The sequence below is a fragment of the Cylas formicarius genome, unplaced genomic scaffold (genome assembly GCF_029955315.1).
Source record: "Cylas formicarius isolate icCylForm1 unplaced genomic scaffold, icCylForm1.1 PGA_scaffold_5__7_contigs__length_24384050, whole genome shotgun sequence".
NCBI classification, from domain to species: Eukaryota; Metazoa; Arthropoda; class Insecta; order Coleoptera; family Brentidae; genus Cylas; species Cylas formicarius.
This window is the reverse complement of record NW_026844341.1, coordinates 16,974,583-17,236,163: the sequence shown is the minus strand read 5'-3', so window position 1 is coordinate 17,236,163 and position 261,581 is coordinate 16,974,583. Positions and strand designations below refer to the sequence as shown.

General features: G+C 36.6%; 10 protein-coding genes across 30 annotated transcripts; 4 read left to right on the top strand and 6 right to left on the bottom strand.

The window, feature by feature from the left end:
- The first annotated feature begins 21,427 nt into the window (after positions 1 to 21,427).
- On the top strand, positions 21,428 to 27,441 carry LOC132701981 (homeobox protein MOX-2-like). The gene is made up of 2 exons (XM_060670346.1): positions 21,428 to 23,589; positions 27,172 to 27,441. Exons 1-2 carry the CDS (start codon positions 23,364 to 23,366, stop codon positions 27,420 to 27,422), a joined length of 477 nt encoding a protein of 158 aa, XP_060526329.1. The 5' UTR covers positions 21,428 to 23,363; the 3' UTR covers positions 27,423 to 27,441.
- A 96-nt stretch (positions 27,442 to 27,537) lies between these two features.
- Positions 27,538 to 29,045, top strand: LOC132702107 (cysteine-rich with EGF-like domain protein 2). The gene has a single exon (XM_060670537.1). It carries the CDS (start codon positions 27,816 to 27,818, stop codon positions 28,941 to 28,943), a length of 1,128 nt encoding a protein of 375 aa, XP_060526520.1. The 5' UTR covers positions 27,538 to 27,815; the 3' UTR covers positions 28,944 to 29,045.
- A 163-nt stretch (positions 29,046 to 29,208) lies between these two features.
- Positions 29,209 to 30,714, bottom strand: LOC132702115 (NAD-dependent protein deacetylase Sirt6). The gene is made up of 4 exons (XM_060670556.1): positions 30,504 to 30,714; positions 30,084 to 30,454; positions 29,731 to 30,025; positions 29,209 to 29,676 (listed from the first exon to the last, which is right to left on the bottom strand). The coding sequence occupies exons 1-4, from the start codon at positions 30,567 to 30,569 to the stop codon at positions 29,374 to 29,376; spliced, it is 1,035 nt and encodes a 344-aa protein (XP_060526539.1). The 5' UTR covers positions 30,570 to 30,714; the 3' UTR covers positions 29,209 to 29,373.
- Positions 30,715 to 30,870: 156 nt separating this feature from the next.
- LOC132701980 (MKI67 FHA domain-interacting nucleolar phosphoprotein-like) lies at positions 30,871 to 32,204 on the top strand. The gene is made up of 4 exons (XM_060670345.1): positions 30,871 to 31,029; positions 31,086 to 31,368; positions 31,417 to 31,658; positions 31,727 to 32,204. The coding sequence occupies exons 1-4, from the start codon at positions 30,934 to 30,936 to the stop codon at positions 32,159 to 32,161; spliced, it is 1,056 nt and encodes a 351-aa protein (XP_060526328.1). The 5' UTR covers positions 30,871 to 30,933; the 3' UTR covers positions 32,162 to 32,204.
- Positions 32,166 to 42,219, bottom strand: LOC132701979 (transcriptional repressor CTCF-like). The gene is made up of 7 exons (XM_060670344.1): positions 41,972 to 42,219; positions 41,758 to 41,868; positions 41,396 to 41,704; positions 35,319 to 36,037; positions 35,005 to 35,260; positions 32,812 to 33,123; positions 32,166 to 32,756 (listed from the first exon to the last, which is right to left on the bottom strand). Exons 1-7 carry the CDS (start codon positions 42,131 to 42,133, stop codon positions 32,298 to 32,300), a joined length of 2,328 nt encoding a protein of 775 aa, XP_060526327.1. The 5' UTR covers positions 42,134 to 42,219; the 3' UTR covers positions 32,166 to 32,297.
- Positions 42,220 to 42,428: 209 nt separating this feature from the next.
- On the bottom strand, positions 42,429 to 43,848 carry LOC132702167 (uncharacterized). 2 transcript variants are annotated; one of them, XM_060670638.1, is made up of 3 exons: positions 43,292 to 43,841; positions 43,010 to 43,233; positions 42,429 to 42,774 (listed from the first exon to the last, which is right to left on the bottom strand). In XM_060670638.1, exons 1-3 carry the CDS (start codon positions 43,570 to 43,572, stop codon positions 42,641 to 42,643), a joined length of 639 nt encoding a protein of 212 aa, XP_060526621.1. In that variant the 5' UTR covers positions 43,573 to 43,841; the 3' UTR covers positions 42,429 to 42,640. The 2 variants fall into 2 exon arrangements, with proteins under 2 accessions (XP_060526621.1, XP_060526622.1); XM_060670639.1 differs by lacking the exon at positions 42,429 to 42,774 and adding an exon at positions 42,784 to 42,925 and having other exon boundaries at positions 43,292 to 43,848.
- Positions 43,849 to 43,979: 131 nt separating this feature from the next.
- LOC132702166 (aquaporin AQPAe.a) lies at positions 43,980 to 59,796 on the bottom strand. 5 transcript variants are annotated; one of them, XM_060670635.1, is made up of 6 exons: positions 49,084 to 49,180; positions 46,758 to 47,135; positions 46,405 to 46,698; positions 44,852 to 44,980; positions 44,261 to 44,297; positions 43,980 to 44,206 (listed from the first exon to the last, which is right to left on the bottom strand). In XM_060670635.1, the coding sequence occupies exons 2-5, from the start codon at positions 47,115 to 47,117 to the stop codon at positions 44,295 to 44,297; spliced, it is 786 nt and encodes a 261-aa protein (XP_060526618.1). In that variant the 5' UTR covers positions 47,118 to 47,135; positions 49,084 to 49,180; the 3' UTR covers positions 43,980 to 44,206; positions 44,261 to 44,294. The 5 variants fall into 5 exon arrangements, with proteins under 5 accessions (XP_060526618.1, XP_060526619.1, XP_060526620.1 ...); XM_060670636.1 differs by having other exon boundaries at positions 44,880 to 44,980; XM_060670637.1 differs by lacking the exon at positions 44,261 to 44,297 and having other exon boundaries at positions 44,880 to 44,980.
- A 2,117-nt stretch (positions 59,797 to 61,913) lies between these two features.
- Positions 61,914 to 69,162, bottom strand: LOC132702201 (dynein regulatory complex subunit 4). Its single transcript, XM_060670702.1, has 7 exons — positions 69,121 to 69,162; positions 69,034 to 69,070; positions 68,411 to 68,981; positions 67,819 to 68,128; positions 67,682 to 67,768; positions 66,380 to 66,580; positions 61,914 to 63,071 (listed from the first exon to the last, which is right to left on the bottom strand). The coding sequence occupies exons 1-7, from the start codon at positions 69,121 to 69,123 to the stop codon at positions 62,853 to 62,855; spliced, it is 1,428 nt and encodes a 475-aa protein (XP_060526685.1). The 5' UTR covers positions 69,124 to 69,162; the 3' UTR covers positions 61,914 to 62,852.
- Positions 69,163 to 88,892: 19,730 nt separating this feature from the next.
- LOC132701790 (aquaporin AQPAe.a) lies at positions 88,893 to 126,945 on the top strand. The gene is made up of 5 exons (XM_060669983.1): positions 88,893 to 89,228; positions 101,351 to 101,538; positions 121,323 to 121,466; positions 126,214 to 126,423; positions 126,486 to 126,945. Exons 1-5 carry the CDS (start codon positions 89,216 to 89,218, stop codon positions 126,666 to 126,668), a joined length of 738 nt encoding a protein of 245 aa, XP_060525966.1. The 5' UTR covers positions 88,893 to 89,215; the 3' UTR covers positions 126,669 to 126,945.
- Positions 126,946 to 128,074: 1,129 nt separating this feature from the next.
- LOC132702239 (voltage-dependent calcium channel type A subunit alpha-1) lies at positions 128,075 to 203,072 on the bottom strand. 16 transcript variants are annotated; one of them, XM_060670758.1, is made up of 36 exons: positions 202,711 to 203,071; positions 179,285 to 179,520; positions 177,184 to 177,290; positions 176,941 to 177,080; positions 172,578 to 172,678; positions 171,464 to 171,619; positions 169,872 to 170,095; positions 169,706 to 169,809; positions 168,850 to 168,965; positions 168,494 to 168,655; positions 168,175 to 168,195; positions 165,148 to 165,360; positions 161,934 to 162,361; positions 161,670 to 161,885; positions 161,104 to 161,618; positions 160,784 to 161,050; positions 159,485 to 159,628; positions 157,424 to 157,625; positions 157,197 to 157,361; positions 155,916 to 156,026; positions 153,756 to 153,839; positions 153,303 to 153,329; positions 152,683 to 152,727; positions 152,014 to 152,196; positions 150,960 to 151,199; positions 149,215 to 149,342; positions 148,941 to 149,143; positions 148,054 to 148,268; positions 141,445 to 141,635; positions 139,574 to 139,607; positions 138,556 to 138,677; positions 135,571 to 135,731; positions 135,279 to 135,506; positions 133,698 to 133,888; positions 130,519 to 130,745; positions 128,075 to 130,135 (listed from the first exon to the last, which is right to left on the bottom strand). In XM_060670758.1, exons 2-36 carry the CDS (start codon positions 179,397 to 179,399, stop codon positions 130,096 to 130,098), a joined length of 5,826 nt encoding a protein of 1,941 aa, XP_060526741.1. In that variant the 5' UTR covers positions 179,400 to 179,520; positions 202,711 to 203,071; the 3' UTR covers positions 128,075 to 130,095. The 16 variants fall into 16 exon arrangements, with proteins under 16 accessions (XP_060526741.1, XP_060526740.1, XP_060526742.1 ...); XM_060670757.1 differs by lacking the exon at positions 155,916 to 156,026 and adding an exon at positions 155,462 to 155,572; XM_060670759.1 differs by lacking the exons at positions 152,683 to 152,727; positions 155,916 to 156,026 and adding an exon at positions 155,462 to 155,572.
- Positions 203,073 to 261,581: the final 58,509 nt, after the last annotated feature.

Sequence of the window (261,581 nt, the reverse complement as noted above, 5' to 3'; positions counted from 1 at the left end):
TATGTATATAGGTGTAGGGGACGGTGGGGCAAGGCGGCCCACTTAAACTTTTTATAATTTTTTGTGAAGTCCATTTCCTTTTGACTAACTCTAACTAAATTTACCCAAATTTTGGCGAAACTTCTGGCCGTCGTGCCCCACTCTCGATTATTTATAATAATTATAATTATTTATTAAAAAGTATTTAATAAAAAAAAGGTACTCTTTATTTTTAGAATTTTTAAGCAGTCCATTTTACCCCTAGTATTACGCAAATTTTTGTGATGCGCCTCCCATACTACTTTGTGGTTAATTTAGGGTTTTGCGAATAGAATTTTATTTCGTTTTTGTTTTTTAACGCCTAAATCAGTTTTATTAAGCAGATACGAAAAAAGAATCTTTATTCATAGTTCTGCCTAGTTTTCATATTTTCAACGACAAATGTCCACAAAAAGGTTTTAAGATTTAAAGATTTACTTTCTCTCCTAAAAGCACTAACCTCAACTCCCGCTTTTCTAATTTTGAAATCTGGCAACTCTATTTAAAGAAGAAACGATATAGTAAAGGAGAGAAAGTAATATAATAAGATAAATCCAATTGCCAAACCACGAAAGGAGGGCGAGAAACAAGCGAAAGAGAAATTACTCGACAAATAACAGAGAAAAGAAATAAAACGGAAAACGGAGATGCGAATCAAACTAATAAATACAAGAAAAATACGTTAAATTGTATAACAATAATATATATATATATATATATATATATATATATATATATATATATATATATATATATATATATATATATATATATATATTCTCACGTATTGATTCACGGATGGAAAAATGTGATGACACTATATTCCGGAATATCATCCGTTCGCTCGTTGAACTCCGACTGGAATCCTGCATCCGACTGGAATCCTGTAAATCCTGCATCCGACTGGAATCCTGCATCCGACTGGAATCCTGCAAATCCTGCATCCGACTGGAATCCTGCAGACGTTTCGCCAAAATCTCACTTGGCATCTTCAATGCTCACGCTCCGAAAACAGTGTTCGAAGTGTTTTCGGAGCGCGAGCATTGAAGATGCCAAGTGAGATTTTGGCGAAACGTCTGCAGGATTCCAGTCGGATGCAGGATTCCAGTCGGAGTTCAACGAGCGAACGGATGATATCCCGGAATATAGTGTCATCACATATATATATATATATATATATATATATATATATATATATATATATATATATATATATATATATATATATATATATATATATATATATATATATATATATATATATATATATATATATAAAGAAAAATATAATAAAACTATACGAAATATACAAAGTTTTGGTCGCAACTAATGAAATGTCGGAAAACCGTACGAGACTGGCTGGCTAAGTATAAAAAATAATAAACAGGACATCGATTCGGCTATAAAAAAAAACAAAAAATGGACGGGAGTAACACGAGGCACCGCCGATTGAGATGGCGGTTTCGTTCGAGATAGGAAACCTTAATAATTATTACTATTATCGACGGAAACATCTCTGATGTCACACGCACCGACACGTAACGCATTTGTTTAAATGTGTAAATAGGTTTATTTTTAAGCGGGCTCCTCAAAGACGCGATGTAATTGGTTGTAATTAATAAAGGTTTCTATCTGCGCGTTTTTTTTTATAAACTGCGTAGAGGAAGTCTTATCTAGAAAATTAGGAAAAATTATATTTATTTTATCTATGTCTAATCTCAAAGAGAAAAATATTTTTCAGCTGTATACCCACAAAAGTGATTCGAATTTGATGAGATTTGGTGAAATGGTAACTTTTATGCTTAAAAAAAAACCATATTTGCCTGGAAGCGAAAAATTTATTTTGCGAATTTATGATTGAACTAATTTAATCCGATTTAAAAATGTATGACATGCATCATCGTCATTTTTGTGTACGATAAAACTTAAAAATGAGTCGTTTGTTTATACATTTTTAAAATTAATGTAAGTTTCAATTAATAAAATGCCGAAAATCAAATTTCCGCTAAGCAACTTTTTTTTCTTAGCTAAACCCCATTTTTAAGGTTCATTTAGCAGTAGAGTAGAAGATAAAAATAAGAATCGAAATTTTTCAACAGACTTTTATTAATTTAATAAAAATCTTTACGTTTTTTTAATGTTAAGGTTAAAATTTAATTTGAATTTTATTTTCGTTTTATGACATTTTTTTTGTTTATCTTTGGATCGGGCTCTTTTAAAAATTGTCAGAAGTATAATAGAGAAAAACAAGATTTCCATAAGCTATAGAAAGAGAACAACATACAGAATAAAATTTAATTACAATATAATAACTGTGTAATGTATTTAATTAAAAAAATTAATCATTTTAAACGACAGTTAATTAAATCAAATGTTCGGTTCCCTTAGAATTAATAATCTAATAATTAATTAATAAAAATAATTTCTGTGGAATAAATTTTTAATTATTCTGTTTTTTATCGTTTGAAATTAATTAATATCTAACAAATAGAAAAAATAATGAAATAAAAGGTTTTCTTAGAATAAACTGGGGACAAGTGTAATGTATTTAATTAAAAAAATCTAATCATTTTAAATCAATTAAATCGAAAGTTCGCTCCCTTCTAATTAATAATTTAATAACTAATTAATAAAAATAATTTCTATTGAATAAATTTTTAATTATATATAATTAAATAGAAGAAATAATGAAATAAAAATTTTTCTTAGAATAAACAGGGAACAAAGGTGACAAGGGACAATATAGTCACTGTGTAATGTATTTAATTAAAAAATCTAATCATTTTAAACGACAGGTAATTAAAAAGAAAGTTCGCATATTGAGTTCTTTGTTTAGTTTCGAAGCGAAATATTTGTGCAAATGAGTTTTTCGAGCAATTTCACAAAATTTCATCCATATCGATCCGTTTTTATGCAAGATAAAAATTAAATTTTAAAAAATTACAGCTTATTGGGTACGGCGAAACACTAAGAAAAAAATTAAAACTGAAAGTCGTTTTCGGCATTTTCTTCAGTAGTTCTGATATTAATTAAGCTTTTAGTGATCTTTTTTTAATCGTCTACGATGTAATTTTTTTATTTTAAAATTCCACCCGCATGGCGGGGTGGTGGGGGGCTCCGTGTCCGCGGTTTTGATTCTGTTTGCGAGCACGTGGGCAAACGCCATTCCGCATTTCCGATTGGCAAACCGCGTTTGCCTAGTAAAAGTGAAAATTACATCATGCCCTGAGAATAGGCGTGCATGTGTCGACTCTAAATTTATACCGAAACTCGCCGACAGAGAGCTCCAATCTAAGGAGAGGCGACGGTGACCAACCAAGTGCTGAATGGGCATGCTCCAATGAACTGGTTAAAAACCTCAAAAAGCTCGTTTCTTTGTTAGTGTAAGGTTTTCTTAGTGTTTATTTTATTTTGTATACGTATCATGGGTGTCATTGTAAGATTTTAGTATGATTTTTTTTATTAAATTTTATTTCGATTAATATCGTTTATTTAAAATATCTAAATATCCTGATGAGTTAATTTAAGCATCGTTATCCTCTAGCAGAAACTGTATTATTACATTTTAAGGCCTATAAACACACGAATGGTGGCATGAACAATTCATTAATTATAATTCAGGATAATTTTGAAAAGTTTATCTTCAAAACGTGGCTTATCCAAAAATTCGTTATTTTAATGGATGCTAAATTCATATTAGATTCATGTGGTAATTTCTAGCAAAATGATCTTGGCGAATTATTTAATAAAATGCTGTAATAGGGAACTAAAAACAAAAAAAATTAAAAATCACAATTTAAATCTTTAATAATAATAGTAATAACAATAACAATAATAATAATAATAATAATGTATTTATTTTCGAACATAAATTTTACAAATGAATAACGAGAAGTAAGTATACCAATGTTCAAAAAATGGCGAAGTTCAGATAAGAAACTCACATTAGTAACTCCCTGATCCGCTTAACCAAATAGGGAATTAATTAATTTATAATCTTAACCTAGGCAAAGAAGCATACCTATAATATATATAAAAAAAATGAAGAAAATTAAAAGTGATATAAGCAATTAATTTAGAAAAACTTATATAAATAAATAATTAAATAAAAAACTCTATATATTGCACAAAATAAACTAGAAACTATGCATGTATGCGTAACTAAATTGTCTGGTACTTCCTTATTCCATGAATAAGTCTAAGACATGAATTTTTCTTTTGTCAGAACTGTATAAACAATTTGTGTAAACAACATCACAGTAATTGAATAAGGACAGTACGAGGGGGTCGCAAAGTAAAGTCTTTACCTTTTTTTTATTATTCTGACATAAGCTCTTCAACAACAACTATTTATATTAGCCGTAAATCTAAGAGAACTATAAAATACTAAGCCGAGATTACGCACAGTCTCCTTTATGGGCAACACAGTATCCCCGATTTCAACCCTTATATTGTCCTTTGCACTGTCAATATTTAATTTACGTCCTAATAATAATAAGTAACATTTTTGGGGATTAAGAAGGAGGGAGTGCTTTAAAGACAATTCTTTCGGTGCATTTAGCTCTCTACAGCTCTCCCCGACACTCCCCCTAATAAATGACAGATATACTTGGGTATCGTCAACATAAAATTGCACTGAACACTTTTTTAGTGCCTTATTCATCACTTTATTTATGTATCTAAGATTTATTAGTCTTATAAGGTTTTATGTAAATGTTTTTAAATCGATATTTATGTATTTTTTTTTTTTGGAAAATGCTTTTATTATTAAAGAAATTAAAAAATTACAAATATTTGTGTTATATGATCTTTTTATGTAGACCTCAATTCGCGTTTTTAATAACAAAAAGGTGACTAACGACTTTGTTTTTTTGTGTGTTTTAATTTAACACTTAAGAAATGACAAAAACATCGCTTATGTAGGTCTCGAATAATAAGCCTTTTCGAGGGTCCGACAGTTACTGTTTCCTCTCGTTAGATTGAAGCTCTACGACTCTAGCACTCGCAAAACGAAGAAAGTTTTTGAAGTTTTAGTCGGATAACTTGGCGGGTTTGCGTCGCGTAAAAAACCCTACCAAAAAAACCTAGCACCCCCCCCAACCCTCCCGTATTCGATGCCGTCGACGTGAAAAAAGCGGAACTCTCTCTTCTTCACAGTCAGTTAATAATTCAACGATATGAGTCAACGTAGTCAACATTTCGGTTTGAATAAATAAGCGATAAATTAAACACTGGTTACGTTTATCGTCCCGCTTTTTATTTCCAAAACGCGCCCTGATTAGTTTCGCAGACGCCGCGTTATTTACGGGAACTGCGCCCGAAAGCGACGTTCCTGGGAACCGGCATCTTCGTCGTCGGTTTTCACGACGAAAAATTCCATTTTTCTGATCCGGGACCAAAAAAAAAAAAATGCGGCAGTCCAAAAAGCAACTTGTGGTCTCTGGAGAACTGAAATTCAGAAAATGTCGATTTTTTGAGGTAAATTTTACTTAGAGGCAGGCGGGTAGTATGAGAATTCTTTTCATTGTCATATACACGTTACTACTAATACTAGATAAGTGTAATAAAAAACATTTTTCATGTAATGATAAAAATAACAAATAAATCAAAATAAATAAGAACTAAATGTTCAGATTTTCACGAAATTATATATTTTGACATGATAACTGTTTCGACAACATCTTATTTTTATCAAATGATTTGTCCATTAATTATTGGTGACTGACCTTACAGTAATCTATATGCAACAGATTTCACTTCACCTTGTATATAGATACATGGTTCTTAATACCGTTAAATACAACTAAAGTAGCATTTTCGAGTTTAATCCCCAGTTTTTTCCACATATCCTTCTGCACTTTCCTAGTACAATTGTTGTCCTGATGGTGATCCGTTGAATGTACTTTTTCCAAGTAAGCCTTTGCTCGAATGTGTCTCCTAAATACTTTGCTTCCTTGGAGAAATGTAGTCTTTTTGTTAGTCTTATCTACTATTGATTTCGACTCGCCTGTAAATGGAACAACTATCATTTTTCCTGGGTTAACCCGTTTTGCACCTGTTTTACACGATTTTAATATTCTCCTGGCTTCTCTACGACAGAGTGCTGGTAATTTTAACTCTTACCACAATGACTGGATCATCTGCATATCCAAGGGAATAGAAGACCTCTGCAGACAGCTTTTGCAGTAGGTCTTGCAGGCATGCCGTCCCCACCGCTGTCCTTGTAGTCGTCCTAGAGTACAGATTATTTTGTACCCATATAGCGGCGCTTTCGTAATAGAATTTGCTGACACGAGATTGAACGTACTATCGATGTTTAAAAAGATAGCCGCAGCTATCTTCTGGTCTTCTATTGTCTTGACAGCTGCCTGTGTAGGTCATCCAGAGCTGGAGCTGTTGATTTCTCCCGTTGGTAAGCGCATTGACGTAACGTGCGGTCCCTGAGGTTCCTATCCACTAACCTTGACGACGGTCACATGTCGAGGTTTGTCCATTCTCTTATATGACTACTGTTAAGTACAGCCAAAGTATCATTTTTAAGTTTAGGCCCCAGTTTTTTCCATATGTCCTTCTGCACTTTTCTAGTACAATTGTTGTCCTAATGGTGATCCGTTGAATGTACTTTTTCCAAGTAAGCTTTTGGTCGAATGTGTCTCTTAAATACTTTGCTTCCTTGGAAAAATGTAGTCTTTTTCTTAGTCTTATCTACTGGTGATTTCAGTCCTGTGCCGACTCGCCTGTTTGGTAAATGGAACAACTATCGAATTCTTTGAGTTAACTCGTTTTAACACCAGTTTCGTACGATTTTTATAGCCTCTCGACAATGAGTAAATCGTCTGCATAACCAAGGGAATAGAAGACAGGAAGGAAGACAGAGGAAGAGAACTCCGCCTTGCAGGCATCCCCTCCCCACCGCTGCCTTCATGGTCGTCTGTCCTAGAGTATATATTATCATCCTGTTTCTTAGTTCTCCTCCTATTTTTAGCATTCTCGCAATAGAATTTGCTGCCAGCTATCTTCTGGTATTCTATTATCTTGGAGAGCTTATTGTTGAGGTCATCCAGAGCTAGAGCTGTTGATTTCACCGGTTGGTAGCCTTGGCTGCGGTTACATGATGAGGTTTGTCCATTGTCTTATATTTCGAAGATACCATCATCGCGCATAAATGATTACTAGTTTTACTAGTATTTTCTGTCGTGCCGTTACCAGTTGGAAATATGTGTGGCAAGATCCGTTGCCGCCTTTCAAGACTAATTCGGCCGTTGTACACTAATTGTACGATTAATTAATTCGTAATAGATTTCGCCGATAAAGACGGACGAGCGGACGCGAAATGAATAGTTTTTTTTTTTGATCGGGTAATTAAATATGCCGGTCGAATCGCGTCGAAATTTTTGCGGCTGCCATATCGAGATAGGTGATTTATCGCGCGTTTGTTTTTTTTTTTAATTTATGCCCGATTTGAAAATCGATAGAAAGCGGTTGCGTGAGGGTTTTTTTTTCGGTAGTACCGCCTCAAACATTAAATTCTCGTTCAAAAATCGGGGCACTGTTGGATTTGTACCAAAATTGATATCTGGGGTTTGACAAGCTCTGTGATCCCTAATATGCTCAAAAGATGGCGGCTGACATTTGACTTATTTGACAAAAAAAAATGCCTTCTGAAAGAACCATACTGAAATTTTGCCCGGCGTATGTAATGTTGTTTTAAGTAATAAATTTAATGACTTATGGGGGGAGGGAGGAGGAGGATTAATTATAAGGGTTATGTTGAGAAACAAAATTTGGATAATAGTTAGAAATTGTGCCTTAATTCTTGTTGTTTAAACATTGACCGCACTTGGAACCCGTGAGGCACTTTTTGCCCTAAATGTCCTCCTACAAAAGTGTCGCGACCAACGTAAAGACATCTACGTGGCTTTCATCGACTACGAAAAAGCATTTGATAGGGTTCAACACGACAAGCTTTTTAATATATTAAGGACCTCAGGTATCGATGGTAAAGATCTACGTATCATAGAGAACTTGTACTGGAACCAAAAAGCAGTGGTACGATTTGATGGAAGATTAACCCGCGAGGTGTCAGGCAGGGATGCATTCTCTCCCCGCTATTATTCAACCTTTACTCAGATGTGATTTTCAAAGAGGTTCTACAAGATAAAGACCATGGAGTGAAGATCAACGGCGAACTGATTCGGCCTTCAAGAGCTGTTGGATGGCGTAAACACGATAGGACGGAACATGGGCCTAAAAATGAATGTCGCTAAAACAAAATTTATGGTATTCAGTCGCCAGCCGCATGCCGATGCATATTACAGATATCTTGGATGCGATATCACAGAGCAACTAGATCCAGATAAAGAAATCAAATGCAGAATAGAAACAGCTCGCACAACTTTTATGAAAATGAAACCATTCTTCTGCAATGATAACTTAAACCTCAAATTGCGCCAAAGAATGATCAAATGCTACATTTGGTCTGTGTTGTTATACGGTGCTGAGACTTGGACTCTCAAGGCCAATGCTATTAATCGCCTGGAAGCATTCGAGATGTGGTTGCATAGAAGAATGCTCCGAATACCATGGACCGCCCTGCAGACCAACGAAGCAGTTTTAAATAGAGCAAGTGCCGTCCGTGAGTTATTTAACACAATCAAAATACGAAAAATATCGTACCTGGGGCATGTTCTTGGAGGGGACCTCTACAAAATCCTTCAACTTATAATGAAAGGCAAAATCGAAGGGCGCTGAGGTGTTGGGAGGAAACAAATGTCATGGCTAAAGAACATCCGCGATTGGACCGGAATACGCAGTGCCGAACAAGTATTCAGATTAGCCGAAGACCGTGATCAACTCGCCAATATGATTGCCAACGTCAGGGGGACCTGATATGGCACCGAAAAAAGAAGAAGAAACCTTGACCCTTCTCGCTACCTCACTTATAATTGTAATACAGATAATGCGAGTCAATATATTAAATACATTTACCAGAAAAACTAAAAGACATTTAAGTATTTCTAATTGAGGTAAATTTAAGTACTACTTACTAATTATTACTCGGAATAAATTTGAAAGTCATTATCTTCATCTGAGTCAAGTAGAGAATCTTGAGAACCGCTCGATATTTGAATTTCTAGGGCTTCGGCTGAAAATTGTTTCAGTTTTTTCTTTGGAAGCTTCTTAGGGCTAGAGATATAAGGATCGGAGGATACATAAGTCTATTGAAAACATCTTCCAGTGTTTTTGCACGAGAAAACTTTCGAGAGAGATCTTCACGATACTTCTTTATGTCTTTATATCTGGCCTCTTGAGCCTCATCGGATAATTGTCCAATTGCCAATAGCGAATTTTCTTCTACTACTTAATACTTTATGCACAAATGTTTGCTCGGCTCTCCTGACAGCTTTCAACATCTGTCTGATACCTTCATGTCCTCACGAATATCTATCGTTTTTTCACTACATCCAGTAATCACCGTTTTCAGATGATTCACTAGGTAATTTCATAAATGCCCTTTCTAGTATAAACTAGTTCCTGGCAGTTAAATTTTAATACATTAACCTTATAAGAACCAGAATTGGAACTAGTCCATCTTGGTGAGCAGAATATCGAAAAAGATAGAGCATAATCAATTTGTAAAAGTTTTTTTTTCTTTCTCCATATCTAATGGCATGCATCTTGTATTATGTCGATTATGTCGATTTAAGAGTTTTTTTTATAAAATTTTGCGGAGATAGACATTTTTTATTTATGTTATTACAAATGATGCCCTAATACAAAACAAAATATACAAGTAAAAATAACATTTTTCATTATACAAAAAACAACTAAAACTAACATAAGTATGATAACAGATAACTGAGTTCCAGAAGTTTAAATAAGATGTCGGATCGAAATGGCAAAAACAACCTTAAAAAGAATGAATAATAATAATAGTAATATACTTTATTTATAAATAGGCAACCAATAAAGGTATACAGTATTTTTAAAATAACACATAGAGTTATAAACAACAAATACAAGTAAAAATGGACAAAAGTTGGTTAAAACACGAATTGAAAAGTGCACTGCTGGTACTCATGTACAGAGTAAAATTCCTTCTGGATAACCAATCGTTTCACCTCAGTCTTAAACTGACCGCAGCCCGAAATCCGTTTCATCCCGGGTGGTAATTTATTGAAAAGTTTTATAAGGAAGACGATTGAGCTATTTGCTACCGAATTTAATTCATGTTTTGAAATATCTAGGTTATATTTCCGTCTGAAACTATAATGTTCATTGGTTGCACGCGTACCTATATACTCATTATAATTAGATTTAACCATCGTAGACCGGGAAATGTCAAAATTTGCGTTTCAATAAATATATTTCTGTAAGAATAACGTTTCGGTTTAAAGCGCATTGTACGAATTAGCCCAAGCAGTAATAGTAATAATAATTTAAAGAGGACTGAATATACGAATAATAATATAGCAATAAAAGACTATAATCGGCCCTTCTTCTAAGCCGCCCAATGACAAAACAGTGTGTGGATAGTTTTTTTTTTAAATATAGTCAGTCCACCTGATGAGGTCAAGAAAGACCACAATCGAAATAAACTCCCAGAAATAACGCAACCCGCCTCTCCTCGATCCTTTTATCGTCTTATCTATGCCTCTTACTGAGAAATGAACCAATGATGGTGAGCGATATAAACAAAATATTAATAATCTAATGTTTACAGAGTCAGAAAATACCTCACAGAGGGTATATTTTAAATAGGCACATTTTTTACCTTCAAGTTTCAATCCCGCTTTAACAAAGATCGCAACTCCTCCTCCATTGAGTTCAGAACGTGAAGCGGAATTAGCAAGCCGATAGGACTGCAAATGATTATTATTATTATTTTACTTTTCTTAATTTTTATTTTTCATATTTTTTAGAAAATCCTGAATATTCTATGTCTGACGTTAAAAAAATATCCGGAAAATGCTATAGTAAAATTCAACGAACGGTTAAATATAAGTTTCACCCGTATAAGTTCCTTCCAGTGCAAAATTTAACCAATGAACATAGGCAGAGGCATATATATTGCATATGTATTGCATATTGGTTGCATAATACATTGTTTGGCGTTTTTCTTTCTCAGTACGACCCATTTGAAATATCTTAAGTTATTTAACTTAGGCTACAGATCTTTAGTTTTGAAAAGTAGAAACAATTGCAAACATAGATAATATGGTTGCTATCAAGGCAAACTTGACCATTTTTAAACAACATGGCTATTATCCAGAAATCGAATGATAATTATTTTTAATCTGAAATATCTCAAAAACGACTAAATGAAATGTCAGTAAAATATATGTTTTTGAAATCAGGAAAAAAAGATCTACGATTTAAGCTTATAACATATACGGTATATATATATATATATATATATATATATATATATATATATATATATATATATATATATATATATATATATATATATATATATATATATATATATATATATATATGTATATATATATGTATATATATATATATATATATATATATATATATATATATATATATATATATATATATATATATATATATATATATATATATATATATATATATATATATATATATATATATATATAATATATAAGCAAGATGTTTTTATCCTTTTGACAGCTTGCGATCGTCGTTTGTTTTTTCTGGCATTTGCAAAAGTCTTGAAACTTTTTTTCAAAATTAACCCTTTAGGTGGGTGTCAAAATATAATGATTAACCGTATGCAGTAGCGTCCCGTTTTTTGCTATCCTTCGCGCCGATATGGAACAAAACCACATGAAATTCATATCAGTTAATAAACGCGAAGCGTTTAACTTATGGACAAATTGCGTCATGCGATCGTAAATTTCAAACACAACGGCGTCGTAAATGAATGCCGTGGTAGGGTCTGAACTCCATGCGGCCTCTACTACAATAATAATAATAATAATGATCAGCGCATCAAATGCTCGTAAAAGCGAAAATCGCAATTATTGTTTTTACGGTTTCCGCCCTCAGGCGCTACGGTCCGTTTCCACGGTGACCTACAGCGGCATATTTCCAAGAAAACAAAGAAAGTTCGCAGAGTAACCGATTTTTGGCACAATGTAGGTAAAATAATCCGGAAAAAATAATTCTCATAACATTTACAGACGTAGAAAAGCAACTTGTTCAGAATAATCTTCTAACCAACACTGCGTGATTGTCTTTCCGAGCAGCAATGTCCACATACGTAACACTTTTGCAGAACAATTTATAAGATCTCGACCTATTTTCACAAAATACTCCCGTAAAAATGCTAAACGGAAAATAATATTTGAAATGCGCCTGATAAATGGTCCATCCTAATATTTTTTTCATCGTTAATTTTAATAAGAGTGAAACAATTAAATTTTGAATACAACGTACTTATTTAGGTAATTTTTAATCATTTGTATTATTTAGGGTTATCGTATTTTCTCTAAGTAGTAAAGTGATTTTATAAATAAATATTTATAAAATATAGAGCGGTTCATTTAGCCTTTATAGAGCTAAAAAAAGCATACGACACCATACCCAGGGGGATACTATGGAAGGCAATGAAGATCATCGGATTGCCACAAAAATTAATAGAGACCGTTAAAAAAATGTTTGAAGGAAACCAAATACCTATAAAAATCGAAGATAGACTCTCAAAAAGCTTTAAAACAACAAAAGGGCTGCTACAAGGATGCTCCACATCACCAACATTGTTTAAAATATTTCTAGAGGAGATCTTAAAACCATGGAAGAAAAAATGTGAACAAATGGAAATTCCAATCAGAGGCGACTGTCTTTACACGTTAAATTTCGCGGACGACCAAATTGTACTCGCACAAGACGAAGAAGACCTAAATTACATGTTACGAAAACTGAAGGAAGAATATGAAAAAAATGGAATGGAAATAAATTTTTCGAAAACGGAATACCTGGCAACAACAGAAGATGGAGAAAACTACCTACAAGTCGATGAAAATCATCAAATAAAGAGAACCAAAAATTTCAAATACTTAGGTTTCATAATATCTCAAAAAGGGACAACAGAGGAAGAAATGAACAGTAGATTAGACCAGACGCGAAACTGTATCGACAACTAAATCCAATACTCTGTGATAGACACATCACTCGACACACCAAATCACATATATTTAACACCATAGTACAGAGCGTAATGACATACGGCGCGGAAAACTGGGTGATCAACAAAAAATACAAAAGTAAAATACAGGCCACTGAAATGGAATACTGGAGGAGAAGTTGTAGAATTTCGAGAATAGACAAAGTAAGAAACGAGGAGATCAGGCAGCGAATGGGTGTCAAGAAAGATACCTTAACATTGATTGAAGAAAAGAGATTGGTATGGTATGGGCAGATGAATCTATGGAAAAAAGAGGTATCGGAGATGAATGGCAGGACAGAGATGGATGGAGGCGTAGGTTGAGAGAACGGAGACAGCGACAGCTGTAAAAAACCCTATATATATATATATATATATATATATATATATATATATATATATATATATATATATATATATATATATATATATATATATATATATATATATATATATATATATATATATATATATATATATATATATATATATATATATATACATATATATATATATATATATATATATATATATATATATATATATATATATACATATATATATATATATATATATATATATATATATATATATATATATATATATATATATATATATATATATATATATATATATATATATATATATATATATATATATATATATATATATATACATATACATATATATATATATATATATATATATATATATATATATATATATATATATATATATATATATATATATATATATATATACATATATATAATATATATATATATATATATATATATATATATATATATATATATATATATATATATATATATATATATATATATATATATATATATATATATATATATATATATATATATATATATATATATATATATATATATATATATATATATATATATATATATATATATATATATATATATATATATATATATATATATATATATATATATATATATATATATATATATATATAAATATTTAATTTTTATATTTTCAAAACTTTATAAGTAAAAGTGATTTTCTGATTCTATGTCCTGCACTTCCGACTTACCGGATATTTTACTACCGTCAACAAGTTATTTCAACAATTGTCGTAAATTGTCAAAACGATATACAATACATCGTACGATTCAACAGGCGTGAACCTTAAACATTTCTAATAGATCACTCTATTCCATATTCTATTTTCTACAGTACAAAACTACAGTATAACAATTTTAAAGTGTGTTCACATGCAAAATCTCCATCATTTTTAGTCCATCTCCGCAGGCTTGATGAACGTGGTTTCTAAAAGATAGCCTCATGCCAAGTGCTACTCCCAAGTGTTTAAAAGTGTCACGTCTTCCTAATAATACCTTATGTAGGTGATATTTGAAAACTGTATTGCGATATTATCTGTATTCAGGGGCGCGTTATTGCAAACAGAGGCTCCAACTTTGCAGAGATACACAGTCAGCAACATTATAAATCAGAGCAAAATGTGCCCGTCAACGTCAGCAACTATATTCTAAATTCTGCTCTGAGGAATGCCGGTACTAGCCATTAACCAAAGGGATCACGAAGCTCTACGCACTGTAATCTGTTATAACACGACCAAAAATATAGTGCATTATCTAAATATGTTCGCATATATTACAGAGGCATTTGACTGTGATCCTTCCAGTAATTAAGTTTTTATGTATCTGATGCTCGAGCTTTGACCTTGCGAGGCTGTTTTCACTGGATAGTTCAAATGGTAAGGGTAAGTACCTCTACTCTATTTTTCTTACAGGTAAGTTTGAAAATAATCATTTTTGTCTTGTGTGCCTGTCGATTAACGACATTCTTCTTCTTGTATTTTTGTGTCTTCTACAACAGATAAATATTTATTAGAATCTTACAATTAAACAATTTTTCAAGATTTATGTTTTTTAACACTTTAAAATATGGAGACTCTGGAGTGAAGCAGGTGTTCCCCTGTTAGAAGAAGACGTGGAAAACAACGAAGAATTTAAAGACGAAGTGGAGATGGCAATCGAACCAATTTAGAAGACGAACTACCTAAGCAAATAAAAAAACGGATCCATTTGTCTTCGGATGCTAAATAAATTGTTTTGAATGTTTAAGCATAAGAAATTCAGAAGGGGAAGTAGGAGCAGCAATGGAAACAAGTGAAATGACCAAAGTTCCGAAGTTAACTGATTAGTGATCGAAAAATTGTTGAAAGTGGGATAATCAATAGGAAAGCGAGAGAAGAAATATCGAGAGCAAAATAGGCCAACAGTGTATTTGGACGAGACTATCGCCAAATACTGTTATTGTGTTGAATAATTTGAAAAATTCCAAATACCAAGCACAATGAAAATGTTTTGTGATATTTGTGATATTTTCAAAAAACAACTTCTGGAATTATTTAAGATAAAACATTTTAATAAAGACTACAAAACGGACATAAAATCTTGAGATGACCCCCGTATCGTTTTATATTTTACCAGATTGAGATGATTTGTTTTGAGTTGAAAGCGCATATAAAAAGAACTAACACTGCACCAAAATTTAGTGATAGTACCATAAACGTAATTCGGCAAGAGGTAGCTTAAGTATCAGTACAAAGCTCGTCTAACTGTGAAAAAAAGTAATAAAAGAAGAAAATATTTATAGAGAACGATTAGTGGCGGAGTTGATCATTGAACTAGGTGACGACAGTAGCGATAGTGACGATTTTTTGAGTGACAACTGATACTTTATTATTATTATTATATTTAATATTTTGTATATTAATAATGATACTGCGTAGAAATGTAATGAAATAGAACGTAATAAATTGTTACTTTGTACTATTTTTTTTATGTACATGTTTCAAGAATTGCTCGGCAAAAAAGATTGAAAACATACTTATATCCCGCTAGTTAGTGTAGGTAGATAAATTCCTATGACGGTCCTGGAATGGTTACGCGTAAGGGTCTACTCGGCAGGGTGTTCTATAAGGGTCCGCGGTTTTGGAGTAATAAACATTAGGCAAAGTTAATCACGGGGTCGGTTGTAAAAGCACTATATTTCTGGTGGAAGTATACAAAGATTAAATATACAAGCGTCCTCAGTATTGAGAGCACAGAGTATTTATATTATTATTGTTAACAAATTGTTTTGGAGGCGCATTGAAATAGTTGTTTTTAATTAAGGCAGATCTGCGCAAACAATTGATGGCATTGGAGTGATTTGTTTAGTAGGTACATAATATGTACTATGTCGCAGAGGCGTAGCACATGATAATGATCCTTCATCTTGTAAATTATAATTGTTCTTAAACGCACAAGTATAAATATCAATCCGAAAGGGATCGCTTTCCATAAAAAATTTGAAAAAAAATTAAAATATTTTGTTATTTGTCCAACAGGTGGCGCGCGCTACAGTACGCAGGGTCTTCGACGTGGGTGAGTGAAATTTATTTTATCTTTTACCGGCGTAATTATTTGTGGACTCTAATTAATTGCGTAGGGTCGTGCCGCAAATCATCCCTCTTTTGAGTTAGATGCCGCCGAAGGGCGACCCCTTTTGAAAGCGCCGTATTCAAAGGGCTGTTTTCACATGTTCTCCGACGTGATTTGTGTTTTTTTAATATTTTAAAATATGCAGCGAGGAGTTAGATTTCGACTTTTTTAAGGAGCCCCTGATACATTTTTCACGGATATTTTTGCTCCACTCTCCGGGGCATGGGTAAAGTGACTTTTGTAGGCCTTAAAAATGTAAAATTTAGCGAATGTCGAATTTCGGTTGCCCGATGATATAATGATGTAGGAGAGGGTGGGCTTTTTATTTTTTTTGGCTTTTAACCATCAAGTACCCTATACGCGCAAGTACGCTATAAAGAAAATTATGTAGGTACGTACATATTTTTATTTTATATAAAAATAGAAAACTAATAAGATTGAACTGAGGTGGCTTTTAATTGACGAAAATCACAAAAGAAATAAGAACTAAAAGTTCAGATTTTCACGATAATATATATATTCACATGACAATTGTTTCGACAACACTGTGTCTTTATCAAATGTAATATTTACAAACTACCTGCTACTATATATACCGAAAAACGACAATAAAACCTTAATTAATGTTGTGAGAATATAAGTTTAATAATGGACAGGTATTTAAATCTAATTATAAATGTGTTTTTCTGTCTTTAATTAGAATCTAGAATTCTAGATTATTGTTTTTAAATGCCCTTTTTTGTTCGTTAATGCGTTTCTTGAAGGATCTACTTCTTCGTTCAATATAAATTTTAGGACATGATCCGCATTTCAAACCTGTAGACACCGGATTTTTGATATTTTGGACATTCGTAATATTTAAGTTTAAAAAATTAATAGAGTTATCCTATTCAATCTCGATAGTGAATTTTATACGATTATGTAATGAGTTAATGTAATTTAAAAAAGAATTCAATTGTCTGTCCGTTCCAACAAAGCAAGCAAAGACATCATCCACGTATACTATACTAGGAAATAAGTTTTGTACAGTGTTACGTTAGAAGGGATTTTGAATCTTTAATTTTGCTGATTAATTCAAAAGAATTTTTTATTGAAAATTTTGGTTTAAAATCTGCGTGGGACTTCAAAATATTTACTAATTTTATTGAGAGTTTAACTGTTGGAGCCGTTACATAAGACACGACTGGTCTAATGGGCCTATCTTGTTTATGTAATTGAACTAAAGAATATAATTTGGGCTGTTGTGGATTCATAATTGTTAGTAATATCATAATAATAAATAATAAAGAGGCCGAAACGCGTTAACGTCATCGATTATTACGGCGCACTGCATAGTTTCAGAAAAGTTTTATTTTCTCGAAATCCATTTACTATTTTTAAAAAATTCTTGGACCAGGAAATATGGAAGATCCAGGGCTATAATCATGTACAGGGTGTGTATGTGTATATGTGTATGGTCAGCCGTTAATGCAATACTATAAAATTTGTAAAAATTTGTTCCAAACAGTTTCGTAAATTGTGAGGAGAGAGAGGTTCAGGTTTCGTCTATCATACATGGTGCCCGAGATATTTGGTATATTATAATTGGAAATCGTTATTACTTGTACAATTTTTTATGTTTATATGTCGTTACTTTGAAATTCGGCTATAAGTAAAACACGCTTTATACTGGGTGTGTACACAATATAGTTACCTCCATTTTGTGAAGGTTCCATAGTGTCCCGCAGGAGCACGATAGAAAAACAATGCATCCCTCTAGGACAAGGAAACGTGAAGTGACTTCTGTTTGAAATACAAAGCTGCTTGATTTTTTTCTTGTGTTATTTAAAGACATATAACAAAATAAGGGTCACTTTGTTGGGGAAACAGCAAGTTATATGCAACTTTTTCTAATTTAACCATCTTCGTATCCCTTTTAGTGTTCAATATCCCCATTACAAACATCCTTATCTTGGACAGACTGTATGTGAACGGTATTCTCAAGACTTTAATTATTAAATTGAGTATTTGATTAACTAGTGTCGCAAAAATAAATTATTTTTATGGGTGACGGTATCCGTTTACAATTACGGGACTGCGGTTTGAACGAAACGGAAACAGAATCGTCCCAAAAAATATTTTTGGAACTAAACTGATCTGAAGATTAGCTGGAAAAATGCATGTTTAATAGTTTCTTTCGAGTGTAAACGTTGCGGTTGAAGTTTCCCGTCCAATAGCGGAGGTAAAAAGTATTAGTCACCGCGAGGAGAGGAAAAGTCGCATGGAGCGAAATCTGGTCGATCATAAAGCGCAAATCGGTTCCCATTTAGGTTTTCATTGTTAGGTGTTTATCGAGCCTAGGGAAAATAGGTACTCATAGTTCAACTAGGATAATCGATTCTGGCCAAAATATATTTTACATTTTTTCTACAAAAATACTAACAAAATCTGCTTATTTCCTTTCGCGAATATCATTTCAACGTAAGTAAAGGTTTTATTATTTGTGTATAAGTATCTCATTCTTTAAGTTCTTTGTCAATGGTCTATTTTTTGTATACGAGGCAAGGTTTCAATTTGATGTTTTTCTAGCCACAATAAAAGAGTTACTTTTTTGAAGTTCGTTTACATCTTTTAAAAGGACTGCTGCAAGGTGACAGTATGTTCCGAAATGGTTCCACCAAATTTTATAGCATATTCTACATCGAACTTAAGCCCTAGTTTCCTGTTCAAACCATTCTAGGAATTTCATTGACATTTTCGGGCAGCGAAAATCTTTTTTTTTTACGAGAAATATGTTACGAACAAATTTAATTTTTTTACTTTTTTTTTCGAACGGTACACCGTTATCGAGTCAAAAAAATAAAAAAAAAACGTTATGATAAACATTCAAAATCTAAATCTGAATGGTAAAAAAATTAAAACAGGTGAAAATATCTTTTTTCCTGCAGTGTTCCAACTGCCTATAAAATGTCTAAAGGGATTAAAAATAATGATAAAAATTCTATTATAATTGCAACACCCTGTATCTCGGAAAGCACGCATTTGCGAACATCTTGTATCTAAGCTTAGAGCTATGGGCCTGGGGGCTGGGCTGGTGCTATATCTCAGGTAAAATTGATATTTTTTCAAGAGTCCCCCAAGGTTCTCGGAGTGTCTTAGAGGGTTGGCTCACGCGAGGATGCTCTGCTGCTTCACGTGGACATTGTTTGCATGTGGTCTTCAATATGAAAATTGCTGTAGTATTAGCTTTAGTATTTCGATGAATATGATTCGCGACCGACATAGCATTGATGAAGTCGAGATCGAGGCCTCCACTAAACATTTGGGTGTTTGCTTCGATTCTAAACTTTTGTCTATGCGAGTCCTTGGGTTTGGTGTACGAAATAGTGGCCAATTTACTACACATTGCTTTAAACTCCTTTATATGTCTTTGGTTGGCTCTAGACTGGAGTATGCATCTGTGGTATGGTCTTTATATTATGCCTGCCATCGAAGCCGTTCAGGAAGTATTTTTAAGATCTTTGGTTTCAAAGGGTCAAGATCAACTACAATGTTATAACTAAGACTTCAGTATTGATACTCTTCGAACCAGAAGATTTCAGCGTGATTTAGTTTTTCTCTATAAGATTCTGAATAGTTGGTATTATTGTCCAGGCATTTTTACTTAGCATACAATTTAACGCATATTACAGAGGCTGTGATAACTCAATGTTCCTCATACCTTACCATCGCGCAAATGGAGTTTATTCACCCCTTACTAGAATGCTGAAAGCGTGCAACTGTTTAAAGCTTGATCCCTTTGTCGGTGGCCTCCGCTCATATATTTTGTTCTGGTTTCTGGCTATTATACTGCAGTCTTTCTCTCTCTTTGCCTTTAATGAAGTTTTGTAAATAGGTTAAACCGTAAATAAATAAATAAATAAAACTAAATACATAGAAAATGGCTTCATTTTCAGCTAAATGAAGGTTTTTAAGAATTTTCTTGGATTACGAAATCTTACAGACAAACGAGCTAATCCTTTATCCTTGTCTCCTGCGGAGTTTTTAAATATCGCTCCCGATTCGGCGTTATTGCGACTGGCGGGTGGGGATAGGTCGGGTTATTTCCGATTTCCGGGTCCCGAAAGAAAACCGGAAACCTTTCCGGTAATCGGATATTTTAGACAACGGAAAGGGACGTTGAGGTGGGGCCCGAAATTACTCGTTGGAAATCGACCTACATTTTTTCCGATTTTATTTATACGACCACGGGGGCCTCCAATATAGATTTTTTTTTACCAAAAATAATTTCATCACCCTAGTTTAGTTAAATTTATACGTTTTGCCCAGCTTATTTTAACAGAATAAAAATTAGGCCCTATCTCGAAGAACAATTGTCGTAAAGACTAGAATGGGCGCTAGGGGCTATTCTTCAATTTTAAATTTAGTGTTTTAACGAATCTGGTTAATCAACTTAGCTAGGTGCAATGAAATATTACCGAAGTAGGTAAAGCATTGGAATCTACGTTCTGGAGGTTTTGGTTATATATATATATATATATATATATATATATATATATATATATATATATATATATATATATATATATATATATATATATATAATAAGATGAACCGACGAATGATCATCATCGTCAATTCCTTATTAAATGCTTCATTTCAAGCATATAAGACAAAGAAATAAACCAGGCAAATTTACGGGAATATTGAGAGTTGGAGGAAAATTGCAGCACATTGTCAATTGATGTGGAAATTTCGAATTTAATTCTTCGTTCTATATTAATTATATATTTATTTCGTTGTTTTTGTGCTTTATCGACTAATCGGTACCTCCAAAAACTAGTGCTGAAGCAGCACACTAAAAACCTTTACACAGTTACACCATTTTTCTCTATTATATCTTCCACGAGTTTTTATATTAATATCTTGCCAAAACCAATTGTACCATTTTTAAATATCCATATCTCATCAGTACAAACAAAACGAAATTGAAGGTTAGGATCTACTTTTCCTTGCTTCAATTCAATTCAATTATACGTTTCACAAAAAAATGTTGGGCTCGACTGCTAGGATCATTCGCCCATTGCCGACTTCCGTCGAGGATTTTCGCTTCTGGTCAATGACCACCACGTACAAAGAAGAAAAATAACCAATAATTTGCTCAGCTAGCAAAAAACGATTCTGACCGATACCAAAAAAATCGGCTTCCCCCCGCTTCCACACCGGACCATCCGGGCCCATCCGGCCTCCATACCTGCGTGAACAGGGAACGGGGCCAACGACGATTATCACTTTAAAACGTACGCTGAACACTCAAAACACTAAATCCACACCGTGGAAACCGATATCAAACTTATTGGGACGAATACAAGGGATTCTGTCGGGAGCGAACGGAGGTTAAACCGCCGTGTGCAATGCTCCACCACAGAATCCTTTTCCTTGCTTATACGTTCTTAAAAATGTAATCTTCTTGAAAGCTCTCTATCCTTGGATGATTTTTCTCCCAATTACAGTCTTTTTTTTTTAAATAAACTACTTAACCATAAATTGTAAAAGTCAAATAAACAACACAACGTTTTAAAATTGTGTTTATTCGGTAGTTTATATGGCATACCCAATAATACATCTCTCTCTGTCTAACGTACACAGTTAAATATATCAAACTCTTGACTGGAACCTTCGGCACTGCACTAACACACAATAACGCGTTTTACCACAAACCGAAACTCAATTTTACGTACCCGACGGGCGTTTCGACAACCAAGTTGGCATCTTCAGGAGAAGATTAAAACTCTTAGAGTTATTGTGTGTCAGTTAAATAGAGACAACAGTAGCAGAACCGATCGGAACGACAAACGAATAGATTTAATGCCAACTAGTAAATATTTTGTTTCAATGGTACGAAATTTAGTAATCCCATAATCTGTTATTATTTTTAATTTGTTAAATTGTGATTTTTTCGTGACGGTCGTAGAAAATGTATAGTATGCAACACGTCTGGGAAACTTTTTAAGCCATTCGCTTATTAAACACTCGTGATTCAAATGCTGTTTACCACATTTGTTGCATAATATACGATTTTCACTCTTTTGATTTCATGAATACAGTTTAATTATTATATCCTAAAGCTTTTACTATTTGTAATGACGAAGCCAAGCCCTTTTACTGCTTCGTTAATAAGCATCAGTGTAGTGTTTAGTAAATATCGTCTTAGACTGATATTAAGTGATATGAAGTTTCAAAAATATTTACAATTTTGTATATTTTTGATGTATAATGAGAAGACGACAGCCGTTAAGGGAAACCTATAGATTTATAGTACTGTATTTTGAAAAACTAACAGTTTTAAAAGTCATGTGATGATATTTTCTATTGGAAAACGGGACCGCCGGTTTTATTAGAGCCCCTCCGGGCAAAAAAGTTAGGTCTCCGCCGCTGTCCGATTTTCATAAAATACCGCTCAGCGTCCTCCGAAAGAAACAAAAAAAAATAACCATGAATAAATCCCGTCGTCTTAACGAGCGAGAGGAAAAAATCGGTCCAATGACGAAACCGGCCTCACACCCACACCCCGTGCCGATTGGCCGGATGACGGCTTACGAAACGGTGCCGACCGCCCGCGGGGGCTCTTTATCTGCCACCGAATCTCCGGGCCGACTAATTGGCGTCGGAAATTCATCAGTTGCCAGAAACGGATCGGGAGCGCGACCATGTACCACCCCGATGGTACCGAGTACGCCCGAAACGTCGGGACCGCGTCTCCGTGCCGTGACTGTTTCTGCCCCTGCCGACGGCAGGACGCGCCGCCGCCAGGGTTGAAATGGGAACAGTTTTTCGACCCCGACGACAACGGGGAGTACGGTTTTTGTGGCGAAAGTTTCGAAAACAGCGACCCACCTCAGGACGCTCGGCAGTGCGTCGGTTACGAAGAATACGGTACGTATGTGAAGCTGCGTAGAAAGCTTTTCGATTAAATTTCGTGCGAACCTACACGGCGCGTCGTTACTTAAGTTCTAATGGGCAAAAAAGTTACGTAAATAACAATAAGGTATACGAGGGCTATCGTTTGTATTTCAAGATTTCTAATAAAAAACTATAAGCTACCGATAAAAGTGACTTTATTGTCTCTCAAAATATTCATCCCGATGATCAATATACTTCCCTTTTTTTTCCCACATCGAGTCGGGCACCTCCAAAACATGCCTTTCAAACGTATCAATCGCTTCTTCTGGTTATTTATTCTTAATGTATGGGATTAAAAGAAGTCATTAGGTGCTAAATCAGAACTATATGGATGGCTCATCAAATCAACGTTTTTAATGCTCAAAAAGTTCTTTGTTTGCACTGATCGGTCGTCGTGGAGAGTGATTCGTCTTAGGCGGTTGATTTTTCCAATTTATTTGAAGACTTTTGGGCAAACAAATGGTTGTGTACCATTCCTTGACTGTTACCTTTCATCAAAAAAACAACGAACAACTTTTGTGAGTTCATTCTGAAAGAACCACACAGTCGACTGCTGCTTACTTTCAGGTTCAGGTAAAAAATGATTGCACGAAAATGCTCCCGATTAAGTTCCATTTTTAACTGTCACGATTTTTTTTAATTTATCACAAAAAACGCAAACAACACTCTTTCGCCAAAACCTAATCCACTAAACCTAACCTCAAAATGTCAAACTTCCCTATGAAAACGTTAGTCGCCAGATGGCGGGACTAGTTTAAGAAAATCCCGAAATATAAAAGGCAGCCCCCGTACTGTCCAATAAGTTTGCTATAACACTAGAGTATACTATTAAATTTAACGCTGTACCGTGCTTTCGAATTTATCTTTATAACATTTTAATTGGCTGTAACTTTTTTGTTTTTAGAGATATCAAGGTAAACAAAAAAAAAAGAAAATGTAGTGTTAGTAGCCGAGTTTTTTCCTAGTGACGTATAAAACAAAACACTATCAATTTTCTGATGCATAAGCCTAGATAATATTTTTTTAAATAGAACACCCTGTAAATTATATTTGTATTTAATGTAATATCTTATTCCGATTACAATGATGTAACACACTTTATACTTTAGTCCACTCGTTTTTGACAAATCGTCAAAAATATGAAATTATAGTATAGTTTCAAAGAGTGTCCTGACTGACAAATAAAAATATGTGAGAGGTGTCATGTGCTTCAAGTATACATTCTGAACAATAAAAGTGCAACCTCAGTTCGTCGTCAGTAAATTATACTTTATCCGGAGCGCCGATCTCCTTCAAAACAGATATTTCCAAGGCTGGCAAAGAAATTTACAGAAAACGGTAACGTGTTAAATGATAAAAAGGGTATGCCGAAATGTTTTAAATGAAGAAAATAAGTCAAACATATTAGGATTTTATGAAGCATGTATTTCTCGGAAATCAATCCACTCGTTTTGAAAGAATATAAATACATATAATGCATTTACATTTTGTAAAACTCAAAAACTAAGTGTCGAACAATGTCAAAGGGGGATGCAGTTTTGTTTGGATTTTTTAAATGGACATAATGAGAATAATAGTTTTTTCAAAAACATTTTATGGACCTATGAAAGTTAGTTTACTAAAACAAATGGTAGTAATAGACAAAATACACGATATTTGTCTTTAAATAATCCTAGACAAATACACGAAATAAAACCCCCGGAGTACCAATGAATTAATGTATGGTGCGGTGTCATAGATGGGCATATTTTGGGTCGGATATTCAAAAGTTAACTGGAGAACATTATTTGTAAGTCTTAGACCAGCAAATAGAACAATATATAGATGATTTACTCCTAAATATATATAATATTAGAACAGTTAAAGAATTTTCTACCTTAGTATGTCTTGTCATTTTTAGTGTTTTTGTTTTACTTTAATTTGGTAAATAATTATTGTTGTTGCACTCAGTCACAGCACTTTTTGAAATTATATAAAAATTTATGTTGTTATGTGTTATATCATTGTAATCGGAATAAGATATTCTAGTAAACATGTATAAAATATACGGGGTGTTCCATTTAAAAAATATGATATAGGCTTATATGGCCGAAAATGGATATTGTTTTGTTTTATATGTCACTTCAAAAAAGATTTGGCTACGAAGCCAACATTATATTTTTTTATTTATCTTGATATCTTTAAAAACAAGAAAGTTGTAGCCAATTAAAATGTAATCAAGATAAATTGAACGTACGGTGCACAGTGTGCCGCCTAAAATTAGAAGCTTGGACAAATAATAGTAAAAATGAGCAACAAAGTTACATAAATATCAAAGTATACTATTTAATAAGTTTGCTAGAATATTAGAGTATACCATTCAATTGATTGATAAAAAAAAATAATAAAGGAAACGTTGTACTGTCTAGGTTTATATTTCAAAATTTTCCAAGTACCTTCTCAATTTCAGGTTGATTTCACGAAACTGTTGAGGGCTCGAAAAACTTCGCAAAGGTCCGTTACGGAGAACAGAGAGCAGAAAAAAAATATAAAACCTTTTTTATAGTTTTGTGGGGTTTCGTTTAGTGAGAAGCGTAGATACTTTTGGATCTATTTAACGTATCTTCCAACTTTGTAGTACTTGATTTTATATCTGTACCAAAGAGCCAAAGCTTATCAAGTCTCTAAAATTTTACAGGAAAGCAGTTCAAAAGTTGTGCACGAATTATCCATTAAATTAACTCAACTTGACTTATATTTAACACGTGGCTGTACATATAAACATAATATAGTCGTCTTGATAAAAATCTTAGTAAAAATAATTTTTTTTCTTTATATGGAGGTAATTGGTCCTTAAAAATATTACTACTTAGTATTTTGTGCTTTAATTTTAGTTTCAAAAATCAAAGTTGTTTTTATTTATTTTTCTTTCTTCATTTGAATTGATTTTAAAAACTAACACCTCATAGAATGAACTCTAGTCAGTACTTATTTGCACACAATGCAACTCAATGCAAAATGTCCACGTGAAGAAGATAATCGCAATGGAAGGTAGAACCAAGCCTATTATTTTTTCATGGTTGTGGTCACAAATATTTGAAATGCCCTTAATAATTGAATTTTCAAAATTTAATTCTACCCAATTCATCTTTCGGTGGATATTGAAAGAAGCAACATTTATTTATCAGTAGCGAAGACTAGGGACCACACACATAATTTTTTGACTCATCCCAAATATTATAATCCCCCTGAAACGGGCCCTATGTTATTGTAGATGGTCCGTGAAATCGACCTTAATCGTCCAAATAGTCCGAAATCTCGCGCCGGTTGTGCTCGTAATTCTTTGACGTTGACGAATGGGCAACTGTAACTTTTAATATTTATTTTGTTCGTCCTTTCGTATGCACGAAATCTCTTCGAAAAGGTTTTGAGAGTCGCCCGCAAAATAAAAACATTACTGAAACTTTCGTCGCATCTCTCGTAAGTTTCGAGTCGACGCATATCCCATTTCAGTAGTAGGCCGTGCAAAACCGGCATTATACGTAAACAGTTTTTTAACGGTGGTCTGTGTTTTAGACGTCAAACACGACTTGTTCGAAGTCAAAACGAGAAAGGAACGCACTGCGTTCACGAAAACTCAAATAAGGGAACTAGAAGTGGAGTTTTCAAGGTCCAATTATCTCACGAGGCTCAGACGATACGAAATAGCGGTGGCGTTGGATTTGTCGGAGAGACAAGTAAAAGTTTGGTTTCAAAACCGGAGGATGAAGTGGAAAAGGACCAAAGGAGGCGAGAGGATCGGCAAAAGGATTAAAAAATCGATTTGAAAATCGTCGATTTTCTTGTTTAAGCTATGTAGATATATTTTAATAAAATTATATTGGTTTCATTGTTGGCCTTTGGTCTATGATCCCGTCGCCTTACATAGTTGACCCACAATACACCACGGTAGTTCGCGTTAACCAAGCGATATTTTATAATTTTTATAAACAGGCAACTGGATGCGCCTTGCGAGAAATATTCGACTTTAATTTTTAACGTTTTTGGGTTTAACACCTTAATCCCCGATTTGAAAGATTCGCCTTCACCGGGAAACGCCGGTAAAGTAAAATCGATCCGATGCGCTATCGTTCGCGAATGGGTGGCTAATTTTGATTGGGCGAGTACGATTTTATATTCGCGATGTTATAATCTAGCACTGCGAATAAGTAAACGGGAAGATGAAGTCGATTTATATTATATGGAGCGTTTTACTCGTGGTTACGCTTCAGTGCTTGGCCCAAAACGTACGGAAAGACAAAGAGAAGACGCGGCTGCCGCCGTGCCGAGCGTGCAGAGTGTTCGTGGATTCGTTCAAGAAGGGCCTCGAACGGACCGCCAAGTACAGGTTCGAGGGCGGCGACACCGCCTGGGAAGAAGAAAAACTCGGCAGCTACGCGACCAGCGAAATTAGATTCGTCGAAATCCACGAGAAATTGTGTTCCGAGGTAATCGTCGGGAAAGACCACTGCTACGTGCTTTTGGAAGAATACGACGAGGTACTGGAGAATTGGTGGTTCAAACTTCAAAAAGATAGGCCCGACTTGCTCGAGTACCTCTGCATCGATACATTTAAAGTGTGTTGTCCCGACTTGCACTTTGGTCGGGACTGCACCCCGTGCAAAGGTTATCCCGATAAAGTTTGTAATAATAGCGGCAAGTGCAGGGGTTCCGGCACGCGAAAGGGCAACGGAACGTGTCAGTGTGACGTTGAATACGTGGGCGAATACTGTGAGCAGTGCGCTGATAATTACTATGAGTCATACAGGGACGAGAAAAAGTTGCTGTGCTCGCGTTGCCACGCGTCTTGCGACGGCAAATGCACGAAAGCGGGCCCAGAAGGCTGCGAAAAGTGCAAACTCGGCTTCCTCCAGTCGGAAACTGGCTGCGCAGACGTTAACGAGTGCTTAAACGCGGAGTCTCCGTGCAGCACGTCGCAGTTTTGTGTTAACGCGGAAGGCAGTTACCGTTGCCTCGATTGTGATAAGTCGTGCGACGGATGTCGGGGCGACGGGCCCGACGAATGCGTAAACTGCGCCCCTGGTTACAAGAAACGCAACACTCTCTGCGTCAGCATCAACACCGAAGACAGGAAACTCCACGTGTCGGTGTATCGTTATTTGACGTATTTGGGGCTGTGTGTGTGTACTTATATAGTGTCCAATAAAAATATGTATTTGGCCGCGTTTATTGGACTTTGCGTCGCTCTCTACATCGCCATGTCGGAGTATGTTAACTCGGGAGTGTCTGAAAAAGGCGACGTCGGCGAACAGCTCGCGGAACAAATTATGAAATCGTTTAAGGGGTGAAATAAATTTTGTTGACTGTCGAACCCTATTTGAGTATTTAATTACAAAATACCTTCATCGAATACCGCGTAAAGCTGTTGAACAATGTAAAAATAATAAATATCACCCTAACCTAAAAGTTTTGATGATTGGCCGACTGACCTTGGCATATTGTCCAACACACGCAAAGGACTAAAAACATCAAATGACCCTGGCACTCATCGCCATTATGAAATCGTTTAGGGGGTGAACTAAATTTTATTGACTGTCGACTCCCGCTTGAGGGTTTAATTAGAAAATACCTTTATTGAAAACCGCACAAAGCTGTTGAACAATATAAAAAGAATAAATATCATCCTAACTTAAAAGTTTTGACGAGTGGCCTTGGTATTTTGTCCAACACATGTAAAGAAGAACCTAAAAGTATCGAAAGGCCCTGGCACTTATAAATTCATAGAGTTCGATTTTTTGGATTCTTTATTTCCACTTTCGTCTTTTTTTTCCTGCAGTTTTTGTTCCCCGCACTTTTTTCCAGTTTCCTCTTCTTGTACTCCTTATTGAGATCATCATATTTTTTCTTCATAATTTTGATTTGCTCCTCAGAGATGCTCCACTCGATCACCGTGTCGGGCATATGGTTTTTGGTGGGGTCAAAATGTTTCGAGTACTCTGGTATTTCAAGGCTCAAGTTCTTCACGAGTTTTTCCAACACGCCGTCCACATAGGAATTTATAATGAGGTCCGCTTTTTTGTCCTACAACCGTTTCGTTTCTAAGATATAACATACAGGCCAAGTCCTTAAACTTACATGTTTGGTAGGTTGTAGGTTCACTATAACTACACGACCGTCAAATTTTTTACATTTCAATGGCAAATTACCACTCGGTACTATTTGCAAGGTAGTGCCCAGACAAATGTTGAGATCGGCCAGGCTGGAGTGATACATGGAAATTTCTAAATCTCTTTCGGGTAGGTCTGCCTCCCAGTCAAGTATAGTGTCCCTCAATTTACCCCTGCAGGTCCGGCCTCGTAGCGATCGTCTGCAAGTCTCGCCCAAAAACTTTTGACCGACTGTGGAAGTTGGGCACCCTCTCACAAATTGGCTAAAATAAAATCCCACTCACTCTAGCCTCACTTTAACAAAAAAAATACAATGCCTACTTGTCACAAGTGTCGCATTGTCCGATAAACATATTGCCGTGTAACTCTGCCAAATGGGTGCGAGATGTGCCCGCTCTCAAATGCAGTCCATCTATGTTCTGACTGACTATGTAGTGGATATATTGCTTATCTATCAAATGTTTGAGAGCCATGTGCGTCTTCGTCGGCACTGCCTCGTTAAACGACACGTTTACATCGGGTTTTTTACCCTCCCTTTCTAACGTCCACACGCCGTTGGGGCCCCTAAAGTCCGGTATACCCGCCGCGGTACTTATACCGGCACCCGTGTGAACCACCACATGTTTCGAGTTTAAGATCCAAGTCGTTAACAATTTGCACTTCTCCTTAACCGTGTCTTCGTCGTCGAATTGCTACGGGAGCGGGCTTGCGTTTATTAGCCAAAAGGTTTCTTACCCTTACCTCTGGGACACCCAGAACGCCTTTATGCTCGTAAGGGGACAGACCGTCCGCGTAGTTACAGGACATCGTGATTACTCTTTATTTACTTTTTAGGATCATTTATAGCTATAACTACATCTTTTTGGCCACCGGTTCACCATTTGTGGCAATTTCTCAAACAAAAATAAAAGTAGTGCTGGGCTTATTCGAATAAAAAATCTTAGATAATAATTTAGAATGAACGAAATATGTGAAAAGCAATCGGGTGATGCGCCTATGCCCATCACTTCTTCTTCTTTACTTCAGCTCATTACTAAAAAAAGCCACCCTTATAAAAGAAGAATCCGCACCGGATGCCAGATACTGGGCCAACAGAGCGCAAGAAGTACTTTTCTCTCTTTTTGCAAGGTAGTTTGTCCATGTGGAGAATAATAATTCCGTAAAAGACAAAATGACGGAGAATAAAAGTGCGGATACGCTTTCGTTGGTGAAAAGTGACCAAAGAAAGTTTTCGAAAGAAGTTAAGAAATTGAGAAAGAAATTGCAGGTAAAGTTTCGTTCCCTTTTGGGCTTTGAAATCCCTAACCGCAAAAGTTGCTGCAGGACGGCACCATATCTATCAAGCTATACCAAGTGGGTGCCAAGCAAAAAGTCGAAAGCAAGAGAGGTTTGTTGTATATCGCACACATCCCGCACGGTTTTTACGAAAAGGAAATGAGGGATTATTTTAGTCAGTTCGGTAAAGTGACTAACGCGAAAGTGTGCCGCTCGAGGAAGACTGGCAATAGTAAAGGATACGGTTATGTGGAATTCGCTCATGCTGAAGTTGCCAAAATCGCGGCTGATACGATGAACAATTATATAATGTTTAAGAAAAGAATCGTCAGTAAGTGAAAAAAAGGTAATTTTTCAAAATCTAGCAATGTATTTTTAGCAAATTATGTACCATATGAAAAAAGACCGAAAGGTTTGTTCCCCAGCAAAAGCAGCAATCTGAAGCATTCATCAGTAAAAACGCGGCGCGGCAAAGAGAAACATTCGAAAAACCGCATTTTGGAGGATAGTGTGATAAAACAAAAACATAAAACTTTAATAAAGAAACTGAAGGGCAAGCTTAATAAATTGAGAGCTCTGGACATTCAGTGTAATGTTTTGTCTCTTGGAGTTGAGAAGCAGGTAATTGTAGAAGTTTAACTTTTTGAGCCAAACAACTAATAAGTACACTTTAATTGATAAATATGTAGCGGAAGGGGAAGAGACCTGTCACTGAAGATATTCAAAATGTACAAGAGCCCGAGGGACAGTTTGTCGAAGTGGATTCGGACGTAGAATTTAAAATACCAGCCACCAAAAAGCTGAAAACGTCTATAAGCCACTCGCAGGCTATTAAAGAGAGGATTTTAAGGCCCTCTCAAAAGTTGTTGAAAAGGGTGTTGCGCTCGCGGGACAACGAAACCCAACCATTGGTCACAAAACCAAAGCAAAAGGCTGTAAAAGACAGTCCTAGAGGTGGAGGTATAAAAAAATCTAAAAGAGGCAACAAAGTGCCTATCAACACGGAAGCGGTTAAGAGGATCGCCAAAGGGCTGATCCGGCAACGCAGTGCAAACTCTTTGGTGAATTTGGTGAGCAGCAAGGAAGTCAAAAATTATAAAAAATCCCCAAAAAAGAAAAAGTGAAGACTGTAGGGACAAAGTTTTAATAAAAATATAGAAAACTGGAGGTTGCCAGGATTTTTTTCATCCCTCTTACTACTAAATCACATTTTTATCATCTTATATTTTTATATTTAATCAAGTACACAAAACAAATAGATTATTTCAAAGTGTCGACGTCGTCACCTCCGCCGCCACTCTTGGTAGGTTTCTTCTGGTACTGCCTGAGCCTGACTCTGGGCATCTGCTGCTGCTGAATCAGATGGTCAATGTCCTTCTTCTGCACTGGCTTGAGCGACGCATTTATTATTGACTTTCCCGAGTTTTTCAATACGACCTGGCCATTTTTTAACTCAATGACACCTTCTTTGGCCAAATTCTTGATCTCCTCCTTGGTCATGATAAACTTCTGCACTTTGACGACGCGATCACCTACTATGACGTTAGTCCGCGACTTTTTTGGGATGCTGTTGAGCAGCTCCCGCGACAGCCTCATCTCCGCCGACGAGTCGGTGATCTCTTCCAGGGACGCGGTCTCCAGCGTCGCCTCCGCTATGGCCGCCTCCTGCATCACGGGGTACGGCCGTTTCCTATCAACAGGTCCTTTCCGCTTGTAGACCTGGAAAGAGCGCGAATAGTATTACGACCTCCTTTCCAATTCTGGGGATCCCTACTTTGGTGCCTTCGCTCCTGACGATAGGCCTTAGCACCTCTTCTTGCTGCTCTGCCTCTGGCGACTCCTGCGACCTACTTTCCTCCTCAACCTCCGATTCGATTTCGGTCTTGAAAAATTCCCTGATATATTTCTGTTCTTCGGGCGGTTCCTCTTCCAGCTCCCGTCCGTACAGCACCTCCCCCGCCTCCATCTCGTAAATCGACTCCTGCCCACTCGTATGGTAATCTGACTCAAATCCCATCCGTTTCGGGGGCCGATTCTTCGGCACCGCCTCCAGCCCGCCCCCGTCCGTTATCGTGTACTCTTTCACCTGCAAAAAAGCGTCGGCGACATCCAAGCTGCCATTACAATTATCTCTTCTCCCATGAATTAATTACTTTGGAAGATGTGGCTCTATAGAACCCCGTCAGAAACATATACAGGGTGTCTCGAAATTAGACGTCAATATTTTAACCACGTATTCTGTGACCCAAAATAAGGATAAAAGTTCTTATAAACTAGGGACCAAAATGTGTTAATTTTTAACATACAGGATGTTAAATTTGAAGAAGTGATGGCGATTTTTTCTAATTATTTTTGAATAAAATTTGGTACAGTTATTAAACTTTTTAGGCTCTATTTAACGAACTAAAACTTAGTATTGGATTGTCTTTACGGGTGGGTAACACAGGGGAGGCGAGAGAAAAATTTGCTCCAAAATTTTTTGTTTGTCGAATTTTCGTAATTTCTGAAAATCAGAAGGTTTCTACGTAAATAAGGTACCCTTGTCGCACCTCGCTAGAACACACCGTTTTCGAGAAAAATGCTTTTAAAAATTTAATTACAAATTAGTAAACATTTAAAATGTAAAGTTTATAATTTTTATTAGAATAATTAGCTTTACAGTTGATAGGTTGATTGTTCTTTTGTTAATAAAAGAATTTAGAACAATCCAAGTAAAAACCATTTTTTACCAACAATGAACAAAATTGAAAGCTGTCGCAAAAGATCATACTTTGAACGCTGAAGAGCAACTTAATATTTTGTTGCATTTTGCAGAGACCCCTGAAGATTTAACCCGAAATGTGTCTTTAGATATAGATGTCAAAAGAACAACGCTTCGAACGTTCCTTCAAATAAACAACTGAAATTCATATAAATTCTGTCCAGTTCAAAAATTAGAGCAACGGGATTACATCATTTTAGATTTGTGCAACAATCTTATCGAGAGACACTTTTCAGAAAATATATTATTTGGACAGATGACTAAAATTTTTAATTGGAAAAATACCCATTAGTGGAGCAATAAGAATAATAAAAAATGTATGGAAGTTACATGATCAGGTAGAAATTCTGCCAAAGTATGATGCGCCATTTGGGAGTTCAGAATAATAGGTCTACTATTTTTTGACAAGAATTTAAATTCCCAACGCTAATTAGAGCTTTTAAATATTATTCATCCCTTTGTTGAAAATGAAGTGACTGAAAGGGAACGACGAAATTTAATTTGGCAGCAGAAATCAAGAAATTAGAACTTATTTAAATGCATGCTATAGAGAATGGATTGGGGAGAATGGTAACTATGCCTGGCCTCCAAGCAACCCCGACTTAACGCCCCTAGACTTTTTTCTATAGGGATTATTTAAACATTTAGTTTACAAACACAAACCGTCAATTTCCGAGGAACTTAAACATCGGATAAGAGGAGGTATCGAATATTTAATTAATTTAATTTAATCTGTTGGAAATGGCATTAAGTATTTGCAAACCCTTTATACTACTTGTATTGTTCAAATTAGAGGACATATTGAAAAACTGTTACAATAATTATTATCCGTTGTAGGCTATTAATTTTTTATTGATAGTTAGTTAATTAAATATTCACCAACGTTACCGCGTATTCTTGGTCTTACTCTGTATAAAGAATGCATACATACATTTACATAATGTTTGGATCTTCATAAGCGCATCGGCAAGATTATGGTCAACTATGAAATGATAAATCATGGCACTTGTTTTGTTCAAACGCCGTCATAGCCACCTTATACTAACAACCTATATGGCAACAGCATATTATTTGTGTTTAAAGGGAAATGCTAAATATGACAAGATTATAAAAATAGGTAGTTTCCATTAAAAAAAAGTTTTTTGGTACATTTGAACTACCGCCTGCAATTTGGCAGCATCGCGCAATTCGGTGTTTCTCGTTTACCTCGCCGTCATCGTCATCATCGTCCGCGTCCTCCTCGTCCGTTTCCATCTGACGGCTCGTCTCGTTGATGAACTCCTGCTCGATTTGCTCCTCGTACTCCATCTCGGCGTGTTTGAGCTCGTGCTCCTCGAGCTGTTCGGACGACTCGAAACTGTAGTCGCAGCGCTCGCACGGAAACGGCAGGCCCTGCAGATGCGTCGTGATGTGCTCTTTGACCATTTGGGCGGTCTCGAACGACGTGTTGCATATGACGCAGCTGCGAGCGAGCGCACATTAGCCCCGCCCCTCACAGTACGCGAGTCGCGGACACTTACACCAGGTTGACCATCGAGTGGATCGCGCTGTGATTGATGAGACTGTCCTTGCGCTTAAACGACATGCTACAGATGTCGCATTTGTGCTGACCGACGGTCTCCTCCGGTTTGCGGCCCTGCTCCGCCGCGTAATGGGTGCGCATGTGCCGGGTCAGATGGTGGCTGAGCAAGAACGTGCGCGCGCATATCTTGCACGGATAGGGGCGGAGCCCGGCGTGAGATGTCACGTGGCGCGCGAGGCGGATCGCAGTGTTGAAACTAGCGTCGCAGTAGTTGCATTTGTGCGGCTTGTCCTGCGCATGTGTCGCCATGTGCCTCTCGAGGCCTTGCTTGAACACGAAACTCTTGTCGCACATCGCACAAGTGAACGGCCGTCGTTTTTGATGTTTGCGCGCGTGCTCGTCGAGGTCCGGTTTGGACAGGTAGGTGCGATCGCAGACGCCGCACATGTATTTGGGTGCGGTCCCGTGGACGGCCTCGTGCCTGCGCAGCAGCGCCTCCCGCGCGAAACTCCTGCCGCAAACGACGCAGGAGTACGGTTTTTCGTCGTCGTGGGTGCGCTCGTGCTTGTTGAGGTCGTATTTGCTGAAGAAGCTCTTGTCACACGTCGAGCAATTGAAGTGCCTCTCGCGCTCATGGTTCGTCACGTGCAGCTCGAGCAGCTGTTTGAGCGGAAACGTACGGTCACAGTGATTGCACGCGAAGCACTCGGTCGCGACCTTAAAATAAAAAAAACCGATGCATTTATACATTCCATACATGTACGGTGTGGTCCAAATTCGAGGGGCCTCTATGGCTCTATGGTATGTCGTGGCGTAATATGTCAAGGCGTTTTTGAGCTACGGGGTGATTCTCAAAAATGTGTGATTTTTTCAAGTTTTTTTAAGCGGGAATCTGTCTATTTTACCCGTTTTGTCTTAGAGCCTTTAGTTCCCGAGATATCACACAAAGTTATATTTCTTTAAATGGAATACCCAAAAAAATCAGTTTTCTAATAAAATTTCATGTCGAAGGATGTGCCGTACACCTATTTTTATTAAACAGTTTAAAAAATATTTGCAATTTTTGATATTTACCATAGCAGATAAAATTTTGTTTTATTTTTTTAACTTCTCGTTCACAATAATTACCAACCCTAAAATAATCAACGGAAATAAAATTATTAAAAGCAATTTTTTTATTTAAAATGTTTATTAATTAAACTATGTAACACTTGAAATCTACATCTAACAAATTTCTTGCTCAAACTGACGGCTCGATTTCTTGTAAACATGTCCTACATCTACTCTTGACGCTATTTTCTGCATTAAGAAGTTCTACCGCTGCCTGAATGCAGTACGAAGTGCCTCTTCCAATTCACTTCTAGTAGTTGGGCGATTTCGAAAAGTCTTTGATCCTCCCCCACAAAAAGAAGCCGCAAAGGATCAGGTCCGGACACCTGGGGGGCCAATATATAGAACCTTTCTTTCCGACCAAATTAGTAACGTCTCGTGCATTGTGAGGAGGTGCACCGTCATGTTGAAAGTATAGCTCATTATTTTGCCGAAGTGGCAAATTGTCGATAAACGGAATTACCTGCTCTTCTAGAATTTGTTGGTATCTTTCGGCATTTAAATTTCCATAAAAAATATATGGCCCAATAATTTGCCTCTTTAAATCTTTCCCTGATTCGCTTGCAGCACTTATACCTGGTGAATATTCCGTCACTAGAAATCGTTGACTTTCCTGGTAAAATCGGGGTCTTCTTGGCATTTATTTAGGTACCACCTGCAAAGTGCACGTCTTGGAGCAAAATCTCATTGCCGATTGGGGCTAAACTTGTGTTTTTTAAGCACACGCACGGCATTGCTGTGTGGAATTCCAGGGAATCATAGCTACCTAGATAGATACCGTAAAATTGCATAAGTCAGAGTTAATAATTACAATTATTAATAAAAATAGGTGTATGGCACATCGTTTGACGGGAAATTTTATAAGAAAATTATTTTTTTTAAATTGGGGTATTCCATTTAAAAAAATGTTTACTTTGTGTTACATCTTGTGAACTAAAGGCTTTAAGACAAAATCTGTGAAACAGGTAGATTTGCCAGTTAGTCCGCCAAGTTGTCGCACCCACGTTTTAGAGGATGTCCTACACTTCTGCGACCTAGCGGTGATTTGTCGCGTGCAACTCTTACTATCCTTCTGTCGTCGATTCTGCTGATGTGTTCGTTCGATTCTTTCATTCTACTGTGTACCCATTCATTCACGTTTTCCACCTCCCATGCTCTTCTTATCCTCTCATTTCCCTCTATTTCTAACAGTGTTTTTGCAGCTATTCTGCGAAATACTCTCATTTCGGTTGTCTAGCAGTTGTTTAGATTTTGCTGTGTCAGGTCGAGTTTCTGCAGTGTATGTCATAATTGGTCTCACCGTTGCCTTATAAATTCTTGATTTAATTTCCACTTTGATATTTTTATTTCGCCCAATCATGTCATTGAGGCATCCTGCTATTCTTGTTGCCTTTGTTGCTCGTTCTCTCACCTCCGCTTCAATATCAGCATATCCTGAGATTTACATGCCTAAATACTTAAATTTCATTTCCTAACATTTCCTTTAACTTCCAGTTTGCATCTCAATGGTACTTTTGATGTCGTCATACATGTGATTAAGAGATTTATGTCTCTTTAGTTTGAAGAGAGTTTTTTTTATGTCCTCTTTTAAACATCAGTATAGTGGTGTTCGTTCGCCATTCATCGGGTATCTTATGTTAAAGAATTTTTGTAATTAGGGATTTTAACTGCTGTGCAAGGTATTGACCGCCATATTCAAGTAGTTCTTTTGGAATGTCATCTTGCCCTGGTCTCTTCCTGTTCTTTAACTGCTGCATTTATATCGGATGTCTCAATCTGTACGTTGTCGTCTGTCACTATTTCAGGTGTGTTTAGTTCAACCTCAATTTCTTCTGATTTTTATAGTTCTGACAACTAATTAACCCAAGTTTCTCTTGCTACATGATTAATACAAAAGTTCTTTCTATTAAAATGATCTTTATTTTTTTTTTATTTTCCTAATCGTCAGTTTTTCACAACAAAGTTACATTTTTTTAAATAGAACACCCCACGTTTTATTGCATTTTTGCATAGTCCTTTCAAAGATAAATTCAACTTATTAGTTATGAACTGTTTAAACCATCATTGTTGGGTGGCAAAATGATACTTTTAGCAATTTTCTTAAATGGGAGCCACTTTAATAGCAATTTCAATTATATAACATGACGGGTCTCTGGCTTAATTGGACATAGTTTTCCAATAGTACATAAAGTCTTTTACATTTATAATTTAAGAATCTTGTAAATAGTGTCCCTAAATGGAAGAAAACTATTAAAAAAATTCATATTCTTAATAATATAGACAACGTCTTTAAAAATATATAGAAACCTGCCTGTTGGAAGACACAACTATTAATGTTGACCTTTTTGACATACTCATCACAATAGCTTTGAAAACAATAGTAGTTCTCTGTTGTGGTAATATTCCTAATTTTTTGACAGGTATCAGTGAATTATATTTTAAGCGTATTTTTTCGGACTTCCACTATTTTCTATTTATTTTATTAAGTGGCTTTTTTGTATAATGTATGCGAAGGAGGAAAAAGTTGACCTATTAGAATGTTACATCGCCAATAACAGCAGTCCAGCTCTTGCTCTCAGACAATATAGAGCGCCATAGGCGATTGGCAGGAAACAAAAATATTAGGCAAAATATACATGGCAGTGTTTAAAAAAAAGTAGGAGCCGAAAGGTTTTGGATGAAAATATGCAGCTAGATATTCTTCTGCATTTTGAAAACACTCCAGAGATCTTGTAAGCCATTTAAATTCACACCAGTACAAAAACTACAAGAAGCAGATTTTAACTCGCAATGAAATGTGATGGATAGGCATTTTTTTAGATAACATAATTCAAAATATAATTTGGACCGATGAATCAATATTTACAACGTCTGCGGTGTTATTTAATATAAAAAATACGCATTATCAGAGTTCAGAAAGTAAAAAATATGTTTTTTAAGAAAACAGGCACTTCGGCCACTTATACATAATAATATTCCCCAAAGAGAGCATCCACATTTAGTTTGACAAGATGGCGCTCCTTACCATCGAAGTGCATTGAATTTGTCTTTAAAAGGACTATCCAAAAATGCAATAAAATGTAGGGTGTTTTATTTACAGAAATGTAACTTAGTTTTACCACCCCGTATATAAAAAAGGATTAGGAAAATTAAAAAAAATAAAGGTCATTTTAATAGAAACAACTTTTGTATTAATCATATAGCATGAGAAACTTGGGTTAATTATTTGTCAGAACTATACAAATCAGAACGCAAGGTGTTGGAAAGGATGGTTTTGCCAGTGCTGGACGGTCTTCAGTAATATCATGGTCAAGCATCAGCATGGGTTCTTGACTACTGCGACGAACCTTTTTACTTACACTAACTTCGTCGCTCGGGCTCTGGATAATGGCTGTGAGGTTCATTCCATACATACTGGCTACAGCAAGGCCTTTGATTTCCTGGACCAAGGATTATTACTGAACAACTTCAAAGTTTGGTATTAAAGGTGCGTTTCTATCGTGGCTATCAATCTCCAGGGTCGTACTCAACAGGTCAAGGCCACTTGTCTCTTCCCCAGCATAGATGTAATATCTGGCGTGCCTCAGAGGTCCCATCTGGACCCAAAATTGTTTCTTCTTGTGGCGAATGAGATAGGTCATAATTTGGAGTCAGATTATTCACTTTTTGCAGACGATTTACAAATTTACTGCTGTATACAGTGAGTTGATGATTGTGAAGTGCTACAAAGGGATATTATTTCTCTAGTGGAGTGGTGTAAGATGAACAATTTTAAATTATGTTTTCCCTCAATGTAAAAATCCTGTTGATTGTTCGTATAGAATGGATGAGTGTGTGTTGAAGAAAGGGCAAGTAATAAAGGATTTAGGTATCATTATGGACGAGTAATTGCGTTTTGAGCGGCACTTTGAGCAGGTCATTAGCCAGACTAACTGTATGTTGGGTCCGAGATTTTGGTATGTATTGTTATGCTTTACAGTTCATCTTGGAGTATGGGTCAACAATCTGGTCTCCTTTTTAAGAAATTCGTAAATGCCAAATTGAGCAGAACAAGTTTTTAAGGTATCTTAGGTATAGGATAGGCCAGAGCAGTTCACAAATGGATGTCATTGAAGTGGGGGGGGCTTCATGGACTGGCTATTCTCGAGGACCTTAGAAAATTTCTGGATTTGTCTTTTGAGTGATAAATGGTGCTATTAATTTTCCTTGTATTCTGCCAAGTTTTGATTTTCATGTAGTGACTAATACTCAACATCAGAATATGCCTATCTTCTTTGTAAATCAATACAATACCTTGGTGTTCCTTTGAATAGCTTTAAAATTAAATTAAGGCAAATTTTCTTAAAGTACTGCCATCTGAATGATATTAACTTTTTTATTGTCCATAGTTTTTTTTTTCGTTATTATGTTCTAGTTTAAGTAACCATTACTAATATTCAACATAAATTTTGTAAAATGGTGTGCCCGTTGGAAGAATGAATAAAAAATAAATAAAATCCAGGTGGACTCTCTTACTCCAGAATTCAAAGGTAGGACTAGAAATTCAAGTTCGAAGATTTGTTTCACCGTGTCTTAGGTTCTTTGGTCTTTCCATAGTGATTTAGTTTTTGTTACCAATTTGACTTGAATATACATATTGGAGAGGGCGCAAATGCTATACATTCAAACAGATTCTTCAAATTTTAAATCTAATCGATGAGATGATGAGATCATGATAAGTGAGGTAGACAGGAAGCAGCCCGCACATTAACGCGGGACGGAACGGAAAAATCATAAAGCATTATAAGGGTTCATTACCCGACCCGTACCCGTTCCTGTCCGCGGTATTGTGTGAACTCCTTTGTTTCAATGGAAAAAACACACAAATTTCAAAATGCTGCAATGGATTTTTTTGCAGATCATTTAGAACACCAGAATATAAATAGGGAAAAGTTTATATTTAGGCCAACTGAGGCTCAACGTCACCTGCTGAACGGCCTGGTTAACATCCTCGTCATTGTCACTCTGGGTTTCAAGTTCTTGGGATCCGTCATTGACATATATAATTTTTTCGATTTCGTTTTCTTCTGGTTCGCATGATGTGTCGGTGGGGCCAGCTACTGTCAACGTTACAACCTCCGAGCCGTCCTCTAGTTTGATAACCCGTTGTCCGGTCTCTTTTGAAGCAGGTTCTCTGCAGATTTTGAATTCTCGAGGTGCTATGGGCTCCGCGATATCTTTGTGCGGCACCTGTTCCAGGTTAGGCTTGGTCAGTTTGCCCGTGTAGAGAAACAGCTGCAAGTCGAGTATCATCCAAGACGCCTCTTGCCACCAGCACCGTTACTCACCCTAAGCGCGTCATCGGCCCTCTTACAGTTTGTTTTGAATATGTAGGATCGGGCGGTTTCTCTTTTGCAATTCCCGCAGATGAGCTGTGGCATTCCATCATTGGGAAATACCTAAAGTAGAAAAAAACCTTAGAAGTCGGGTCGAATTGAGTTTTTGTAGGTTAGGCGGGGTCGGTCGGCCGTACAGTTTTCCTACGGGTAAGTGATTACAGACCTCGATAGCGACGCAGGCCATGATCTGCACAGGTAGCGGGACCGATTGTTTGTTGTGTTCTTTGCTCGACTTCTGGCAGATATTGGTAAGGTCGTTTTCGTCGGCGGACAAGCAGAACCTGCATACCTTCATTTCGCTCAACGAACTCGAACGATCGTCCATTTTCGCGTTTTATTTAAAACGGACAAAACGAAAACATCCGCGTCGACACAGCGCCGCCAATATGGTGTTCGACCGTGCTTCCTTTCGATATGTCGCGACTGGATTGAAAACTTGGCCGACAGAGGGCGAGGATCAATAACGATGCCCTGTTTAACCGACAGATGTCGCGCGTATAGATTCAGCTGTCGCATATGCAACCGCGTATACGCTTAATTTTTTCGTTACTTACCTTCGTGTTCTATGCTATCAGTTGTTTTTGACAAAATATGGGAAACTTTAAACGGCTTAATTCGGTTCAACAACTTTTATTGGATAACTTTTGAGTTCATAGAAATCGTTGATTAGGAAAGGCATATAAATTAGTTACATAGAAGAAAACAATAACACGTAAATAACAATACCAAAATATATGTTTTTTATAAAGACTAGAGTATGCGACTTCGCCGCAATTGCAATATTACAATATCGATATTAAAATATATCATCCGTACAACGTTTAAAGTATTGTCACGTCATCTGTTGGCATTCCGAGTGTATATTGACAGAGACGATTTTTTGTTGACCGCCTTTATGACATTCGAGGTCGCTATGTGATGTGGATGGTGATTCCGCAACGGGCGTAGATTCGGCTGCCTTAAATGCTAAAATTCGTAGACATCTATAGCTTCAATATGTTAAAGGGTAATGAAAGGAGGGGGATCTTACAAGGTAAGGACAAGGGGTGTAGGTATTGGGCTCAAATCAGGACGTCATACTTTTGGGAGGTCCCGGGGCTACCGATCGTAGCTTTCTCTACAAAATAGGGCTCACAGTTGAAACAATACTTTCCAAGCAAACTTGGAGTTGAAATCTAGTATCTAGTAAACGACCACTCACCGGCTTCCGCGCAAATTTGTGTACAATACGTATCCCTGATGATGCGACAATTGTCCATGTTAATCTTCATAAATTTGTAGCCGAAAAGAAAATAACCCAGACCGCCCCCTATAACTGCGGATACCAAAAGCCACGCGTCATACAGCATAACGGATAGCATGATTAAGTAACCTAAATTCTGCAGCAAGATCCATAAAGACACATCGGTACCAAACAATACGGCTCTGAAATAATTTTTTGATATCGTATTCGCTTTGAGGTTAGGGTAACCGCGTTACCCACCTATCGAAAAGTGTAATATTAAGGGGGTTCCTGGGATTGCTTACGGTTTGCGCCAGCAATTTGGAGCTCTCCGTGGGGCACAGCATCTTGATCTGTTTAGCCCGTAATTTCAACTCCCTCTGTTTCGATTTAGTCTGCAAATATCTCAAGTATTCGAACGCAAATGCCATACTTCCGACGAATATGCACACTGCCAGCAGGCCCGCGGTGCTCTGGACATTTACACCTTTGACGAGGTACACTCCCAAATCCTTGCCGAACCAAAACGACTGCTTATGCATTTTTTCTGCGATGCGTTTATCCGTATGTCGACGACATTCCTCCCGTTATCGACGTTCGGTCGCGTTATCTGCTTCGTTGAATAGTTTTTGTCATGTTTTTCGTTGTTGAAAATTTTCTCTAATATCCAGTTTGACATTGAGAGAAACTTTCAAATTTCAGCTCAGGCAACCAACGAAACAGGTACACGTTACCGGGGTTGCACAAACACGGAAATTGGCAATACTACCCCAATACAAGTAGGCGGTGGCGCGACGCTTCCGGGTCAACCGAAATAATTTGCTACGTCAGGTGAAAGTTCAACGCAGTGGCCTGTGCCTGCGCACGCGTCATGGTCGTCCTTCAGTTTTAATTTTACTTTCTTTTGTGATTATTCAGGTGTGTTGCGAATTGTGCCCCAGTAAGGTAAATGACCATTTTTCATCAAAAACGTTTAATATCAGCTCTTTATGTACAACACAATGGCATTACTTAAAAGGTAGTTTATGTCTACGAGTACATTGAACACGAATATAATACGTAATAAGTTAAACGTTACAAAATGCGAAATCAATGAAAAACACACACACGCTAGATGTTCCGGCGATCCGCCTAGGCGAAATTGTCGTTGTCTTTGTTGCCGTCCAATCTCCTCAGCTGAAACGAACGTGTAAAAGATTTGGTAACACTGTCGCGTGGATTTGATTTTACCGACACCCGTTTCGTAGCTCAAGCGCTCCCCGGCTCACTACAAAACCAAAAGGAGTGCGGTCAGTCGTTAGTAGAAAATATCGTCGGAGAGTGACGTCACCCGCGCGGCGCATACGTCACTTCCCCACAGATAAATTGAATATAGAGGCCTAATCCAAAAGTATAATACGAAGAAATATATATTGTGCATTTATTGCCTTGACGTTTTAAGTATTTTACAGTACCTTCCCATATATATATATATATATATATATATATATATATATATATATATATATATATATATATATATATATATATATATAAGGGGCTGAGGTTTTGGAGTAATAAACAGTAGCCAAATTTCGTCGTTTCTGAACATGGCCGTCGACGATGTTTATTAGAAATATGGCGAAAAGTGCAAGGCGGTGTGAAGGATTTTTTTGGTCTGTATATTCAATGTATCTAGTGCCTTCTAGATAGTTTTGGATTAGTGGGCAAGCATTAGGGAAAGAATGAAGCAAGCCGATTTGGACGGGACGTTAGCTAAAACTAAATGCGTTGCGTTAGTCGCTGGTTAATCAAATCACTCTAAATTCGGTTCGACATTACTTCCTTCTCATCCCTGACGTTTGTGTACCTTTCGATGATCTTGACAGGACCGAGGGGCGGCGCGGTTAAGGCGTTGACGTAGACGAGGGCGGCGGCTATGCCGCCCAGCGAGGGTCCGATCCAGTAAATCTTAAAAAAAAGCGTCGAAATCGTTACCATGCACGTTAGTATATAGTCTGTTGATTTTGGCCAAAATGTCTAAAAGTCAATTCTGGAAAGGGAACTTATTGTTGTTACCGCAATGACAACAAAATGTAAGGGTATTACAAACTAATGAAAGAGATTACAAACTCAGATAAGGTTGTTTTAGGTGAGACTGAAATATTTGCTTGTTTTAATTAGTAATAGATATAAATATGGCGTACTGTATTTTTCATTAAAAAAACTGCGTTTATGTTTGTTAGTGCTATAAGAAAAGGATTAAAAGTGATAACTCTAAGGTTAATGTGTTTTGGTACTCTTATATACTTACTTTCTGGCTGAGCATTTTTTTTTTTGCTATCAAGTGCAAACATCAGAGAAAAAACATGTTTTTTAGGTCGCTACAGGTTCAGTTATCTAGTGAAATAAATCAGTCAGTTACTAGTAATTGCGGCAGTGGTTGCAGTGAGTGGAGAAAAAGATTTGTAGTGTGTTTTGAAAGAGACCAAACAAAGTGCGTCACGTGCAACAAAAATCAAAAAAGTATTATTTCCTACCAAACAACCCATCAAGTAGAGCTCTCAAGAAGCTCTTGCTTTTATACTTGACAGTTTCACGAAACAACAATACCTAGCTATCCGATTGGGTGCACAATATTACTGAGACAATGGCCAAAGTCCCGCTGCAAGATGTTCTTAATCACACCACAGGAAGAATTTTATTTATGCAAGAAGAGGTTTTTCTCAGCGTTTCCAGAAACCTACATTACTTTTTGAGTTATGGTTTTGATGAAAGCTCAGGGCAGGCTCAATACAAACAAAAAATGCCTTCTGGAGATACACAACTCGCTCAGATGGCATCATCCTCTAGAATAATGAAATGCCACAATCTCTGAATTGAATTAAAAATCTGGCAAGTGAGGAGGAAAATAAGGCATCCAAAAAAGCTCAGCCAAAATCTATTTTGGTCTCGTTTAAGCGTTCACGTCGATAAGCCAAATTCCATTTTGTATGGATCTACCAAAGAGTTGGACAGTGAACATTTGTGAAGTAGATAAAATTGTAAATACACATATATGTAGTTTTTCTTACCTTTTGTGCCCGAATGATTTTTAATATAATAAGTAAACAAAGTGTATAAAGCCGCAATTTTATAAATGTGTATGCATGTCCTACTAGATTCGCAGATTGGTATCATATTAGTTGATTTTTTAATCAAGATCTAATTTTACATTTCGCGTCGGTAGAAATCGATTTTGAATCCACAAAAATGGTTTCTTCCTTCATAACGCGGTGTATAAACTTCAAAAAAGTTTCAAATTATTCATTTACTAGGTCAGGTATGTAGATTCGTGTTGTATTTAAAAAAAAAAACGTAAGTCATATTTGACTTAAATTAAACGGAGCAGTTACCCAGTGATCGGTCCACACGCCGGCTACGACGGCCGACCCGAAGCTACGGGCGGGGTTCATCGAAGCCCCCGTGTACTTGATAAGGCCCAAGTGGCCCAAGGTCACGGCCAAGCCTATGGCGAGCGGTCCCGCGGCCTTGGCGTCCGGCCTATTGGGATCGCAAACGCCACAAACCACCAGGACGAGCAGGAAACCGAGGAAGAACTCGATACCGAATCCCTGGACCGGTTTGAGGACGGGATTGACGGTGGTGATCCCTAATCCGAGGTCGTGCCACTCTTCGGGCGTCAGAGCCTGCGGAAAGCGCCATATTTTAGAAACGGTGGCGAGAGCGAGCCGTCGGCGATGCTCACCATCAGGGTGGCGGAGCCGGCCAAGGACCCCGCGCACTGCACCACCACGTAGAGCAAACCTTTGATGAGGGGCACGCGTCTGACGGTCATCATGGCGAAGGTGACTGCGGGGTTGATATGGGCGCCGCTCACGTGACCGAGACTCTGGACGACGATGAAGACGACCAGGCCGAAACAGAAGGGAACCATGACGAGGTCCGCGCCGCCGAGCGTCTTGGTCACGACGACCACGGACCCACAGCCGAAAAAGTTTAGCAAAAAGTTGCCTAGGAATTCGGCCAGCAGGGCGCGCCACAGCGCGTTGATGTTGGACGCGGAGCTGACGTCGTTGATGCCGAGCACTTCCTTGAACTTTGACATCGTGCTCTCGAATCGAACCTGCGACATTTTGACGTTTTTCAAACAACCCAAATTGATTAAGAGGTCGCGTCTTTGTCGGGGCCTTAATGAGGCGCGGAAATGTCAATTATCCCAAAATCGATTCTTTACGAAGATTTTTCTTTACTCTGGCATAATCGTTTAAAATCGGAAGCGTTAACCTGATAATTTCAGGCAAACTCTGTTACTCTGAATATTTTCGGAAATTGTTGGTAGTTGAAAGTTGACATTTCTTGTAAATTATGTTTGTGGTCTTTCTTTTTAAAAATATTTTGTTGCGATAAACAAAACCCCCAAGTTTTTTGCATTTTTTGTATTTATTTTTTCCTTTTTTTTTTCAACAATAAGTAGTATTTTCAGGCAACAAAATCTCAGAAACGTCGGAAAAAGAGAGGATGTCTAATAACGATGATATAACATTTTTCTAATTTAGATTCAAATGTATTAATAATTATTTCATATTGTGGTATTTGTGAAATATTATTTACTGGCTAAGAAAAAGATTTGGGTTTGAAAGTTGATAGACCAAAGCGTGAATTTCGTAGCGCAAACGATGGCATTACGGCTAGACCCTTTTTTGAAAATTCTAATATTTCTGCAAGAATAACAGCTACTGTTGCAGACTTGATTGATTCCGAAGAATTTGGCAAACAAAATCCAGTGGCTTCGAGGTATATTCACACACAGAGAGCTTTTCAAAAAATTCTACAAAGCTAAAACAGCTAGAAAGTGGGTTGAGTTATACTTCGGCCAGAATTATAGTGTTTTCGCAACCCCTTATAGAATACCCTGCCTAGGAGAACCTTGCAAGTAACCATTCCAGGACCGTCCTAGGAATTTATCTACCTACACTAATAAGCGGGATATAAGTATGTTTTCAATCTTTTTCGCCGAACAATTTATAATAACTGTACATAAAAAAATTAGTACAAAGTAATAATTCATTACGTTCTATTTCGTTACATTTCTACATAGTATCTATCATTGTTTGCAGAGCCGTAAAACTATCTCAGCCCGAGTCACTGAACACAGAATTAAAATACCTTACCTCTGCTCTTCTCTCTAATAATTTCCACATTAAAAATATTAAGCATTCCATTAAAAAATATACTTCACCATAAAACCAGATTTACCACTTGTCCAAAAATCTCTCAACATCTTCGGTACGTCAAAGACAAAATTCCATTTGAGATGCCGAAAGTTTACAGCATTCCATGCATATGCGGCAAAGAATACATTGGAGAGATCAGACGAAATATATCAAGTAGACTCAAAGAACACGAAAGAGCCTTACGACTAAGATAAATAAACTCATCAGCTGTTCCCGATCACATTCACGAAACTGGATATAAAATTTTATTCGATAAAACTAAAAGTCTTGCATGTAATCAATTCTTCTACCAACGAAAAATCTGAGAGTCTATAGAAATCTGTAAACAACCTAACAATCTTAACCGCGACTCAGGTCTCCAATATGGGAATCATTCATCCGAGACGGTGTTTATGCCACTCATTTAGCTCCGCTCCCCTCAAACAATATATAAGCAGGTACAGAAGAAGCCAACAGTATGATTGGCGAATCGTCACCAAGGTCGACTCAGCAAAAACGGACGCAGGAGGAATCCAGAAGTGTTGTAAAAAGGATATAAATACTGTTGGTAATTTTTAGGATCCAAGTTGAGCAATATTTATTTAATTGAATTTTCCGAAAATCCAGATATGACGACACTTCTGTTCGTAGGACGGAGTATCCCCAGCTTCAAACACACTACTAAAATAGTCACAAAAAAGTTGAGACATATTTTGAGAATCATTTGTTGTAGCACCGTTGGCATTGATTTTGTATTTTTTTTATTATTAAGAAATGACCAAAAATGTTTTGTATCTGTTTTCAGATTTTCTTTGCTTTTTACAATAATTTTTTTATAGTCTGTTATTTTACTTATACCTTTCCCACTATTGTCTTGCTTTCTCTTTTTTTCCGCAGCAACTTCTTTGTGTTGTGGGTGAACCAAATAAGAAACTCACCACTGCTTATAGTTGGTACAAATTCGTTTATAAGATCATATATCTAACCATAAAATACAGTCGCGATTCGCAGCTGGACTCCAGTCATCGCCGCGCCTGTCGTGGTTCATCCTTTTACCGAGAACGTACTACTAGTAAGGATTATTTCGAAGAACGTTTATCCCGTAATAAGGGGAAAAGCCTTGCGCTATAGTTTTCCGATAAAGAAACGCGCATTATAATTTCCGTTGCGAAATAGTCGCAATTAGAGCGTAATCGCAATTAATTGCGACAATTTGGTCGTGGTTTTTTTCCGTATGATAATATTTTTTCGGTTTTTGTATCGATGCGCTTTTGTTTTCGCGCGCTCGCAGAAAATTCGAAGCCGGCGGGCGTAACGGTACGGTTTTGAGCAAAAAAAAAAACTGGACGATAAAAATGCAACGACCGATTTCCAACGTTATGAACTCCTATTTGCGCCGCAATACGGACAGCACCAAAGAGTACAAGATAGAGGGGAAGGTCGCGTATACTGTTACGAATGCCACCTAATATTTGTGTCCAAGTAGAAATAATTCATTATTTTAAGATTATCATTAATCATTTTTTTATTTTTATTTTTTATTTCAGTTGTTAATTAATTTATTAGGTTTCAATAATTTTCAACTATTTCGATATGATATATTTTTTTTTCGCATTTTACCTTTCAAAATTTAAATTGAATTGAACCGTACGTCCCGCGCGTTTTCTATTTTCATGACTGGACACAATCACTCGTGTACGGTTTTTAACATTGCCACTAATGAGAGCTTTCCCCTCTGTTTTATACTGTTCGGACAGCACGACGTGCGGCAGCGGGGGGAGACGTTTGAAAAAGATTTGCGGCCCATTTCGGTGGGTACCCGGATCGCCTTGGAACTCTCCGAACTGTACCACGAAACCAAATTCGCTCTCGATCACGATGATGACCGCACCGTGCCAATTATACAGCCGCATAAATCTCGGGTAAAACTCATCTGACTTTGTAATTCGTTCCATTGCCGAGGATTTGCTGAATTGAGCGCTCAACGCAAAAAAATACACCGCGGTTTAGGAAAATGCGTTTTTTGTCGAAAAACTATCATTTTTTGTTTGTGCCGCGCGTTCAATTTATCTATATTTTTTTTTTTTACATTATTTGTTTCGAATACTAAGATTTATTAATGCTGTTGTTCTAAGATGATACTAAAAAATAAATGTCCTTTAAAAGTTTTTTTATCATTATTTTTGAAATTTGTAAAAAAAATTGAAAAATCACACACAACATAATCGTTATTTGCAAACATTAAAATATTTGATCATTGGTCTGGTTTTTTTTAGGTAGTCCTGACTACGTAAGTCATTTTAAATTAGAAAAAATCTGTCAAAGTACTTCTCGATATTCCGCTTCCAAAAAGTGTTTATATGAAAAAGCTGCTTCATTTCCCTTTAGTAATGCTAATTTAGTAAAGTGAGGTTTTATGTAGTCGAGAATAGTTAAAAAAAAAGTTAAAGTAGCTAAGTTTTTTCCAAGTGACGTATAAAACAAAACACTATCAATTTTCTGACATATATACGTTTTTGACAAATCGGCAAAAAGACGAAGTTTTTATATAATTTGAAAGTGTGCCCTGACTGACAAATAAAAATATGTTTACGTTTTACATCCGTGAAAGGAGTGCTATGCTTCAAATGCATGAATTTAAATTCCGTAAAACTCAAAAACTAAGTGCAGAACAATTTCAAAGGGGGATGCAGTTTTTTTTGGATTTTTTAAATAGACGTGATAAGGAAAATAATTTTTTGAAAAACATTTTATGGACCGATGAAAGTTCGTTCACTACAACAAAGGGTTGTAATAGTCAAAATACGCGATATTGGTCTTTAAATAATCCTAGACGAATACAGGAAATCCTAACCCAGGGGTACCAACCAATTAATATGTGGTGCGGTGTCATAGGTGGGCATTTTTTGGGTCCGATATTTATAGATCAAAAGTCTCTTAGAGCACCAAATAGTATAATATATATCAGCGCTGATTATATGGCAGCAAGACGATGCCCCTCCCAATGTTGTGCAAGTTAACAATTTTCTTAACATCCCTATCCAACACTAGGGGTGGGATAGGGAACGGCGAAACAATGGATTGGCCAGCCAGCAGCGACGACTTAACTTTAATGGATTTTTTCTTTTTCACGTGTACAGAACTCCTTGTAATAATGTCGTGGAACATCGGCAAAGGATTTCAGAAACGTTACTAAATGCACTTAGAGTGTATGAGAAATGTGTTCAGGAAAATGGTTAATGTTTTTGTCCTACTGTCATTTGTAAATAATTATTGTTGTTGTAGTCAGTCACGGCACTCCTTGAAATTATATAAAAATTTCCTATTTTTGCCGATTTGTCAAAAACCAAAAACCAAAATTGATAGTGTTTTGTTTTATACGTCACTTGCAAAAAAAACTTGGCTACTAACCCTACATTTTATTGTTACAGTCACTTTTTGCATTAAAAATACTCGAGAAATCACCATGCGAAAATTAAATAAACGCTTATTAAATAACGCCCTGTACGTTTTTATGTTTTCCCTTTGAGATGTTTATGTTTCGCAATAAATTTAAATAATAAGAAAATCTTAGCTGCTGTTTGGTTATTCGAGCAGTTTCCGAAATGTAATAAAAGTAATTTTTTAAAAAAAATTTTAAGTGTCACGTATTCTCTTAACCGATTATAATTATCAAGGAAGATCATTCGCGACGATTATCGTTATCATTAGCGGGACGGTGTTAAACGTCGGGATGCGCGCATGACCGATGGCGTAAAACTACGAAAAATAATTCGTTCAGGCAAACAGGTTTCGAGTCGCCGTTTTATTGCGTTTGTTGTTTGAGCGTTTTACCGTCAACAAATCAACGCCGGATAGAAATAAATACGGACCCGACTATAATCTAAATCGTAATTTATATCTTATTTACGCACGGCGTTAACGCGCCGCGGAAAAAGTAAATAGACGCGTTTTTTTTTTTTTTTTTGAAGAAACTTCCACAGACTCCTGCGCCGGTTTTTGTTGAGTTGAACTTGCTAAGAAACCAACAGTATGATTGACCAAACGTTAGCCCGTTCGATTCATTACTCGAGGAAATTGCGCGTAACAAAGAAGAAAACTCGACGCTCTTCTTCCGCGGAAGACAAAGAAACGCAATTAACGGCGGCCCCGGTCTCTGACGGTCACACTCAATTGTTTGTTTGTGTTGTTTTGCAAAAATATACCCAAAAACTAACGGTCGTAGAAAAAATATAATGTGCAACACGTCTGGCAAACTTATGTACCTGCCGTTTACCACACTCAGACAATTTTAAATTCTACGTGCCATAAACTACAATTAAAATCTGGTGGACTATAATTTATACATTTATAATTTAACTTTCTCACAGAAATTTTACATACCGTTCGCATGAATGTTAGTAGTTTTTACATAAATAAGAAAGAAACATAAAGAATGTAACGCAATGTAATTTTTGAGGTGGTAATGTCAAATAATTATTTTTTTTTGAGGATGTTACAAGCCAAGTAAGATTTGCAACAAATTAAATATGCTAGCAGCCAAAATGCGCGAGACTTGCAGCAATACTTGTGTTGACAGAAACCAAAACGTGGGTTGTTATAATATATTGGGTTGTTCGGAAAGTCATTTCGTTTTTTTTTGGGGAACATGAAAGACAGTTTTCGTATAATGAATAAATATTTTATTAAATTATATATTGGCCGTCCTGGTCCAACACCTTTTGCCATCTTTCTGGCAGTAACATAATTCCCCTCTCATAAAAGTTTTGGTCCTTGCTGGCAAAAAACTGGTTCAGGTGGTTTTTGACATCTTCATTTGAGGTAAAGGTTTTGCCATCCAGAAAATTTTGCAGATCTGGAGAATGTGGTGGATGTTGCAGTACGTCCCATTCAAGCTGTAAAAGTTTTTGGCGAGTGACCAAACTTGTGTGAGGTTTCGCATTATCGTGGTGGAACACTACACCCTTCCTGTTGATTAATTCGGGCCTCTTCTCTTTAAGTGAATCATTCAATTTGTCCAGTTGATGACAATAGACTTCTGAATTAATCGTTGTATTGTCCGGCAAAAGCTCAAAAAAAACGATTCCTTTGACATCCCACCAAACGGAGAGCATCACCTTTTTTTGGTGAATGTTGGCTTTTGACACGCTTTGAGCCGGTTCATCTTTTCTGCTCCATGACCTCTTGCGTTTAACATTGTTGTATACAACCCATTTTTCGTCCCCAGTAATAATCCGCTTCAAAAATGGATCATTTTCTTGACGTTTGAGGAGCGAATCACACACGTCAACGCGACGACACAAATTTCGCTCCGTAAGGACATGGGGCACCCACACATCGAGCTTCGAGGTTAAGCCCATGCCTTTCAAATGGCCATAAACAATCGAATTCGACAAATTTAATCTCTCACCGATCTCTCGTGTGGTTATTCGCCGATATGCATCAACTAATGCCTTTATCGCATCTTTGTCAGCTTCGACCGGCCTTCCAGACCGTGGTGCATCTTCGACATCAAAATTGCCGGATCGAAATTTTGCAAACCAGTTCTGGCACTGGCGTACTGTTAACACGCCTTCTCCATACACATCCGTCAATTTTTTTCTCGTTTGGACAGCATTTTTACCTTTTCTGAAGAAAAAAATAAAATATGACGAAAATGCTGCTTATTGCTCTCCATATTTAAAAGGGCACCAACCAAAAACTACTGCGTAGAATTAATAGAACTTTTTCACACACAAGCCTTGCAATATCAGCTCTCAAGGCATATAATGTTTATGCGGCTTAAGTGTGAAGTTGGTTTCGAAAAAACGTAATTAAGTCCTCTGACGGCAAAAAACGAAATGACTTTCCGAACAACCTTATACTTATGGAGCACGATCTTTGTAGGTTATTTAATTATAGGCAAGGATTCAGGAGCTGTTGACATTTCAGCCATTTCGATTCGTTGGATTTAAATAACATAAAACTTTCCGTTTTGCTTATGCATTCGTATTATTTCAAGTCGGATTTCAGCATTTTGGTTTCAATTTCTAACCCTTTTAGTGGTTGGACTGTTGGACTCCCATGCGCTTGGAATGATTGTCAAAAACCGTACGGTTTTCCCAACTTCCTTGAACAATTTGGTGCACACCAATAGCTTTTCGCTTTCCAAATTTCAGGTTTTATTGGTATAAGACCCCTAGGTAAAAGTTTTATGAAAGTTTGCAAGGCATCTAAGATTACTTGAAAACCCATACAAAACTATAAGTTAATGAACATGGCGTCCTTTCATATGACGACCATTTTTATATTTTTCCACATATTCCTTCGAAAATGCTACATTTTAATTGTAAAAAACATTTAGTTAGATATAATTTTAATATTGAAGCTTTTACCAAAATTTGCTTTTAAAATGCACAGTTGTAGGGAAAGCAAAAAATGAAAATTATTTGATAAATAAAATTAGGTCGTAGAAAATTTTCGGACTTTTGAGTTGTTGTAATATATAAGACGGTTTGATAATAACGTCCAAGTAAAAATCACGAACACGAATTAAAATATATTCTAAACAACTGATATACACTCCCCGACAAAAAGTTACAACTTTTTGAATTATTTCATCCGATTTTCATGGTTTTGTTACCTGTAAGTAAATTCATTTATTTTAATAGTTTTTTGTTATTGGTTAGTATCATACAGGGTACAGCAAAATGTTGTTTGTTGTCATACTTTCAAAACATCCAGCCGGAAAACTAATTTGGTTTACAAACTGTTCCCTTCGTAATCTTTTATGTATTCCAAATCTTTTGGTTTTTTAATTATTCTATTATATCAATCCATTTATGATATGTAAATGTTTATTTATTTATGTATTTATTTACAACAAGTTCCGTGTTAAAAAAAATATATGTAATTATACAGTGTATCTTCAATCTTTATATAAATCATTAGATAAATGGACTGGAAGTTTTGTTGTATTCTTCTTTGAACGCGCCCGAGCATTTCGATGTCTTTAATAAAATAGGGATCCCATATTGTCTGACCATATTCTAATTTTTGGCCAATGAAATACTTATAAAGTTTTACTATGACCTGAGATGATCTATTAAGAAAGGCCTTCTTCAGAATTAACCTGTTTAACTACTTTTGAAATACGTGTCTCCCATTTCAAGTTGGAAGTTATCATAATTCCAAGGTCTTTCTGTTCTTCTACATATTGTAAGATCATTTTATTAAGGATATAACGATACTCAGTTCTGTTTGTTTCAATACTCAAAACATTGCATGTCTCTTCGTTTAGTTTCATTTTCCATTTTTTGCACCAAATTTCTATCATTGTTAGGTCTCTCAGAAGGTCATCGTAGTTTTCAGTTTCAGGATTTGCAGAGTTTTGTATCATCTGCAAAGGGTCTGATGAAACAATAAGACGTAGTAGATTTCCTCTAATCCCGTAATGTTCGAGCTTATGCAAAAAGAGATGTTGCGGAACTTTGGTCAAAAGCCTTTTCGAAATCTAAATAAATTACATCAACTTGTTGATTTTTATCGTAGCTTTTCGTCCACTCATGTGATAGTTGATCTCCGAGGTAAGAAACCATGTTGTATTTTTATTTAATACAGGGGAAATAAAAGAAAACCGTTCTAGGCAAAGTGACCTCTAGCGACAAATTTCCGAAGCACTTTTATGTTGTAACGATTACTTTTGTGAGTTTTGTATCATCTGCAAACAGTGTGATTGAAGTTTTGATGTTTTCACTAATGAGAACTGATGTTCAAATTAAACTTTGTTAATTTTACTGTATTTTTTTAAAAAATGCATGTCTATGTTATCTGTTAAAAAATCAACGTTAGCTAAGTATGTGGTTGTTGTAACAGAATGTTCGACGATGACGTATAAAATAGATAACCGAAACGTGACCTTTTATCATTATAAAATAAAGAATGTCCCGCTTTCTATATTGTCGGGTGATTTCCCGAGGGCTGGGAACGGAACACCCCCCCCCCCCCCAGTTTACTAATCAGCATTTAACCGATGGCCTCTTTAAAATTTATGTTTTAATCCAGCGTAAGTGTTAAAAAAAAATCGTAGTTTTTCTTTTACTCTTGGGGAGTGCCAGGGCGGCGGTAGAAAACTAGATCAGGGTTGCGAATAAACACGCCCGGCCCTAAGGGGGTGTGTATAGCGTGCCTCGAAAAAACAATGACGTATATATAGGACATTAAGACTCGTCTTTTGTGACGTCGAATTGTCAGTCGACTTCCGCCACGTATTTCTTCGCACAGCGCGCCAGCACCTCGTCATTATTATTATTTTTTATTTATTAGGTATACCTGAACGTGGCTACTATTAATAAGAATTATCCAATGCGAATTAATTTTATAGCGGCAACCGACGAGAAGACGAGGAGGTGCGGGCCTTTATTTAATGTTAATTTGGAAATACAGTAAGATCCCGATTATCCGTGTTGAATGAAATGATACTAATGTATGTACCAGGTGGCCCATTAATAAAAGACGCCGGCCATATCCTAGGAACCGTTAGTCCTACAACGTAGAAAAAAAATATTTATAGGAAGTTATTTTCAGGTTCATAAAATGTAAAATAGAAAAAACGGTTTTTCTCAAAAATATTGCAAATTAATCGATAGCAAAATTAGTAGCGTAAAAAATCTCGCGGATGTGCACTTACTATCACGTATTCTGCGCAAGTTCAAAATGTCGCCAATGTTCGCAGATTCTCGTTCCTTAAAATAGTCTAGTAGGATTTTGACAGCCTCTTTAGCTTGTCGACTAGTTACTCTTTTGACTTATACCGTTTTAACGTAATTCAACAAACTCACCGTGCGTCTTTTTCGTTAGAGACGTTTTCTTTGTTTGACCAACATGTAAGATTGGGTGGAAAAAAATGAAGCAAGTTTGCATCGTCAAATGATATTACATAATTAATACATATATGCATTATATATCATATATTATGATAAACATTATCCAGATGAAGAAGTAGAAAAGGGGTCTTTTCCTTCTTCAAATAAGACTTTACTTATTATTACTTATAATTTAATTTAAAATACATATTATTATTAAATAATGATAGATAACACATAGTAACATAGTCCCAACACTAGTCAGAACTGACAAAACAGAGGCTAAAATTTACCGAAAATATATCTCTTCAAACATGTGGCCAAAGCACCGAAAACATCCGGTGGCTTGTCACAGTGGTTAACGAAACCTTAAAGTGACACTCTGTGCGCATGTGTGGTATTTTAGAGTTGGAGGCGTAGAAATATAAACAAAATAAATTAAAAATAATACACTTCGTCAGACATTCGTTTAATAGTTTAATAGTTCAGTAGTAGCGGTCGTTCCGCTCGTGACTAAAGTGCCGTTCGCAAAACATTTCGCATAATATACTAGAAAAAGAAAAGAAATAAAAAAAAAATCAAAATCAGTTTTTAACTATCGACAATTGTTGGATTTTAACGCCCATGTTTGATGGAGGGCTTGTATGACACCTTATACGCCCGTATAAAAATTTTATATTTCAATGACGGTAGCTCCTAGGTGACCGTCGTTGGTATAGAAATGATCAGCTTCAAAAACTTTTTTTTTGTCTGTTGGGCGTTGTCTGTTCTCCGTTCTCGTCTTTTGGCTTTTCCGGAATAACTTTGCAACTGCTTTTTTAACCCTCCACGAGATACATAAACCTATAAGAAATGGCTTCGATCTGACGCTTGCATCCATCTTTTTTTCCCGATTTTCGACTGTTTTTGGTATTGCTACGAAACACGATTAGTGTCCGAAATTTGAAGCTATCAACGGAACCTATCGAAAAAGGGGGGGGGGGGCCGGAGGGACGGGAAGTATTTAAAAAAAAAATAAAAATAGCGTGTGCAGAGGTCTACAAAAAAGACCACGTTTTCAAAACTGAAAAAATTTTTGAACAAAAAGACGCAGAAGATTCGGCTCCATAAACTTTTATTCTTGACAAATTTTCAAAAATGTACAGGGTGCGCCGTAAATTCAAAAAAACTGAAAAGTGGGTCCCCCTATTATTGAAAATTAGCTATAATTTAAGTAGTGTTTTACATGTTAGTTTCGTTTACATGAAGATATAACCCGTATAGACAGTTTTGTGTTTAAGGTTTTTACCTATTGTACAGGGTGTTCGCGATATTCCGTCCAATATTAAATAAATAAGTGCCCCAATTTTGCAGCCACCGACTTGGCAGTGAGGTAGAAGTTCACAAAATTTTCTTATTTTCTTGGAAACTATTAGCCCCATTGGCAAAATTCTTTTACCAGGAGATGCAGAAGATACGGTTCATTTCAATCATTTTTTTGATTATGTGGTTTTTCAATTATAGACAAAATTCTAAAACACAATGAAAATTGTTCTTTTCCAGAGTAAATTATTTGCCGCAAACCAAAATTCGTAGAAAATATGGCCAAACATGGCCGATGTTATGGGCCGCATCCAGAGCTACAATTTTTGTATTTACGGTATTTGTCTATCACGCTCGAGATATTTGAAAAACGAGAAAAAAATATTTTCTCCAAAACCATTTACTCTGTTGGAAAAATTTATGGACTAAGAAACGTGAGAGATTCCGGGCTATAACCTCTAATTCGAACATTTTTTGAATTATATTCAGGGCGTGTTGTTTTTGGTCAAAAATTCTAACAATGCCTAAAAACTTCCGTTTTTTTTTGGGTAAATCGTTGATCGTAAATGAAAAACGTCAAAATATGGAATAATTTGGTTTAAATAATACTGTAAACTGGATCGAGAGCTACAGTTTTCTGATTCACTGTTCCGGTCTGTTGTACAGGGTGGGCGAGATATTTGAATAAAAATATTATCGTAAATCGCTATTACCGGTGGAAATTTTTATATTTACCAAGGTCTGCTATAATTTTGAATTTCGGCCACCGTGAAAGTCAATTTATACAGGGTGTATACACAATACAATTACATTGATTTTGCGAAAGTTCCGTAGTGGTCCGCAGGAACACGATAGAAAAACAATGCGTCCCTCTAGGACAAGGAAACGCGAAGCGACTTCTTTTTGAAATGCAAAGCTGCTTCGCGCTACGCACTACGAACTTGCTCCGCCCACCGACGATTTTTCGAAAGCAGTCTTGTGTTTTTTGTATTAAATATTTTTAATTGGTTCAGTGCATATTAAACTACGACAGCGATTGATAAAATATCTTCGTTTTTGCGATTCTCTTCGATTTTAAATTTCCTCTCTCATGGTCGTCACGCGATATCGTTTAATTATTCTTTAGTTACGGATATCTTAAACCTCCGCCGCAAACGCGATACCAAGAATTCGATTTCAGAAAATGACTAACGTATTTTGCGGCCTCGCTTCAGTCGTCGCATCAATATCCAATTTTTTTTTTCTTAAATCATAACGCGGACGCATGAAACGCGGTAAAATTTTCGGCCCGGATATTGCGAGTTTTTCGAGCATGTTGCGGACTCACCCCGTGTGAAAATTTCTTCCTGTTCGCACTGCTGGCAAAAAGTAAGTCTTTCGCAGCGGATCGCGACGAATTCGGCCGGACAGTGTCCACGGAAGCGAAACTTTGAATACGCGCGGGTTTTCCTGGCGCGCTCCGCCGCCGTCGCCGTGGTGGGGCACGTGGGGGGGAGGGGGGGGGGTAGGACGGAAGGTATTTTCTAGATTAAAAGTCATCCTACCGTAAAAATCCGCGTATAGCTGTCCATCATCTGGGTCTTTCTTTGTTTCGCGTTCTCGAAGCAAGACCGAATCGTTCGGCTTCCTTACATACACTTTCTTCCTCGTAATCCTCCTATTTATCTTTCCTTCTTCGCGTAATTTTATTGTAATTGATTGCATAATTGCATTTTTGCAGCCACTGTGTATAGATATGGAAATTAGATAAAGTCCGATAACTTGTTGACATGACCCCGTATACCGAATAGGCCACTGAATTCTGAGCACTGTTATAACTTTTCGATTAAGTAGTCAATAAATACAAAAATTTACAAATGTACATTATATTTCTAATTTAATTTAACCTCCAATTTGTAATTCAATTTTCTCCTTTTTTTTTATCAAACACAAGTGGGTTTGGTTGTTTGCCTATCCGAAGTGTAACATATCCGAAGCAACTTACTAAAGCTCCGAGATCCATTTCCAGTGTGTCCGGCTTAAAAACTGTACACCCTTGTAAAATACATGGTTCGATTTTGATAATGCACCAGAAACTAGAACGAAACAGCTTCGAAAAAAAATTTTATCTGTCCGTTCTCCGTTCTCTGTTCCTGGACTTTTTCGACAATCACTGCTGAACGGTGTGAACTAAACGGTTCAAATTTTGCTCCTTTTCAACAGTCTACGGGATACACAAGATATCTAAAAATGGCAGCGATCACACCTCGGCGGCCATTTTTTTTTCAATTTTCGACTGTTTTTTGGACCTTGCTATGAAACACGATAAGTTTCCGAAATTTGAAGCAATCGACTTTATATTTAACACATTTATGCAGCATTGCTCCGTGACGGCACCTATTGAAAATGGGTGACTGGGGGGTCGGGAACTATTCTAAAAAAAAATCGCGTTTGCAAGGGTCTAAGAAAAAAATCATTTCGCGAAATAGACAGCTAAAACTTGTGTATTTAAGGTTTTTGCCTGTTGTACAGGGCGTTCAAGATATTAAGTGATGTATTCAAAAATCGACTTCAGATTCGGCATTTCATTTGTTGAAAATAGACTTACTCAAATCTCGCAGTGTTTTGGAAAAATTTTTGAAATTTTTTTTTTGGTATATTTTGACTTCCAGAAAAAAAATGTTTTCTCGATAACTATTAACTCGATCTGCAATATTTGTGAACTAGAAAATGCGGGAGATCCGGGAACTCTGAAGTCATGGCTAACTGAGACTAATTTTTGATGTCAAGTATCTAGAAGGGATTTCTTTAAGAATTCTGATTCTTAATTATGCTTATTTCTTAAAATTAAACATGATTAAAGGGGATTAGATATAAACTGAACACACTTTTTACAACGCTTAATTTTTTTATTTAAAAAGAATTTTTAATTGTTATCTAATAACGAAAATAACACAAATATCAAAATTGGTCGACGTGGTCATAGTTTGCCATGAAGAAGCGAATATTTGACCGTCAATATTCAACTCGCTAATTTATATTATAATTTTGTTTACATTGTTCCTTTCGAATACGAATACTAAGATTTGTAATATTTATATATTATTATATATAATAATCGTTATTTGCAAGGTTTATTTATATTCATTTTCAATTTGAAAAAATCTCTAAAAGTACTTTTTGATCTTCCGCTTCAAAAAACTGTGTATATGAAAAAACTGTTTCATTTCTCTTTAGTAAGATCTGTCCAGCATAAAAGAATTATCAAAATTGAGCCACCAAGAAACATTTCACAGGAGCAATGCTTAGGCAAACTTCATGGAAATTAGTTTAGTTAGGTTTTATGTAGTCGTGAATAAGAATTCGTCGACACTTTTTTTTTATTTTAAAGAAATCCCCAATAGCCCTTCTGGACATCAAAAATTGTTCCGGTTGGTTGATGGGAAAAGAACCATAAGGTTTTTTGGTGCGCTTTTGAAAGAGTTATCAAAATCAAATCGTAATAAAAGATTTTACAACGATGTATTCAATTTATCTTGATAACATATTAATTGGCTGAAACTTTTTCGTTTTTAGAGATATCAAAATAAACAAAAAAATAAAATGTAGGGTTAGTAGCCAAGTTTTTTTTTTGACATAAGCCTACATCATGTACATTAAGTGCACAATAATGTCAAAGGAGGATGCAGTTTTTTTTGGATTTTTCAAACAGACATAATGAAAATAATAATTTTTTAAAACCATTTTATGGACTGATGAAAGTTCGTTCCTACACAAATACACGAAATAAAAATCCAGTTCAGAGACAATCCGGAAACGTTACTAAATACAATACAATACACATTACAATTAGAGTGTATGAGAAATGTGTTCAGGAAAATATAGCAGTATTTAGAATAGTGTTTTTTTTTTCTACTGTAATTTGTAAATAATTATTGTTGTTGCAGTCAGTGACGGCACTGTTTGAAGTTATATAAAAATTTCTTATTTTTGCCGATTTGAGATATTCTATTACTTATATTCTATTTATTATATTAAATACACAGAAAATTGTCGAAAAATTGATAGTGTTTTGTTTTATACGTCACTTGGAAAAAAAACTTGGCTACTAACCCTATACTTTGTTTTTTTGTTACATAATATTTTCTGTAATCTTGGAAAGGATTGGTGATATGCTAGTAGGTCGCAGTTCACTACAACTTTCAGGATTTTTTATTTTAGAGCACGTAAAATTAGTTTTTAACTTTTGTTGGCAATGTAATATTACGTTTTCATCAATTGCAATCTATCTGGTTGCTGCAGAGTATTGTAAAAAATGCCGCTTTAAAAGTTCTCGTAATTAGTCCTGACGTTCATTGTATTTTATTCGTTTTTCCCCCATTTCTGCGTCAACCGGGGGGGCTTTCGGTTCCGCGGATTCGCGGCGGAAGTTTGGACGCGTCGCTTGTCGAACACAAAAAAAGCACGCTCGCATCCGCGGCATTTTTATTGCGTGAGAAACCGTCATTTGTTCTGCGCCACCAAGCCGGCGGGGCCTCGAGCCGCAGCAGCTTGCCCGTCGGGCACCGTCCTCAGCGGCGCGAACCCCATTTCCGTCTTGGGGATGCCGTACGTCATCAGTTTCTCCTCGAACGTCTCGAGAAGATCGTCGTGCGCCTTGCATACCCTCGCCAGCTCGTATTGTAGGTCGCTGATGGTCGCGTTCTTCTTCGCCAGGATTTCCTGAAATTATTTATTTATAAACAAGTCTTCCTACACACAGACGCTGGACAGCCAATAAAAGGAAATCAGAAAATGTCACAATATAGAGATACCGTGTCAGCGGACTAGTTTAAATTATTTTTTACCAGCAAAATCTCATTTTTTATTACAGTATGTTAATTGGGGTATACCGTCCTAAGTGTCGATTAAAAGCTTCAAAGCTCAGAGCAAATTGATCAAGATCCGGAAGCGCGTTCTTTACCCTGTTACAAGTACGGATGCATCTGATAATCGGAAAGTTAGATGAGTCGTTTGAATGATATGTAGTGATGATGATAGTGTGGTCGACTGTGTGTCTCTGCAGGATGATTTATAATAATATAATATAATAAATTGCCTTTATTGTTGTATATTGTTATATAGAAATATACGGTAGTGAAGAGGCGAAGTCTAGCAAAAGCTACTGCACTTAACTTCTTAAATGTTGAAATGGAAAATATAATAGTAATATGGAGCAGTAGAAAATTATTAAAAGTAAAAATAAAAAGAATAACATTGAAAATCAAATTCTTTGGGAAGTGAGCAGTTTCAACCTGAAATATTTCTTAAAGAATTTAATTGAACGTGATTTTACCGAATCGGGTATACCATTAAAAATTACAACAGCCTTATAAGAAAATGATCTGCGAACAAAGATAAACGATATATTAAAAATAATATAATTTAATAATAATTTCGAAAACAATAGACGCCAAAAAGTACTTGAAAGTACTATCAATTTTTAGTCAGCCAAATTACGCAAGCCGAAAATAAATCTGCAACAGCTGTTTTGAATTTTTTGCAATCTATTTTTATTAATACTATCAAGATATGGGTAATAGAGGACCATAGTTCAAGCGATTGAGCTAAAAGTTTCCGTGAACTGAAATTAAGGACAGTTCTATGTCTGTATAAATGGCGTAAAACCAAATAAGACTTTTTCACCAACAAAGATACATATTCCACGAATCTATGTCTACAATCAAATATAACATCAATAACACTGTTAATTAATAAATACAATGAAATTGATATAAATTGAAGCAATATCAAATAATTTAGGATCGAAACGAATGCAAATTCAAATATTCGGTGGATGTATAAATACCAGAAATATAAATTAGGAATAATATAAGTCCGAGGACAGAACCTTGCGGTACATCTGATGAAACAGGGAGAAATTCAGAACTTACATTGTCAAGGGTAACTCTCTGATATCTGTTAGCTAAGTAGTTTTCAAAAAATTTGTATATTTATAATTTTCTCCAAAATTTTAGATAAGGTTGGAAGAATACTGATTGAAACAATAGTCGCGATTTTAATTGCAAATTCCAGTTGAACTTGCAAGTTTTAGAGAAATACGTGGTTTCGGAGCAATTGTTAATATTGCTAAAAACTCAAGTAAAATGATAATTATTTAAGTTACGTGATATTTCCAAAGTCGGTCGATTAAAAATTTTAAACATATTTAAAGTTTCCCATATCTGTTTAGAATTCCTAGAATCGAAATTGTAAGATAAATATGCCGATTTTGCTTTACGTACTGCACTTGTAACAACATTCCTTATTTCTTTATAAACAATGTAGTCAGCGATAGATTTGGATAGACTATCTCTAATTTTCATCATTTGACGAATAGTATGTGTTAACCAAGGAGCATAGGTTTTGCTGATCTTGGAAACGACAAAAGGAGAATGTTTATCGACAATGAAGTTATGAAGAAATTAAGCACATATGTTTTCGTATCAGTTTAATTTTCGTGAATAAAATGAGAAGAGAAGAAGATAAGAATGAGGTACCGAGAAGATCCTGTTCAAAAAAGTCATTATTGAAACTTCGGAAACATCGATATCGTTGAAGCAATGGCGATTGACGGACGGCTGCAAATATGATTTGACAAAAAACTGCGAGATGATCAGAAAAATTATGATGCAAAACTCCAGAAGAAGTAGTCATTGTCATTGGAGATTATTGGTTCTTGATGTGCTTCTAATAACCTACCCCTGATAAATATATAATATAAATATATATAATGACATTTTCAAACAGAACTGATACTATAACTTTTAATTACCATCTGGATCACGTATTACTAAGAAAATGTGACAATTTCGAGGACCTGGGTGTAACGTTTGACGCAAAACTCTCCTTCAGAAATGATGTCGAGAAACTCATTAAAACTGTTATGGTTATGTGCGCTGGAAACTCAGAGAAAGTTTCAGAAATTTCTCTACTTTCATATTGTGTTGTTGTTTCTACCCGGCTAGGGGACTGCCACAGAGTGATTTTTACTAATGTTTAAGGTTCCCTCACTGTTGAATCGTAGGAGGTACCTTTCACTTCAGTTTTTTTATAAACTTTGCAATTTATTAGTTGCTGAGTTGCTAAACCGGCAGAACTTCCATTTCCTCTCAAGGACAAAGGGCGTCAGCTGTATTTCACCTAGCAACTCCAAGAACCAATTTTTTGGTTAAATGGGCTGGTTCTATCAGTTGATGAAATTATTTAATGACTTCTCTATTGGACAATAAAGATTATTATTGTTAGATACAGCGAACGTTTGCCTATTTCGAAGAATGTAGGGATTTCAATTAAAGTATGTCTTTTCCAAAACGAAAGGAGATTCAATCAAGTTGTTTCCAATTTTATAAAGAAATAGTAAATTAAAATTTGTTCTACGAAAGACTGCATTCAATAGAACCGAAGTTTTTCACTATAACCAGAAAAGTGTCTCCCTCTATTAAATCTATAATTTATAGCACTTACAAATTTTCGTTGTACACTCTGCAGCCGTTCAATATATTTAAAATACATTGGATTCCAGACTCGCGTAGCGTATTCCACAGCGGGTCTGAGAAGACCGTAAAAAAGTATTATTAAAGATTATTTATTATTAAACCCTTTAGTCACCCGTAGAATGAATCCAAGACTCTTTCGAGCCTTTTGAACAATGTTTTCTACGTGCATCTCAAAAAAAAGTTCAGTCCGAAAAGTTCAGTTTGCAGTTACCTAGGTAGAGATCACTTTTAATTATCAATTGTGGTAATTTTTTAAACAAACAATCTGTTCAGGGAACAATATTCTTGAAAATTTGGCAAATCTCTCTGCAACAATACGTAGTCTGCCGCCGAGTGAAGTACTACGTAAAAAGTTAAGATCGATTGATTGTATAGCAAAAAGAGTGGCTCGCAAAAGATCGGGGCATGATTTTAAAAATATCGAAAACCATCTGGCCCAGGTCAATTTTGGGGGATTAACAGAGCATAAAACATCCTTGTGATGGAATTTACCTCCAGTTTTTGGTTGCTCCTCTCCGGGGGCTTCTTGAGGGCCGCGCTCATCTCCCCGATAATCACCTCCTTATGCTCGGCCATCTGGCTCAGCGTCTGAATCCGTTTCTGGAGCAGCACGTTCTTTACGCCCGTCTTTTGCTGCACCTCGAGCACGGCCTCGACGAACCGATCGTGGAGCTCGTCTCGTTCCGCCTGGAGCTGCATCAATCGTCAACTCCTTTTTTTTATTCGTTTTATTTGTATACGGTTGTCGACGACAGGGAATATTGTGACCAAAACACGAATAAAAAATACATTTTTAAACATTTGAAATTTTTACAGAGCCGCAATTATTAAAATTTAAACGGTAAACGATTTTTTTTTTACAGAAATTATATTAATTGAAATCATATAAATAATATACCGGGTGACCCAAGAAAGTGGGGACACTCTATAACTTTTAAACGGCTTGAGATAGCGATATGGATTTTTGGATACTTTGTTTTTTAAAATTTTTATTTAATTTTTGAAAATTGTGTTTAAGAGGCGACCATCAGCAAAGTCACCCAAGTAGTATTTCGTTTTTATAAAAATGTATTTACTTATCTGGTTTTTTCCTTCCTGTGAGCTTATTTTTTAAACGGACTTGGATTTTGGCATGAAAATGTTGCAAAAAAAAGTACCGGAAAAAACAGGTTATCTTAAAAAATTAAAAGTTCATTATATTAAATGCTATTTTCCATAGACAAGTAAAGAAAAGTTTCATTTCCCATTATCAGGTGACCCGGTAAATAGTATTTACGATGGTCATGGCCTCCTAGACACAATTTTTCCGCTCAAATCGGAAGTGCAACCATTGACTACATATTGCCGAACTTCACGATAATAATAAGGCTTAGCTCCATCTAGCTGAAGCCACACCGTTGTTGCAATGTTTAAAACGAGTTCTTCTAGCAATAAAAGAAGTTTACTTCGCATATTCTGCGGAGTTAGCTATAGGTCACCCTTAACAGTAGCTTTAGAGACCGGGACCACTTTTATGTTGTCTTTTTTCATTCAATTCATTCATTCAATTCTTAATGTCGGTTTCTGCCCCTTGGATGTCTTCCAATTCACCTCTCTTTTTAAAATTGGCATTCAAAAAATATAGAACTTGCCCGCAGCTCCATCTAGCTGTTTAAAGCGACTTCTAACATGAAAGAAAGTTTACTTCGCATATTCTGGTACCATGGTACCATATCACAGATAATCAAAAGTTGTTTTGGAGTAAACTAACTTAATAGGTACGGTACCACGTTAGTTTTAGGCCCCTTCACTTACCTTGTCGAATCGCAGCTGCAGGGCATCGTTGGACCATCGTAGCGTCTCCAGGTCTTTCAGCGTCTGCCGCAGGTTAGCCCTGGTGTTCTGCGACAATTTTCCTTTGAAAGCTTTGCTTCCCCCTTCCGACCACTTACCGCTAACGACACTTTGTCCTTTTCGTAGTTCTGCAGCCGTCTCTTGTACTCCTTCGCGTCCTCAAGGGCCGTCTTCAGGGGTTCCGCGAGTTTCTTGTTTTCGGCCGCGAGTTCAGTCGCGTGCCTGCTCGTCCGTTCGTTTTGCCTGCGCAGCGTCTCCATTTGGTCCTTGAGGCTGCTGATCAGCGCCAAATTGTTCAGCGTGATGTCGTTGTAGTAGTTTTTCATTTCGTTGAACGCGCGCTCGTGGTGCCTCTTCAGCTCCTCGATCTGGTTGTTTTTCCGCTCCTCCACCTCCGACATCTCCACGCTACCGGAATGAGCCGCCTCTTAATACGTACATAAAGAATAGCGAATCTCTGCAGTTACTAGACTACCCAAAACTAGACGTCAAAATTTAATTGAAATAGTATATTATGCAATAAGTGCGGTAAACTACATTTGACTCATGCGTTTATTTGACACGAGCGGAGCGAGTATTTCCTAAATTAGCAACATATTGAGCACAATGGTAATATTTTGCGGTCTATGTATCTCCATTTCAAAAATTGCCTATACTTTATGGATCACCTTGTATATTCAGGCGACTTACTCGTGCATCGACTCCAGCTGCGCCCTCAGCTCCGCATACTTTTTCTCGTACTTGATCTCTAACTCTTTGGCTTTCTCCTCGAACGCGTTCCTCGTCGCCGTCACGTCCTCCTCGTGGCCCATTTTTAGATTTTTGATTTGGTCCCTGTGAGCGTCTTCCATCTCCCTGATTCGCCGCTTGAGGTGCTTTTTATCCGCGAGGAGCTCCCGTTCCTGAGCCGCGTGTTCGTCTTGCGCCACCTTCAGCGACACTAACGCCTCCGCCTTGCTCTCGGTCAGATCGTTTTGGTGCTCGTACTGGAGGTGCTTGACCTTCTGCTTGTAAAACTTGAGCTCCTGTTCGTTTTTCTCGGCCGCCTCTTCGATTTCACGATCCTTGTTCCTCAGCTTCGCCTTGGCCTCCTCCAGCTCGTTCTTGGTTATCTCCCAGAACGTCCTCAGCTTGTCACGTTCCATTTGGAAAAAATTTCGTTCCTCGCGTTCCCGCTCGTTTTCCTCCTTGATGCGACGGCAGAAAACCTCCAGCTGTTCGCGCGTCATCTGCGTCGTGTCGACGCCGTCGATGACGGTGCCTTAGGGGTGCGGTGACCGTTAAAACGATGCCTAAGGGTCGCGATTCCTTACCTCCTCCGCTTTTGCCTCCTCCTTTCTTTTTGGGCGGCTGAAAATTGAGCGGTTAGTCTTTTTATTCGGACCGAGGTCGCCATTTACCATCTCGCTGGGCACGGTAGTCGGGAATCGTATGCCCTTAAATATCTTTGTACGGTTATGTCAATAACGGCGTTGCCTGGGTTACGGGAACCGCGTGATTTGTGAAACCATACGAAACCGTCTCTCTTGTTTGTGATAAATCACTTTTTACTTTTCTCCACAAATATTAAAGAGTTCGAATCGTAAACTTACCATTAAATTCATGAACAGAAAATTTTTAAATAGTATATTTTCGGTTTGCACAAAGAGATGCTAGACTTCTCGGCTATCATTGTACTCCACGAAGAACAATGATGAAGAAAATCCGAACCTAACCAAAAATGTCAGCAGAAAAGGATTTCATTCAAAAAACATGCACATAATAAGTGGACGTGGATATGGAGTCATTTGGTGATTGGAAACTCAATATATTGCAGGAAAGCTCTACATATTTGATGATGCCAAAAAAGTTTCACTCTTCAGCACTTACTTTATTTTTATGCCAACCTATGTATTTCGAGGTATATTTTAATTATATTTGCTTCCTTTGTTCGAGGTGAAAGGAATATATTGGTTGTTAGGGGATCCAAGATATGCATTACAACCCTGGGTCATGACTTGTGACAAAGCCGAAGTACCGAGGAAAGATTTAGATTTAGCAGAAATTGTTAATAGTTATTTTAGGCTATAAAATAATAAAAAATAAAAACTCGTTTATAAAAAAAAACAAATATTAATACAGAAAATAAAACTACGATATTGCAGGGACAGGAATTAATTTAACGTTTTACGTTTTACTTTTGAATTTAAAAAAATATTTTGGCTCCGACTTCTTCAATAACTGTGAATTGTGACATCGACGTGTGCAACGGATGCTATTTTTAGAGAGAACCTTCTAACGATATTTTGCCTGTTTCTATTCTATTCCCTGCTTTAAAATAGTAGATTAACCACGGATGAGGAAAGTGTCACGTTAAGACAACAACTTTATTATCCACGGACGCAAGCCATTTCTAACGTATCCGGTGCTTTAGTCACGACTTTGGCAGCGATCGGATGTTTTCGGTAGATTTTAGGCATGGTATTTTGACATTTCTAATTCTGCAGGTCTTCACTCCGTTAGTGACTGCTATGACGTGTGTCAAACTTGGTTATTATGCATACTGTCCTTTTACCACGTCACTCTCGTTTCCCACGGATCGGAGCAACTACGGACATTTCCGGGACATTACAAGGTGACAATCCATCAATATTATATACGCTTAATGGTCCTTGATCGACTGGTATGGGATTTTGTTGAGACTTTGATAATTGAATTTTATCAAATGTTCTGTGCGTTCAATTTATCTTGATAACATTTTAATTGGCTGGAACTTTTTCCACGACATTATTACAAGGAGTTCTGTGCACATAATTCTTTGTGTACCCCCAAGAGAAAAAATCTATTAAAGTTAAGTCGGGGCTGTTAACTGGCGAATCCATAGTTCCGCCGTTCCCTATCCAACACCTGGCATATTCCATGTTAAGAAAATTTTTTGGGGAGGGGCACCGTATTGCTGTCATATAATCAGCGCTCATATATTTAGGGATAAATCTTCTATATATTGTTCTATTTGGTGCTCTAAAGTTGCAAATAATGATCTCCAGTTAACCTTTGACCTATAAATATCGGACCCCAAATATGCTCATTTATGACACCACCCCTGGATATTCATATTCATATTATTATTCAGAAAGTATACTTGAATCACATCAATCCTTCACGGATGCTAAATTCGCGAAAACCCATTTTAACAATAATGACCCGTACAATAATTAAACTATCAACGTTGTTTACTAATATATCAAACATAAACATATTTTCATTTGTCAGTCAGGGCACTCTTTAAAATCATATATAAAATTAAGATTCCATTAAGCACATATATGATATACAGGGTGTTCGATTTGAAAAATATGGTGTACCACTAACCCTACATTTTGTTTTTGTTTACCTTGATATATCTCGAAAAATAATAAAGTTACAGCCAATTAAAATATTATCAAGATAAATTGAACGCACGGTACATATTTTAAATTTAACAAAAAGTAACACTATTTTAGCGATATTAGCGAATACTCATAGCGAATGATTCATTTGATATCTACTATGTGTTGGAGAAAAGTAAGTGCAGTACAACATAAATGTTGGTGGACAAGTAGTGAAAGCTTGGCAAGACTAAACCTATTTAAGTGTAACAGTATCGAAGGAAGGCTCCAGCAAAGCAAGTCACGGAAAGACGCAGAATTAAATGGTACACACATACGACCAATGCAGTATAACCGTTAGCCAAAAAAATTAAAAAATTGGCAACCGCGGTATAGGGGGGAGATTTGGAAAGATATGGTGAAAAGGGGGATCTAAGAACAATATTGGATAGGAAGGCCTGCAAAAAAGATACGAGAGACGACCCACATGGTCGCCAGCAATTAATGAGTGACAGAACTAGTGATTAAAACTAATTATTAACGAAAAAGTAAGTGCCAATGTTAAATATTTTCTAAAGCATGTCAAAATGTAGTAACGTAGTAACTTGTAGTAATTAACAACCTTATAGCTCGTGTATTGGCAATATTTTCACAAGAAACCAGTAAATACGTTTACTATTTGGGGACTTAACTAAGGCCTGCGATAACTAAACTCTGGAGAGTCCTAGAAAAATCTCCCATAATCGAGACAGGGATGTTATCTTTCCCACATTTTTAAAACTATACTTAAACGAGGTGCTGAAGAATTGGAGAAGATCATGCGGTGGTATGGGCATATTACTGAACGAAGATACACCTCTATATACCAGACGATCATGTGATACCAAGAGTTGGGCTTATCAGTAAATAAAACAAAAACTCAACATCTTCAAGTGCTTGGAGGCAAACCCGATACTCTTGAATTTGGCCATCGACGCCCTTAGAGAATATACCTACCTACCTAATGAAGAGGAAACAAGTGACTGGTTGTTTGAATTCCATTCTTTGGTAGAAACACATAGCTCGTAAACGGAAACGTCGTCTATACAACACTTCTCTATATGGATAAATCTAAATCTATCTCTAAATGGATAAATCACTGGAACTGTTGGCACGAGAAATGGACTACTGGCAGAGATCTACTGTCAAGTCAATACACTACGAAAAGTACAAAAAACAGTAGTAAAGGAAATACAGGAACGGCAACTAAAATGATATGGACACGTTGAAAGAACGACCGGAGGACGAATTCCCAAACAATACAATGTTATTCAAAAAGAAAAAGCAGATTTCAAACAGTTATTTATTCGCAACTACTAAAGATAGAATCATGATTCAAGCGTTAATCGAAAAAGAAAAGTGTAAAATTTATGAACAATACGTTAAAGGTTCCAAAGTTCCAATACGTTGGACGGCGGCCTCCCCGTTCTCCAGATCTCACTCCTTGCGAGTTTTATCTTTGGGGTTACGTAAAAGAGCGTATTTTTGTCCCTCCTGTGCCTGACACCCTTGAAGATCTACGATATCGAACTAATGAAACAGTGAATTTCATAACCAAGAACCATCTGATTCGTGTGTGGATAGCCCTGTATATATATAACACTTCGAACACTCACAGTGTGTTTTCGGACGTGAGCATTGAAGATGCCAAGTGAGATCTTGGCGGAACATATACAGGATTCCAATCGGGGTTCAACAAGCGAACGGATGACATTCCGGAAAATTTTTTCAACATATTTTTTAAATTCGTGAATCAATACATACAATACATACGGTACACATTTTTGGATATATGAACATTTATTTATTTTAAAAAAATGTTTCAGGACGATGTACGACAGTTGAAAAAACAAGGTGTAATGGAAAAGAAAAATAGCACCATAAATATATTTCTTTATAATTTTAGTGTATTTTCGGGTATTACCAGAAGGCCGTCGGAGCGTGTGACTGTCCTTTCCGGTCGGGTCGGACGATTCTTTCGTGGCAGTACGAATAATTTCGTAATCGTAAACATTCGTTTGAGCAATTTAAATAAAATGCGGCAACGATCGTAGGTGGATACTTTATTAATAATGGACCATTACGTATACGGCCGCGGGTGTGAACCTTATTGTACCATCTAAATATAAACGGTTTGTCACTTTTACTCTTAATAGCGTTAACGGGCGCAGACATATTACCATAATTTGCCCCGCAGATGTTTCGTTTTAGCTCTGATTTGGTGCGGAAATATTTCCCCGAGGCACCGTCGGAAAATTTTGAATTTTTTTCGTTCGAAACTCTGCAATAAAGTTATTATTATCGTCCGCGAAATGGACTGAAAATCCTGTTGCAGCAGTACATTAACGATCTCGCTTGTTTAACGGACCGGTGTCCGGCGGGTCGTCAATTTTGGCATAAAATTAATCCGAAAATAATTTTATAGTAACAATATGTAGTTTACGAGGTGATGGCGCGTTTACTGTCGTCGCCGTATCGTTTTTACGAGGCCGCCAGATCAAAAAGGGTCGCGTTTACGACGTTTTGATTGCTCGGATCAGTCAATTCGAACCCGGCGCATCCGCCAAAAAATCGAAGCGACTTGTAGGTTCCGCGTCAATAACGTTAAAAGACTTTGTATTTGGGAATTTAAATGCACGGATATAACCGAAATTTTAGAAGCTTCGAACCACTAAAATTTTGCTCAATATCAAAGTTATTTTTCTTGTGAACTGCTAATTCGATTTGTTTTTGTTTTATTAGTCTCACCGTGATTTTTTTTGAGGAGGTTTATTCAATATGCGCATGCGCGAAATTTAAAATCTCGTTGTTAAACCATGGCCTTGCCGCGTTCAACAACCAACATGGCCGGTGACAAATCGTTAATAAATGTGTCCTGCGGCGCATCAATTTTTACCATAATAAGGTCCTATTGTCTAACAGCTATATGGTCTAAGCCAATGCTTTGCCTGGTATTGGTCATTTGACCGTTAATTGAGCACTTCTTAACTGACTAGTTAAATTAAAAATGGCATCAGATTATCGGATTGCTATTACATAATCTTTACTAGTTGCCTATTCGTTTATCGTTCTATTGATTCTGCTACTGTTGTCTCTTTTTAACTCTGTACGTTAGACAAAGAACGATGGATTGGATATGTCATATAAACAACGGAATAAACTCAGTTTTAAAACGTTATGTTCTTTATTTAACTTTTGCAATTGATCATTAAGTAGTTTATTTTAAGAAAAAGACTGTAATTCGAAGAAAAATCATCAAAGGATAGAGCTTTTAGAAGGAAACTTAAATTATAAATATCACTTTACTTACCGCCTAGTCCACTAGATTTTGATTGTAGCTTATAGCACTTAGAATTTAAATTGCATAACATTTTTCTGTGTATTAGTTTTTGGGTACATTTTTGCAAAAAAACACGAATACCTTTACTGACATGACCGTCAGAATTGACAAATGTCAATGTCAAAATTCGAGCCGTGCGGTAAAATCTCCGAAAACATCCGATTGCTCCCAAACCCGTGCGGTAAAATCCCGCAAATGTCCGAAGTGGTTCGGATCCGTAGGAAACAAAACTGACGTGGTAAAGTGACGCTTCCCGCACCCTAGATCCATGTGTAATAGGGTATTTTACAGACGGGAGTAGAAAAAATGTTTTAAATAACATTTGCAATTTTAGAATGTTACTTATCATTATTTAGTAATATGTATTTTATAATAAATTACACTCGAATACGATACTAAGCGATTCGGTGAATCCCAATAATAATATCGACTGCAATTCATGGTATTTTAAAAATTATTGCTGTCAATTGACACCAAAAAATTGAACCGGTCAATTCCACAATATCGATAACAGAAAAAAAAATTTTTTCTACTCCCGTCTGTAAAATATCTAATTACCCACCGATCGAGCGTGCGGGAAGCCACTTCGGATATTTCCGGGATTTTACCGCACGGATTCGGGAACAATCGGATGTTTTCGGAGATATTCCCCACGCCTTGAATTTGGACGTTTGTTAATTCTGACTGAATGTATTCATGTTGTTTTGCGAAAATGTACCCAAAACTAACGGTTGTAAATAAAGTATGCAACACGTTCGGTAAACTTGTTAACTCACTCTTTTATTAAAAGCTCGCTCCGCTGCGCTCCGCTCGTGTCAAATAAACTAGTGAGTCAAATGCTGTTTATCGCACTTGTTCCATTTGCCATTATCTTTCTGCGTGTGTAATTTAAACATTTTTCCGTCTTGTGCGTTGCACCTCTTTTTAATTCTGGAGTTTTGTAAATTGTAATATTGACTTGTCATACACAAAGAAGTGGTTTAAGTGGTGGTGTAAAGGATCAGTTCATAATTGAGTATTTTAGAGTAGTGAGTAGAAAATATACCTAGCAGATTCCGATTAAAGTAAAAATTCCAAATTCCAAGATCCGAAAATAGGTGAATAATAAATTCTTCCAGTTTTAACGATTTTAAAATGTTTGTTTCGTAAACTGCGGCGAAATATTGAGTGGGCGTATTTTCGTGTTTTTAGGTAATTGTTCTTTTTTTTTCCTTGACAGCACGATTGATGACATAACGGTGGATGCGCAGTGAAATCGAGTTGTTGGCCGTCATTGCTGGACCATTGACGTCTTCTGAAAGGTGAGTTTATATTTGTTTATCCTGCTCCTGCAAATTCCTGCGCGTTCACCAATAATAGTGGGAAACGGATGCGTAAATCGCGACATTTTCGCAATTGCGCACCAATTACGGGTATTTCATCGCGCCGAAGGCACCGAGCTACAGATTTTCGCGTTATATTAGATAATTGGCAATTATATCCGCTCGTTTCCTCAGCGATCCGGATTAAAAACCGTTTGCCGAGCGGACTTATCATTATTCGGGTCAGCACCGGCCCTTGGGTGATTTTCGTTCTCGTATATTCCGTGAACTTTTACGTTTTACTATCGGGGACAAATAAATATAATCGCAAGGCGCGTAGAGGCGGACAAAAAAAACGCCGCGGCTCGCATTAAACCCGAAATGTCAACTGCAATTCGCGCCGCCGCGGGGTTTGTTTACAAAAAAAAATATCCGATCGGTACAGGTAAACGTAAACTAAAGGAGGGCAATTTTATTAATTTTCAATCGGATTCGATGTTAAAATAGCCCGTCGTGGTCTTTGTGGTCGCGTCAAGGACGAATGCGCTATTAACCTCACCACGGATAACGGTTGATTCCAATCAAACTCAAAATAGTGGCCTGTTAGGTCAGAAGTCAATTACAGTTATACTTAAATGTATATGCAACTAGTTTAATAAAAACGTATGCAACAAGTTATACGCAAACGTAGTGTCCCCTATTATATGGACTATCCAAATAAAAATAAATAGCAAGCTATTTCCCTAACTGACAGCTATCTGACACTAACATTAAATTAGCTTCAATTCAATTCGCGCCAGGTTTGTGTAAAAAAAAATTGTGTTTCAGTCGGTAAAATAAAACCTATGCTATTAATTTTCGATTAGAGGCGGTGGTAAATACACCAATTCATTTAAATTAAACTCAATAGAGTGGCCTGTTGAATCTCCAGTAGATACAACTAGTTATACGCAAACGTATATGCAACTAGTTTTAAATAAACGTATATGCAACCAGTTATTCGCAAGCGTATAAATGGTTGCACATGCGTTGTGTATAACTGGTAACATACGTCCAGTATGTCACTGAACATTTCCTTTATGCTATTCTAAATCTGCTCAATTGGAGTCTAAATAGAGGTGATTTTTTATAGAAACTGAGACACCTGGTATCAGACTGGACATTAGATTTGAGAATAATCGTGAATGAATTATTTGTTTATTAACAATTGAGGTTTGAAAAATAGCTATTTGGGTTGAAGCTGAAGCCTATGCTTTCTTCGAAAGAAAGTTTTGTACAAAAGTGGTGTGCCTTGAAAATACCAAAAATGACCTCCACTATTTTCATTACTTAAAAAAAAGTTCGAAGAAGAAATTTCTTAAGGTTCATAAACAAAATTACAGTATTTTTTTGGAAAATAGTTTATCTCCGCTCCAATTGAAATTTTTTCCGTTGTCTTTCAATAATTGTTTGTTTTGTTTAGTCTCATTTTTTATCTTCGATTGTTTTTTGTTCTTGTTTTTTTTTTCATTTTTATTATTATTTATGGGCCACTTGTATCTTTATCTGTCAGCGTATTGCCACAAGGTGACACCAGTCGGGAATTATAATAATTTTACAAATATAACTTAAACGTTTTCTTTTAACCTGTTTAAAAGTGAACTGTCGAAAGTGCTTTTAATTTTATTGCGTACGGGATGATTCAAACGCGCTCGCGGTCTTCGCTAAAGATGCTACGAAAGTGTTGCCTCATAAGTGGGCGCGGACGACCATGATGAAGAGAATTAAATCAACAGAAATATCGTAATAAATCAAAGCGGGGTTTGTGCGGTTCGTGCCGGTTTTGTTTCGTCGCGGATTCCACGAACCCGAAACCACGAGCTTCTTCGCGTCGGTAGACATTCTACGAAAAAAAAATGTTCCTATAGCGTTAGAAAGCCTTACAGTTATTTCTAGGATAAATAGAATATTAAAAATTTGAAAATTATTTTCTACAAGAGCGTAGCTAAACTTTATGGGGATATTTTGATTTTTTTAAAGATATTACAAAAAAAATAGTTTTCGAATTACATGAAGCGTTAGCAATTAATGCCGGCCGAATTAATAAATTATAATGGTAATACTAATTGCAAGTGTAAAGTAAAAATATCGTAAATTATTTTGCCGTAGCTGCTTTTATGAACTAATCCAAAATATTTCTTAGTAGTCTTAGTTTCATTTCGTCTCTATTGGCGGGAAGTAAGTGTCGGAACAAACAAGAAATATTTGAACTCCTTCAACGTGTGGAAGCTCCAACAGGTCCGAATGCTGTCTGCTGATTGTAGATAGAGCTCAGACAGTCCCAATACCACTTCGACACATTCATGATATAGAAACCGGGGACGCTGTCGTCTATCTTTGGGCGAAACTAACTAGCAAAGAAGGCTCCGTGTCGGAAATCAAGAGAAGGATTGGGATGGCAAAAGAAGCTTTGGATAGACTGGCTAAAATTTGAAAAGACCGCAACATTCAGAAAATGGGTCGGAATCTTGGACATTAAATGGAGCACGTCGTAGGAGAAAAAAACGTTTGAAATGATATGTTAGGGATCTCTTGGACGGCGCGCGAAACAGACATTTCCATACGCGGTGAACTAAATACTCGGGATCATGAAAGGCGAGATCTAACGGTCCAGAAGCGTATACTAAAATACTTTGGTGACGTGATACCGAAGGATGGTATGTAGAAGATAGTGATCTAAGGAAAAGTGGACGCCAAAAGAACAAGATTGCTTTAGAAAAAAATCGAGGCAAGTTGCAAAGAAGCCGCTTCGTGGTTTCTTGTCGTAGAGAGACGGATTGTTTTTCTATCGGGCTCCTGCGGATCACTATGAACTTTCGCAAACTCGATGTAATTTTATTGTGCTTACACCCTGTATAAAACGTCTCGCGTGTTTCTGTGAAATTCCGTGAGTTACGGCAAACTTTGATAAATATTAAAATTTCTTACAAATAAAAGCGATTTCCAATGATGTATTTTCAAATATCTCGCGCACCTTATATTTAGAATTTAATTGAATGTGGTTTTACTGCATCGGGTATACTATTACATTACTATTATATTACAACAGCGTTATAAAAAAATGATCTGCGGATCAAAGATCGACGATATGGTGGCAGTGAAGTGCGTAGGGGTGTCTTAAGGCCACTGATTGAACATTACGAAGTGTAATTTAGCTCGTAAGTAGGACGGATCGGATGTGCTAATAAATTGGATAACCATAGACTCCAAAAAGTACTTCAAAATACTATCAATTTTTAGTCAGTTAAGTTGCTGGATTTTGTGCGAAATCCTATCAAATTGCAATTTATATTTATTAATACTATCTAGACGTGGAAAGGACAAGTGAAAAGTTTCCGTAAACTGATAATTAGGACAGTCCTAGACCTGCATAAATGGCGCAAAAGTAAATAAGACTTTTTCAGTAACGAAGATGCTTATTCCTCGAATCTAAGTTTAAGTTGAAGATTATATATATATATATATATATATATATATATATATATATATATATATATATATATATATATATATATATATATATATATATATATATATATATATATATATATATACTTAAGAAATGGTTCTTGGGTTTTTTTGGTCCTTTTTTAGTGAAATTAAAATAAGTTTCCGTTACTTGTGAAACATTTTATTTTTTGTGACGTTTCGGCCTTCAAGACCTTCTTCAGACATTTAATTTTAACCTTAAGCCAAAAATCAACGGTTCACTATATAGTTGTTTGGTAATTTACAGTTTTACAACATTCACAACAGACATATTGAATATGTAAATCGACAAGCCACATTGATAAGACGACGAACCAAAACAATTAGCATTATTGTTATATATATATATATATATATATATATATATATATATATATATATATATATATATATACATTAAGAATAATATAGGTCCAAGGACAGAACCTTGCAGTACACCAGATGAAACAGGGAGAAATTCAGAATCTACATTGTGAAGGGTAACTCACAGATATCTGTTAGCTAAGTAGTTTTCAAAAAAAAAATCGAGTCGAAACATCATCAAAGCCGTACTAACTCGCGCCTATTTTCAACGCAAATATCCAACAGAAGAATTGTGTTTACATTTTACCTAAATTTACGACCTTATCTGATTCGTATTTAACTTAGCAACGTCAAGGATTGCGATCGTAAATTTCGGTGATATATGGAAGGAGCCGCTAACTCATACGCGAAATCTCGACCGACGAGGGTTAGGTATTGTTTTGTATACGAGGTGGTTGATAATTATCTAACTAATCGCTGTCGTCGCAAAATGGGCGGGCAAATGAAAAAGAGGCAAAAAAAACCAAAAGATGGAAAAAATCATCCACGACCCGACCCGAGGCCCCCAATCAAAGCGGCATTAAAAATGAATCAGCTCGAGAGCGTTGCAAATTCTAAATAACGATTAGCCATCGGAAAGGTAATAATTACCCATCTCTCAAACAAAAAAAAAAAACACAGTAATTGCGTAACTAATAGACCGCATCGCTCGGAACGGAATATTACCTGGATTATGATCGAATCCACCGAAAGTCTAAATATACCGATCGACTTGTTCGGTGTTAAAAAAAATGTCTCACGTAGGTATGTGCTTTTTATCAATTGGCGAGGCCCTAATTAAATTTGAACGCTATACGCCGATGGTAAATTTTTAAAACCCGTTTGCCTAGCGATTAGAGCCGATTCGCTATGTAATGATCGCTTCAATTAGCACTGCCAAAATGAGTTAAATCCGTTTCTTGTCGTTAACGTTATAGAACGACGTTGCAAGATTATTAACTCAAAAATTAACCAAGACAATTTTTTTTGTTAATATAATTATAAATTCTGGTTATTTGTATATTTTTAGGGCCTGTGCGTAATACCAGAGGTAAAATGGACCGCTTGAAAATTCTAAAAAAAGCTATTCCATTTTGTTATAACCGAATCATAATTAAATTATTGAATGTGTTATTTTTTGGGTAATTTTATGGATTTTGCGTAAAGCCGGAGTTTTCGAAAATCTTAAAAATACCATTAACAAATTTTTTAATTGATAGAAAAATAGTTACTAATCTGTAACGTTTTTTTATTAAATACTTTTTAATAAATAATTATAATTATTATATATTACATTATAATTAGGGGAGAGTTTGCTGACATCGGGCTAGGCAAGAACTCTAGAGCTTTTAAATTACACATATAGAGAAAGATTATTCAAGAGAGAACATTTAGAAGAGCACATTCGGCGGCTTTTTGAAAATAAGTTATAGTCTCAACTGGGAAAGAAAACGCAAACTTTTCGGCGTGAACCTGTATTAAAATTGTTTAAAATTTTATTTTACCTTATTATGACAAAAAAGTGGTATATTTATGAAAAGCTGTGCATGACCTCAAGCAAATCAAATTCGTGACTAAAATGGTCTTTATCAACCTTGTTGCACAAAATACTATTAACTGCGTATTTATAAAATTTTTGAAATTTTAAATATAATGTTTTTTTTTCTTAGTAATATTGAAGTTTACCTCTCTAATATTTTCGACAGGTATATAGATTATATAAAATTAATAATTAATAAAGCCTTATTTGAAATTATCGTTCATAATTATAAAAACATTAGGAACTCAGATACAAGTTTTATATTTTAAAATTGCAGCATTGGTTTACCACAATTTTTTAGGTCTCCCTGCATAATATATTTTTTAATTATTATATTATTACTATTATTCAATTTAATTAATTTTTTTAATTAATATTGCCATGCCGTTTCCACTAGTTGCTGTGTTTTTTTACGCTCTTTCATCCTAGCTAAGCTTTATATATTTAAAATTTTCAATAAAATAGCTTTTTGACATGAAGCGCCTCCTACCAACTCGTAAAAGACTTAATATCTCCTAGCTCCTATAAATACTCTTTAAAACTAAATCGTATTAGGTGAAGAAAAGTTATTCAACTTTTTCTAAACCAATATTTGACCCTCCCGCCACCCTCAATTTGGCGAGATAGAAAAAAATAGTTCAAACAAAACAGTTTCCTTATCTAGAGTGGATTACGTTAAAACTAATTTTGGAATATTTTTGAAAAAAAAAAACGTTTTTTCCATTTTACAATAGAGGTTGCGCTCCCTATTGGCCATTTTATGAACTTGAAAATAATATCCAGGTTTTTGTCTTGGCGGATTTACCTATAAATATTTTTTTTTTGTAGTTGTAGGACTAACGATTCCTTTATTAATGGGGCTCCTGGTACAGTACCATTAATTTACATTTGGTAACCGGAAATCGAGACTTCCCAATTTACCAAAATGGCGAGAGCGCTAAATCCCAACTATATTTACAAAAAATCGACAACATTCCCCCTCCGCTCGGGGCCTCGCGACCTCGACCTTGGAACTTCCTCTTGTCATCAATCGTCGTTGTCGTGGTAGGATAATTCCGCCGTCTCGGGAATCCATATCATAATTAGGCCTTAATGAATTTCGCCGTATCTAATAATTGAGATCCCCGCCCCTGCCGCCCCGCGCCCCTCAAACCAACGAACCGAACATATCCTTTTGTTTAAAAACCAATGTCTTTAATTGGCCAAGTCAAAAAAAAAACTACTTACCAGCGAGTCGGTAACCTACCGCGTTAGCGATAGCGGGACACTTTAAATGTTTATATGTATCGCCATGATTATTTTGCGTGACGAAAAACAACACGGGCCGGTTGTTAATGCCGGAATGGGGTATTAAATGCTGCAAAATAGAAACCTTCGACGCGATAAGCGACCACAAAAAAATCTCATGCTAATCGATATGCCTGCAGTTCGATTTGGATTCAAAAGACCCAGAAGGACACAGTAGAAATGTTTTATCCTAATAGTGTTTAAATTATTATAAAATACTATTTTGTTTTACTTCTTATATTATTATTATTTTACATACTTACTTTATAAGATCAGAGCGGATTTTCCAGAAAATGAAACGACAAAAAGTATATTATCCGACAAGTTGAAATAAGTCATTTTAGTCACGGGCATGTTTTAGCACGAGCGGAGCCCATAATCAATTAGTGAACTTTACGATACCTGTTGCATATTATAGTTTTTCTGCGACCCTTACTTTTTGGGAACATTTTTGCAAAGCACTGAACGACGTGCAACGTGATCGTCACAATTGGCAAACGTCAAACGTCAATCAGTGGCTACAATGTACCGACTAGCGACCTTGGGTTAAAAGGCAAAAACGTGATGACGTATATGCCATAAACTTTTTGAAAATCCATTAACAGCATTTTCCATTGACATTGGGGTATCATATTTTGAGAAACAAAAATCATCTCCTGGCTAATTATTATAGCGTCTTTTCGTTCTCCTACCACAGTAGGTCCTGTCCTGAAATACCGTTTTGAGTGGGTGGCATCTGCGGTTTCATGATTGCATTCGGCAACTGCTGATGAGTTTAAAGCTCTTTCATGTTCTTTGAGCCTAGTTGATATTTTTCTTCCGGTCTCTCCAATGTATTCTTTGCGGCATATGCATGAGCATCTCAAATTGAATGTCGTCTTTGACGGATCGAAGATGTTAAAAGATTTTTGGACAAGTGGTAGATCTGGTTTAAACGTTATATTTCTTTAGAACGTTTGATACGTGGTCGGTGATGTTTTGAATATAAGGAAGGCAAGTGTGGGATTGCTCTCGGCTTCATTGCTATTGGAAGGTTGTAGTGGAGTGTATTTTGTGATGGAACGCTTAATATCTTTAATGTGGAAATTATTAGAGAGGTGAATGACTCCGCCTGAGATAGTTTTACGACTCTGTAAACAAGAGAGTTGATAACCGATGATTTTTGAGCCGGATGGTGATGTGACAATGCATTAAGATATCGGTCTGTGTGAGGCCAAATAACAAAAGCATCATCGACGTATCGTTTCCATGATTTTGGTTTTAGATGGAAGGTGTCGAGAGCATTCTTCTTCTCAAAGGCTTCCATAAATATATTTGCGATGACTGGTGACAGTGGAAAACCCATAACGGTTCCCGACGTTTGTTCAAAAAATTTGACCGTTATAAGAAAAATATGTTCCGGACAAGCATTTTTCAATTAAGGTGAGAAGGTTTGGGTCCAGATTCTCTGATTTTAATATATCTGAAATGATGTTGCAGAAATAGAGACTACGGTAAAGGGGGGTTCAACGTCGAAACTAACCAGAATATCTTATGTATCTAATGTAATGCTTTTTATATGTTCAAAGGAGTGAAAGGAATTGAGTACGAAACTGTCAGTTTTTCCTGTAAAGGGTTTTAATAAGGGAGCTAGATATTTTGCTATAGAATATGTTGGAGAAATAATGGTGCTGACAATAGGTCGAAGGGGTAATCCTGGTTGGTGAATCTTTGGAAATCCGTAGAGACGAGGAATTTTAGAGTCATGAGAGGTGACAGATTTTTTCACGGACTCTGATGGACATAGATGACGTAGGACCTTTTTTAAGTTGACAATATGATCCGTCTGTAAGAATATCTTTATTTTTTTCCTGATATTCATTTGTGTTCATAACCACCGTTGTTTACTTTTAGGATTACGATGTCGCAATTAGATTCTAGATATTTTAGGGCAATGCGTTCAGGCTTTGCAATATTAGATTTAGGAGGTTTTGATTTTTTAAGGATTTTTGCGGTTTCAAATCGAATTTCATTAGCTGTTTGAGATGGCATTTTGTTTAGGATAGACTCGACATTTGAAACGATTTCCTCTTTTGGGATAATACGTGGGGCAAGGACAAAGTTGGAATCTTTTAAAAGAACTGATTTCTCCGTTTCCGAAAGTTGGTGCGACGATACATTTGTCACAGTGTTTGGTAGTGGAGAAGAGTTTGATGGTTTCCCTAGTATTGACGATACTTTTTCAAATTTCTGAATGTGATTCTGGGTAGAAGATAAAGCTTTGTCATGAATCATGTTTGAAAGGATATCGATCTCGGATGGAGACAAGATGGAAGCAATTTCAAGATATAGAGACAGAAGAGTCTTATTGATGAGGTCTATTTCGTTACCTGTGTGATGAATTCTTTCTCGAAGTAAAGCGAAACTAGATTTTCGAAGAATTTTGTATGCGGACGAGGTTTCGACATGATGGGATATTTTAAGAAAATTAGGGATGGCGTTATGGTCTGTACAACGTAACAAAAGGCTAGTGTACAGAGTATATAAAGTTAAACATAAAGCTGCACAATTACCGCGATGTCAATGGGTAGGCACTTATTACTTTCGAAAAATCGATGAAATCGAATTTTTCGAAAGTATATGCGCTAATATTTTTTTTCCAGATCTCGGTAACGGTAGGTACTACGGGGCCGCTGTTGGTACAGATCGAATCAGGGTCGAAAAAAAAAAACAATTGTACTTTTTTTTCTGTTTCTCCGTTCTCCGTTTTCTGTGGAAAAGGTTTTAATTCAATAACTCTCGAACCAGGTGGCTCAAATTTTGTTCCTTTTTTACACTCCACTATATTTGCGGTCACATTTTCGTCTGTTTTTTGGACTTCAAATTTTGCAAGTAAATAGCTTTTGGTTCCTTGACGGAACACATTGAAATTTGGGTGGGGGGGGGCTGAGAGATCCGGAAGTATTTTTTGAAAATTAAAAACAGCGTTTGCAAGGGTTCAAGAAAATAATCATTTCTCGAAAACCGTTTACGCGATTAAAAAAAATTCTCAAACTAGAAGACGCAGAAGATTATGTTCCATAGCAAATTTTTCAAAAATATACAGGGTGCGCCGCAAATTAAAAAAAAAAACTGAAAAATGGGTTCCCCTATTAATGGCTGTAACTAACTGGCTGTAACTAAAAGACTATATTTAAGATGTCAGTTTCTCCTGCATGACGATATAGCACGCATACACGGCTAAAACTTTTTTATTTATGGTTTTCAATTGTTGTACAGGGTGTTCAAGATATTAAGTGCTAGATTGAAAAATTAACAGGTGTCTTAAATTTGCAGCTATTGACTTCAGATTTGGCAGAAACAGGACTCACTCAAATCTCGCGAGGGTTAAAAAAAATTTTTTTTGGGGTTATTTTGGCTTCTTTGAAAAAAATTTTTCTCCAAAGCTAACCCGATCGGCAAAATTTGTGAACCGGGACAAGCGAACGATCGGCGATCATAACCTTTATTTGAGGCATTTTTTCGATTATATCCACGGTTTTTCAATTATAGACAAAAAACTAAAAGACCCTGAAAATTGTTCTTTTCGGCATTAAATTATCAGCCGCGAATCAAAATTTGTTAAAAATATCGCTATTTGGTTTTTACAGTAATGAAGGCCGCATCGAGGCCTACAATTTTTGTATTTACGGTTTTCGTCTATTTGAGATATTTGAAAAAGTCACTCAATGGAGACGCGGTAACGTCATTTATTATTACGGCTTACTGCATGGTTTCAGAAAACATGTCTTTTTTCGAAAACCATTGACTCTATTGGAAAAATTCCTATACCAGGAAACCTGGGAGATCCAGGGCTCTGTTTCGACTATTGTTTGAATTATATACAGGACGTGTCGTTTATGGGTAAAAAATCTAAAAGATCCCAAAAATTTCCGTTTTTCTGGGTAAATTATTGGCGGTAAATAAAAAACTATTAAAGTTGTGCTAATTTGGTCTGAGAAGTATCGTAAACTGTGCCGGGAGAGAGTTTCAGTTTTCGTCTATCATACAGGGTGCGCTATTATTTGTAAAAATTTTAATATTTACCAAAGTTTGCCGTAACTTTGAAGTCCGGCGAGACGTGCAAGACACTTCATACAGGTTGCATGCACAATACAATTACATCGATTTTGCGAAAGTTGCATAGTGGTCCGCGTCTCTACGGCAAGAAACCGAGAAGCGGCTTCTCTTCGAAATAGAAAACTGCTTCGCGTTACACGCTACAAACGATTTTTCGAAAGCAATCTTGTCAATTATGTCGAAGTTTTTGCGCCATGAAAATTGCATCTATTACGCAAATGAAACCATAATCCGTATTAACAAAAGAATATAACTTTAAACGCTTTGTTGCAAACGAAATAAAAAATCAATCCTAATACCACGAAAGTATAAAAAAACCTTAGATTATTGTAATCCAAGCAAAAAATACATTTTATCTGAGTGATGTTGGTTAAATCTTAATATTTTGAGCCGCGGATTCCTCACTTAGATTATTAGCATTAAACGAATTAATCGCAAAACAATTCAAACGGATCCTTCGAAGACGACATAAACAAAACGGTATTTCTTGACATTTCGTCGTCTTTGATGGTCGGGCGGTAAATCGAAAGCGAAACAATATGGAAGCAGCGGGGGGTGGGGGGGTCCGCCCGTCATTGATAATGAACTTGACGATTTGCGGCGTGCACGATAATGACCACTAACTACCGTCTCGTGACGTTGCGTAACGACAAAATCAAAAGGAAATCCAAAGTCTGAGTGGTTAATAAGTTATTGTTTCATGTGGATGCCCCGAGGCGTAGTTGGATGCCGGTCGACATTCGTATACGAAAAAAAAAATATAGATATATAATTAAGGGAGATTGCATTGTTTCCATTTAAAACGTAATTCAAATGTATTGACGGGCTTTACCGATAGATACACTATGCACAGGATGATTATTTTTATGTATTCAGAAGCATAGGCAAATAAGAAATTTAACTCAACTCGCGTTAACAAAATGTCTTGTTAATTAATAGTTCTTGTTTTAACAATAGCGATATGGTTTATAGAAAATGTATTTTTTTTACAATTGAAAAACGCTTACGCTGATCACGTGCGTCCTGTATTTACTTTTGCTTATTGCTGGTGAGAAAAGTGATTTTAAAAGTGATAAAATGTTTTTGGATATTACTATCATGTGTGTGTGTGTGTGTGTGTGTGTATCCTGAAACCTCCGGATTTCAACGCCGCAAACCTCGTTTCGATCGAACCACCCGCCTCCTCAAAAAAAAATACTTTCCTAATAACTCAAAAACTCAAAGGGAGTATTTTTTGAGGTCAAATCTTATATAATTTTTCCTCTCGAACACGATGCTGAAATCTGTTTCCCTGTAAATGCTACCGCTTCGCCGTACCTCCCATCAGCTCCGGAACCCTCAATTTAAAGTTAGCCCCATAATAGTATGTCGTAAAATGTTGGTCCTATCCAATAAGAAACGTCATTGTCATTATACGGTATATCGTTAGGCGAACTCTACTCTCGGTCACTCTAACACCTACCCTTGTAAAATTTGCTTATAATACTATCAAGAATAATTATTTTTGTCTTGCGTGCCTGTCAATTAACCGCATTCTTCTTGTATATTTGTGCGTTCTACGCAGTTCTTCGATTTGGAAACAACAACAGTTTTTTTTAAAACTATAGATAATGTTCCCGGTAGATAAAGGTAAGTCATAAGAATTAAACATTTTTTGAAGGTTTCTGTTTTTTAACACTTTAAAGTGTGTGGGTCGTGAGATTGAAGCGATATTTCCCTCTTAGGAGAAGACATGGAAAACAACGCAGAATTTGAAGACGAAGTGGAGTTGGTAGTGTAACCTCATCGCAATTTAGCAGACGAACTACATCAGTAAATAAAAAAACGGATCCATTTGTCTTCGGATGTTAAACAAATTGTTTTCAATGTTTACAATTTTACAGAAAATTCAGAAGGGAAAGTAGGAGCAGCAATGGAAACAAGTGACGTGATCAAAGTTCCGAATTCACCTGTAAAAAAAATTGTTGCAAATGGGATAGTCAAGAGGAAAGTGAGAGAAGATTCTGGTACTTCGTTACGTGCAAGGTTCTGCTGGGCTGATAAGCTGTAGGCAAAGATAATCACGGTGTCGGTTGTAAAAGCACTAAATTTCTGGTCGAAATATACGTAAAACTGTTTATGTGGCAAACAAATATTTTTTTTCCATGGCAAGGGAAAGAGATGGACATGGGAAAACGTTGCGAAAAGTACTCAGAATTTTGCTCAAAACTAGAGGGGTGTTCCTGTTCGTCGTGTTGTAGTCTTCTTCGAAGTCGAACTGTTTTTTAAAATTTGTTATCGGAAATTCGATTGGTGGCGGGGATGGTCGCGTCGGTAGGCCGGCTGCCTTTGTCAATATCGATAATAACGGCGGCATATTCAAGCCGCCTTCGTCCCGGTTTATAATAGCGGTTTTCCGCGACTCGTTCTCCATTCATTCGGTTTTCTTCTGCTTTTGACGACCGACATTCAAAATCTCGGTCGGCCGCGCCGCGTTACTTTCGAAACAAACGAGCATCGACACGCGCGTACCACACACACACGCTCCGCGATACAAACAAAAAAAAACTTCTTCACCTGCCTTCGTCGCAGCAGACGCTCCGATCCGCGTGTTTCGCGCGTCAGTATTTCATTTTTTTCGACGTTCGTTTCTGACTTTTTCTTTTTTCTTTTGTGAGAGAGACGCGACGCAATATGTCTGAAAAAGGTAGGACTGTGTGTATGTGTAAATGTTTGCTTGAATACAAAAAAAAAATTTTTTTTGAAGGAAAAAAAAAATAACGAAATTAATCATTTTTTAAGATCGGTTTGTAGTTCATTTAAGAAAATACTTTTTAAGCATGGAGCAAAGGAATACTTTTTAATTATTAATGGGGGTTATAGATTTTTGAATCCTTAATAAAGCCAATAGATGAAAAGGGAAAATTGGTCGGATTTGTTCTGTCATTGCATTTATTTAACGTTTTGTGATAAATTATGATGATGATGGTGTGTATGCGGTGTATCTAATTTTAAACGAGGAAAAATAGATAGAAACCGTTTTTTTTCTCAAAATTGTAATTGTTGTTATCGATTGTTGTCGGATTTGTTGGCTAAAAGTTCGGCTAAGAGAAGCGGGAATATATTTTTTATAAAATTCGTTTTAAAACAATTTTTTATAATTTTATTTTATTTATTATTTTATTTTATTATTATTTGTGTAAAAAATGCTTTGTTTTTTTTATTTTTAGGTCGACTTAAAATGAATATGGAAATTAACATATTTTGTGCTACCGATGTCTCTCTTATCTGCTCGGTTCTAGTGTTATTTAAAACGGTACACATCGTGTAACCGATTGATAAGATAGTGATTCGAGGCATATCAGAACGGTAGTCGTGGATAATAATAAAACGGTCTAATTAATTTTCTCGTTGAAATTAGTTTAAAACTCAAGTAACCAAAATATTTGAATGAAAAAAAAATCGTATTGCCATCAAAAATTGTAGACGACTCAATAATAATAATAAAAAAATTGTTTTTAAAATTAAAAAAAATATTTTAACGAAAAAAAAAGGAATTTCTAAATTATTTTTTAATTAACTAAACATGTAAACGCGCAAAATTATTGGGTGGGCGATAAAAAAGGTTGCTTCTAAAATAAACAAAATATTTTAATGTGAAATTATCCAATTGTAACATTTAAATCAGTGATTTAAAAAAAAAACGCATTTTCCTTCGATCTTCCCTTGTGTTACCAGGCGAAGAAACTCGTGATATGTCCCAGGTACTGAAGTTTTCTCTACTTGATTGTTGTGATGAGTTTTTTACGTTTTTCCATTTGCTGGAGGGCCTATATGTTTGTCTTATGGTCCGTCCAAGATATTCGCTGCATTCGTCTATAGGCGTACATTTCGAACACATGAAATTCTCTTTTTTCCATACGGAAGAAACAGGAAAGTTATAACGGCGATGTATTCTGGTGCGGAACAAGATTATAGACTATCCGAATACAAAGCAATTTGATACAATAATAAAAACAACAAACAATAACAAAAACATACAAAAATAAAAGTTGATATTACACGGCAATCACAGATTTCGCAAAAAGCCCTTATATGACGATCGTTGCTAATTATTTTTTGGAGAGTTAATTTAAAACCGTATTTTCGATGACCTGACGTCATGCTTGAAAATGCTTGTCGTTAAATGTCATGAAATGTCAATTAATATGACAGTTATTAATTATTGGGTAAAATGTTAATGATTATAAATCAATATCTAGAAAATGATTTTCTTTTAGGGCGACCAATAAAACTTGTAATAAAGTTGAAGTTGACGAGTAATTACGACACTTGCTGTTGAAGCCTTTGGAGCAGTAGGAAATGTGGAATTTTGTTATGCGCACTGTCACACACGCTAGCGGAGCGAATGTTTGATAAACGAGTGACATAAAAGGTTTTTCTACTCCCGTTTGTAAAATGCCTAAGTACACCCAAATCTAGCGTGCGGGAAGCGACACTTTACCACGTCAGTTTCGTTTCCCACGGATTCGAGCCGCTTCGGACATTTCCGGGATTTTACCGCACGGGTTTGGGAGCAATCGGATCTTTTCGGAGATATTTCCCACGCTTTGAATTTTGACGTTTGTCGATTCTCACGGTTATGTCGCGTTGTTTTGCGAAAATGTTCCCAAAAATCAACGGTCGTAGAAAATAGTATATTATGTAACAAGTGCGAACATTGAAAAACTATAGTATGCAACACGTTTGAGAATAGTATATTATGCAACAAGTGCGGTAAAAGGCATTTGACTCACGAGTTTATTTGACACGAGCGGAGCGAGTGTTTAATAAACGACCGTTAGTTTTTAGGTACATTTTTTTTGGCAAATCAACACGAATATGTTCACTGACATGGCAGTCAAAATTCAAAGCATGGGAAATATCTACGAAAACATTTGATTGGCCCTAAATCCGTGCGGTAAAATCCCCCAAATGTCCGAAGCGGCTCGGATCCGTGGGAAACGAAACTGACGTGGTAAAGTGACGCTTCCCGCACACTAGATCGATGGGTAATTAGGTATTTTACAGACGGGAGTAGAAAAAATTATTAATATAACAATTGTGGTATTTTGCAAACTACTGCTATCAGGAAAAGAATGCTGCTGTTAAAAAGGAAAACAATGTTAGATCGGTACTGTTTTCTGCGTTTTCTTCGCAAACAAAAAGTGACATTTGCAGGAGACGCGGCGTTCAGCAAAATACAAAACAAACTTCTCCACACTTTCTCTATTTCTCTCTCTCTCTCGTCGTTTCCTTTTTTGCTATTTAATCGAGAGCAATTTTTCGCGCAATCGGGACGAAAAAGAAAACGCCTCGACGATGGTATAATTTCTCGACAACAAACGCGAATTATCGCAAAAGTTTGCACGCGCGAGGGTATAATAAAAACAATTTCTAATTTTAAAAAAGCACTCGCGAGCTCTCTCGTCTACGGCTAATTAATCGCGTAGCGATAACGACATTAATGGGTTTCGTTTCCTGCTCATATTTTTTTTGCGCTTCAGATTCGAATAGTTAATTATGTAATCGATTTCGGTGTCGTCCAAATGGACGACGCCGTCTCATGAATAAAGATTGGGCCGACGCCGTCCGAGGATCTGACGTATTCGAATTAAAAAAAAAAGCTAATCGTATGCAAAATGAAGAAATATGAATTTTTGCCTTGTCTTTGTATTGTGTTTTATAAATTTTTATTTTATTCGAAGTTGTGGAGATACAGTTGACAAAAAAGCATTCGTATATTGTTAATAGTGTATTATGCAACAAGTGGGGTAAAGAGTCTGTAAAATGCCTAATTACACACCGATCTAGCGTGCGGGATGCGTCACTTTACCACGTCAGTTTCGTTTCCCACGGAATCGAGCCACTTCGGACATTTCCGGGATTTTACCGCAAGGGTGTGAGAGCACTCGGATGTTTTCAGAGATATTACCGTACTCCTTGAATTTTGACATTTGACAATTCTGACGGTCATTTCAGTGCGAAAATGTACCCAAAAAGCAACGATCATAGAAAAAGTATAGTATGCAACACTAAGGTGCCTAAAAAATATATATTTTTTATTAGCTCTTACCCTTTCAAGTGTTTCTTTTTGATATAAAAAAAATCCTCACCAAAGACGAGCCCTGTAGTTCAACTCTAAGGGGTCGGTATTTTTATTTTAGTTTCAGATTTAATTAACATGGGAAAAATTATTTTTTCGCTAAAATTAAATTTACGTATAACGTTCGCAATTTTTTACAAAAAAGCAATTTATTTATTTATTGTTAAAGTTTAGTCTTTAAGCTTTCGAAAACCGTATAACAAAGTATGATTATCATTAAAAGAGGATTAGGTAATTACAGCCACTTAAAAATTACTAAATTTTGAACTTTTCAGAAATAGCTTCTGATAATTTTTTGTCTACGTAATTTCTCAAAATTTTTATGCTAATTAATAGTCGGTGTTTTATTTCTATGGATTTCAAATTTTAAAATGGGTGTCAGTACGTAGTGTAGGTGGCAGCACTAATTATATTAGATCATACGGTACAGTTGTCAAATTATCAGCGTCTGCAACACATATATTAAGAGATTATTGTGTATTGTCATTCTTTAAAGCTCTCAGTAAAATGGCTGAAAACAAAATTTATTTCGTGGGTTTTTCATGTAGAAATTTAAGTAAACGAAAAAAAGTTTTACATTTATTGCAACACGTTCGGTAAACTTTTTAAGTCACTCGTTTATTAAACACTCGTTCCGCTCGTGTCAAATAAACTCGTGAGTCAAATGCCGTTTACCGCACTTGTTGCATAATATACTATAATATTGTTACATTATAACATCATGCGCCAAATATTCAATATCCCTCTGGGGAATTATTTTCCAACACCTTACGTTATTACCATAGCCAACCATTCTTATTTAGGCAACACCCTTCGCTATCCTCGCCCCCTGCCCCAGTACCACTGTTTGTATCACAATAGAAAATTTATTTATTCAGTCTCTTTGTTGGACGATTGTGGAAAAAACAAATGTCCTCCGAATAATAGAAATTCTTTGCAGCGGCCGAGTTCTAAGATGATATCTCGGGTCGAGGTGAATCACGGTGTTTTTTTACTGCGTTTAAAGAGTAAAAGAAAATCTAATTATTCCTCGTGCAAACGACATAGCGGTACAATAGCGCACGTCGGTAATACATGAGGACGGTCATTCTGCGTCGAAACGTGTAAGAATTTCGAATCCTTGGATCTCTTATCTTAATTTTGATAAATATGTATAAAAAAAATAATATAAAATATACGGGGTGTTTTAAAAAGGATGGACTATAGAATACTTCTGTTCTAACCTATGTAATGTAATTTTATTTTTTCGTTTTCTATTACTTACGTTCATAAAAATACGAGAAATGAGCACGCACTTTTTTGCAGAAAAAACTATTAGGGTCATTTTCTGGTATTTCCTAAGTAAAAAAGGTATTTTTGTTCAACATCTGTATTTTAAGGCGTTTTCGAAAAATTTATATTTTTACATAGCAATGCAATCCAATACGCTTTGTGCCAATGCGATATACTTTTGCTGCTGAAAATGATCAGGTAAGTTTTTATGGACCAATCGATTTGCCGATGTGACTATGGGAAATAGGCCTACTCTTTCCAGCTCGAATGATGGCTGTCGGTACTTTCTCACCTTCTTGACGTATCTGCGATCTGTCTGGATGCTCATATTCTAGATGAGTTTATATTTTTTGTTATCAGTGGTTGCTTGCTGTAATATTCAATACTGGTTATATGTACTGCCTGAAAGCAATGGATGTGCAGTGCACCGAACTTGCTAGATGGATGGATGAAGCCTACAGCTCTCACCCAAAATGTATTTTCTGTAAGATCTTGTGGGCATCACCTGAACCTGAATGCCGCTGAGAAACCCTTCTGTCTCAGGGAAGAGATAATCATCCTTTAAGTAGGCGATCGAGTCATCTTTGCTAACTTCCGACATGTTAAGGCTGGTATGAACCTTACCACGCAATTCCTTACTTTTCCAGCTTCCCGTTAGCGCTCGCGTGTGGTTATTTGTTATTAGGTGTTCTTCGTTGTTCAAGAGGTCAAGAGTTGATAGCTATTTTTAATAATAGTAATAGTAATAGCAATAGTAATTTTTTTTGAGAAGGTGCTAAGTAAACTTATGGGTCTATAATTACTCATATCATCCCCAGGCCCATTCCTATAGATTTCTTCATCTAAATCACAATATGACTGCGAGGTAAAGTCTTTTGTGACAGATAACGCAGCAAATATCAGAAAAACTTTGGAGGAAAAGACGGACTCAAAAAGTTACAACAGCGGCTGCTCTGCATATATTCGGAATTTACTGTGCAAATAATTACAAAGACCAAAGAACATGTAGTCCAAATTGTTAAGGATTTTCGCGATAACCATCTAGCAAGAGCGAAATTCAGTCAATCAGGAGACAACGCTTTAGTCGTATAGAATAGCGTTGCTGATTGTTCAAAGATCTAAAAATCTGCGAAGAAAACAAAAACCAAATTGATTGTATCATTTACCAAAAGGTGTCAAATATTGGCGTTCAACATGCAGCACAACAATATTTAAGCATTTTAAAACCAATATCAGATGCCCTTGATATTTAGCAGATGCTACCATATCAGATGCTGTAGACCAGTGGAAACATTTACAATACATCTTCGAGAATGTTGTAGAATTACCTTTTCATTAACTTGAACCGTCTAGGAGTCCAGAGTCTTCACTGTCCTAGATGTAGCCAACGAAGTAGCCTACCAGAAGTAGCTCCATTTTTGTCGGATTTACCGTATTTTTGTTTACACCATTCGCTAATTCGATTAAGAACCTTTTGCATGAGCTCCATCAGAGGTTCTAGGAATAGGAATATGTGTAGGTCTTCCAGATGATCGTCCACCAGAAGCGACCAGAAGAGAGGGCAAAGATGTTGCATACGATTGGAATATTGAGTAAACAGGTCAACTAGAACTTGAACTTTTTCTTAAAAAAAATCTCAATGATAATACAAAATCTGTGAGCTTGTAGCTGCCTTAATAAGTACAATCTTTCGATCGTCATGAGTTGGGTGTGTTTTCACATCTAAGATTGGGCTCTATTAGTACATCGGAAAAATAATATAGTAGGTAGAAACCGGTATGGATTTTTCGACCGATTTGGTTCTAAGGGTTTTTTGAGATTTTGAAGAAAAAAAGTTATAAAGCAGAAGATTCTTGATTGGGTCGTTCACAGATGTAGGTAGAACATATAAAAAATAATTGGGCAATATTGCTGACAGGTAAGAGCTAAATGGGTATTAAAAATGTTACTATGTGCTGTTAATATCCGTTAATGGCTTTTGTAATTAGTTATTAGTAAAATGCCGAGTAAATCGGTCAACAAAAAAATCGTTGATTGACTATGGTAATGCTAGTTTTACGATACAGGAAAATGTTGCCAATTATTGTGAAATTGTGAATATTTTCATGATCACCAGGCGGATCCTCAAAAAAATCTAAAAAGATAATAAAAAATCGTCGTTTATGACACAAATTATGCGATTCGAAGAAAAGGTCAGCCTTTTTGTATACAGTGTGTCCCACTTAAAAACTATATCGTTGTTTATTGATTGATTTTGATAATTTTTTTTTTCGTTTAATTATACTGATTAAAAAATAATGATAAAAAAGCCTTCAGCTATGTATTTTTTAGTATTATCTTAAAACAACAGCGTTAATAAATCTTAACAAATATAAAATATAAACTAGGGAATAAATGCGCCTCTCCATGGCAAACTTCGTTTTACAATATGCTGACGTCATTCAATTTTTTGATATTTTTGTTATTTTCATTATAGTCATCATATCATTCTCATAGTCCCAGTTAGCCGTGACTTCAGGTTGACTTAATAAAAAACATAAAGATGAACAGCCTTAAGCGAGGCGCAAAATATATTTCAAACACCCTGTATTGAAATATTATTAAAATCGGTATAGTTGGGTTCTAAGTTCCAATGAGTAAGAATGAACTAACCAAAACAAGATTTTATTCATTTTTCAGAGGTCTATCCAACAAAAAAATGTATACTGTGTACAATATGGTTCTTAAGTGGGACGCACTGTAGAGGGATCGTGGAGCTTTTTTAAAAAGTGCAAAGTTGCTATGATTGAGGGCGATAAAATTGTGGGAAAAAGCTGACCTAAAAGCAAACTAATTTGTGTTTGATAAAAATTAGATTAGAAATGGGATATGATGATATTTATATTTGGAAATTTTTGGATTTATTAACTACTTAATCGAAAAATTATAATTATGCTCAGAATTCAGTGGTCGTTTCGATATACTGGGTCATGTCAACAAGTTATCGGACTTTATCTATAATAATACGGGCCACCATAAACCACATCTTTCTGGTCTTTGAGTGAGTGTGAGATCTTCTTAGTCGTATTCTCATGTCTGAGAAATCTTGATCTCACGGAATCGTGTACATCCATCAACTCCATGTTTGTCTATCCATTGCTTCCGATAGTAAATCTTGCAGCAGCGTATTCGTGATTTTCTTTACTTGGTCTATCGATTTTACAGGTGACCTGCCTCTTGGTCGTTTTGCTTCCACCTTTCCCTGTACTATCAGTTTCTCCAGGTTGTCAGCTGTCGTCTTGTGGTGTGTCCAAAGTATTTTAAAATTCTTCAGCTCGCTTAGTATAGATTCATTGGTGCGTTTCTCAGTCCATGAAATACTTCGCCAACACCACATCTCTTTCGTATGTCTGGTGTTTTCATGGTCCAGGATTCCGCTACGTACAGAAATATTGAGAATACACCGGATTTAACCAGCATATTTTTTGGTGTTTCTTGTGATTTGTCGATCTTTCCATATTCTGGTGAGGTTGCTCATGGCCCCTCGTACCATTGCTATTCGTCTTTTTATTTCCTGTTCGGAACCGCCCTGGTTACGTATTAGACATCCCAGGTACACAAATTCATCTACATTTTCTATGTTTGTGAGGTTCGGACGTGAAAGTATTCCCGCTCTGTCAATCAGCATGAGCTGAGTCTTGCTGAGATTTATTTCCAGACCCATCCTAGCACTTCAACTATCCACTCTGTTCAACATCATCATCATGTCGGCCTCATCTTTCGCCAGCATCGTTTTATCGTCTGCATATCTTATTTTTGTCAGTTTTTTACTACCTATTGATACTCCTCCCTCGAAATCGTCTAGGGCGTTTCTCATTATGTGTTCGCCGTAGCCGTTAACAAGCCTGGGTGACAATATGCATCCTTGTCGCACCCCCTTTTGTATATTGAAAGTCTGTGACGAGTGGTTATCTATTCGCACTATGGTTTCACTTGATTCGTATAGGTTCTTAATTAGAGTTATTAGGTGATTCGCTACTCCTATTTCTCTTAGTATTCGCCACAAGCATTTCAATAAAGCAGAGTAGCATAGGGGAATTAAATTCTCTTAATTTTTCTATTACTCGTCTAATATTAAAAATTTTTTCCCGTGTCTCGTGGTGAGGTTGACTTAATGCAGTCTGGCCATGACTTCGTGTGCCAGATCTTGGCTATCCCCCGGTTCCTCCAGTGTCTTTAGTATTTCAGCATTTATGTGATCTACTCCTGATGACTTATTTGTCTTCAGATGTTGTATGGCTTCTATCACCTGAGGCTTTAATATATTCGGCTCAGTTGTGAGATACCCCGTAAAAATTGGAACAAAAAAAAAGACGAAGAAGGTTGCCAAGATGGGTTTCGGGTCCTCTGACGTATTCGGAGGATTCGTCGGGCCAGGTGTTCGCGTCAAATTTAAGTTCAAGGTCGCGCGTGACGTAACCAAAGCGTCGGACTCTTTGATTCGGCGGACACGGTCAAAGGTGTTACGGCGGACGCGCGATCTTCCTCGCTAGGAAAACAATTTCCCGTCGGGCAGCACCGAACCGTGTCGTCGCTATGTACCCGACTCGATTAATATTATTTAATCGGAATTCAAATGCGGACAGACAGTTCTTATTATACGCTTCGACGGTTTCGAATCCAATAAACGGCACGCTCGTTATTTACGCAAATTAACAATTTCGCGTTGCTTTAATCGATTCGCGCCTCTCGTGCTATCGAAACATCGCAAAATATTCATTTTAAATTTAATTTTAAAAAGGTAGACGATTAAATTTCGACAATTAATTGTTATTCAATTATTACAAGTTAGGACGGTGAACACCAAAAAAATTTCTTTTTTTTTTTAAAGAATTTGAAGCACATACTTCGGAAAGCGGTCGTTTTGAATTAAACATTTTACGTTTTCCTTTTTCCACGACCTTTCGATCGTTCGGGCCGCCGTATTCGCAAAAACTGCCTTGGACCAAAAAAAACTCAAGCAAAAAAAGTTGTCCGAAAATGGTTTTTGTTTTATTAGCGGACTGTCGCAAGATTAGTTTTGGTTTCATTCCGAACATTTCTGTTAATTCCATTCTAATTCTATTAATTCTGAAAAAAAGTTCGAAGTGTTTTGGAATTGTCAGTTCGCACGTGGCCAGTATCCTTTGGTTTGTTTATTTCGGTTTTACCTTTCTTTTCGCTGTAATAAATGAAAATTGTTTTTTTTTACAGTAAGTGTGATTTTTTCGTTATCCTTTTAGCGTTATTTAAGCAAATACTAAATTTATTGAAAATTGACGCAGGTCTGCAGTGATTTTGATGTTTAAAAGCTGTTTGCTCATTTGTTTATTTTTGGGGCCCCTTTTTCCAAAAAAAATTATTTATAATTTATTAATATATGATGATGATAATATATTTTATTAATATACATAGCTATAACGTCAATATGTTGGTTCCATGCTAGGCATGATTTTTAAATGAATTTATTCTTATGAAATTAAATGTGATTTGGCAACACCGGATAATATTAGATTTCTGTGCAAAGCAACAGAGTTGGCGCAGAAGCATCAATACAGCGTTTTAAACTGCTTATGCGCAGTTTGTGTTCGCGGCTATTGTTTTAGTTGTTGTATATTTCTAGTGTTCTAAAATGTATAAATATGGCAAGAGATAGACAAATAGAATGGTGCTCTAGAACAAGCCTACTAGCAGAAATGTATTAAAACATAGCTGTGACTCCAAAAAGATTTACTAACTCGTTATCATATCAAACTTGGCTTGATCAAGCAGTTTATTAAAGCCTTAGACAAAAATGGACAGTGTTTTAAATATCTGTGCGAGAAATTTCCAGCCATATCTGGTGTCAAGATAAAAGAAGGTATTTTTGTTGGACCGCAAATTAGAACATTGTGCAAAGGCAAGGATTTTTAAAAAGAAAGAAAGAAAGAAGGAAAAAAAGAAGAAGAAAAAGGAAAGAAAAGAAAGAAGAATCGTCTAGGTTGTATTTTGTGCATTTAAAAACTCGCAGCCGAATGTCCGCACAATGCAGCTTTCTGACAAAAAGACGAAGATTTCACTCAAAAATGCATAGAATACTTTTGAACTCAGAATTACATAAAATCAATTTTCAAAATAAAAAGATCTGTGAAAAAGTTTAATTTTGTAGATCTATGTATGTTATTTATGTTTTTTTTGTATTTATTTATTATTTTTAAGCTGAAATGATTCAAGTTTAAGTTTGTTTTTCGGACAATTGTTTTCATGCTTTTCCGTGTGTCCCCGCTAGTAAAAAACATTTGACTTAATCAGATATCCTGTAATCATATAACGATTAATAATTAAACTATTTCGAAGGTAAAATTTGAAATAGGGGCATGCGTGATTTATGTTGATACTGCTATTAACACGAGATTTTCTAAAGAATAAGTGTTTCAAATTGCTTCGGATAGCTCTATTGTAAATAACATACGCATTGTGTTGATATACATTTATACTGTATTTTGTGGTTTTAGATTACCACCACCTTTCAAAAGAAGCTTTTCAAATGCTTATTTTGCTGAAATTTTGATTGCTGTTTTTTGTTCCACAGCGCGGTTTGTTTTATTGTTTTTAATAATAATTTCCCCAACGTCATAACGCAATAAAAAAAGTAATAAATTTAACAACGAGAAACAACGAGATTGTTCATTACATTTTCGTTCATAGTTTTTAAACTTTATTGGCATTTAAATCATACAAAATATACGACTAGCATAGCATTATCTCGAATATCAAATCACAAAATGTAAATCTATTTGGCATTTGCAAGGAAAATTTTAAGCTAATATACTCGAATGGAAAAATCTGATTATTAGTTAATAGGAAATCATTTTTTATTAACAAAAAGTCCGTAAACACATGTTCCCTAAATTGTTTTACGATATCGTTCTAAAAAAAAAGTTTAAATTAAAAAATTGACCTCGGTATTCAGGAAAATCTGTGAAAAACAGGATGATTTAAATGATGAACAAGTATTTAATTTGCGAGAACAACAGGGCAAAATTGGTGCATCTGCAAATAAACAAACAAACAAACAAAAACGTTCATTCATTCATTTAATTCATACCATACTTCGAAACCAGGAAAAAACAATAAAGTTTAATGACGATTTATATGTATTTGATCTTGATACTAGCTAAAAACTAAAACTAAAAGTTTGTAAATTTATTATACGGCGTTCAAAATTATGGTTGAAAAATAAAGTATTAATCATCATCATGGTCATTAGTATATTACGATTGCTGAAATTTTTGTAGAGGAATTAAAACCCAAACCAATAAGTAAAGAATTGTTACCAAAAGTTGTTAAAATAATAAGTCAGAAGAAGAATTAATTCGGTTTTAAATTATTCCTTCCCTTCCTCTGTGTTGCAGCGAAACGCGCGGACAGCATCCTCGGCATATCCGAGATAACCGAAAACAAATCGATATGGCGTATGCTAGTCGCCGAATTTTTGGGTACCCTCGTCCTGGTGGCGGTCGGTACGGGTTCCTGCATCGGTACCCCCACCGTCGTCCAGATCGCCCTCACTTTCGGCCTCACCGTCGCTACTTTGGCCCAGGTACGTGCCTGTATAATTCCGAACATTGTTTCTTTTCCTTTTCCCCTAAATTTTTATTTAATTTGTGAAAATTGTGTCAAGGAGGCTGAAACCATCATAAAAATTATTTACCGGGTCACCTGATCATGGGAAAAATTTGCTGGTCCAACGGCAAATAGCATTTAATATAATGAACTATTAATTTTTTAGGATAACCTAGTTTTTTCAAATAGCACCTGAGTGGGGACAAAAACGTTTTAAAACCGGTACTTTTTTTGCAACATTTTGACACCAAAATTTTCAAAATCCGCTAAAAAATAAGCTCGCAGGAAGGAAAAAACCAGATAAGTGAATACATTTTTATAAAAATAAAACATTACTTAGGTGGCTTTGCTTCTATTCATTATTAGTTGTCAAGTCGGTAATATGAAAAACGCAGCAAAAACTCTCGACAAGCGCATGCAGTGAAAAGAAAAAAACAGATTAGAACTTTACAAAAAAAATTCAAGGAAGAGTGTCTTCTGGGATTTAACGATTAGAATTTTTGGTTCAAAGTATTTTATTATGGTAAAAGGTTGATATGCTTTTGGAATACGGGGATACAGCCAAAAAGTAACGTAAGTACTGTATGTATATTTTTCAAAGAAACTTCCACAGGCTACTGTAATGCTTTTTACAAAACTTCTGGATTCCCCCTGCGTCGGTTTTTGCTTAGTTCAAATTGCTGATGTTTCGCCAATCATCCTGTTGGCTTCCTCAGAGCTTCTTCAGACTTGACAGTTTCAGTTAAGCGTGAACGATTTACCTGAAAACTTTAACAGTAACTGCCTAGTTTTCATGTACGCGGACGACACGTCCGCGTTGGTTTCCGGGAATGACGCACAGGAGCTGATAAATAATGTCTCTGTTGCTGTTGAACAGTTTAATAAATTTTGCAAGTAAAATCATCTAATCATAAATTTAGAGAAAACAGTTGCGGTTGGTTAGTTTGCCCAGTACATTATCCTTCCTTTAGTTTTGGTTAGTTTTCCTGGAACATCCTTAGAAAAAAGTCAGAGCACAAGATTTCTTGGCTCCTACATTGATGCATCATTGAGGTGGGATCAAGACATAAATAGTGTTTGTAGCAAACTAAATAAAACATTCTTTTATTATGCTTCGGCATACTCCTCAATTTCTTACGATTGGGGGCAAGCTAGTGATGCTGAAAGGGTGTTTGTACAGCAGAAAAGAATACTTAGGCTAATTTTTAAACTTTCTCCGAGGCAGTCTTGTCACTACATTCGTAACAGAGAAAATCTCTTAAAGCCTAAATATTTTGTAGAAGATCTTTAGGCTATGCAGGGCCATACTATTGTAAAAGTGCTCCCGTCGAGCTTCTGACAACCAATGCTTTTTATAGCCCAAGTGAATTCGAAGCGCATGTTCTAAACAAATGTTTGTAACGTTATATTGATGTATTTCTGTTGTTTGTGTATGTGTATAACTTTATTGTAGGGCATACACATTTTCTATTTCATCTATTTTAAAACATTTTCATGTTATTTTTTTTTTACGAAAGATCCATTGTAATGGGTTTTGTGAATAAATGGTCTACCTATCTATCTATACGTACGTCATAAACTGCAGGCACTTTTTAGCGGAAACTCGGAAGAAAAAGAGAATAGAAATATCGCACAGCCTCCTAGACACAATATTCAAAAATTAATGAAAAATTTAAAGAATAAAAAAAAAATGAGAAAACGTAGAATGATCTCCTGAATTCAAAAATGTAAAAAAATATAATAAAATTCGAAAGTTACGGTCGTTTCCCCTCAGACCTACATATTGTCAAGATATTGGACATTCAGCCTATATTAACCCTTCCAAATTTCCGCTATCTCGAGCCGTTTAAAAGTTGTAGAGTGTTCCCACTTTCTTGTGTCATATACATTATTGCACCTATAACTAATATAATTATGAAATTATTAATAGGTATTCTACATATACCAGAATGCTAACGTCAAAAGTAGTTAAAATATATTGCAATTAAGTAGTTCCAGGAAGAAAAGAATAAATTGAGAAACTACAAAATCAGAATCATTATTACTCTTTTCACTCTGAAATATTTGCCTCACAAAATCCACATCAGCTGCATCATCAGAACTTTTTCGGGTTTTATCTAGTTCTAGATAAGGGCCGGAGGCGGCATGACGCGGAATTTGTAAATTTTTCTTAAAACAACAAAAAATCAAATCGGTAGTAATTTCCATAAGGTTCGTTTGGATCGATATGCAAATCGGAACAGTTAATTTTTTAAATAATAACTATTTAAATCGACGGTGATCATTTTTAACAGTTGGGGAATTAATTAAGTCTCTCTTTATTTTAGTATTTTAAGTATCTAGATTTACATAATGATAAGTATTTTAAGTGTCACTTTTTTTACTGGTGGTGTAAATTATTTATTTGGTATTTATATAACGCGCAACCACAAATTTTTTCTTTCTAGTATATATTCTTTTGGGTCCATAAGTTAACATGATTTTTTTTTAATTTTCATTAGACTTTGTATTTATCCAATTCTAAATTCTTTTTTATTTATTTACTTATTTTGGTTTTATGTAAGCCAAAATTAAAAGTAAACTTTAGATAACGAATTGAGAGGAGAAAAATCGTTTTGCACTGCCCAAAAAATATACGGGGTGGAATTTAAAACAAACAAAACCGGTAAAATTTGGATTAACCTTCAATGTTAATTTTCTCGCGAACTGCTGACTCGATTTGGATATATTATATATTTTTAAATTGTACCTTAGATAAAACAATTTTAATGAAATTTAAGTTTTAGGCGTGTATAGTTCTGTTTTTTATTTACCTCTATAGATGAGTTATTAAATGAAATACGGAATTTTGTGTCAAACTTATAATTCGCAAGCTTACAAAAGGAATTTTAATATTCCATATTCTATACTGCAAGAAGAATACAATATTATTTAAATAAGGCGAATATTGAGATCTCGGAGTTGTCTTGGCGCAGTGCATGTCTTATCTTTAACACGGTAAATTGGTTAGGTAGCTTAGAGATCGTCAACCTCCACTTCTCTCCTTGGGTGATGTAGAAAACATTATCAGGGAAATAAATATTAACATCTTTCAAATTTTTCCCACAGCACTAGACAGATGTCAAAACTTCCACAGGCTACTATAATACTATTTACAATTCTTGTGGATTCCTCCTGCATTTTCTTTACTAATGTTCGTTTTCCTGGTACGCGGAAAATGAGACTTAGCGTTGGGTCATTCAGTTTACATTAAATCCACGAACACAAACCGATACCTTAATGCAGTGTCACATCACCATCCGGCTCAACTCTCTTGTTTACAGAGCCGCAAAAATATCTCAGTCCGAGTCACTGAACCCACAACTAAAACAACTTACTCTCTCTCTAATAATTTTCACATCAGCGATACTGAGCGTTCCATCGAAAGCAACCACACACTTGCCACCGTGGCTCTTCTTACATTGAAAACATCACTGACAGCCTATCAAATATTTAGAAATATAATGTTAACTAACCAGATTTATTAATTGTCCAAAGATTTCTCAACACCTTGGAGAAGCAAAGCGAAAAACATCAACTAGGTTAAAGGATTATGAAAGAACACGATCAAAATAATAAAAACTAACCAAAGTAAAGCTTTTGCATGTAATCAGCTGCTACAGTACAGCACGTACAGAGTAGAGTGCAAACCAATGTCAGTTAAGCTCTGGAGAATCCAAGAGGATGATTGACGAAACGTCGGTTGGATTTATCAACAACCAACACAGGAGGAAACTAGAACAATTTTAAATAGGCGACTGATTTTGTTTTAATATTTGTTCTAGTAGATTATAATTTTTACGTTTGACGTTAAATTAAGTAAAAAGTAAAATGGTGAGAATAGGTGAGGCTACGCATTGACTTAGACACACACCTAACAGTGTTGACTGGAATTACCACAGAATGTCACGAACAATAAGTATAAACAGTTTTTTTAAAACACTTTGTAACATCGTTTCTGAAGATCTTAGCTTCAGCGTAAAGGACTTTGGAAAATACCACCTAACTTAAAAAATCCCAGTGATATTAATCATTATTTTACTTCTGTTCTTAGCAATATTAACAATTGCCCCGAAACCACTTCTTTGTATAAAAATATCAAGTTCAACTCGAATATATCATTTGCATTTAAATTCGCAACTATTGACTCAATTAAAACCATTATTTCAAAATTTAAGTCAAATTCTGCTGGTGTTGATTGTGTACCTGCTACAATGCTTCAGATGACCATCCATATTACCGCGCCATTTTCCTAGTATTTGAAAGTTGGCTTTCATCGCACCATTGGCAAAAAATAACAATTCTAGCCAGTTTTCATAATTGCGTCTGATCAGTATTTTTCCAACCTTATCTAAAGTTTTGGAGAAAGTCATAAATGATTATTATGATTATATTATATTATTATTATTATCATTTATGATTATGTTATTTCCTGTTAGTTGTCACTAACTTTTGCTAGACTTCGCCTGTTCTCCGAAAACATTGGGATACTACCCATTATTGTTTGTCTCTCTCGGGCCGTCGGGGTGGGGGAAGAGTAGCCGCGCGAAAGCCGACGAGTACGGCCCTGGCCGCGTTTTACATTAACGCGCGTCTCACTGTCATGTCCACGCGGGGCCGCAGAAAAAGACGTCCGCCAGGTGAACGGCGTTTGCGCACACATTGTTACAATTTTTTCGAATAACTATTACAATGCGTCAGGGTTCAACGTTTCGATCGAAGGTTTTCCACTCTTCGCTACGAGAATGACGAGTTTACCGTTTGCTCACCGATAAAACGCACGCCTGGGGCGAAGTCCGCGACGCAAATTCTCGAAAATTCACCCTCTGGACGTAGTGGGCCGCCGCCCCTGAGAAGTGGCCCGCCGCCCCGGGAAAGAGGCCCGCCGCCCACGGGAAATGGCCCGCAAAAGAAGGCGTCCGCTTCAATTTTTCGGCGAAGTTGTTGTCCAACGTGCGCAGTTTAATTTTGGTAACCCGATGTTCTTTGCGTAACCGCTCGCGTGAATCATCGCCGTCGCGCTGTCTTGGTGCCGGTGTGCGGACGCCAAAAAATCACCTAACTGGATCGAGCGGCCGGCGGCCTCCCGCGGCGCTCCCGGGCATCTTAAGCAACCGGTACATGTTAATTCGGGCAACGAGTCGTTTTATAAATCCACCGGATCCGCATCGGGCCGATACCGCGGCGTATCTAGACTCGGGGACGCCATACCCGCGCCCGATATCGTACAAATTTCATTTTTTCTCGTTTAGGTTCGAAAAACGGAAACGGAATCCCTTTTTTAACATTTTTTTTCTTAATTATTTTTGTGTAGTTTATGTATTGAAAACAAACTGACGTGCTAAAGTGACGCTTCCCGCACGCTAGATCGGTGGGTAATTAGGTATTTTACAGACGGGAGTAGAAAAAAATATTAACGGTTCTACCTGCAGTTCTGAATAGTGATTTAAAGCTTACGGAGACTTATTTGACATAGTTTCTTGCTTCTAAAACTGCCTTATTTTTTATCGTTTAAATAAAGTGCGTGAAATGATGTTTATTTTATTTTTGTTACTCTTTTATTACTTAAAATATGTTTCTCATTAAATATAAGTGAAAGAAGAAACTAAAAGAAAACTGAAAAAATACGCGAGCTTCTCGATACAATAAAGAAAAAAAATTCCTTCAACTCATAATGGAAAGTAAGAGTGAGGGCTCTTGGCTGAAAAACATCACGAAGTACATAATTGTCGCTGGTCTTCATTTAATGGAGATGGCGCTTTAAGAAGAAGAAGAGGCCTATTATTGGCATAATAGTTGACGCAGTTAGGTATGGCGTGTCTCAAAGTATACCGTTTTTGCTTTCGACAAAACCCTTCGCCAAGAAGCTTACTCACAATGTATGATTTCAGTAAAAACTGTCAGACAAAGGAACCTTTATTATTTATTTTTTTAAATACTTTAAAAATCTGGTTAAGTGTTTTGTTATTGTCGGCACGTAATTTCGATAATTGTCATTATAATCAGAGGCGATATACTTTGAGATACACCATACGCAATTTCTAGTGGAAGTCAAATTTGCTATAAGTTTTCTAATTTAAAGAAAAGGCAGTTCTATAAATTTTAGCCAATGCCTCGACAGCAGGTATTATAAGAGTCTTCATTTTATTTTATTTTTTAGTTTTTAATACTCAAAAGCAACGAAGTTGCAAAATTCGCTTGACGGCCCGCACGGGCCGCATCTAATTACGGTAATGAATGGGAATCGCATTCGTGAGCAATCAACAACGCGTTGACCACTCTTGTCCCCCCCGCCCTCCCGACCGGCGAACGTCGTGAATGAACTTTGCCAATCGCAAACGATAGAATCTGTAATTAACGGTTTCGGGTTCAACGCTAATTATATTTCCCATCGCTCGAGGGGGGCAACCTCCCCCCCCGGGCCCTCCGCGCAGAAACGACTGGGGCCTCCGGGATAAAAACTCCGAAAAGTTGCCCGGCAATTTGTGTGTCAAGGATGATGCCGGGGCATGTGAATTGTTCGATCGCTCTCGTCGTTCGTGGGGAGGGGCGGTGGGGGGCACCCGGTTCGACTATGCTATTGCGAAATATTTTGCCTGATTAATTTCGTTGAAATTTCGACTCGATACCTACGAGCTTGCAAAGTGCACGTCGAAGTCGTTGCGATTTATTATTTTTTGCATTTTTGTTTTTGGTTTTGGGAAAAATAATTTTTCATTTAGCAAAAAAAAACACTCTTCGTTAAAGCTAGAAAGAAAACGCAAAAAAATTAACTATAAATTTGATTCAAAGTTAAAATAAAAATTATGGTAAAAATAATTAGTTTTAGTTAAGTAAAATTATTTCGAAAATTAATAAAAACGCGACTTTACTCGGTTAATCTCCGTTGTGCGCCATATTTTATTTTTTGTGGCTTTCTCGGTGTACCTCAAGGTTGCGTTTTCTTCTGAAACTCATAAATTTTGATATACGTTAACGTTCTTTAATAATTCTAGGTTTGTTTCGACCTTTTCAAAAATACGTAACGCATAAGAGGTATATATATATATATATATATATATATATATATATATATATATATATATATATATATATATATATATATATATATATATATATATATATATATATATATATATATATATATATATATATATATATATATATTTATATATATTTAATGAGTACCCATGGAAAAATTGGTCAAAGAGGTAATTATTATTTTAAATTCTGCTTTATTCTTCCTTCTGGATATAATGGGGGTGTATTATCTATGTGCATTGCACACACAAGTTTATTTTGACGGGTAAAGTTTTGTAATAAATTGTGTAATTTATTTAAAAAGGTCTGTATCTGTAAGAAAAATCAAATTAAAGATGTTAAAGCTAATAAAATTACTAGAAGGCTTGCACGGTGATTCATTAAGTTAATCGATAACCAAACCACGAAGGGTGTCTAAAATTTAAAAATTATAATATTCACTCTCTCTGTATGTGAAAATTCAAGATAGGCATCACATTAATGTTTGTGCCATCTTTTACTTCACTACAAAATAAAAAGCTTTATTAAAAAGGAAGATATGCCGAAGAAATACAATACAAATAACGACATAAACAAACCGTATTTCTTGACATGTCATAGCCAACTACATTTTTAAATATTTTGATATTTTTTTTTGTTTTGATGCCAGATGAAACGAGCATTTTAAGAGGAACATTTTTAACTAAACATTATGGATCGAATTAGCGAACTCCTTTTTGATTAACTTTTTGTGTTATAGATTTATTTATTCAAATTTGTTACTTTGTATTAGGTATTTTCAATCAAGCTAGATAATTAGCTATTAAATGTTTCTTTAAATATGAATTCTGAAGTTTTATTTAAATCTGTTAATTTGTAGTAGAAGTCGATTTTTTGTCAAAATTTCCACATATTAATGGGGACCCTGTATTGTTAGCAATCTGGAGTATTATATTTTTAAAAGACGTTGTATCGTGTCTTTGCTATTTAAAAAATACCATATATTATCTAATGTGGGCAGTTTTAAATTCAACAAGAATTTATGCAGGTAAAATTTAAATATAAGGTAAATTACAAACTTACCTTATAAAAATATAGTGTGTTTCTTCTAAAAATGTTGATATTTTGATAATTGAATTCGTTTTCAGTAAAAAATCTTTTTTTCATATTATCGAAGAAGCGATTGTATTGTTGTATGTGCCATTTCCGTATCTTTGTGATTTACTATATCGACGGAATTTTTTTTAAAAAATGCGAAAATAAAAAAAAACAAGCAAAATACGAAAAGTAGAATAAGTTATTTTTTACATTTTAGTCAGCAAAGTGTAATGTAATATGACGTGTAGAAGCTGTAGCAGTGTAGCGAAATGTACCATTTCATAAATTATGCCGGATGACGTAATATTGTTTCTGCCAAAATACACGAAATGAAAAAGTGTTATGCGCATAAAAAATGCAAAATAAATAAGAACTAAAAGTTCAGATTTTCACGAAATTTCGTGTAAATCTGAACTTTTAGTTCTTATTTATTTTGATAAATGGATTTTCATCAAGTAAAAGGCACTTCAGTTCAATTCCAAAAAAATACCGTTCCAAATTTCTGAAAGTTTTCTGGAATAGAAAAAAAAAGATTTCTTGAAAGTTATACTACCCGATATCTGAAAACAAAATCATGTATATTTTTCCGCTTTCCAAGGGTCAAAAGGAGTTTTGCCCCTCGTTATAAACATCGACCCCGTTCGATAGCTCGTATACCGTTTTATTAATTGTTTTCCGTTTTCAGGAGTTATTATAAATTATTAATTAAACGCTTTGCTATATGTAATGTAATATCTATTATGTGGTCCGCGTTTTCCCGGCTCCGTTTTATTGCCTTTTATTATAATTTATAGTCGGCTTGTTGTGCGAATTATGTTTTCTATGTAATTAGTGCTCCATTGAACGCGTATCTGGTTAAATGTGATAAATTGTTACGGCAGGACGAGGGGGTCCGGGGACGCTGGCTTGCTTTGATCGGATTCGGACTTTTACGCTGCACGTTTATGTTTCGCATTAATAAAATTAAACGTCGACGTTATTGTTGTTTTCTCGACAATTGGAAGCGGTTTCTGTATATCTAGATATAATTTTCACTTGTTTTCCAAGATTGCGGGAGCACTATTGTTGGAGGGTGGTACGAAATGATTACAACATCCATTTTGGGAAAAAAATCATCATATATATCATATGGTGTCCCGTGAAGAGAGGAATCAAATTATTTCACGAGACTGATACGTTTAAACGCTGAACTTTTTGCAATACAAATTTCTTCTGGGTGATATTTTATCTCAGCAAATTTATAGGGTCTTGAAAAAGTGATGGATCGTTAGACATCTTTTTTTTTCTGATGCCGTTAACCAACTACAATATGTTCTCAAAAGGTATGATTTATTTCCCTTGCCCTCCCTTGTGTTTCAAAAAACATTTAAAAATTAGACTGCCAAATTCTAGTTGTTAGTCTTTTAATTCAGGCAAAATTACAAAAGGCTATTGTAAAGGCGTGTAATATTTAATAAAAGCAACAACAACGGTGACAACAAAAACACGTAAAGTTTTGGAACTATAAACGCGACAAACCACTAAATATTTATCGAAAACTTATAAAAAATACTAGAAGTCCATGACAATGACAACAGGATGTTTTTACCTATTAGGTTTGGATTAATAGAGAGAAATGAAATTGCAGTATCCTCATTAAAGAGACGGAAATCGACAAACGATCAAAATGTAGTTTTTAACAGGCACTAAACGGCCATCCTTATTTTGCAACCGAAGAAAAAAAAATCAGCGGTTTTTTCCCAGCAGTGGTCGCGTTGTCCAAACTCTTTTTGGTAGTAAATTAAATTTTAGCCTTCAATTTTTTTGTTCATTACTTTTCTACATAGTTTTTTTTTATTTCAGACCTCCAAACAGTTAACAATAAATCTGCCCCGAGGCCGTACAAAAACGGTAACAGAAAAAATATAATATTCTAGTAAAATTAAATATAATATTTTGTTGATATAAGTTTCTATTCTATTTTTTCTTATAAAGTCTTTAAGGTTATGACAGTGTCCTTTAATTGAGTTTGTGGTAGTTTATTAAACACTTGAATAGTTCTGTAAATTGGCGAGTCTTGTTTCTTTTTGGTCCTTACATATACATCTCTTAACTTATCATCGTTTCTTGTGCTGTAGCTGTAACACTGTCCCTTTCCAGTCAGTTTCACATTTCTTTGAATCAGTTTGTTTTGAATTAAGTAAATTAATTTTGTTTGTTCTAGTATCTTAAGTTCACATGTTTTTAAATAAGGTAGGTTTGTGTAGACACTGGACATATTAAAGTTCATTCCAAATATTATTTGAAATGCTTTATTTTTTAGTCTTTATAATTTATTTAGCTGTGCTATGCTGGTGTTTCCCCAGTATGTCAACAAGTATCCCATGTGTGGCTCTACGAAGCTATTATAAGCAGTTGCCTTGTTTTTTGGTTAAGTTGATGCGAACATCTTTTTGTTGCACCTAGCATTGGTACAGTTTTGTCAATTACAGTCTCAATATGTCTATCCCAAGTTAGATTTTCAGAGATAGTTAGCCCTAGGTAATTATATTCATACACTCTTTTGAGTGCCGCTTTATTTATTTTTATATTTAGGTTACAAGCTGTTTTTCCTGTCTGTTTAAATATCATATAAACTGTTTTTCGGGCGCTTAAGGAAAGTCTGTTGTAGCACAGCCAGTCAAAATGCTGCTGTAATCTTAATTAAGAAGTTCAAATTTGAAGTAGATGAAAGTGAAGTGGTATCACACCCCACGAAGTCCCATTTTATTTAATTTATTCATCATTAGCTCTATATTGACAATATCGAACGCCTTGTGAAGATCAACAAACACAGTTATTACATATTTGTTCTTATCCAATTGATTGGTCATAAAATCCAGCATATCAACGATCGCTCTTTGTGCACTACGTTTACTTTGGAATCCATATTGATGGTTGTGAAATTTAATTTTGATTTGTTACGGGTGTTTAAAAAAATAAAAAGTAAAGAAATTTCAGCGATGGCACACGTTTTTTCCTGATAATGCTGACCGCTGGCCCATAGTATAGTTTAAAGATGTACAGCAGTACTTCAAACGAATTCAATATTAAAAATAATATTTGACAGATATTAATGATAGTTAAATGATTACCTAGACCCATATAATTACTAGAGAAATAGAGTCCCTGGCCATGCCGATAATACAGAAATCAACATGGCCGCTGACAGATCGTCGATAATTTTTGTATTTTTACGGCAGTATCTTTTCAAAATATATGTGGATCTCGTGAAATAATAATAATAAATATACGATATTAATATTTTTCAACGAAAAGTAAACAGATAGCTCAAAAACGGCGCAGTCTAGTTTTAAACAGTTACTCTACTGGACCGCTAAAGAACTATTTATGTAATTAATAAATTGCGCACTATTTATTGGAATAAAAAAAATCAATGAACAACAAATAAAATAGGAAATATACCTGGAAAATCGGAAGAACAACAAAACTCTAATTCATTCATTAGGAAAACTGTACCTGTTTGTACCTTTTTTAAATGAATATAAATTTAAGTTACTGAATCCCTGTGACAAAGCATTATAAACACGAATTGCGTTGAATGTGAAAGATCTGATGATGTGGCATCGTTAGTCTGTACCTGTGTTTTACATTCACAGAATGGATATTACTCCTAGGAGTAAGCTGCTCTCTCAGCAATGTGGGTGAATCGAGGTTATGGATAATTTTGATATAACGAATATGTTGAAATGAAGAGCTCTTCTTTGTTCCGTTTTAGGCCATTTCAGTTGACGATATGCCGCAGATACATGATCATATTTTCGATCACCCATAATAAAACGAACACAAGCATTCTGCAACCTTTGAATACGGCACTTACACTCGTTATCAATAAAAAGACATACACTACATTACCGTAGTTAAAATGTCAGAGAACAAGTGACTCACATAATTGTTTCCTTAGTCTAAAATTTAAAATATGCCTCTTACTACATATGATGAGAAATGTCCCTTTTGAAAAATATTTTTTAAATATTCACGAAATCTTGGATCGCAATCTATGATCACCGCTAATTTTTTTTCTGAATCGACAACGGAAAGTTTAATATTATCTAACATTATATTAATGTTTTGTTTGAGTAGGTTAACTTTATTTTTATTTCCAAATATTATTAAATGATATTTTGATGTGCTTTGCTATCCTGAAAAGTTCTTGATTTATAAATACCTCTGCATCCATGCTATCATTAACATCAAAACAGGAATACAACTGAGTACCGTCGGCATATGCCTGAACTTTGCAAAAATTGTAAGATTTTAAAACGTCAGAAGTGTAAATAAAAAAAAATTAACGGCCCCAAAATGGATTCTTGCTGCACCCCAGAGAAAATTTCAATGGAAATAGCTGTACATATATTAGACGATAGCGGAGTTAAATGGTGTTTTTTTTTAAATTTTTGTCATTCCGCAGAAACCACGTTGCGGCGGGGGCGGGCACAGTCTGTGCCGCGATTGTTGATCCCATATGCCCGGCGCAAACGAATATGGCGCCGAATATATGGTACGAGGTTATACGAGATTGCCTCTAATCTCTCGAGTAATTAAACAAACCCACAATCGTATCGTACGATCGCGTTTGACTCTCTCTAATGGGTACTCCGTTTGATTTTTTTTTGTAGGTCGTCGATTGCTCAACTCCGCTAATTGCACACCATTTGTCGTGTATTATATATATTATACGGGGTTTCGATTGATTAAAAAAAAAAAAAAACGGTTAAAAACGCTTTTGAAGAATCAACTTCTTCTTCTATATAGATATATGATGTCATTTTCAAGTCGGGTGGTTCTGCTCCTCGTCTGAACTCGACTTGTTCGGCAATTCAAGCAGTTGTCATGTTTACCCTCTTTCACAAAAGCCACAAAAAATATAAAAAGCTTAGGTGAGCCGTCTTGCCCCACCCTCCCCTACATTTAACAGATATCCTAATAACGGTCGAAGCATTTCTTTTGTTTTTTTTTTGTTCAATTGCCGCCTAAATATGGATAATGCGGCGACGGTGCCGATAAAACAGGTTTCTGTGTATAGCGGAGCAAAGTCGGGCATTTTTCTAATCCGGATCGCGATCTACGCCGTTTACGCGTTCCCAATTCGCGTGTCTCTCGAGGACAATGTCCAGATCGTCGAACTTTTCAGAATCGGAATTAAAAAATCGAAAGGAATCGAATTGAAATAGTACTCGCTGAAAACGGATTCACGGTTCGCGGGGGTGTCAACGTTCTCACTATCACTATACGATCTGGAAACCTATAGGAGGTACGAAAAAAGTTTAGCACAAAAGTTTCTTGGACTGTCCTGAAGATTTCAAATATTATAATTTTGTTGATACATTTTTGCAATCCTTGGTTAAAATAAAGGTAACTTTCTTAAGAAATTCCTAATCGAATTTTGCATAGTTTAGGCAGAAATTGAGGTTATGTGTGTTTTTTTTTTCATATTTTGATAGCCCCACATAAAATTGAATTGTGACGCTATTGATGCAGGTATTGCAACGAAAATTTAACCACAGACTAAGGAGATGGTACGCTACTCAATCAGCTTGACAGGTGCGCCTCAGCTTATACAGGGTGCCCCAAATAGGTGGTGCAGATTTTCAAATGGAAATCACTATATTTTTATTCAGATATCAATTCTACTTTTTGAGATATTCGAGGTTTAAAATGACACCCTTACAAATTCTTGTTGAGTTTAAAACTACCCACATTATATTAGGTATTTTTTAAATAGCAAAGACACGATACTACTTCCTTTAAAGATATAATGCTTCAGATATGCGAATAAAACCAAATGCTAACAATACAGGGTGCTCATTAATATTTAAAATTAAAGTTAAACAGCTGGCATCAAAACAACAGAGAAATATCAAAATATTTAAAAATATAGTTGGCTATGACATCACAATCTCTTCTTTTTGACGCATTTGTATTTGTTTTTGTTGTTTTTCATATTTCTATTTCAAAGGAAAATACGAATTGATCGTAAAACAATCGAAACGGATCTTTCGAAGAAAATACAAATTACGACATGAACGAACCGTATTTCTTGACATGTCATAGCCAACTACATTTTTAAATATTTTGATTTTTTTTTGTTTAATTAGCGAACTCTTTTTAGTTAACTTTTTGTTTTAAAGATTTATTTATTCAAATTTGTTACCTTGTTAGTTATCCTATAAACTTAAATTATTTATTTTTGATATAGGTATTTTCAATCAAACTAGATAATTAGCTATCAAATGTTTCTTTAAATTAAAAAAAAAACATAAAAAAATCAATATCTCACAAAGTAAGTAAAATTTAAATGTAAGACAAATTACAAACTTACCTTATTTTTTGTCCTAGAATTGATGTCTGAATAAAAATGTAGTGTGGTCCATTTGAAAACCTTGAGATATTGTTAACTGAATTCGCCAAGACGGCGCCACAATTTGGGACAACCTGCATAAGATGAGGCGCATCTGTCACACTGATTGACTAATGTGTCATCTCCTTAGTCTGTGGTTAAATTTTCGTTGCAATACCTGCATCAGTAGCGTCACAAGACAATTTTATATGGGGCAATCAAAATATGAAAAAAATAACACATAACCTCAATTTCTGGCTAAACTATGAAAAATTCGATTAGGAATTTTTTAAGAAAGTGACCTTTATTTTAACCAGGGATTCCAAAAATGTCGAAATGCACAGGATAAAATAACAAAGTTGATGTCGGGAGCAACAGTTTTGGGACACCCTGTATCAACAAAATTATAATATAATATATAATATTAAATCTTCAGGAGAATCCAAGCAACTTTTGTACGAAACTTTTTTTTGTATCTAGATCGTATAGTCGATCGTTTTATTTGGCACGCGGTGTACATAAGTTTGAAGTGACGTCATGGATGATAATTTTTATCTTCCTGTCAATGAGTGTTCTTTAAAATATTGAATACTGACAATGCCAAATTTGTAACAATACTTTCTACTTTTTCTGGTTTTCACTTGAAATTTTCCATTTGATTTTAGAAAAATCATTGAAAACATGTCAACATCAGACAGTACATTTTTTTAACTTATTGTAGTAAAAATAGTTGTTGCAAACTGACAATAAATAATTTGCAACCTTAATGCGAAAAAATCAGAAACCTTTAATGTAGAATAAAAGTGATTTGTACTAAATTAAGTTAATTTAAAACGAAAAACTGTGTCATTGACTTGGAACGTATTATAAGGTTGCATTACAAAGTGAATATGACTACATTGAAAAAAAGTTACAATATTCACAGTGATGAAAAACGTTGCAAATATGGCACTTTTAAACACAAATTTTACATGCTTCTTCTAACATTTGAGTGTTCGTCCTTCATATAAATTTAGATAAAATTAAGGGCAAAAGTCTCTCTCCTAAAAGAAAATATTTTTCTTTCAAGAATTTGGTTCTTTTAGAAAAAAGTGCAGCGGATGATGGCCGTACAAAGATACTGTTTTCGTTTTTTTTTGCCTGTCAAGATGTGCCACACGAACGCCACTGGTAGGAACAGAATTAAACCTGGTATAATTTTTCAAAGAAACTTCCAAAGACTACTGCAATACTAAATCTTCTGGATGCCTCCCGGGTCGGTTCTCGATGAATCGAAGCCTGGTCTGTATAGTGTATCTCAAAGTATATGGTGTTGTTTTTTGTCGAATTCTGCCCGAGTAAACCTTTATCGGTAACAATATGTAATGACTATTGTTATCAATAAATAATTTATCCATACTTGAGTAGGTAAACTTTTTTTACGAGGATCGACTGTATCTCGTGGAAATCACCTATCTAACATATCCAACGTGGATAATATTAAACAACCTTCTTTAGTCCAATCCTGCTGTTCTGTTCTACCGCGCCAGCGTTCTAGTGGTGTCTTCAGCATAGATTTGATTAGGTCAGGCAAAAACCAAAACGGTATCCTTTGAGTCAAACTATACTTTTTTGTCAATACTAAATTTGAAGATTCTAACGACATGTTTTTATTAGCCAAAAAGAAGTCCCATATTTATCTAAATATTTGTAATAGCGTGGTTCATTTTAAATATACAAGGTGTCACAAATTTAAAGATTTTTTTTAAAATTAAATACTCAAAAACCTTGAGGTGTTTTGGACAACGTTTGGCACGCTTGTTTGTAGTCACGAGGGTTTTTTTTTCTACATTTCAGTGGCGTCTTAGAGTGTGACCCAATTGATACTTATAGGAAAAATCATGGTACGCTGTTGACTGTTTTCTTAGATCAACAAATCGAAAATAAAACTTAACTTTAAATTTTTCGAATAATTGACTAAAAATCGTTTTCCGGGGTAACCGTTTTAATTTTTATTTTGAAGACGATACGCAAACAACGACAGGAACGAAAAAGTTTCATTTTTGATTGCGTGTTCTAAAAAATCTAAAAAAGTAAAAATTCATTAGCGTACCATGATTTTACCTGTAAATATCAATTAGGGCTCGGACGCCACTGAAGTTCTTATTCCAAACATGCCCTTAAAATTTATGTACCGAATTTATAAAACAGCTTGTATTTTTCACTCTCAATATAAAGTTTAAATTATTAAATTAAATTTGAAGCAACGAAAAAAATTTTGAACGACCGACTGATACAAGGCGATGACAAAGCGTCGATTGAGATAATATCACGTTTCGGAAATTAGTGAACGGCCGTGTTAAACACGCGTTGCGCCATAGTCGATATCGCGATACCAAAAAATTGTCATCGACGACGACAGCGTTTGAAAATTATACAGGGCGACCGCGAACGGTGCGGCCAATTAAACCGATTTTTTTTACACGCGTCGGACTCTTTGAGACGGCTCGAGTTGCTTTGATGCTTTTTTCGCTCTCGCACCTATAGATTTATATATGTATGTATAATAAATAATTATTCAAGCCGCTCGAGCCTATTGCAGAGAGCCTATTGGGCAATTGTATTTTATAGAGTTAATCGATCATTCGTAAATTGGCCGAGATTTTTTCCCGGCCTTTAATTTGCATTTTTACCGAGCGGATTGTTTTTCCCAGACGCTTTCGCCGCGCATTTTAGATAAAGGAAAACATTTGTAAAATTTTATTTCGGGCGAAATAATTAAAAAGAAAAATCGAGATATAGGAAACAAAAAATGTTTTTGGTGTTCTATAAAGGAACTTTATTATTCGTAGACGATAAAGATGTGTCTATTATTATTTTTATTTGGAAATCTCCGTTTTTTTTTGAAATCCTAAAATGCTTTTTGTAGGTTTTGAATTTGGAGTTCTTTTCATGTTATTATGTAGATTGTATTTGCTACTCATGATATTTGCATTGCTACCAGATGTGTGATTGTCAATTTTTGATTCGATTGTTTTTTGCTGAACTTTTAACAAATTACCAGATTAAGCTCGTGTATCGGTTAGTTTTTGGGTAATGGAGGACTAAGCCGTAGTTCATAATCGAAAGGACAAGTGATTGAGGTAAAAGTTTCCGAAAACTGAAATTAAGGACAGTTCTGTGCCTGTATAAATGGCGCAAAAGCAAATACGACTTTTTCACCAACAAAGATACACAGTTAATTAATAAATACATTTGGGATTCTTGTTCGATGTTAGGATTAGGAGAAAAGACCATTACGCAGCATTTTTTAGCATCAAATTGAAGATTATGACTAGAAGAATCTAGAAATGTTATATATATCCAAATTGATATAAATTGAAGCAATATCAAATAATTTAGGATCGAAGGAGTAAAATATTTAAAAATATAGTTGGCTATGACATCACAATATCTTTTTTTGACGGATTTGTATTTGTTTTTGTTGTTTTTCATATTTCTATTTCAAGGGAAGATACGAATTGATCGTAAAACAATCGAAACGGATCTTTCGAAGAAAATTCAAATGACGACACGAACGAACCGTATTTCTTGACATGTCATAGCCAACTACATTTTTAAATATTTTGATATGTCTTTGTTGTTTTGATGCTTTAAGAGGAACACTTTTAACTAAACATTATGGACCGAATTAGCGAACTCTTTTTAGTTAACTTTTTGTTTTAAAGAATTATTGTTTCAAATTTGTTACCTTGTTCGTTATCCTATAAACTTTAATTATTTATTTTTGATATAGGTATTTTCAATCAAGCTAGATAATTAGCTATTAAATGTTTCTTTAAATTTAAAAAAAAATAAAAAAATCAAAGTATTTATGTGGAATATCTCACAAAGTAAGTAAAATTTAAATGTAAGATAAATTACAAACTTACCTTATTTTTTGTCCTAGAATTGATGTCTGAATAAAAATGTAGTGTGGTCCATTTGAAAACCTTGAGATTTTGTTAACTGAATTCGCCAAAACGGCACCACAATTTGGGACAACCTGTATAAGATGAGGCGCATCTGTCACACTGATTGAGTAGTGTATCATCTCCTTAGTCTGTGGTTAAATTTTCGTTGCAATACCTGTATGAGTAGTGTCACAAGACAATTAAACTATGCAAAATTCGATTAGGAATTTCTTAAGAAAGTGACTTTTATTTTAACCAGGGATTAAAATAGCTGAGTGTTATCAGCAATTGAATGCAAATTCAAATATTCGATGGTTGTATAAATATCAGAAATATAAATTACGAATAATATAGCTCCAAGGGCAGAACCTTGCGGTACACCTGATGAAACAGGGAGAAATTCAGAACTTACATTGTCAAGGGTAACTCTGATATCTGTTAGTTAACTACCATCTCTCTAATTTATTCCTTGATTTTTAACGTTCTCTGTGAAGTCTTATGACAAATTTCCTGTCGTTCTTATGTGTTCGGACTAAAATAAATTGGATTGAATAATAAGTACAGGGTGATTCAAAGTTCATTATCTCATTGATTGATGAAAAGTTATAAGAAAATAATGTATAGAAAAGTTGCACAGTTTAAAAATATACGGGGGGCTCAAAAGAGTACGACGATTAAAACATATATTTTTTCAATTTAACAACCCATTTTTAAATTTTATTTTTTACTCGTATTGATACTTTTTCTAATGTTTTAATTTTTATAAATTGCAAAAAAAAATACGATTTGAGAATAAATTACTCATATTTGATATTAAAAGATATCGCAAAAGATATATGCAACGCAGTTTCAATCAGGTTCTACTGTTTGTTCAAAACGAACGAATATATTTGGATCAGTTTAATTTTTTAATAATTTATTAATAGATTAACCAAAACTATATATTATTATTTTTCTGAAACATCTTAGTAAAACTTACAAACTTTGATTAAGTGTATCATGTACCTATTCCTTGACCATGACAAAACTGTTAGCCAACAAAACTCTGTTAAAATTGAAGTCGTAGACAAACTAACAGACTGTTATTATCGGTTTTGGTGAAAATAACTAGCGAATTTTCAATTTACAGAAATTTCGAACGAATTGTGGAAATCTAAAAACTCAAAAAATTTAAAAATGTTCTTAACAATTAATTTTTTTTTACAACTTTCTGTCGTTTAACTCAATTAACGTGGAGAACTTTGATCGGTCCCTTATTGTTTATAAGTCAATATATTTGTGTTCTTTTCCCAGTGTATAGGTCACGTGAGCGGGTGTCACGTCAACCCCGCCGTCAGCGTCAGTCTTTTCTGCACGGGTGACATCAAGTTGGTGCGTTGCCTGTTGTTCGTGGTGGTCCAGTGCATCGGCGCCATGGCCGGTTCGTCGTTGCTAAAGGTGAGCCGTCTTCGACTAGAAAAAAAATTGCGTTCCCGTCTCCCTTCGCAGAGCCACTTAATCGACTTTGACCGACGCTTTCTCGGTGAAAGAATCGCGTCTATGGTCGCCGCTCGATTTGTTTTCTTTTCCTTTCACCAGGTACATCGACCGCAGTGTTTTTTTGTTCCGATTTTTGTACCAGTTGATCATTTTCACCAATTCTTGGGTGACTGTAGCAACTACAAATGGTGACAGAAGCAAGTTGGGATCATCCGGATTCAGCGCTATAAGCTTTAACGTGTTCCATATTAAGGAAGGAAGATAACTTAGCCTAACTGTTGATGTTTTATGTTTGATTTTGACTCGTTATTGAGCGAGTGTGCTTTGTTTTTAACTTTTGAGCAGAAAGGTTTGTTTATAACTTTACCTTGAATCTTCGTCTCGTTTCTTTGTTAAATTCATTTTATAAAGATGTGTATTTTTTCTAGTTTTTTAGACTAATGTTTAAAGGTGGTTATGATTCAGACAGATTCATAAATGTTTTAGAAGAAGCCTAGGAGTAATTTTTTTTTGAGTAGAAAGGTTTATAACTTTACCGTAATCCTTTGTTTTGTTTCTTTGCTAAAATTCGTTTCTTAAAGATGTGTATTTTTTCTATATTTTTAGACTAATGATTAAATTTGGTTATGATTCAGATAGATTCAAAAATGTTTTAGAAGAAGCCTAGGAGTAATTTTTTTTTAGTAGAAAAGTTTATAATTTTACCGTAAACCTTCTTCTTGTTTCTTTGTTGAATTCATTTTGTAAAGATGTGTATTTTTTCTGGATTTTTAGACTGATGTTTAAAGGTGGTTATGATTCAGATAGATTCAGAAATGTTTTAGAAGAAGCCTGGGGCTAATTTTTTCTTGAGTAGAAAGGTTTATAACTTTACCGTAAACGTTCTTCTTGTTTCTTTGCTAAAATTCATTTCTTAAGGATGTGTATTTTTTCTAGATTTTTAGACTAATGATTAAATTTGGTTATGATTCAGATAGATTCAGAAATGTTTTAGAAGAAGCCCAGGAGTAATTTTTTTTTGAGTAGAGTACCGTAAACCTTTGTTTTGTTTCTTTGCGTTTTGATTCTCTATTGAATTCATTTTTTAAAGATGTGTAATTTTTCTAGATTTTTTCACTAATGACTATAGGTGGTTATGATTCAGATAGATTAGAAGAGGCCTAGGCGTAAAAATATTTTTTTTTGAGCAGAAATTTATAACTTTACCGTAAATCTTCGTCTTGTTTCTTTATTGAATTCATTTTATTACGATGTGTATTTTTTCTAGATTTTTAGGCTAATGGTTATGGTTCAGATAGATTCAGATATCTTTTAGAAAATGTCTAGGCGTAAAACTATATTTTTTAACAGAGACCGTTTTAGAATATAATTGTCATGAAGGTATCGAGCATTTTGAAGTTAGCAAAGTGACTGCTTTTTTTACAATAATTGAGGTTATGTTGATTTTGAACAGCGCTTCTTTTAAGAATGCCTGACGCCGCGCGCATGCGCTGTCCAACTGTCTAAGAACAATTTTATGCCTCGATTCTGATCAAACATTTAGGAGTGTAGCAACAAACCTATAGAGTCGACCGCTTTTGTTAGTCACATTAACGAAAAAAAAATCACCAATTTTAATGTGCGAGGGCAGGGGTGAAACGCCGCGTATATTGTTCTGTTTTTAATATACTTTGGTGGAACAAAGGGCGTCGAATCATATGAAAGCTTACTGTAATTTGTACTTTGCTTTGAGTAATTTCATAAAGCCTATGTCCCTATGATTTGAGGTCTGCTTTCTTTCGTGATTAAGAACAATTTGTTAATTGTTAAATATTTTTCGTTAGCCTGTTCCCGCTCCGTTTTTTTTTGTTCTACGAAAGCCGTAGACGAAAACCGGGTCTCATTCCAAACACTGTTTTTAGTAGTAAAAGTCTCGGATATGTTAAAAATAGTAAAAGTGATCTCCGCGATTACTTTTACTCGATATATCGGGCGGTAATTGAGGTGCAACACCGTGACGGCAAGTAAATGGGATCCGTAATAACGGCGTTTAAGTGAAAATGAAAATGTCGTCGTCGTAACCACCTAACGTATATCCGTGACGTTTCGTTGTAAGTATTTCTATCATCCGTACGGGTCTAGTCGTAGTGACCCGCAGCAATGTGCGAAGGTGTCGGTCAGTCTGGAGGTCTCGCGTGGCCTTTGCGAATGTCAGGGGTGTCACACGGTCACGCTTCGGCTTCTCATTCACTTTAGCCGACAGAAAATAACAGTTACACTAAGTAAACGTTTCAAAATCCCCTCGTATTTCGCAAACTTCACACATCAGTGTTTCAATTACACACCAACTTCATTTCTTAAATTGAATTATTACATACGTTGTATAGGTTCTAAACGTTGTTTTTTAGAAAATTCATCTATCATAGGAATAATTTTCAACTATTTCAACTGTTCAACTGTTTTAAATAAAAATCAGAAAATTTGTTGACTGTTTGGTTACATTTATTTATTTTGCAAGATGTGCATAATTTTGCGAACCCCCTGCATGCGATAACTTAAAAATTATACCACAATGTGCCATTTGCAAGTGGTAAACAAAATTTCAGTTTTTTACCGAATAACAGTTAATTTAATATCGATGCTTTTTACAAAATCCTCTAAAAAAATGGGACAAAACAATTCGAGACAACTCGAACATATTTTCAAAATAGAAGCCTGTTTTTTTCCATTTTCTTTGTACTTGTAAAAAAAGCGATTTTGTTGTTCTCAATAATTACTTGGATTTACAACCGGTTAATAGTGTCTAGTTTTCTGTATTTTTTCCAAAAAAAAAAACATCAAATATACACTCTTCAACTACTACCCTACAATAACTCTCTCTCGCTGTCTGCCTGTCGTAGCACCTAAGGAATCATCAAAATAAGTCTTTGTCAGTAAGTACATATTTATGTACCTGATTCTTGAGCTTTGACTTTGCGAGGTTGTTTTCATTGGATAATTCAAAGGGTAAGGGTAAGTACCTGTACTCTATTGATCTTACAAGTACATTTTTGTCCTGTGTGCCTGTCGATTAATAACATTCTTCTTCTTTTATTTTTGTGTCTTCTACATTGTTCTTCGATTTGTAAACTACATCAGTCTTTTTAAAGACTATGTAATCTAGAGATCAGTAGATAAAGATAGGTCATAAGAATACAGATAAGTATTTATTAGAATCTTACAATTAAACATTGTTTGGAGTTTCCTATTTTTTAACACTTCGCGGACCACTATAGAACTTTCGCAAAATCGATGTAATTTAATTGTGCATGTACCCTGTATAAAATGTCCTTCGCATCTCGTCGAACTTCAAAGTTATAGCAAACATCGGTAAATATTATGCCGAGTGATATTTTGCAAATAATTGATAAAACCTGACTCTCTCACCATACGGTTTACGATAACGTTCAAACAAAATTATCCCATCTTTAACGGTTTTTCATTTATCGCCAATAATTAACCTACAAAAGCGGAAATTTGTAGGATCTATTACAATTTCTTGCCCACAAACGACATACCCTGTATATAATTCGAACAATGTTCTAAATAGAGGATATAGCCCGGGATCTCCTTAGTTTCCTGGTATCCGAATTTTTCCAATGGAGTAAAATGGTTTTCAAAAAACTGCTGTTTTTCTGTCCATAACTATAACACCTTGTATATAATCGAAAAAATGCGTGAAACAAAAGTTATAGCGCCATATCACATACAACGTACTTATGTCACGCATGTTAGGGTAAGTAGATAAATTTCTAGGACGGTTCTAGAACGATAACGGGTAAGGGTCTGCTCGGCAAAGTGTTCTATAAGCGGCTGCGGATTTGGAGTAATATATTGCACTATATTTCTGGTCGAAGTATACCAATCTTCACATTGCTATTGTATTTGTATTTTTTATATTTGAAAATTGTATTCGAGTTTTCTCAGAATTGCGCAAACTGTACGAATAGTACAGATAGAATCTTGGATTATATCTTGCTGCACGTGGCGCGTATTTTTTTCGATAAAATTTAATCACCTAATGGGAAAACACTTCAACTGTGATACCTTCGCGCGATAGTTAATATTCGGCGATGGTAGAAGGACAAAATTTCGTGTTGATAACGGTGATGTGGAAAATGATGGACGGTGTACAAGCGACGGAAAAGTTACTTGTCAGTACGTTGTTTTATAAATTTAGTTTTCGATGAAAAAAGGGTTTCGTTTTATTTAGCTTACAAAAAGAGATACTTAAGAGGGTAGTTACACGGAATGTTTTAGTTGGCGAGATCTTTTGCGTTCCGCATCTTACGTGCAAAAATAGGCTAATTATTCGCTTCCTGTGCCTACATTTTTAAAGGCCTTCGAGCTTATTGCGATGCGTTTTTTTTTAAACAATGTGGTGTATAACATTTTTTTCTCGCCGTTAAAAAAGGCGCATCCTCCGACATTCGAATACCGAAGTACTTGACCGGCATGATGCGAACGCAGGAACGAAACGTTTATGCATTTTAAGTATCCTTTCACTTTTTTTTTTCTTGTTCAATTGTTAATCGTAAAGGCCTCGCGCCGACGAGTCGGTGCCAAAAGGCTAGCGGTGCTGTTATAAAATATGCGAGGTTCGTGATTTGGCTTTAATATAAAAAAAAAATCACGCGCCGCCGATTTCTGTGTCGTCGCGTCCCGATAACATCCGCTAAAATTCCAGGCTATGATCCCGGAAGAATTAGTCGGCACCCTAGGGATGACGGCGGTAAATCCGGACCTGAGCTCGTACCAAGGTCTGCTGGTTGAAGCGGTGCTGACGTTTTTGCTTTTGTTCGTCATCCACGCCGTCTGCGATCCGAGAAGGAAGGACGTTAAGGGGTCGATCCCGTTGGCTATCGGGTTCGCCATCAGCGCCTGCCACCTGAGCGGGGTGAGTTCTTGAGCCCGGCGCATCCGCCAAAGGCGGAGTAAATTATCTTCGTTTTCCTTTAGATTCAATTCACTGGATCCAGCTTGAATCCGGCTCGCACTTTCGGTCCGGCGGTCGTTATGAACCTCTGGGACAACCACTGGGTCTATTGGGTCGGTCCGATTCTGGGCGGAATCGTCGCTGGTCTGGTTTACAAGTTTTTCTTTCGCGCGCAAAAGGGCGAAAGCGACTCGTACGACTTTTAAATGTGTTGGAAAAAAATTCGTGGAGCTTCTTGTACAAATTTCCATTAAAAATCGGGGTAATTGTCCCCCACCCCCACTCCCAATTCTCACATTTCACCAAAATGTGGTTTTAAAGTGATTTATTATTTAGTTATAAAATAATTGTATTATTATTATTACAGATACATATTTATACTATTAAGGAATTGATTTCAATTGTACTTTACGACATATTTGTAACGTAAAAGTTGTGTGTAAATATATTATTGTTCTCTGGAAAATATGTTTATTATGAAAATTTGTGCCAGTTTTTGCGGTCGATGAAATTTTCGTGCGGTGTTGCCGCTATTTTTCGAAAAAATTCCCTACATTTTTAAATTATACTCTTGCGTGTCGAATTTCGACGCGGCGTTGCCAGATTGTGCAAAATTTCCTAATTACTAAAGATTTTTAGTTATAAAACATTTGTGGTCGATGAAATTTTCGTGCGGTGTTGCCGCTATTTTTTGACAAAATTCCCTAGATTTTTAAATTATACTCTTGCGTGTCGAATTCTGACGCGGCGTTGCCAGATTGTGCAAAATTTCCTAATTACTAAAGATTTTTAGTTATAAAACATTTGTGGTCGATGAAATTTTCGTGCGGTGTTGCCGCTATTTTTGACAAAATTCCCTAGATTTTTAAATTATACTCTTGCGTGTCGAATTTCGACGCAGCGTTGCCAGATTGTGCAAAATTTCCTAATTACTAAAGATTTTTAGTTATAAAACATTTGTGGTGGATGAAATTTTCGTGCGGTGTTGCCGCTATTTTTTGACAGAATTCCCTAGATTTTTAAATTATGCTCTTGCGTGTCGAATTTCGACGCAGCGTTGCCAGATTGTGCAAAATTTCCTAATTACTAAAGATTTTTAGTTATAAAACATTTGAGGTCGATGAAATTTTCGTGCGGTGTTGCCGTTATTTTTTGACAAAATTCCCTAGATTTTTAAATTATACTCTTGCGTGTCGAATTTCGACGCAGCATTGCCAGATTGTGCAAAATTTCCTAATTACTAAAGATTTTTTAGTTATAAAACTTTTGCGCTCGACAAAATTTTAGTGCGGTGTTGCCGCTACTTTTTGACAAAATTCCCTGGATTTTTGAATTGCACTCTCGTAGATCGAATTTCGAACCGGCTTTGCCAAATTGTGCAAAATTTTCTTTTTGCCAAATTTTGTACTCACAAAATATTTTTACGGTGTTGCCGATGTTTTAATAAATTTCCCTAAGTTTTTAATTCGTGCTTTGTTGTTTCGTTTTAGAACATCGGGACCAGCTGAACCTTACAAATTTTTTTATCCACTTTGAATCCGAGTAAATTTGGCGGCAATGTTGCCGCGTCTAGCCGAAAGTCCGAGGAAATAAAAGACCGATCGAATATTATTATTTATTCACAATTTCATTAAAAAATTGCCTTGAAAGCGATATCATTAATATTAACACTAATGCAAAATTTCCTAAACGAATAAATACAATCAATATACCCAATAACTTAACGCCGAAATACCAAAAGGGATGTATAAACATGTGTGGTTTTTGTCCATTTGCCACCCCTATCCCGGGAAACCCGACGCGTCGTCGTTCACGCGGTCCTCTATTCGAATTTAACGGAAAAGTGTTTCCCTCGTTTTGGAAGATCGCGATCGCGGCGAGGGGTTGCATGGCGGAGTGGGCGTGACCGGGCCGACGAGGTCCTCGAGACAGGCACGGCAAAAAATCTATATTTTTCAATAAGGTATATTGGACATTATTTTACATAGTACGTTATAACTGGTAATACAAAAGTTGGACTCTGAGCGCCGTTTTGGATAAACTCGCAATAGGGGCGGAGGAGGAGGGGGGGACGGGAGGGGTCCCCGATTCACCCAAAACGGCCAGAAATGAAACGAAACTCGTCCACACCTCCTCGGACGCACAGTTACACACGCTCTAAGCTACGCAATTTAAAGAAATTACCCGCATTTTCTTAAATTGGCAGAGATATATATATATTAGTAATTATCTAACGAATAGGGGGTCGGCGCGCCGCCGCCGACGCGACGACAGCGACGCGGGCGCGCCGACGGGTCGGGCGAGAGCCGTCGAAATTAGGCTTCGAGTTCGCGAAGGAAATTTTCACCGATTTCCTCAACATCGTTTTGTCAAAGACAATACTCGTATTGTTATTTAATAACTTTAAAACTCGATCGCGCGCGAATCGTCTTGATTTCTTAATATAGACCGGGCGACGAGCGGACCCCGAGCCACGCCCACGACCCCGACGGTCGCGGCCAGTGAAGAAGAGGAACTGCGTTCACAACTGGACCCATAAAAGTAAATAAGAAGAACGGCACGCCACTTACAATTGGCCCGATTCAATTAAAGAAGAAGAACTGCAAAGACGTTGAAGAGATCCATCTTCAAGTGGAGGCGGTGAAAGAAAGACAGAGAGAAAGACTCGCACCGTCGTATAAGCGAAAGGGCCCGCCGTCACCGCGTTCGTCCTCAAAAACTCCATTTTAACAGTTATTAAGGCAACGTCTTATTTGTTTTTGAGTCGGACATAGATAGGATGGAGCATGTTGGGATTGGGAGCGCGTCGAATCGAAACGGAACGGCGGAATGGGGGAGTTGGGGCGGGTCTCTGGGAACAACGATACTAGCGCCATCTTCCGACACGGTCATATCACAGAACGAACGAATTTACAAGGGAGGGTGTGTGTGTGTGTATATATATGTGTCGTGGCGGTTTCCATATTTTTTCCATTTCCTCGTCGAACGGCGGTTTTAAAGCACTTAGGGAAGAATTTATTAATGTGGTTATCCTTTTCCACGCGTTCGGAACTAATTACTCTCCTTAGTTAATATACATTACTTATACGAACGGCGGCGAATACTAATTTTTAATTCATATAATTTAGATGTAAAATTCAAAATCCTTGGGTTTTTTTTAGTATTTACAGAGGTCGGACTGGACAGAGCGGGGGCGCCCGGCGGCGGCCTGAAACGCGCGTTTAGCCCCGAAATATTTAAACGCGACGTCCAATCAATGGATGATGTGAAAAACACCAACTTAAACTCTCTCTAGAATAAAGCCGTCATACAAGCATTATCCACACCAAAACGCAGCCGCCGTCGCCACTCGCCCCGCGCATCCACCACAACGGCGACAGTTAATTACCGATCGTAAACGTTAATTAATAAATGTAGTTATTGGCAGTAGTTAAAAAATGTTTAATTACAAATTGTCCCGCGGGACGGAGCGAACGCGTCCCGACGCTAACCACTTTTTACCCGGAAACTGCCGCGGCGAACTCAAAACGACGGGAAAACAGTCTGTGAGGGGGGGCGGAACGAATGCCGCGGGTCGCACGATCAAATCCCGTTGGCCGGTTAGCCGTCCGTCTACCGGGTGTTGGGTTGCTGCTAGCACCAGTCGTCGTCGTCAGAGTCGGAATGGCGGGACCTGAACATTTTTTTAAACAGAAAGTTATTCGTGTGACGCCGAATTTAAAGGGCCGGACGAATTATTATTATAAGTCCCTAATTTTAATAGAAATATTGGATCGCAAGAAGAATAATTATCAGATAGTCTTCAATAAGTTATTGAAAATGTTTTGCCTCAAACTTAGAATTCGTGCTTATTGAAAACTGTTTGCCCAGCGCATCCGACAAATATTAGCATCAGTTTCAACCCGTTTGTTCTTATCGCGCGTGGGATAATCTATTAGAAAAATTATTTCGTTTTAAGTTCCTGACGCACTTAAACAGTTAGTACACCTAGAGCATTTGCCAATATTTTAATGAAAATTATTTTGATTTTAAAGAGCAGTGATAAGAGAAGCTTACCTTGACGGTTTAGGTTTGTATCCGTTGGGCACGGGACTGGGGAGCATGCGACCGCCCCGGCCCAACGCCACTGCCTGTTCAAAGCTCAGCGGCGTCTGGTCGACGCCACGGGCCGGGTTCGCGGGCGCCGTCAGCGGCATCGCCACCGGGTTCGTCGGTGCGTCCCGATCCCGCGGGAAACTGTGAGGGTAAGCGTGGGGAGTCGCGTGCGCCGACTGGCTCTGTATCTGCCCAACGCCCGGTATTTATTAAATAATGAAAATTGAATATTCTCCAAACATAAACTAAAATTTTCACTAGTCAAAAATTGGTACATGTAATTTTTTGGTCATCAAATACACTATTAAAGAAGAAAACAATTTTCCAATAATAGAAAATTTAAAAATGCAATTTTATGGTTCAATAAATAAATTCAATATTTTTCAAAACACATTTTACAGAACAAAATTAAAAAATGGGGTGATTTTTTGGTTCAGCAAATAAAACATTTTTTAACAATGGAAAAACAACTGTACGATTTTCTGATAATAACACAAATTATTAATTAATTACTGTTGAATCTCTATTAAATAAAATATTTTTAGATCGTTTAGCAATCTTGCAACTACGTATACGAATACGAATACTTTATTAATGTTACCATCACAGATGATTTACATACGTCAATTCAAGTGGGAATAAAATAACATATACTTAAAATGCACCTGGTACATTATAATTAAAATACAAATATTCATCAAAAGAATAAAAGGTAAATGAAATTTAAATTAATTAAAAATCGTCTGACTGTTTGTTTATACATTTCAAATGGTAAATTACGAACAGCATTTAGAAGCGCATTAAAAAACTTAACAATAATTTGGATCAGTTTGACACCTCTCTAAGCGGCAGTAGGTAATAACCACGTTGTCCCGACCCCTGGTTTGATGGTCATGCAATTCCTTATAAGTGGTACATAGATGCGGATTTTTCTTTATAAATAATAGATTTTCTAAGATAAACAACGAGGGCAATGTAAAAATTTCCAAGTCTCGAAAGGCGATAACCAAGTCCACTAATAATTCGAATTGCTTTTCGGTGTAATCTGGACAAACGGTGCCTACCAGCAGCATGGCCCCATATTAAGAACGCATATAGGAGGTGTGAAAAAGTGCAAAATATGCAGTCCTTAACACACCAGGAGAGACATTTTCGGTGAAGCGTCGAAGCAAGTACAAACTTTTGGTCAGTTTCTGAGCAACAAAACCTATATGGGAGTCCCACTGAAGTTTTGGGTCAATACAGATGGCAAGAAATCTGGTATTTATTTTATTAAAATTAAATGTACTTAAATTTCGTATGGAAAAACCACTCGCTCTGTTTTATCATTATTTAAAACTAATTTAATTGCACTGCGCCAACGTGTCACCTAATGAATCCCCAGAAACAGACACAGTGGTGTCATCAGCAAAAAGTGTGTAACCAGATGTAGGATCCACAAGGGGAAGGTTAGTTATATATATCAAAAATAATATGGGGTCCAAAATCGAGCCTTGGGGCATTCCAATGTTCACCTCAGTCTCCGCTGATGTCACTCCCGGTGATTGCATCTATTATTAAGGTAAGATTGCATCAAACTAAGACTGCTATTTGAAAAATTATAAGCCTTTAACTTGCGGAGAAGAATTCCACGATCGACATAGTCGAAGGGTTTAGTGAAATCACAAAATAATACAGTGTTATATTGCCAATTCTGGAATGCATTTGTAACGTCTGAAACTAAATTGAAAATGCCTGAAACAGTGTTTTTATTTCTTCTAAAATCAAACTGATTATTATAAAAAATGCCATTAATTTCAAAATATTGAACTAATTGTTTAGCTATACATTTCCAGATTAGTAGAGATATAGGTCGATAATTTTCGACAACATCAGCGTTCCAGCGTTCGCTAGCACGAGCGATGTCGGATGCAGACTGATGCGCTCCCGGCCGTAAGTCGTGCAGGGGAGGTGGCGGGGCATTTTAACGCATAACTGGTTGTGACTACCGGGGCTGTCCTTGTGTTCCTTAAGATGGGGTTCCAAATTGGTTTGAGCTGCAGCGTCTCTTGTTTTCTATTAAAATTATTTGTATGTTAATGGATTTCTATTGCTTCTCGTAGGGCACGATAGCCCGAAGTAGACGCAAGAAGCCTGGCTTGCCCAAAAAGGATGTTGTGATCCCCCTCACTGAGCGCGTGTTCCGCTACTGCCGATTTGTCCGTTTGTCCCAGTCTGCAGTTTCTTCGATGTTCCTTTATCCTGGTTGCGACAGATCTTTTTGAGGTTCCAACGTACACCTTTCAACACGTGCATGATATGCGGTAGACTCCGGCGGCTGACAGTGGTCCTCTCTTGTCCTTGGCTGATCTTAGCGTTTGTTGTATTTTCCTTGTTGGTTTAAATATTGTGTTAATATTATGCTTTTTCAATATTTTTCCGATCCTGTCTGTCACTCGAGAAATAAAAGGTAGATAAGCACTCGCAACCGTTAGTTGTTCACCCGGGTCTTGTCGTGAGGCAGTTCTGGGCCTCATAGCCTTATCGATATCAGATATCCTGTATCCATTTGATTGGAAGACTTCTTTGAGGTGACCTAGTTCTGTTTCCAGGTGTTGTGGATCACAGATACTCCGGGCACGTTCTGTTAAGGTTGTAATGATTGCTCTTTTTTGGCTTGGTTGATGGTTGGATAAGGCATGTAGGTACGTGTCTGTGTGTGCATAAATACAACTTACGGCCGGGAGCGCGTCAGTCTGCATCCAACATCGGAGATGGAAGCACCTCAGAAGAAGCTAGCCGCTCGCGCTAGCGAAACGTCAGGAAGAAATTCCACTCAACGACGGCCATTAAGCCCGAACAAAAACACTTACAGTTCAAACGCTGGCCGCGAAAGCCTTAACCACTTAACATCAGGGTTACCTTTTTAGCAACTAGCAAAATATTTATATTAATTAGTTTTATTAATGAAATTAAATAACAGAATAATAATAAAAATTTAATATATTATTATTATAATTATTATTCTACCATTAAATATTTTTCAACAATATAAAAATAGTACAACAATAAGCATGAAACCTTTCGGTTTATTAAATAAAATAGTTTTTAACAATGAAAAAAACAATAATAGGATTTTCCAATATTAAAACGGGACTTACGTGGGTGGGACTCGCGTTCAGTTTTGGGAAGTTGATGGTTCCCGGTTTCAGTTGTAGCGTCGACGGTTTGGATGGCGTCGGCGGCAGCCGTCGTCCCGGGCCCCTCCTGCTCCCCAGCACCGGGTGACTGTGCTGCACGCTGCCCTGCTGCGCAGCCGAATGCTGCATCGGTATACCTGCCACAGCACCGGCTGTAAAACGTGCAAGGGGGGGAAAACGCCCTCGTTGGGGTGCCTGGTTAGTAACTTGGTAGGTGCACATCGAAGGTGTGGAGGCAGGGAGGAGAAAATGGGATGACATGTTAATTTTTTAATAAGTTAATCAATAATGTACAGGGTGGTCGAAATTGGAGTGTTTTAACAAGAAACCCCTATTCCTGAACGAGATGGAGCAAAATTGACTTGATATAGAGCGGTTTTCAATTTGGGCCTTTTTGGAAATTGCTCATAACTTTTTTTATTTACGAAAACTTTGGATTCCGATTATTAGGTCATTTTTAAGGCAAATGCATTGGCGTACTCAAATTTTTACTACAGTTCTCCTTTTCCTTATAAATGAATACAAATGAGTTATTTTATGGGGCAATCACAGTTAGTTATGGTCTTAAATAAATGCCAACATTAGTGAATGTAGCTGTCAATGTCAGTTAAGGACATAACTTTTATCCTTTACTGAATTTTGTGTTCTGTCACATATAATTGTGGCTAAACTACAGCTTTATTTAAAATGTACCAAAATTATGATATGACAAAGTGTTACATTTTGCCAAACGAAAACGCAGAGGCAGCCAATGAACTTTATTTCAGTGCATATCCAGAGCGGCACCGACCAGACCAATTATGGAAGTCCCAAAAAGTCAAGGCAAGGGTCAAAAGTACTTAAATGAAGAGGGGGAAATACAACCAATAAATTAAGTATAATCAGAGAAAATCCAAACATATCTTCATAACGCAACAAATGCTGGAAAAACTAAAGTTTTGACTACTTTAAAACAAGCATAAATTCAAGCCATATCGTGACAGAAAAGACCACTAATTACATGAAAAATACAGTTTTGCAGCTGGCTTACTAGAAAATGCAATGGAGACATGCTGTAGTGATTCAAAATGGGCAAGGTCGCTTTGGATTCAATGTATGGCTAGGAACTTTCCGAGCTAGATAGTACGTCTTGCCTGAGATGGACTATAACGAGTATTTGTGGAAACTTGAAACTTTTATTTGAAACGTAAATGGGTCGTCTTAAATTTGATGAAGCATTGATGCTAGGACGGTCCTGGAATGGTTACGGATAAGGGTCTGCGGTTTTGGAGTAATAAACAGTAGGCAATTTGTGCACGGGGTCGGTTGTAAAAACACACTATTTCTGGTCATGGTATACCAGAATACATATTATAGTTTAAGCTTTTAATAGTTTAAGTTTTTAAGAAAAACGGTGTTCAAAATATAAGTAAAATTACCATCCTGCCATGGCATTCGAAAAAAGTTAACAAGGAACTTTGTTCGCTCCCTCGCGGGTCGAGCATAGCGGGACCGGGTGGTGGTGAGTGGGGATGGTTAAGAGAAACTACGACACCGAATTACCTATAAATGGCGGCCCTTGGTGCCGGGCCACCGGGTGCGTCGGACTAGGCGATCGCGACCTCTGGCACAAGCTGGTGGTCCCGTACGCGCCGCCCCCCCTCCTACTCGTCCTCGGGGGGCCGTAGCGCGAGTTGTGACGATGGGAGGCGGCCATGCCGCCCCCGTCCGTGGGCGAAGGCGACCTCGCGGGACTCGTCGACGCCGACCATGAACCTAGGGCAGAAAATTCTTGAGGACACTTTGGCGGCGGCCCACCGACGCCCCGGCCCGCGCGTCGCCCCTCTTCACTTACCTCGAGGCAACCGCTTGCCAGACATCCTCTGGTGTTCGTGCTTGACGATCTCCACCACGTTCGACACCGTGTCCGAGAAGCCGATGTCGTGGTGGAGGTATCCGTGAGGGTACCGTTTGCGGGGCGACGGGCTGCGTTGCAGAGACGGAGAGTTGCCCCTCCTGGAAATGTCAAACGCGTTCCAAATGTTTGGATGGTGTTTATTGTGTTAGATATACAGGGTGTAACGAAATTAGACGTCAATATTTTAACCACGTATTCTGTGACCAAAAGTTCATATAAACTGGGGTCCAAAACGTCTTAGTTTTTAACATACAGAGTGTTAAATTTGAAGAGATGATGGCGATTTTCTGTAAATATTTTCGAAACACTTAAATATTTGTAAATCAAATTTGGTACAGTTACTAAACTTCTTAGGCTTTATTTAACGAACTAAAACTTAGTATTGCATTGACGTCAGGGGTGGGTAACACAGGAGGGGCCTGGGAAATATTTTCGAAACACTTAAATATTTTTAAATAAAATTTGGTACAGTAACTAAACTGCATTTATTTAACGAACTAAAACTTCGTGTTGGATTGCCTTCAGGGGTGGACAACACAGGGGAGGAGTGAGAAAAATTTTAACGGCAGAATTTGAAAATTTGCAGTTTTCTACGTAAATAATAAAAAAAAAATAAATAAAAAAATTATAATACATTTCAATAAAAATAAAGAGGACATTCAATTTGAAATAACAAAATTAAAAATAAAAGTGGTAAATCTGACAACATTGCTATTAGCATTTTTAAATTCAGCATGTTCAAATAACCGGAGAGATCGAATTGAGATATTTAAGCGTTTCAATACAAGTGTTGATATTTGTGTAACATTTTTTTGATTTAACATGGAACACCCTGTATATTAAATAATTCTTAAATTTTTATGAAAACTCTAGACACATTTTATATACAATATCCTATACCTATGTTCTACCGTTTCTGACATGTTTTGAATTTAATGTCAAAAATAACCCTTGCGGGTCTAAATATATCTATCAATTTCTTCGACTAAGAGACTTTTTAATGGATTTGATGCTGACTTCTCTTAACGACATTTTCAAATTAAGTAAAAACCTGGAGATCAAAACGGAAAACTAAAAATTTTAATGTATTAAATCGTTGCATTTGGCATTTAAAAAAGGAAGCGCATTTTCAAAAGGTTAAAAAATTATGTAGGTACGTATATATTTTTATTTTATATAAAAATAATAACTAATAATAATAATAATAATAATAACACTAATAGAGGTACTAAAAAACGAAAGAAACTAACCTACCTAAACTAAAAACGTATCTATCTAAATAAACTTTACAACATACAAGAAAAAATACAAATGTACTTTATTCTTTTTGTTTGATTCTTTTTTCTCAATACAAAATTCATATTCTCGGTGTGCTTCTCAAGCTTCCAGGACGGTTGCAAAAAAATTGTAACAATTTTAGCGGCACAATGTGCTTCAGAATAAGTTGGTACCTCGTCCTGTCGAACATCATCGTCGCTTTCGTTACGAGAGCTTTGAGGATCATTTGGCTGTAAAACTTCAGTTATAATATCGTTATCCATTAATAACTTCGTTATTATTAAATTATTATCAACAGTTGGGAAGCTATCCAGCTCAGGAAGATACATTTCAATGTTGGTTATCTGTTGGCCGCCATTGCGCAACCAATTACGTAGGGGAACCTCGCAGTCATCGTCTTCATTATTTTTGTACTTCTCGAACCACTGAATCAGAGGTAAGACATCGTCTGAATCAAACTCATCTTCCGATTTTATCAAACCTGCGTGTCGCAAGCAGTTTGAAACAGTGGTTGAAGTATTTTATGGAGTCTCGGATAGTGATGTTAAAAGGTTTCTTATTTTCAAATTACTGGATCAAACGATACAAAAAATATCTGCGGTAATATGTCTTAAGGCATTTTATTATGCCCTCATCCATTGGTTGGACGACTGAGGTGCTATTTGGAGGAAAAAACCCTAATCTGATATTTGAAAGGATTAGATTTTTTGGATGAGTTGCACAATTGTCAACCAGAAGCAATATTTTTCTATTCTGACGTTCTAGTTTTTCACCCCCATTTATTAAATAATTATAAAAAATTGCTGAAATCATCCACCCAAACACTCTTCTCCTCTAAATTTAAGGGTACCCGATCTGGAATCTTATAAAATAGGTCAGTCTCATCACCATCGAAAACATCCTCAGAGCTGCAATTTTGTGCAATACTGGGCCAATTATCTACTAACCAGTTCAGCACAGCTTCTTTGTTAACATCTCGTGCTAAAATCCTAACCCGGTAATCACCTGGCTAATTCTTCGGCTTTCGATTTCAGAACTGGACCACTTATTGCAATATTTTCGGATCTTCGTACTCGAAACCATCGTAACATCTGAACGTACAAGATTCCTAATTTTTTTAAATCCTGTTGATCTTGATCTTTTCGTGATTGTAGATATTGTTGTTTTTGCCAATTTCTTTTGTCTAGCAATTTCCGCCTTACCGATGCCACTCTCAATACTTCTGATAATCTCTATCTATTCTTTTACAGTTAAAGACTTGCGAATTTTGCGTAGTTTAGGCAGAAATTGAAATGATGTTTTTTTTTTCATATTTTGAATGCCCCATATTACATTGTGTTGTTATGCTACTGATCCAGGCATTGTAACTAACCAAAATTTAACCACAGACTAAGGAGATGATTACGTCACTTGTTGGCAATATTAGCTATTTTTTTAATAGATAAATTTTAAAGATATAATACTACATACTTTTTACATCTCCAGTAGACTGTATTGCGAAAACAATGTGTTTTATCGAAATAAATGTGGTATTTAAAAATATTCACTGTGTCATAATCTTTCAAAGAAAGTAACTATATCCTTTTTTTATTAATATTAAAAAACTATTATCTAAAACATATATAAAATTTAAAAATCGTTTACCTGATGCTGGGACTTCTGCGGTGTGCATTGGCGTAACCAGCGGGATGAAGATGCTGGTGCTGCTCGCCAGCGCTATCACAAGAAGGTCTCCTGGAACCCAGAACATCCTGCAGCTCCGTCATCTGCGTGGGCGTGGCCGAAAAAAGAAAACAAACGCAGATGAGCGACGCCTGGCGAACGACTACGGTGGAGAGCGATGATCGACTAAAAAATCTATTCTATGGCGTGTCACACCACCATCGCGGGAAATAGAGAGACGACTAACTCCGAAGAGAAAAAATCTAAAGAGCAAACGACCTCATTCATAAGACAGGTCCCGTTAATCAAGATGGTAAAAATGCAACAAATTCCAATAATTGAAATAAATAAAGCATGCACACAATAAATCGTAAACAATGTAGAAGGAGAACGTTAGTATAAAACATGCAGAAGGTGCTCGGAACAGATGAATAAGAAAAGAAAAACAAACGTTTTTCTTCTAATGTGATTGTGTGTGTGTGTTTGTGGTTGGGTTTTGGCGACGACAGTTTGACTGTTGAAGGAACGTTTTGGTTCCGGTGGGGCACAATAATTGCATTTTTTTTGTTTTAATTGTTTTAAACTTCCCTGTTGGGAAAACGCGTCGTCAAAAGCCAACCGGTATACCCGACGCGTCATTGTTCTATCTTCAACTCTGTGATCGAGACACGCAGTTGCCAACATGCTGGCGTCGTACAAACGTATAAATCTAAAATGCTCTAAGAGAGTTTGCAGTTTGTACATATATAGAGTGCCAAGTATTGCTCAAAGAACCAACACATATATATCGATATCAAAAACGGCACTTGTCTATTTCGCTAAGTTTGGAGTACCTTCTATCACTTGTTCTAAGACTATAACATCAATTTTCTGCATCTGTAAAAATGAACGTCGTACAAGTAAATTATCTATCGTCTTGCGTCACACGTCTCGAGTTTTTTTTTCGCTTATTTTTTTGCTTTCGCCTAAACTGATCTAAGCTAATGAAACAATTATTTACCGCCAAATCTGAGTAACTGTTCACCTTTTGTTTCCTGTAAATAAAAAAAATGGCGTCAATTAACTAAGCAAACAAACATTACGTCTCAGAATAAACACCACACAGAGGCGACAAAGAGCGGTTGATTACGTCAAACAATTAATTATATAACACATCATTTCTACGTTTTTTATTATTTTAAACCAAATCTCGCTTCTGTATTGCGTAAATTCCGAGGTACCGTCCAATCCACCTCTACCCAACATTATATCCAATCTATTAAAAATGTACCAATTCTACGCGTGTTTATAAAATAACCCAATTTTATGACGAAACCTCCCGGAACGCCACTGAATTTGCTAACTTAAATAAAGGACGGAGTCATCCCCAAAATAAGCCAGACTAACTGAAACTAGTGTTGATATGTTAGAATATTAGTTTTGGTTCGTTATGTTCTGAACTTATAACCTAATCTCAATTCTTTAACACGCGAATCGCGCCCACATTAACCTATTTGGTGCCTAGCATTTATTTGCTTTTGTGCTTAGAGACTATCATCATAGTACGAAAAAGTAGCCATTTAGTTACGTCTTGTTGGTTAGATGATATATGCCCTCAAGGCGTCGCAAACAAAGGCAAAAGCGATCTAGGATTGTTGGGATTTTAGCTTCATAAAAGGATTTCTATCATCAGTTTTCTATTTTAAGGTCTTTGAACTAACAAGAGTTGGAGGAAATTCTGTGAGAATTATGTCTAGACAGCGATCAAATTGCTGTTTTCTTTTCATGAGACTGAATTAAAGGGAAGGAAACATTGTTAAAGCTGGCTAGAATTCTTTTAGGTATATACTTATCATATCTTATGCAACTGAATGCAACTGTAACCGAAATCATACGTATTAGAGTACTGGCTTGTTAAAGCTAAAGAAAGAATAGCAAGAAAAGAAAAAATAAAAGCTTGAATCTAATGTGTATTAAACTTAGTTTTAGATCTGAGAAATTCAAGAGATTAGAATGTATGTTAAATGGATTTTTTTTTTGACATAAAAACTACAGAAGTTAATTTTAAACTGTGATATTGTTTTAAACGTTTGAATGTTTTTGGGTATATCTTTCAATAGCACCTTATCATGGGAAAATCATGTAAATAATGTGGTAGATAAGGTAAATAATGTGATACATAGTCTTAGAGTATTAGGTAGGTATATTCCATGAGAAGTGAAAAAAATGCTTTATCGCAGTAATTTTGAGACACATATGTTGTTGTATATGGAAATTGCAGAGACATAGAAAGAATTTTTCAAAAGAGAGCCCTGCGAACTATTTTGCAGTCGCACTTTCGAGAGTCATGTACGAGAAAATTTAAGGAAAATAAAATTTTAACAAGAACCATGAATTATCCCAGGCACAGATTGACTATGAGTGAGAAGGGTGCGTATTATCAGTATGTTAGGTGTTATAATAGTTTAGAGACTTAACTAGAAATAGAAGCAAATAGTGTAGAAGAATACTATAAATTTATTCAAAATACCACTGTAAATGACATTTAACATACATATTTCAATGTAATTATGCTTTGAAATAAAGATGGTTTATTACTATAATTATTATTATTTATATTATCATTATTAACACAGTAGTTAGCAGAAGCAGATTTTTTTATAGGTATATAATTAAAGATTAAAGATGTATGTTTACCTGCTGTTTTTCGTTTCTCACGTTAACACTCGCGTTTAAAAAAAATAAACTGAAACTTTTTCTGCAACGAAACAAATTCATACACGAAAAGCATCTGTCAAAAGAACTCAGTTATTCAACCTACGATCTTATTAAAATATACGTTTTGGATATAACGTCGGGGAATTTGATTACCACTTTGAAATCAGCACTCACCTCAACGACCTGTTTCGCTTGGTGTTGCGCCTGGCGAGTGAAACGAGCGAACTCTCCTCATGTAAGTGGTGCGGCTCGGAGCTATCCTGGGCCGCCATGAGCGGCGCTCCCTCTAAACTGATAGAGCCGGCGCGGGAGCCACCCAGGTGGCCCGCCATCGTATCCATAAGGCAATCGAAAAATGAAGATTTCTGGTTTGCCGGACACAACACAGAAGAACCATTTTTACTATTACTCAACGCGACGTCATTTTGTTTTTTTTTTTTGTAAAAATTACTCTCTCCGCCATGAGATTGCACGAACAAATACCTACGCCCTCGTCCCTTAGCGATATATTTACGTTACAAAAATAAAAGAAAAAACGAAACGCTACTGAATTCGGGAACGCCATATACCATAAACTTGCTACTGTGTTGCGTGTAGTCGGATAGGGGCGGGCATGGCTAAGTATTTAAATGGGATATAAAACGCCGTCCACCGTCTGTCCAGTGTACCGGGAGAAGGTGCGAATTTACTAGAAATGACGATAAAAGTCATGGCGATTCTATTTCATGTTAACGATAAAGGTTATATTGGCTAAATAAAAATTATTGTTAATAAACTGTATCCTGGTTCTTCAAATTGCTAAGTTAACAAGACACTGCTAAGCAACCAGCAATACTGATATTTCTGTGTTATTTGATTAAGAAAGTGCTTAGCGGCTTATATGGCCATTTTTGTAACCTGTAGAGCAACTAGTAGATTGAAAAAACGATACCAAAGTGATCTTCTGGATTCCCCCTGCATCGGTTTTTGTTGAGTCGAACTTGCTAAAGTTTCGCCAATCATCCTGTTAAGCTTGACTGAAACTGGCAAGCATTTTACTCTGTACCTGCTTATATATTTCTCGAGGGGGGCGGCATATTGGTGACCTGAGTGACCTGAGTGGCGGTTAAGATCGTTAGGTTGCTTATAGGTTTCTATAGACTCTCGGATTTTTCATTGGTAAAAGAATTGATGACATTCAAGAATTTTTAATTAAGTACGAAATTATCAGTTTTGGTTAGTATCGTCTATTTCCTTACGGATATGATAAATTATTTCTCAAAGTAAAGCGAAACTAGATTTTCGAAGAATTTTATAAGACGATGAGGTGTTGACATGATGGGATATTTTAAAAAAATTGGATAACGTTATGGTCTCTACAACGTAACAAAAAGGTCAGGATCTTCTACCTTACTGCTTTTGCGTTTGATGTCCTCTCCATAAACGCTTGTCAATTTTTCAAAGAAACTTCCACAGGCTACTGTGCGATGATTGGCGAAACGTTAGCAAGTTTGACTCTACAAAAAGGAATCCAGAAGTTTTGTGATAAGTAAACTTTCTCTTTATTTACAGGTTACTCGAGAAAAAATAGGTATTTTCGATGCTACATCAATTTTTATTGTCAGGATGGGTACTAGATCACAAGCATGTGAACATTTAATTATCGATATTCAGTCAACCTGTAGTAAGTAGAATTATTACAGTAGAAAATACTTGTGTTGGTCACGACTACCAGGATCATTCTACCAAACACTAAGGTTACGTTTCAGTTGATATTGTTAATGTAGAAACAGAAAAATAAATATTTTCTAACTTTTTAAGTGTTAATTTTCACCTAAGAAGGCCTACACCTAAAATTGACGTAAAAGTTTTCGTTTTGTCTTTCGAATACGACCGAATTTATTTTTTGCGACCCGCAAAACTGGACGATGGCGGGGGTGTCGGCGCCGGTAGGTGTGTACGTGTAAAAAGGTTTGCCAAAAAGTACACAGCGAGCATGCTCAAATGTTAAGTAGTACCTAAGTAAAAACAAAATCGCCGTACTGCGATCAAAAATACTATATATACGCATGCAGCATAGATAAAAAGTGAAATAAAGGAAGTCTTCACTACCCAACATCGATCAACGGCCGAGGCGTATAATACGGAACAAGTTCTAACATAACGTTAAAGGTTTAACTAGAGGAAATACGTGTAAAAAAACTTGCACATAACAGAGAGATGCAAAATGTTAAGAAAAAACTGTTTGCAATATAAAATAATAACAGAAAAGTGACGCCGGATTTGAAACCGTCAAGGCGCCCTCCATGGGCGGGCACTAAAACTCCGCCCCCTTCGCGCCCGGCAGAGGACGCCCTGACCCAAGGTCAGCTCTACACAGGGCGGGGCCCGTTAAGACGGTGCGCGAGGGGTGGTATTTCGAACAAATATTATTTGAATTTCGTTGATATAGTTAAATTCGGTTCCAAAATCACTACAACTATTATTATAATGCAAGGTTTGCACGTTTTAAACATAGGAGACTTTTTTAAATGTAGTAAATACTCTATTAATTTTATTTTTAGTATTTCGAAATACTATCCCGTTTGCTCGCGTCGATCGGTATATCCAGCCTGTGCGGACGAAACGGCATAGCCACACAAGTAGAGTAACAAAACATAGCCGCTCTAAGAACGTTACTCTCTAACTACGGCAGGAACTGTACTATGAATGAGAATTTCCCAAGTACCAAAAAATAAAGGTCGCTCGCTAGATTCAAAAATCGAAAAAAAAAGAACGAAAAACAAAAGAACAACTGCCAAAACGAAAAAACAACGCAATAGTGAAAAACGAACAAGTAACGTGGGACTTAAAAAAAGTAATTTTGGTCATACTACCGCAATGTTTGCAGACGGACTATTGCCGAAACCCTGAAAGGAACGATACAGTTTAAGTGTCTGTTTTTCGTTTCGATGCGCCTCTGCTCGCCTTGTTTTTTCATCTGTCTGTATTTGTGCAAAAGTTTTCTCATTTATAATACTGGACGTGTCGCGGGACAGAATTTTCAGCGTGACATTCTGGCCCGCGCACCGCATTTAATTAGACATCGATTCTTAGGGGGTGGGGACGATAGATGGGGTAGAGACGAGAAGAAGGGGAAACGGGGAGGTCAACTGGCTACGCAAGTGTAATACATAGAGGGAGTTCTCTACGGCTAACTATACGCGAGGGCGCGACGAAAAGTTCTCGGCCTGACGCATAGATGGAGCTTAAATTCTAAAATTTTCGGCTAAGTTTAAAGTGACGTCACGTTTTTGTTTGTTTTTTTGTTTAACGGCTTCTATTTTACGGAACTAATAGTAAGATTTATGTAGAAGGGTGTAGAGTATTAAAACGGGGAATAAACTTTGTGCAATAAAATATCCTTCAATCCCTAGTATTAATGTGGTACTTTGGAAGAACAAGTGCATTCAATATGGCATTTTTCCAGATACTTTAAAAATTACTGGAGTTATTCCAATCTTTCAGAGCGGTGACATTAACAATCCCGGAGACTATCGCCCCATATCCATAGTGCCACATATCGGTAAGATATTTGGAAGGGTTATAAAACCACAAATAGTTAATTTTTTTGAGCAGCAGGATATCTTTAGGAATGAGCAGTTTGCATTTAGGGAGCGATAAGTAAGGTTGTGGGTCTTGAGACTGGAAACCGGGTGGGGTAGACGTTGTGTGACCTTAGCAAGACCTTCGACTGTATCTCGCACGATCTTCTTAAACAGAAGCTGTTTAGGTATAGATTTCGCGGCGGGACCCTTAACCTAACAGAATCTTATTTACTAGACAGGAAACAGTTTGTGGGCGATGACAGACGTAAACCCTCTTTGGTGGAGATCTCCAGTGGGGTCCCCCAAGGGTCCATACTGGGCCCTGTATTTTTTATAGTGTATGTTGCTGATCTATGCCGTTTTTTGGGGTCCGTCAAATGTGCTTCATTTGCGGACGATGCCAGTTTTATCTTATATGGTCTGAATTGGAATGACCTACGCAACATTATTGGGCAACTGGAGAGCAATGCGAATAAAATAAAAATAATTTTTTCAAATTGACTACGGACAAAACTCAAAAAATATTCTTTTCGCTAGATAAATACAACAACGGCGAACGGCAGTCACACTTGAAGATCATATTTTATCTCTTAAGCGAAAACTTCCAGCTTATTCGTTCTTAGAAAAATGAGGGAGAGCCTAGACCTAAATGTCCTAATGACAGTGTATTATGCTTTATTTCATTCCCACATACCATATGGCACAATATTATGGGGAAACTCTGTCAATGCGGTTCAAATATTCAGGATGCAGAAAAAGCCTATAATTCTTGCTGGGGCGAAGCACAATGAACACTGTACTCCATATTTTAATGACACTGCTCTGTATCTATATTTTCCGTGATCTTTTGGAAATTCACAAAGATACTAATATATTTGAAGGTGTGTCTCATAGTTATCCAACACGTGCAAAAAATCTTATAAGAGTTTCCAAACACAGACTTGTTATATCACACAAAAATTCTTTAAACATTAACTTGTACAATATACTGTCAGATAGGTACAGACATATGGCTTTGTGTGTTCAAAACAAATATTAAGGTGTTGCTTTTTTAAAATTGTTTCTATAGTGTGGACGAGTATTCCATCAAAATAAAAAAAATAAATTAAAATCCTTGGCTTATTGAAATAGGTTTTTTTTTTACATTTTTATACTTTTTACATTTTGTATTTGTATTTTACCTTATATTGACAGACTGCAATTGTATTATTATTGTATAATATGTGGTTAACAAAAATTCTTCTTCTTCTTGTTTGGATGTTTTTGAAGACTATTGCGGTGAAATAATAAAATATTTTCCGCCTGATTCAGTAATAGTTATTAATAACACAAGCTATCATTCACGATTTGAATTGAATTTGAAGATAATTTGAGAAATCAATTTCCACAAAGATACGAAAAACATAGTGTGTAACGCCGCCATATCGTGGCGAACCAATGAAAGGATTTGCAGCATGGCACATCATAGTATTCAAAATAAAATACATTAGCCTACTATTTGATCAAGCCATTAAGGAATGACCACTGAATGAATACTATGATTTTTTTATAATTTCATTTATATATATTTTCCTATATTGTTTAATGAAACCAAGGGTACAATACTTGTACATAATTCTCAAATTATATATAAGTGACATCTATTCGATTACAGGACTAAATAGTGAATATCCATTCGACACAAACTTATTTGTGGAAGGTACGGATATTACTCAGGTTCTGAACAATGGTAGTAAGTTGTCTGGAAAAGCCGACAGTTGGTTTAAAGAAAACAAATTAATTTTAAATAAAACATATGTCACACGCTATGTTGTTTCGAACAAAACAGTCTAAATTGCACAAACCACTCTATTTGAAATGTGATAAGCATATTATTAATATAGTAGATAGTATAAAGTTTTAGGAGTAAATATAGATGAATTTGTGCACTGGAATGGGCATACTGAGAGTTTAATAAAACGGTTAAATTCTGTTTGTTATGGAATTAGAGTAGTTAGAAGGTACATGCACCGCAATACAACAAAAATTTTATATTTTGCCAATTTTCGGTCTATTTTAAAATATGGCATTATTTTTTGGGGAGGTCACAGCGCAGTACAAAGATTATCAGAAGAGAGTTATAAGGCTAATTAAAAAGATGAAGTGCGGAAATAGTTGTTCAGATGGAAGGTTTAACGGTGTCATTTTCTTTTTTAAAAGCCGGGAATGATACGTACAAACCTAGAACACGAAATGTAAATTACACAATACATAGATTAACTCTAACCGAGAAGAGTCCATACTATATGTGTAGAAGATTTTATAACAAATTGCCCAACAGTTGAAAAGAAATAAATAGAATTAGAACCCTACTCAATAAAAGACTATTTTGAGAAAATAATGTAACAATTTTTATATGTTATGGTTAATTGTACAGTATCGCTAGGTATTAGACCCGTTTCCGTTGTGTTTTGGTATTTTGTAATATACTAACACAATTCGAAATAAAGATTATTATTATTATTATTATATCCGTTGAGGTCACCATGCCAAATCAGGTTCAGAAACTTATTTTATGTCATTTTCACCCGGCTGACATTATGGCGAAAGTCGATCTTAGACTATTGAATAGAAAATTCTGGATAAATTTGAAAAATTTGACGGACTTAAGAAATCCGTAAATACAAAAACCTGTTTCATTGTCAAAAATTTACCATTGATGACGTCACTTTAAGTTTTTCGTAAATCCGCAAGTAAAAAAAAAATGTATTTTATTATCGGGCCGACGATCCTTCCCGCCTTTCGCTACAAGTCCCGCGTCACGATCGTCGTAGAGAATTCGAAATCCACGACGGTTCGCCGTAATCGGCACGCCCCCAACACGTGACCAATTAGAATTGTTGAAATTTTCAAAACCGTCTCCGTTTTGCAAATCGTCCCGACGAAACGACATGGACTTCTTTCTATCTAAAAACTACACCCGCACACACCGGCCAAAAACGCACACAAATCAGTCCACAACACTACAAGGGGGGCGGGAGCGGCAGGGGGAACGAGAGGGAGGGGGCGTGGCCGGTAGAGGGGTGACGAGGGGACCATTAACATCGAACAATCCTCTAAAAGTCGCGGAAGATAGCGAATCTGATTCGATAAGTAAAATAATAACAACAGAGTCATATAAGTATTCCGAGTTTCGAAAATGGCGAACGCGTTGCTTTTTTATGGAGGGGCGGCTTACCGTCAGGCCGCCGGCGGGTTCGATCTGCCCGAACCTGGTGCTGCGCCAACTCTCGAGGATGAGGAGGCCGCCGTAAATCTTGCCCACCGTGAGCCTTCCCTGGTTGAGCTGCTCGTTCGGCGGCACCAATAGGTCCACCATGTTTTTCGCCTGCAGCGGCCAAATGTTCTTAATCGTTTCGCGTAGTTCATCATCCGCTCGGTCCATTTCTTCGGCTAAACAGACCAACCGTCTTATGACACTGGCGACACGTCAACAACCCCTCAACTATATCCCGAAATAAGTCCCTTTTGCCAGAAAGTGGTACAGCACACTCGACCTTGTTCGGGTTCGGCTATGCAATATGCTGCGGCACATCAATCCAAACAAGGACGAGCTTGCGGTGCGGCTATCTGGCTAAAAAATCTTGTACGGGACATCCCTTCACAGAGCTTATTGAAGAATTTCTTATATGCAGTAAGTTTCAGGCATGTATAGAATGTAAATAAAATGCAGAATTTAGTGTCAAACGTAACAATTAAAGTCTATTACAAAAAAATTCAGATGTTGAATATGTGTTGAAGAAGAAAGGTGGGGTTCATGATTTCTAAGCTCTTTGGTCCCATAAATGTTCTGGACTGCCCGGAGGCCAATCCAAAGTTACATTTAAATAATTTTGTCCTATCATTGCATAATGTGGTCTGACATTATAAAACTCCTCCCGTAATCTCAACAAAGTTAGCGACGTGACTAAAGACAGAAAAGATGCTATGATGCTAGACAAACATCTAACGCGTTTTCATGTGACGTCACATTTAAAGCGGTTAAGGTGAACTTTAAGAGAAAATTAGAAAATGGTTTCTAATGTTTTTTCCAAATTTAAAATTCATATGAAGCAAACTTTATACCAGCTCGCATTTTGATTGCCAGATTTTCGCGTATGAGAGCAAACAGGGTGGTGGTGAAGTTCACTTTGCCTTCGTCATCGACCGGCATGTTCATCCGGATCAGTTTCTTGTACGCCAACCGATTGGGACATTTGTTGCCGAACCCTAAGGGCGGGTCCATGTTCTTCAGCATGTCGTACATTTCCGTAAAGTGGATCTTGCCGCTGGAATAGAACGCGCGTGCGCGCGATGACGTACGCGATCATTGTGCGTGTGCGCGCGTCGCGCTACTTACGTCGCGTTCGGGTCGTATTCGGCCCATATTCGCACAAACTCGTCGAGGTGATGCGCGCCCAGGATGGAAGAATCACGCGTCAAGTAGTCGAAGTTGTCCATGATGACGGCGACGAACAAGTTCAGCATCTGAAACGAAGAGAAGAAAGAGAGATTGGTCAGTTGGTTTAGTTTAGTCTACAATGGAATAGAAAAAGTTTGTTTCTAACTCAAATAACAAACTTACTGAGAAGAGTCCACGTGGGACGTTAAAATTTTGTAATTGAGAGCAACTACACTGAACGCTGTGCGAGGTCAAACAGAAAAACGATTCTGTTACTTTAATGTTGTACCCAAGACGTTTCTGTTACTTTACAAAACCTTTGCTGCTGGTTAATTTACGTTTTTGAATAATTTTTTATAGGATTCTCAAAAACGTTATTATAACACTTGATCCGTAACACCCTTATACATCTTCAAGCAGGTAACAAACATTTTACCAGCTACTATGACACCTAGACACGTTTGATGAACAGCTTCATCCTAACTTCTTTCGTTTGCACAATTTTAAACTAAGAACATGTCTTCCAGGAAAAGATAAATAAATCATATGTGAAAAGTGAGGTTATGAATGCATAATTGACATTTGGCATTTGGGTAACAATTGTGTACTAGACGTGCCGCCTTCACAAGGAAAACTCATAATAATTTTTCGTGCTGGGTCCAAAAATGGAAAATGCCTTTTTTTTTCTGCCAAGAACGTCAAAGTTTCAAGTGTGGATTGCCATGAAAACATGATTGCAGAAATATTTGAGGACTGGCTTGAAAATAAACTGTTGTCAAAACTATAGCCAAAGACTAATATGGTCTTGGATAATACCTTGTATCATTCAGCTCAAATTAGAAAAATTTTAAATACTTCTTCAAATAAAGAAGAATTTAAAGTTGAAAGGGCATACAGGAAGAAATAACACTGCAACAAAATTTGGTGATAGTACCATAAACGTAATTCGGCCAGAGGTAGCTAAAATATCAGTACAAAGCTGGTCTAACTGTGGAAAACTTGAACTTGAACTAGGTGACGACAGTATTAAAATTATGTTTAATATTTTGTATATTATTATTTGTAATTGTATATGTAGAAATGTAATGAAATAGAACGTAATATGTACATGCTTGAAGAATTACTCGTCGAAAAAGATTGAAAACTTGTTAGTGTACGTATGTGTGTACTGGAATGGTTATATTTCTGGTCCAAGTATACGAAGGTACCTAGTTGGTATAGGCTTTCTTGCAAGAGTAATATTGCTATAAGACAACAACAAATGAAGAAGTTTCCAAGGTGTTATATAAAACTTTAAAAAAAATTAAAAAGCGGAACTGCTGTGGTAGCCTTTTTCGAATTGATACCTTCATAAAAAGGAAGGATATCAAAATTTAAGTAATATTTTCTGAATTGCGTCGTCGTCAACAGACTCTAAACTATAGTCCGAATTTAGTCATGTATGCTGCTAACCGCAGCAACATTCCTGAACCATGAAGAAAAAAATATACGGAAGTTTTTGCCAACATTACCTTTTAAATTGTTCAAATGGGGTGCTTCAATTTTAGGAATTTTAGGAATTGTAAAATGATTTTTGAAAAAGGTGAAGGCTCGCTTTTTGTATAGTGTTTAGAAACATTGTAGTTGGGTTATAAAAGAGAAGTATTTTTATAGGACCTTTAAAAACATGGAGACCATAGCCTCTGTAGAAGTGACTAACTCACCAGAAACGAGCAGAAGAAAATAAACGAGACGAAATACATGTAGGCCAAGTTGGAACCGCACTCTTTGCCCTCCTTGCCCGTGTTGGGGTCACACTCCTGTCCCTTGACGCACGAGAGCATGATACTGGGCCAGTTCTCGCCGGTGGCGCACCTGAACAACAGCATCAGCCCCTGTATGAAGTTCCTGAAGTTGTTGTGGCGGTTGATCGAGTCGCTCGGCAGGTTGATGTTGCCGAATACCTGCGGCACAAATGTCTCGAACATCGGCTGACTTAGTACAATACAAATAAATGTTTATATTTTCATTTTAACATACTAGAAGTCTCTGGATGTACATTTGACTTTTGGATAAAATCTTGTTACTTTCAAAAATCGATGAAATCTGCGCTCGAATAAAAATTTTGTCTCTCGGTAAACGGTAGGTCCGTTCTCGTCGTTTGGTTTTTCTTGAATAACTTTCGAACCGTTGGAACTACAAAATTAAAATGTTCCTCGTTTTTAACCCTCTACGAGACACATAAGCCATTAAGAATTGGCCCTGATCCGATGCCGGTATCATCAGACGCGATGACCTCATTGATTATTACGGTCGATGTCGTCCTTGGACCGATGCCATTTCTTACAAGCTTATGCATCTCGTGGACGGTTAAAAAGGGGGCCAATTTCAGTTTTGTAGCTCCAAGGGTTCAAAAGATATTTACGAAAAACCAAAAGACGAGAACGGAGACCGAAGAATGGAGAACGGACAGACAAAAAAAATTTTTTTTTGACGCTGATCATTTCTGTACCGTTACCGAGAAATAAAATTTTTATACGAGCGTAGACACTTTCGAAAAATTCGATTTCTCGAAAGTAACAAGATTTTGTCCAAAAGTACCGATTTTAAAGATGCCGGTCCTTTTTTGAAGCCTTTTGGTTAAAGGTACATCCGGGGACTCTTACCATGTTAAAAAGGAAGTATGGTAACACCTCTTCCAGCTTTATAAAGATTTGTTCCACCTTCCTCATTACTAGCAACTTAGTTCTATTGTTCTAACTGGCGTGCTCCACTCACCTGCATCCCGATAATCGCGTAAATGAAAAACAACATTGCGATCAACAGGCAGACGTAGGGGAGCGCTTTGAAACTCTGGACGAACGTCCAGAGCAGAATGCGAATCGTATAGCCCTGGCGCAGTAGTTTAATGAGCCGGGCGGCGCGAAACAGCCTGAGGAAGCCGACGTTGATGAAGTTGTCCTGCAAGCCGGAAGGTGGCACATTTAGGTGGCCGTTCGACTAGCCCGAAGGGGATATTATTTTTCTCTAACGGACGTTTTCTAGAGCGCACTAATTGCCTCATTCTAAAAGTTAATTTCTAAGGAGATCTCTAAATATATATTTATTGAAACGGAGGAAAGTTCTATCGCAGTCTAAACTAAAAAAAACTAAGAGAGTTGTATGTACAAAACATCTGGTGTCTGTGTGTAGTACTATAGTGTCTTGGTGTGTGTGTGTGTCTCATTCAAGTGAAGTGGTACTTACCGGAATTGAGCAGGACACATACACCTTTTTCCCACACCCACAGGCGCGGTTCAGCCTGCATGCAGCATTCAACCCCCCCACCCCCCCATTTTTTTTTAAATTTATTTTTATTAAAGACACCAGTTGAATTCAGAGATTTTCGCGGGCTATGGACACATCATAACGCAGTTATTTGACGCGCGAAAATCAGAGAATACGAACCTTGAGCCATTTCCCGATAACGGCCGATAAAGTCATTTGATCCGGCTAGAAAAATCGGAAAACACAGTCAATTCAACTAGCGATAGACAACGCTAAACGGGTCGCTAAACTATAACTAAACTAATCGGCTAATAACACGTCTACGTCATGCCTAGTGGAAGACCAACCTTATAAAGGTACCGGTTAAATGCAACCTGGCCCGCGAATCGGACAAATCTGCCCCTAAACTATGGGTTCTGAGCGTAATTTTAATTAAAACGGGAACGGGTGCTAAATAGAATTCTGACTAAGTTCTGTTAGATCGCTATGACGCCGGGTCGGGGTGGCCCGACGACGGCCGATGGGACCGCGCGTCACGTGATCGGTCGACGTCTCGTTTTTAAGGCCTCTTAAAGATTGTTACGCAGCTGCCGAATTGCAACTTTCAAGAGCCAAAAATTAATTTCTTTCGCTATTTCGTTATTCCCTTTCCTATGGGGGAGTTTTTCGTAACGTGACGCGTGGTACCACTGCGGAACCCAGCGTCCGGGAACAGGTAGACAAAAGAATAGTAGTAGTACAGCAGATAAAAATCCGTTAGTAGTAAAACCGTTACTGGAAAAAAAATAATGTCAACGTACCCTGTCTTTCATTCGTTCGGCTCGTTCCTTGAAGCAAAACAGTTATTTAGTAACACACTCAGTAATAAGGTGGCAGGTCGGTAGCGCGTAGTGCGCGCAGCCGTTGCCGCGCACGACGCGCCCCCTAACCGCGGTGATGTGCAAAATATATCCGTATCGGATGGTAAACAAATAATAAACCAACATTCCAAAAACGAAAAAAAAAAGAAAAAATGTCGTAAAATGTTGCGTTCGGGGTGCACCGAGAGTGCGGGCGTTTTTGGTCCACAGCAGCAGCAGAACAGCGTTGCGAGAATATATATATAACGGTCTGAAATTTTATACCTTCCAAAACAGTCGGCCGTAAATCTGTGCGAATCTCGTGTCATATTGTGGTATCGGTTTGTAAATGGGGGACAGAAAACAAATCATAAATAAACGGACGTTATTTACACGTGAGCGTACGATACTTACACCGAACTCCACGACCATGGCGTCGACTATGCTCCCGATCACGGTGACGAAATCGAACGTGTTCCACGGGTCCTTGAAGAAGTTCTACATGGAAAAACGAAACGTGATGGATTAGTAAACGAGCAATCGCGTACGAGCCATTTCAATTCTAAAGCCCTCGCCTGTACTCCGCGAAACTCCTTTTCGTGCTGTGACGCGTCAAAGGAGTTTCGCCGCGCTTCTTAAACAACGACGTTTTGCATGCCGATTTTTTTCTACCGCTATAGCTTCCGCCCAAAGCAGCCGGGACGAGGGTACGTTATCGTCGGCGAAACTGCAATAAACCTAATCACGTGCACCCTCAACGTACGTTTCGTAATACTAGAAGCTTCGCAAGCGGAATTAGACTGTAAAAAAACCGGAGCAAACACTCGTAGAATCGTTTGGTTTTACACAATCTTACCGTCTATGACACTCATTTCTTTGCAAACCGACTCACTCTACTTACTCTACCGAAGTGTCTGAGATAAATCAAATGTTAAATTTAATTAAATCCAATGCTGCTTGGAAAAGAGTTACTTTCCTGATCTACGGAAAATATCAAACCACTGGCAAAAATACGTAATCCTAACTTAACCTAATAATTAGTGTTCTGTTTTGTATACTCAAATGTACGATTATTTTATAAATAATAATATCATTCCGACTGTGCAGTGCGGCTTCAGGTTCAGCTTCAGTACTTCAGTACATGAACTAATGTTGTTGACGACATAATCAGTGCATGTGACGAAAATATGGTCAACATACTGGGACTTTTCAAAGGCATTTAACACCATTAATCACAGTTATAAGTTAATAAGCGAGTTAAATTTTTATAATTTCTCCTCAGCATCGTGTAGCTTAATTAGATCATATCTATTAAACAGGTTTCAAAGAATATTCTCTAATAATACATTGCTCTTTTTAGTTTGAACTGCTGACATTTTGAACTCCGTTCTGTGCAGTAGAGTGCAAGCATTTGCTGATGACACTCAGCTCTATTGTTGTTTTTCGTATTACGTGTTATAAGTGATCTTTCTAGTGACCACAACCTCAAATTAAAAAAAAATAAAAAAGTAAAAACACAACTAAGCTTTAGTCAGTAGTTTTAACATTAAATAACACTAAATTAAAATTTGTAACTACTACGAAGAATCAGAAGGTTGTATTGGACACTCAGCTTCGGTTTAAGGAGCATTTAAAATCTAATTTCAAAAAAACCTACTGCGTCGGTTTTTGCTGAGTGGAACTTGCTTGCCAACGTTTCGGCAATCATCCTCCAGATTTTGACTGAAACTGTCATCAGAGACGGTGTTTATGCCCCTCATTTAACTGATTTAAAAAAATAATATACTAAGGGAGGAAAAAGTATGTTTAACGTTCTCTTTCTTCATTTTCCTTTCCCTTTGTTCCACTTTTTTCTTCCTGCTAGCAATGATTTGAGAAGTTAATTTTTCAAAGAAACTTCCACAGGCTACTGTAATACTTTTTATAAAACTTCTGAATACTTCCTGCGTCGACTCAGCAAAAACCAACGCAAGAGGAATCCAGAAGTTTTGTAAAAAGAAGTTTGAGAAGTTTTGCTAATGCTAACGAAAGAAGCATACACACGGGCGTCAACAATTCTACGAGTGTTTCTTCGACGACGGACCCTAGGCTATAGGAAAAACAGCAAACCGTTTACGTACCTTGAATCCGAACGCGATCAGCTTCAAGATCGTCTCGCAGAGAAAGAAAAACGTGAACAATATGTTCATCACCGCCAGTATATCCGAGAGTAAGGGCGGCGACTGATGGTACTACAATCAAAAACTTGAAAATGTAGCGCTACCACTACTCGTGGGGGAGGGGCGTGGGATGCGACGTTCGATTTCACGCGTCTCCGATCAGCGATAGTGTAACGTGTGACACGGGCTGCGCATGCGTCAATTCTACGCGAAGCACACAAAACTACGCGAAAGCATGCGAGCGAGATGAAACTTAATTATCGGACAGCTCGTCGACTCGTCGCGTCAAGATACTCCGCGTACAGGTCAGGCTTTTCGCTTGAAAATACACGTATTCGCTTTTGCTTTTTAAGGACGAAGGAAAAAACGAAACTCTAAGCGTCTGTCTCTACTGCGCACTCTATTGTAACCTTACCCTCACTCCGAATGCGAGTATCTTCAGGAAGCATTCGACAGTGAACATCCCAGTGAATCCCCAATTCAGATACCTTAGGATATCTTTGTACGTTTCGGTTTGATCTTTAAACTGTCAACACAGAAAGGCATTGCGTATTTCCATTGAAAGCACACACACAGAGACAATACCTAAACTTTCTACGCCTGACGTGTATAAACTAGTCCGACGCGTTCCGATTTACATTGTTTTTCGTCGTTTTTATTAGTAACGTACTACGTAGCATGCGCCCTAACCGAGACCGTCATATAACAAAGGACAACAAAAAATGACAGCCAACGAAAACAACACAAACGCGCCACACCCACTCACTGCTTAGTATTCGCGGCTGTTACACTAGTTGTGCATTTTGGCTTTTCAAGTTTCTGAAAGTTTAACTCGTCCCGAAGGGAAGTAGACAAATGGTTAATATAACGACTAGAAACTTGTAGCCAACAACGGCTTTCTAAGCATGTTGGCTTGGTGTTACGAAAATCCTTCTATAAGTTGTATATTCATAAACATTTTCTCAGTAAAGACGTCAAACTTCAACTCTGTGATATGTTAGTTTTATCCCGTGTCGCTTAATGCAGTATCGTTTACTAGCCAGTTATACTTAATCGAGATAAGGAGAGTGCCTCTCTGACTCAGGTTGACTCAAGCTGGAGGACCGATATAAAATTCAGTTAGTCACTTTTGTTTATTTACTTAACTTCAATGAGACTACGTCATTGTTTAAGATATTGCGTTCCTAAACACACTTCGGTAACTTTCCAGAGATCTTTTGGCTATAACGCAGTTAAATTATTATTATTATTAAGAACGTCGAGACTTCCCTTTGATACCGAGGAGATCCTCTGTCAACTCCTTTTGTTAAGAATTGGGTAACAGGTGCCCATCATTTAATCGCATGTAGGTTATATTAATCAGATAAATACTTGAAAAATGCTGGAGTGGTGTGAGGTAGACAGGGGTGTACGTGGTCAAACTCCAAGCGGAGATTTTTCAAGTCATTCAATTTTCTTCCTCCCGGGAGTTTGGCAATTACGCCCCTGCCTATATGGAACGAAAAATAAACAAAACCAAAGCGAAGAAAATAAAAACAGGTGTGTGACGTCACCGCCGCGAGTGTGCCCGCGGCCGTGCAGACGGTGTCGACGTAAGGGCGTGGCCGCTCTCTGCGTGAACACTTCCGACGAGTGCCGACTTTTTTTCCCGTCCTCCGGGGGTGTAAACGGAGACGCGCGGCTTCGTTCGCCTTACCTTCATCATCAGGAGCAGCGTGTTAAACACGATGAGCATCATGATGAAGTACTCGAACGGCGTAGACACGACGATCCGCCAGATTTTGTACTTGAGGCTGCTGCGCTTGCTGGGCATGTACCGTTCGAGCGGCCTGGCCTGTATGCAGAAGTCTATGCACGATTTCTGCGCAGAAAAAGGAACGATGTAAATGACGAACGCGCTAGATATTGCGTCATCATCGTCACCTGGTTCTTGTCGATCTCACCGCTCTGCAATTCGGCCTCGCCCTGCTCCTGGAATGTGATAATAATTAACGCAACGAAGATGTTGACGAAGAAGAACGGGAACACAACGAAGTAGACGATGTAGAAGATGGACATCTCGATACGGAAGTTCTGGATCGGGCCCTGGTCGCTGTACGTCGCCGCCATCGAATTCTGCAGCACCCTGAACAACACAACAAATGGTAGAATGTGGATGTGACGGGCTTAATCCGGTAGCCAAATTTTCTAAGCGCGAGGCACTGTTTTTATTCCGCGCTCCCTGAATAGGTTGATTCGACGGAACGAACAATCTTTTCCAGCTCTCTTCGAATAAGGTCCAACTAGCAAATTGGTAGAGAAGACTGCTGCATGGAATTTTATGCAAATTGACGAGATTAATATCTGATTTAACATTCATTTTTGATTTTGTTGTAAACTATAGATTTTTTAGTAGTTTTCAGACTTTGATAAGTGATCCCTCTTTGCATAGCAATTCCTAGGTAGCCGTTATTAACATATCGTTTGCAGTTTTATATCCGTCATAATCTTGTCGGGCGTAAACCAACTACAGTAAAGAATGCTGATTGATTTGTTAATGTCCATATATGTCTTTTGTGTCGGATTGCCTTCCTGCTGCGCCACAGTTTCGTATAGCCAGGAAAAAGTCATATCTTACCGTTGCTGTGATTTACCACGAGGTGAATTTCTGGGCACATTGCTAGAATTATTGTGGACCTCCCAGGTTAAACAGGTTAAACGAAAACCAGAAAAGTTTGACATTTCTGTCAGGATCTTTAGCGAGGATACCTGCAGGTAAGTGGTTATTTTTATCTTTTATTTGATATTAATTGTTAAAAGACCACTTTCAAAATACCTGCATGTATCTTTTGCTTTTAATTTCTAATTTAATTTACTGTCCGTCCTTTCGTTACATTGTGAGTACGGGAATTATTTGTCGAGATCACGTCACCTTAGTGTAAATAATGCCCTGTAAAATCACCAATTGAACCTTGAAATTTGATATTTTACTCTTATTATCTTTGTTATTTGTTATTATTATTTTTTCTTCTTCCCTCTTACCTTTTTCATTAATATCTTTGATGAGATTTAAATATTGGTTTAATCATAGTTCACAAATTTTTCCGATCAGGTTAATGGTTTACGAGAAAATATTTTATTCCTGGAAGTCAAAATACACCAAAATAAAAAGAAAATTCAAGATTGCGAGATTTGAATACGTCGTTTTTCAACAGATGAAATGCGGGTGTGAACTTCTACCCTTCTGTCAAATCTGAAGTCGATAGCTGCAAATTTTTGAATATAGCACTTAATATTTTGAACACCCTGTACAACAGGTGAAAACTTGAAATACAAAACTTTTAGCTGTTTATGCGGGCTATATCGTTATGTAAAACAGACTGGCATCCTAAGGGCGGTCTTTCAGTTATAGCCCATTTTTCAGTTTTTTTGATGTACATTTTTGAAAATTTTCAGGAATAAAATTTTATGGAGCCGAATCTTCTGGGTCTTCTGGTTCAATAATTTTCTTGGTTGCATTAATGCTTTTCTATAAATGAGTCGTTTCTTAGACCTTTACAAACGTGATTTTTATTTTTTTTTAAATACTTCCCGACCCCCCAGCCCCCCCAATTTCAATAGGTTCTATGAGAGGACCAAGCGCTATCCGTCTGAAAAATTTGAAGTCGATAGCTTCAAATTTCATACTTATGGTGTATCATAGCAATGTCCAAAAAACAGTCGAAAATCGAAAAAAAAAAGATGGACGCCGAAGTTTGAGCGCAGCCATTTTCACACATCTTATGCACCCCGTGGACGGTTAAAAAGAAGCAAAATTTGAAACTTGTGGCTCAAACCGTTCGGAAATTATCGTCGAAATGGTCTAGGAACAGAGAACGGAGAAACGGAGAATGCAGAACGGACAGACAAAAAAAATTTTGTTTGACGATCGATTTTTCGAAAGTAACAAACAACTACAAAGCAAGGGCGCTCAAAAATTGGGAAGGTGTCATGACCCCTACTCACGTGGGCCATCCCTCGCCGGTCTGTACGGCGAACAGCGTCAGCATGGCCATCGCTACGTCATCGTAGTGGAACTTTTGCGCCTTCCACTGGCGCGGCTCGACCCTCGGCACGTCACCGTCCTCCTCGTAGACGAAATAGTGACCCCTGAAACACGACGTGTTTGACTAATTCGAATTTTTTGTAATACATTTTACTTAATATTAATAAAAACTCATCAATAAAAAGAAAAAATTATTGCGAACATCAAACTTTAATACAATGTAATTATTATACGTTCACAAAAAAACTCTATATTAACAAACAGTTTTTAATTAAATAAATATATGAAAACGGTTTAATAACACTACGCAAAATGTAGAAACCTTTTGAAATAATTATATTTAAGTAAATAAAAACATAATGAAGGGTGTCCCAAAAGTAATAATTCAACAAAAAAAAAAGTTATTTATTTAATATAGATTAAAACAAATAGTGTTATCGCATTTTTAAAAATATTTAAGTTTGCTTGAAAGAAACGAAATAAAAAAATAACAGGGTTTTTATCTAAGTGTCATTCAGTTAAACACTTTGCTCTGATTTTGTTACAATTTTTGCATTAGCCATAGCTCTAAAAAAGTTAAACCATTGCTTTGCAATATGAGCGTTCATTCAAGGTTTTGATTTATAGTCTTAGTGTCAAACGAGCATGACAATGCATAGTACAGAAAAATTATGACAATACCTTTCACTATTGAAATGCCAAAAATAATAACAATGTCTTACATGAATCGAACTTAAGTTACACTATCGCTCTATAAAAAAAAACAAATTTATATATTAATAGGTTACAACTTATAACGGAAAACGTTTTTCTCCGATTTTTTTTGCCCACCCGGTAAGTTCTTTAAATATTATGTTTATAAAATGGAGCAGGTGGGACCAACATTGTGTGTTACACGTAATACCACAGCATGTTAATTTAATACATAATATCAACAGCATCCCTAAATTATGCCAAAATTGTAACATATTGCATACTTTTTTGGGCTATTTTTTTAATATGACTTAATATGAATTTACTTAGCATAAAATTAGTCTGAAAACTTACATTTACTGCCTTCCTGCATTTTGAATTTTCTCAAAAGCAAATTTTTTTAAAAAAATCAACTCCACTTTTTACAACAAACGTTACAAAATTATTGTTGACGTGTGCATGGTAACAAGACGACTTAAATCGCTTTGTTTTGTGGAGGGTCATTTCCTATTTAATTAGTTTGTCCTAAGGAAAACGTTGATTTTGGGGTCCTGTCGCATACTTACTGACACGTGGCCTTGGTGATCTTGCTGCCGTCGGTGCAGTGAAAGAATTTGCCGTTGAACAGTTGCACGGCGATAACGGCGAATATGAATTGGAACAATATATACACAATGAGAATGTTTATCACGTTCTTCAGCGAGTTCACTAAACAGTCGAACACCGCCTTCAGTTTCGGCACCCGTTTGATGGTCTTCAGCGGCCGCAGCACCCGCAGCACTCGCAGCGACTTGATCGTCGACAGGTTCGCGCCGGCGGCTCCGCCTCCGCCCCTGCAACACGACGTTCAGAGAGCGTTGTCGTCCCTGCGGGCCGTCGCACTTACATAAAATCGAAACCCATGGAAACGAGGGCGCAAACGACGACCACGGCGTCCATGATGTTCCAGAATTCGCGCAGGTACGAGCCGGGGTGCATGATGACGCCCAGATCGATGACCTTGAGGAACATCTCGACGGCGAAGACGCCGGTGAACGCGTAGTCGAACTTGTCGAGGATGTTGTTGCGGAACGACTTCTCGTCGACCGGGTCCTCCGCCGCGAGCGCCGCCGAACTCATGCAGATCACCACCATGATGAAGAAGTCGAAGTAGCGCAAGTTGACCACCCAGTGGGCGCCGCGACGGATTGGATTCGTCGACGACAGTATAAACATGCTCGAGTAAGGTAGCATGGGCTTCGGACCAACGATCTCCTCTTCCTCGTCGTCGGGCGGTTTCTCGTCCTTTTTCTTCCGGCCGCGACCGCTAGGCGGACTGGGCGAACTCACCTCTACCCGGGGATTGCTGCCCTCCATCTGCAACGCCTCCATCTCCTTCTCCAACTCGAGCGCTTGCTTTTCCTAATCGTCGTAGAAGTGAGTCAGGGAGGAGTTTACCGCAATGTGGCTCACCTTGTTTTCTTCGGCTTGTTCCTCTTCGGCCGCGGTCAGCTCTTGCGCGTTCGCCAGATTGTCGACGGCGATGGCGAGAAACACGTTCAGCAGCGTGTAGTTTCCGAACAGCATAAGGATGATAAAGTACAAGGAATACACCATTCCGACGCTGGGTCCGCCCAGCGCGTTAATCCCGTTATACATGACCTCGTTCCAGTCCTCTCCGGTGAGGATCTGTAACGATAACGTCAGAGGGTGGCGTGCGCGGAGAGTGAGGTTTACCTGGAAAACGGTGAGCAGTGCGATGGGGAACGTGTTAAAGTTGGCGGGCGGAGTGCCGTCGTCGAAATTGAACTGGCCGCCGAAGAGCTGCATACCGAGCAACGCGAAGATGAGGATGAATAGGAAGAGGAGAAACAGGAGCGAGATGATGGAGCGCATCGAGTTGAGCAGCGAAATTACGAGGTTGCGCAGCGAGGACCAGTACTTGGTGACTTTAAATATGCGGAGGAGGCGGAGCGCCCTGAGCACCGACAATCCGAAAGATCCGCCCTTCACCCCCGACCAGATCACCTCGAATATCGAACCTGAGATGACGACGCAATCGAATCGATTGAAGGCCGACTCGAAGTAGATGCGAGGCCCGAGGGCGTACATTTTGATGAACATCTCCGACATAAAGAGGCCGAGGAATACGTACTCGGCGTAATCTGCAACATGGCGTTTATACGGCAGTCGACGGGGAAGCTACACCGCGCGTAAATCTCTTAAACTAGCACCCAATTCAATCAATTTGCTCAAATTTATTCGGATTTAAAGAAATATTTTCAAATTTAGTGAATAATACGAAGACATCGATATATTTTCTTGTAGAAACATATTTAAGTAGTAAGGGTATGTGGTAGATAAGATAAATGAAAACAATTTAATACTCTTTGATAAAAACTAAACCGTATTTTTAAGTTTTAACTAATACTCAGATTATTACTATATTTTATTAATGGCGGCAAGATTACACATTGGAAATCGTAAAGTACTGTTGAGAGATGCCCAAAAACCTAGATATTAAAAAAAAAACAAATAAATAAAAAAACAAATTATTTCTTTTACTACTTTTAAAATTTTAATTTTTAAATTCTAAATAAAACTTTCTGATTTAATATTGTTATCGAGGAAATATAGAATGGATCGTCAAGATCAAATGACTAACTTTTAACTTACAATCAGTGTTTCGTGGCTTTTTGTGTGCTGACTGTATTGCAACGACAATAACTCGTAATAATCGTCTATCTTCATTTTCCAAAAAAAAAAAAAATACCAAGAGACCATTAACAAGGACATGATTATGTATTATCTCCAAAAATCCCTGAAATCAAGTTTTAATGGGGATATGTAAAAACAGCTTGAGCAGAAATAACAATTTGGAGAATTTAATCTTGAATTGGTTTTCCTGCGTATATTCATTCTGTTGCCTTCTTCATAGTGTAACTGGAACTGGCTCGCATTTTAGTCTGTGCCTGCTGATATATTGTTCGAGGGGGGCGAAAAATATGAGAATATATAGAAATCTATAAGCAACCTAATAATCTTAACCACGGCTCAGGTCTTTACCTATTTGCCCCTCATTTAACTCCGCCCTCCTTAAACAATATATAGAGGAGAATTCAGGAGTTTTGTAAAAAGTATTACAGTGGCCTGTGAAAGTTACTTTGAAAATTAATCTTGTATTACTTTTTGGGGCATTCGACTCGATATATGAAAGGAAAATTATGACCTTAGACATTTTAATATTGTGAACAACCCTACGGCGATCTCGTAGACATATCGTTTTACTGTGTATATATATTTTTCTTTAAGTTCTAAAAAATATTCTTCTTTCTTGCAGATAACATGTAAATGTAAATTTAACTGCAAGTCGTTAAACTTAGAACAGAGATTGATACTTTTTGAAAAATAGTGAAGTCTGTGGAACCTTCGTGATAGTCACCGTCAATGTCAGTATATAACCTTCCAGACGGAGAGGGTAATGTTGTAGTTGTATGTAAATCTACTTTTATAAATCCGATACGAAAGACAAAAAGCGGGAAAGTCGTTTATAAGGACATGAGAACTTGTAACAGCCACTGGAAAATTTACGCAGACTGATAGGCAGCTTGTTAGAGAGCATATAAATAGTATACCCCGAGAAGAATCTCATTATTCGCGCGCAAAAATATGCAAAAGAATATTTAACTCCAGATTTAAATGTGAACCGCCTTCATAAAGCGTTTTTGCAGAAATATCCATTCAGTTTGGTAACCCACAAGTTTTACAAAAAAGTGTTGAAAGAGGACTTTCGAAATGTGTCATTTAGAGAACCTCGAAGTGACACAGTCGTAAATGTGACTCGTTACATTGCGAAATAAAAGCGCAGGATGCAAGAAGTCGGACAGCAAAGTTGGAGCTGGAGGTGCACCATAGAAAGACAGAAGCAGCCTGTATGCTCGTGAAAAGAGATGTCGCATTTAGAACAAATCATGTTCGTACCGACTTTGACCAACTCTGACGTGTATGCATGAAGGAGTGGCAGGACGTGGCGGTAACGAAATTGGGTCTTGTTTATTACGCATCCTTAATATGGGCATTACAGAAAAAACGAATGTTGTTGTTTGGAGCCATGACTGTATTGCTCAAAATAAAAACAGAATGATTGTTTTTATTTATATGTTTTTAGTGAGTTCTGGACTCTTTGACACAATTGAACTTGTCAGTGGTCATAGCTTCCTTCAGTGCGACAGGAATTTTGCATTGATCGAGAAAACAAAGCTCAAGTGCGTTCCGATGGTACCTGAGGACTTACACAATGTAATACTGTCAAGCACACACTGCGATTTGCGATAGTAGATATGACACGATGTACAAGCGACAGCTGACAAGATAGTAAATCTCCAACATGTCAATATTAGCAAAGTCGTTCGAATGAAAGTTGACTCCCAAAGACCTGGCTTTTTGTTTACTGCTGAATCTTTTTCTGAAGTAGCATGATGGAAGGCCACATCGATACTTAAGAAGGGAAAAAACATAGAGCATATTAGAAATATCTCAGTTAGGCTGCTACCAGACATGAATAAGATCGGTGACAACAAGAAAACTAACCTAATATCAATGATTCCTTATCTAAAAGACCATAAGCACCCAGAATTTTATGAGTTGCCACTTAGCCCGTTTCGCATTTTCCTTAAATATTTTTAAAAAATTTTGTTTTTTTGTGTCGCAAGTTATTTACCCGTAAGCCAAATAATATGTTAGTTTATTTTTTGAAAATAAAATGTTTTTTATTTTGGTAATAAAACGATTTTTTTTTTTTAATATCCCCTTTTAATAATTTTCACACTTAACTCCTTTGCTACGTCTACTCTTCAATTATGAACTTAGAATGTTAGAATTTAGAGTTTTATAATTAATGGGTGCTAATTTAAATAGATTTACCGACGGTGCTGCGGGTCGGTTCGCTCACATAAAAAATCGTCGAGCCACTGCGGCTGGCCGTGGTACTCGACCGCCACGCAGAACGTATTGAAGAAGACGAGCACGATCACGGTCCAGTAGAACCACTGGCTCTTCACCATGTGTCGTATGCTGAATCGGAAGCGCTTCTCCGCGCGCCAAAAGCGAGCGCATCCGCCCTGGCCTTTGGCGCGCGATTTCATGTAACCGGATCGGCCGAAACCTGCTAACAAGACTTGCCACTTCAACATTGGAGATGGGTTTCGCGTGGGATCGCGTCCGTCCGCCGCACTAAAATCTATAGATTCGCAAAAAAACACTATCGCTACGAGATATACGGCGGACGTTAACGTTCGGAATGAGTCGTCGTAGAAGTGGGAGAAGGATTCTACTCGGGAACGTTCGTTCTATTCTATGTCTATTCGACGGTCAAGCGCAAATGAAACACTATGTCATCGGCCAATACGTTAGAAGGAAAGAACGCCTCTCTTAAAATTAGAGCATTTTTTGGTACTTATTTTGTGCCAGTTTGTACCACAAAAAAAAGTACCTTACGCACCATCAGCGCCACTCTACAAGGTTAAAGAAAAACCAAAAGATAGACGAATAAATCTGAAATTGCACCAATGTCCACTACTGCTAGTTCTGGTATTCAACATAATCTATATATGACCAAGAAATAAATCAGTGGCAAATTTTGACTAAAAATTGTTAGTAATATATCACCAAAAGTACATTGAAATGTTTTAACGTTTATTTTAAGCAACTGAGAAACAAAACCAACATTGGGAAACTTTCTCGAAACGGATGGAAAGTGATATCTACGGACAAATTTGGCACTGTCTTGGAACTCAAAGAAAACAGATCAACCAGTTAGTTGAAACAAACCATATAGTAAGAGAAACTTTGGTTAATTATTTGTCAGAATTATGCAAATCAGAAGAAATTGAGGTTGAACGAAACACACCTGTGACAAACGACAACGTACAGATAGAGACATCCGATATAAATACAGCTTTCAGAAAGCTAAAGAACAGGAAGAGCTTACGTCAAGATGACATTTCAAACGAACTACTTAAATAGGTCGGTCAATGCATCACACACCAGTTAAAATCCCTAATTCAAAAAATTCTGTACTGTATACTGCACTATACTGATGCTTAAAAGAGGAAATAAAAACTGCATTCAAACTACAGAGGCATAAATCTCTTAAGTACCATATTGAACTTTATAACAAAATTAACGACTTAACATCCTTAGCAGACGAACAATAGGGATTTAGATCATGCAGACGCCGTTTTTGAATAGAACAAACCTCTACAATAACCAAATCCCACACAACCTCATCAAAACCATAGAAAACATATATGAAGCGAATCAAATTCGAGCAAAAATTAACGGGGTTCTGTCCGAACATGACTCCCTGAGTTCCCTTCCTATCAACATAATTATGGACTAAATAATTAGATGTGTACGCTTACTAAAGGGACACGGAATGGGCGATCAGGAAATTAATATTCTGTGTTATGCCGACGACGCTGTATTAGTTGCCGAAGATGAAGACGATTTCCAGCGTCTAATACACCGATTTAACTGCCCCAATATGATAATGATAATATCAACCCAGAAAACTAAACGTATGACGACATCAAAAGTTCCATTGACTTGCAAACTGGAAGTTGAAGGAAATGTTATCCAGCAGGAAATAAAATGTAAGTATTTAGGCATAGAAATATCAGGATATCGTGATATTGAGGCGGAGGAGAGAGAACGAGCAACAAAGGCAACGAGAATAGCAGGATGCCTCAATGACACGATATGGCGAAATAAAAATATCAAAGTGGAAACTAAATTTATAGGGCAACTGTGAGAGCAATTATGACACACTGCAGAAAGTCGACCTGATACAGCAAAATCCAAACAGCTACTAGAGACAATCGAAATGAGGGTATTTCGCAGAATAGCTGGAAAAACACTGTTAGACAGAGAGGGAAATGGCAGCATAAGAAGGACGTGGGAGGTGGAAAATGTGAATGAGTGGTACATTTTAGAAAGAAAGAATGGAACCAACACATCAGCAGAAGGGTAGTAAGAATTGCACGCGACAAATCACCGCTAGGTTGCAGAAGTGTAGAATGTTCTCGAAAACGTTGGTGCGACAACTTGGCACTCTAACTGGCCGAGACAACCAAGGAGTCGGCGACTCCCCCAATATGAGGATGGAAGAAGAATAAACTAACACCATAAAAGGAAGGAAGAGAGACGCTTAGGATAACGATGATTGATTGATGATGACGAAGACAGACATGGCGTCACAAGAAGAAGAACACTACATCAGGGACTTGGTTACATTGTTAAAAAAGTGCTAAGTTGCTTATTTAACGCGTTTGATCTTGACTAGCTTTCATAGAGATCGCTTTATTTAATTCATTATTTTAATAACCTCGTTAATAGAAGAACACTGGTGCATATATATTAACCAAACGCCAATACACTTTGTAAAAAGTAACACCTTCAAAATTCTTGTTATAAAAAACTTGTCTGTTAATCGGTAAACATTTTGGTTATGCCATTTTTTATTCGATTTGTTGTTTACGAAATTAATAAATTAATAAACAAATGATTTCGTATAAATTAAAATCTTTTTACTCTTGCCTTTGGTATATTGCGAATCCATCAGCGTGGTGCGATTGCGTGGTGTTATTTCGACTGCTACAATTTACTATACTAATAAATACTGGGGTACGTTTAATTCTAAACGTCAGTACAATTTTTTTATGGTACGAAATCGGCCCAAAATGTCGCTCTGCCAGCTTAAGGGAGGCGGGCATTTCGGTTGCGAATCATACGAAGCGCTCTACTTGAGATGCATTTACCCATACAGCTAAATAGAAGCGTTTCACGAGTCCATTTTACTTTTTACAATCAAACGTAAAACGGACAAAAACGGGAAAAGAAAACGGAACGTGTCTAAGTCATCATCTGTCACTTTATGAATTTTTATTTTTTTACACAATTTTTCCAATGGGCTGCGTACCTTTAAGCTTTTTGTTTGATTCTGTAAGAAACACTGGGAATTAAAAATCAGTATCAGTATACAAGACAAACGGTCGTGGGAAATTCGACACGCCTTAAAATAGGGCCGGTGAGGATTTTCGTCCCCTACTAATCCCCTACCCCAAGGCGGTCGAACTTAGTGGGCGGGGAGAATGAAAAACATCAATTTACACCTGCCATAGACGACGTGCAACCGGTGCGCGGGGGAGGGGACTCTCCCTCCCCCCTCCCACTGGTTGTAGTGAAAACGACGAGGGAGGAGTAAAATGGCTCGACACGGGCGAAAATTCGATCCTTACCATCATCGGCGATGTCCTCCTCTTCCTGTTCTTCCTCCGTGTCGGTGCTTTTACTCTTGCCGATCTTCTTCAGCTTGTTCTTCTTCGCCGCCCTTCGACGCGCCTCCATGATGTGCATCTTCTCCTCTTCCGTCGTACGCTCCTCCGCCAATATGACCTCCTCTGCGGGAAGGGCAACAAAATTCAACCACGGAACACCCCGTTAGGTTAAGCCACAGAACATAAACGAGGCTCCGTACCTCAACGCTCGCTCTTGTTTATGCACAGTGGCTAAGCGAAGCCAACTATACTACGGCCGCCACCTTTCGGCCGGCGTCGCAAAGCTTCGGCATACGCGTCAGCGCCATCTAGCTTACCCGCTTTGCAAATCCACTGCACGTATCCGTTCAGCTCGCGTTCTAGCTGGGCAGCCCGTCTCAGCTTCAAGAACTCTTGCCGATTCTCGACCTTCTCCCTTTCCTTGGCGAACTCGCTACATTGTACAGGGAGGAAAGGGAACATTTAGCGATTATACGGGGTCGATTCGAAACTACGATTAAAGCTGCGTCGATCATTTATTCGCGTTAATGAAAATCGGAAGGTGATCATTTTAGCTTCTACGGTAACTGAGTCGCGTTTGATTTAAAGCAGCGCTTCTCCTAGCCTTGGGAACGGTTCAACGGTCGTCAAATATTACTACAGTCGGTAGTAGTTACACCTAACTTTTGAGTCCCTCGTTCTAGAGAGGAGATCTTGAAAAAAAATCACAGATTTCTACCTAACCAAAGATCGTACAGATCGTACTGATTGCCAAACTTCAAAATTTTCGAATACCATTTTGCATTATTCTTTGTTTCCATCGTTTCTTCACTTGGTTATATCAAAATTAGAGCCAGAAGTAAATTTGGACGCCATTTTGACGTTACATTTCATCACGCGTCGACCGACAAACCGTCCCCCGCGTCTACACCCACCACCCGCGCACACCCTCTAGCGCAACTCTATCGGTGTAAATTGAGACCTGCTTCGGTGATCCAGAGGAGGTACCGTCCGAAGCTCTCGTTGAATCGATTTTTCGTTCGCGTGCGGTAAAAGTTCGCCCTACGTTCGACGCGTAACCGTTCGTTCGAGAACTCTCTGCGGACAGAGACGTGGTCTGATCGAACGCACCCACATACCCAACACCATCACCACCACCGCCACCACCACCACCATCAAACCGAAACCGCTTACCCGCTCAACACGCCGAGGACCAAGTTCAGCATGAAGAATGACCCCAGCACGATCAGAGGCACGAAGTACATCCAGTTGTAGTAGCTGCCCACGGCATCATTCATCTGCAACGCGAAGAGAAATACGTCAAGTCCCCTCCTTTTCGAACAGGAGCGAGTCTTCCCACCCAATACAATATAGCGGTCCAGCCTTCCATAGTGATGCACTGGAATACGGTGAGCATCGCGAAGCCGATGTTGTCAAACGAGGTGATGCCGTTGTTGGGTCCCTGCCACCGTTCGAGGCATACCGAATTGCCGTCCCTACACCAGTTGCTGCCCTGCGACTTCGCCTCCGTCTCGTTGTCCGTGTTGCACGGCACTTCTTCGCCGTCCTCCTTAACGATCTCCTCTGCGAGAGCACAACCAAACAAAAACGGTCACTCACTATTCTTCACTGTTCCTAAGCACCTATAGGCTGCCTTGTATGATTCCAATACAATTAACGGAAACGCCATTTATGAGGTGATAGAGTATTTTGAACTGTCAGTAGCATATTTAAATTAAATTCTAATTTTGCCAGGTTTGTTCTTACAAACTTTAAGTATACTATTTACAAACCTTCTGGATTCTTCCTAAGTCGGTTGATGCTGAGTTGAACTTGCTAACGTTTGGCCAATCATCCTGTTGGCTTCTTCAGAGCTTAAATGAAACTGACTCGCGGTCGCGGCTAAGATTGTTAGCTTCCTTATATATTTGTATTTTAGTTTAATTTTAGTTTTATCTAATAATTTTATGTCCGCTTTCGTAATTGTGTTCGGCAACTGCTGATGAGTTTATTTGTCTTAGTCTTAAGGCTCTTTCATGTTCTTTGAACCTAGTTGATATTTTTCGTCGTCTTTGCCGCATATGCATGGAATGCCGTAAACTCCTGGCATCTCAATTGGAAATTTGTCTTTGACGAATCGATGAGAGATTTTTGGACAGGTGGTAAATCTGGTTTTGATGTTATATTTCTTTAGAACTTTTTATATGTGGTCAATGATGTTTTGAATGTAAGGGAAGACAATAGAGGCAAGTATAGAATTGCCCTCGGCCTCATTGCTTCTGGAAGGCTGTGGTGAAGCATATTTTGTGAAGGTGTTTTAATTGTGGGTTCAGTGACTTGGGGTAAGATAGTTTTACGACTCTATAAGCAAGAGAGTTGATAACCGATGATTTTTGGGCCGAATGGCGACGTGACAATGCATTGCGGTATAGGTCTGTGTGCGTAGGATCTAATAATGGGAGGTTATTTTAATAGTAGATATTCTTGTCAATAAAACCGTAGACCTAACGCACACAGACCGATACCTTAATGCATTGTCACATGACCACCCGAATCAAAAATCATCGGTTATCAATTCTCTTGTTTATAGAGCCGTAAATCTATCTCAGTCCACATTAAAGATATCGCATTGCAATGAGGCCGCAAGCAATCCCACACTTGCCACTGCTGTCCTTTTTTACATTCGAAACATCGCTGACCATGTATCAAAAGTTAAAAAAAAAATAAAAATTTAGGTCCGCCCTCCTCAAACAGTTACATAGTAAAATACGATCCACTTTAAGTTAAGCATGATTGACGAAACATTCGCAAGTTCGACTCAACAACAGGAGGAATCAAGAAGTTTTGTAAAAAGTATTACAGTAGCCTGTGAAAGTTTCTTTGAAAAATTAAGTATACCTTCTCGAATACAATATACGGAACGGGATTTACCTGTAGAAAAGTTCCACTTACCTATGTCGTAGAGGCTGTAACACGTCCTGTGTAGTGCCCCGGAGTAAAACTCCAGGCCGATGATGGCGAATATGACGATGGCGAAGAGGACCAGCAGTCCGATCTGCAACAGCGGGGCCATCGCCTTGATGATGGATTTGAGAACCACCTGCAGACCTATACGGCGCGATGGTTAGAAGTTGCTGGACGGACGGGGAGATTCTTTTTCCGAGTTCGACGATTTTCTTTCCGTTTCGAATAGTATTTTAAAACTAAACGAGAAAATGTGGAAAACCTTCCCCGGAAAAAGAATCTTAAATAAGACTCGATCAAGATTAATGCCGTTTTTACATTAAGTCAGGGGCGTGCGGGTCGTGGACCTCAATTAAATCGTTTTGTCTGAGACGCCTTATATCCGAGCAAAGAGGCACTCCCCTTTTGGGGTATACGTCTCCCGCCGCACGCCACTGATTAAAACTCCGTATTAAATAACTCGATACTTCAATGACTAACAAAAGTGAACGTAGCCAACGAGATACGAAGAGAATTGCTACAAGAAATAAGCGTTTAAGAAATGTCCGGAGTGCTCTTATATAACGACGGCGTCACTACAAGACCCTACTCCGTCCAGAGAGCTATACAACGTGAGGCATGCGTATCTCTTGTAAAACGTTTTAATTTTAACGCAAGTGTCTCATCGATTAACAAAATTTTGAGGCTATTTTCGGCGCAAATAAAGACATAACCGCGTGGCAGAAAGCCGACGATAAATTTTAGATATCCGTTTGATGTGCGCCGAGATAAACCACTAAGTCGATTTTTTTTACATCCTATTGTCACGAATACACCCCTCCTGCACTCCCTAAAAGCGTGTCGCTACCAGAAATAAAAGAAACGGAAAATCCAAATTTTATTAGATAATTTTGAATTTTTTAGTTAACTTGACCGACCCAAGATCATCGAAGCGATGTAGCGACTAAAAGTTAATTGAATCTACTGATCAAGAAAGGATATCGTCACTTTCTTTTACAAAAATCTTGTGTCAACATTGTGATATTTTTTTATGAATGACCCCCTTCAGTGTTAGTGTGGTGAAAGCGGTCTACGCTAACCAAACGTCTACCCATCTACTTACTAGGGATGCCAGAGACTAGCTTCAAAGGTCTAAGTACTCGGATAGCTCGTAACGTGCGCAGGTCCACTGCTATGAAATCTTGCGGGAACAACGTGAGAAACCTGCAAAATACTAGCCATTCTACCGAAAATAAGGAAAAAATCAACAGGACTAAGTATCGCTATAGTTTATCGCTAAACGGCCTATGAGGTTTCGGTCCTAAAAATCTGGCTTCGTCGCCGCGAAATCTAAAATATGTGCTACGGCTACGAGCAATGACCTTACGTTCGAAGAACACCCGAAACGTAGTAGAATTTTCCCCAAAACACCCACAAATCATTTAATTCAGTTATTATTGTCATAAAATTCTAACGAAAACAGAGTTTTATACATCACATCACAGAAAGCATCAAATTGAAATTTATTAATATCACGAAAATGTCCGAAATGTCTCGCAGCCTTAACCCTTTGCGCTCGTATTATTTTATCTACTTATCTGTCTACTCGGACTTTTTTATATTGTTTTTCTTAAATTAAAAAAGAAATCGCTTTATAAAAACCATGGTATTTAAAAAAATATATAATTATTATTATCTTAATCACTACCATTATTATTAAATAAATTCATACACAATATAAAAATATTACATTCTATAATGTTGTAATGTATGGTACCGTTCGAAGCAGTCACCAATGTGTAAGGGTGCAAGTGTCACAAACATGCCTAGTTTCCCGCCTGCTGCCTTGTACTTTACCTTTAGCCGCTCTTCTGTATCTACAGATCATGGTCTGCTCGAAATTTTGGACCCTTGCCGAAAGTTTTTTGTGATCTAGTCAACCAATTAAAGAACAAACTTTAGATGTGTCATTGGTTTTATGTTTTGGCCCTATTGTGAAATTTTATACAATAAACATTTCGAGTCCCCAGAAAAATAACTTTCGCAACCATTCGAAACTTCCCATAAATTTACTGTAATTGGCCGCTGCATTTGACTTATTTACAACTTGAAAGTTACCTTCACGTACTCTTCTGTTGATAGGTTGTGTTCTTAAAATATGCCAATAACATCAGATTACCTGATCTGTATGAAAATGTGTAATCTTCCATAAATGTTGGTTTTTTGATAATATTAGATATAAACTTGCGTCCGATTTGAATAGTACCCGTCAAATGAACATTTAATTTTAACAATTCTTCTGCAAGTGGCAAGCTCGTATAGGATCTATCGGTATAAAAATGATATCCTCTTTATCCTGGGTTATTGTCTAATAATTTTTGACACAGATGTAACACCATCCTTGTGCTCACAGGTAAATCAGGTATGACTAAACCTTCCGAGGTCAAGCTTCCTACATAAATTCGTATCCCCCATTTCGTAGGCTTGTTAGGATTGTAAGATAAAAAATAATTTTACCCTTAAACCCAACAACAGATACGTCTACCGAGATATCTCTTGAAATTTGTAAAAATCGTTCTCCTCTAAATATGCTACTAAAAAAAGGTATCTTTGCGTTAGAATGTTGTGACCAAAACTCTTGGAAATTAGATAAGACTATCGTACCCAGATTGGGACAACTCCAATAAATGCGGTAAACTCTTCTACTGTGGTATCTACCCACGTTTTGCTATTTTATGTCTAGCGTAGTTGTATTTGTTTGTTCCACTATTTTTATTATTAGTTCATCGGTAAAAAATAGCTCGAAAAAATCTATGGAATTTGTGGTCCTACCAGTTTATCCACAGAAGTAAATAGAATCCTGTCTGGTACCTGATCGTGGCATGCGACGTCCTGCCATGGACCAAAATTACCAGGTGGTGTTATATTCTCGTTTTTTTTTCACTGCCGGTAGAACTTGATGGTAAAGGTACGGTTCTCTGTCTTTTTGTAACTATAATATCACTACAACTAATAGAGTCACTAATATTATTACTATCCAATCTATCATTTTCAGGGGCATCAATATAATATTTTTTTTTAAATGTAAACCGAAAAAGTACACCGAACCTTACCCAAATCGTGTTAGTTATAAAACTGAGTAATATTCAAAATGCAAAAATGGTGCACTTGTGAACTAAAGAGGTTGAAATATATACACCAACAGATATAAAATAAACAACTTAAGATGGCGTGTATAAAATAAATATCGTGCGATCTTTTATTTCTACGTAACCTGTCCTGAACGAAGGTTCGAGAAAGCAATTTAGAAATATTAGAAATGAGCTTAGGGGATGACAGACGGGCAAACCTGCTGTAATGATAAGACATGGTGTGCCAATACGGCGGCATACGAGTGCAAAGGGTTAATTAACTAATTAATTATTTTATTAAAGAACAGTGAGTTTTACACATGTCAGAGAACATATCGTTGTCTACTCTATACAACAATAAGCGTCAAAATAAAATTAATTAAGAGAAGGGAGCTTTCACGTTTTTGGGAAACAATATTGCCACGCACTCCACGTAACAACAATATTAAACATTCACAAAGGTTTTAGATCAGTTATTAATTATTTATGTATTAAAAAATTATAATAAAAATAACAGCACAGAACAAAGAGAAAATTTTGAGGACGCACAGTGGGCCAGGAAAAAATAAAGTTTACTCCCTGACCCACCGTGGGACGGTGTCCTTCGGACGTAACGTCATTGACTACGAGACTGTCCTAAAAATCTAAACAACGTCACTGTGAACGACTCCTAAAAACAATGTCTATGAAAAAAAAAAAAAAGAAACAACTCGTCGACACTACGCAACAACAAAACCGACACCCATACTGCGAGGAACCAACCAAAAAGCTAAGAAAGTAACGGCTATGAGTCGTGGAGGCGGAGAAAGAGGAACGGGAGGAGGAAGAGGAGGTTAAACCTAACCAAGGTTTCAGCGCGGTCGGATAACTTATCTAACCGTGCCGAAAACCGAAACGTCGCACTTATATCCGGCGACGGTTCTTACTTGGTATTCTCGAAACCAACTTGAGGGGCCTCAACACGCGAAAAGAGCGTAGCATCCTCAGATCGACGTCGACGTTTGCTTCGGCGAATACGGTCATCGACCTACATTCCGAAAGTTTTGCGATACATAAAACAAAGCAAAAAACGATCGGGTAGAACTTAAACGAATAACGTCCCTTTGCGGCCTGACAACCTGTATGTATATATAAAAATGTCACGTCACTCCGGCTGCAATTATTCCTCTCAGTGTACTATACCGTAGCATAGGACACCGTTGGTAAATCGGCAACGATTAAAATTACGATGTCGATTAAATTAGAAGAACAAAAGAACGGTCGAAGATTATTATCATTATTAATAGAGTTTTTAGAACACCGTATACTTAAATTTTACCTATAACCATTTGTTTTAATTTTCTTATACGAGGTGTGTTCAAAAAGGAAGGTGATTTTATCAAAAAGTATTTATTTGAGTTTCTCTTTATCACCTCAATCAAACCTCCTTCCTTTCATGGGTTTCTTGAGTTCTGAAAATGGGAAAAAGTCGCACGGGACCATATCAGGCGAATATAGTGGCTGAACCATGTTAGTTACACACAAGTGAGCAGGTGCATTATCGTGATGCAAAATCGGTGAATTGTTTTCACACAATTCCGGACGTTTTTTTTCCGTATCGTTTCTCGCAAATGGCGCATATTTTCAAGGTAATACTCTTTATTGACAGTACGACCTTGACATTTGATCGATCTGAGGTACTTTTTCCAATCTTCGCGATTGTAGGTTCTTCTTGGAACAGCTTGTACCACTTATTTTTTTTTCTCAAAGTAGATTCAGCATATGGCATATTTCAGGTGTTTAACGGCACTGTATTCGATTTTTTACACAAAATTTTATGCAAAATTGTTTGTTCCATTTTTTTTACAGCAGCACACAACCCTTCTGCTTCTCAAAAAAAAAAAATAAACGTGCAAACTCGCTGAAACTGGGAACACGTGTTAGGGACATGTGTGCCGACATAACAAAAAAAATATATGTAAAATCGAATGCACATAGCCTGACCAATTACACAAGACACCTTACTTTTTGAACACACCTGGTATGTCTCTTTTTAAATATTTTGTAAATTAATTTAATTTGTTCAAACTCCAGTATCGTAAGTTTGGTTTCATCGGTATTTAATTATAATTTATAATATACCCAACTTAAGTGGAGATTAGGGTCAATACTTATAGTTATATTCGATGTTTTCTTTCCTCCCGTTTCAGAAATGAAACGTCCTAGATAAAGTCTAAGAATATCAAGTTGTAGAACGTAGAAAATTATAAAACATTCAACGGATTTTTGGGTTTCTAGAAGAATAAAAGTGAGATTTTCATCACGTGTCACGCTTTGGTACATCGAGAGAAATATACCGTGATGTTGGAGACTCACCCGGTGAGGACCACGAAAAAATCCATGATGTTCCAGATGTTGCGCAGGTAGGAGCCGCGGTGCAGGACGAACCCCAGCGCCAGGATTTTGAGCGACGCTTCCACACAAAAAATGCCCAGGAAGTAGACCTCGGTTTTTTCCTGCGAGTGTAAAAGGTGACGTTTTTGAAACAAAGCCTTTGAGTTATTTGGTCGGTTCGGAGACAATTTTGGTTGTTTTCCCCTTGAATTACTTGAAACTTACTAATTTTTGTGCTAGCATGGTTTTATCCGCGCAAGGCAAATGTTCCTCCAAGGCCAAGACGACGCAGTTGGCTATGATTGTCAAAAGTACGGCGTACTCGAATGGAGTGAACCAGGCGGTTAAGGACATACTGTATTACTTTTATGAACGTTCGAAACAACTCAACAAAAAAATTTTTCATGCAAAATCAGCTCGTTTTCGAGGCACCCCGAGATCGATCGCCATCTTGAACGACTTCAATATCAATGTGAAGTGGCGAGTCCGACAAAGCCAACATGTACGTCGTTATTTAGCGACCCCTTTTGCCAGTTGTTGACCCATTTCCGCATGCTAATCGGGTAATTGGGTTAATATATCGCGTGGTCCCTTTTCCGTCTCGATCGACGATAAATCATTTTTACAAAAGGAATAATAGGAGAAAAATTAATAAATAACTAAATTAATTCAAAAATATACAGTATGCTACAAATTAAAAATTGGCATAAGTGAATGCAATGACATCGGGGATTAAACAGTACACGCGCTAATTACAATTTATTTTACGCCTAGCCCATTTCCAATGATTTCGGTACCGTTTATTATTTCTTTGTCGTAGATCATTGATATCTGTTATAGGTGTTTCATACACTAAAGACTTTACGTGCCCCAAAAAAACGGTCCAGCTGGTGTGCGAGGAGGCCAAGCTAGAGGTCCGCCCAGACTTATCCATCGATATTCAAATGCCGTCTTGCATTAACCACATGTTTTGTCTCCACTGTGAGGGGTTCTGTTCCAGCAAAGTTGGTAGTTCCTCTGGGAGAAGTTGCAAATACATTTCCCCATTGAGCGATTCGTTAAAAAAATTAGTTCCTTCTAATTCCTGCCCAGACATTTATAGAAAACCGGCGCTGATGTTTTCCTTCATGTGGGTTTTCAATGTTCCATTAATGGATATTTCGAAAATCTACGACTAAATGCATCCTCGTCAGTAAACAAAATTTGATTGTATAAAATTGCTATTTAATGAAGGCGTTCAACATAAACAGGAAATTCTGACACGCATTGTAACAGGCAAGAAAACTCTTCATAAAAATGAAAAAAACTATTGCCGGCTCCGGACCTATCACTAGTAAGAACAAAAATGGTGCAATGCTATGTATTTCCCGTGTTGCTTTATGGCTTATAAGGCTGGACGCTGAATATAAAAACCACAAGAACGTTGGAAGCTTTTGAAATGTGGACTTATAGACGCATGCTGATAGTCTAGTGGATGAGTCGAACTACAAACGAGGAAGTGTTAGGAAGAATGGGCAAAGAACCTGAAATGCTCTTTAACGCAAACGCAAATTAAAAAACGCAAACTTGAGTTCCTGGGACATATATCACGCGGTACAAGATATGAGCTGCCGAAACTCATTATGGAAGGCAAAATTGTAGGTAGACGAAGTGTTATGATGATCAGCAATCATATTATCAGGTTTGAATGATCCTCTGCCACCAAGTGTATATGGTGAATGTCTTAGCAGATGGAACGTATCTCTTGGTATAAGCTTCGATATAAACCGTCGTGTTTGATTTGAATATCCATTTGCTCTTCCGTAGCAAAAATATATATGGCGGTATTCAGGATTTGGATAATAAGCTATTTCAATAGAAACTAATTTTTAACGGATTGTGACAATAACCTTTTCAAATTTCAATTAAGTCTTCTGGACTCGAATTTTACAAGTTTACAAGTAAAATTTTACAAGTAAAGTTCGAGTCGAAAAGAAAAAATTCGATTTATAGCTAAACGAGAACACTTATCGAGTTGAAACAGGAGTAAGAATGTTTGAGGATTTGTGATTCTGCTTGAGGCGATCTGTTCTATTTTGCGATATCAGTCTAAATACAGGAAAAATAAAAAAAAATCTGAAACACTTTAAACATACCAACTTATTTGATTGTTAATTAAACAAATTGCGTTAAAAATGATATCAAGATTTTGAATTTTTCTTACATGACTTACTACCGTTATTCTACCACGTTGAATCTTTTCTCAAAGTCTCCAAACTCAATTTCCGAACACCCATATATTTTGTTACCCATACTGTTTAATTATTATTAGCTTGAAAAGGATATGGCCATTCGATGATGAACCGTGTGTATCTGCGGATGATGTTCTCCTCGGAGAAGAGGAAAAGCGATGAGGAGCCGCCTTGCTGCTGTCCCGTCTGGCCCCCCGCCTGGCCGCCCATTCTATCAGCTGCTGAGAAGGAGCCCCCGGCTGCCCCCAACACGTGTGCTGCCCCCAACGGCCTGCCTTCCTTTCTGGCTTGCGCAGCCTGAAGCACAGCCGCCTCCTGGGCGGCGGCCAACCTAAAAACAAAGATAAAACCCTTAACGGTCATTATATTTATCAACCCCGGCTGGAACCAGCGAATAACCACGAGAAAAATACGCTTCACTAGTATTAAATTGTACAGGTCAAATCTCCCCCCCCCCCCCCCCCCCAAACACAAACTAACAAGCATTAATGGCATTCAGTTACGTTACATCAAGTTCGATTATAAGGCCATTATATAGCAGCCTAATTTCAATAAATATATTAGTTAGAAAAATTTTAAACGACATTTTAATACAATATTATAAAACAAGTACGATAAACGGCATTTGACTTACGAGTTTATTTGACACGAGCGGAGCGTCACAATTGACAAACGTCAAAATTCAAGGCATGGGAAATATCTCCGAAAAGATCCGATTGCTCCCAAAATACCGACAATGACCCGCACGCTAGATGGGTGTGTAATTAGGCATTTTACAGACGGGAGTAAAAAAAAAATTTTACCTTTTCAGTGCAATGGTATCTTTCCATGAAGACGATTTGATCATAATAGAACGAGATTGAAAATACCGACTATAATTAATTTAAATTATGTAGACCTCTGATAGACAGCTGGAACATATTCTATCTACCAACTTTTGGCCTTAAGAGTATGTTGCCACGGTTCAGGCGATTCTTTTAGTGACTGTTATTTTTTTCGGTTTTGAGTTTTGTCTTATTTACACTTTTTTTTATATAGTTGCTTTTGATTGGGTCGATTTTTACTATGCTGTTTATTGCTACATAATCGGTATTCGGTATTTTCGGTTATTTGTTGTTACTTGTCGAATTAAGTGCCTTGTTAATGGATATTATATCTGCTAGACAATAAAGATTATTATTATTATTATTATTATTATTGTTATTATTATGACTATTATTTGAAATTTCCGTGCCAAGGAATGAAAAAATTTGTTTGAATAGTCAATACCTTTCAGAAAAGGTCTTGGTGCTTTATAATTAAAATAATAATAATAATAATAATAATAATAATAATAATAATAATAATAATAATAATAATAATAATAACAATAATAATAACAACAATAATAATAATAACAATAATAATAATAATAATAATAATAATAATAATAACAGTGATAATGATGATAATAATAATAACAAATTGTTTATTGCTCATAAAGATTCAAGATTCTACTGAGTACAGGACGTTTTAGTTTAATAGCATATTAAATTTAAATTTGAATATTTATTTTACAAATGACCCAGACAAAATAAAATATATAATTCCGGCCTACAAAAATAAACTGACCAAAACAAGGGAAGATAAACCAAAATAATGGATTGAATTAATTGAATGAAGTTGCTTTCAGCCATAGCTTTAAACTTGGCCAAGGACTGTGTGAACCCTTTAGATGTTATAATAGCTTTCTACTCCCGGCTGTATAATACCTAATTACACACCGATCTAGCGTGCGGGAAGCGTCATTTTTCCACATTAGTTTCGTTTCCCACAGATCCGAGCCACTATCTGGGATTTTGCTGCACGGGTTTGGGAGCAATCGGATGTTTTCGGAGATACTTCCCACTCTTTGAATTTTGATGTTTGTCAATTCTGACGGTCATGTCAGTGAATGCATTCTTGTTATTTTGCGAAAATGCACCCAAAAACTAATGGTGGTTGAAAAAGTATAGTACGCAACACGTTCGGTAAACTTTTTAACTCACTCGTTTATTAAACACTGGCTCCGCTCGTGTCAAATAAACTCGTGAGTCAAATGCCGTTTACCGCACTTGTTGTAAAATACACTATTTTCATTTAAGCAGGAATTATGTTATTTAATTTTTTTCCATAATATAGAAATCTTCGTTGCCATATCTGTCTCTTTGCAAATGGTAAGTTTTCTTTCATCTTTTCTCTAGTAAAGTGGCCACGAGATATGTGCAATGCTTAAATAACTGATCTAAGGGATACTATCGGTTAAGTCGAAATATAGCTTTCAGGACTCTTTTCTGAATTCCCTAATGGTTTTATATCACTTTTATATGTAAAGGCCCAGCCGATAATGCCGTATAGTAGACCAACGCAACGTATAAGGAAAGATTTTCTTTTCTTGAAAGAATTTGTCTCGTTTGCTTAAACATATTTACTAGTAATTATTACAGATAACGTTTGATTTGGTGGGTCTAGATACCTCAAAAACACATTAGATTTTAGACGTAGTGTCGTCCTAGCTCAGTTTAGTCGACGACTCAAACCTGACAGCTCCATTGGGGTGTAAAATTAGGTAACTAAGCACTGCACATGATTTCGGGTCGCCTTTTATGACGTCAATGCTACGTCAAAACGCTTGTCGAGGCCAGGAAATTATTCTTTTTGACTTCTGACTGAAAAGCAGATGATTGGATAATTTATTTTTTAGTGTCACTTATTTCGTTATTTTAATGTAATATTTATTTGGAAAGTGCCAAATTGGTTCCGTTGAGCTTTCGCCACGGCTTCGTTATCCCCCTCCACTGTGTCGATGAAAAAAAAACATAAACCGAGACACGAGAGACGAAAGGAGTGAGGAGGGGGAGGGGGTGAGTTTCGCAGCCGGGAAAAACTGGCGGGCTGCTGGAGGGCCGCATTCGATCGATAGACGTTCAGTAGGTGAGCAGGGTTGCCGCGTGTCGCGACACCGGCGACACGGCCTTTGAAGTAGCGGCAATGTCGCGCGGACAGCCGGGATGCGTGTCAGCGGGCCGCGCGAGGCCGATAGCCTAGTTTTTCCGCGTCCGGAATTTTACGATATTCCGGACGTGTATGTACGTGTACGAGGGCGGGAATTGATTTAAACGAAACGCCGGACAGATATGTGCCGAGTTCGCGGACATTAAATTGCGATTCCTATTTGCTGGACGGAGAGAGGTCGGGGTTTAAGCGGTACTGGCCACTGGATGTATAGTCCTTTTACAGATAAATAGTTTTGACTTATTGAATGCAATAGGTAGATAGATGGACAGTTCTTTATTTTAAACATTGTTACCAATGCTAACAATAAATGAAATGACGTTAAAGGCCCGCAGCTACAACTAGAGGTACTTATTTCTTAATGTTCCACAAGTATTATATTATATTCAATTAAGAGTTTTTTAATTTCCTTTTTAATCGCATTCGTCTAACATTCAGAGGTATCTTTATTAATAGTAGCGGAGCGAGTTTTTTTTGTATAGTAGTATATTATGCAACAAGATCGGTAAACGGCATTTGACTCACGAATTCATTTGACACGAGCGGAGCGCAGCGGAGCGAGTGTTTAATAAACGAATGACTTAAAAAGTTTACCGAACGGTTATGACCGTTAGTTTTTGTTTGCAAAACAACACGAATACATTCACTGACATGACCGTCAGAATTGACTGATATAAGTCGAAAAATTTTGTATTTGTATCTACGCCTGAGTTGCCTATTGTTTCTATATTAGACTGATTATTATTGTCTGTAACTTTCTTTAACCGTGTATATGTCATTGATAAATATAACAAACTACGCCATGGTTATTATAGCAAACTTTTGACATTTCACCCTGTCCATTTTTGTAGACCTTAAAGATTTGAGCACGTTGGCTTAGATATGACTTTATCCATTTTAGTACTGAACCTCTTACGTGATATAACAATAATAATAATAAATAGCCTTTATTAAAGTAGGACAAAAAGAATATACTACAATAGAGTTGAACAGATGGCGAGGTCTAGCAGCGCTACTCCAAATAACCACCGATACAATGTAGTAGTATATTGAGAATTAACAATAAAAAAAAACTAACAAATATAAATAAGTCCCTTAAGTCCACCTAAGATTCACAATTAGTATGTATTATGTATAGATGAAACATTAAACTCTCTCTCGACAGAGTTTACGATACTATTCATATCAAATTATCACATCTTTAAAAGTTTTTCATTTATCGCCAATTAATTCACCCACAAAAACGCAAATTTCTAGGATCTATTAGAATTTTGTGCCCACAAACGACGCAGCCTGTATATAATTCCAACAATGTTCGCAATAGCGGATATAGCCCTGAATCTCCTTAGTTTTCTGGTATACGAATTTTTCCAATGAAGTAAATAGTTTTCATGAAGCTACATGTTTTCTGAAACCATGCAGTACGCGGTAATAGTAAATGACGTCATCGCGTGTAGATTGAGGGCGAGAAATGGTGCTTTTCATTTGGATGTTTTCAAATATCTCGAACAGCGTATGGGATAGACGGAAACCGTAAATACAAAAATTGTAGCCCTTAATACGGCCTACAACACTGTTTGAACTGATTAGCAATATTTTGTACGAATTTTGATTTACGGTTAATAATTCACTCTCTAAAAGAACAATTTTCAGGGTCTTTTATATTTTTGTCCATAACTAAAACACCTTGTATATAATTGAAAAAATGCGTTAAACAACAGTTATAGCGTCGGATCTCCCACGTATTACGGTTGTAAAATTTTTCCGATCGGACGAATGGTTTTGGAGAAAAAGATGTTTTTCAAATTCAAAAATTAAAAAAAAATACCGGCACTGCACTAATACACAATAACTCGTTTTACCACAAACCGAAACTCAATTTTACGTACTCGACCCGCGTTTCGCCAACCAGGAGAAGATTAAAACTGTTTCCTGTTTTCTGTTCCCGGCGTTTGTTCAAAAATTTGACCGTTATAAGAAAAATATGTTCCAGACAAACATTTTTCAATTAAGGTCGATTCAATTACTGAAGGATGTTGAATTTCAGGAATAGGGACTTTAGTAAAGAAGGATTCTATGTCGAAACTAACTAGAATATCTAATGTAATGCTTTTTAATTGTTTCCGTGTAAATGGTTTTAATAAAGAAGAATAGAGAATATCCTGGAGAACCAAATTACTAATCAAGATGACTTAGGATCCTCAAAGCTTGTAAACCTTGGCTAACGCAGAAAAGCAAAGAGAAGTTTGATGGAGGAAGAACTTCAGTAAGAAGAGAAGTTGGCTAAAGGACAACCACCACAATGTATGAGAGGGTTAAAGATGGCCCCACAAGCTAAAGAAAGATGGACGCTCACGTAGTCCGCAAAGGATTAAGTAAAATAAGAAGGTCGAAGGGGCGTAGGTGGTCGAAGCGCCTATTTGGCTCGACGGCCAGACAGCGCCGTGGAGGACGTCTCCATACGTAGACTTCGGGCGCCGTCTGTAACTGTTTTGGCTCGAACCCACGCCGATATGATGAATCGGAAGATTTTCTATAGGGGGAGTTGAACGGGGTGTGGGCGGGGGGCGAATCGTCCAATTAAACAAACAACACGGCACAACCTTTACCAAACGGGGGAACGGTGGGAGCGGGAGGGTACGTAATAAAAGATACATCGTTGCACGAAAATAGCTTTGTCTGCGATCGATCGGGTTTGACGCGTTTAATTTTTATTTTTAGTGGGAGTTCGCGACACCGTTAAAGGGGTACGCGTGGACACAGTAATAAAATCAACTCAGTTTCAACGAAAAACTATCCATAAGACTACATAGGTGTCGAACTACAGAACTAAACAGACCACGTACGCAGTGAGGGTAGACACTCCAGCAACATTATTGATACAAGAAATATGAGAGGACCATTTCCTGGTTAAAGCCGGACTGAGGCCAATACTATCGACACAGGTAACACAAAAACAAAAACGGATAGCAAGATGGGATGAGAAGCTTCAAGACTTGGAAAGAAGAACACAACACCAAATAGCTGTCAGTAATAGGTTCCAAGCACTGTAGGTAACTGAAAATGCCCAAAAAGTGGAGATAGACCTAGAACAGGAGTGGCAGTCAGTCAAGAAAGCTGTGTAAGAAACTGCTAGACAGTGTTTAGTAAAAAAGAAAAATAATATACAAGTAGTACGATGAGGAATGAGCAATTCTTGAGTTCGATAAATCTGTTTTTATAATATTCTTATTTGAACCGCCAACACCTTCAGGATGACTTAAACAGGCTTCTACTGTGGAGGTTAACGCATCCGAGTGCAAGTTCAATTCCAACTATTCTATAGACAATGAGTTGTTGCAATCTGTCTAGCCCATAAGTTAATGCAAACTAACCTTCATGATAGCAGGGTTATTCAAAACTATTATCATACAGTAAAATCTCTTTATTGTATACTTATTAGAAGCTGTCTCGCATACGTGCAGAGAAAGTTGTTCCACTTATAAATATTAAGTCTTTTAACAATCGTCAGTGTGATCATGAACCCCTATTTCGTGAACTCGGCATGACCTTTTTTTTTCGGATCGGTTACCATGCTTCATTTAAAACCAGACACCAGCAGCATCCTGCCATTTCATGTGACTTGCCATCGTACAAACCATATCGCGTACCTCATATTCTGGTTCATTCTCTTGCATTTCATTTCATTTAACCTTTTTTGCTGATGCTCACTAACAATAGTATTAGTCAACTTTGCTATTAACTTTAGCATAAGTATCAAGTAGTTACCTATTTATGCTTATCCTTATATCCCATACAAAAAGTCACAGTCACATTACTTTCACTCACCGCCTCTAGGTCTAATTGGTTGGTTTGAAATCACAGATTCTATTGGTTGAAAATGAGATTTCAAATGAACGCGCATGCTGACGTTGAAGAAGTGACGACAAGCAGGACCAATGCCTTAGTATAGTTCGCCGAACAATATACCGTTTTTACAACCTTTTATGGTTTTCACTTCGGAATGAGTTTAAAACCCGCCTGTTGTAAAGCGGAAGGGAGCATTCCTTCCAGCACGTACCACAAGCCAGGGAAAATTATTTTACCAGGAGACGCGGAAGATTCGGTACTATAACATCTATTTCAATAATGTGCAGGATTTTTCAATTATAAACAAAAGTCTAAAAGACACTGAAAATTGTTCTTTTTCAAAGTAAATTATTAGTCGTAAATCAAAATTCTCAAAAAATATGGCCAATTGGTTCAAATGATATTGTTCAATGGATCAAGAGCTAAAATTTTTGTATTTACGGTTTTCACTGTTCGAGATATTTGAAGAAATCGAAATGAAAATCACCGTCATTTACTATTACGACATACTGCATGGTTTCAGAAAACAAGTATTTTTTCCAAAACCATTTGCTCTATTGAAAAAATTCATACACTAGGAGAAATGGGAGATCCAAGGCTATTACCCCTATTTCGAAAATTGTTTGCTGGGTGTGTCGGTTACTGGCAAAAAATCTAAGATATCCTAAAAATTTCCGTTTTTGTGGGTAAATTATTGGCGATTAATGAATAACTGTTGGAGTTGGTATAATTTGATTTGAACAGTATCGTAAACTGTGTCGAAAGAAAGATCCAGTTTTCGTCTATAACACAGGATGCCCGACATATTTGAAAGGAATATTATTTTAAATCGCAATTAATAGTACAAATTTTAACATTTAACAAAGTTTGGCGTAACTTTGAAGTTCGACGAGATGTGAAAAACACTTTATACAGGGTGCGTGCACAATTCAATTACATCGACTTTGCGAAAGTTCCATAGCGGTCCGCAGGAGCACGATAGAAATGCAATGCGTCCCTCAAGGACAATAACCCCGAATCAACTTTTTTTTTAAATACGAACCTGCCCCGCACAGCGACGATTTTTCGAAATCATCTTATTGAACTGCAACACGGAATTTATATCAACTTTCCGATATAACCTTCAAGTAGTCCGCCATTTTCAATGATCTCTGTCATTGCAAATTTACATTTTATTAATTAAAAAACGAAACAAATCGTCCCAATTCGATCGCCTATATTCGCCAAGAAGCCAACGGACCCTCTTGAAATTTTGAACAAGTTCGAAGCGGGAGGCGTTGCCGCTTCTCCAACAAATCAATATTTTTTTCGAAACCGTTAATTAAAAAACGAATTGACAAGTTTGTGCCCGCAACACGTGTCCGTTCGTCCCCTCCCAGCCCCGCAGTGTAGGATAATGACGCCTCGTGACGTCGATTCCCCACGTTTAATGGATGACGTATCTAAGGAAACGTGGACATAAAGAAGTCGCGTTGTCAAGTCGATACGCTGCGGGGGGTACAGCCCCCCCCCCTACCCAGAAACGCGTCACTATATTCCAATTTCCTGCAATGCCGCCGGGTTATACACTCCGCGTGGTGGGAGGGGGGTGGGGGGATCGGCCCATTTAATTAACGGTAAAAAATTGGGTGTCGAACGATTTGTCAGAAAATCGCTGAGTTTCCACCAGGAATTGCATCCATTGATTGCGAAAACATTATACTTAATTATAAAATATAAATAATTTAAAAAAAAAACATAAAAGCATAAAAAATAAGCCATAAAATTGAAGAAGGTAAATTTAAAAAATAAAAAACTCTTTTTTAAAGAAAGGCTACTGTAATTCTTATTATAAAACTTCTGCGTCGCGGTTAAGATTGTTAGGTTGCTTATAGATTTCTATAGACTCTCGGATTTTTCTTTGGTAGAAGAATTGTTTACATGCAAGAATTTTAGTGTTATCGAATAAAATTTTATGTCCGGTTTCGTGATTGTTTTCTTTACTCTTTACTAAAGTTCCCATTCCTGAAACTCTCACGTCAGATATATTAAAATCCGAGAATTGGAACCAAACTTTCTTACCTTAATTGAAAAATGCTGGTCTGAAACATATTTCTCTCATAACGGAACCAGCTACGGGTTTTCCACTATCACCAGTCATCGCGACTATATTTATGGAAGCCTTTCAGGAGAAAGCTCTCCATCTAAAACCAAAATTATCCACAACAATCCAACAGCAATGAGGCAGAATGCAGTCCCACACTTGGCACTGAGTCGTTACATTCAAAACATCATTGACCACATATCAAAACTTCTATAGAAATATAATGTCAAAACCAGATTTACCACTTGTGCAAAAATTTCTCAACATCTCCGATCCGTCAAAGACAAAATTCCATTGGAGATGCCGTGAGTTTACAGCATTCCGCGCATATGCGGCAAAGAATACATTGGAGAGAACGGACGAAAAATATCAACTAGGCTTAAAGAACATGAAACACAAGTAAATTTATAAGCAGTTGCCGAACATAATCACGAAACCGGACATAAAATTCTATTCGATACAATAAAATTCTTGCCCCCCCTCAAACAACATAAAAGCAGGTACAGAGTAAAATACGAGCCAGTTTTTAGTCAAGCTCTGAAGACGCCAACAGGATAATTGGCGAAACGTTAGCTAGTTCGACTCAACAAAAACCGACGCAGCAGGAATCCAGAAGTTTTATAAAAAAAATAATAAAAAACTGGTTAAACACGTGTAATTAATAGCAAAATTGACAAATAAATATGTAGACCATTCAAGTAAAAATTTGAAAGTAACAATCGACTAAATTCCTGTACTTAATAAAATTTATTATTAATCAAACGATGGCAGCTAAATAACTTAGATGCATTATATTATTCAAAGGAATTTGAATATTTTATTACGAACACAATTTTTTGTAAATAAACGCATTAATTTAGGTATTTACGTTTTACCAATAAACATTGAATTTCACGCGATCAATAGCGAAATTAATTAAAAATAAATAGAAACAAATTGTAGAAGTAGTAATCCAATAATACAAGCGAAACAAAATATTCTTAAATGTTACAATTGTGCTTTTAAATATTTTAATTTTATTTATGTTAATTAAACATTAGTCGACGACACTTTTAAGATGTATTTATAAAATAAATTTTTTACCTCTTGCTTTCAGAAAAACAGTTTCGTTTAAGGTATATGCATTAAAGAAGTAAATATGGGTTCGCTTTGAAGTAAAAGGTCTTTCGTTTTTTTACAAAACGTATTGTAAAACTAGAGGATTTACTTCTAAAAACGGAATTCAAAAACACAACTTAATACAAGCACCAGATCGAACCTTAAAAATAATACTTTGTGTGATATGATCAAATTTACACACACCTTTAACTGACATTCTGAAGCTTTTAGAGACTATTCCTATCTTCGCAACCTTTAACGGAGGGAAAATTCTTCTTTAATTATTTCTCAAAGGCACATCAACGAAGTAAATAATACACAAAGTTCAAAATTCTTGGAAATTCATTTAGATCCTAAACAAAACTAACAAATGGGTGGATCCTTCAAGAAACGCACTAACGAACATAAAAGAGCGTTTGAAAACAACAGTCTAGATTCTAATTATGCTACACACTTAAACATAGAAAAACACATTTTTGACGACAATTTTGATATTTTACATATAGCCTCAAAAAGTAGAAAATTCAATTTACATTTGATAAATACACGGTTTTGTCGAAACAATTGTCATGTGAATATATATGATTTGCTACTATCTGAACTTTTAGTTTTTATTTATTTTGTTAAATGGATTTTCATCAAGTAAAAGCCACCTCAATTCAATTAAAAAAAAAACATTTTTCTAATACGTAGCCTGAAGGACAGTGTAGATTGTATCATATTATTGACAGCTAGCTTTATGCCCTGGGCCAGGCTCCAGGTACAGCAAGAGGTTTTGGTCTACAACTTAGGGTAATTAGAAAAATCACAAACCTCAAATACAGAGAGGATGTTAGATCACAATTTTCGGAGCTTAAAATTCTTACACTGCCAAGAGCTTATATACTTAAGTGTATAGCTAAGGGTTACGAGAATCAAACAGATTCTTTACATGTGAATAAAGTTCACGCCTACAAAACACAGAATAGGGGCAACCTCAGACCTGATTTCTTCAAGTGCTACTGCATCTTTTTAATAAAGCAATCCTTTTACAGCTTGGTGGAATTCATCTTTTTTCAAGATATCAATAACTATATCTAGTCAGATGAGGGGGTACGTCTCCAGCTAGCCGTATATTTTCAATATCATGTTTGTAAATTATTATCTCATGAGAAAATGTATACACTATATTTGTAACGTTTTGCAATCAAGCAGCTAAAAACTATGTCACAGTAAGCAACGTGAAATAAAATCAACAGGGATCGAACAATTAATTTAAGTATCGTCAGCGTATTGATGAGAGGAGCAGTAGTTCAATAAATTTGTGAAATCAGAGGTGTATATTGAAAAAAGAAGAGGACCCACTTGCAACTCTTCAATTTATGAAAAACAAGGAGAGGACTGCGGTTTGGCACAATTTTCTGCCCCTTTCTTTTAAAATAATTGGCAAAAAAAGCTAGAACTAGTCTCTTCCATACCAACGAACTTTATTTTCTGAAGCAATACATAATAAATGTGATACATTTAGTAAGATTTAAGTTCAAGTCTTAAAGTTTCATTAGTATAGCAAGCAAAGATTAATCAACCCAAAAATTCGTATTTTTGCTCTTGGTGATGTTCGAGGACCTCAGAAATGTTTTGGATCCTTAGATGGCAAGTAAGCTTTTTTGTCAGTTGTTAACTTCCAACACTGTCCAAAAAAAAATCACAAAAATCAACAAAACAAACACATCGATTGCACGCTGCGAGTCTGAACTAGTTTGTTAAAATGGCCGTCCTATAGATAAATATTATGCTGCTAATACAGAGATTAAAAAAAAAAAAGTTGAATATGAATAATAAATACCAACGCATTTTAATAACAAGAAAATTCGAAGCGCTGATTTTACTAATAGTACAAGTATATGCTTCAATTGAAATTAATAAATATATGCTTTTCCTACGGATCAAGCAAATGCTTGTCCCAGTTGTAAACTTCGCGCATGTCGTTGACAGTAAATGGCAGAGTGACAAAATGTTAAAAAAGACGTTTAGAAACGCAGCAATTTTCTAATGTGTCATTTTTGGTTATGAGACTCATTACGAGAGCACACTAATACTTTGGGGATGGGTTTTAGGCGAACTTTATATGGTGGTAATGGAAATATTTTCTTTATTTGTCCAAAGCAGCGTTGAATGCAACCTTATTCCATTTAAAACAACTTTTATTCCGTAACCTTCCCCATATTTCTTTTCTCCATCGCCCGTCGCTTGAACCCTTTGCGACTCAGGTGACCCAGACATGTCATAGCTATCTTGGATTTGTAGGTACAAGACGATTTCGAAAATGATGTTTTTATACACCTTTTGTAGCTCAACTACGGGTTTGTGCGTAATGTTCACTGGCGCAGTCAGTTTCGAGGGAAAGTTGGGTACCAAACGCTTTGCTACTTTTAGCAAAAAAACATTAAATACTACCATCAGAACATGACAAGTGAACTTTTAGAAAGTTGGGTAAAAAATTGTAGTTTTCCAAATATACCACCAGTCAGGGTAGTAGTTTTGGTTACTTTTGGTTAATTTCGAACTGCATTTTGAATGTACCCGCATCTAGAGGAAAGACACTATCCATTTTACACGATAATCCCAAGGAAGATTGGTTAAAGTCTGTTCATAGATATAAGAATGTGACTAACTGAAACGAATTGAGCAAAGACCCGGGCAAGCTGTAAGAATGAAATATGTCCGAACAGGGCCGTACTTTGTTTAGAATTTAATTATTTGGGGTGTTGTTAGGAAAGATACTAAACAATATTTATTTATTTATTTATGTAGGTATTTATGTTTAAATCTAAAATAAAATTACAAATTATTTTTATTACCTACTCAAATTACTTAAAATTATTCACATAATATATCAGTATCACTATCGCCTTTTCTGATTATTATTTGTTGTATATTATTTGCAATATGCTATGCAATATTCTATATGTTTAACAAAATGTGCCCAACTTTGTGGAGGGATGTTAGAAACTTCGGTTTCTATAAGTTTGAGGACATTGGAGTTAACACGGGGAAAAACATTATTTCGACGAATGGCAGATTTCAGTTGGTGACAAACATGTTCAATGGGATGAAATATACAGTGGTAAGGTGGATAATTATCACAGACGTTCCTTTTGTACGTTCAATCTCTGCAGAACCTCAATAATTGTTTTTTGGTATAATCTTCGAAATTTTTTTGGATTGTTCCTTTTGTGTCACATGAGGAAGGGGTTTTAGTCAACTGCCTATTATGATAACTTGCATTGTCCATTACAATTACGCTATTAGCGGTGGTGTCTTCGTGGTAATCCACAGAAGAATCTTTAATATTTTTCGCAGACAGAGAAGGTCATCACTCATCAGTTGAGTCAACCCAACCCTTTTCCAGGGTATCATAAGTGTCGAACCAGGTTTCATCCAAGTAAATAATTGGCCTTTGTTGTTCTCTGTAAATCCAAATTTTTTCTAGATATTCCAGTCGCCGTTTCCGAATTCTAAAAGGTTCCATTAAAACTTGCCTTTTGTAAATTTTTTTTAAATCTAAAACCATGTGTTGAATACACTTCCATAAGGTAGTTCTGCCACATTTAACACCGGTTTCATCTTTTTCAAGCCTCCTAATTAAGATATGTAATGTAGGCACGCTTTGTTCCTCGTATAATTGGTAAATTTCACGCCGTATTATACCTTGAACATTTTCATCTACACTCGAGAAAATGTCAGCATAGCTTCTTTTTTTCCTCGCTGAAATAAGATTTTCCCAATTTTCCATACAGTTGATGTTGGAATTTTCGTCAATGTGGCCGTTTCTTCTAAAGATGCTTGCTTGCTGGCACCACGTTTGTAGTGTTTTCTACGTTTGGGCGGTAGCATCTCCTGAGATACACTAGACTCGCACATATTTTGCATAATTCGCACACGATTCAACACACGCTGTATTACACACGAAATAAGAATGATTACTAATAAACCTAAACGAAGTAGTATACCAAACCAAAGAATATTAAACACAGGTAGGTATAAAATTATTTTCTGTTACGGACCACAATTCTACCTGAGTTTAAATTCCGAAATTTTAGATAATAATCTTGTTGCATTGTTGCATTCAATTCAAAAGCAATTGCTCCCTTTCTTATATCTATGAACAGACCATACTAAACGCTTTGCTACTTTTCGCAAAAAAGCATTAAAGACTGCTTATTAGATTACCATCAAAACAATCAGGAAAATTGGGTAAAAAATGCTCTTCTTGATAATGCCAGTCATCATAGCACTTTAGCTAAATAAGTACCAACAATCAGCAGTAAAAAAAAGAGGTATTGCAAGAGTTTTTTGGTCAGCATGACTTTTGTTATGAAGATACAAAAAAGAAATTGTGTGATAAAACTTATTGTATAGAGGAAATCATTAAAAAATCCAGTAATATACCCCATTCTTTACAACTACGAGTACAATTTGAACCCTATAGAAATGATGTGGGTAGAAATAAAAAACAAAAACCCAAAAATGTCTGCCCATGTAATTGATGTAATTAAAACTCGGTGTAAATTAATACCAGGGAGCAGTGTTAACCTTGTACTTGAAGTCGACAATAAATATAAAAAATCTTATGAGAACGTAAAACAAATGATTTTATTTAATATTATTATTTAGTATTTATAAAATTACAATTATACAGTACGCAATAAAAGGCAATCTATTCATCTAATTTTTTGTGATTCCCCGGACAATGATAAGTATTTTCCATGACCTACCACTCAAGATGTTTCGTACTTGAAATAGCTTTTATGAATTACATATTTTTAAAAAGCTTATAACAACACTAACAAAATTATTATAAGATATACGGCATGTTTCATTAAAAAGAACACAAGCTTAGATTGGATATCAAAATTGTATGAAAATTGAATTTGAAGATTAGCTTACAGAGGAAGTGGAGATTCTGCAAGGCGTGCGTCCGGGCTGTATTCTTTCTCCGCTACTCTTAACGTATATGGTGAGGCAATTTTTAGAGAAGCTATGAACGTCAGGAGGGTGTTAAGGATGGAAAGATTTTAAAAAACTTACGTTATGCGGACGACAGACAACCTTGAAAATCTGCAAACCCTGCTGCAGACAACACAACGATAGAAAGAAAAATACTTACGAACATGGCTACACGAAACAATGGAGCAGTCTCGTGAAATCAAAAGTGGCATAGAAGTTCATTTGTAAAAATCAAAAAGTTTCTTTACAGCTATAAATTTAGGATTCGATGCTACATTTTCATCACACTTTCATTCACATTTTCAACATTACGGGTTAGATGCCTGGACACTGAAAAAGGCTGGGGACTTTTGAAAGATGCTGTTATCTGCAACTGCTACAGTTCCCCCAGAAACATGAGCGAATAATTAACTATCTAAAAAGAAGAAAATTGGAATACTTTGACTACTGGATCAGAGGACCTAAATATGCGATGCTACAGAACATTATGGAAGGAAAGATCAACGGCAGAAGAGTCAAGAACCTCTCGGCTCAAAAACTTACGGGAATGGTTTCGAAGGACATCAAACCAACTATTCAGAGCAGCTGTTAACAAGATTAGGATAACCTCCGTTAGGAGAAGGAACGCGAAGAAGAATAATTGAAAACTGACTACGCCACTGGATCATACATAAAAACGCCAAGTCATTAAACGCCCTGTTCGATTGGCCTGTACCTAAAAATCCAAAATAGCTATGACATTTCACTTCTACTTCTAAGCATTTATAGTTATTTGCAAGTTTTAAATGAACTTTCGGCCCAAGCATCGATGGATTTTAATTAAGTTAAGCAAAATCGTATTTACGGTCGACGCCAATGAATACCGACAAATATCTGGGAACAACCTGCCAATTATTTATTGCAACGGGGCAGAAACCCGCAACGAGTTTGACAAACGGTGTACACGCATGATCGATAATTGCAAATGGCCGCTATTAATAGTTTCGACCGATTATTAATTTCTTGAAATTGCAGATCACGTGACCCGAGAGGTCTCTGCGGATATCGTCGAATTCGGAATTTCAAATCGAGGGTAATATACTTACTACGGACGACTTTACAGTATCGTATATTTTTTACACAGAGTGGTAAACTATACACTGAATTTTTTGCAAACTTATAAGTAAAAAACGAATGTGGCGGATATATATTCGTTTTTGACATACTGTATTTTTTAATTTTACATTTTTTTGACTGTTAATTCGATTTTTCAACTTTCAAACATTTTTAACACATTAAGATATTTATTATTATAAAAATCAATTTCTTAAATGGCCGACGTTTCGGCCATTTTATAGCCTCCTTCAGGACTATCAATTCGTTCCATTCCATCCGAAAGAAATGCTGCTACATTTTTGCTTAATAATTTTATCCCTTTGTGAAACCTAAGTCTCAATTAATTTAATAATAATAATGGTAATCATTAAGCAATGAAAGAACAGATAACTGGTGAATTCGCAAAACGGTTAAAACAAATTCTGAATAGTGCAATGGAGCAAAACACATAACTAAATTTAGGAACCACCATCCTAGTAGTGCAACCGAGAGAACGTCACGAGGATGGTGAAGGATTAGTAGATATCGGTAAACAGCTAGACCAATAAGTTGCAAATCTTTGAAGCTACTTCCACAGGAAATCAAGGGATTCAGAACTCTATAGAGCTACATGCCAAATAGGACTAAAAGAGGAACAGATGCGGCTTCACCATAAGACGAATAATGAAAAGATACAAAACTGGATAGGAAAACCACTGCACGGGAGACACCAAAATGAGATGTCGACAAAGCAACGTCGAACTACTCTGGACAGATGTTTCCCGAATCAGACGGTTCCTTACTAGCAATTCAGGACCATGTAATATCAACTTGCAACTATTTGAAATATATAGCGAAAGACCTGGCTCTTAGAGATGACAAATGCAGATTTGGATGTACAACATGACGAAGCATCCAGCACATTACAGATGGGTGCCAAATATTTGCTTCGACGGAGTATAAGGAAAGCCACGTTGCTGTAGCCAGAATCTTACACCAAAAGATAGCATTGAAGCTACAGCTTTTACAAAAAGTCCCATACTATAATTACAGTCCAGAGCTCATGGCATCGATAAAAGTGTCGTTCATAACAGACATGATATAATCTCAGTCGATAGGTGAGCCAAGACAAAAACACTTATAGAGGTAGCGATTCCAAACACTAATAACTTCACCGAGAAGGTTGCAAAGTATAGAGAGTTAGAAGTACGGCTACAGAGACAATGGCAGTAACAACAATTATGTCAACAACTGCTGAAGCGTATTAAAGAACCTGGACTTGACGAACATCTATTCAAGAAAATGCAGAAGGCAGTTTTATTGTCTACAGCTCGAACCGTTAGAAAGTTTATGGGTCAGAACAGCAGAGGTTGTCACCATGTGCCTGATAACACGGAAAGGGCCACAACAAAGCTTAATCTCTTTGGTTTCTAAGATACCGCGGATAAGTTAATATTCCCCGTAGAGGGAGTGCGCAAAACGTTAGGCTAAATAATAATAATGATAATAATAATTATTATTATTATAATAATAATAAAAATAATATTAATAATAATAATCATCATAATAGTAATAATAATAATAATAAAATCAATAAATGCGTTCTAAAAATTGACTGCATTGAGAAACGCGTTTCTACTTGATTTTACCCATTAAGATGAGCAGGAATAATATAGAAAACACAACGAACTACAAATTCGTGTGAGAATCTTTTTTTGAGATACGAAATAGAATTAAATTACCTATTTTTGAATAAATGTAGGTTTTTATTCCCTTGCGTTAATTAGTTAATACCTAGGAAAAAAAAACAACTATTTAAAATGTATAAAATATTAGTTTACTCACTGACTGTTTACTGACATAAATGTGTATTTGTTGTTTTTTTCACTTCAAAAAAGGAGATGTATTATTTATATTTAATTTCCAAAATTTCAAATTTAAAATTCCAAATAAACTTCGCATCCAAGAAAGTTAATTTTCTTGCGGACTCAATATGTATATATATATATATATATATATATATATATATATATATATATATATATATATATATATATATATATATATATATATATTTATTTATTTATTTATTTATTTATTTATTTATTTATTTAATTATTTCATTGTAGCTTAATTCTTCCGAAACAATTACCCACAACACGTTTTTATTCAAATTTACGTTTTCCGCATGTAGGCAGTGTTTAAAGAAAAACAGGTTACATACTCAATGTTTATCGCATTCTGTGAAAATTTCCGGCTATTACCTATCTAAGTCAATGCATTTTTTCATACTCGTTTATATCGGACTTATTAAATCAAATACGAAATTTAATGTCAAACAAATGAAACAACATAACCATTAAACAAATAAAAATTTAACATCGGTTGTATAATTATACTATGAACCAAATTTTTAATTCTTATTTGATGGATATTTATATATATTATATTTATCTGATATTTTCTAAATCATACAAGGACGCAGGTGGGGCTGATGATCTCTCACTGGCCCACCCCTCAGATGTTATTAAATGTTCTATGCGGTTAAAATCTGGACTGCGTGCAGGTCAGTCCAAGGTTCCATTTAAACAATTTGGTACTATTCTTGCATTAAAGTGGTCTGGTAAAACTTATTTTGTAATCTGGAAAACTTATACGGTTGACGCTAAGTTCCGTATTTAATTTAATAACAGAGAAAAAAAAGTGAATAAAAAACACGATGCTGAGAAAAGTTTGACTGATAGACATTTGATAACACTGAGTATAAAACTGGCATTTCTTTGAACACGCTGTTGGTGACTGAAAATTTTAAATACAACTTAAATTTATATATATAGAAAAACATACTTACATGCCACATTAAAAACGGAACAGCCTCGGGGATAAATTGGATGATAGATTATACGACACAAAGGGTTTCGCTCGTAGAAATTCACCATAAATACTGTCGCTACCGACATTCTTTAATCGATACCGGAGTTTTTTTTCTGCCGGACGAAAAAAAAATTATCGCGCACGTTGAAACTGAAAGAGTTTGTCTAGGTATTGCTGACTTGCGTGGTGGCACTTTGCAAAGTAAAGGATAAGATAACAGCGCAAGGGGAAAAATGAGAAACAATTAAGTATTGAAAGATATTAACCGACAATCATAGAATTTTTTTCAAATAAAAAACGTAATGTAAGTTAAGTCTTGTCAACTCTCAGTTGAAACGTTTATTTATATAAAAATGTAAAACCTACGTGGTCGACGTTTCGGAAATTTCATTGCCTTTTTCAGAACTAATAAAGATGATTTTTCGTGCTCAGTGAACGGCTAAAATATGGAACAAATCCATTTAAAAATCAAGTATTACATAAACCCAAATTTGTTTTGTGCAAAATATCGAGAAAGACCGATACGATTAAATACTTTATTAGAAGTTGAGAATAATCCTATAAATAATGTTGTCGTTCAAGATTACATTACTACAGAAGCTGTCTAAATTGAAAGGTAAATGGACAAAACTGTAAGCATTGGAGTACAAATAATCATACACAACATCCAAATAAAATAAATGCTTGAATAACAGAACTATGGTCCCTTATTTCTTCCCAATTTCTTTCTCAAATGCAAATTAACCTGATACGCCAGATAGACAGATTTGATTTTAAAAGGATAACGCTCCGCCCCATTTTGCTCAAGTGCGAGAATATTTAAATATGGTAGAAATGGTCTGAAAGATAGACATTACTCCACTGGATTTTTTTCGTCTGGGGATATTTAAAATCACAATTTAATGAAAATATCCTGAGCAACATTCCGCAATTGTTTTTAAACCGATTAGCATATTGTCAAGAAGTTAATGGTATGCACCTTCAACAGCTAACAAAATAATTTCTTTGACATGCACTGTTTCTACAAATTTTGTCCCAGTTTTACTCACCGTGAATCTGGTAATGGGTCTTTCTGAATATTAAGCGTTAAACAAAGTCCTTGAGCTCTGGTTTTGTCTCTATTTTATTCTTTTGCTCAGAAAAAGTAAGAAAGGTATAATAGATTTGAAAAAATGGTGTTAAATTACAAAAAAGTAACTTAGTATCGCCATATACTTTTTAGACACACTCTGCATATTTTCTGTTTACTGCAAAAAATATGCAAGAATAAATTATGATGGACGTGTGACGAGAAATATAATATATAATAATATATAAATAAAAATAAATAAATAAAATATATAAAAAATTAAAAATAAATAAAATAATATAAAAATATCTTTGGGGGACTTAATTTTTGTCATCGAAAAAGGTAGTCTTGTTAACGTTATTTATTAATATTCGATTTGCCTTAGAAATTATTTACCCTAGAAAATACGCGTGTGTCATCGTAACCAATTAAGTTTAATTTATCCATATCCAAATGACAATTTTGGAGAGCTGTGTCTCAATAGCCTACATTGATAGCAATTTTTATAACAATTTTGACTTTCCTTTCACTTTTAAATCGATTTTTCTAAACACTGGAATGGAATGAATTATTCGATAAAACTAAAATTCTTGCATATCATCAATTCTTCTACCAACGAAAAATCCGATACTCTATAAACATCCTAACAATCTTAACCGCGACGGTGTTTATGTATTTAGCTCCGCTCCCCTCAAACAATATAAAAGCAGGTACAGCCAGTTTCAGTCAAGCTCTGAAGCCAAGAAGATGATTGGCGAAACAAAAACCGACGCCAGAAGTTTGGTAAAAAGTATTTATTTCGTTCACAGTAATTACAACAGTCAAAACTTAACCAACACAACTTTGTGAGTTACGATGCTCAGTTTCTTATTAAAGTATCTGTTGTAGCATTTCTAAGAAGAGATCCAGGTGTTTGGATTAATGTCTATTTAATTGCATTGCGATATGATGGTGGTCTTAAACAAAATTGGTTTATTCTTCGCAATTTTCTTCTTTCACAAGAAATTTTAGTTTATTCTGTCGTAAAGATTGTAACTCTAGTAGCTTGTGGAAGTTTCTTTGAAAAAGTTATACCGAGTGTTTGACATTCGATTCGGAGTTTTTGAATTTGATGTTTTAGTTTTATTTTATTATTTATTATAAAATATATTTTATTTATTATTAAAATAGAAAGTTTCCGGCTCAAAGTGTCTTAGAACCGGCACCATCATGCTACTAAACGGAGCTGGGCACCGAGGAATCCCATTGTTTTTTGTCTGCGTCCAGGGGCGTAGACGGTGTTTATATCCCTCATTTAGGTATGGTCTGTTCATAGATATAAGAAAGTGACCAATTTCTTTTGAATAGGATTATTCAAGGGTGGTCATTAACATACAATGCAACAAGATTATTACATAAAGTTTAGGAATTTAAATTCAGGTATAATTGTGGTCCGTAATAGAAAATAATTTTATACCTTCCTATGTTTAATATTCTTTGGTTTGGTATACTACTTCGTTTAGGTTTATTAGTAATCATTCTTATTTCGTGTGTAATGCAGCGTGTGTTGAGTCGTGTGCGAATTATGCAAAATAGTGTATCTCAGGAGATGCTCCCGCCCAAATGTAGAAAACACTATTCTATTGAGACTAAGGAAATTATAAACAATGTTTATTTGACTATCATTGAACGTGGTGCCAGCAAGCCAATTGAAATCCGCCATTCGTCGTAACAATGTTTTTCCCTGTGTTAACTCCAATGTCCTCAAACGTATAGAAAACGAAGTTTTTAACATCCCTCCACAAAGTTGGGCAAATTCTGTTAAACATATAGAAAAAGCAGAACAATCGTATATCCATATTGCAAATAATATACAATAAATAATAATAAGAAAAGGCGATGATAGCGATAGTGATACTGATCTATTATGTGAATAATTTTACGTAATTTATGTAGGTAATATACATACATAAATAAATAAATATTGTTTAGGATATTTTCTAACAAAACCCCAAATAATTAAACTCTAAGCAAAGTACGGACCTGTTCGGACATATTTCATTCTGACAGCTTGCCCGGGTCTTTCTTTAATTCGTATCAGTTAGTCACTTTCTTATATCTATGAACAGACTTTGCACAGTAAAATGGAAGGCAGTTTCAGTCAAGCTCTGAAGAAGCCAACAGGATGATTGGCGAAACGTCAGCAAGTTCGACTAAGCAAAAACCGACGCAGCAGGAATCCAGAAGTTTTGTAAAAAACACTGGAATACAATTAGGTTAATAAATGAATATAGATTAAAAGCATCCAATAGATTAAATGAATATCTTCCGCAGACCATCGTAATGCTATCTACAAATCTTGTGAATTCATAGATTTACATTTATCCACAACCGATGCAATATGAATCCAGAAGATTTGTAAATAGTTTTTCATATTATTACTACTGACTACTTTCTCCGGGACAAATGAGTTTTAAGTAGTACAATTAACCTTCTTAGGCTCCTATGAACGGTGGATCTGCCAAACTTGATGTTTTCTTTTGTTTCTTTAGTTTCACTAAATCCCGCTCAAAAAAAAACGAATAAACGACTTTCTTGGCTCCTCGTCCGCCTAGAATGCCATCCTCAAATTTCAAAAGTTAACAAAAAAAAAGCGTATTCGAAGGCTTCTGCTTGCAAACCTTGAAACTACCGAACGCGCTTTATAACGACGTTTATGCGCATGAAAGTTATACATTAATTACGTTAATTAAATATCGCATATGTGTACGGAATATCTGCAAATTAAATTTCCACCTGCATAGGAACCCGACATCGTGCCCATTGATTTTCGTCGTCGGGATGACCTATATTTGGATAAGTTCAACTTTCGGACTTGGTAGCCGAATAATTGGGAGTGGGGGGGGGGGAGATAAGTTTCGGTTCATCCGTATTGTTAAATTGTTCACACGAAAATATATAACAAATAAACAGGCCTTAAAACATATAGTCCGTTCTTTGCGCAGCGGAGTAGTAAGAATTCAAGTTAAAGAAAACAATATTGTTAGTTTCAACGGATTATTCAATAACAAATATAAAGCAAAGATTTCGCAACGGTATCAGTAAAACGTTCTCATTTTATCCAATTAGATAAAAATGCGATAATAGTGAAAATGACGCTTTCTATGTATATTGTTAATTTTTTAATTAATGGAATGAACAGTCTTTAATGTTTCCCATTTAAACGGGAACGGAAACATTCCGAATGTGTTATGGCGTTTAATGGGAAAATGTTCACAGTCGGCACCCGAAAATCTCGTCATCCACAACGTGGCAACGGCGCTCGCGCCCTCGCGGAGTACGCGAAAATGCGGAGGACCGTTTCCTTCGCCGCTAGAATACCAGAAGATCATCCCCGAGGAGGACGACACCCCTAGCGATTACCGCGACGCGAAAGAGAGGAAATAATGGTGGACGGTCGCGCACAAACTGACCTTTAGTATTGGTATGTCAACGAGGCATGACTCCATGTTGTCAATGTGTAAACCCGTCGTCGTAGGGCACTCCGTCGACGACGACCGACGACATTATCTCTTGTCTACCCCGGAGCGACGGCGATTACCGCACGCACGCACCCTCTCCCCGCGCGGGACTTCACCACCTAAGACCGCTGCGGTGGAACCGAAGCGCTAAGGTCGTACATTTTCGCACACGAACCCCCGTTCTCGTCGTGGTCGTATCTGCGGCGTTTTTTTTTCTCTCGCCCGGCAGAAAAAAATGCACACTGCACTGTGTCGGTCCGGCGCGCCCGCGGGTTCTTCTTTCGCTAAAAAGGAACGTTCGGGATCGACGCTCGGCCCGCCTCGGCGAACGTTCGTCGGCCACGAGACTGCGTCGCAGAACGTCGCAGGAACGGGCATCGCCGCAGGGCCGGCTCGACGACGACGGACCCTTCACACCGGGGTTTTTTTTCTTGAACCCATAAAAAAATTGTACCGAGGTGGCTTTTACTTGATGAAAATTCATTTAACAGCATAAATAAGAACTAAAAGTTCAGATTTTCACGAAATTATATATATTCACGTGACAATTGTTTCGACAACACCGTGTCTTTATCAAATGTAATTTTTACAAACCTCCTGCTACTATATATACCGAAAAATAACAATAATTGATCGTTAAGCAATACATTTGAATGTCTCATTTTGTTAATCTTAATTTTTAAAAAACAGTAAAACGAAATGTCCAAAATCTCAAAAATCAGGTGTCTTCAGGTTGAAATGCGGATCTTGTCCTAAAATTTATATTGGAGAAACAGGTACATCCTTCAAGAAACGCATTGACGAACATAAAAGAGCGTTTAAAAACAATAGTCCAGATTCTAATTATGCTACACACTTAAACACAGAAAAACACATTTTTGACGAGGATTTTGATATTTTACATACAGCCACAAAGGGTAGAGTATTAAATTTATTGGAAGTCATGGAGGTTAACAAAATGAGACATTCAAATGTATTGCTTAACGATCAGTTAGATTTAAATACCTCTCCTTTATTGAACTTAAATTCTCACAACATTAATTAAGGTTTTATGGTCAGTGTTCGGTATATATAGTAGCAGGTAGTTTGTAAATATAACATTTGATAAAGACATGCTGTCGAAACCATTGTCATGTGAAAATATATTATTTCCTGAAAATCTGAACTTTTAGTATTTTTTTCCATAAAAAAATTTCCAACTTCCCGTTGGTTTAGCGTTGGGTCAATCGTTCATTTCACGGAAACCGAATGAATCAGTGACCGATTTTAAAAAAGGACGGCAATAGTCAGATTCATTTGAATTTCAATTATTGTTGTGTCTACACGTTATGTTTTCTGTTCTAGTTAGAATAATATTTAGCTTTGTTCTGCTCTTTATCGCATCACGATATTATCAAAATTGAACGAGTAATTAATTTAATTTAAGTTAATTTGTTTAATTTTAAATACTTGCGTGGAAATAGATGCTTCATTCAATATTCAATTTAACACATAAGCAAATCTTCCCATCGATGTCGCAACTCAATACCATAAAATAATTGTAAGAGTACTAACATTCCTTTTCCGTGGTCTGTCTGTCATTAATAGAAATCTTCCATTCGAATGAACCGTATTCCGCAAGGCAAAATCGGGGCTAACAGCCATAAACCGCCTATACCTTGTGTTTCAAATTCGACTCTCACCAATAAGACAAAGTAGCGCATCACTCAGTTCGATAAAGTTACGTTTTGAAATCGAAGTTATTTTTAGTTTTTATGAAATTTCTGGAATTCCTCTTGCGTCGGTTTTTGTTGGCTTCCTCAGAGCTTGACTGAAACTGGCTCGCATTTTACTCTGTACCAGCTTTTATATCGTTTGAGGAGGGCGTAGCTAAACGAGGGACATAAAACCGTCTCGGATGACTGATTCCCATATTGGTGACAAATAAAGACCTGGTCGCGGTTATTACCTACATTGCTTGCTTCTATAAACTCTCGAATTTTTCCTTGGTAGAAGAATTCATTACATGGAAGAGTTTGAGTATTATCGAATAAAATTTTATGTCTGATTTCATGTCATGTCTTAGTCTTAAGGCTCTTTCAAGTTCTTTGAGCCCAGTTAATATTTTTCGTCCTTTCTTTGCCGCATGTGCATGGAATGTTGTAAACTCCTGGCATCTCAAATGGAATTTTGTCTTTGACTGATCGAAGAGAGATTTTTGGACAACTGACAAATCTGCTTTTGACGTTATATTTCTTTAGAACTTTTCATATGTGGTCAATGATGTTTTGGATGTAAGGAAGGATAACGGTGGCAAGTGTGGGATTGCTTTCTGCCTCATTGCTATTGGATTGTTGTGGCGAATTGTATCTGGAGATGTAACACTTAATACTTTTATGTGAAAATTATTAGAGAGAAGAGCAGAGGTAAGGTGTTTTAATTCAGGGTTTAATGACTCGGGCTGAGATAGTTTTACGGCCCTGTAAACAAGAGAGTTGATAACCGATGATTTTTGAGCCGGATGGTGATGTGATTATGCATTAAGGTATCCGTCTGTGCGCGTAGGTTTTCTGTAAACACAAGTTTGCGTTTAGTATTAGTTGCTAAAATTTGATTGTTGGTTTATTTATTTTATTATGAGAAAGTAGATTTAATTTAAATTGTGGCATAACTTACTTAAATTACTAATATCTTCAAGATCATCTGCAGCATGTATATCTTTTTTAATATAGTCTATTTCTTTAATTGCTATTTTTTTATAATTATTATCGTGTGCAAAAATTTTTGTTTCTTCAAAATAAAAAATTAAGTTGTTCGTTAAATTTTCATGTTTATGTGAAGCAATTGATGCGTTTTTAGTATATTTATGACCATTTATACGATTTTAGAAACGTTGGCTTGTCATTCATTGGCAATTTAAACAGCAACAACAAAAGTTTAAATATAAATTATTTATATATGGTATTGTAACATATTTGCGATAAATTGTATTATTTTTTGATATTTTATTTTTTTAAAACCTATAAGTTCACTGTTTAAAAATTTTGGGGAGGGTGAGATGAGGGAGGGAGAAATGCGGGAGAGAGAGATGAGGGAGAGAGAATGAGAGAAAGACAGGGGGGGAGGAAGAGGGGTGAGAGAGAGAGGAAGGGGTGGGGAGGAAAGGTGGTGAGGGGGGAGAGGGAGAGAATGTGGTTGGGGAGATGAGGGGGGAAAGATGAGTGAGGGAGAGAAAATGAGAGAGAAAAGGGGGCGGGGGGAAATTCTCATACAAAATAAAAGATAGACTCGGAAGATGTAATCAAAATTCCGTGTATTTATTTCCGGAATAAAAATCCACATAAATAAACAACTATGCCGCAACGCCGGGCGGACGCGTACGGCCCTGGCCACGAGGATGACATCTTCGCGGACGGGGCGCACGCGCGCTCGCTCCCCCACCGCCCCCGCCCGGATCGGAAACTCGGGGCATTCCGCTCGGGTGACAGCCGTTTGTTCCATTCATGCCCGCTTGCCGCAATTATAATGCTACACGCGCCAATTCCGCCGCCGCCGCCGCCTCCGTGAAATCGAGATGGAGGCGGCGAAGGCACGAAAAAATTTCGCTTCTTCCTTGCCTCGCTCCTGTGAATAATCCGCGCTCTTCACAAAAACATCTACTGATAGGGAGTACTGACGAAGCCAAACCCTACCCATTTTCCAAAGGGATCGCAGCTGAGCGATTTCTTCTGCTACCCTATTCGACCGAATCCTCATCAGCTGCATTCGGGAATTGATCGGCACCTATGCGCCACGTCGGGCGCCACCTAACGGAGCGAGTGGCAACTAACTCGGCGAAAGGACGCGACTCCGACGATCGTCGATCTCACCCCCGAAAGATTGACGTTCCTCGCGAGAAGATGGCGCCGCACGCGCCGATTGGAAGTAGAGGAGTGCTGCCTAATTGTAGATCCTCCTCCAGCCGCCCCATACTACAGATTTGCAACAGGTCCGAGCTTTGTCGAGTAGCGTAGACAACGAAGGTTCGGATGCGGTATTATGGGGTTAGATTTGGATTTCGATTCGGATTTGCAAATATTACAGGGGACCAGTTCGTTACTTATTCTTAATTTAAAAAAAATATACTTCTGTGAATATGTTGGGTGCGTAAGAACATTCAGCATTTCATGATTGGGGGTAGTTTTATATCTTCCATAATTTTGAAGCTCTCCTAAGTGGCTCTTCAATGGTCTAATTGAATATCTGGGAAAACGTCAAACTTTTTTAAGATTCAGAAATAAATATAACGAGTTTTATAATATCTGGGACATCAGATTTTTTGGAGATTGCGAAATAAATATAACGAATTTTTGGATGTTTCATTATTGGGGGTAGTTTTATGTTTTCCCGACGGTTTCAAGGTGGTTGATCAATACATCATTTTGAACCTCTCCAAAGTGGTTCTTCAATGGTCTAATTCAATATCTGGGACATCAGATTTTTTGGGATTGCGAAATAAATATAACGCTTTTTGGATGTTTCATTATTAGGGGTAGCTTTATGTCTTCCCGACAGTTTCAAGGTGGGTGAGCAATACATCATTTGGAGGTCTCCTTAGTGGCTCTTCAATAGACTAATTGAATATCTGGGACAACGTCTGATTTGTTAAAGATTCCGAAATAAATATAACGAATTTTACGGTATCTCATTATTGGTGGTAGTTTTATATCTTCCCGACAGTTTCAAAGTGGTTGAAGCTCTCCTAAGTGGTTCTTTAATGGTCTAATTGAATCTCTGGGACAACTTTTCGAGATTGCGAAATAGTAATTAAATTAGCTATTGTCTTGATTCGGGTTTAAAGGCCGTCGTCGATTGGAATTACTTCCTAACGTTTCGATAGCACGAGTGGCGAGCTTCTTCAGAGGTCCTTCCATCTCCGATGTTGGACGTAGACTGACGATTTCTCCTGCGCAGGTTGTATTTATGCCGATTAGTGGTGGGCGGGGCCTGTTCCGCTTCGGTTGGTCTCCGGATATCGATGGGTACTGCTCGGGCGTTCCTAAGGATCGGGTTCCAGATTTGGTTGAGTCTAAGGGTCTCCTCCTTTCTGTTGAAATTGTGTGGGTGTTTTTGTATCTCAATGGCTTCCCTGACTAGTCTGTTGTGATAGCCGTTGACCGATGCTAGTAACTTACAACTCTCAAAGTGCATCCTGTGTTCCCCGCTGCCCAGTGCGTGTTCAGCTACTGCAGACTTCTCTGTATGTCCTAGCCTGCAGCTTGCTTTATGCTCCTTAAGTCTCGTTCCCACTGATCTCTTGGTAGTTCCGATGTAGACCTTTCCGCATGAACACGGAATGCGGTAGACTCCTGCAGCTGAAAGTGTCCTTCGCTGACCTGATGGTCTGCTGGATCTTCTTTGTAGGCTTAAAGATTGTCAATCCTGTCGGTGACACTCGGAATATACGGCAGATATGTGTGGGAGGTGGAGGGTCGTTGTTCGGTATCCCGTGATCTTGATGATCTTGAGTTCATTGATCTCTCGATCTCCCTCTTGCTGTAGCCATTTGCCTTGAACGCAGTTTTCAGGTGTTCAAGTTCCATCTGGAGGTTCTCCGGTTCGCAAATCATTCGGGCTCGTTCTGTCAGGGTTCTGATAACCCCATACTTTTGACTTGGGTGATGGTTGGATAGAGCATGCAGGTATCTGTCCGTATGGGTTGGTTTTCTGTAAACTGTGTGGCCCAACTTCTTACCTCGCTTCCTCACTAGTACGTCCAAGAATGCAAGTTGTTGGTCATAGTAAACTGGATGCTGGGATGCTGACTGTTGAGATGCTGCAGAAAGTTGTTGAGCTTGTCCATACCATGTTTCCAAATCGCGAAGGTGTCATCCACGTACCGGAACCAGGTTGCTGGCTTGTACTCTGAGGTCTCGATCGCTTTTTCCTCAAAGTGTTCCATAAATAAGTTGGCTATAACCGGGCTTAGTGGGCTTCCCATTGTCACTCCGTCCACCTGTTCGTAGAAGTTTCTCTTCCACACGAAATAGCTACCGGTCAGACAGACTTCAAAAAGTTTGCAAATATCGACAGGAAATATCCTGTTCACCATGCGGAAAGGTCTACATCGGAACTACCAAGAGATCAATGGGAACGAGACTTAAGGAGCATAAAGCAAGCTGCAGGCTAGGACATACAGAGAAGTCTGCAGTAGCTGAACACGCACTGGGCAGCGGGGAACACAGGATACACTTTGAGAGCTGTAAGTTACTAGCATCGGTCAACGGCTATCACAACAGACTAGCCAGGGAAGCCATTGAGATACAAAAACACCCACACAATTTCAACAGAAAGGAGGAGACCCTTAGACTCAACTAAATCTGGAACCCGATCCTTAGGAACGCCCGAGCAGTACCGATCGATATCCCGAGAGCAACCGAAGCGGAACAAGCCCCGCCCACCACCAATCGGCATAAATACAACCTGCGCAGGAGAAATCGTCAGTCTACGTCCAACATCGGAGATGTAATGACCTCTGAAGAAGCTCGCAACTCGTGCTAGCGAAACGTTAGGAAGTAATTCCAATCGACGACGGCCTTTAAACCCGAATCAAGATAATAGCTTATCAACGGGCCGCGAAAGCCTTAACCAATTTATCAGTAATTAAATTAATTTATTTTTTGGGGTGATGCGAGAGGAAAAGGAGTTATTTTGTGGATATGATTTTTGGGAGTACCCTGATAATATTTCCGTGCTTACTTACCCATCATATCCACAGGAATATGTTTCTTTAATTAAAATAAGTAACGAACTGGTTCAGTGTAATATTTGCAAATCCGAATCCAAATCCAAATCCAAGTTGCATTTAATAGTCACAATTTTACCGCGACTTTTACGCTCTATATAGAGATAATTAAAAGTTCTTATAAAAAAAAGATACCCTTTTCAAAACAACCCTAGCTTGCGGTGTTTTTTAATATACAATAAATAATAAGATGATGGAAACGGAATACAATACATATAGTAGAATCCAGAATTTTTGTTATACATATACTCTGCATTTTTTTTAAATTTATTGCATTTTTTTTTTAATTTATTGCGTTTTTTATACGCTTTTCAAAAATGTATAATTGTTTCGATATCTTTTTTTAAATAGAGATATATTTTGACATTTGAATAAAATATACTTCTTTGTCTTCTATCTTATTATTTATTATTATTATTTATATTAATTTATTATAATTATATTAATACAGAAAACAGCAAACATTAAAAACACTGCTCACAATGACTTCCAGACAATTTAAGTTAATAAATTAAGGGTAAATAGCTATATTTATTAATTTAATTCTTTAGAACTAAAATTTAAAATAGTAATATAGATGGTGTTCTATACCTTTAGTTAGTTTAGAGTACGTCAGTGAATTCTGCATTTTTCACTTATGATCAATTATCCCAAAGAATTCCTAAATTCTAATAAAATGGCAGCTAGAAATCGGTTTGAGCAGTTTTGTAAAGTTTATTAATTTTTGTATTCTGTAGTTTTTCTCCTTACAGGGTTTCCCATTAAAAACGGCAAAAAAATCTGTTGGATTCCTATTTTATCATGTCATTAAGAAGTAGAGTGTTTAAAATTTCACCGCGTATATTAAAACAATTAGGATTGTTTTGGAAACGGTATCTACGTTATGGTGAATCGCATCGCTCTATCTCTAATAGTAACTGAGATACTCCGCAATAACAACGGAAATAGGACACAGTTTTACATTTTTCGAACAAACAAAATTTCTTTCATAAAAATACCACAAAATTGTTGGTGCTGTATTGAGATCTTTCAAGGGAGAAAATAAATTACACGAAGAAGTAGAAATGTACTTTCAAAAGATGCAAAATAAAAGACAAATAAAGCCAATTGAAATACGCTACGAAATACGCACGGATGAAAAGATAAGGGTTATATTCAATACAATAACGTTTGTGTAGTTCTTCAAACCGCATCGAACAAACATCTTTATATTTTTATAACATTTTTAAAATTTTTACATTTTATTTGCATGTATAGGCATAGTTTAATAAAATAAAAGTACATATATATGTAAAAATAAATAGTTTTTTTCAAATAATTGTATTTAATTCGATATACGGAAATATGCGGGGGAATTAACGTTTAGGTAGGGTCGATCTTAGAGAGCCTGTTTGGGGGGTGGAGGGGGTGGCATATGGAAAAGCGGAACGTCTTGTGACGAGCCGATAAGTCCGGTGTCAGACGGCTTAAACCGCGACGCAGCTGGACTGCAACTGATTATCTCCCCCTCCCCCCTCCACCGCCACCGCGGGAAGCAATAATTGCGTGTTTGAGTGGCCTGAATTATAATGGACAACGTTTAACAGCGTATTTAGCGTATTTAAATAAAAAAAGTTTATGTAAACTTATGTTCTAAAATGCTTTATTTCGGAGATAAAAAAGGTGTTCAAATAATGCGAAAAATAATTTTTTCCCATTTTTAAAAAATCTCATAAATACAAGTTGCGTTCAAAAAGTAAGATAACTTTTAAATTTCATCAATTTCAAAGGTCTCCTTACTTTTTGAACACGCCTCGTCTAAGGATAATTATGATTAAATTAATAAAATTTATTATTAATAAGTTATTATAATTTTTGGAAGTTTAATGTAAATAAAAGATTAACTAAACCTGCAAACTTCAGATATTAGCTGCACATGCGAAAGAAAAACTTTTTTTCTCAAAAATGGTTCGTTTTAGCGAAAAACCTGTGTGTATCAGTGTACCAAAATTTATTAACAAAATTACGATAAATCATAGGCGTACCACAAGTTTTATAATATGAAAAAAAAACATTTTTTTCGCCATATTTCAGCAGGCACACGAAATGAAGCAAATTTATATGAACTTTTTTTTGGAAGCGCATTAAACAACTTAACGGACCAATAAGTTGGACCAGTCTGACACCTCTCGAAGCGATGCGGATTTTTTTTTATAAATAATAGATTTTCTAAGATAAACAACGAGGGCAATGTAAGAATTTCCAAGTCTCCAAGGGAAGATTGCATCAAACTAAGACTGCTATTTGAAAAACTATAAGCCTCTAGCTTGCGCAGGAGAATCCCATGATCGACACAAAATCACAAGAGATCACAAAACAATAGAGTGTTATTCTGGAATGCATCTGTAATGTCTGAAACTAATTTGAGAATGCCTGAAAAAGTGTTTTTATTTCTTCTAAAATCAAACTGATTATTATTAAAAATGCCATTAACTTCAAAATATTGAACTAATTCTTTAGCTATATATTTCTCTACAATTTTTGAACCAATTGGAAGTAATTACCTTTTTTAAACACTGAATACTTAAATTTATAAATTTTGTGAGAGGCGGACTTTATTAAACGCGTGCTTATGCCAAATACGCTCGACTATTTTTATTTTCGAGACTGTTTATGATTTCCCTATTCATCATTAAAACTAAGTTCAGCAAGCGTAAAATGAGATGATGGTTCAATTTTATCCAAATATGAAATGAGATCAATATTAGACGCAGTACCCTTACTTATAAGAGATTGAGCTATATTTGCAAAATAAGTGTTGAATTCATCAGCGGTTATGATATCCGATGAACTACCCTGTATTTATATTAAATGTCACCCATGTCACTTCAGCGTAATCGTGGCATTTCTTTTGCGTCCCGAATATCGTATTCTATCCTCAGGTTATTGTATGTACATATACGAATATGCCATGAAATGGGCTTAGATTCAAATCAAAGCCACATAATTAGAATACATCAATACAAGTAATGAGGTTTGGTAATACATTTAATCCATATTCTAGTTCACACACCTTTGTGTCCCAATTAACAGGTGGTATATTCTCGCTCCCGCGCAATTCGTGGAGGGCTGAAAAGGAGGCAACTTTCAATTTCGTAGCTCCAACGGTTCGAAAGTTATTCAGGAAAAACCAAAAAACGAGAACGGAGAACGGAAAAACAAAAAAAAATTTTTTTTTTTTCGATGGTGATCATTTCTGTACCAACGGCGATCCCGTAGGACTTACCGTTACCGAGATATAAAATAAAATTAATTAAACAAGAAAAGGGACGTAGGGCTTCTTGCTTAGGTAACGGGATTTGACGGCGATACATAGAAAGTCCACAATATTGCACATACATTTCATTTTTAATCTCATCCGTTTGGAAAAATCCCAGTAATAAAACTAATGAATACTCGAAAAATAGAAAATATTCACTTCATGAATAACAACTAAAAATATGCGCTAAAGCTTCATTTTATGCGAAATATGTAATCTTTTTATATCGTTAACCTATTTATTTCATTTCATTGATGGGGAAACAAGTGTTATTTTAAAAATGTGCGCAAAATGTCCTTTAGTTGGTGGGTTTCGGGTTGCGCACAACGTGCGCATTTCGATATTATTTAAGGGGGAAACGGGATGGGGCTTAATAATCGCGGGATCGTAAATTAAGGGGGGCGAACGCTACTTATTTCGAATGATTATTCGAAATCAGGTCGACGAACGATACACACGGAACGGTAATTTATTTTTCGAACTGGTTAGATCGGTTGGTGCTGCTCCTAGGCTTGTGAAGGTTCGGGGGGGCGGAGGGGGAAGAAGAGAGAGCATGTTGCAACCCATCAACCCTCGCGCACCGAAACAATATTACACGCAACAGGGAGGCAGAAGAAGGGCGTATATACGTTGCCTCTATCTCGTATGTACGTCGAATTCGATCAAGTTTGCAATGAAGTTACCGGCAACTTCCTTCGGCTTTGTTGTCGAAACTTGGCGAAAAGTTTTACGTCGCACTATAATATTCCGACACGAAAATGACCGAAATAAAATATTTCTTGATACCGTTGAACGTCGAATAAATGTCACCGCGATGAATGGAATTATTAATGACAAGATATTCAAAAATCCTTTCCAAGGAGCTTACGCTGCCGCTGATTTAATATTAGATTTTAGATGACTCGAAAAAATGTTTTTTGTGGTGTATCTCTTTGAAAATACTATTCGTTTCGATACCTGCTTCACATTGTATAACAAAATTCAAGGGGTGTCCTTCGAAATATATGCAAACCACACCACAAAAATTAGACACCTCGTAAAAGAAAGTTCATTATATTCATTTAGTTCATTTTGAGTATTCTATTAGAAGTTGTGCAAGATAAAATATAGTGCGTCTTGATTCATCTCTTTGACATATTGAAGCGCCTGCTGCGTTGCCAGTTCAACTCGAGACAGACGACAACATTGGAAATTCAAACGGAACACCATATATATTGGTACTATTTCTGGTTTTGCATTCTCTTTTCCCATATTTCCTTTTTTTTTTTTTGGGCAAAAGCTCCACTTTATTAAAGTTTATTATTTTTCTGCGTAAATCATACATGTCCTAAAAATGTAGATTTCTGGAAAAAAAATTAGCAACAGTAGAAACTCTGTTTGACATTACCGTGAGGAAGTTCAAAATTATACAGTGAAAACCCTGTATTACGAACAAAATTTATTGTACTATTAGGTCTCCATACAAAGCTATGTATTAAGCCACTCTGTATAACGAATTTCTCACTCTCTATATTGAAAAAAAAAGGGCACATCAGGGAACAAAGTAAGCAATGTAGGCCGAAAGTTGCTTTAATTTGGGAGAAAAGAAACGTGATGTGGGACGTCGATACGGACTTACACCGTCGACTTTATTCACTATTTGGAAGCGCGAAGAAAAAATCTGAAAGGCTGAAGCCGCAAGCAGTTCTAGTAAAAAACTAAGAAAGCCAAAATTGCCAAAAAGCGAAAAAGTGGTTCCAACAGCAACCTCTTAAAAATTTACCACTCTCTGGACCTATCGTAAAAATAAAAACAGAAAAATTTGCTGAACAGCTTCGGAAGGATGGTTGGGAAAGTTCAAACAGAGAAGTGGCGAAGCCCTTGATGTCGACAGAAACGTCACTAACGATTGGCTGGAGGAGGCGTGGCCAAAACTAGTAGAAAAGTACCCTGCTGACGACATTTTTAATGCTGACGAAACTGGCAAACTGGTAAAAGTGTGTGGGAGGAAAACTTTCTAAAGAACGTATAACAGTGTTAGTAGCTGCCAATATAAGTGGGAGAGAAAAAAGAAAGCTAGTCGTGATTGGAAAATCAACTAACCCACGATGTTTTAAGAAACATCAAGCATTTGTCGGTCACTTACAAGGCAAACAAGGCTGTGTATTGTATTACAGCCGATGAACCAGAGCGTAATAAAAAAGTCTTAAGGGTCGATACAGGAAAAACATTTTAATGGAAATGATCGAGTCCGAAGACAAATTTCCCATTAATATGCTAGATACAGTCAACTTTATTAGTAATGCTTAGAAAGAGGTGACAGCAGAAACAATTCAACACTCCTATCGTCATGCAGGACTTATTATCGAGACAGAATGCGAAGCGGAATCGGAAGATGATCAGCTACTAATCAAGTGGATCAAGCTGTTTCAAACAACAATTACGTTTACAAGTGAGGAGTTGCAAGATTTTATGGTGATAGTTCAGGATTTGCCTACAACAGCAGACTTGACAGAGGAAGCCATATTACAACAAACAAGAAAGGGTGGGGAAGGGCACTAAGAGGAAGAAGAAGATGAAGAAGTTGATCTGGGACCACCACCACCTGCAAGCCCTATATTCAATTAAGCTGCTAGATAAATTTTTTATGTATTGTGGGGAAGATGCCCCTCCCATGCTAAAAAAATTAAAAAGAAAATGACCGATTATTTGAAACATTAAATGTAGTTCTCAAATATTTATATAAATTGTTCCTAACTAGATGTTAAAATATTACAGAACACATATACGTATTGTTATTTTTCAAGTGCCTATATTTATAACGAAAAAAAAAGCAGTCCCTTCAATTTCGCTATATAGAGTTTCGACTATAAATGCAAAAGCTCATACACGGCCATATACCCATCGCAAGTATTTCCTACATTTCAGTGAATAAAAAAATCCACGTAACAAATGATTTCTCTCATAAATTATTAACCTACGTAGGCTATAGCTCGTTTATGTTTCAAGTTAAGTTAAACCGAACAGAACACTTTTTCACGTGGCTTTTTAAAACAATTTTTATTCATTTAAAATCTAAGAAACGGTCGCCGCTGGTCATATGTATTTGCATGGAAATTTTGCAAATGTAAATTGCATGTTAAAAAAATTAGTTTTTAGTTTTACTATTTTTTGGGTCACCCTGTACGACTTACCATATAAGTCAAGTATTGGTCATCCAAACAAACGTGTGGTGCTTTTCTGCAATATAAAAATATTTTTTTCCAAAATAACCAGAAATAGTATGGCATACTTTCCATTTTCAATATTGTTGTCTGTTTCCGTTTGAAAGCTATTTAGTTCTCCAAAACTTTTATTAGGATAGTCAAGGTAAATTACCATTTATGTGCCGAGCAGCAATGTCAAAACTACGGGCTCGAAAAGTGACATTCCGGTATACGCAGAAAGCTTCGAAGTCAATCGACCGTGCGGCCGTCCGTGACTACGGAAGGGCCAGTAAAAATTTATATTAAACCCGTTCCGAGTTTGAAATTGGGTTTATTACGGGATTTAACGACTTAGGTAGTTCTGTCGCGGGACACGATTCGAGAGTCCTTAAATACACGACTCCGGAACTCGCCCCGTATTTTATGCGACGACATTTTCGAATGTTCCACTGTATACATACTTGTCGATACAATTGAAGCCGTTATACGAGACGTATTTTTCGGTTTTGCGAGGGTAATGCATTCTGAGCCAAAGTTAAATTATTTTTCGACCTCGAACTTTTCTTAAGTTATTGGCGTGCAAAAAAATTAACAGTCTCAGCACACTCCGGTCATACCTACTTCAAGCGCGGACGCCGGTACGCGTGGCAAATATTATATATATTATTATAAACTGCCCGTGGTGTAACTAAGTGTAAATACAAAAATTTGAAGATTTTTGCTCTGTTGCCTTATGCAAATGTCAGAAAAAACAAACGACGATCGCAAGCTGTCAAAATTACAGAAACATCCTTTTTTTTTTAATGGAATGCCCTATATATTATTAGCCTAACTCGTAGATCTTTTTTTCCATATTTCAAAAACATATATTTTATGGACATTTAATTTAGTTATTTTTGAGATATTTCAGTTTAAAAATAATTATCATTCTCCTGGAAAATAGTCATATTGTTTAAAAATGGTCAAGTCTGCCATTATAGCTTATAGTTTTCAATTTTTTTAACAATGTCCTACTTTTGACAACTAATCAAAAGTAAAGATCGGCAGCGTAAATTAAATAACTTGAGACATTTCAAATGCATTATGCTGAGGAAGAAAAACGACAAATAATAAAACTATATTATTCAAACAATAAAGATATCAATAATTAATGTTAAACATTTCCCACATATTTCAATTCCATTCCTTTCAATTTCCCATTAATACACGAGGTGATAAAATCAGGGTTTTCTCTGTTTAGATCTTGTAAAACGATATTAAGTCTCTCTCTCATCACCTGTAAACTTCAAGGCCTATTATAATAAATTTTATTTTTTAAGTATCCCCACAAAAAATGTCACAAGAATGATAATTATTTTTAAACTGATATATCTCAAAAGCGGCTAAATGAAAACGTTTTTGAAATCAGGCAAAAAAGTTCTACGATTTAATAATATATAGGGCATTTTGATAGGTTGCGATCGTCGTTTGCATTTTCTGACATTTGCATAGGATGCACTTTCTTTTTTATCTTTCAAAATTAACCCTGTAGGTGGGTATCTAAATATAATGAATATTTTTGTATGGATTAGGTGTCAACTTTTATGTCGTAAATCTGTCGTAAAAGAAAAAAAAGTGTCATCTCGTGGCAGTAACCGCAAACGCCTTTAAAACATGGGCAAAAATTTATCTGTGGGTTAGGTGTCGTATATGCATCGTTAAAGAAAAAAATTGTGGCGAAGAATTTTTCTTTAAATCACTGGCAATATTTCGCGCAACCACTACGCTATCTAAATATTTTGTTAATGGATCAGGTGTCACTTTTTTTTCGAATTGAATTTCAATTTTGACGTGTGGCAATTCTGACGGTCATGTCAGTGAATGCAGTCGTGTTGTTTTGCCAAAATGTACCCAAAGACTAACGGTCGTAGAAAAAGTATAGTATGCAACACGTTCGGTATACTTTTTAAGTCACACGTTTATTAAATAAATAAACTCATGAGTCAAATGCTTTTTACCGTACTTGTTGCATAATATGCTATTACCTTCCATTATACTATATTAACAGATTAAGACTCAAATGGTTAGCTTTGGTTAGTTGACAATCTAGAAAACAACTCAAAGGAATTAAAAGAATATCCCACCATTATTATACATGTTACTATTTTCTAAAGTAGCATTCGAATTAAAAATTGTTTTAAGGGAGTTGTGAAATTTCGAATAAAGTTACGACATTCTATTAGCATTCCATAAAAAACATTCAAAATGTGTAAATTTTAAGGGTGTTAGTATAAAACTCTGATACTTTTGCTTTTTCAATGTTAACCATAAATGGGAATTCACATATCTCAGAAATAAAGCTTTTTGAAAACGCTTTAGTATGAACACAATATTAGGCGTATAGCGTAAATAACCCTGAATTTTTTGCGAATAAGTTAAAAAAAAGTTACTGTCACAGAACCCTCTCACTATATCTACTCATCTACATCATAAAATAAAAAAAAAATAAAAACTTACATGATGTCACCCAATTTAAGTCGCGTCTGGATGAGCGCGCATGACTTGTGATCGGAGGTGGTAACCGCCCGCCTCCGCCTCGCGTACCTGCTGACGGGGGGCGGTCCGTCATCCCATTTGATCGCCGGCGACGAGCCCCGCCTCCGGTTGGACATGTGGCGGCCAGCCACGCCCCCGAGCATCCTGAAAACGGCAAACAGCTTCGGGTCAGAAACGTCGACCGACCCGAATTTTTTTTAACGAATGCAAAACCAGCACGGAGAAGATCGCGATCAAAATACAAGCAAAGCTACGTGAATTGGTGGCTAGCATAACACGTTTTCGTTCGTCAACTGCAACAAACAGGTCTGGATGTGCGATTGATGGCCGACAAATACCAAAATTCAAATATTTAATCGATCTGAACGGATCGGATATTAAACAGAGACCGCCGACGCGACGCTTAGCATTTTTCGCGGCGTGCTGTTTTCGAAATAGTTTAGGCACGCTACGGAAATAGAATGCGTAAAAATTATTTTTTGAATTGGGTCTTACAGTGAACTTGAGAGTAGGGAGAGGAGGTGGACTTACCCGTAAGATCGAAAATCCATGGCGGTAAATGAAAGCAAGTGCCTGCGACTTACACGTCGGCAATGTGAACACAATAAGTACCTAGTACCGGTTCAACTCATTTAATTCAATTCGACGTATTATTAGGACATCAAAGGAACGATGACCGTGTTATTATTAGAAGGGGCATGCGTTCAAAAATGTCCCCATCTTTTTCTTTAATATTATTTAATTTCTAGTTTGGGAAAACAGGTCACTGTTTTAAATGCTTTTTAAAAAATTACACACGTATAAATTAACGATCGAAGTTTTTTGATCCCATCAAAACAAAACTTATTTAGAATAAGCTAATATTTAAATGATTAACAATTATAAAAAACAAGTTTTAAGAAACAAAACATTTCGAAATTTATTTTAAATTTACGTTAAAAATTGACATAATAGTTGTAACACGTTAATCAAAGACCGAGAAAATAATAAATTAAAAAAAAATGCAATCACGAAGTGTCGGTTCGCATTTGCTTGTTTGCAAAAACATCGTTTAATGTCCTAATTTTTAATTTTTACTTCTAATTACTAAAGCAAAGTGACACACTAGTGTTAAAGGCAACTGCGCTCTAGATGTACGCAAAAGGGCGTCATAGTTTAAGCAATATTTAAACAACAACGAAAATAGTTGTACACTTGTAGTGGAGCTTTTTTAAATCGCAACAGAGTAAGATAGACGAATAGAACAAAGATAAAGAAGATATCGCAAAACGTATGGATAAATCACATAGAAGAACTGTTCTAGGAATGCAAATGAATCAGAGCTTTAGGTAAAGTCCGACTGGCAATCGAGCAAATGAAATACGGAAAGGCGTCTGGACCGGACCAAATACATTTTAAATTTCAAAATTATTTAACGACACTGCAATAAAACAATTGACACATCTTTTCGACCACATTTATCAAACAAGTAAAATCTGAAAACAATCGCTTCAATCAAAATTAGTCTCTTAGACTCCATGGAAACCAGAGAGTCCCTATTCAGTATTCAAGTCACGATGCAAAGATGTAGAGATGTAAATTGCGATGTATACATCTGCTTTATCGATTACTTCAGGGTTACAAATCATAAACTAATGAAGATTTTATCTGAGATCGGATTAGACGATAGATATTTACAAAGAACTTCACAATTATATTGGAGACAAACAGCATATTTAAACATCAACGGAAATAGAATTGACAATAACATGTGGAGTAAGACGCAATATAATCGATGTTGTTCAATATAAACTCTGAACATTTATTACTTTATGCGGCAACTAAAGTTATATCTCGACAACGCATTACTACAGAAATGATCGGCGTCAAAAACAAAACTGTTTTTGTCTGTTGTCCGATCTGCGTCCTCTGTTCTCCGTTACTTCGTAGATGCGGCATTAATTGACCATTAACTTTCGAGCAGTTTGACGTACGGCATTTATCTTTCGCTCCTGTTAAACATTCTATATGGCACATAAGTCAATAAGATATGGCCGCTATCAGATAACGACGTCAATGTTTTTTGTTCAATTTTCAAAAGTTTTTTGGACATCGTTATAAAACACCGTGTCCGAAATTTCAAGCTATTGAAATTGAGGGGGCTGAGGGGTCGGGAAGTATTTAAAAAAAAATAAAAATCGCGTTTGCAGAGCTCCACGAAAAAAACAATTTCTTGAAAACCGTTTACGCAATAGAAAAAATGTTTGAACGAGAAGATCCGCGAGATCAAAGTCTATAAACCTGTATTCTTCATAATTTTCAAAAATATACAGTGTGTGGCCGGTATTCGCAAACTAGAAAGCTGTGCTTCCGTTTCTATCACATGGTCATATAGCCCATGCGGCCAGTTAAAACTTTTGTATTTTAGGTTTACACCCACTGTACAGGGTGTTGAAAATATTCCGTGCTGTAATAACAAATGTTACAGGTGTCTTAAATTTTGCAGCTATAGACTTCAAATTTAGCAAAGAGGTAAAAGTCCACACTTACATTTAAACTGTTGAAAATGGGCACCAAGTATGGCGAAGTATTTTTTAAAAGTTTTTGAATTTTTTTTTGTCGGGTTAGTTTTTTAGCTTTCAAGAAAAAAAGTTCTCCAAAACGACTACCCCGATCGGCAAAATTCTTTAGCAACAGACGCGGAAGATCCATTGATATAACATTTGTTCAAGCGTTTTTTTATGGACAAAAATCTAAAAGGCCTAGAAAATTGTTGTAAATTGTTAGACGTAAATCAAAATTCACATTCACATCGAGAGCTACAATTTTTGTATTTACGGTTTTCCTCTATCACGTACGCTGCTCGAGATACCTGAAAAATTCATATGAAATTCATTATACCTCGGGTATAATGCGATGATGTCATTGATTATTACGGCGCACTGCATGGTTTCAGAAAAAACTTATTTTCTCGAAAACCATTTAGTATTTTGGAAAAATTCTTGAACCAGGAAACGTGGGAGATCCAAGCCTATTTCCGAACTTTTTCCGAATTTTTTTCAATTATGTAGAGGGTGTCTCGATTATTGGCCAAGAAATCCAAAAGTGCCTGAAAATTGCCGTTTTTGTGAGTACATTATTTGCCCTAAATGAAAAACTATAAAACATGGGATAATTTGGAACTCGCCAAGAGTACTGAGGATCTTTAGACCATGTGACAAATGCAGAAGTGCTCCTTAGAATGCTAAAAGGGACCCAAATAATTAATGCAATAAAAATAAAGTAGTACAATTTTACATAAGATTTAGTTTATTATCCCAACATGATTAATGAATTGAACATTGAAATTGTTGAACTCCGACTGGAATCCTGCAGACGTTTCGCCAAAATCTCAATTGGCATCTTCAATGCTCGCGCTCCGAAAACACTTCGAACGCTGCAGGATTCCAGTCGGAGTTCAACAAGCGAACGGATGATGAATAAAAAAAAACGAAATTGGAAACGCGTTTTCAAGCTTGATGTTCCGGATTATATTCCCGAAACGAATTACGCGATTAACACCGGCAAAAATGGCAGCGATCTACGAAGCGCGATATCGTCTTAACCCAGTTAAAAAACAGCCCCAAATTAGATCCCTATAACCCCCTCCCGCTTACCCCCTTACCACCCGCTAGACTTAATAACATTTAAGCCCGGAAGTAATTTAAGACTTCCGTCTCCGGGAATAAACCGACACTCGATTTAATTTATTCCGGGATTACTTTTGTGAACGTTTCATCTCGCCCCCGGATGCGGCGGTCGGCGGCCGAGAAAAATCCTCGCGGGCCCGCCGCCGGCAACACGGTAATGTCCGCCGCCCCCCCGCCCCGGCCCCCATTACGCGAGCTCATATACTCCGGAGACACCCCGGGGGAGTATACAGGGAGCGGGGAGGGGGCGTACGGGATATCTTCCCGGGTTTACCTCCGGGAAGATCAACTGGTGTTCGTTTGTTTGGCCTACTATTCCGGTCAACAGGCCATAGTGCTTGGCACTACTACGCGAACGCGTAACGATACGTCGGTAGTCTGCAGAATAGGCACGCCGGGGGGGTCACGTATCGTACACCGAGATAAATTCAAAACGTGGGACGACAGAATCGCAAATTCGCATGCCACAGTTGTTCGGGGGGCTTTACGTAGTCTAATGGCTGATCCGCTCAACCTGGAAATGTTTTTTTGTACCGTGGATCAAAATAATAGGATTCGTTTGATAAATGCATAAAATATTTGCCAGTGTGGGGGAGGGGAGGGGTTGAAAATCCAATTTAATTTTCGGCCGGAAAACCCGTCAAAGAAGCACAACACGGAGGAATTCCGGGGAAATTCTAACTAATCTCGTCGGAGTTCAGGGTAATTACAGAGGAATTTCAAGGATTTCCTTCAAAATTATAAGTGACTAAAGAGATTACAGATTAAAAAAAAGAACCCATTAGTTTTTGAAAGAGCAAAATTCGAGTTCGATATTAGCTTCAACTATGAACCAAATTTTTACTTTTTTATATAATTTTTTGCACTGTAAAACAGAGACTGTGTCAATGTGATACTATAGTCCAAGTGATACTGAGTGTGGAGTTGCCGGCTGATATCAATGCTTGCATGCGGTATACCGTTTTTTACGACACAATCCGGTATTTAACTTTGGTCAGTTTTTATGAAGGTTCAACTCGCTTGGGTTTCTCTTCGTAACCCTCAATAAATAGATGCGCAATTCCACAATGACGTTCCAGATCCTTACTTTGGTAGTTCGTGCATACGATACATAATATAAAAAATATAAAAATATAAATATAAATGGAGCAATCAAATATCTACATAAGTTGTTGTATTGCTTTCCTAGGAAAATATGTTAGAGTCATTAAATTGGAAATCTGTTTAAGCTTCCTAATGTGTTTTTAATATAAGAGATCAACATACGTAAAGGGCAAATTCCGCTTGAAATCGAGCTAAGTCAAGTAGGGACTGTTTTAGGAAGATTTATAAAAACACATAGTAAAATGAAATAATATAACAGTTTAATCAAAGAAAATTTCCCTGTTCTTAAAATACAACAGTCCGCACGGCTAAGTTCTTGTCGGCTAACATTGTAAAAACGGCCCTGGCTTGTGGTACGCGTGCTGAAAAGAAAGCTCCTTTCCGTGTTACAACAGGCGGGCATTAGACTCATTCCGAAATCAAAATTATAAAAGGTTGTAAAAACCGTATATTGTTTGGAGAACTCTACTTCAGTGGAATTTTTATCCTTGGTCGCAATCAGAAACTTCAATATCACTATAAGAACTGTAGCAAAAATTTACGCTAATAATAAGTTCATCCACGTAGCTTTTTCTATGACATGTTGAACATAATTACTCCAATTTGGTTCAGTAAACCTGATATGTTCTGGATTGAAATGGAGGTATTCATTGCCACATATCGCTTTACTTGATTCGATAGGGTGAAGCATTAAGCTCTATTTCGCAGTTCTTTCTTTAATTTTATATTCGGCATAGCCATTTTTGCATAGATTTCCATGAGGTCACTGGATACCTAAATGAGGAAACCTTACCCATAACAACATTTGTTTTTTCTGTTGTTAGGTAAATTGGCAACTTCTCACTCCATGTGTCCTTGCTGTTTCCACACTTGTTGCTTAATATACTGTTATTTATATATATGTAAAATGACATTATGTTGAGAGATTTTTGGACAAGTGGTAAATCTGGTCCAATAGCAATGAGGCCGAAAGCAATCCTACACTTGCCACTGTGGTCCTTCCTTATATTCAAAACATCACTGACCACATATCAAATGTTCTAAAGAAGTATAACGCACCATTTGTAAAAAAATCTCTAAACATCATCGGTCCGTCAAAGACAAAATTCCATTTGAAATGCCAGGAGGTTACAGCATTCCATGCATATGCGGCAAAAATACATTGGAGAGACCGGAAGAAAAATATCAACTAGGCTCAAAGAAACACGAAATAACCTTACGACTAAGACAAATAAACTCACCAGCTGTTGCCGAACACACCCATCAAACTGGACATAAAATTTTATTTGATAAAACTAAAATTTTTGCATGTAATCAATTCTTCTACCAATGAAAAACAACCTAACAATCTTAACCGCGACCCAAGTCCCTACCTGTCACCAATTTGGGAATCGGTCATCCGAGACGGTGTTTATGCCCCTCATTAGCGCCCCCCTCAAACAATATATAAGCAGGTACAGAGTAAAATACGAGCCAGTTTCAGTCAAGCTCTGAAGAAGCCAACAGGATTGGCGAAACGTCAGCAATTTCGACTCAGCAAAAACCGACGCAGGAGGAATCCAGAAGTTTTATAAAAGCAGAGTTTACTGTTGTCTGGGTTGGTTTTTTATTTATAATTTTATCGATAATGGACGGACTGTAGCCGTGTGAGAAGGTTTATGGTAAATGGAAAAATCTAATTTATTTTGTGTTGTCGTAATAGTTAAGTCTAAAAAATTAATAGCATTATCCTGTTCCATCTCGATAGTGAATTTTATACGATTATATAATGAGTTAATGTAATTTAAAAAACAATTCAATTTTCTGTCCGTTTCAACAAAGCAAGCAAAGACATCATTCACGTATCTATACCACCATAGAAAACTTTTAAAGGATGTTCTTGTATGATATTTTCCAAATTATCCATAAAAATCTCGGCTAACAAAGGACTAAGTGGGTTTCCCATAATTAAACCTTCCTCAGAATTGTAAATCTGCCCATTAAATTCAAAATAATTTTGGTCTAAAGATACTATTAAGCAATCTAATAAATCTTGTTTCACCAATGGGTTAACCTGTTTCCGAGTGAGGTTGAAATCTAGTAAATCTATAACATCCATAGGTGGGAAATAAGTTTTGTACATCAAAAGACAATAGTGTTGCGTTAGAAGGGATTTTGATATCTTTAATTTTGTTGATTAATTCAAAGGAATTTTTTATTGCAAATTTTGGTTTAAAACATGTGAGGAACTTTTAAATACTTATTAATTTTGTTGAGAGTTTAACTGATGGAGCCGTTACATCAGACACGACTGGTCTAATGGGATATCTTGTTTATGTAATGTTTATGTGGACTCATAATTGTTAATAAATACTTGTTTTTGTCAATAAATAGTGTGGAGTTAGTAATTATTTCCTTGACTTGTCTTTGATGTAACTCGGTAGGAACGTGTTAAGGAAATTGTTGGTTTTTGAAATATGTTCTGGGAGATCGATAGCTATGACTATCTTCCCTTTATCTGCACGTGTAAATATTATGTTATCTTCAGAAGCTTTGTTGGTATACATAGTAGCAGGTAGTTTGTAAATATTACATTTGATAAAGACAACACCGTCCAAACAATTGTCATGTGAATATATATATATATATATATATATATATATATATATATATATATATATATATATATATATATATATATATATATATATATATATATATATATATATATATATATATATATATATATATATATATATATATATATATATATATACATATATATACATATATATACATATATATACATATATATATATATATATATATATATATATATATATATATATATATATATATATATATATATATATATATATATATATATATATATATATATATATATATATATATATATATATATATATATACATAAATGTGATGATACTATATTCCGGGATATCATCCGTTCGCTCGTTGAACTCCGACTAGAATCCTGAATTCGACTGGAATCCTGCAGACTTGGCATCTTCAATGCTCGCGCTCCGAAAACACTGCAGGATCAACCATTAGAACGGAAAACGTCTGCAGGATTCCAGTCGGAGTTCAACGAGCGAACGGATGATATCCCGGAATATAGTGTCATCATATATATATATATATATATATATATATATATATATATATATATATATATATATATATATATATATATATATATATATATATATATATATATATATATATATATATATATATATATATATATATATATATATATATATATATAACTTCGTGAAAATATGAACTTTTACTTCTTATTTATTTTGTGTCGCTTTTACCCATTTGAAATGAATTGCTTATGCAATCCACACTGTATTCTCAGTGTGATTTGGACCATACACAAGTACTAGTGGACAATATGCCAAGAAAAACATGGACTTAACAAAGTGTGCCATTGGCGTAACATATATTGAACAAATCTAATTTTAATTATTATACCTACGTAATGGGGAAATTAAAATTAAATTCCAAACTTATGTGAATACCGCTACCACATAAAATATTTATTATACACACACACCAAAGTGAAGTGGGACCGAACATCAATTTATACAGAAACCGTCTGAAAAATCAATAACAACATTTGCTTACCTAGCCACGTTAATGTCTTGTAAATAAGTAAATATCCGCCCGTAAAATAAGTTCAAAGTAGTAACATTTTTAATTTTCTGGGGAAAAGAGTTGAAAATATCAACCCTCCAAACATAAAAGAAATAAAGAAATATTTGAAAAGTATAACGAACTAACTCATACACATTAAAGAAGAAGAAGGCACGGAAGCCGGTTTTCAAATTAACAGAAAGACCCAGATAATGATAGTAGACCGACAAAACCGAAACAAAGAGAAAACAAGGAAGATCTATAAATAACACGTGGATGTAGTGAAGAAATGATTAAAAGATCGCTTTACCTAAGCAAGCTTTAACGAAGTTCATAAAAATATGGAAAAGTCATCGTATCACTCTAAAGGCCAAAATAAAACAAGATTGCTTTCGAAAAATCGGAGCTGGAGTGGCAAATTCCTAGCGCGGAGCAGCTTTTTATTTTAAAAAAGAAGGAGCTTCGCAGTTTCTTGTGGTAAAGGGGCGCATTGTTTTTTTTATCGTGCTCCTGCGGATTACTATGGAACTTTGGCAAAATCAATGTAATTACCCATATAATAATACACCCTGTATAAAGTGTCTTTGTTGAATATTAAAATTTGTACAAATAATAGCGTTGTCGATTATTTTATCAAATATCTCGTATAATTGGCGAAACCTGAAACTCTCTCTCGATACAGTTTACGATTCTGCTCAAATCAAATTATCGCATCTTTAGCAGTTTTTCATTTCTTCCCAACAATTTGCCCACAAAAACGGAAATTTTTAAGATGTTTTTGATATTTTTACAAACAATGTTCGAAACAGAGGTTATAGCCCTGGATCTCCCACGTTTCCTGGTATACGATTTTTTTCAATGGAGTAAGTGGTTTTGAAGAAAATACTTGTTTTCTGAAACCATGCAGTACGCGGTAATAGTAAATGACGTCATCGGGTGTAGATTGAGGGCGAGAAATTGTGATTTTCATTTGGATTTTTTCAAATATCTCGAACAGCGTATGTAATAGACGAAAATCGTAAATACAAAAATTGTAGCTTTCGATGTGGCCCATAACACTGTTTAAATAATAAAAACGATTTTCAGGATCTATTAGATGTTTGTCTATAATTGAAAAACCCTGTATATAAAGGAAAAAATGTCCGAAATAAAGGTTAATGTCTCGGATATCCGGCATTTCCCGATTCATAAATTTTGCGGATCCCTTTAATAGTTTTCGAGAAAACAATGTTTTTCTAAAAGTCAAAATATACCAAAAAAGAATGCGGGCGTGGACTTCTACCCTTCTGCCAAATCTGAAGTCGATAGCTGCAAATTTAAGACACCCATTAATTTTTGAATATAGCACTTAATACCTTGAACACCCTCTACAGCAGGTGAAAACTTTAAATACAAAAGTTTTAACTGTTTATGCGGGCTATGTAGCCATGTAAAATGGACATCCGAAGTGTTTCAGTTATAGCCATTTTTCAATAATTGGGGGGATGCAACGCACTATGTACATTTTTGAGAAACTTTCATTAATAAAATTTTATGGAGCCGAATCTTATGGGTCTTTACATTCAAGATTTTTTTCGGAGGCGTAAACCGTTTTCCCATGAAGAGTGTAGCTCAAACCTTTCGGAAGTTATTGTCGAAAAATCCTGGAACGGAGAACGGAAAAACAGACAAAAAAATGAAAACGTTCTTTTTCGAAGTTGATTGCATCTGTACCAACGGCGACGCTGTGCGACGCACCGTTATCGAGATCTGGTGTTTAGTGAGAAGCTCGTATACTTTCGAAAAGAATCGATTTTATCGATTTTTCGAAAGTAACTAGCCAGAAGCCAGGTGTTTCTTTACGGAATAAAATGATAGAGGCTAAAGCAATTCGACAAGTACAAAATAGATCCATTGGAGAAGTACTGCTAGCGTCGTACGTCGTACACTACGAGTATGTAACAGAAATCATTGCTGAGTTGCTGCTGGCTAAGTAGAAGAAGAAGAATTTTTCCGAGCTTTGCGAAACATCTATTTTGCCATACCTATCTACCTTTACCTAAAGTGACCGATAATAGTATTTCTTCAACTAAGATCAATTAGTTTCTTTTCAGCTGTTTTTAAGTTACATGAAAAAATATTATTTTTTAGACTTTAGCGAACAATTTATCAGATCCGTTCCAGCGTCTGCTTTTAATGATGAAACGTCTGGTCCTCTAGATATGCAACCCTGATGTTCCGTTGTTATTTTTAATATATACTTTTGATATGGATGACATCAGTGGAGCATGTGATTTACACGAATATGATGACAACACACAATCAAGGAAAGGTTTTGATTCATTAGAACTTAGAATACTCTGTAATTTTTAAACGACCTTAGAAGTAGTTACCTACAACAAAATATATTCTTCTGTGGGGAATATTGCTTTAGAACTCATATTTGAATCAAAGAGAGCAGACGGTGGCTTATACAGAAGTTTGATTAGGTGGTAGCATTAGGTGTACCATAGTGCTCCAATCAATGAAAGAATTTCCAAGTCTCGGAAGGCATTCTTACAGTCCTCCCGATAACTAAGTCCACTAATACTGCCATCAGCATGGCCCCACATTAAGATCGCATGTGGGTGAATGAAAAAGTGCAAGCCCTTAAAACACCAGGAGAGACATTTTCGGTCAAGCGCAGAAACACATACAAATTCTTGGACAGTTTCTGAGCAACAAAATCTATATAGGATTCCCACTGAAGTTTTGGGTCAATATAGATGCCAAGAAATCCGGTATTTATTTTAAAAAAGACTCTCTCTGTTTTATCATTATTTAAAACTAATTTATTTGCACTAAACCAGTGTTCAACTTTTTCTTGTGCGATCCTAGAACTCTCCAACCTGTCTTAGTTTTTATTGCATCAAACTAAGACTGCTAAGACACAGTCGAAGGCTTTAGTGAGATCACAAAATAATACAGTGTTATATTGCCAATTCTGGAATGCATCTGTAATGTCTGAAAATAAATTGAGAATGCCTGAAATAGTGTTTTTATTTCTTCTAAAACCAAACTGTTTATCATTAAAAATGCCATTAAATTCAAAATATTGACCTAAACGATTACATATCTCAGAGACAATTGGACAACATAAGCGCTACCTTTTTTAAATACTGGTATTACTAGAGCCTTTTTTAAAATTTATGAACTACGCGCTTATGCCAAATACGTCTCGACTATTTTTATTTTTGAGACTATTTATGATTTCCCTAATTTCAAAAAAAATAAATTCAGCAAGCGTAAAATGTTCAAATTTTCTATATTTGCAAACTAAGGGTTGAATTCATCAGCGGTTATGATATCTGAAGCCAATATATATCCGGAACTCGATATTCCAGACTGGGAATGAAGGTGAAGGTGTGCCGCTATCACGTGCCTTTGTAAATTATTGAATAATTCGATATATTATCCAGATAGGCTACGATGAATTAAGTTTTTGGTGCAGAAAAAATGCGCAAGACGCGAAACAATTTTTTTTATTACAACAATGCAAACAGTTCGTCTGAAAATAACGACTTAAAACGGTTTTGGGTGCTGCGCGAAAGTCCTTTTACTGTATCGCGTTGTTTGGGAAACTGTTTATTATGTCTGCCAAGTAAACCGTAATTCTAAAGGGAAATAAATAAATTACCATTTTTCCTGCGGACGAAATGGTCCCTGTGACACGTCAACCAAAAGTACATTAAAATGAGATTTTAAAAAGCTGCACCCGACTGCCGCGAAAGCTCCTTATTTTCCTCATTCCGACTCCGCTTAATGTACGTTGGAATTTCCACGTTAAACAGATTCCACTTTGTTTCTTCTTTGCGCACGGTTAAATGTGTATATTTATTTTTCGAGTTCACGGTGAGTTTGTTTTTTACGTTCCGCTAACCCCTCCCAACCCCTCCCGCCAGGCCGATCCCCTTCCAAAGACAAGCTCGGAAGTTTACATTCGAAATTGGGTTGTAATTCTCCCTAAGAAAAGAAAAAGAACCACGTAGCGATTTAAAATTTATAAAAAAAAAACTCCAACCGGTTTCGTTTGAGTTGTAAAGTTTTCGGATTTCGGCGAGTAAAAGACGTGACTCTGCGAGATGAAATTTTCGAAACACAAAAGTTTTTCCACTTTTCTCTCACCGAGAGACCACCGTCTCAATTGTTTCAATTTCCGAATGAAAACTGCCGTTTTTCTTCATAACAGAATATTGAAAACAACTTTTGCATTAGCTGGAATGGTGGTTGTCAAATATTTTTTTTAATATATATTTACATTTTATAAATTCAGTTTTCCTTTACTTTACTTTGACAACGTGGGTGGAAATTATGTTCCAGTGCCTGAAATACTCAGCAGAAGATTTAATTATTATCTCGAATTTTAAAACTACAAACATTTCTAATATTAACTAGGTTCAACCGGGGTAATTGTAAAAAGGGGCTATTGCAAACGCTACCTAAAACGAGTTTAAATTTACCATCAAACCGCCTATTTATTATTCATGTATCTCTCAAACCTCTGCAAAAATTCCTATCTAAAAAGTGTGAGTAAATGAATTACTATCAAGGTAAATTTTCCAGGAATATTGAGGCATTATTTTCGCCTCATTTACTGCCTTCAAATGTTTCATTTCAAAACTTAAATAGAGTCCACTGATGCAGGCCGCGAAACAGCACTCTCTGCTCAGATTGAAGATAAGATTGTGGAATGTTTGCTTGCTAGAGCGAAAGCAAGCTACCCTTGTGACAAGGAGGAGCTGTTCAATCTTCACCTTTTGTTAATGGAAGACCTGGGAAACATTGATATTAGCTATTCCTGCGAAGACACAATGACGTTTTGTCCCTAAAAATACCAGAGCATTTACAAAAATGTAGGAAAGAAGCTAGAAGATCAGACATAAATATTGTTCAACCCACAAGTTGTTCAGGGACATCGGTCAGGAAATTATTTTTTAAATCTCCCTACTATTTTTGAATGCACACACTTACCCTCTAAAAAGATTGAAACCAAGATTGAAACAACTCAGTTATGGAGAGTATAAGTATTAAAAAAGCTAAAAGAAGGTCAACAAAAAAAATAGAAAAGCACCAAAAAAAAATCAACCACTGGAGTTATTAAAGACAGTGGAAAGGCCAAAGGGACTGAAGAAGCCTTGAAAATAAGAAGACATGAAAAAGAGGAAGCAGAAAAAATTGAATCCTTTAAAATGAAGAAGTTGTCATTCTGAAGAGCACTCCCTTATCAAATTAACAAAAATTATCTACTAGCTTATAAGGTTAATGTTCACATATACCCCACCAAAAAATTCATTTTCTTGAATCTGTCTCGAGATATATGTTTACATTTACCCAGAGTGGCCGGGGCAAAGGAAAACATTGACAGATAATTTTTGTAATTTTTTAAAAGCAGTCTTGGGTTCTTATTTTTAATATTATTCTGCATTTTATGAAAATTTAAAGTCTAAACAATGCTCCCAGAATTAGTTGTAGTGTATTGTGTAATTGATCACTATTTAAGCAGAAAATTACGCTAGTAACACCATAACATAACTGATCTACGTGGAATGACCATGGTTTGAGTTTTTGTTGTATTCAAAAGAAGTACTTTGAATAGCTATTTATGAACTGGGTCACTGCCAAAGCTTACTGTGGGCGTATTACCCATATAGAGGCATAAACCATTAATAAAAATGGCAACATGAATGGTTCCAAAATAGAACCTTCAATAACTCTCGCATTTATTTCTGTATATCCTGAGAGTTGAACATTCGACGGAGTTATAAGTATAGAAGGGCTCGCCTTACGCCATATCCAAAAAGCTTAACAAATCATGAGCAACCCTGTCACAGGCTATCGAAGGATCGCAAAGGGATAAAACGCAGTATGCGATGATTGATTTCGAAAAATCGTGGTAGTGCGAATCGTCTGCGCCGTACTATGCGGTACGCAGTCTACAAAGTCACTACGAAGCTCTTTATTTTAAATGCTTTTTATCCTAGAGGAAAGCATTGTTTTTCTATGGTGCTCCTGCGGACCACTATGAAACTTTCGCAAAAATCTATGTCATTTAATTGTGCGTACACCCTGTATAAAGTGTCTTTCAACTTCAAAGATACGGCAAAGTTTGGTAAATAGGGTAAAAGATCACTTTTTGTAAGCTGACTATAACTTTTTTTTTAAAGCACTATTCGAGTGAGTCGGAACAAATGGCTCAGTCTTTCAATCATTCTTGGGATAAACTTAGCAACTTAACAACGTCTATTAAAAATTATTTAAAACGTTACCGAACTAAATTTAGGAATAATAAAACTTAAAACAAATCCGTCCCTTAGGACTTATTTAGAAAAAAACAAAGCTTACTTCTTAAAAAAATTAATAGTAAACAAAATTTTCAAATAATCAACAAATATAGAGATACTGTTTACTTTGGCCAGGTTACTTATTCTTTGAATTCACTTTGGCCAGGTTAGCTTTTAGAGCTGCAAGCTTCTTCTTGTCTCCACAGCTATTACAGTAATCGCCATATAGAGTGCAATCTTCGTGTAACCAGAATTTACACATCAGGCACTGAGTATTTTCTTTATCAGATTTAGTCAGGTCAGAATCTGATTCATCGAACTCTTGTTCACTTTCCGAGCAAAACCTCGGTCTTTTCTTTTTAGGAACTGATTTTTGGTTGGTTTGGTGTTTGCTTCTTAGCTTTATCTTTCAACTTAGCTTTCTTAGAGTTAATATGTTCTTCTGAATTTAAAACGGCAGCACCTTGCGCTTGCCTCTTTTGTATAATGGAACAAGAATTTTCGGGATATTGGAGTTTTCCCAAAAGCTTTGCAAAGGGCTTCTTCACACCAAGTAGCACGAACGGGTGCCCCTATTTTCCTTTTATATTTTCGCGGCATTTTGTCCAAAATAAAAAAATGAAATTAGGTGATACGTTGCATTATTTTTTACAAGTACAGTGAAGTACGACATGTAAAGGTATAAACAGCTCATAAATAAACTGGAAAGTCAATTTTCCTACTAAGTTGCATATTAACTAGATAGGTTATTTAAAAAAATCTTACCTATAGCCTAAGTCCTGTGAATAAGTCATAGAGGATATATGCCTCTAAAGGCGTCTATACTCAGTCAATAGTGGGGCCTCTATTCTTTTTAGTAGGGATAGACGCCCCATCAAATAAACAAAAATACTTAAATAATTTCGCCATTTTATAAACACACCATAAATATAAATGATACATACTATTTAAATAACAATACACACTTAAAACTTACCGTCGAAAACTAAAGTTCTGAACACGTCAAAATGTCACTGTCACAAGAATAATGCATGCGCGGTAAAATTTTGCAACGTTTTTTTAACTCAAGCGGCGACACGTGCAGTCCTGTCGAAACGCGTGCGCAGACTGTGCTGTGCGGGGCGAGGTTTGTCCGAGGAACTTGGTACTAGAGCGTGAACTTGGTTTAAAACTCTCTATTTTTAAGGTTCGGCGTCTATCCTCCAAGGGCGTCCATCCCACTTTTACCCTATTAAAATTTTTGCAAATAATGGCAATTTCCATTGACATTTTTTCAAATATTTCGTGAACCTTGCTTGATAAACGACACACCCCGCTAATAATTCAAACAATGTTCGAAATAGATCTGGATCTCCCATTTTTCCTGGCATACGAATTTTTCCAATAGAACAAATGGTTTTGGAAAAAATACTTGTTTTCGTACGTCGTCATAGTAAATGATGTCTTCAAATATATCGAACAGTGTATGTGACAACCGTAAATACAACAGTTATAACCCATTGGCCATATTTTTCACGAATTTTTATTAACGGCTAATATTTTAATAGCGAAAAGAACGATTTTCAGGATCTATTAGATTATTACCTATAATTGAAAAATCCTGTATATAATGAAAAAAAAGTTATGTTCCCAGATCTCCCTCATTTCCTGGTTCACAAATTTACCAAAAAAAAATTAAAAATTTTAAAAAAATACTTTGCGAAATTTTAGTAAGTCCTTTTTCAACAAATCTGAAGTCGATAGCACTTAATATCTTGAACACCCTGTACAACAGGTGAAAACCTTAAATACAAAAGTTTCAGCTGATTATGCTGGTTATATCGTCATGCAAAAGAAACTGACATCCGAAGTACAGTCAATTTTCAATAATAGGGGGACCCATTTTTCAGTTTTTTTGAATTTGCGGCGCACTTTTGAAAAAATTTTTAGAATAAAATTTTCTGGAGCCGAATTTTCTGCGTCTTCACATTCAATAATTTTGTCTGTGGCGTCAACTATTTTCGAGAAATGATTTTTTTTTCTTGGACCATTGCAAACGCGGTTTTTAATTTTTTTTAAATACTTCCCGACCTCCCAGAACCCCCCCCCCCCCCCCCAAGCGCAGAACCGACGTCAATGCGACGTACGTGAAAAATTTTTTTAAGACCTATCCAATATGTATTTTTCGAGTCTCTTTTATACCGTACACCGATTATGGCGTCGAAACGACCCAATTTGGACAGTCTACGTTATATGAGCGACGTATAAAAGGACGACGAGGGTTCGTCGTAAATCTGCGAGACAAAAATTTAACGGTCCAATAAGGGGGACGATATCGAAGTTTCGTGTTTAATACGCCTTTAACTCTACGTTACCGGACATAAAAAAAGTGAGACAAACACGGATAACGGAAATTTATGAATTTTTGGTTAAGGACGAAATCAAGAAATATAAAACAAAATTAAACCAAGAGCTTAAGATTCAAATAGAAAACTTTCAGTATAAATGCGGCCTTAGGCATCTCCAGACTCACCACATAACCCCGTCAAAAGCTCTATGCAATGGAGATTCTATTGACATAATTGATAGAACTATAGATTGGTCTGCAGAATCCAAAGTTTTCCAATATTTTATAATATATTTTTAATATAAGTAGAAAATGAGCCTACAGATTCGAAAATTAAGACAGTTTTTCGTCTTTGTTCTCCATTGCAAATGCGACCGAATTAAAAGCAAAACATATTTCCAGAAAAGTTACTCTAAACATTCACTTATCTTCAATATTGTATGAACCGCCCATTTCTTAAATTATCTTATTTACATTATAGTTTATATTTATATTTATAAAATTTATATCTAGTGTTCGAGTTCCCTCAAAGTGTAAGACCGGCGGAGTTCGGGATGGATATCAACAACAGAAAAGAATCCGGCACGAAATTAAACTAGCAAAAGAAAAATGGTTACAAGAAGCATGTACTGAAGCCGAGAATCTGTCTCGTCTCGCCTTGCACAACGAACAGTCATGTCTATAACGAACGACAAAAATGAACCGGTGGCCGATCAAGATCAATCAAATACCTTCCCCAGATGACAAAAAATCCACCAATATATCCAAGTATCCTCAAGGCCGAAGTCATGCAGGCAGTTAAACTAGCAACTAGCGGCTACTCAGCGAGAGGAATTTCGATGACACCGGACAGGTCCCTCTTGATTGGTTAAGATCCACCTTTATCACTTGACCAAAAAAAGTAAAGTCCAAAATTTTGCAAAGACTATCGCTTATGAGTCACTTTTCCTGCGTGTCTTGCACTCAAGATTGTATACACGTTGCGAGGATATTGGTGGAACCTCTCAATTTGGCTTTGGAACCAGGAAGGACGTATTCATGTTCCATAGATTTTGAAAAAGCATTCGACAACATCAGCCATGATCTCAATCAAATAAATATAGGTAGCCTAAACATGAGTTGAGCAGTTTAAGTATCTGGGATGGCTGCTAAATGACAAACGGGACCCAGAGATCGGAGATCAGGAGCAGAATCAGATTTGAGATACAAAATGGTTAAATGCATGTATGGTCCTTTCTTTTATGGAGGCGTGGACACTAAGGTGTCATCAATAAATAAAATCGATGCATTTGAAATGTAGACTCCCCGTCGTATGCTTAAAATCCCGTGACTGGAGAGAGTTGCTAACGAGGACATACTTGGGAGATTCAATATAGGTGACCGAGAACTGTTCGACACTATCAAAAGGAGGAAGGTTTTAGATACATCTGACACTCGAATTGAAGATCGAAGGAAAAAGGGACGCAAGAGACCATCATGGCTTCGAAATATTAAGACACTGGACGGGAATGCATGACTTTGAGACACTTCACAGTGCGGCAATGAACAGACTAATATAGAAACGGAGAACGCGTACGCAGTACATTCTGCAGGGCACCAGAAGAAGAAGAAGAAGAATGACGTGAATGGTGAGCATAAAGCATAAGAACCTTTAAAATTGTAAAATAGGTGGGAGGGTAGAAGTTCGTTTAGTCTATCAGTTTGACAAAGTTTTAACACAACATTTTCAAAGAGAAAAATTTCCATCATTCATTTCTTCTGTATCTCTCTCTCTCTCATCTTTTGTGCATTTATTGAGCCAAAAAGTTTAAATAGATTATTATTTTGTTATGAAATTTAATTGAATTTTTTTGTACCCAGATAGGGAAAAAAGGGTTCAACTCAAAAGAGAACAGAATTTTAACAATGCGATGGAACAAATTTTCGCCGATACAACACGGAAAATTGCTCTCGGGAAAAGCGCCCGATGATTTTGCGGTCCAGCATTTCCAATAAAATTCCAATTAGGGTTAGGGCCATTGTTGCTTTTCGTCGCGTGTATCGCAAAAGTTGAAAATTTACCTGAAAACGCTGATAATAAAACGGAAATGTATGGTTTCAGAAAATTCAGCACAAAAAGGTTCTTTAAAAACGCACGAACTACAAATGACCTTGTTCAATTTTATAGCAATGTCTATCTATCTATATAGCTATCGTGCCTACGTCTTGGTTTTACAGTATTACGGTATCTCGTGCTTTTTTGATGAAAGTGTCTTTATCCGAAATCTTTTATATTACATGCTATGATGTTTATTTACTAGGTATTAAAGTGATGTAATTGTAGCTAGTGAAAATTTCACCAAGTGGTGTAAAAAGAAACAAATGCATAAATGCGAATACTGTGAATATAAAACCAAAAGGTATCAAACATCGAAAATACAACCAATTAAATAAACAAATCTAACGGTATAATTATTAACTACGAAGAGATTTTACTTTGTCTTTAAATTCAACAATAGAAAAAAAAAGATGACTCGATACAGTGACCCAGTAGGTACTCTACATTCTTCTGTCATATGTTGAAGCTCAGAACATTGAAATGAAAGCTATTATTGTCGATATTGTCGATTTAAGACAAACTTTCAGTACATTATTGCCAATTTTTAGGAACATAAGCACGATTTTTAGGAATATGAGGCGTCTGTTAATACAACCAAACACAGGGCAATGGTATAATGGCTATAATTCTAGCAATAGTTCCTATTGCTTCTTATTGCAACTGCTCCGTAAGTCAAATGAGAATGCAACAGAGCATAATACACCATAATTAAGTACCTTCTGTCAACTAATTTCACTTGTCATCAATAACTACACAAACTAGTTTCACTGAATACTATTCGTATATTGGCTATAATTCTAGCAATAGTTCTTATTGCTTTTTAGTGCGACTTAAAACTGCTCCAAAAGTCAAACGAGAATGCAAAAGAGCATAATACACCATAATTAAGTACCGTCTTCTCACCAATTTCACTTGTCATCAATAGCTACACCAACTAGTTTCACTGAATACTATTCGTAATAGCTATATTACTTGAGATCGTCAAGTATCAAAATTCCGTCTTAAGGCGGTATTTTTAAACCAAACGGCTGCTAAATATACATTCATTTCTTGAATTGCTAGATATGACTCTTTTCATAGTTGACATCTGTTCTTCGTACTCCTCACAACCTTTTCTACGTGACAAATACGACTCAGTTAGCGTCAAATATGTTGTCGAAAGGCTCGTAACAGTCACGAGTCACAAGTGGCGAAGACTCGTAAAATTGTACCTTAAAAAAAAACTTCGTGACATTTAGAAATCTAGAGAAAGCTAGCGTCTACAGATTTCGTTTGCTTTGCGAAATGATCATTATGCGACAGAAGTCAAAAAGCGTTTTCGACAAGAGAAAAAACCAACGACATTGCGAGAGACCAGATTTTCCTTTCGAGAAATGAAATTTAAAAGGTTAAGCGTTTTTTGGCCCTATATCGGTACATTACGCCCAGCAGTATATATCAATTTCGCAAAGGTACGGTCGCATTGAGGTCACGTGTTTACGTCAAATTTTGATATTTTTCGTCCGGTCTCTCCAATGTATTCATTACCACATATGCACGGAATGCTGTAAACTCTTGGCATCTCATCTTTGCCGGATCGAAGATGTTGAGAGAATTTTTGACAAGTGGTAAATCTGGTTCTAACGTTGTGCTCTACAGGGTGTTCCAGATTTGGGAAAATAAACTTCGTATTATGAACCTTACATATTCAAATTCAAACCTAAATAAAAATGTCTGGAAATTGATTTCAGTTTCTAGTGGGCGGACTTTTTTTTGCCAGTGAAGTATCACAACGATATCATTGTAAAATGAAAGGAAAACAAAACGTTGAAAACGTATAACAATGTGAAATAAATTTAAGAAAAAATTTAGACAAAAAAATTATTTTGTTGAGAGTGATACGGTTCGAGCTTTCCTTGACCGAAAGGGCAGTAAACCCTCACTTTTTTGAAGACTTTGAAAAAAATATATATCAGGAAAATTGAAAAAACATGTTTTAAAAGTTTTCTTTTAAATATTTAACAGAGTCAGGGTTGGCTTTTTGAAACACCCTATATAACTTGCCTCGTATTAAGATTACAAAAACGTCAAAAACGTATAAGAACGTGAAATAAAAATGAAAATGTCTGATCTTTTGAGCGCGGTATGTGTGTATACGGTTCGACCTTTTCTTAGCCCAAAGGGCAGTAAACCTCGACTGTTATTGAGGTTCGACCCGGCCCTCGCAGAAGAAAAAAACAAGATTTCGAGTCCTCTTCGCTGCCTTCACCACCCGCCCCCCTCGTATGCGAGGAAACCATCTCGGTCGTCACGCACACACACAAACTTGCGTCCCCAGGCCTGGCCATACCAAACAGGTGGTGGCGCGCGGTCTATAAATACGGCACGGGGCGCTCAGATCCGGTCGGAAGGGAGATCGATGATCGCAACCCCCTAGGCGGCGGCCCGGACGCCGCTTCCCCTCCTCGCGGTGGCTAGGAAGCGCGCCTCCGGGGAAAAGGATCGCAGCTGCCGGCGGCGTGCGTCGCGGGGACGGCGGCGTTTCTTCCCCTTCCGACCCCTGATTGATATTGCCATTGTTACGGCTGTTTGGAGACTGTTAAATTAATGAGAACGGATTCGGAGAGTATCGCAAACACGGCATCCAGAAGCTCCAAGACGCGACTTGGAAGGATCCACGGAGACATTTTGCGGGAATGATGCATTTCCATATACGCGGTGTTCCGTTAACATCAATTACAAACTATTGTACTATTGTTACGAAAAATTAAATCATAACCCCGCTAACGGAATTATTTTCCATTTGAAAAATGATAATAATAGTGAAAACTCCCAATAGCGCGTCTCTGGATAACGTAAAACCCTGTATTAAGAACAAAATTTGTTGTACTATTATTAATCCACCCTGTATAAAGAATTTTTCACTCTCTATACCGGAAGAAAAAAGGACACATCAGGTAACAAAGTAAGGAATGTAATTAATGGAATCTTTTACCTTCTCAGAATGCCTTACCGTAAAAATCTAATTTCCGAAAACCTGGTCGTCCTAAGCGTTTTTCTCATAATACGCACACCATTGTTTCAATCAGTTCTAATTTGACTTAGTGAATAGGGCGAGCATGGAGAGTAAGCGAAAAATTACGGACTTACACCGTCGACTGTATCCACGATTTGGAAGTGCAAAGAAAAAATCATTCAGGCTGAAGCGGGCAATGTTGTAGTGGTTCCAACAGCAACGTCTTAAAAATGTACCACTCCCTGGACTTATCGTCAAACTAAAAATCAGAAAAGTTTGCTGAACAGCTTAGCATTATCGATTTCAAGGCTTCGGAAGGATGGTTGGGGAAGTTCAACAGTCGACAGAGACCTCACTAACGACATGTTTAATTCTGACAAAACTGGTATTTTTTACAAAATGGCTCCAAACAAAACTCTTAAATTTCGAAGCGAAAAGTGTGTGGGTAGAAGACTTTCTAAAAAACGTATAACAGTGATAGTAGCTGCCAATATGAGTAGAAAAAAAGAAGAAAGCCAGGTGTGATTGGAAAAACAACTAACCCACGATGTTTTAAGAACATCAAGCATATCCCGGTCACTTACAAGGCACACAAGTGTGCATGGATGACACCACAAATTTCTAAAGAGGAGATACGGAAATGGGATGCAGAATTAAAGGTGAGGAAAATATTACTTCTCTTGGATAACTGCCACGCACATCCCCATATTCCAAATCTACGGAATATTGAATTGGCATTTCTTCCAGCCAAAATAACAAGGGTATTACAGCCGATGGACCAGAGCGTAATAATGTCTTAAGAGTCGATACAGGAAAAACATTTTAATGGAAATGATAGAGTCCAAAGACAAATTTTCCTTTAATATGCTAGATGCAGTCAACTTTATTAGTAAAGCATAGAGAAGTGACAGCAGAACCAATTCAACACTTCTATCGTCATGCAGGACTTATCACCGAGACAGAATGCGAACAGGACTTGGAAGATGATCAGCCAATAAGCGAGTGGATAAAGCAGTTTCAAACAACAATTACGATTACAAGTGAGGAGTTGCATGATTTTATGGTGATAGATCCGGATTTGCCTACAACAGCAGACTTGACAGGGAAAGCCATATTACAACAAGCAAGAAAGGGTGAGGAAGAGCACCAAGAGGGAGAAAAAGATGAAGGAGTTGATCTGGGACCACCACCAACCATTCAACCAGCCCTATATTCAATTAAGCTGCTAAGAACTGGTGAAAATACAAACCAACGAGATGGGTATTGGCATATAAAAAAATTCAAAAGAAAATGAGCGATTATTTGAAACATTAAATGCAGTTCTTAAATATTTATATAAAATATTCCTAAGTAGATGTTAAAATATGTATATAAAATAATTAAATATTACAGAACACATATGCGTATTGTTATTTTTCAAGTATCTATAACTCTTTATAACGAAAACTCTATATACCGAAAAAAAAGCAGTGCCTTCAATTTCGCTATATAGAGTTTCGACTGTATATTATGCAACAAGTTCGGTAAACGGCATTCGACTCCCAAGTTTATTTGACAATCGCTTCCCTTATTGTTCTCAGTTTGAATTGTGTAATGTTTGCGATCTCCTGCATTACAACATTACAAAATTCAAACAGAGAACAATAAGGGAACCGATAGAAATTCAAAAACATGATAACATAAACAGCAGAGATGCAGAGATGATGCCTCAACCCTCCCTGCAGTTTGGAAAGTGGTACTAAACCATACCAACAACGTAATTGCACAACCTATTATTTCCACCAATAGCGAGGAAGCGCCAAGCACCGCGGCGCAATCAAGTCGAAACAATAGCGAGGTAGCACCGCTAGTCGCGGCAACCGTGTCCCCCACCCCGCCGCGATACAATTTACGGCGGAGGGGACCGCGATTATAAAAAGCGCCGCACCGCACATTTTCGCCTCAGTTTAAGTGCGGACACGTACGAGTGAGATGGACGCGCGGCCTCTGAAGATGCCAAGTGATACTTTGGCGAAACGTCAGGCGAATGATCCTACTCCAGGGTCAAACAACGAACGGATGAACACCCGGATTACCACCAATACACATAGTTCCATCCGTGAATGACTCTATATATATATATATATATATATATATATATATATATATATATATATATATATATATATATATATATATATATATATATATATATATATATATATATATATATATATATATATATATATATATATATATATATATATATATATATATATATATATATATATATATATATATATATATATATATATATATATATATATATATATATATATATATATATATATATATATATATATATATATATATATATATATATATATATATATATATATATATATATATATATATATATATATATATATATATATATATATATATATATATATATATATATATATATATATATATATATATATATATATATATATATATATATATATATATATATATATATATATATATATATATTCTCACGTATTGATTCACGGATGGAAAAATGTGATGACACTATATTCCGGGATATCATCCGTTCGCTCGTTGAACTCCGACTGGAATCCTGCATCCGACTGGAATCCTGCAGACGTTTCGCCAAAATCTCACTTGGGATCTTCAATGCTCGCGCTCCGAAAACACTTCGAAGTGTATATAGTTCTTTAATTTCCCATTTCAGATCGTCATATTTTTGGATCTTCTCAGTGTCGATGTTATGGTCGATTATGCCTGATTTCCTTGTCTGTGAATATAGCTTTGTCCCAGTAGATCTTTGCTTTGTTATTCTCGATGAGTGGTGGTGTTTGGAGGCAAAAATATGGTTTTTTTATCTTCAAGGTTTATTTCGTATTTCTTCGCCAATTCGAGGTATATAATGTTAGCGACCTTGTTGTGCCTCTCTATATATTTTATGTCGGCTAGTTTGGTCCCCAACAGGTAGCAGTGGCTAGAAAAATTTTGTGAGGTTCGGAACTTTTTATATTGGTGCGTAGGGGGCGAGGGCTTCCCGCTATGCACGCGATTCCGCGAAAATCTCTACAGGTACCCGTCACTCGCGTTATCTAAAAGCAATATTTACATGCGGTGTGTTATCACAGGCCTGATAAGAACACGCGCTTTCCCTTATGAGTGCATTATTTCCATTTTTTTATGTAATTCGTTTTGGTCCGCTTATTTCGGTTAAATTGTTTTTACTTTAATTTCGTTTCTACGTTGGACTATCTTAGATAAACGCACATCTCATTTTACTTTTTATAGGCCGTAACGGCAAAACTCCCTTCCGAAAATTTTTCGCATTTTTCAACCCGGCCGCCATTTTGTCGGGCTCAGAAATTGATCCCCGTTAAGTAAATCCCGCCGAGTTCTTTCGCCCCCCCCCCCTTCCGCCGCAAACTCGTGAACCGCCTAAAAGGGCCGCGAAATAGTTCCTCCCGGCGATTTTTAAAAGTCGGTAAATGATATTTGTTATACCTCTTCTCCCGTGGGAAGAGAGTCCCGGAGGTGGAAAACTCGATCGGGACAAAGTGTTACGTCCGGGGGGCACAGAGCGTGAAAAATGGAGAGGCGGTTCCGTTTGGGAAATTTGATGGATGGAGTCCGCTTTGCAAAAGTATATACGAACGCGAAAAGAAAACAAAAGTATTCGAAACAGGTTCTTGTAAGTAACAAGGAAATATTTTCTTCGTCTATTTTCTCTTAAAATATATATTAATTGATGTAGACAATAAGTATTTGAGAAAATGAAATTTAAAAAAAAAAATTATAAAAATAAATAATGAAGAAAATATACGTAAATGCTGACAAATTATTTTTATTTTAAATACGCTATATATTAACATAACGTCAAATGTCATCAATATTTATAAATGTGACTTGTACAGACTTGGAATAATTTTAAAAAAGATCGAAATCACGACGGAAACGTTAACAGATATTTAAAGGAATTTCGTCATTTGTTTTTGGAGAGACCGAATACACAACAGCATTTCGAGAGAATATATTAAAAATTCACGTAAATAGATAGATAGATAGATACAATATCGAAAATTTTCTCCAAAATTATAGCCGAAGAACTAAGAGCAACAATTCCGATATGCGAAGAACAGCAAAGTTTTAGAAAGAACAGATCAACAGATGCCACCTTTATAATTCGCCAGTTGGTGGAAAAGTCATTAGAATACAACAACCATATCTTCATGTGTTTCGTGGACATAACAAAAGCGTTTGATGAAATACGACTTAATGACATGACATGACACACCTACTTAAAGAAAAAAATATATCTCCTAAAATAATAAGAATCATAGAAGAACTCAATTACAACTGCTCCACTAAAATAAAAGCGGAGCGAAAGGTATCTGAAGAAATAAAGGTAAACACAGGAATATTTTAACCTGATTATGGACAAAATGATAGAAAAAGTAAAAAACTAACAGGATACAAAGTAGGAAACACAAATATCACGATTCTATGTTACGCGGACTGATATCTGATAGCACAGACAACCTACAAAGAATGTTACACATATTTAATAAAACCGCATAAGAATACAATATAGCAATGTCCACAGCGAAAACTGAATGTCTAACAGTGCCTAAGGAACCACTAAGACGTAAGCTGGAGATAGAACGGACAATCATAAAGCAAATAATGTCCAGAGGCGATACAAAAAAAAAAAAACAAAACAAGCGCTAAGAACAACTGAAATGAAAATATTAAGACGCATAATGGAAAAGACTAGACGAGACCATGTAAGAAACGAAGATATCTGGCAACAATGTAATATTCAAGATATAGTAAGATGGGAACGAGAGAGAAGAAGAAATTGGAACCAACACGTAACGAGAATGAAAGAGCACATATTAGCAAAGATCACAAAAGATGGAAAACCCGAGGGGAAAAGATCTAGAGAAACACCACAAAAAAATGGCAAGATAGCTGGTCATCAGAATCACAAATAAGATTAAATATTACCTGGTAAACACAAGTCATTGGACTTAACGTAGGAATAAGAAGAAGAAGTATATATAATTGGATTCAATTCATTTCCTGAAACATATACATAAAAAAAGTGCAAAGTAGCAATTTAATATGTTCTATTTCATTACATATGTACATAGTATCAGTCACTTAAAAAATCGTCACTGTCGCTACTGTCGTCACCTAGGTCAATGATCAACTCCGTCACTAATCGTTCCCGATAAATATTTTCTTCTTTTATTACTCGTTTTTCACAATTATACCGGCTTTCTACTGATATTTTAGCTAGCTATTACCGAATTGCGCTTATGATACTGTCACAAAATTTTGATGCAGTGTTATTTCTTAATATATGTCCTATCGACTCAAACCAAATCATCTCAATATATACATAAATATAATCTATAATATTTGTAGTAGTATTAGTATTGTTGCTTACAAATCGAAGAACTATGCAGAAGACACAAAAATATAAAAAGAAAAATATTGTTAATAGACAGACACACAAGAAAATACCCATACCCTCTGAACTACCCAGTGAAAACAGCTTCGCAGGGTCGAGAATCAGGTACATAAACACGTACGTACTGGAAAGGTCACATTCAAATACCTCCGTAATATATACAAGCATATCGCAATTTAAAATAAACGCTTCTACTTATTCGAAAATCAAATTTGAGACGGACCATTTCCATTTCAAATCAAAAATTTCAAGTTTCTACAAATATTCGTTGCGGTCCATCTCAGGCAAGGCCTATTTAATGCAGAATAAACATCTGTTGGGATGTGTTTTACTGCAAAATACTTAAAAGCAATAAAGGCGCTATATTTTTGGTCGTACAATACCTCACGTTACTGCCACCATATAAATTTTTCTATTTGATATACACTAAATTACTCCAAAAAATATTTGTGGCCACAGAAATTCAGGAAAGGTTTTAATTTCTATGATTCTTGAAGGGCACCACATTACACAATCAGATTAGTTAGAATACCATTTTTTTTTTAATGTTGCTTTATAAATTGTTACATAGTCACATTTTGTAGATTATTATGTTTTATTTATTTATGTATTTGGTGATCAACAGCGATACAACATGTTTGCAAAAATTATCCACGAGATTACAGTTCAGGTAGAACACTATAAAAATATACCTAGCCATAACTAAAGTTAAAATATTAAGCTAGAAATATTGCTTGTAGCAAATTATTATAATAATAAATGATGATAATATTATTAACATCATTCAAGTTCTTGACATTTTAAGGTTTGTTTAACTTGTACTGTGGACATTGAGAAAATATCGATAAGACTAGAACACTCGCCGGCAATTCGACATAACGGTGAATTTTTATCTATGATTAACTTGTGGTATCTTTGAATCTTTAAAATATCAGTTACACCAATAAACACTTTTAAACTTTTTTTTTACTCCCTTGTGTAAAGTACCTAATTACACACCGATAGCGTGCGCGAAGTGTCACTTTACTACGTCAGTTTTATTTCCCATGAATCCGAGCCCTTTCGGACATTTTCGAAGATTTTACCGCACGGGTTTGAGAGCAATCGGATGTTTTCGGAGATATTTCCCACGCTTTAGATTTTGACGTTTGTCAATTCTGGCGGTCCCTTCAGTGAATGTATTCGTGTTGCTTTGCAAAAATGTACCCAAAAACTAACGGTCGTGGAACACGTGTAGTAGACTTTTTAAGTCACTCGTTTATTAAACACTTGTTCCGCTGCGCTCCGCTCTTGTCAAATAAACTCGTGAGTCAAATGACGTTTACCCCACTGGTTCCATAATATACTATTAACATGAGCGAAGGTTATTAATGTATGTATATGTTAAAAAATAAGGGTCCCATATGTTAACCTTGTGGGATGCCAGTAGTATGCTTAATTGAATCTGAAATAAAACCATCAAGTGAAACCTTTAATGACGTTCTCTTCAGATATGAATCAACCCATTTGAGGACCGACGCAGACCTTAAAGACTCGAGCAAGCAAAATATTATGACTTATTATCATGAAAGTCTCACTGAAGTCAGAAGTGCTATTTATAGCACTCTGTTGTCTGTTGTCCATGTGGTTACGTGGACACTGGGTAAGAAACAATAAATTAGACTCCGGAGAACGTTTAGGATAAAAGCCACGCTACTAGGTTTGTGAACATAAACTAATTTCTCGAAAAGCTCCAATTTTGAGGCTACAGTTTTAAAGAGGCGTAGCACTGAGACATACATAGCTATTTATTAGCAAAAATTGGAGGGAGCCTATAAGGCCTGAAGTTCAAAGTTGTTTGATGAATGGCAACTTGATTGGTTAGTTGATTATGGTTTTAAAATGCTTTTCAAAAATAAACTAAATAAATTACTTGCATTCGTTCCATTTTCAGCGACTATTGCATCAAGGAACATTCGTTTTGGTAACTTACTAAAAAATTTATATTCAAGAGATAAGCGTAAGGCCAAAATCTATTAGGATTCTCTCGGTTTTACGCAGTAGAACATTCCTTAAAATAGTCTTGCCTCGCTCGACAGACACCCTCTGAATTTGACCGACACGTCTGACGTAATTAACCAAGTTGCCGAACCCGAAACTTAAGGGATAAAACCGAGAGATAATTAAACGTCGATCCGCTTAAAAACTAACGTACGCCCCTGGCCCGAAGTCATCGACGGCGCACATGCCGATATCTAGCCGCAAGCGTCGCGGAAAATTAATGCATCGAATGTGCCTTCGCGCGCATGCAAATTTTCCTTCGCGAGAAAATTTAATTATTAATAAAGCTCGGCTGCGAGAACAAGCCGAAACGGCTCTACTCAATCACCGCTCCTCCTTATTCGTCCCCTTGTTAAAAAAAAAACATCGCGGAGTCGGTCCGTGTTTAATCAACCAGCTTCTTGATCCTCCGTTCAAAAATAAAATAGAGTAATAAAAGCGGGTGATTGGTTAGATTTCGGCGTTCGCTTAAAGCGGCCAGGGAACAATTTAAACGGATAAATGCTCGTATAAATCGATTGTCTATTCTTCTCAACGTTACAGTGTTGTCAGATCAGTCCAGTATAGTTGGTATTGTTTTTGTTAGCTTTTGTGATTGATCAATCTGGCCATAATAATTTTTTTTTTGCAATCTTGAACAGTTGTGTGGAAGCCCTGCCGAACTATGTTCGAAGAGTGGCCAGTCAAGAGAATCTCCTGAGTCCTGGCGCTCTTCTTCCTGGAATTTTTTATATCTCTCTTTGTCCATCATGATGTGAGCCAGATATTGAAGTTCGTGGCATTTGACTATGTTGATTATTTCCATACAGGTTTTCATCCTTCTGGGTCCATGGTATCTTCAAGATTCTCCTCTACAGCCAGCATTCCAAGGCTTGGAGTTTGAACATGGTTTCCGGTCTTAAGGTCCATGTCTCCATACCGTAAAGAAGAACCGAGTACACTTTAGGAGTCTTCTTTATTTTCTGTGTGGCGTTTGAATACTTGAGAAATATCCAAGAAAGCACTTAGCCTTTGCAATTCCATTAATTATAATTGAGACTATTCGCATTCTTGTTTGATTTATGCATAGATTTGTTCCATTGATGTCTTTCTTATCATAAGTTGTTTACGTGTCTCTGAAACTTTCTCCATTAGCTTTTGCAAACCTTCCATTGTATCCGCGAATACTATTGTATCATCTGAGTATCGAAGGTTGTTAAGTTCGAGACAATTTATGAAGATACCTTCATCTATATCTTTTAGTGCTTCCCGCTCAGAATATGGATTTCCGATCCAAAATATCCATAATCTATTAGACACGCAAAAAAATTCACAGCTGACGTCCCTATATTTCAAAAATAAAACTTGCCCACTGAATAAGGCCTCTCTAGTGCCTCTTGTTCACAAATCTAAACTCATTTGGCGCTATTTGTCCCTCACATATAATTTTTGTGTTTGCCGAGCAGGCGTATTCCCAGTGAAAGAATGTTGTTAAAAAAAGTTATAAACATATAAATATAAAAGAAAACGTGACAACGTCGCAAAATTGCAACAAAAACATTTAAATTGCCTAGTCCATAAACCAGCACACGATAAATAGTCACGGTAGTAGAGTTCTCCAAATAATATACACTTTTTACAACATTTTATGATTTTGACTTCGGAATGAGTTTAAGACCCGCCTGGTGTAAAGCCGAAGGGACCATTCTCACCTCACCGCAATTTAGTTGTGGGACAATAGAAGTAATTAGAAGTGAAGTAGAAAAAATATGAACTTCTAGTTGGAAAAAATGTGTAGAACATGTCATCGGAGAAGAAAATGTTTACAGAAGTCCACTAATGCCAAAATTAATTACTAATGTGGCGGACGAGTCCAGTGACGACAGATAGTGATTATTTTGATATAGAATAACTTTCTTTTTATAAATATTTTAACATTGTTTTCTAACTAAATTTATTCCTTCATTGTGGAATTGCGAATCTATTTATTCTTTGCGATATAATCCGCTATTTACCAAAGTTAAATAGCGGATTATATCGCAAAAACGGTATATCGTTTGGAGAACTGTACGGTATTATATGTTATGTTTAGGCCATGGGTAAAGACAATTTCGACAACAGAATGGAGGAGAATAACGAACCAAATACAAAGCGTCATTTGAATATGTGCTGCAAGAGAATCGTTATTAAAACTAATAAAATACTTATATTTTTATCGTTGTTGTAGGTAAATTGCACACAATATTTCTACACATTTAAATTGTAAACAATTTTTTGGAAATACATCAGCCAACGTTTACTACAACTTTACTACAAAAAATGTACCCCGGGTAATTAAAACTCAGAGAGAAGTTTGCCCAAAAATGTCTGCTAGCAGATAAAAATGATTACAGTCATGACCATTTGTAGCTTGTCTAATAATTGACGTGAATGTGAACAAATAAACTGATCAGATATAGGCAAGACCAAAATGCAAAAGGAGGGACAGCCTCTCCGCTTCTCCTTTAAGTTTCTGCGAGAAACCGTAAAGCGGGACGAACCGTTAAAAGCTTAATTAGATGCGGTTCAGGGCGCATAAGGAGATTAATTTTGACGGCCGCGTTTGCAAGTACTTACCTGGACTTATCACTCTCAGAGGAATCGATAGGACAAAGCTTTCCGATTTTTGAATTTGAATTCGATTTTTTGAACGCGTGAAAACCCCTCTATGCCCTCTTTATGCCGATGTTTTTCTCAATAATAAATAAAAATAATAAACGGTGAGAAACCGGCGAAACCAAACCGAACTATCAATTAGCCAAAAACGAATTTGATAATTTCCCTTGGGCTACCCTATTTATTATTGCGAAGACACAAGTTTCGTTACAAGAAGATGAGTATCGTGAACGGGAAAATTGTGTAAAGAACCAACCAGCTTTCAATACACATTAAATTTGAATCTACGGACAACTCATGACAATGTGCATGTTTTTCTTTATAACATCAGTTTGAGTATAGTTAATGTCTTCTCAGTTCCTCCTGGGATTTATATACTAATATACTAACGTTCCCCCCCCCCCCCCCGCCCCAGTTTTCCAGAACCAGCAAAATCAATACAATTTTATTGTGCATACACCCTATACCAACGGTCTTGCTACACTGGAAAGTTACGGGAAGCTTTGATAAATATTAAAATTTATGATAGATGATAGACGAAAGCTGGAAATTCTCTCGACACGGTTTACAATACTGTTCAAATCATATTATCGCATCTTTAACAGTTTTTCATTTATCCTCAATCATTTACGCACAAAAACGGAAATTTTTAGAATATTTTAATTTTTTTTGCCAATAAACGACGCACCCTGTATATAATTCAAACAATGTTCGAAATAGTGCTTATAGCCCTGGAGCTGGTATATGATTTTTTCCAATAGAGCAAGTGGCCTTCAAAAAAATACGTGTTTTCTGGAACCATGCAGTAAATGACGTCATCGCGTCTCGATTGACGGCGAGGAATGGTGATTTTCTTTTGGATAGATTGTGATAGATGAAAACCGTAAACACAAACATTGTAGTCCTTAATGCGGCCTATAAAACCGTTTAAAAAAATTAGCCATATATTCTACAAATTTTGATGAACTGCAAATAATTTACTTTGGAGAAGAACCAGAGGGTCTTTTGCATATTTGTCAATAATTGAAAAACCATGTAAATAATCGAAAAAATGCTTAAAATTAAAGTTACAGTATCGGTATTAGGTTAATAGTTTTTGAGGAATTTTTTTTTTCTGGTGCCCAAAATAACCAAAAAAATACAACATGTTTAAAAAATACTTGGTGAAATTTGATTTGCACCCAATTTCTACTGTTTAAATGTGGACACGGACCTCTAATTCTCTGTTAAATTTGAAATTGACATTTGCAAATTTAGGACATTTAACACATTTCTTATATAGCGCGGAATATCGAGAACATCTTATACAATACATGAAACCCTTAAATACAAACGTTTTAGCTGTCTATGCAGGCTATATCGCAATGTAAAAGAAAGTGACATATCAATCATATTCTTTCAGTTATATATTTTCATAAATAGTACATTTGTGAAAAATTGCCAAGAATAAAAGTTTATGGAGCCGTATCCTCTGCGTCTACTGGTTCAAGAATTTTTTCAGTCTTGCAAACGGTTTTTGAAAAAGGGTCTTTTTTGTAGATCCTTGCACACGTGATTTTAATTTTTTTCAAAATACTTCCCGACCCCCTAGCCCCCCCCATTCCCATTTTCAATAGGTTCCGTCACAGGACAAAGCATACATGTGCAAAATATGAAGTCGATTGCTTCAAATGTCGGACACTTATCGCGATTCTTAGTAATGTCCAAAAAACAGTCCGATCGAGGCCATTTCCAAGTTTATATGCCTCGTGGAGGGTTAAAAAGGAGGCAAATTTTAATTTTGTAGCTCCAACGGTTCGAAAGTTATTCAGGAAAAACCAAAAGACGAGAACGGAGAACGTCCAACAGAAAAAAAAAATTTTTTTTTCGACATTGATCATTTCTGTACCAATGGCAATCCCATAGGACCTACCGTTACCGATATATAAAATTTTTATACGAACGTAGATACTAGAAGAAGCCACTAGCCAAAAACGAATTTGATAATTTCCCTTGGGTTACCCTGTCCGTCATTGCGAAAACACAAATTTCGTTACGAAAAGATGAGTATCGTGAACGGGAAAATTGTGAAAAGAATCAGCTTTAAAAACACATTAAATTTGAACCTACGGACAACTCCGTACGTATGTATTTCTTTAAAACATCAGTTAAACTTTGGTTTTTCTTTTTACGAACCCCCCCACCCCCCAAACTGAAGCAGCTACTTACACATCCTGAGATATTCCCCTCGCGTTTCTCCTCCCTTATAGAGGGGACACATTTATTCTTTACATAAATCTCGTGCATCGACGCAAGAAACGCCCTTCGAGGCGAGCCTTTTCGTAGGGACGCGTTTCCGTCGCCTTTCGAATATTAAAATCCGGGCAGCATTAAATGAGCCCCATTGTGTCACTTCTCGAATAGCTTATACGCGCGAGATACGAGAGAAATCCGTTCAAGCCACAGAGGCACGATAACTGGAACGGAGCGCCCAAACACAGAAACATCGTATTGAGCAGCCGATGGCATTGTCATTATATTCGGTTTTGTAGTCCCGTTAACAGATCGGCGACATTCAATTACGCCGGGATCGGGGGACGGGAATACGGGTGAGAAGATTTTCAACACCGCGCCTCCGCCCCGATTCCCGACGGGAGCCGCCCTAAGGTTCCATTTTTTGACCCGAACCCCTTCCCACCCTCAAATTTGCCCCCGCCTTAAGGGCGCGAAGTTCGGGCAACTTACAACACCGCAAATCCTAATTTACGATAAAACTCCGTTCTCCCCCTTGCGCGGCGACGAGGGGTATATGTTGGTAATGAGAAAATACGAAAAGGCCGAAGAAAATTCCTGCCGCGATTCGATTTGACAAAGAGGAGCCCGAGATACCGCTCCCTCTCTGCTGCCACTCCCGCCCTAAGCCACTTTTCAAAAGCGAATTAAAGCCCAAAAAACAATAAAATTATGATATTAATCGGTTTTTTGAATACATTTCTTTTCCTTTCTTTTCCTACCATTCTGGAAACAGTTCTATTGATTTACAAAATCTACGCAAGCAGTAGAGCTCATTGATGAACAGTTTGACTCAGTCTACTCCTACGAATCATTGGTGATAGCACATCTGGTTTTCGTGACTTCTCATAATATAACTGAATTCGAAGAGTATGCCATAGGTATAAAAAGACTGGATTTCTTGCTAGGTGCCCTGGAAGAGGCAGAAGGCGAATTACAACGACTCGTGATGACCGCTTTATTGTGTCACCAATACTAAGAAATCGTCAACTTAATGAGGTTCATTCAAGTGCAACGACAGAAGACCAGAATTTGCAAAATGCTGCAATGAAGAGCGCGTCCCTTATGGAGGTGGTTCCTGGGTTTCAATTTGTATGGACGCACGAACCGACCCTGCTTTCAGTCGTAGGGGTGGCCGTGGTCAAGGAGCAGCAGCATAGGTGCTAGGTACATGGAGGTTATATTATCAGATCACGTGGTACCATATGTTGACTACTTTGGAGAATAATTCTAGGCCGCACACAGCAAGAATCGTGCAAGATTACATTACAGAAGTCGGTTTTCGAGTTATGGAGTGGCCAGCCAGTCCCGACCTCAATCCGATCGAACGTTTATAGGATGAGATAAAACGGGCAATTCGAGCTAGACTTCGTACCTCTTACTTCGATACCAGAGCTTATTGTGGCAGCAGAGGAAGAGTGGTTTAACATTCCACAAGAAACAATAGCGAACTTGATTAGATTAATGCCTAATCGAGTAAGATATGTTATTAGGGCAACCGTTATTAAAAAATAAGTGTTGAGTTGCTATATGCTATATATTTCTTGTAATAAAAAAAAAGTTAATTTATAAATATACAATATAAAATTAACAATAAATTTTAATCAATTTAAACTAGCATTAAAGCATACTAAATTGTCTTTCAAACAGCATATATTTTTTTAATGAACAGTAGTATCTAAAAAAGTCAATATTTCACAATAGGACGACTTTTATGCACGCAAGTTTATATTAACCCGCATTAGGGACCAGGGTTTGTTCATTTTCAAACTTCTTGAAGAAATGTTGCTTTATTTTGTCGTGCCCCTTATATTATATACTATAATATTTAATACATATTTGAAGGATCCTAAATATCAACACACTCCAGAAACCCTTTATTTTTAAATTTTGTATGTTTTTTTTTTGTTTTTTTTATGTAGACCTTGTTGTTTTTCTTAAATGCTTAATTTAGAATTCCATGTATTTTTCAGCTTTATCAAAATGTCAAAATGTTATCTCTTATTGCTATATTATTATAATTCAATGACTTTTGATATTATTATGTAATACTAGAATGAATTGAATAAATACGTACAAAATTCAGGGCCGCGAGTAGGGAGATTTATTAAGTACTAATCTTCTTTAAAATATTTGAAAAATAAATATACGCGTAAAATTTAAACAATATCTCCGATAGGTCCAGAGGATATACGTACAAATTCAATTTTGTTTCGCTTCTGTCGCGATAAAATCGTACGTAGAGATAACCCCGGGTCACGCCAGCGGCGGGCACAGCCTGTTTCGATAGTATCGATACCTGGATATTTTATTTATTTATCAACGGGACAACCGCCAAATATAAAATAAGATTCACATAAACAAAATAGTAAAAAACAACTTAAAATAAAATAAGTACGACAAACACTGGTTTTCAAAATATTAATATTAATATAGGAGTCGACACGAGAGTAAAAATACATATAACAGTCGCAGGTACCTGGTCGCCAAGCCCAATCTTACATAACAGCTCAGGTCCACGAAGATTTGGGTACAGTAGAATATAAAAAAAATATTAACCTGATACTTGAAAATGGTGTTTATCCAGAACCTTGGAACCCTTTTTTCTACTTTCCTTTTTTCTATAGGATTAGTAGATTTATATATTGGATGATTTATATTTAATATTTCCTGTAATTGGGTCATGTTACCAGTTGGAAATAAAGTGTTATTATTATTGTCATTATTAATAACTGGTTAATTGCGGAATTGAATTTAAACTTTTGTATGGAAAAATATTTGTCAAAAATTTCGTAAAACGAACTGGAAACGTTCTGTGGACTTTGACTAAAACTTTCCATATTTTGGGAATGACCTGGGGAAACCCCGACGATTTACGTAACGATTTTCTTGGGTTCTGGGTAGTCTGTAGCTAGATATAAATTTTATTGGTACACCGCTGCACAGTCGTAGTGCGGAACCGGGCGTCGAAATCCCCAGGCGTCGCCTGCAACGAAAAAATAACCGAACGGCGAGCTTTCCGGCACGAAATCAAATAAGAGAGCAACTCCCCACAACCCGAAGGATTTCCGGAGCTGCCAGCCAAGGGCGCCCTCTTGTTCCCGCATTTTTTGTGCAAAAAAAATTCAATTTCGCGGGGGGGATCCGGTTTGCCAATAATTAATTACAGCTACCCCTTTTCGGGGGTGGGGATGTTTGGGGCGCACTCCACCCACACCTGAGGTGCGTTCGTTTGATATCGTTTAATTAAAGCGTCAAAGGCAATTTGTAGAGATACAGTTGCGACGAAGAAACTTGGCCAGCGCTCGCGAAGCCGGAAGCATTTTGTCGCGCTAAAAGGTCGACGAAATGTGTGGGCCATTGAAAAAGATCGACGAGCCGTTTTGTTCGCAGTCTATTAGCTCCCACCCCTTCTCGGGCACGTAATCTGTTTCCCGACGGCTTATTCCGCGGGCAAATAAAATCCAAGTCTCCTTTTTTTTGCCAAAGATTGCCAAGATCCGGAACGAATTGACTTAACCGGATCCACTTTGACGTTCTCGCTATCCATAACTCCATTAATTATAAAGAAATGAGAGTCGTATATCTCAAAGTTTTGTAAAAATTAAGATGCGAAATGGATCCGTCAAATCCGCTCCCACGCGTATTGCGTAGCCAATCTAATTATAACGTATACCCCTAACCGAAATCCTGTAGGCAAATAATCATTTGGCCGAGCAGAAACTCTGGGGTTAAGAGGGGGGCCATGGGGATTAGACAGTAATATCGACCTTCGAGCTGCTATTCCAATCTACGAGGTGTCTATGGAAACTCTTACAATCTGTTTATTTGTTTGTCGTCGTCCTATAAAAAGTTTAACACAAGAGCTAATTCGTCATTAAAAAAAAAACAGAAATCAGCAGTTATCATCACTTTTCCTTGGAAAAAAAACGAAAACTCTTAGCAATACGGAAAATTTTTGGAGCATTCGAAACATTACAAATCCTTCAATGATCAAAACGGTATATAACTTTTTATAATTTGATCTATTTCAAAAGCATGTTAATATATTAAATATTTATTATTTCTACCCATAGCAATGTAAATCGGAATGAGTGTCCGAAAATGTTCCAGATACCCTGTACAACGCAACGCAGAGGGTTAATTTCACCCTCGTTTAGACGCTTCGGTTGGGTAAGCTATCCTCTGCCCTTTTGTTTGCTTAGGCCCGAAACCGCAGCGGCGTCTCGATCTTTCATCACAAGGCGCGTCCCTCCCCACAAGCCCCCGAGTCGTGAGAAATCGCTCGTGACGGGAATTTAGAAGAGACCTCGAGCTTTGAAAAATAACAACAGTTTAGTTCGACGAACGTGAAAAGAAAACTTTCGAAAAAGGTAAAAGAAACCAGCTAATTGGAACTTACTTCCGGGGGATCCGGTTATCGATCGCCCTTTTCTGCCTGACGCTGCCCGTTTTTCGTCGGCAATACGATCTATTGAAAGCGAATCGCCAAAAAAATACTATCGCCGATGTAATACTTTTAATTAAGCTCTTTCCCGAAAGAATCCCAGATGTTTTCCCCGCGGCGCGGCCATTTTTCTTCCTGGCCATCCCGTCGGACAAAACGTTCGCTCCACGCACAAAGGAGAGCAAATTTCGAAACGGCTTTTCTTCTTCTTCCTTGTCGAACAAACGGTGTCTTAACGAATTGACTTCGACGATCGAACGGACGCGAGATTGATGGAGTCTGAACACGTCGGCAGATGGTCTTTCAATTCGAACGATCAATGTATATAATGTGGATTGCGAAAATTATGTTGCCAACAAAATAAGAGCAATAGCTAAACGCGTTTATTGAATATGTTATTCAAAATATTAAGCATTCTTGCCAAATTTCACATAATTTAACTTTTACCCATTTGTTTTGTCCTAGAAAAAAAATGAAATTCGACAAATACTATTTACAAATCTTCTGGATTCCCCCTGCGTCGGTTTTTGTTGAGTTGAAGCAATCCCACACTTACCACTGTTGTCCTTCCTACATTCAAAACATCACTGACCACATATCAAAAGTTCTTAAGAAATATAACGCCAAAACCAGATTAACCAGTTGTCCAAAAATCTCCGAACACCTTCCATCCGTCAATGACAAAATTCCATTTGAGATGCCAGGAGTTTACAACACTCCATGTATTGGCGACACCGGACGAAAAATATCAACCAACATGAAAGAGCCTTAAGCTAAGACAAATAAACTGATCACATCACAATCACGAAACCGGACATTAAATTTTATTCGATAATCAATTCTTCTAACAACGAAAAATCCGAGATTCTATAGAAATCTAAGTTAAATCTTAACCACGACACAGATCTTTACCGAGACGATGTTTATGTTCTTCATTTAGCTACGCCCAGCTCAAAAATAGTAATACTAAGTTTATTTCAAAATCTAAAAAATAAATTCATCTGCAAAAATTTTCGTACGGGAAAAAATGTACCAAGCTTTTAAGAAAATCAATTCGTGTTATTAAACTACGAAAAAGAAGAGAAGCAAGAAACAGGAAAAGAAATAATCCCTATTATCTTAATAAGACAAAAAAAAGTAGACAGAATGGAGTTTCCTTTTTGTAGTCTAGTCTTTATCACTCACGCTACTACTTCAACATGACACAATTATATTTGAAAAATAAAAACATGACTACAAAATACCTGGCCAAGAAGAATCAGGAACGTTACAACGTAGTGACCATCGCATTCGGTGAAGTTATGAAAGTTATGAAAATCAATCGTTTTTCTTTTACGCAGGCTCCGGGTCGAATATGTGGGGATGCGAAAAAATCAACCAAAAAAATAATCACGGCGTGGGAAAGCCTATATCTGCGACACATTTATTTTTGCGTCGACTTTCTAAAAACGGAAAGTCTGACGCTTTCATTAAAGTTTTAATTAAAGCTACGGTAAACGGGATCGCGCGTTCTCGAGTTTTCGATTTACTTGACATTTTTAAAGGGGGCAATTTCGCCTTCCATCGTCTGTACCCTATAACGACCATGTTAACAGACCTGTTGATTCAACAGGGTTCAAAGGGACGTTGTACGCTAACAAAAAAACACAACAACGCGGCTTCCTGCTGCCAATTGTCCTTTGGCCGTTTGTGGATGACATCAAAGTGCAAGGTATAATATAACGAACATTTTTGTCGTGTGGTCGGGTTTTAGAGAAAAATTATATAAAATTATAATATTAACCACAACCACCATCTAAGAAATTAAGTTTTTCGTCATGCAGTTCAACTTTGTATTTCCAATTAATTAAAATTATTAAGTGATTCATAATGGGAAAAGTGCGCGTTTTTTTTTATTGTCCTTGCGACATAATGTAGTTCGCTTTATAGCTACATGAAACAGCAATGTGATGTGGCATATTTGAACATTTAACGTAGCAAAGTAGTAGCAGAAATGGCGATCGTAGGATCCAAAATAATTTTGTGCTATTAAGTAGCACTTGTAACTAGTCAGTCAACTCTTAAAGTTTCAGCTGTATTAATCACGTAGTAAAATTGTTGGTAGGTATCGAAGTTTAATTGGGGTAGAAAAATAGATGTGTTTATAGCAGTCATTTGTATTTGAAAGGGTTGAAGCCGAAAGAAACCAATGGCCATGGATGATTAAAATTAACTGAGTGGGTTTGAAAGTGGTAGTACATCCGTAAAAGATAAATGCAGATCCGAAAGCCCTGTGGAAGCGTCTACAGTTAAAGCCACAGGATTATCGCTTCAATTCGCTTCAGAAAAATTGGATTTAGTGGTCAAAAATATGGAATTGACCTACAATGACTATCGCTTGTTTCCAGACTTGAAGAAATGGCTCTGTGGACAATTGAATACTAAATTATAGGGTTGGGAAGATATTATTTAAAAATAAAAAAGTTTTTCGCCTTTTTCTCTAAGGATTTGTTAAACGTAGCTAATTCTTATACCGTTACGCAAATTTTGAAATTTTCGCTAAAAGTGGCTCAGAACCAGCGCCCCTGCGCTACTTTTTGAAAACTTCCGCCACTGCTAGGCGATATAATCGGGGTTTTATGGTACTAAACGTTCAAAAAATTTTAAAAATAAATTATTTTCCTTTTTCAATGAAATAGCTAAAAAGCAATCCGACCCACGCACACGCGGGTACGTTGTATTCCCATAGGGTTTGAAAACTAATTAAATATAAAACAGCAAAATGATTACATCGGGGCTGTTAATAGCAGTCGGCTGATGGATGCGGCGGTATATCGACATCACCAGATCGATTTCGTGATTCACTTTTAATAGTTCACTACTGCCATTGTTATAAAGAGGTTTTCGCTACTACCAATTCATCTTCTTATGCCGCCGTGTCCCTATGAAGGTTGGTGGTCCAAATGATCTTACGAGATAGCGCAGCTCCTAAAATTTCTATAGATATCCCACTGAGCCATCTGCAGACAATAATTCTGTCTTCTATCGACCGACTGCCCATTTTCTTCGATCGTACCTTCTATCGTTCACCTCTCATGTTGTAGATACTATAGTTTGGGTTAGTTTGCTGTAGAACCTCTATGTTAGGCTTATGTTCCGTCCAAGATATCCTCATTTATTTATTTAACTCTCGCATCCGTACACAGGAACTGCCAAGTATTCTAGTTGGGAGTTCAACGTTATGGTTTCGGTTTGCCCGATGTGCCCTTACGGTGTTCAGAGTTTCCCGCGCTGGCTTGTACATTGTCAGCATCCAGAGCTCTTCCGTTCTTGTAGCGTATAATTGAATGTTTAACTCCTTCGTTGTCAGTTTCAAGACCCATCTGGTGGATTCGTCTGGATCATTCATGTCGATGAAAAGATTTTCGGTATATTCTTTCCACAACTTTAGTTTCTTTGTAATACTCCATTGCACCATTTTTGCCTTTCTGCAATCTACTTGATGAAATTCCCGTGTAAGTTGAAAAGATCGTGTTTCTTCTGAATGGTTTCTATTATTGCACAAATAGGCCTATTAATTTCTGCTAATTTTACTGTGGTATTCGTTGGTGTTATGATTTCAGGATCGACTGTCGATATTCCGGTCGACGGAATCGATAATGGCGGCCGTATTCCGGACGCCGGCAACCTGTTCGATCCGCAATGATATATAACGTCCCGTCGAATACGGTTTGTCCGTTTAATTTAATTTATAAAGCCCGTGGATGAGGAGATACAACTCGATTACGCTATTATTCGGGACGTATAATGCAACGGAAAATAGATGTAATGGACCGTGGCTCGGTGGAACAGCGCAGTTCAAGTAAGGACCACGATAAAAGGATAAAATCGTCTGAAATTGTTTTCGCTCGCAGAAAAAAAAGGATAAAACAATTAAAACTAAACAAATACTGAAAATTTTTAATGATAATAATAAAATTGAGATACTGGACATCAAATAATATGATTGAACTCAATATGTCGCGTACAAATATCTCATTAGCTCCCAAATAACTAATTC

What these genes read in the sequence shown, in the direction of transcription:
- LOC132701981 (XM_060670346.1), top strand. Translation starts at nt 23,364, where the DNA reads ATGTACCACCCCGATGGTACCGAGTACGCCCGAAACGTCGGGACCGCG. An exon ending in CGTCGGTTACGAAGAATACG is followed by an intron (nt 23,590 to 27,171) that starts GTACGTATGTGA and finishes TCTGTGTTTTAG; the next exon opens with ACGTCAAACACGACTTGTTC.
- LOC132702107 (XM_060670537.1), top strand. Translation starts at nt 27,816, where the DNA reads ATGAAGTCGATTTATATTATATGGAGCGTTTTACTCGTGGTTACGCTT.
- LOC132702115 (XM_060670556.1), bottom strand. Translation starts at nt 30,569, where the DNA reads ATGTCCTGTAACTACGCGGACGGTCTGTCCCCTTACGAGCATAAAGGC. An exon ending in GCGTTCTGGGTGTCCCAGAG is followed by an intron (nt 30,455 to 30,503) that starts GTAAGGGTAAGA and finishes CCGCTCCCGTAG; the next exon opens with CAATTCGACGACGAAGACAC. An exon ending in CAATGCGACACTTGTGACAA is followed by an intron (nt 30,026 to 30,083) that starts GTAGGCATTGTA and finishes ATTTTATTTTAG; the next exon opens with CCAATTTGTGAGAGGGTGCC.
- LOC132701980 (XM_060670345.1), top strand. Translation starts at nt 30,934, where the DNA reads ATGACGGAGAATAAAAGTGCGGATACGCTTTCGTTGGTGAAAAGTGAC. An exon ending in AATTGAGAAAGAAATTGCAG is followed by an intron (nt 31,030 to 31,085) that starts GTAAAGTTTCGT and finishes AAGTTGCTGCAG; the next exon opens with GACGGCACCATATCTATCAA. An exon ending in GTTTAAGAAAAGAATCGTCA is followed by an intron (nt 31,369 to 31,416) that starts GTAAGTGAAAAA and finishes ATGTATTTTTAG; the next exon opens with CAAATTATGTACCATATGAA.
- LOC132701979 (XM_060670344.1), bottom strand. Translation starts at nt 42,133, where the DNA reads ATGGACGATCGTTCGAGTTCGTTGAGCGAAATGAAGGTATGCAGGTTC. An exon ending in TTAACCAGGCCGTTCAGCAG is followed by an intron (nt 36,038 to 41,395) that starts GTGACGTTGAGC and finishes TTTTATTTTAAG; the next exon opens with GTCGCGACCGAGTGCTTCGC. An exon ending in CACTCGATGGTCAACCTGGT is followed by an intron (nt 35,261 to 35,318) that starts GTAAGTGTCCGC and finishes GCTCGCTCGCAG; the next exon opens with CTGCGTCATATGCAACACGT.
- LOC132702167 (XM_060670638.1), bottom strand. Translation starts at nt 43,572, where the DNA reads ATGCATAAGCAGTCGTTTTGGTTCGGCAAGGATTTGGGAGTGTACCTC. An exon ending in AATATTACACTTTTCGATAG is followed by an intron (nt 43,234 to 43,291) that starts GTGGGTAACGCG and finishes AAATTATTTCAG; the next exon opens with AGCCGTATTGTTTGGTACCG. An exon ending in ACAAATTTGCGCGGAAGCCG is followed by an intron (nt 42,775 to 43,009) that starts GTGAGTGGTCGT and finishes TACGAATTTTAG; the next exon opens with CATTTAAGGCAGCCGAATCT.
- LOC132702166 (XM_060670634.1), bottom strand. Translation starts at nt 47,117, where the DNA reads ATGTCAAAGTTCAAGGAAGTGCTCGGCATCAACGACGTCAGCTCCGCG. An exon ending in CCGGCTCCGCCACCCTGATG is followed by an intron (nt 46,699 to 46,757) that starts GTGAGCATCGCC and finishes CGCTTTCCGCAG; the next exon opens with GCTCTGACGCCCGAAGAGTG. An exon ending in ACGTCAGGGATGAGAAGGAA is followed by an intron (nt 44,207 to 44,851) that starts GTAATGTCGAAC and finishes CGTTCGTTTCAG; the next exon opens with CTGAGGAGATTGGACGGCAA.
- LOC132702201 (XM_060670702.1), bottom strand. An exon ending in TGCAGCTGCGATTCGACAAG is followed by an intron (nt 66,581 to 67,681) that starts GTAAGTGAAGGG and finishes CGATTGATGCAG; the next exon opens with CTCCAGGCGGAACGAGACGA. An exon ending in GGAGCAACCAAAAACTGGAG is followed by an intron (nt 63,072 to 66,379) that starts GTAAATTCCATC and finishes AAATAATTTCAG; the next exon opens with GAAATCCTGGCGAAGAAGAA.
- LOC132701790 (XM_060669983.1), top strand. An exon ending in CCGTCGCTACTTTGGCCCAG is followed by an intron (nt 101,539 to 121,322) that starts GTACGTGCCTGT and finishes TTCTTTTCCCAG; the next exon opens with TGTATAGGTCACGTGAGCGG. An exon ending in GCGCCTGCCACCTGAGCGGG is followed by an intron (nt 126,424 to 126,485) that starts GTGAGTTCTTGA and finishes GTTTTCCTTTAG; the next exon opens with ATTCAATTCACTGGATCCAG.
- LOC132702239 (XM_060670754.1), bottom strand. Translation starts at nt 179,399, where the DNA reads ATGGGCGGCCAGGCGGGGGGCCAGACGGGACAGCAGCAAGGCGGCTCC. An exon ending in CACTGCTCACCGTTTTCCAG is followed by an intron (nt 161,886 to 161,933) that starts GTAAACCTCACT and finishes TTATCGTTACAG; the next exon opens with ATCCTCACCGGAGAGGACTG. An exon ending in GTGAGATCGACAAGAACCAG is followed by an intron (nt 157,362 to 157,423) that starts GTGACGATGATG and finishes TTTTCTGCGCAG; the next exon opens with AAATCGTGCATAGACTTCTG.